Source organism: Channa argus, chromosome 4 (genome assembly GCF_033026475.1).
Source record: "Channa argus isolate prfri chromosome 4, Channa argus male v1.0, whole genome shotgun sequence".
In the NCBI taxonomy this organism is placed as follows: Eukaryota; Metazoa; Chordata; class Actinopteri; order Anabantiformes; family Channidae; genus Channa; species Channa argus.
Genome location: NC_090200.1, coordinates 20550037 through 20834333, shown reverse-complemented (window position 1 = coordinate 20834333; position 284297 = coordinate 20550037). Strand labels below are relative to the sequence as shown.

General features: G+C 39.4%; 21 protein-coding genes and 1 long non-coding RNA gene across 48 annotated transcripts; 12 read left to right on the top strand and 10 right to left on the bottom strand.

Annotated features, from left to right (window-relative positions):
* Positions 1–21435: 21435 nt before the first annotated feature.
* etfbkmt (electron transfer flavoprotein subunit beta lysine methyltransferase) lies at positions 21436–28279 on the top strand. The gene is made up of 3 exons (XM_067502707.1): positions 21436–22000; positions 22147–22277; positions 23144–28279. Exons 1-3 carry the CDS (start codon positions 21717–21719, stop codon positions 23491–23493), a joined length of 765 nt encoding a protein of 254 aa, XP_067358808.1. The 5' UTR covers positions 21436–21716; the 3' UTR covers positions 23494–28279.
* Positions 28280–28704: 425 nt separating this feature from the next.
* On the bottom strand, positions 28705–35863 carry LOC137126196 (uncharacterized). Its single transcript, XR_010914290.1, has 3 exons — positions 35427–35863; positions 34489–34629; positions 28705–34040 (listed from the first exon to the last, which is right to left on the bottom strand). It is a non-coding gene; the product is annotated as an uncharacterized lncRNA (long non-coding RNA).
* A 4710-nt stretch (positions 35864–40573) lies between these two features.
* On the bottom strand, positions 40574–49442 carry si:ch211-106e7.2 (uncharacterized). Its single transcript, XM_067502295.1, has 4 exons — positions 49217–49442; positions 41348–45699; positions 40856–40918; positions 40574–40758 (listed from the first exon to the last, which is right to left on the bottom strand). The coding sequence occupies exons 2-4, from the start codon at positions 45657–45659 to the stop codon at positions 40631–40633; spliced, it is 4503 nt and encodes a 1500-aa protein (XP_067358396.1). The 5' UTR covers positions 45660–45699; positions 49217–49442; the 3' UTR covers positions 40574–40630.
* Positions 49443–63172: 13730 nt separating this feature from the next.
* Positions 63173–77512, bottom strand: slc41a2a (solute carrier family 41 member 2a). Of its 4 annotated transcripts, none has more exons than XM_067500688.1 (11): positions 77227–77512; positions 75858–76227; positions 75487–75594; positions 74628–74699; positions 74345–74489; positions 73780–73926; positions 73433–73580; positions 72468–72547; positions 69189–69323; positions 68945–69093; positions 63173–68852 (listed from the first exon to the last, which is right to left on the bottom strand). In XM_067500688.1, exons 1-11 carry the CDS (start codon positions 77349–77351, stop codon positions 68742–68744), a joined length of 1590 nt encoding a protein of 529 aa, XP_067356789.1. In that variant the 5' UTR covers positions 77352–77512; the 3' UTR covers positions 63173–68741. The 4 variants fall into 4 exon arrangements, with proteins under 4 accessions (XP_067356789.1, XP_067356791.1, XP_067356788.1 ...); XM_067500690.1 differs by having other exon boundaries at positions 63173–68874; positions 75858–76292; positions 77227–77510; XM_067500687.1 differs by having other exon boundaries at positions 63173–68874; positions 77227–77510.
* Positions 77513–77519: 7 nt separating this feature from the next.
* Positions 77520–87896, top strand: washc4 (WASH complex subunit 4). Of its 4 annotated transcripts, none has more exons than XM_067500684.1 (33): positions 77520–77678; positions 78625–78764; positions 78868–78921; positions 79016–79081; positions 79263–79308; positions 79413–79480; positions 79560–79642; positions 79851–79893; positions 79974–80077; positions 80377–80497; positions 80586–80709; positions 80825–80952; positions 81056–81216; positions 81308–81434; positions 81682–81807; positions 81900–82007; positions 82116–82262; positions 82366–82445; positions 82848–82953; positions 83086–83202; positions 83306–83474; positions 83815–83969; positions 84053–84127; positions 84206–84310; positions 84436–84570; positions 84879–84987; positions 85091–85157; positions 85322–85408; positions 85691–85838; positions 86036–86132; positions 86255–86451; positions 86633–86729; positions 86908–87896. In XM_067500684.1, exons 1-33 carry the CDS (start codon positions 77615–77617, stop codon positions 86967–86969), a joined length of 3516 nt encoding a protein of 1171 aa, XP_067356785.1. In that variant the 5' UTR covers positions 77520–77614; the 3' UTR covers positions 86970–87896. The 4 variants fall into 4 exon arrangements, with proteins under 4 accessions (XP_067356785.1, XP_067356784.1, XP_067356786.1 ...); XM_067500683.1 differs by having other exon boundaries at positions 86905–87896; XM_067500685.1 differs by having other exon boundaries at positions 86633–86733.
* Positions 87897–88946: 1050 nt separating this feature from the next.
* On the bottom strand, positions 88947–95110 carry cnot2 (CCR4-NOT transcription complex, subunit 2). 2 transcript variants are annotated; one of them, XM_067500691.1, is made up of 15 exons: positions 94975–95110; positions 93819–93938; positions 93637–93709; positions 93237–93384; positions 92966–93148; positions 92779–92858; positions 92186–92311; positions 91855–91979; positions 91605–91722; positions 91104–91260; positions 90703–90764; positions 90157–90206; positions 89950–90050; positions 89660–89804; positions 88947–89525 (listed from the first exon to the last, which is right to left on the bottom strand). In XM_067500691.1, the coding sequence occupies exons 2-15, from the start codon at positions 93924–93926 to the stop codon at positions 89439–89441; spliced, it is 1563 nt and encodes a 520-aa protein (XP_067356792.1). In that variant the 5' UTR covers positions 93927–93938; positions 94975–95110; the 3' UTR covers positions 88947–89438. The 2 variants fall into 2 exon arrangements, with proteins under 2 accessions (XP_067356792.1, XP_067356793.1); XM_067500692.1 differs by lacking the exon at positions 92186–92311.
* Positions 95111–95646: 536 nt separating this feature from the next.
* Positions 95647–99950, top strand: lrrc10 (leucine rich repeat containing 10). The gene is made up of 2 exons (XM_067502691.1): positions 95647–97297; positions 97534–99950. The coding sequence occupies exon 2, from the start codon at positions 97631–97633 to the stop codon at positions 98492–98494; it is 864 nt and encodes a 287-aa protein (XP_067358792.1). The 5' UTR covers positions 95647–97297; positions 97534–97630; the 3' UTR covers positions 98495–99950.
* Positions 99951–100196: 246 nt separating this feature from the next.
* On the bottom strand, positions 100197–102849 carry LOC137126184 (seipin-like). The gene has a single exon (XM_067502688.1). The coding sequence runs from the start codon at positions 102791–102793 to the stop codon at positions 101528–101530; it is 1266 nt and encodes a 421-aa protein (XP_067358789.1). The 5' UTR covers positions 102794–102849; the 3' UTR covers positions 100197–101527.
* Positions 102850–103068: 219 nt separating this feature from the next.
* On the top strand, positions 103069–111340 carry fnbp4 (formin binding protein 4). Of its 2 annotated transcripts, none has more exons than XM_067502682.1 (17): positions 103069–103276; positions 103835–103912; positions 104006–104133; positions 104866–105040; positions 105292–105439; positions 105613–105709; positions 105818–106153; positions 106743–106935; positions 107064–107191; positions 107273–107377; positions 107659–107792; positions 108769–108932; positions 109129–109427; positions 109538–109655; positions 110043–110236; positions 110476–110633; positions 110809–111340. In XM_067502682.1, exons 1-17 carry the CDS (start codon positions 103153–103155, stop codon positions 110897–110899), a joined length of 2670 nt encoding a protein of 889 aa, XP_067358783.1. In that variant the 5' UTR covers positions 103069–103152; the 3' UTR covers positions 110900–111340. The 2 variants fall into 2 exon arrangements, with proteins under 2 accessions (XP_067358783.1, XP_067358784.1); XM_067502683.1 differs by having other exon boundaries at positions 103141–103276; positions 109132–109427.
* Positions 111341–111467: 127 nt separating this feature from the next.
* Positions 111468–120010, top strand: agbl2 (AGBL carboxypeptidase 2). Of its 2 annotated transcripts, XM_067502680.1 has the most exons (22): positions 111468–112029; positions 112169–112295; positions 112622–112795; positions 112991–113098; positions 113344–113491; positions 113592–113847; positions 114118–114519; positions 114634–114776; positions 115540–115699; positions 115947–116073; positions 116166–116266; positions 116410–116522; positions 116732–116810; positions 116975–117097; positions 117192–117272; positions 117385–117489; positions 117708–117804; positions 118447–118593; positions 118698–118728; positions 118831–119042; positions 119153–119291; positions 119477–120010. In XM_067502680.1, the coding sequence occupies exons 1-22, from the start codon at positions 111994–111996 to the stop codon at positions 119484–119486; spliced, it is 2919 nt and encodes a 972-aa protein (XP_067358781.1). In that variant the 5' UTR covers positions 111468–111993; the 3' UTR covers positions 119487–120010. The 2 variants fall into 2 exon arrangements, with proteins under 2 accessions (XP_067358781.1, XP_067358782.1); XM_067502681.1 differs by lacking the exons at positions 118447–118593; positions 118698–118728; positions 118831–119042.
* A 701-nt stretch (positions 120011–120711) lies between these two features.
* On the bottom strand, positions 120712–122493 carry tmem17 (transmembrane protein 17). The gene is made up of 5 exons (XM_067502697.1): positions 122241–122493; positions 121972–122075; positions 121397–121510; positions 121162–121305; positions 120712–120998 (listed from the first exon to the last, which is right to left on the bottom strand). Exons 1-5 carry the CDS (start codon positions 122353–122355, stop codon positions 120921–120923), a joined length of 555 nt encoding a protein of 184 aa, XP_067358798.1. The 5' UTR covers positions 122356–122493; the 3' UTR covers positions 120712–120920.
* A 67-nt stretch (positions 122494–122560) lies between these two features.
* Positions 122561–126131, top strand: LOC137126182 (E3 ubiquitin/ISG15 ligase TRIM25-like). Of its 2 annotated transcripts, XM_067502684.1 has the most exons (6): positions 122561–123332; positions 123508–123603; positions 124319–124552; positions 124636–124792; positions 124952–124996; positions 125092–126131. In XM_067502684.1, the coding sequence occupies exons 1-6, from the start codon at positions 122754–122756 to the stop codon at positions 125622–125624; spliced, it is 1644 nt and encodes a 547-aa protein (XP_067358785.1). In that variant the 5' UTR covers positions 122561–122753; the 3' UTR covers positions 125625–126131. The 2 variants fall into 2 exon arrangements, with proteins under 2 accessions (XP_067358785.1, XP_067358786.1); XM_067502685.1 differs by lacking the exon at positions 124319–124552.
* Positions 126132–126572: 441 nt separating this feature from the next.
* On the top strand, positions 126573–129261 carry LOC137126190 (E3 ubiquitin/ISG15 ligase TRIM25-like). The gene is made up of 6 exons (XM_067502699.1): positions 126573–127198; positions 127293–127388; positions 127700–127932; positions 128022–128200; positions 128317–128373; positions 128463–129261. Exons 1-6 carry the CDS (start codon positions 126626–126628, stop codon positions 128990–128992), a joined length of 1668 nt encoding a protein of 555 aa, XP_067358800.1. The 5' UTR covers positions 126573–126625; the 3' UTR covers positions 128993–129261.
* A 60-nt stretch (positions 129262–129321) lies between these two features.
* slc15a5 (solute carrier family 15 member 5) lies at positions 129322–135214 on the bottom strand (the record flags this gene model as incomplete). The annotated part of the gene is made up of 9 exons (XM_067502698.1): positions 129322–129830; positions 130073–130181; positions 130315–130446; positions 130629–130817; positions 130963–131149; positions 131232–131452; positions 131544–131713; positions 133092–133314; positions 134722–135214. Coding segments are annotated over 9 exons (1866 nt in total), but the record flags the coding sequence as incomplete, so codon positions are not given.
* A 1578-nt stretch (positions 135215–136792) lies between these two features.
* Positions 136793–139509, top strand: ccdc34 (coiled-coil domain containing 34). Of its 2 annotated transcripts, XM_067502689.1 has the most exons (7): positions 136793–137032; positions 137384–137665; positions 137802–137940; positions 138047–138154; positions 138327–138485; positions 138584–138713; positions 138877–139509. In XM_067502689.1, exons 2-7 carry the CDS (start codon positions 137397–137399, stop codon positions 139077–139079), a joined length of 1008 nt encoding a protein of 335 aa, XP_067358790.1. In that variant the 5' UTR covers positions 136793–137032; positions 137384–137396; the 3' UTR covers positions 139080–139509. The 2 variants fall into 2 exon arrangements, with proteins under 2 accessions (XP_067358790.1, XP_067358791.1); XM_067502690.1 differs by lacking the exon at positions 136793–137032 and having other exon boundaries at positions 137365–137665.
* Positions 139510–139649: 140 nt separating this feature from the next.
* Positions 139650–143491, top strand: LOC137126187 (ras-related protein Rab-19). 3 transcript variants are annotated; one of them, XM_067502693.1, is made up of 5 exons: positions 139650–139844; positions 140355–140432; positions 141027–141215; positions 141632–141815; positions 142849–143491. In XM_067502693.1, the coding sequence occupies exons 2-5, from the start codon at positions 140382–140384 to the stop codon at positions 143121–143123; spliced, it is 699 nt and encodes a 232-aa protein (XP_067358794.1). In that variant the 5' UTR covers positions 139650–139844; positions 140355–140381; the 3' UTR covers positions 143124–143491. The 3 variants fall into 3 exon arrangements, with proteins under 3 accessions (XP_067358794.1, XP_067358795.1, XP_067358793.1); XM_067502694.1 differs by lacking the exon at positions 139650–139844 and adding an exon at positions 139851–140075; XM_067502692.1 differs by lacking the exon at positions 139650–139844 and having other exon boundaries at positions 139851–140432.
* A 373-nt stretch (positions 143492–143864) lies between these two features.
* hdhd5 (haloacid dehalogenase like hydrolase domain containing 5) lies at positions 143865–147912 on the bottom strand. Its single transcript, XM_067502687.1, has 8 exons — positions 147616–147912; positions 146630–146833; positions 146414–146526; positions 145893–145986; positions 145776–145809; positions 145501–145675; positions 145223–145411; positions 143865–145125 (listed from the first exon to the last, which is right to left on the bottom strand). The coding sequence occupies exons 1-8, from the start codon at positions 147712–147714 to the stop codon at positions 144702–144704; spliced, it is 1332 nt and encodes a 443-aa protein (XP_067358788.1). The 5' UTR covers positions 147715–147912; the 3' UTR covers positions 143865–144701.
* A 1036-nt stretch (positions 147913–148948) lies between these two features.
* ccdc77 (coiled-coil domain containing 77) lies at positions 148949–153939 on the bottom strand. Its single transcript, XM_067502779.1, has 12 exons — positions 153840–153939; positions 153017–153066; positions 152419–152605; positions 152189–152331; positions 151640–151736; positions 151102–151192; positions 150853–150941; positions 150614–150762; positions 150149–150410; positions 149775–149900; positions 149517–149669; positions 148949–149253 (listed from the first exon to the last, which is right to left on the bottom strand). The coding sequence occupies exons 2-12, from the start codon at positions 153049–153051 to the stop codon at positions 149107–149109; spliced, it is 1479 nt and encodes a 492-aa protein (XP_067358880.1). The 5' UTR covers positions 153052–153066; positions 153840–153939; the 3' UTR covers positions 148949–149106.
* A 2026-nt stretch (positions 153940–155965) lies between these two features.
* On the top strand, positions 155966–174585 carry ush1c (Usher syndrome 1C). Of its 7 annotated transcripts, XM_067502540.1 has the most exons (20): positions 155967–156121; positions 157789–157856; positions 159421–159564; positions 159677–159815; positions 160647–160755; positions 160864–160888; positions 160976–161033; positions 161128–161316; positions 161405–161464; positions 163045–163101; positions 164269–164411; positions 165687–165752; positions 165873–166000; positions 166188–166240; positions 171225–171266; positions 171925–171978; positions 172074–172173; positions 172438–172547; positions 172766–172821; positions 174484–174585. In XM_067502540.1, the coding sequence occupies exons 1-20, from the start codon at positions 156086–156088 to the stop codon at positions 174494–174496; spliced, it is 1650 nt and encodes a 549-aa protein (XP_067358641.1). In that variant the 5' UTR covers positions 155967–156085; the 3' UTR covers positions 174497–174585. The 7 variants fall into 7 exon arrangements, 5 of the variants coding, with proteins under 5 accessions (XP_067358642.1, XP_067358641.1, XP_067358645.1 ...); XR_010914285.1 differs by lacking the exons at positions 171225–171266; positions 171925–171978; positions 172074–172173; ... (1 more) ...; positions 172766–172821; positions 174484–174585 and adding exons at positions 166624–166673; positions 166895–167059; positions 167203–167917; XR_010914284.1 differs by lacking the exons at positions 171225–171266; positions 171925–171978; positions 172074–172173; ... (1 more) ...; positions 172766–172821; positions 174484–174585 and adding exons at positions 166624–167059; positions 167203–167919 and having other exon boundaries at positions 155966–156121.
* Positions 174586–175668: 1083 nt separating this feature from the next.
* On the top strand, positions 175669–225325 carry abcc8 (ATP-binding cassette, sub-family C (CFTR/MRP), member 8). Of its 3 annotated transcripts, XM_067500157.1 has the most exons (39): positions 175677–175869; positions 179584–179746; positions 182040–182181; positions 183949–184070; positions 185595–185761; positions 187620–187862; positions 190602–190790; positions 192159–192323; positions 192434–192589; positions 197255–197389; positions 199081–199243; positions 199778–199818; positions 200371–200516; positions 202191–202305; positions 202559–202678; positions 203234–203306; positions 203428–203533; positions 207111–207143; positions 208222–208260; positions 208512–208610; positions 210605–210689; positions 210794–210874; positions 211443–211580; positions 211885–212010; positions 212196–212292; positions 213795–214042; positions 216533–216699; positions 217184–217411; positions 217950–218042; positions 218621–218723; positions 219137–219250; positions 219769–219889; positions 220204–220334; positions 220430–220508; positions 220879–220987; positions 221686–221789; positions 223512–223645; positions 224437–224499; positions 225050–225325. In XM_067500157.1, exons 1-39 carry the CDS (start codon positions 175849–175851, stop codon positions 225185–225187), a joined length of 4797 nt encoding a protein of 1598 aa, XP_067356258.1. In that variant the 5' UTR covers positions 175677–175848; the 3' UTR covers positions 225188–225325. The 3 variants fall into 3 exon arrangements, 2 of the variants coding, with proteins under 2 accessions (XP_067356259.1, XP_067356258.1); XR_010914094.1 differs by lacking the exons at positions 220879–220987; positions 224437–224499; positions 225050–225325 and having other exon boundaries at positions 175670–175869; XM_067500158.1 differs by lacking the exons at positions 220879–220987; positions 221686–221789; positions 223512–223645; positions 224437–224499; positions 225050–225325 and adding an exon at positions 220651–220868 and having other exon boundaries at positions 175669–175869.
* Positions 225326–225898: 573 nt separating this feature from the next.
* Positions 225899–228453, top strand: kcnj11 (potassium inwardly rectifying channel subfamily J member 11). Its single transcript, XM_067500159.1, has one exon. It carries the CDS (start codon positions 226379–226381, stop codon positions 227534–227536), a length of 1158 nt encoding a protein of 385 aa, XP_067356260.1. The 5' UTR covers positions 225899–226378; the 3' UTR covers positions 227537–228453.
* On the bottom strand, positions 228134–281517 carry mob2a (MOB kinase activator 2a). 6 transcript variants are annotated; one of them, XM_067500160.1, is made up of 6 exons: positions 266233–266351; positions 265681–265791; positions 235049–235209; positions 233352–233445; positions 230433–230557; positions 228134–229925 (listed from the first exon to the last, which is right to left on the bottom strand). In XM_067500160.1, exons 1-6 carry the CDS (start codon positions 266334–266336, stop codon positions 229606–229608), a joined length of 915 nt encoding a protein of 304 aa, XP_067356261.1. In that variant the 5' UTR covers positions 266337–266351; the 3' UTR covers positions 228134–229605. The 6 variants fall into 6 exon arrangements, with proteins under 6 accessions (XP_067356261.1, XP_067356266.1, XP_067356262.1 ...); XM_067500165.1 differs by lacking the exons at positions 265681–265791; positions 266233–266351 and adding an exon at positions 280991–281517; XM_067500161.1 differs by lacking the exon at positions 265681–265791 and having other exon boundaries at positions 266233–266374.
* Positions 281518–284297: the final 2780 nt, after the last annotated feature.

Genomic DNA, 284297 nt, shown 5'->3' with positions numbered 1-284297 from the left:
GATTATACAGGGTGCTCGGGTTCAACACATGATCATCAAGAGGGGGGATGGTGATGGGTTGGGAATGCGGAAGTAACGGAAGACCGAGCATGCGAGCCAGGCCCTCATCTATGACTTCTGTGTTCGCACCAAAATCGATAAAGCCAGCGAGGGGAACCGATTGGCCAGCAAACTCCAGCGTCACCTTCAAATTGGGTCGTGAGGTCAAGGTGGCTCAGCATGTGCTTCCCTGCTCCTGCTGAGGCCCCCCTTTATGGGACAGAGCTGCACCTGGCCTGAGTGACCACAGTACAGACACACAGGTGGTTACATCTAAACCACCTGTCTCTTTCTTCCCCAGCTGCATGGGATCGGGAAAATCAGTGGACACCAGGGAGCGTGACTGAGAACTAGCAGTTCTAACTCTAGGGCATCTCTCCCTCATTCTGTGATGCACACGAGTGCACACATCTATCAGAGCTTTTAGTGAGACAGGGAATTGCCGGAAGGAGAGTTCATCTTTAAAAGTTTTGTAGAACCCCTGATAAAATCTTTCCACTAGTGCAGGTTAATTCCAGGAACAATCCGCCTCTACAGTTCTGAACTCAATTGCCCTGTGAAAGTCTGGAGAGGGGGCAAGATGTGTCCCCCTCAGAATTTATGTGGCCAAAGACCCTGAGAAGTTCTTCTGCAAATAGTTCAAATGTTGAGGTAGATCTGGACCCTCGTTCCAAGTCGGCCATACCCCACACACCAGCTGGCCCCAAGAGCAATGACACGTCCTAAGCCATGTGTCAGTGTTCCAGATAATACTATCAAGTTTTAATATCTGATTTATCGGACCAAGAAAGGTGCAGGACAAGCAAAATAGAAGGCATGGTATAGTGTAATGTAGGGACAGGTGGACTTACAGGGCGGCGAGAGGTGTGCAGCAGAGCAAACCAGACACCGTAGCAGCAGGTGCTGACATGGATTATAAGGGAACAAGTGGTGGGTGACAGGGAGGGGGGACAGCGGATACAGGTGAGTGGATGGGGAAAAGAGGAGAACTAAGGGCCGCTGAAACCAGCAAATCAGGAAGATTCCAAAAGCAAGCCAAAGCTTCCTCTTCAGGTTCACGTATAAAACTCTTCCCGGCCAGTCATTTATATGGAGCAAATAGGTTTTAAAGACTTCATCAACACAACCATCCAGCGCTTCCTGGAATTTCCTAACATGAGTAGAGCATGCTAGTATTAAACTTAAAAATGCATGGTCTTACAATAATTTTAACAAAAACATTAACTGCTTAAAAAACATTTGATTCATTTATAGGTAGCCAATTTGTCTTCCTGGTGCCCCCTATGAGACAGGTTATTTAAATAATTGTCAAAATTGGAACAAGGGAACACAATTACAACTATTTGATTAGATGGAAACCTAGCTCATTGATACTGTGTGATACTGTTTGCTAGCCACTTAGCCAAAAAACAAGTGGTTGCATTAGCCGGTATGTCTCCTTCAATTTGGTATTTATGCAAAGCTAAGCTAACAACACCCTGGGTTTAGCTTTATGCTTGACTTCAAAGAGAGACTGAGAGTGAACTTTTCATCTTACTCTCAGAGAAAGCAAATATTGAACCACTCCTTCGAATGACTGCAGACTCTTTGCGGTTACAGTATATCAGCCAGCTTGTAAACCTTGATCACTTTGCGTCCTCTTTATCTCCTCCATCTTTCTCTGCCTCTTTACCCTCTTTCTTTTGTTTCCAGTCACACAGCCTCTGTCCCATCAGTTCTTCTGGGATGACATGTCCGCCATTCTAACAAATGACGAACGTCCCCACTGACAGCAAGTCTATCTGTCTGTGTCAGAGTAATTGAATTCCGGAATATAATCAGAAGGGTCTGTTATGAAGGGACCTGAAGTGTAGTCTCCTCTGCATCATGGCTGTGTATTATTCCACATGCAGAAAGATTAACAAGAAGGCGAACAGGCATTATTACTACTACACACACAAAGATGTTAGTGTGATATCCAACGAGTAATGAACAGAGAATCAGCTGGACTGTTTTTTTTTTTAATCTAATAGGAAGAGGAAGTCGCCAGTGGCGTGCTGGTTTGATTGATCGGGTAATGGAGGAACAATTGATGTTCCACTCAGGCATTACAGTGATTTGCTCTGGTTTGAAAAGGAACTATGTTTAAAAACTCCACTAGACAATTTGACATTACTCAAGTGAATGAATATACTGCGGGCAAACTGCCACACACAAACAAAAATAGAAGCGAAAACTCTGAAGCTACTGAAGGCAAACAGACTTGAAACCATAGATCCTGCTCATTATTAGCCAAAGCAGGGCCACAGTATTCCCAATGTCCACCATGTGCAAATTCAGCGTTAACTATAAGTTCTGCTGAAACAGATGCTTCTTGAAAACCATATGCTCAATAGAAAGCATCTAATTAGCTGTTAAATGAGCCGAGCTTTGACCTGAGAAGCTCCCTCAGAGGAGTAGTTAATCCCCGTTGATGCAGTTTGAAGAATTATTGATCCAAAGGCCCATTAAACTTTACTCCATGAGGATGCTATTGACCAAAGCACTCAGAGAGTCCTTCCACTCAAACTACAAACTTACTATGAGGGATTAAAATAATAAAAACTCCACGTGTAGATAATCACAATAAAGTGTAAACTGTCAGGGCCTTCAGGGGATCTCAAAGACGGCGAACTAATTAGTGACAATATAGAGCTCAAAAACTCCTTTGGTGATACTGCTTTCGACAGAGATTATCTCACTCCCCAGCTGAAGCGAGCAGAGAGAGACTTTTTAATGCCAATGTAAGTAGTCTGTGAAACACATTTCATAAAATGACTGCACTTCCAAACCAAATTAAAACTTGTCATGGTCCAGCTCAAGTCATCTTTGATCAATTTGATTGCTCCAAAGCCATGAAGGCTTCAATTAACACTCAAAAGGAAAAACAATTCCTACAAACAGTGCTTTGTTTCAATTTGAAACCATAGTGTAAAACAAAGACCAAAGCCATAAATAACAGGACGGATGACCACATGTTATTGACTTCCTTTGGCAAGCACTTAGAAGGATGACTATGATGTCTGCCAAGCTGCAACACCTGTCTGGAACAGGACAGAAGCAGCGATTGGCTGTCTTTCTAACTCTCTCATGTTCAAGTCCTGATAGATTTCATTTCCAAAACAATTGATAGTTTGTTCCATATGCTGAGCTTTGGGACATGCAGCCAGGGATGTGAGGCAGGTGTCAACATATGGCAGATTGAATTAATGTAAACCATCTACTTGTCTGCCTCCTTGCAGTTTATGCAAGGTGAACCCCACAGACCTCTTGTGTTGTTATGGGATCCACAGGTATTTCCAGACCAATTCACTCTGATTTCTTGTGCTCTCTGCCCACCTTTCACATGCCACCACTCAAATAGCATTAAAGTTGTAAGAAAACTAAATTGCCTGTGTGAAATATATTCTTGACTTGCAAAAAAAAAACAACTTGATTTGATTTGATGTTTATCTTTTTTGAGATTCAGTCTCTGACATTCAGTCGAGATGAAGAGGCTTATTTCTCAGATCCCCCCAGATCAATGAGTGTCTTACAAGGTGCTGTTTGTACTCAGTCATTTCTTCTCTGTTCTCCTAAGGAGAGTGCTCCTTTAATGGATTCGAACACTAAACTGATGAAGGAGCATTTATTGGCTTATCGGGACAAATCATATTTTTTGAGCAGGCTCTTAGAATCCGAGTTCCTGTCTGTAATGGGATAAACAAAATGGCCCTGTCTCAAATGGAAGAGTGTGTGAATCCACCGTTGCCAATAGAAAATATATATTCCAAAAGAGCTACCAAGAAGCGTTGGCTGCTGCATGTGGTTTTGTGAAAATATGATTAAAATGATTGAGCCCTGTGCCTTCTGGCAAGCTAGGTCCCTCGCTATGTATTAACCCTTTAGTTTCACAAAGTGCAAACAAAGTGCAACAAAACATAGTTTAGAAGTGAGAAGTTGTTTGGGTAAATGAAATGAACATTGCCAAATAATGCATGTCCAGACTCATAATCTGAACCAAAGCATTAAGCTTTAACACTATTCTGCCTTTGGTGTGAACTCAGTGAGTCTGAGTGCTGAATATACAAAGTGCCCCAAAATAGAAAAGCAATGAAATATTGAGATTTTATGTCGGGAAAAAAGTTTAATATCATTTTGTTCTTCCCCTGATGTTCCAGTGCTTCACTGTGCACTGAATCGCAATTTCAAAACAGGGATGCACGGAGTGAGCACAAAAACACAAATATTATCGCTCGCTATTTGATACCATCAAGAGTTTTTTTTTTAACAGAGCAGCCTAATATGCAACATCGTTCAGTTATCAAATCAGCTCGCCTAGAGGAAGTGCAAGAAAAAAGAATTGATTGGGGGGCCAACACAGTGCTCAGTCATTATCGACTGACCCTGCTGTCAGGACACAACCTGACAAGCTATTCTCTGTGGAACAAAAAATGGATAAACCAGCCATAAAGAGGGAGGCAGTTTGAGATCATTCACAGATGATTTTATAAAAAGATGACATGAATGTGGCTCAAAGAGGTAATGTTCATCCAGGTTATATTTTCAGATTCTGATTTAGTGTAAACCTGCATGAACAAAAGCTGAAAATGAAGATATGGCAATTAAAAGCAATTTTTTTAATCTTTAAAAAGTGTAAAGTTATTCTCCGATTTTTCAATAGGGAAATAATGAATTCACACACGTTAGAAAAACACAACCCTGGGTGGTCAGGCAGGGTAATATAAAGTTTTTCTTTTTCTTCAGAAAAACAGATTCATAAGAAATAAGAAAGCAGAACCATAAGAAATCTCTTGTTCATTGGCCCTGAAAGATGAATACAGACTGTGTCAGCCATGCAGCACATGAAAGGCTTTCCGTTATTTTGATAAACACCAAAACCCCACCAGAAATTGACTGAACGGGAGGCTCATGCTGCCTGGTGAGAGTGCAGCTTGAAGTTACACTGCCACAGTGTGAAATCTTATATACACTGTAATGTTGTCTGGTTCTAAATAAAAGCAAACACTGTGGAAAATAAAACGGTGCAGAGATAATATGATTCTAATAATGCTTTAGGAAATCCAGAGCTGTGTTTGTGGAGGAGTCAGGCACAGTACAGCACACATACACATTTGTAGCCTCTGTCAAAAACAAGCACATTTACTGCATCACTTGTCCTCACTTGACTTACAGCTGATGTACTGTCCCCATTTACAATGATATAGGTAATGTATGAGCAAACAAGTGTGCATGTAAACATACAGCATACTCTATGTGGAGCAACATTAACATTCAGTTTGCGTTGTAGCTACACAATGATTGTGAGGTAAATATAAGTCCAAGTTGATTCCTCTGGGACATATCTGACACTGTTGCTGCTGTGATACAGGTAATTTTGTCCAACTTTTTGTTGCAGCATAACATTGTAGCACTTTTGACAAAACTGCCACCTGCTGTTGAAATTGCTCAATCAAAAGCAACACAAAGGCTGAAATGAAGCTAAAACAATCTGTAAAGCTGATTGCAACAACTTGAATCTCTTTGAAAATGTTACTGTATTGAATAGTTTGCAGGTGTTATTTTATTGACTCATGATTATTCTTTCTCAGTCAAGGTTAATGTTGTTGATGCTTTTGTTGTCTTGGCCAGGTTTCTCTTAAAAATGGGATATGAAATCTCAGTGAGATTTTATCTTGTTTAATAAGAGAAATGGAACAGCTATCACATACACACTGTCATTTAATAAATTCTTAATACAAATATAGTGACTATGAGAACAATGTACGAATGTATAAATGCTATATTAAAGATTGATTGATTCCCACCAGCCTCTTGTTGCTATTGCACTCTTGAGTTGTTTTGTGCCCTGTTATTTTGTCAGCGGTGGCCAAGCAGCATGCTAAGGGTTTGTCCGGGGGTAATGAATAGCATGTGAGTGCGCAACTCACCAGCGGGGAGGCTATGACTTTGATGGGGAGGGAACCCTGCTGTGGCTCAACCCCAATTAGAGCCACCCAGTGTCTCCAGCTTCCTACTGGTTCACAGAAAAACCTCATGATTGTATGAGAGGAAGACAGGAAGACAGGCAGACTGGACATCCTGAAGCCTATTGTAGCAGACCAGAATGATAATGTTATTTCTCCATCATAACAAGATGTGCCTGGACTAAAGCTTCCAGGAGCATTAAGGCACCGGACAGCCTCAGTGTACAGTACATGTCACGGCCAAGCACTTCCAGTCGGAGAAGCTTTTCTTTACACATTCATGGAATAAATAGGACTGAGTAAGAAACTCCAAAGATGTTTTCCATTTTTATTTTGAGCTGTTGCTATGCTACCGCATTGTGCTGCACCTCTGTTATTGGAGCTCAGACCTCTTCACATTCATGGTTTGCAGAGTGGGATGACATGTCTAATGATATATCTGCAATCGGATCACTCAAGAGCTGGATACCATTCACCGCTAGGAAGCATTAGCAGAGGAGCAGGGGCTTTTTCAGGAAAGAAAAAGAAATCAAGAGGGTTTGTTACAGGGTTTTAATCTGAAGAACATGTTCATGATAGACTCAATGTGTTATTGCTCAAAATACTGATCAATTTGACAAAAAGAAAATAATAAAGGCAGAAGATAAGGGGACTGTATTTGTATCTATATTTAAAGGAAACACAAAAACTTACTTTTCAGTGACATTTTTTGTTTTGTTTCATTAATAATTTGTTTTGTAATTAATTTACTGGATCAAAAAATCCTATGGGATTGTGTGATGAGATGAGGCTGCTGTCTGAATGCTCTGTCTCGAGCTATAGTTGTGGAGAATTGCTGATAAATGAAAAATACTCAATGCAGCAAAAGCCCCAATCAAACATGGTGCTGGCACTATTGAGAGCAGATAAAGTCCGGCAAGACCAGGGCAAAGTCGTGCACAGAAATCCATGCAGCAGCTGCAGCACCAAAATTGGCTACATCAGCTGTCTGCTCATCAGTTTTCATTAATTAAACATGAAAGTGAACTTTACAATATGCCCCCCCCCCCCAAATTTTGCAAATTTGATGATTCTCTTTTCTGTGAATAAAGCAACTTAAGAAACCTGATGATTTAATTTAGCTCAAAAATGCAGTCAAGGAGAGGGAGGGAGAAAAATTTGCAAAAGCACAAGTGTAAGTCCATCAATCTCTGTCTGTTTGAACCTTGGGGAGCTGGCTGTTTCTTAAATCAACGTATACACACAGATGTAGTGCACAAACACTACACATAGTCAAGGGTAAAGAGGTTTATGTTCTGCAACATTTTTTAAGTTTATGGGGCCTATTTGGTTCAGTCATGTCTGACAACTCTCTTCAGGCCTGGGGACCAAATATCCTTGGATCCATTACCTTTTAAATGTCCACCAGTCCTTTCAATGTCAACCTTGTTGTGCATATTTTTAATTCATATAATTATTAAATTTGTGACCTACTTTTTACTTCCAAAAGAGAGAACAAGGACAGTTTCTGTGCCGTTGTTGTTGTAAAGGCAGCCAGTGAATATCTGTGGTATCTAAATAAGGCAAAGGGCTTAAAACATTTAAAACATCTGTTTGGCTTTTACAAAAATGAAATAAAATTAGTCTTTACACCTGTGATGGGCGGTATAAGCATTTATTTGTAGTGTCTGGTATCAGTAAACCGAGAATGAATGACTTCAATGTGAATTAATCAATGCAGCACCAGATGTCAGAAAGTGGCTTTCTCTGAGAGACTGTTTCTAGAGCTGACAAGGAAATGACAAATATGAGAAGTACAATACGGGAGATAAATCTATATTTGAACTGAGATTATGAATGAGCTTTGAAGTACTGCAAAATGATCAAATAATAAATAATCAAACTCACACACACACATTTCATTCATCTGATGAAAGACGACAAGCAAATAATGTACTTGAGAGTAGACATACGGTAATAGCTAATGGCTGTAGACATTATTTTACAATGAGAGTGCTGCAATAAAGCAAATGAAGTATTATGTGAAGCCTTAAGTACTTAAATGGATTAGTGGATGAGTTATGAGTGATGTCCTATGAATAATTATTTCAAAGAACAGTGAAGCAGTGAAGTTGAGTCCCGAAGAAGGAGATGATGCTAGACTCTTTTTTTCAAAGTGATCGACCATTTTGCATCTTTTATTTCATTGCAGCTTGTAAATGATTTTCTGTTTGACACATTTTAAAGTTAAAACTGTTGATGGTGGCTCATGATGGCTGTGAAGATTTCAGACTAACTAGAAAGCCACACTGCTGCTGTGTTTGACATGTAATTCATCAAGGCTTTGAGCAGCACAAATAAACAATAGGTTCAATAGGTTTGGATTTCATTAAAATTTCTTGACGCATTAAACAGAGGCTGCAATGAACAAAGTCCAGTGACAATGACAATAGAAAATTATAAAAATCTGGAAATTGAAGTGAAAAAAATACACTTTCAATTGATCCCTAAAACCCAGGTCAGACAAACATTGTAAAAGCCATTTGAACATAACCACTTGGGAAAAAAGTCGACAAAACCTTAAATTATCTGAAAACGTTTTCCGCACAAGAGGTGCTGGCTAATCATTACTTCTTTTGCCTTTGCGGTCATGTCACTTTGGTTCAATGGGAGTTCAGGTTGTGGTTGGTAGTCAGCTAGAGCTCAGTCAATGCTGGTATCAGACTGGAGCCACACACAAAGGGTTGGTCAAGGTTTTCACTCATTGTTTGATGCATTAGTTGATGTAAAACACTTCAGAACAGATATAACATGCATACTCTGTAATAAAAATTTGGACATTTTGAAGGTAGACCATAAAAATGATACCAAGAATTAGTAAATGTATTGCTGAGGATTTCTGCTTTATGGTCATTCATAATAATGAACAATGTCTCTAACTAAACAAACCAACCATAATATTACTTATATAATCACCAAAGAAAACTCATTAAATTATTAGCGGCGGTTCATTGATTTGTCACACACAAAGTACAATGATTTCATGTAAACTTACTGTATATGTGGCCTTCTAATAACATTAACTGTTTTTTAAACATTTCATTATGTGTTTTATTATATTATATTTTAATAAAGTCAATTCTCTAAAGCTACACCAGAATCAAGAGTCTTAAAACTCACAGTCAAAGAAAGAAAACTATCATGAAGGTCTGAGCTGATATTGTGTAATCAATGTCCACATTTCTGATGCTATATTGATTTCTTAGGTACCATGAATTTTGGAGCAAAGGATTATTCTGGTCATCCTGTGCAGTTACATGCATAATGTGACATTTTTTAGTGTTGTCTGTTAAAGTGCTGTCCCAGTCACTTTTTCAGACCCTCTTAAAATTTGGACTGACTCCTGGTAAACAGAGGTCTGACCCTGGACAAGGTATGCTTGATCATTTGCTGAGTCCTTCCAGTGATCAAAGGACCTGATGATCGGAAACAGGTCTGCAAAACAGACAGCTTTATTATGTGGGCTTCAAGGTCTGTTTTCTTCACGAGGATTTGTAGCTGCTATGAGAGAGCACTGCATCCCTCAGCCTCCTGGATCAACCTTTCCCTGGGCCAACATGGAAGTAGCTAATTCTGTCATAATATAGCTCAGTACATTTTAAACAACCTGGCTTTTGTTTTGCCTTTTTTTCAAAGATTTCATACTTCTCAGGACATGTTACTGCTTTTCTTAATGAATATTACATCAGCGATTGTCACAAGGATATAACACAGCAATAATCTAACTACTCAACCCTGAATAACTAATTAAATAAATGTAATCTGTTTTATGCTGCAGAACCAATGTGGCAAGAATGTTTTGACACAGGCTATAATTAATGTAAAAGAGAGACAAAGCAGGCTGCAGAACTGGAAAATCTGTTAAATGAAGCAATTTGTGTATTTAGGTTACATGTCTACCAGAGAGCTTCTGTATAATGGTTTAATGAGAGGCAGGCACATGTTTACCTGCCACAGTCAATATATGTTATATTAAAAATGGATCAAGGGACTGGAAGTAAGGTGAAAAGGAGGGGCTCATATTAGCAAACCCATAGTGAATTATAATCTGATTATAGTTCTCCTCAGCTAAACTTTGCATTTTAACAACATCTTCCAGTTAATTGTTTTTGTTTTACAGTCTGCAACTTTAATGTTTGGGTTTAATTTAACTTCAGTCTGTCATCAGTCTTTCTAATAAGAGCAGACAGCAGATTTTAAGAACAGTCCTTAAAAAAAGAAGAAGCTTGAACTGCCTAGCATTGGTGAACACAATAGATCATTTAGAGACTAAAAACTAACTATTCCAGAGACGTTGGAGAACAAACCTGAGTCAAAGATATAAGGGTGAATACTGGAGTAAAATTCATCATTCTGACGCAGAATGTGTGCAAATGTTTCTTCGTGTCTGCTAGTAAAGACAAACCTTCACATTTCTGCTACTGCTGCTGTGGCTGAGAATCATTTTATGCACATTTGAGTTTTTACACATGTATGTAAATGGCAGACACACAGATGAACAAACTGCTTGTTAAGTAATATTTTTTCACATAGGGTATAAAGGTAGAAAATATAACGTTGGTGGTAAAATTGTCAAAGCTTGATTTAAGAAAAAAGAAAGTAGAAAGATAGAAAGGATATTATGGGATATTAGTATATATGTGATAAGTGCTGATATATGATACATAGTTTTTAAACTAGCCAATGCACCAAAATATGTTTAAAGAGGCCAAAAGAAGGAGATGTGCAGGATGGAGAGCCCCAGTTATAAATTAACGTTCATATACAGTGGTGCAGCCTGGCTAAATACTATATAGTGGCAGATTTGGTGTAATTAGATAATCATATCACTAAACAATCGCTGTCGTTATGCCTCACCAGTACAGAGAAAGGCACAACTGCATATCCTACAAATTTGTGAGGAAATGCACAAAAAAAAACAGTATGCGGTGTAATGCTGCAGTCTGATCATAACAATGTAATTTCTCAGTTGTAGATGAAAGGTCAAAGGTTAAAGTCATCTTGTGAAGATAATGGAGCTCCGTGTAGCAAACTGTGTGCTGTCTGGTGTGTGCTGCTGCTTTTAACCCCCCCCCCGGCACTTCATGCTCCCACAAGCTTCTCGGTAAAGAATGATCTTTAAGAGAATCCCTGAGTCACAGCATGATGGGGGGTTATAAGCGACGAGTTTTCACAGAAGTAAAGCAAACATTATCCTCTGGCGGCCTCTCCACAGTATAGGAGCTTTAAAACCTGCCACAGAAGATGGACATGAAACGTACTGCCTTGCTGCAGAGGAGAGAAGCGCAGTGGCTTTTTCACTACTTGAACAGGTTGTACTTTACAGTTAGAGGGCAGCAATGGTTCTTTATCATTTCAAATAGCCTGATAACTTATTTTCAGCTTGGATGTCAAAACCAGTGTGTGCTATTGTGTATTAGTGGGATTAATGATGCCTTTAAGGGTATAATAGCAAAGTGATGTGCTGCTTAAGGTAAAAATATTCAAATCACAAATGCCTGGAAGGAATTTCTCTCATGAGTGTCTGATTACAATGTTAGCACTCTTCCAGCTTCTTTAGCGGCTCGTTCTCTGACATTCTCTCCTTGTCACAACACAAGAGGAACCTGCACTCTTTGTAATCACATCTCCACATATCATCTGCACATGAGTCACTGTACTGAGATTTAAGCTTTAACCTTGAACTACCTGTGAATCCCTCTTTCTGTGCTCTGTCTGTTTTTTCTTTCAGTGCAAACAATCCTTCTAAATCAAGCAGTGAAACGAACAGTGACACGCTCTTCTCATGCTCTGCAGGGATGCTTAACATGGTCACCTGCTGGTGATTCAAATTGATCGACAACGGTACCCCTTTTCAACCAACACGAAAGGAGTGCTTAGAGAGCTGCTGCCTGTGTGTGCACTCAATCGTGTGCTTCCACCACCCCATCCCATCCCCTTATCTTCTTTGTATGTGCTATCCACGGGGGAGCCCTAGTGCCTCCTCCTGCTTCAAGTCTTAGAACTGCCTTTGAAACACTTCTTTTCAAGTGAAACAGCCTATTTTGTTCTGTTTTGTAGTGACACTTTTATGAGTGTGCAGCTCTCAGGGGAGTAGTAGCTTCAGCTCTGTGTATTGTGCCAAAAACTTTCTAATAGAGGTGGGTTTTCATATCACAGATAAGAACTAAAGACATACACCCTCTTTCGCTATGTGTGTGTGTGTGTATGTCTCTCTCTCCATAACTCTTAAGCTACCCTCTTTCCTTTATCGCTCTCCACTCTGTTTAGTTTCATTTCTTACCATTTCCCTGCAAGCTGTGTGTCACGGTGGTTACAAAGCTTTCACTACACACACACACACACACACACACACACACACACTCAGCTCCACTGGGACTCTGCCTCCATCTGACAACTTAAACATTGTGCAGTCACCATATATAAATAGTTATAAAAATCATCCCAATGCTCTGAATTAAAAATATGAAAAACTGCACATCTGTAAAAACAATTAATTGATTATTTTGGAGATAATCTACAAAACCTTCGACATGAAGTGCAGTTAATTTCTTTGCCAGTAGAAGGAATGCTAATTAAATAGATACAGGGTGATATCACTCATACATTGTTTTTCCAGCTGTGTGAAAGAAGAATTAACATAGATGAAAGAGAGTACTGTCTTTCTGCTGAATACTCTATTCCTATTTGGAATGCGTTAACTTTTCAGTCAGCAATTGTGACCTGTTCGGTACTCTATGTTGTAATCTGCCTGTTAGATAGTTTGGTAAATGCATACACACTGTGGCTGCACTGACACAAACACAAACTTTAAATTATATGAACCAGAATTTATATATGTTTACTGTTTGAAGAGGATTTTGTGCATTTTTCACCATATTACACTTATAAGCTGCAACAACATGCATGTAAATGTCGATATTTATATATAGTATATAGAGTATATTTTGGACCTGCGTGGATATATGAACACTCATTTACACATGCACTTCACCATAGATGGATATATCTATGTTTTATAAATGTGTTCCCCAACCATCCGCTGCTCACATGCTGACATTTCAGTCCAACAAAGCATGGCACATTTTCACAATTTCAGCAAATTGCTTAAAATCCCCCTGACTTTACTCAGTAAATGGTAAAAGTCATTTCGACCAAAAGAAAGACCAAGGATGGACACAAGAGAAAATCAGTGACAGTCAGAAGTAATTGTTTCTTGTTACTGTGAATCTTTGTCAACCAAATCAGCATTGAGAGAAAATGTGCTGAGAGGAAAGTCCTTCTTATATGAAAACTGAAGTACCACTCCTTCTTCAGAGGATGTTATTGAGCTCAGTCTTGCAAAAAACTTTGTTCCTCAGAAGCATATTAATTGGGGTATTTGCATAGCGAATGAAACGAGATGTTAGGAATACAAGAATAACTAAGAGATACCAGTGTGTAAGTTTATTTTTTATCAGTCTTCTTTGACAGCGAAGCGTGTCAGTCTGGTAACACGATCAGTCCTACGGTAGCGCCTGTGAATGCAAGTTCCAGCTGCAGCATATTATTTGATTATTTCACTGTTCCCCCTGTCACAGGCAGCCGTAATTAAAAGGAGGAAAATCAATTCGGTACAACTCATTGTTTTGATCTGTATTAATCAAAGAGTTAGCTCTCTAAATAAATTGTGCTTTCTGAATTTCCTGCCAAGTATATCTGTTGGCACCCTGCTGTGTGTATTTGTCAACTGAGCCAAACATGTTCAGAGACCAGCTGATGCTGCTTTCCTGAAACCAAGAGGGAAAACTATGTTTTGTGGAAAAAAATATGACTTTAAAAGTGATTTGCAGGATGTCTTATGCATCTGTGAGGCATTTCTTGGTGTGATCATTGTAGGTGTGTGCATGGAAAATGAAAACGGCTGCCTGTTTATGGCAAAATCAGCAGAACAAACACACAGGTGGTCATTAGCCTCTACCATCCACCGTGGTATTTTTTTTATGGGCAACTTTTATGCAGGAATAAGCCTGTCAAAAGGTTTTAACTGTCTGATTCCTGTATTTTCACACTAAATTATTAATTAAAATGTAATTACTTTTTGGTCAAATAAGTAGTGGAGAAAATTTGAATGACCGATTACACCCTAATATCAGCAAATAAAACAGTCATACTTTATTTCACAATTATGTTTTTCTCTAACATGTTTGTAGTAAATAATTTGGAATTAAATATGTTACCAAGTTTAGGTAAATGGCATATAATGGTTCCCTTTTAAATTAGCAGACAAATTCAAGAGCAAGGTCATGTGTTAAATAAATCTTGACAAAATAAAAGCAAACTGCAAATTCACAATAGCATAACCTCAGTATCTTTGAAATCCTGGCTACAGCTGCAATGTAAACACAGAGAGATTAATTTGGGATCAGTGTTTTTATGTAACTCATATATTTTTGGAGGCACTACTTTTGTGGTCCCATGGTTCTGTGGAGGTAATATTTTTATGTTTAACTGTAATATCAAGGGGGGAAATAAGAACTGAGTAATTTCATACTGATGAAGACTGTAATGAAGACTGCAAGCAATTTATATTCTTCATGTAATTCCAATTATTTCTTGGCATAATCGAAACGTTTAAGTCAGTGCACAGGAGGTCGGATTTAATATAATTAATAACTCAGACATTTGCATTTTCCTAGCCATTAGTAAAATACATATTTCTTAAAAGTGAATATTCTAATTAGAAATTTACAGCTGAATAAAATAAAGTGTTTCCTCCCAGTGTAGATTTTATCAAAATTGTGCACTGTTCCTTTAAAAACTGAAACTCATCAAATGTGGGTCTGATGTGAGAAATTACACAAATTACATATAGTAAAGTATATTGTATTACCGCGGTTTCCACTAAAGAATGGTAACTGCTCTTTTTATTCTAACATAAGCATTATATAAAACATCAGTGATCAATCACATCTAAATTTCACTATTCAAGATAAGACTTAGTGTCTGATATCTCAGACCCAGTATATTTCACTGCACTCCACCCTCCTGTCATATGATCAGGGATCATCCTGCCTGAGCTAACATACAGATTCTTCAAGTCCTATGTGTGATAAAGACCCACTGTTTTCATGAGCTTGGGCCTGTGATGCTGCATGTGGTTTTATGACAAAGAATATCTTCTAGCGGTGAGGAGGGGATACGCAGGGATCGCTACTGATTCTTTAAAGGGATCAGAGTTACAAATGCTGGTTCTGAAAGACTTGTGTAGCTTGGCATTCATGTTAGATTTGATTACATCATAAATTTAAAAAGATATACATGTACAACAAGTTCATTCTTGCTTGTCATTATTGATCCATGGGACTGGAAAAACACACGTTTCCACATCAAAGAATATAAATTAAAATAGTCACAAAAACACTGGAGATTGAAAAACATTAATGTATGGTTTAGTCTAAAATAGTTTGAGAAAGCCAGCAAGAGAATATTATTTATTATATATTTATTCAACCCAGATTTAGAGGTGTTGCTTGCGCCTCACAGCACACTTATTTTATTTCAGCATAACAGTGTGAAACCAACTAAAATAATACAATTCTGTTACTGCAGCAGAAACAATGATTAGATTTTCTAATAATGGTGATATAACACTCACTGTGTGTTTCTGCATAATGTGCACACTGTCAAATAGCAGAGCATTTCTTTGTATTTCAGTTGATTTTATGTATATGATTTGAATATTTCCATCCTTGATCTTTTTTACAGTTTCTCTCTGTGAATGCAAATATTGTTTCATTTCAGTGTTTACACTCCACCATCTGACACATTTGAAAGATTTGTGCATCTGGTCTTCGGCCTGCCACCATACTGTTGTTACTGTTTATTGCTGACATTTTGAACAAGAACAAATCCGCAGAATATGAGTTTAGACAGTTTGTGTTATGGAACTTTGGGAGGTGCCAGCATAGTATGAGTGGATTCATTTAGGAAATACCAAGACTGAACAACAGGGAGAGCTATAGCATTTGTTTCTGCACAAAACTGCCTGCCTTATTTTTGAACTGCTATCAATGAATTTGAATTTATGAATTAAAGGTCCCCTTTTATATATTTTAAAACATATGACATTTGGCTGCTTAATCCAGTTGTCGAAGCATTAGAACAAAGCATCAGCCATATTAGATGTGCATTACACTCCTGAACCCTTTTACAAAGGATTCACATTGCTGGCCTCTAGAGCTTATTGTGCAAAATCCGAAAAGGTAAAAAGTAAACAATTTTTTTCTCTTTGCTCAAGGAATCCTTTGAAGGATGACATTGGTTCTGGCAATATTTTGAGACAATTACACTGGGTTCCATAAGGGAAAAGGGGTTGCATCCGTAAAAGGTTAAAAGCATTAAGTGATTTATCTCTGCAGCCTGGGGGGTGGGACCAGAGGACACAGAGAAAATTTAATGGAGAAAGGGGTGGTTGGTGGATTGCTTCACTTAATTTAGTGACCTCTTTAGGGTAAAAAGTTGTTTTTACTGGAAGGGTTTGTCATATAGGAATGTTTACCTCAGAAAAACATAACAATTTAAAATGAAATGGAAACAAAAAAAACATACAAATATGTATTTATTTTTGCCTAATTCTAACCCTACAAAAGTCATAAATTGTTGCATATTTGGCCTTTCACATTGAATACATTCATCATTTTTGAGCCTACTAGTTTTTTCTGAGAGGGAAGACACATGGAAACCATGTGACACAGCACTGCAGTGGAAAAATAAACTTTGGTTCAGAGAAGACCCAACATCCATTAGACAGCAATCATCCTTTATGCAACAACCACGCTGTACAGAAAGAGTTTGTCTGAGCCGCTCTGTCTTTGTCTCCTGGATTCATTTGCACCACTTACTACCAAAACCATCTCCTTGAAGTAAATTTCTGAATAAACAATATTGTAACCAATTTAATACCTGCTGGAAAACAATACATTTAAAAATCTCGTAAGTTGTGAATTTGCACTACTTATATAGGAACGTTCTTTCCTAAATCCTAATTTCTTATGTCTTATATACGAGTGTTGCAGAGAGCAATTATATAGCCTAAATTATAATTTTCATGTCTTCAGAAAAGCCATCTTCCTGTTTCAGCAACAATGAATCTTAAATTGCTTTCGAAGTGTTAAATTTCAGAGCTGTGGTATGAGCAAATCATATGTGGATCTTAGAAAAGATGCCTGAATCACAAGTTGGAGCAGAGAGAGTGTGCAGAGTTCTGTGTATACTGGAGCTCCTTCATCTACAAAGAGTGAACATATTGCACTCCTACCACAGCGAGGGCTCAAGGTTAAAATTCCCATGTAAAATCAAGTTATTACACCTTTTGGCAGTGTGAGGGAGTAGCCATTTATAAAAACAATCCACAAGAAGATATGTTGGGCCAGGCCACAGGGGTCATCTCTGGGTAACTTCAATGACAGGAAGAAAACTATCCATTAGGGCTCCTTCAGCTCCTTCATCAAAAAGCAATATTGTTACTCACATTGACAACATAAAGAATCTTTGATTACATCCTCAGGCTACAGTCCCTAAAGCCTTCGGACAAAAAGTATGTACCACATCACTGTGTCTCTATAAACCACATGTTCACACACACTGGGACACACACAATGGCACACACACACACAGAGAGAGAGAGAGAGAGAGAGAAACTGTAATTTACCTCTTGTAAATCCTACGAGACTACACACTTAATTTGACTTTAACCCTCCTGTTATGTTCAGGGTCAAATTGTCCTGTTTTAAAGTTAACAATCTACAAAAAATACTTTCACTTTGAAACTTCTCCTGCTTGGCTTATTTAGTGTAATCAACATACAAAATAAAAATGGTTCAGTTCACATATTTGTAACCCCCCCTACATGTTTATATTACAAAGGTACTGTTCGGGTCAATTTGACCCAGCAGACAAAATAGAAGCTCAAAAGAGTCAGAAAGATCAAATACAATTTGTTTCTTTGCAACTATGAGACATAATACACCCCTGTCTCAAACACACACTCTCACACAAACACGTTCTCTTAATCCTCGTCTTGAAGACATTCACATCAATGTGGGTTGAGTTTGTCCACGGGAACTGAGAAGGTAATTGAAATGATCATTTATTTTGAATCAATGCAATTATATCAATTAGAATATTATAAGAATAAGAATGTGAAATAATGTATAGTTATGATTTGAACTTGATTTGTTCAAATTCTATTTTCAGTCTAACATCCTGGGCATTATTGCTGGCATAGACAAACAAACCAACAAATAATATTATTTTACTCTCCTGTCATGTTCGTTTCTGAGGAACAGCATTGGTGTCACATTTATTAAAATGCGTGTGTGTGTGTGAGAGTGTGAGTGTGAGTGTGAAACAGGGGCGTGTTATGTCTCATAGTTGCAAAGAAACAAATAGTATTTGATTTTTCTGACTCTTTTTAGCTTCTATTTTGTCTGCCGGGTCAAATTGACCTGAACAGTACCTTTGTAATATAAACATGTAGGGGGAGGTTGCAAATATGTGAACTGAACCATTTTCATTTTATATGTTGATTACACTAAATAAGCCAAGCAGGAGAAGTTTCAGTGTGAAAAAATACTTTTGAGTTTTTAGATTGTTTAGATTGTTAACTTTAAAATGGGTCAATTTGACCCTGAACAGAGGAGGTGTCTCATTTGAATTTATCAGAATCACTCCATAAACAACAAAAAAAATCAAAATATAAAAAAACATTTTCGAAAATCAATTCCATCTAAAACTATTGTAATTTATATGTAGGTCTTTTCAGTTTACATTAAAAAAGTTTTAACCTGATCTTTTTTGTAATAAACGAGTGACTTATCCTCATTGAACCATTATCTGTGAACAGTAAAGAACATCGCTGAACTTATTGATTGAAATGGTTAGAATTGGAGTTAATGATGAGATATAAACAATGTTTTTTGGGACTTTTGGGTTTCTGACACTTTTGTATAATTAAATGAGACATCAATGCTGTTCCTCAGAAATGAACATAACAGGAGGGTTAAATAATATTATTTGTTGGTTTGTTTGTCTATGCCAGCAATAATGCCCAGGATGTTAGACTGAAAAATGGAATTATAACAAACCAAGTTCAAATCATAACTATAGTTTTCACATTCTTATTCTTATAATATTCTTATTGATATTATTGCACTGATTCAAAATAAATGAAAATTTCAAGACGATATTCAGTATCACATAGAGTATCTGTCTTTTTAACAGATCCAGATCTCGTATTTACAAGATTTGGTTCTCGTAATTAGGACTAAGTGGGGCAGGTAGATACTAGAGCTTACATGGGGGTGACGGCAGCAGAGGAACTGCAGCCAATGAAAGAAACAGCAAACTAATTTAGAGAGAAATTTGAAGCAGGTGTGGGCGGCTGGCTGCTGCTCATTCTGCTGTGGCTGTGGCTGTGTTGAGATTTGTCTGCTTGTGGTTTTAGTAAGTTAAATTGTATATTTCTCTGTGTTGTATTTTCATGTATGTAGTAAACGTAGGGCTGTAAAAACCTCGAGTTATTGTTTTTAAAATATTTTAAGTGGCTCTGCCATAACTTTTATAGGCTAATAAGTTGGGCAGTATTACCACCTGTGTGTTTTGATTCTATATTAAAATATAAATGTTTGTTTACTTCCTTATATATGTTGTAACAGTGCTTTGCTTATTTGGAGGCAGAGCACTGACTGCCCTTTTATTTTAGTATTGTACATTGGGTTGTATATTATGTTTTAGGTTGTTTTAGATAGGGTTGAGCTTTTATCTTTTTCTAGTTCCTAGTACTGCAGCAGGTTGGGCCTCCAGCCCTGGGTGTATTCTGTAACCTTTGAGTTCACTCCCCGTTAACTGCATGTCTTGTGTTTGCTGTGCCTTTTATTTAATATGATTTTGGTTTTTTGTTGTGTTAATGCATTTAGGATGTTCCCAGCCCCTACTAGTAGTGCGTAGCTCTCCCAGCTTTAGCATGACTATCTGTCTTCTCCTTTTCATTCAATTTTAGGATTCAATGTTGTTGTTGATTTTCTTAATACATAACCTTTATGGCATCTACCCCACACTGACTGTTCTGGCCTCTTTATTGATCCCCTGTGCTCAGTTTACACATTTAATATTGACTGGGTATCTCAAGTTGCTTAAGGTTACATTGAGATTTCCTAAATATGAGAACGTTTCAGAACCTGTCCTAAATAATCAGGTTTTTAAGACGTCTTTAGTATCACAGTAGAGTTTTCAAAACTTCCAAAACTTTAAACTGAACTGTCGACAGATAATTCGGTGGACTTAAGTTTCCAAAATGTCAACAATGTCAACCCCGCTATAAAGCGGGGTTCAATGTGCAGAGTATAGTATAATTTTATTTTATTTTATGTCCTTTCGGGTTATCACGTGATTGTTAATTCTGAGGCAGGATCTAAAGGCTACACCTGAAAAATTGCTTGAGAATCATCACATTTTCAAGTCTCCTTCATTGACACGATGAAATCGGCGAGTCAAACGAACCGTTAGCCAATTCAGCATATGTAATGTTGCTAAAGCGCACAACGCAACTATATGTATCTATGGCAACACAACACTTCCGGTTTGTCTTCTCACAAGGGGACACTTAACGTGTAATGTTTACAAATTTCTTAAAATACGAATATCAAGATGTGTAGAAAAGTTATTGTCGCTATCTGAGACAACCGCGTCACGGTTTAAGATAACCTAATATCATTTTCTTTAGGCGATTTAAAGACTTACTGAATACGATTTAAATTAGCAATTTGAGTGTTTAATTTCGACACTAAAGAATTCACTCATGTGACCAACTTCTACCCGAAGGATCGTGTTGCCATGGATACGGATAATCACACTGTCGGCTGAAAATTGAACCTCGCTTTATAGCCTGAGGCGAGGCTCAGTTTATAGCCTATTTCTTGACCTCTCGGGAGGAAGTTCACCAAATTATATATCGACACTTCTGTTTCACAATAGAATTTTCATAATATCGGAAACTGTCACTGAACTACTGTTATACGGAAGACATCTTAAAAACCAGATTATTCTAAGGCAGGTTTTGAAATCCCTAAGTCATAATTGCGAGATCCTAATTACTAAAAACATAACTCGTAAATTCTACAACTCGTAATTACGAGACCCGTATTTCGTAATAACGAGCTTTTTTCTTTCAATGCAATCCGCCGCTGTAGCATTGTACTTAATTGTGTAACTTGAAAAATCACATTCCTATTTTTTTCTTTTTCAAAACATAAAACAGTCACTAAGAGAATTAAATGCAGTAGGAACCTTTCTGAGCGGAAAGAATCTCCGTCCCGTTTTCCGAAGGTTAATGCAACTGTTGTCCGACACTATTTCAAAGTCGTGTGGAAAACTACGCTACATATGAATGTAGACAAACGCTTTACAGTCTCAGTATATAGCTGTGTGGATATTTAACAAGTCAGTCTTAGAGTGTATAGGTGTTGGTCTTTTTAGATATTATGCGAGTCCTATCGCAGCGAGAAAGAATACATCCAACTCCAAAAAGCATCTATGAGGCTAACTTTGACTATCAGGAATGCTAATAAGCTAGTTAGATAGGTTATCTCAAAGTTTTCCAGGAACTTTCTGATCATGTTGGGACCTTCAAGATTTACTCGTTGTGTTAAAATATTTTTTGATTTACTTAAGCAGAGAAATAAACACCGATGCCTCTCAAACAGCGATCGGCCAGATGAATACATCATGAAATTTATTTCCGAAAATACAGAGATAACTGGAGAGCAGAGTCTGACTCCGGAGATCAAACTGAGATTGTTCACTCCGAGCTGCCGATTCTGGCGAGAAAGACCAGAGTTGTGGCCTTTTGCTGACCCTTACTGGGCGATATACTGGCCTGGAGGTCAGGCACTCTCAAGGTAAGATTTTAGCCTCACAGTAAACTAAGTTTAAACTATTGTAGTATCCGGCTTTAATATAACAAAATTGAAAAAAGTGAAAGGGTTTTGAAAACTTCCCGAATGCATTGTATACCTGTTAAGCTCTACTTAATGTCCCCCTGCAGGTATCTGTTGGATAATCCTGAAGTGTGTCAGGGTATGACAGTACTGGATCTCGGGAGCGGGTGTGGAGCCTCAGCTATTGCTGCAAAAATGTGTGGGGCTACACACGTTGTAGCAAATGACATTGATACTGGTATTTATCTATATTTAATGTTAGATATTTTGAGCATTCATCTACTGTGCCTATTTTGCACTTTATATGAAAGCTTTAGACAACTTATAGAGATACACTCACTACTCATGACCTGGTTAGTTGTAAGGTGCAAAACGTGCCCCCCATACTAATTTGGGCTCCTAATGAAGCTGATAACAGCTTTGCTGTTTCATAAATATGGATCAAGTGAGCACAAAATAACTAGGCTTGATCACACTGCCTCTCTTCATGCCAGGGTGACAAGTTTTATTCCTTAACATAGAAATTAAGTGTGGTTCAAAATACTGCATATTTTGCCATAGATTATCTCATTTTAACTTGGAGTACTATTAATTTTGTAATTTAAGTGAATAATCTGTTTTAAACTGTACCTATTATGGTAATTATAGCAAAATGTGTACAGTAATGAAAAACTGTCAAAGATCACACTTGGTAAAGGTGGAGCTCATTTTAACCACTTTGAGCTGAAAAGTTGCTAACCCATAATGATACAGTATTTATTAGTTCATATTTTTATACCTTTCTTTAAAAAAAAACACCAGGTGGTGTTAATGTTGTGCCTTAATGGTGTACAGCACATCACAGCTTGTGTATGGGGTTATGCCAGAGCACCCATGCTGAGCCCTATCCAGTTTATTAAAACAATCTTGTGGATGTGACGTGTTATCTCATAGGTATGTTTGATGGATGTACAACGATGACGTTTAACACTAACATTTTGATCTAGAATTATTTTTAAACTAAGTCAAACACAGGTAGTTGTCAATTACGTGTGTGTGTGGCTCTTCAGACAACAATTATCTAATGGGGAATTCAAGTAATAAATATGACTGTTTGTGTTACAGTTGCAGCAGTTGCAACCAGCATGAACTGTGAGCTAAATGGCCTGGAGCCACTCATTTGTGTGGCTGACAACATGATTGGTTCAGAGCTGGAGGGCTTTGACTTGATCCTCTTGGGTGACATGTTCTATGAAGAGACCATTGCGACCAGTCTTCATAGCTGGCTGGACCACTGCATCAGAACCCACGGCACCAAAGTCCTAATTGGGGATCCTGGGAGAGCCCAGTTTCAGGAACATTGCATTCGACGGCTTCTGCATCAGCTGGCTCATTTTGAACTGCCTGAGCCAGTCAAAGAGGAAAACTATGGCCTGACATGCAGCAATGTTTGGTACTACAATCCTCAATTCTAAGGAATAAATTATTATCACAAAACAATTTTTATTTAACTTGGCGATATCATTTATGTCCCACAAAAGTTGCTTTCTTATGTAAATTATGAAACAAACTTTACTTTTTAAAAATTCTTTCTATTTATGGATCTTTAACTCAGTCCTGAGATGCACAAATGGTCTTATGTGGAAGTGGAAGTGAAACTGGGATTGCGGTGATAACATTGTAATACATTGGAAAACCTGCAGTGAGTAAGAGAAACCACAGATGTTATAAATGTTTTAGATTTTTTAAGACTCAAGTCCTGTTTTTATGCCTTTACAAAAACAAAGCTGTTCATCATTCCTGGTCTATTGATACCGTTTTAAGCTAAAAAAAAATCCTGGCACAGAAAACTATGTCATGTAAAGTATGTTAAACACAGTGAGACATTTATCAGAAAAAGGTTAAAAGTCATAAAACACTAAATACATTTTTTCTATGTTGAATAATTTTAATTTCCTTTTAAATTCTGTCCACATTTAAGTATATTGAATAACAGGAGTGTGCTTAGAGCTATATCACATAACAATAGGCAAGTGCGCATTGGCAGAGAAGTCCTTTTGTTTATTATAAAGAACTATTTAAAGCTAATGTGGGAAATCCATTTTAGATTTAGTAACAGCAAATGTCACGTTACGAGCTGGTGCGTAAGCTGACAGGTTAGTGTTTAAACTAAATCTGGGAATGTGTGCAGAAGGTTCTATTAGGAGTGGAATCTTTCAGATTATCCACAGAGAACCTCAAGAACATTGAATGATTTGTGCCACAGATGCCTTGAGATGTCCTAGATTATGGTAAAGGCAGTTCTTACATCAAATCATAACAAAGTGTTTATATACTCGAAATCCTAATATTCTCTTTTTGGCACCATCTGTGGATAGGAGGATGAGGGCTACAGAGAAGCTCTGGTCAGTGCACAGATAATGGAGGTGGATGAGTGGAGAATTTTTCTCCAGTGAGAAATAAATAAACAGACAATTGGAATTATAAAGACTGAGCTGTCAAAACATTATGGTTGGTATTTATAGCAGTAGGGTATATTTCTTTGTGGGATGTCTAAAAGGACATGTGGTTTTATTCATGAGGTTATGCTGGCATTATAATTGGAATGGTCTGTGTCACCTACCCCCTGGGACATGGACACAGATATAAAATCCTCTCTTTGTACATTAGTTGAGCTTGAGATAACTCGATTTGGTGAGTTACTGTGACTCAGCAAATCTGCATTGAGCTAAAGATGCCAAATCTCTGTCCCATCTATATAGATGTTTCCAAAGTTAAACTATGTGAGATATATACTATACTATATCTATAATATACTATAGTTGTAGTGGTGTATATACTATACACTAATATAATAGTGGTGATGTCAAATATCAAGTAGATAAACTAAAATCCCCAATGACATTTAGTCATTTAGCGGACGCTTTTATCCAAAGCGACTTACAAGTGAGATCTTACTATACTCTGTTGAACTACAATAGAAATTAGAGAAATACCTTGTATGTGACTGCAAGCAATGAGAACCTACTAAATATTACATCCAAGGTAAATAAGCCAATTACGTTTAGGCCACCAAGCTCTTCGCAGACTAGGAGAGCCACCTCTAAAAAATGTTTATGAAGAGCAGCAGCCCTCTTGTAGGTTTCACAACTGGATCAGTAAATGTGGAACACTTCATTTTGATGCAGTGAAAAGAGCGAGCGTGATTTATTTATTCAATTTTTCACCTTCGGACAGATAAGCCCAGAGTAATCTCTTATTCATAAATTAGTTGACTGTTAGATGTACTTTACGACAAGTTGCAAAAACTTTAAAGTATATTACCTGGGGTCTAAGGGGGTCATGTCATTGGGTGAGAATAGCAATCCTTCTATTGTAACAGTTATGATTGTTGGAACATATTAAAGCTGTAAATATACTTTTACTGTTTAGGAGATATACATTGCAGGTTTTAGATTAAACCAACTAGAACCTTCATCTAGTGACCCTGGCTTAAGCACAAAATCTAGTTTAGATTGATGCTAGGAAAACTTCAACTGCAGATGTTTACTTCATTTGCTAAATGCAAAAATTTATAGCAAATAGCAAAAGAGTTTAAAATGATACAAACAATTGATTATCACAGTTTTTTTCTCCATCTTAACTATCCCACTAACAACCTCCTTGGCGTTAAAAGAATGAGACTGGTTAAATAATGGAAAAAAAAATAGAATAAAAGCTTTATTGTAATTGTCGAGGCAAAAACTGCAGGGCAAGTTAAGGGGCAAAAGGCAGCTCACAAGTGATGTTTATGGTGAGTTTAATCAGCAAAAGAGAAACACAGCACATCAGTTTTTACTCTGAATGGGCCAATCAGATTGACTAGGCTTTACAGGTTGTGTTTGGCCTTTTAACCACTGTGATGGAAAATCAAGTAGCTATACTTTTAATACTTAAGTTTAGTCTAGTTGTACTGGTGAAATGTGCTCATTGTGCTTGTGCAGGATGTTTTATGGGGATGTTGTGTCACTTGGTTTTGATATATACAGTGGGGCAAAAAAGTATTTAGTCAGCCACCGATTGTGCAAGTTCTCCTGCTTAAAATGAGGAGGTCTGTAATTTTCATCATAGGTACACTTCAACTGTGAGAGACAGACTGTGGAAAAAAATCCAGGAAATCACATTGTAGAATTTATTTATAAATTCCTGCGTAAAATAAGTATTTGGTCACCTACAAATAAGCAAGATTTCTGGCTCTCACAAACCCTTTAACTTCTTCTTTAAGAAGCTCTTCTGTCCTCCACTCGTTACCTGTATTAATGGCACCTGTTTTAAGTCGTTATCTGTATAAAAGACAACTGACCACATCTTAAAGACCCTTAAAGACGTCCTGGATGTGGAAGCTTCTTTAGTGACACTTGAGGTGTCCGTTACCAGTAATTGTCTAATTTTGCCACGACAACCACTCAGCTCTAAGCCAAGTTCCCACAAAAAGACAAAGGAATGAGTTTGTGTATGGTGTATGTGTGAAAACAAATGTCCAAGTGAGACGGTGCAGACATTATCTGGACTTTATTCTTCGAGCCTCCTAGTGCAATGTCCATACTATGTGCCTGCTCCTGTGTGTAGCACGCTGTTCTGTCCCAAATTGTCAGAAGGATTAAAAGTGAGCGAGTGTTGATGTTTCTATCGCTCGACTACAACGATTGATAGAACCTTTTTTTTTTTTTTATTAGATGCACAAATCCGATGTCGTGTAAACAAAACACTGTTTTCCACAGCCACAGTTTTATCTTGTGCCTCCTGTGCGCACTGACAAGCGGCTTGTAATTTCTTAATTGTTGACTCAGTTTTAATTCAGGTACTTCCGTTTTTCTCCTCTAGCCATCTGTGCACTCAGTCTTTCTGGTACTTTCCATTAGTTTCACTTCCTTAATCAGCAGTCCACACAAACACATTTTATCGTCTTGTCCTAAATTAAATTAAATGGGAAAAGGCCAGTCATGTCTTGCCCAGAGACACTTCGACATATAGCTGGGACCGGGGATCGAATCACTGACCCTTTGGCTGTAAATCAGTGGGTAAGGCAGTTGTCCACAAACTACTGATCCTGTGGTTCAATTCCCAGTCCCTTCTGGCTATGTGTTGAAGTGTCCTTGGGCAAGACATGGAACCCCAAGTTGCTCCTGGTGGGTGAGGTGAGAACTTTGCATGGCAGCCACTGCCACTGGAGTATAAATGGGTGAATGAGTAGAAACATTGTAAAGAACTTTGGATAAAAGCACTATACAAAGGTCCATTTACCAACCAGGTTTGTAATCAGCTGCATGCATGCAGCTGAGTGAAACAATGAAAAAAAAAGGTTATTATAAATGGGCAAATGCCACATATTCTTGCGTAAAGTCAAACAAAAAACTTAACACAAAGAGCTTCGTAGAAGTCTAAATAAGTGACTTTTCCCAAGAAATTTTATAATTCAGACTGTTGTGAATCACCTGCATGTGTCTTTTCTTTCTCTTACCCAGCCTCGTCACTCTACTGCAACATGAACACACACACAGAGAAAAGTCAGAAGCAACATTTTATGTAACTATAAAGTTAAAATCTGTGTTCCAGGCATTCAAAAAAAGTCAGAGGTAGAGTTGAAATCAGAGTACTCCTCTTCTAGATGTAGACGTGGATTTCCAGTAACCATATTTTTTAAGTGCACATAAACACATTTCCGATTAGCTGATAACTCCCCGGTTACTTAAGAGAATTTAAACATGGTCAATAAGTCTTTCTGCACTAGATTTACCCAAAACATAAATTCAGATCACATTCATGCAATATCCAGCACCAGCTATCCCATCAGCTAATTGCTCTTAGTGGAATCCACTCTCATGCATCCAAACATGTTATCATAGAATCTGTTGGCCCTTCAGGACAAATTTATCTGTATTGGGTTCTTAGTTTATGTGAGAGTTACTGTGGTCATGGTTTCAGGCGTCATTGTATTTGGTCAGGAGTTGTCCAGTGGGCGCAGTGCTGGTTTTCCAGGAGTGATTGAAGTATTTGTTATGTTTAGCTTTTAGTTTGACTTCTGGGTTTCACTTTTTGAGATCAGGGCTCTGAATTAGGCAGGAAGAGGAGCCAAGAATCTCTACAATTCTTACAAAGCCAAGACAAGTTTAATTATTCTACATTCTGTTGGAGCCAAGAATCTCTACAATTCTTACAAAGCCAAGACAAGTTTAATTATTCTACATTCTGTTGGGCCCCAGCCAATAGTAACCTTTGTAATAGAAAATCCTTCTGAAGTTAGTTAAACATGACTTGTTATGTAGAACTTTCTGTGCACTCTTGTACTCATTAGCCTTTGACATTTCGGTGCTTGCTGTTACTTCTAGTTCCTCTGTCTGGTTTTTAAGGTCACATGTCTTGTTTCGATGCCTCTCACATACTATGTACTGAGGGTCAAACCACAAATGTGACAGAGGCCAACCTTGTGCTCCTCTGGAGGGAGAACCCAAAACTGAAGGGGTGCTTATCTGCTATTTTAAAGAAAGCTACTTCCACTGAAACTTCGCCACACTCTGCAGACTGCTTAGCACTCTGTATGACTTCCTGACCTTCTTTGCAAAGAATAAAACTTACAAAAGAAAACTTATCTGTCTTGTTCTTTATTTCAGTCCTCACCACAGCCTTCCCTTCATACCAGGTCTTCCTAAAGATGTGGCCTTTCATTCTTGTCTGTTCTGCCTATCCTATGAAGGGTGCAGACTGGCTAGCAATATCTTGCTCTAGGCCAGGGGTCACTAACATGGTGCACGTGGGCTCCAGGTAGCCCGCAAGGCCCCCGCGGGCCTGTTCTAAAAATAGCTCACCGTAGTGCCACTTACCAATGAGCTGCATCTAATTTTTTTGTTGCTATTCTTTTTTAAATCACATTTGATAGTTATTTTGAGAAATCATTAACATGATCTGTGTCTTCACATAGATGAATATCATTAATTTAATTAATTATTAATAATAACATAAAATTAACGGTAAATTGAGCAAATTTGTTATTTCAAAGCTGCGTATTAAACCGGTAGCCCTTCACATTAATCAGGCCCAAGAAGTAGCTCTCAGTTTCAAAAAGGTTGGTGATCCCTGCTCTAGGCCAAGCAAAGCCTTAGCACAACCTCTGTTCCATAGGTCAGCCATACACTGCCAATTGTATCTTCCTACCTTCTTTCTCACTGGGCATGTGAATAATGTTCTTTACCAATTTTGCACCTCAAATAAAGGTATCCTATTTGCCATTAACTAGTATAGTATAGCATCAATATGAAACGGCAAAGGATGTACAAATAGGCACAACTTGACGCCTTAGGTAATGTAAATATCTGACACTGTGGGATGAGAATGTGCTGTCAACCCCAGGCAAGCAGGCAATGAGTTGATAAATAGGAGTCAAAAAATTAGCTGAGTGTCTGGGGATAGGAATTCAGATCTGTGACGTGACTGGATGCAGGCAGGTGAGTGATAAAGTGAGTAGAGAAGCAGGATCTGGAAGATGGTGATCGTTGAAAGGAGCTGGTAGGTTAAGGTGGTGGAGTTAAGCAGCAGTGCCAGGGAGGTGACAAGGCTGAACAGATGAGCAACTGCAATGGCAGAGCTGACCAGGCGTTTGTCCGAGGATTAAACAGTTCCCATCAATTATCTGAAAAACAGTATGTGTGACAATACTCTTGGCAAAGAGTTTTCAGTTTTTCCCTTTTTGTTCACTTTTGCTAAGGAGGAGAGAGTTGGGAGAGAGATGGTGAAAGTATGGAGTAGTAGAAGTTGGAGAACTGTAATAATAATAGAATATGCTGTGACATGAAGGATCTTTTTGCATAAGAGTATAAGAGTCTTAGTTAGTGTTGGAAAAGTTGCTCTTTTTCGCTCGTTGACTTTTTGCCTGTCTGACTGAGTGAGCTGCTCCTTTTGACTGAGTTTTTTTTATCCTGTCTGACAAAAATTGGAACCCTTGTGTACAATTGTGCAATAAATCTATTTTGGTTAATATATGGACTTGTTGTGTTCTGAGTTTATCCACGATGCCAACAACCACTAATACTACGGTGAACAAAAGGGTACCAGTGGAAAATATGCCACTGTTGGGCTAACAAGAAGAAAGAGAGGGGGAAGGCCAGGAACATTGTAGGTAGATTCAAACTTTTGTACCATGGCATGGATAAGAAGAGAAACTCTGGTGGGAAAATCTTGAAGGAAGAGAGTGTATTGGAAGTGAAGAGAGTGTCTGATAGAATTATGACAAATTAGAAATCAAAATGTGGTGCACATGCCCTGCAGGAGTGTGAGACAGATGAGAGAAGATTTTTGGAGGAGCAACTTATTTAAAGTGGTGGAGGCCATAGCCAAGGAAAGAAAGAGTAATGATTGGAACAGAGATGATAAGGAGGTGATGTGTAAGTATGGTGTGAATGTAAGGAATGTGGAAGGGCAGATTGAAAAATACATAATATAAAAACATATTGTAAGAAGCGAGAAGAGCACAGGATGACCTAGAAAAGTGGAGGAAGGTGAACACAGGTCGACCGTGTTCAATGCAGGAAATGCAAAATGAAAGAGATCAGAGTCTATAAATCGGTGGCAGGGGACAATGTAACTAGACAGCACCTAATTAAGGTTAGCAGGATGACTTTGGAGGTGAGGAAAGTTAAGAGAGTGAGGACCAAATCAAGAATCAAATGGTGGAAATTGAAAGAGGAAAACTTTGCATAAAATTTATAAAGGAGCTGAATCAGATGATGGGTGGCAGTGAAGATGTGATAGGGGAAGTGGTAAAGGAGAAAGCTACGAAGTTATTTGGTATGAAATCAGGACAGATAAAGGGAGACAAAGAGACTTGGTGGTGAAACAGGGAAGTTCAGGAAAACATAAGAGGAAAGCTGAATTGGGAAAAGAAGAATTGGGATAGCATGAGAGATGATGAATGTAAGCAAGTATACAAGGAGATGCAAAGGGAAGAATGAGGTTGCAAAGGCGAAGGTAAAGCCAGTGATGTAAAGCGATGTATGAGAAGCTGAACACTAAGAAAGGAGAAAAGAACTTATATCGACTGGGAGGGTGCGATGCAGGTTAAGATGGTAAAGAATGCAGATGGAAATCTGCTGACAAGGCGAGACAGTTTGTTAAGAAGGTGGAGGGAGTACTTTGAGGAGCTAATAAATTCAGAAAATAAGACAGAATATCAGAGGAAGCAGACAAATTGAACCAAAAAGTGCAGGCAATAAGTAAGATAAGTATGAAAATCAATGAAGAGGATGAAGACAGGAAAGGCAGTTGGTCCAGATGATAAACCAATGGAAGCATGGAAGTGCTTAGGAGAGACGGCAGTGGAGTGGTTAACCACATTGTTTAAAAAAGTTCTGCAAAGTGAAAGGATGGCTGACGAGTGAAGAAGTGTACAGTTCCGATTTTCAAGAATAATGAAGATTTTCAGAGCTGCAGCAACTACAGAAACATAAAGTTGATTAGCCACACCATGAAGCTACAGGAAAGAGTAGTGGAAGCTAGACTGAGAGACAAAGTGAGAGAGACAAGACTTTGATGGTTCTGGCATGTGCAGAGGAGGGATGCAGAGTATATTGGGACCCCTGTGTTTTCACACCCAGCGGTGTCTGCTTCTCACATGTTTCCTGTTATAGAAAATTTCCCTCTTTATAGTGAAGTGTTACTAGATCTTGGAAGAATTGAAGACAGAACTCAGTGTGATGAACCATCTCCATTTAATAGTTTTCTTTTTTAATGAAGAAGAACACATGGATGTGTCTTCTAACTTGGATCTCACAAAGACCCTTCTTTTTATACTCAAACGCAAGAAAGGAACCGTCCTCACAAAAATGAATGAAGAAACCAGGTGCACACAGTTGACAGTTATCATTCATGACCCTTTTTAGGTTATCTGTTAATGCCAGTTGTGAAGCAATAAAATCCTTTCATTGCACCTTCTTGTAGACCTTGTGGCCCCAGGAACCACTATCTACTAAATTCTTTTGGGCCTTATGACAACAAATGCCTACAGAGATCCTAAGCATTAATCTAAACTTGAGAAACCCAGTGACTTCTTGTCCCCTCTGTGACCTCTTCAATAAAACCACCTTGTTTGCCTGTTTGCAATTATCTAACCATTTGACTAAAGTGACTCTATTCCCCCACACTCCCGCCCATAAAAGCCAGCTCATCATTTTCTCTTTGTGCTCTCTCTCTTTATGCCAGTAAATTTACTGCTGTGTCTCCCCCACCCCTTGTGCTTTTCACAGTTTCAAGCAGATTCTGTTTTGTCTACTAAATACTAGTAAGTATCAACTCCTTTAGTGATTTAAAGATATATTTGTAAGACTTTCTCAATAGTAGCGAGATGCCAAAATGTCTCCTGATGGCAAAAATAATGGAAAAATATTAAGTCCTACTAATTAGGGACATTTTACTAAAACTTAATGTGTTTTTATTTGTCAATTCCCCTCACCCCTAGATTTGTCAAGGATCCAGCTGATTACTGGAAATTTGGAGGAGGATTTTTCTTAAACTGCTACATTGCATTATTACTTCTGAGAAAGATTTGTTGACCTTTTGTGGTACGTTTTGATTTTACTTATTAACACACTTTAAAGTAAGGAATCTAAATTAAGACACTGTAAGGTTTGGCCTCAGGTGTTGGGAATATTCTGGAAAACAATATAAAAGAAAGGCAAGAGTCAAATACAGCAGCATTATGGTTCCACAGAAAGATATAGTTAATTTTGACTTAATTTTAATTTTTTAATTTGTTTTCTTCATTTTTTAAGTTTGATCACAAACTTAAAAAAATTGGAAAATATTACTTAAATGTGCCTTAACATTTTTGTTTTATTTGTAATAATAACATAGTCTCATATGTAACGTGTTATTTTAGCTAAGAGAAGTGCACAGAATATACCATGAGTAGAATTTTGTATAAGTAATAGTAAAACTGAGCATAGTGAGTGTGAGATATGGGGTGAGGAATGTATGTGAGTGGTTTTGCATATGGAAGAGCAGCGGGCTAGCTGAAGAACAGGAACCAGCCTTAATGTATACATCTCCAAATAAGGAAGACAACCCGGAAAGAGAGACTCCCAGCGGGAAGCTGCAGCAGCAGCAAAACAGACTGTCTATATAAGATTGGGTCAACGGAGAGACAGCCAGTCAGACTTCTGCCCTGACACTCTGTGTGGTTGTTAGGGAAGAGAACTCTGACCCAGAGCTCCGTACACTTTGCATTTGTACCTTGTATTAATTAGATTATAGTGTTAAATTGTTATAATAGAATAAAGCATCTTAAATGTCCATTCCCCTCCCCAGCTGTGCAGTGCCGGTCCAAGCCCAGTAGAAATTGGGGAGGGTTGCGTCAGGAAGGGCATCCGGCGTAAAAACTGCAAACAAATCAACATGCGGACAATGATCCGCTGTGGCGACCCTGAACTCACGGGATAAGCCGAAAGGAAAAAAAAAAAAAAAGTCCAATTGTGAATTGGGGAATAGGGTATTTGGTTAAATTACACATTTAGTCAACATTTTATTTATTCTGCTATTCATCTCGTTCTCTGGTTTTGTCAAAGACTGTGCAGACAGCAATTATACTTTACTTTAAGACTATGTTTCTACCTGCTCAATCAACAAAATAGACAGCTACCATATGAAATCTTATTTTTAACTTTTGATACAAGTGATCATGTCTAAAAACAAATTCAGTAAGTGATGTCAATGCTATAAAATCCCACATATGTCATAGCTGTTAGTGCTTTCTTTCATTCATTTTTCATTCCTTTAAATAGACTATACTAATCTAGAATAATATATTCTACTTTCCCCAGGCAAAGCGCTTTAGGATTTTGCCTCAATGTCAGATGCTGGCCCAACTCACCAGGCGAAAATTTGGGTTCAGTGTCTATAAGACATTTTCATAGAAGGAGCTGGAGATCTAACCACTGACCTTGCAATTAGTGGACGATGCCCTCTATCAGTTGAGCCACAGTTGCTCCAATATTACCTGTTATTCAAAATCCACAAGTAAAGTTAGTAATTCTTAACATAATTAGTAATAGCTCATTATTTCTCATTTGTACAGTTACTTTAGCTCTGTTTTTTGTTAAGTCACACATGATGACTTGTTTAGGACTCAAAGACTTGGACTCGACTATAGACTTTTAAGTTTTGACTTGGGAGTTAATTTTCTTGAAATGGGACATGACTTGGGTCTTTGTAGTCAAATTGTAAGACTTAGTTGAGATTTACAAAACAGTTACTTTGTCCCACACTACCCTACTGTCAACACTGGCTTCTGTGCACTTTGCAGCCTCTATCACACACATAGATGGCGGTCAAATGGACAAGATCTCTCTTCCTTTTGACATTAAATCCTTCCTCTCATCGTCTACAACTGATTATTAGATTTGGAAAGATTATCTGGGTATAAATGATGAAAGCATTCGACTAACCTGTAAGTGGAGGATGGACCGTTAATATGATCATCAGTCAAATGGTAAATGGTCTGCTTATACAGTGCTTTTATCCAAAGCACTTTACAATGTTACTTCTCATTCAGCCATTCTCCCAAACTTAAACCGGTGGTGGTGGGGCTAAAAAGACCAAAAACAAAATTAAGATTAAGATATAACAAGAGTTTTCTGAATAAAGACGCAAGTGTATGGTGTATGTATGAGCCAACCAGGGTTTCCTTTGTTTTTGTTTATGTTGTGTATTGTGTAATGTTAAGCATACTGATGATGTCATTAGTGACATCATATAGCTTTGATGTTGACCCTGATGGTTGCCTTTGTAGTTTACCTTTTAAGTAAGTTGTAAGTGGTCAAGGGAACAATGCAGCAGTTCAGCTCAGCTACTGAAGGGAGCAGATGTGACACACTGGAGCAAAGGGACTGACTACAACGTGTTGTGGACCGCAACAAGGTAGAAGTGAAAAGTTCAGTGTGTAGCTTTGGAGGCACACGGTTTCTGTAGGTTCAGCTTTACTAAAAGCCACAAGTCTTGTGAGGATACTGTTCTTAAACTTGTATGTACAATTGATCTGTCATCGGCTAAGTTGAGAAGCATTGAATAAATGTTCAATGTTCTTTATACAATGATCTCCGAAGTGAAGTAATTGTTAGACTATCAGATTCGAGTAAGATCGCCTCTACATTAGTAAGAAACCTCTACCCAGGCTAAAAACTACTCAGCGAATACTGGAAGGAGAAATGATCCAACTAATGTGGAAAAACGACAGGCAAAGCCAAGTCTACATGCAATGAAGAATTCTTTGCAAAAAGAGCAAGATATGCCCTTTAATGGAGGACAATGGCAGCGTGGAGGAAGTGGAAATCAAACTGTTGACAGAGTTCAACCAACTGTTTTGTGAGTTTGGTGATATAAATACCTCAAAGAATTAATCCATAATCTTAAATCCGAAGATGATATGAATAGCGATCAGCAAGGCTGGTTTGAGCCGAAGGCAAGTTCATTCAGATCTTTTAGTGATGAGGTTGTCCGTTGGGTTAAAGAGACACATCACCGCATTGAGGACGCAAGTAGTGGAAGGACAGTGTAAGTCCTGAAGATGGTGTGTCCACAGCATCCTCGAAGAATCTAAGAAGTCCAAAACAAGTTCTGTTCGCAACCTCTAACGCTCAAATTCAGGTCTTAAGGAAACATGTTGGCTCCATGATGTCATGTGGTTCAAACATCAGCAATGATAACTTCAATCTTAGTCAGGCACAGACAACATATGCAAGGGACAGGGAGGGAAGTACCTGTCAATGCAGCTGTAAAGCAAGAGAGGAAGCAAGAGATGAGCCTGTTATGCAATGTTTCTGTCGGAGACTCACCACTATGATTTCCAAGCAAGAGCTGTTAGCCAGTTTCCAGTATCAAAAGGTCAATATGCCTCGTTTAGGGATACTCAGTGTCAATTTTACTGAAATTCCAGATAAATACCACAGGTTTTATGCCCAACCTCCTCAAATGTTTCCTAATTTTAGTGGAGATCCTCTAGACTATATAGACTCTTCATCAAAGCATTCGAACACAGGGTAGAGAGTAAAATGGGGGATGACAGTAATCGGCTCTATCTTTTAGAGCGGTACACAAATGGAAAACCTAGGGAGGTAGTGTGAAGTTGCTTTCATATGGAACCAAGCCAAAGATATCAAAAGGCCAGGGAGCTTTAAAAGGAGCATTTGGCAATGAATATAAGATATCAGTAGCCTACATGGAAAAGACTGTAAGTTATCAAACAATTAAGGCTGAAGATGGTGAAGTGCTCCATTCGTTTGCTCTTTTCCTAACCAGTTGTGTAAATGCAATAGCAGATATCAAATGTATGGAGGAGCTTTGTACTGCATGTAATATGAGGGTGATTGTTTTTAAGCTTCCATATAAGTTGAGAAAGGAGTGGAGAAGGGTGGCTTATGAAATATTTGAGAAAGCGTAGGGCTACGTTTAAAGATCTAGAGGAATTTCTTAACAAAGAAGCCCATGTCGTACTGCACCGTGTCTTAGGGGACGTAACAAACAAACCTAAAGAACACAAACAGTGTCCTTCAAGTACCAAGGTAATGGTAGGATAGGTGGTAGTAAAGGTAATGAAGCTTTACCACTACTGCAAAGCAAGTAACTACTCAAAAGGATGTTAGCGTAGAGCCTGGCATAGTAAAAAAGACCCAGTACCATCAAAGCCTAACCTAAGTCTTGTCTTTTTTGCCATGAGGAGCATACTTTTCATAACTGTAAAAAAACTTCAGATATACTTTCTGAAGAGCAAAGGCTTATGCTTCAAGTGTCTTTAAAGAATTGAAGAAAGGAGTCAGCATGATGAAACATCTCAGATCAATGCGTATCGGCATGGAGAAAAACACTACAGCACGTCAGCGTCTTCTGGCTTGTATCTCTTAAACCCCTTCTACATATACTCAAACTCAACAGAGGAACAACTCTCTTAAAACTTGAATGATGAAAACATGTATGCAGTGGAAAAACAACATTCTCTTTCCCATATCAGGTGGTTCGTTCATGCAATTTGTGAAGCAATAAAAATAGTTTATTGCACGTTTACCGCATGTCTTGTGACCCCAGAACCCGTATTTATTAAATTGTCTGGACCATATAACAACAAAAGTTCCTAAGGGTGGGGATCTTAAGCAATCTCTAACCCTAGCTTGTTATGTTGTCCTTTCTGCGATTTCCTAATGAATTCAATCTTCTTTGTTTACTTTTTAATTATCTAACCTTTATAATCACATTTGCTCAGTTCTCCTGCATTTGACATACAGTCCTCAAAGACTAAAGCCACTTGGTTCAGTGGTTCGAATTGAGTCTCAGCAACCTAATTCAGTCCTTTTTTGTCCATGTCACTCTGAGTGACATGATTAAAAATAAGAGATTTAGTCCACTAAGGATAATTGTGGAATATGTGGGTGTGATACATATGTCCATTGTAACATCCAAAAAACAAGTAAATAAATGGCTCCTTTAACCAATGCTATGATAAAGAATATAAAATAAATTGTGGAACTTTGCAGCTTTTTGTTTTTCATTTTCTGGGCACATAAACACTAAATATTAATTATGTTGAGCCAAGATATAAGACAACCACATTTAAAATCCCATTGAGAGTTCTAACAATGTTAATTTAAAAAAAATCCAGCCTTGAAAACTACTTTTCTCTACAGTATGTCGGATCTTGCCTCATGTGATTAAATAGGTAAAATATTTTGAATGAGCCACAGGGCATACGGAACTGTGGTTGTGTAGGTTTCCTCCCACAGCCCAAAGACATGCATGTTAGGTTAATTAGTGAATTTAAATTGCCCCTAGGTGTGAATGGATGCCTGTCTGTGTTGGCCCTAAGATAGACTGATGACCTGTCCACGGTGTATCCCATCCATCGCCCTATGACAGACAACTATTTACAATCACATCTATTGGCAATTTATAGTAACCAGGTACCCTAACATTTCTTGTGAGTGTGGATGGACTCTAATTGGAAGCAGGGGAACATCATGGAAACTCCATATCGAAAGGCCACAGCTTTCAGGTAGATTCAAACCTGGGACATTCACTCTGTTAGCACTAAAGCCGTCCGGTGTTTGCACACCCATGCTGAGAGATCGACCACTATTTTCTACTTCATGATCTTTGAACTCTGTCAGTTACAACTTTTCACTCCATCCACTCCTGCTGATTTTAGAACCACAGATCTTATTCCTAAATTTAACCTAAATGCTGTGATAACGTATATACTTTTATATTGGGCACAATAAACAACACACTTTTTCCCGCAACCACCCGCTACAGATGATAGAGAGAAAAGACGAAACCCTTGACAAGTTTTTTTTTTTTTTTTTACTATTTTCTGGTTTATCACTGTGTTTAATGGTACTTTATCCTCCTATTAGAGAGGTACTAAATAAACAAAGATCAAAGATAAATTATAATAAAAAAAAAATACAAATCAATTTCAAATTTAGGATTAACAAAAGCCCCTTTGACACATGCCTGGAATTCTGACATTATTCTGACTTTGTCCAGAGGGGGTGCATTAACAATGCAAATATTTGAGTGAGAGACTCCCAACATTATCTGGACTTTATCCTGCAAAGCTTGTTTCACATACTGTAAATTACATATTACGTTTTACACATGTAACATAGCGGGAGATTGCCCGAGTAAGAAGCCTACTCGCGTGTAAAAATCTACTGCGCACAAAAGGCACAATATAATAGAAAGGCTGTGGAAAAGTGTTTTATTTACAGCACATCAGAGCTGTGCATCAAATATAAAAAGGTTCTATCACTGGACTACAATATTAACGTCATCAACTCGGCACAGAGCAGTGTGCTGCGTGTACAATCTTACAGACCTAATACGGACAATGAACTAGGGGGGTTAGAAAGACCCTCCAGATAATGTCAGGAGTGTCTTACTCTGACATTTGCATTCTAACATACACTCCCTTATGGTAAAAATTTCAGAAGCCCAGTGCATACGTGTAAGGGGATCCTGGGATTTTGTTTTTTAAACAGACCCTTGTTGGCTGCCTGTAGAACTCACAAAACACCACCAGTTGTAAGAAAACCAGTGTGGACTATGGGAGCAACACCGAGGTTACATGATTTTCCTGTAACTATTTTTCTAAACCACCTTTAAAACAATGTATGGACTCAAACTGTTTTGACACATCAGTTAAATAGCTGCCACTTATTTATCCTTTTCAAATATGATCAAATACAGTGCATCCAGAAAATATTCCCAGTGCTTAACTTTTTCTACATTTTGTTACAATACCCCAAAATGACAGTGTAGCAAAGCTACACAATGCAGCAATGTACAGACATCCTTAATAAAAACTGGTAAATGGTCTGCACTTATATTAACCTTTTTTGCCTATTGGCACTCAAAGCCTGTTCCAGAGCATCTCTGTGAATTTCTTTGAGTGGCCTAGACTTGCCCATCTCTGGAGAGATATGAAAATAGCTGTGCATACTGTGGTTGAGAGATACTGCAAAGAATGACACATCTCAAAAGGGAGTGTGTCAAGCATGTAGCATCAAAAGGAAAAAAAAAAACAAGGTTGTAATTGGACTAAAGGTACCTTAAGTATTATGCAAAAGGCGGTGAATACTTATGTACATGTAATTTTTTTAATTTTTTTGATTTTTAATAAATTTGCAAAGATTTCAAACAAACTTACTTCCCATTGTCATTATGGGATATTGCTTGTAGAACTTTGACGGAAATAATGAATGTAATCAATTTTGGAATAAAGCTAAACATAAAATGTGGAAAAAGTTAAGTGCTTACTTTCTGGACACACCGTAAAGCATGTTACTAAGCTAGTCCTACAAAAACGTGGGAGAAAATCCATAACAGTAAAGTCAAAATATTCCCCACCCACTTCTCTTTACTCCAGTTAGCACAAATGACCTTATGAAGTGGCAACCATTTCACCTGGTTGTATTATAACTTCATAACCACCATTGGGACATTTATAGAATGTTTATTGTAAAAAAGTACATAAAAATGTCATGTTTCAGGAGAAAAATGCAAATATTGCATATAATATTACTACTGTGGAAAAATACAAAGTTAAAGGTGCATACACCGTTCACATGTTTCAAGACAACTTACAGAAATATTGTTGAGACATTAGGAACTGTCCATGAAGAGAATGATTTGAATACTTTCATAAGCAATGTAAACAACTGACAATGTGCAAAAAGACATATATATCAATATCTTTTAAATGGTAAATGGCTTTTCTACCTATTGGCACTCATTCACCCATTTGCGCACACAATCACACACTGATAAGGGAGCTGCTATGCAGCTGGCCAACACTCAGGGCCAGTGTCTTGCTCAAGGACACTTTGACATGTGACCAGAGGAGCCGAGGATCAAACCAACAACTTTGGGATTGGTGGATGCTCTATCGCTCTACCTTCCTGTGCCACAGTCGCCCCAGTCCAAACTTACAATCCAAACTTGTTTGACAGATAGTAAGGACAAATATTTTCAAAAAAGGTAAGACTTCTAAGACTTTCTCCACTGCCAACAAACCATTTGTATGTCATTATTTTTTCTTCATTATTTTTTCTTCTGTGTCTTCTGCATGTATTTCTTCTGAAACTCCTGGAAGAGCCCTGGCATCTTGGCTACAGTAGGCAAGGGTAGAGGGCAAAACTTCTTCTCAGGATTTGGATACCATGTGGTACCTATGGTACAGTTTAGTCATGATAATTAGGAAAAAACTTTTGCGCCATATTAAAAACAACAAAGGAGAATTTATGTTTTAAAATTAGTACTCGTTACCTCTTTCTCTCATTGTAGTTTTATTGGGGCATTTGTGATTGTTTTCAGCATGATCAGGTATATCTGGGAAAAAAAAGGTCAGACTGAGTTTTTAAAAAAAATGCATGACAGAATACACAAATCACTTGAATGTAGAAAAGCATTATGTTTATTCATGTATGACATAACTTCACAGTATTCATTCCCCCACCACCGTCAATACTGTGGTGAAAGGAAATAAAATTTTTGCTGTGCATATTTGGGGTGGGCTGTATCATATACAATTTATTTTATTAAAATTAGAAAAATAAAGATAATCTGCAAAGTAAAATAAAAAAAAAAAAACAATTTAACAACCATATTAATGGGTAATTGAGGTCTTGCATGCCACGTAGTTTTGAAGGACATTACCTGTAGGACTAAAATATTAGACCTCTCAGTTGCCTTTATTTGTACAATACAAAAAAATTTTAAATGCTTTATTTCATCTCCAATTTCATTATTATGACTTACCCAAGACAGGATCAGTAATTTCCTTTATCTCACTGGATCCAGATTTGAAGTTGAAGGTGTTGGGTAAGATGTTGAACCTCAGGACATTGTTCTCCTTTAGAGGTATACCAGCATGGCCGCCATTGTCAGACTCACTTCTCACTTGTTCAACAGAGTCTTTGAGTGTCAATGTATCCTTCTTCATCTTCTCCTCTCTAATTTTGCCTCCATTAGAGTGGGAGCTCTTCCTCTTCAGACTCAGAGAGCGCTCGCTAATTTTATTCCGCATCTTCATTGGAGGCTCCATGGTGTTGGTGGAAGCAGTTTCCCCTTTCTTGAAACTCGCCTGAGATATAGAAGCAAAAGTACACTTCTGTGTTTTCATTTTGCCCCTATTGCTAATTTGATTTGGTGGGAGACTTCTGCCTTTTTCGCGGATCCATTGTTTGGTTGAATGTGCCCCTGTTGGATCATGTCTCATTCTCCTTAATGGGCTTAGATGCATAGTAAGAACTTCTGGAGGCAACAGTGGCACTCTAGATTTTGGAGAAGAAGCTATAATACACTTGTCTTGAGATGCTAAACCAAACAGCATTAGTTCTACAGTTCTGCCATTTTTGGCTAAATGTTTGGTCTCAGGAGCATCACCAAAATCCTTTTTACATTTGACATCCTGAAAAACAGGCTGGGAATCCAGATCAACAACAGGTTTGCTGTTCTTCATAGTCCTCAAAAAAGGTAAAATCCCATCTTTTTTGCTCAGTGTATTTCGCTTTCTGTCAACAGCTTTGCATTTTTCTTTTTGAGATTCCAGTGATAAGGTTGTCATATCTGTAGATGTCTCTTGAGCTTGTTCATTAAGCTCTTTCGGATCTGAAATCTGATTTACAACTTCAATGCTGAAGTCCTTTTTATTTTCTTTTTTACAGTTTTCTGAATCGATTGATGGCCTATTTTGTGCTGATTGTAGTTGATCTTGTTCACACTCCTCCTCAGGATCTTTTATTTTAATACCAAGAGCAGGCATCTGTTTGGGAAATTCCTTTTCACTGCCGGAGTTTTCTTCAGCTTCGCTTTCACTAATCATTATAATGCTTGACTGGCTATCATTTAGGCTTATATGGGAAATGTCGTTTGTTTCCTTGTCAAAATATAAATGAGGTTGCCTATCCTCATTTAAGTCAACGCTTTGACTGCCTTCATCGCTAAACTCTGGGCAACTAAATGTTACCATGTGAATTTTCTCCCCGCCACTGGCTTGATTATCGCAATCATCCTGATTCTCACCTTTCACAGCAGAGTGATGTTTGAGATCAAACATGCTCAAAGACTTTTCTGCTATTGTCTCTTTCTTTACTAGGGTCTTCTCAGTACTGTCTTTATGACTTTGCTCCTCTTTACACTGGCATTTACTCAAAGGCAGCCCGTTTGGTCCAACAATTATTTCCATCCACTTCGAAAGGCAGCAAACCTGCTCTATTGCAGAGACCGATTTTTTCTTCAGTTTAGACTTCTTAAATGTGACATCTTTAATCTCATGTAACTCATCCTCCGTGGGACTGTTCACAACTTCTTCTGACTGATTATCCATGTCCTTAGTCTGTGTCATGTTGCTTTGCAATTGCATAAAGATCTTCCTTGCTTCTTCTGGAGGCAAAACCTGGATTTCAATGTCATAAAATGGATCGCTCAAATCTGCACAGTCTGTCTTGCAAGGAGAGGAAGCCTGAGTTATGGTAGGCTCAACAGAGGGGGCCTGTTTCTCTTCACCTGAGACAACAGGGCCTATTTGTGACAAGACCTTGTTTGGTACATCACTCTCAATTTGTGCAGGGATGCTGCTCATCTTCTTGTCCTGATTTGGCTCACTGTCACTCTCAAGCACACTCAGACCATGCTTCAAAGACCAAGGGAAGCCAAACTCTTTATCAATGTCATCTAGCCGCTCGTTGACATTCAACCATGATGACTTGTAAGTCAGTTCTGAATACACCTCATTATCTTTGAGGACACTGTAGCTTTTGTGTAGTTTCCCAAAGCTGTGTTTTACTTGTAACAGTATGACAGAATCTGCGGTTACTTGCTTGTCACAGAATTCTATAACATCAGTGATTAAATTCTTGTACCAACCTGTTTTGAGCTTTTCTGCCAACATTCTACAACTGCCGTTCCAAAACATGGTCAATATTTTCCCGGCAGAATCAAGCTTCGTGAAATCTTTCTCCTTCTGGGCTTTTTCCTCATCCTCTATCAAATTAGTTAACATGACTGTTGTCCATGGGGTTGTTTGGAGTGAGGAAAGCCCTGTTGGCGTCTCCCTTTTATCCATTTTGCTCTTTTGGTCTCCTGGCACTTCAGCAGGTTGAAAGAGCTGCTCAGCAATCAGTAACCACTGGTCTGCTAGCATGTTAATACCCGGGTTAGATCTTGTGTCATCTGCACTTAGCTGTTTTGGCCACAAGTCTTGAGGCCCAGCTGAACTAGAAGGTGACACAACAATATCATCATCGGGTGTTGGTGAAAGCTTCATTGAAAATTCATTGGGCCTTATTTGATTTGGATTTTCTGTGTAAAGGTTAACGCCTTCTCTGGAATCCACAGGCTTTTGTTTTTTTGCTACAGGTGAAATACACGCTTTATCTGGGTTACTCAGAGATTTCTCTGGTGTGGAACACTCCCCCAACTCGTTGATGGCATTAAATGAGCTGCACTTGCTGGCGACCTGGTAGCTTTCTTCTGACAATGGTTGCACTATAGCAACAGCTCTTGTCCCAGTGTGTGCAGGAGATGAGTGAATGTAGCAGTCACTTTGTTTGCCTGGTGAAAGCTTTTCGAGTATTTCCAGCATTTCATTGCTCTTTGCTGTAGATAATTGGGTCTTATCTTTTTGTGGCGAGATGTTCTCAAGCACTTCCGTCAGCTGTGATACCTTATTTGAAAATCCAACTAAACTCCTTTTAGACAGTGAACTGTCTGCTTGACTTCTGCTTTCATCACTTGCTCTGGTGACATTAAGGGAATCTACTGCAGAGTTTTGCTGAGGTGGAACATTTGCAAAGTGCTGAGTACTGGATATAACATTCTGGGTTGTTTTAGACAAATATTGTCCAGAGGAGGCCGAGAAAAGCGGAGTGGTATTTGAATTATAGATTTGAGCCTCAGTCGCTATTACAGGTTGCAGTGTTTGATTAGACTCCGTCATTCTAACCCTGTTGACAACTTGCTTTCCTCTATAAGATGAGCTAGTATACAACAGAGGATGAGCATCTGACCCAGCAGTGTCTGAGATGTGCAAAGTATCCACAATTCTTGCAACTTTGGGCATTTTCTGTTGTGTACTAGCAGTGCCATTAAAGAGACTGGGATTTGTTTTTAAGAGGAAATTGCTGATTTCATACTGGCTGCTGCAGGAGTTTGAGTTTACCAAACAACTGGTGTCTTGCCCTATGCTTTGTGTTGTGTTGAGTTTAGGTGCATACTGTTGAGCTTTCTGATTCACGCTGGATGCACGCAAAATCTGTCCACTTGACAATGATTTTGCTGTATAGCTGTTATTTTCGGGAGACTGAGGAACAGCTGTAGAATAACACGGAGAGGGAGAAAGGAGTCCATGTTGAGTGCCATTTTGTCTTTGAATATGGATGTTAACAGCCTGTCTGTTGGGTGCCGTGGTAGACATAATTGTATTGGTGTCCTGTTTACACATGAGCGATGTAGCTTTTGTAGTGTATGCTGAAATGTGTTTCATCAACTCTACATTTACATTCTTATTCAAGGGTTTTTTGACCCTGTAGTGCTGAAGATCAGACACAATGTTACCATCCTTTGTCCATATTGATTGACTCCTATGTACTGGTTGGTCCCAATATTGTGGCATATCTTGGTGAGGGTATGTAGTGTTTGCCACCATCATGCCAGGTGGACTCTGGGGGAATGAATTTGGAGCTGAGTTGTGACTGAAATTGTGCTGAGTGGGACCCTGAAATTCATTAGTGACCAGCATGCTGGGATTTCCAGTTTGAGTATTAGTAGATGAGTCTTGCAGTAAAAATTTTAAAATAGAATTGTTATCCTTCCATCTAGCTGGTTGCTGAAAAGAAACTGACTGAGGAGAAGCTGCTGTTGTCTGGCAATTTGTCATCTGTCTTGTACCCCCGTCCCAAAAGATACCATTAGCACTTTGTGGTGGTCGGGCCCTTGAGTTCGCTGTCATATACTGACTGTAGTTATTTGCAGTTGCAGCTTGTTGAGTCCTCATTTTGTCATATGTGGCAGCTTGTGAGGATTGTCCAACTTGTTGGCTCTGCCCGTTCATCCATGCACAAGAATGCATTTTTCTCCTTCTTTATGCTTTGTCTTGACAGGTAACACTCCTTGAACGAGAAATTGAAAAATATTATTGTTAGCATACAAATTTTAAATAAAATTACCAAATTATGCAGCAGTGAAAAATTTTGTAATGAACTTTCTATTTAAAAAAAAAAAAAAATCAATAATTATAAAAATAATCTGTTGGTCCCATACAAACTGCTGTTTTTTTCTACCCTTTAGGTCCGATAAAGAAGGTAATAATATGTAGTGTTATCCTGTATTTGTTAAAACTTAGATAAGAGGATCTAAGTAGCAAAGAGCAGCTATTTCTCAGGTTGTTACAGCCACAAGTCAAACTGTCCTTTGACTAGACAACAAACTCCTAAATAGTAGTACCTTGTATGTAGCTTCTGTATACAAACAGGAACAGCAGCAAACAGCTTCAGGATCAATATAATGTATATAAATAAATCAAAAAAGTTTACTGATTCATGATGTTGGAATCCTTTTCCAGTCACCCTCTGTAGTGCCTAAAACAAGCGCTACACTAAGTAATGTATACTGTCTTTTACAAGACTGTACAGTACATCTATGTGAAGCCACAACAAGTATGGGGCAATTTGATGATTCGCAGGGCTATTGTTACTTAGTGGTGCATTCAAGTTGTGCTAATAAACAATCCATATAAAAATAAGTTGTTAAACTGCTTGTCTGATATCAGTAGAGCATTACAACTGGCTAATAATGCGCTTCTAATAAAACACCTTCTAATAGCCTCTGACTTAACTTTCTCAAAGTACAGTTAAATAGTTCCCAGGTAGCTGGCAGGCAAACACAAAAAAAAGAAACACATTTATTACTCTGTAGTGAGGAAGTTTCAACAGAGTATCCCCACAAACAGCAGAGTGAGAAAGAGAAACTTACAGTCTCAAGACTGTACAACAGTCATATTCCAGAACCATTAGCACTTTAGCACAAATCAGCTGTTAACAAAAGAAATTGCACTTATTCTGAGGAGGGTCAAAGAAGGTGTTCAGCCATCTTTGGTCATGAACTTGACATGGCACGTTTTTACCCTTTTATTGTACTTTTTCATAACATTACTTCTTATTTTGTCCACTCCTCTGCATCTACACAGCTAATTTTGTACTTCCCTCCTGCTGTCCAACAGACCTTAAAGTTTCCATTACCCCACAGTCCCAATTTATCAAACATTATGCAAATTATACTGTGGCCCAGATGCATTTAATAAAAAAAAAACCTAAACAACTCTCTGATGTTCGTGTTTCACATCCTGTGTCTGTTTTGAATACGTTAAAAGTTAACACAAATGTCTAATGATTGCATCGGCTCTAAAATACATCATACAACATACTTATAACCTGGGATATAAGTCCTGCAGTTTAAAGCAAAAATTAACATATTTATCTTTTATCTAAAACAAAGTGGTGCACTGTGGAAGTCTGTTTTCCCCCTGACTTGCGATGAGCACACAAGCCCGACCACAATACATTTCACGTTGGCCTTGCATGAATCTAAGACCGCCCCTACTGAGCTACAGCCACCCCTAATACCAAATCTAATTAAGCAAACCTAAACACATCAACCACCTTTTTTAACTGCCATCTTGCAATTGTTAAACACAAACACAAGTTAGTTTCTCTAGAAAGTGAGATAAGGGAAACCTGGTTTCTCCAGGTAGATTTATTTTGGGGAACGACAATTTCTTTGCCATGTGTGTAACAAAAGGCTGCAGACAGGAACACAGAGCTGAGTAAAAGGCTGAATGAAAGGAGAGATGTTTAATGAACCAAGTGTCGTGACATGTACCAGGCATAATAAAGTATAAATAAGAAAAATTATTAAATATAGAATACAGTGACAAAGCAGATTAGGGGGCTTTTTACAGCAATGTGATGGGGAATGAGGCTGATATGTTAAAAGAGCGCTCTCTCAGACCCAGGAGGGCGATGTAACCCAGTCAGAATCACGAGGTGAGATGTTTCAGTCACAGCGTCAGTGTCCGATGGAATAGATCTGACGCTTTTTCAGGATCTGACAGGGTTCTACACCCCAATTTTCTGTTATGACTGATTAGCTACCTCCATGACCATTTGTTCATTATATGTCTGATTTTAGGTTTTTTTGAAAATATGTCAATTACAGTGAACAGAAACCTGTACCCATCATTATAAGGGGCCAGGGCCTGCAAGTCACAAAGATTAGCTTGAAACTGAAAGAGGGGTCATGATCTAAAACCCTGTTTCTAGGAAATTGTAACTTTACAAGTTTGTATAAAGTGTAAGCATCCCATGTTGCTAGGAATCTTTGATTCGATCTACACTAACCTATTTACCCAAGTCTTGTTCTACAGTTTTGTACAAAGGCTGGACACCTTCAAAACTAGCCGTAAGTGCAAAGTTGTAATATTTTTCTTCATTAATGTTTCAAGTTTATGAAAAAGTGTGACTTTTCACACTTTTCAGGATGTGTGTCTCCCCCTTCACTTTTCCTTTGTCTGCCTACCGGTGTCCCAACCCCCCCCCGCCCCCCCTATCTAAATATCTCTCTGTTTAACAATCCGCTCTCCTCTGTGCCTGTCTGTGTCTGAACCCCTCTGCGTCTCATCAGTCTGGGTTTAAGGGAGGGGGGTGGCCAATAACACAACTTATCAGACACTTACCATTCACATTACAATAAGCCAAACCAAGAAAAAGAAAAAGAGTATTGCTGATCACTGTCAGCCCCGCTCCCTCATAACAAAATACATCAATGACACATAAAAGGCATGGCAACAATAAGCTTGGGATGCATAATTTAAGAAATCCTCTTATTTGATATGTGGCCACCTTAGCAATTGTTGATGGTTAACAAGCTGCACCAAAGGTACTCAGTGGCAAATTAACCTAAACTTCCCTCTATGAGTTTAGTGGGCGAATCTAAACCAGAGTTAAGGAGTTTGGAGATTACTGGCGAACTAGATCTATTAATGTTTTCACGCACGCCAACGCATACTCAGCCTAGGAGGACCTATGGTATATCCCAGAAAACTGTATAAATAAACCAACAGCAGCCTCGGACCTCCTGTGTCAGTTGTATTGACCTTTGTATGTCCACAGACCTAACACCACTTTTGAACTTTTTGCTATGTCACTATCATTTTAGAGAAGAGTTTTTTGAGGAGAAAAACATGACAACATCAGTTGTGTTTCTCATCACTTACATAACAGCGCTAATGTTTCATGCGATTACGATGAGTGACCGTACAGGCTCCCACGCTCGTGTTAAAAAGAGAACACACTTCATTAGGGTTACAGCGCTTTCCCCACTTGTTTTAGGGTTACTGTACATGCATAAAAAGGAATCATTGCTTTTAGCATAGAGACTTTTCCTTAATCCGACAGCCGAGACGGACAGTCCTGTTGGCTGCACACGTCGAAAGAGTTCATTTCCAGTACCTTAACTAAGTCACAGTACCGTTTTTATTTGTCGATATTACTCAGAGACTAATCACTGCAGCGCATTAAATCAGGTCGTCGCCGCCCTAAACACATTTCACTGGCCACTTCCTCTACTCACTTCTTCCAAACGAGCTTCAGCTTCAGTCGGACAGGGAAACATCCGGATATCCCAGAGAAAACAAATCTCCTTCTCAGATGCTGTTGATCATTCGTCCATAGTGTTTCCTATATGCCAACAATCTTCCCAGGTGCTGATCGAAAAACCGCTAGATTGCAGCATTTGTCTTAGAACGCAACGCACGGTTGCTGTGCTCCTCTTCCACCATCATCAGCGTTTAATATGGGGCGTCGCCTGCAGGAGGAGGAGGAGCTGAGACTGAACTCAGCTTAAACTATAAAGCACCAACCAGGATATTTAACTTTGATTTCACAAGTCAAAACTACATTTAAGTTATCTGGAACTGGAAGAAATTATTCTGTAAGTGACAGTTTTAACATTGCATATACCCGTCATTTAATTATTAGAGCATTTCAGAAATTCACAATGACATCCTTTCTATCAACAATCGTCCTTTCAGGTTTTTACATTTCAGATATCCAGAATAAATATTTTGGGTATCTCCACTGAAATTTTTATTAGGGAAAACTCCCCTTGTCAGACATTACTTAGGAATAAAAAACTTTCCAGATATACATAATATCACTAAGAGCTAGTAGTAAAAATGTCAATGGTAACGATTGTAAATAGTCAAAATGCTTTTTGAGATATTTACAATTAGGATAACAATGCAGCTGTACATATCCACAAATGTGTCCTAATCTCACATCACTGTATATTGAGGCAAAGCATTGGAAATGTCACAGGATCTCTATGAAAGGCTAATAAAATACAGTATGTCGACTGCTGTATGAGCCAACTAAGGGTTTCCTCCGTTTTGTTTTTTGTTTTATGTAGTGTGTTGTGTATTGTGAACTGTACTGTATTGTGTGTGTGTTGTCCAGTTGCCAAGGAAACAATGCAATGCAAAGGGCTTGTTACAAGAGCTGCTGTTCAGCTCAGCTACTGACGGGAACAGATGTGACATAATAGCTGGAGCAGAGGAACTGACCACAAGGTGGTGTGGACCCCAACACGGTAGAAGTTCTTTAAAGGTTCAGCGTGTAGCTGTGGAGGCACACAGTTTCTTACGAAGCTCAGTGAGTTCAGCCATACTTTGAGATACTTGTTTGAGGAAGCTGTTTGTGAACGTGCTTGTGAGATTACTGTACTTAAACTTGTATGTACAATTGATTCGTCATCGGCTAAATTGAGAACCAAGTACAATAAATGTTTAATGTTCATCATACAAGTATCTCCGTCCGGAGTGAAGTATTTGCTGGAGCGTTAGATTCGAGTAAGATCGCCTCTACAAATGCCATCAGCATGCTAAGTGCGAATCACAACATGAAAATTTTCACAATCCCTCTTTTCTTGTCTTGACTTTGGCACCTTTGCCTAGAAGAAAGAGAAAAATGTGAGAAACCTTATCACCTTCTGGTCTAACAATCAAAAGCCCTTTTTCTAGTCAGGTCATTGTCAGAATTCCAGTGCAAGTCTAGACTGAAATTAGGTCAAGTCAGCTTTGGTTTATATTGCCCAATATCACAAATGTCCTCAAAGAGTTTTACAATCTGCAGAACACAGAGACTATCCAGTAAGGGAAGAACTTTTACATTGAGTAAACTTCAGGAAGATGTGGACATTTTTAAGAGATATGTTATTTTAATTCTGCCTTATTTGTGTGAGAAATGTGTTACTGGGATTAATGTGTGGTAGAATTTGTGAAGTGATTATTGACAAATGTTTTTGTATTAATATTATTATTGATATATATATTAATATTACATGTGCTGGGTGATTGGCGTCAAGTATGTTAAATGATTGGGATACATGTATGAACAAATGTGCAAAGAATGACTGGGAAGGAAAAATAGGTATTTTCCAGCAGTTGTTTTTTGTATAGAATGTAGCCATATAAAGAACAAAACTAGTCTAGCTTTGGAAAGGCCAACACTGGCATCACTGTCTCAGTAATATATAGAGTATTGCGGAAGCACCTGTATTTCCCGAGATCAATCTTGCTTGAGTCTCCTTAACCCAACAACTTCTCTGGTAAGAGTTGACCCGTTGTGACTTTTATCCCTTTATGTATACTTTTATCCCTTTATGTCTTTTATTTATAATACCTCTTCGTTATAAACTGCGTAAGAACTCTGTCTTTTAAAATCCTCTATTTCACTTCTGATTAATATCACTCAAGCAAGTACCTCTTTGTGGTACCATTTCATCTAGTTGTTTCCCTTCCTGAATTTTAAAATACTTCTAAAATTCTGTTTTGTTTTCTACCAACCAATGGATAGAGGGAGGAACACATATTCAGTCTTGTGTTGTCGGTATTTCTACCATTTTTTGCCCCTTGTCGGGGTTTATAATTTTTACCTTTTCTTTATTTGAGATTGTAAGTTTTCAGAGATTATTACCCAAGAAGAGATGAGTCCAAGGCACTGGAGTCTTTGTAAAGTTTATTGAAAAATATTAAAAAGTCTCAGTAGTTGCAGTCAATAGTAGTCTCCAGGAGAATTGTTGTCTAATTCTCTGTCTTCAAGACCTACGACCTAAGAAGAACTTACTATACTACCAATTCTCTTCTCTTTTTATATAGTTTTTACCCGAATTTGTATCCTGTTTTGCAACTTCCACCCACTCATATGGTTTGTACATTTAATGCGTCATTGATATGTTTTTACATTTGTGCATTTAGGTTTCAGACAGAACACTGTGGTTAGTGTTAGTGTAAGATCAAAGCGTGCCTTCCGCTTTACATTGCGGTCTTCAATGTTTACTTGAGCTTTTCGCTTCGGATGCGGTTTTCAAGGTTTACTTGAGCGAGCTTTCCGCTTCAAGTGTGTTTTTTAACGGGTTTATTCCTGTTCAAACTAGATCAGGTCATGTTAATGCATTAAATGTTTTATCATTGTACATCAAAGAATGTAAATTTTTTCCCATTCCTTCAACAAATGACAGTAGTGAGAACGCATAAAAGAGGCAGCACAGCTTGAACCCAGTAAGTCTTATTCCATAATCAGATACACCCTAAGTAAATCACCTCGCTTTGGACTGTTTTGCGCTGATTACTGGGAAACACAACAGAGTGTGGAGAAGAAGTTCTGATCCCTCTGGGCCTGGTCTGAACAACTGAATCACAAATACATCCCTCGGTCAGGACCGAGAGATATGTAAATGTATATTGTAATAGGAAACCTTGAGATAAGAATCGGTGAGTGTTTTTGTAACATGCCCTTCCATAAATGTCACTTATACATTATGCTGAACATCTTTTTCCTGTTAATTCGGCAAAATGGTATGTGCCCTGAAACCATAAATCTGTCTGACCTTAAAAGCACACTTGGTGTCTCAGGGTTAACTTTATCAGCTATGTAATAGTATAAAGACTCTACAGACTGCATTAGAACACTGTATGACAGTTGGCTTTACTTTGCAAAGAAATAAACTCACATAAGACCGATCTGATGTTCGGTTTTATTTCAACTCTCACCGCTTACAAAAACTCATTCTTAAAAATATATTTTCTTTTCCATTAAGGTATACAGAAGAGTAATCCTACATTTACAATAAGGACAATCAGGATGACAAAGTGAATGTAATCCAGAAAGACGTCAGACAGACAACTTTCAGGTGTCAACAGAGAGACATTTTATTGTCACACTCACAATTTCTTTGATTTAAAAAAGTTGCATGCTGACAAGATTGATGGAGCAGCAGACAGTTGTTACTGCCAGTTGCTTTTGTAACTTTTTGAATAAACCAACTGAGAGTGTGAAACAGTAAACGTTTGAGCAGTTTGACTAGGTATATAAAATTGCAAAATATTTTTTAAACCTTTTCTTGCAGTAGTAACATTATGATCAAGAATAATGGTATGATCTACCATGGCATTTTAAAGCCACTGGAGTTGATTTTCTATCTGTATACCTTGAGCCCCTTTCAGACATGCACTGCTTTCCATTAATCTGACAGTAACTGATTACTTTTACACCACTTGGTCCTGCAACCAGGTGCATTCCTTCTGGGTAGCGGGGACAGAGGCAATCTTGGCTATCTGCAGAATCCCCACATCTCCATCCGTTTAATTGGAAACATCTCAGTAGCAGTAGTAATCGATTTTGATGATTGTTATTATTATTGTACGAGCCAACTGTTTTGTGTTTTATGTATTATATATTGTGTATTATGAACCGTACTGTATTGTGTGTTGTGTTATGTTTACGTGTACTGATGATGTCATTAGTGACACCATATAGTCCAGTGAAATATCAGTAACCAAACTCACAGTGCATTTGTGTTGGGAAACGCAAGAGTGGCCCATGACTATCCCTCGTTTAGAGCTTACTGCAGCAACCTTAGCAGTTCGTATGGATAAAATGCTACAGAAGGAGTTGGAACTACCACTGGAGGACTCTGTGTATTGACTGACAGTACAGTGGTGCTAAAGTACATCCGCAACGAGACATCAAGGTTTCGCAGGTTTGTAGCTTATAGGTTGTCAACAATTCCGCAAATCTCAATAGTCTCACAGTGGCACTACGTAAACTCTTAGGTTAATCCGGCAGATGGTGCATAAAGGGGACCGAACGTGAAAGCCTTTCTGCGAAATAAGCTGTGGATATCTGGACCTGACTTCCTTACACAGGCAGTCAAGGATTGGCCAAGGAATCCAGACTTGCAAGAGATTGATGTAGCTGATCCTGAGGTGAAAAGGAATGTCACAGTAAATGTTCTTGCAGTTGAAGAAAACACTGATATAATGCAAAGGAGCGTGGCTCCTAAATTTGAAAGATATGCTTCTAAGATCGTACAGAAGGAGAAATGCAGCTGTTAGAAAATATCGTCCAATATATTCAGCTTCACAGAAAAATGAACTACAAAACAATAAAGAAGAACCTAACTCTAGATGAGCTCCAGTAAGCAGAGGTAGACATAATTCGTCACTGCCAGCAGAAGAGTTTTCCGGATTAAATTTTAGCGCTGCTAAAAAAGGAACCAATGAAATGGATTAGTCGAATACATAGACTTATTCCGGTGCTTCAGGATGGAATTCTTTGAGTATGCGGATGGCTCAGCCGAGCTGCCATGCCTACAGAATCCAAGCACCCTGCTAGTCTGGCTAAAGATCATTGAGTATCTCAGCTCATACTGCGGGACTTCCATGAATGGATAGGCCATGGTGGTCGTAACCATGTCTTGTCTACCTTGCGTCAGAGATACTGGATACCAAATTCAATCTCAGCATTCAGAAAGATTCTATCCAGGTGTCAAACCTGTCGAAAATTACATGGAGCAACAGGGCGGCAACAAATGGCAGACCTGCCACATAGTAGAGTCTTACCTGATGAACCACCATTTACTAGAGCAGGTGTCAATTGCTTTGGTCCCTTTAATATTAAACGGGGAAGAACAACTGCAAAACAGTATGGTGTCATATTCACAATTATGGCTACCCGACCTGTCCACATAGAGGTGGCAGCGTCATTGGACACAGATTTGTTTCTTAATGCACTTCGACGCTTTATAGCAAGAAGAGGTAGAAATACGCTCAGATGATGGAAAAAACTTCGTTGGTGCTGAGCGAGAACTCAAGAGGTCTCTAGAAGAATGGAAAATGTCCGAAATAGAAAATCACTGACTCAGCATGCCATCAGGTGGCTGTTTAATCCTCCATCTGCTTCTCATTATGGAGGGGTATGGGGCCGTTAAATTCGATCGTTAAATTCAGATTTGTTTCTTAATGCACTTCGACGCTTTATAGCAAGAAGAGGTAGAAATACGCTCAGATGATGGAACAAACTTCGTTGGTGCTGAGCGAGAACTCAAGAGGTCTCTAGAAGAATGGAAAATGTCCGAAATAGAAAATCACTGACTCAGCATGCCATCAGGTGGCTGTTTAATCCTCCATCTGCTTCTCATTATGGAGGGGTATGGGGCCGTTAAATTCGATCCGTTAGAAAGGTACTCTGCGCTACATTAAAAGATCAACGTTTGGATGAAGAGGGTCTGCAGATATTAGGTGGAAGCTGTTTTAAACAGTCGGCCAATAACTACACCTTCCAACGATCCAAATGACTTGGAGGCTTTGATGCCAAATCACCTTCATCTCTTAAAAACCCATCCTTCATTACCTCCAGAAGTTATCCAGAAAGATGATCTTTATGCCCGCTGTAGATGGAGACAAGTCCAGTATATTGCAGATCTCTTTTGGAAACGTTGAGCTAAGGAGTATCTACCTGAGCTCCAAAGGCGGCAAAAATGGACACATGCAAAGCGCAATTTTGTTCCTGGGGACATTTGGTTGATTGTTGATGAGAAACCCAGGGTTTTCTCTGCTTTTTGCTTTATGTATTATGTATTGTGAACCGTACTGTATTGTGTGTTGTGTTATGTTCATGTGTACTGATGATGTCATTAGTGATGCCATATACGTAGCTTTGATTTTGCCTTTGATTGTTGCCTTTGTTGTTTCCCTTTTAAGTTTATTGTCCAGCGGTCTAGGAAACAATGCAATTCAAAGGGCTTGTTACAAAAGATGCTGTTCAGCTCAGCTACTGAAGGGAGCAGAAGTGATACGGTAGCTGGAGCAGAGGAACTGACTACAAGTTGGTGTGGACCCCTACAAGGTAGAAGAGAAAGGTTCAGTGTGTAGCTGTGGAGGCACACGGTTTCTCACCAAGTTCAGTGAGTTCAGCCATACTCTGAGAAACTTGAAATGTGTGAAGCTGTTTATGAACATGTTTGTGATATTGCTGTACTTAAACTTCTATGTACAATTGATCTGTCATCGGCTAAGTTAAGAAGCAAATACAAGAAATGTTCAATGTTCGTCATACAACGATCTCCATCCTGATTGAAGTATTTGCTTAGTATTTTCAGATTCGAGTAAGATCGCCTCTAGACTTATTAATACTATTATTAGTGGTAGTAGTAGGTTTCTTTTCCCTTTTTTCTTAAACACTATCATTATTTCATCATTATATAATTATCTTAAGCTAATATATCTATGGACGTATACTGTTTTCTCTTCTTTCTCCACCACTGGTTTATGTCAATACTATATTTTTATTATATAAAAGTCAGTATATTTTTTGAGTTCTCCCATTTCTCTTGATCACCCCTTTACTATTTACTTATTTAAAACATTTAATTATAATTATTATGATTATTTATTTATTTATATTTTTGTCCTTACGGCTTGTCCCGTGAGATCAGGGTTGTTACAGTGGATCATTGTCCGCATGTTGGTTTGGCATAGTTTTCTGACGCAACCCTCCCCAATTTTTACCGGGCTTGGACCAGCATTGCATTACAAATAAATAAACAAACAAATGAATAAATAACTTAACACCCCCCCACCCCCCAAAAAAGATAATAATAATAATAATAATAATAATAATAATAATAATAATAATAATAATAATAATAATACCGGGCTTGGACCAGCATTGCAGAGCTGGGGATGGGAATTTTTTATTTACTTATTTATTATTATTATTATTATTATTATTATTATTATTATTATTATTATTATTATTATTATTATTAAGTCATTTGTTTGTTTGTTTATTTATTTGTATTTTATTTTTATAATTATTAGATTTTTCATACCTAATTATTACTTACTCATTCTATAGAATTGCCTGTTTTTGGCTCCTGAAGGAAAGGAATGTTATTATAGTTTTATAATAAACCTATTATAAGTTTATTTATTCGATTGTTTTTTATTATTATTCATTTATCATTTGTTTGTATATATATATATATATATATATATATATATATATATATATATATATATATATATATATATAGTTTTCTCATGTTATCAAAAATAATAATTATACAATATTATAAATGCTTAGAACATGTTTATAACCTTAGTATATATGCTCATACCCTGCACATTCCTACCCACCCCAACTGTCATTTCTCTTATTATTATACCTTTTCTTTTTAATAGACCACAAGTCTGAACAGCATTTTTTTTTAAATATCCCCTTCTGCTGATAAACAATAATTGACCTGAATGAAATTTAACTATAGTGAAAGTAGGACCACAGAGCCCATTTCTTGAAAGTTAAAAGTGTATTTGGCATGGAAATATATGGGAAAGCCCAAACAAATAATAAATGTTATATTTTTTGTCACAATTGGGGTTAAATCATGTTATTGATGAAAACAGATGGAGAGAGAAGGACTCAGCCATTTATTAAGACTAAATGACAACCAGAGTGCAGTCAAGCTTTGAATGAATTTAACGCGGTTTGAAAATTTGAAATTCGATTTGAAATTCAAAACTCTGGTGGCTGTGAACATGAATTAATTTAATGCAGTACAGTTTTAGTTAAATACACAGATTTGATATACTGTAGATACATGACGTGTTACAAAGTAAATGGCTAAATAATTCAAGGACTATTTTGCAATCTACAGTCTGTGTAATAACATGTAAATATAGTTTAATGTTGTAATGTTAGCTCTTCATAATAATTTTTCACACCACACTGGACTTTGGTTAAGTTGTATCCTCAAATAACAGGCCTAAAACTAAAACAGGAACTAAAATAAGCATATATTACATATATTACGAAAATCAGACAGGATGAAAAACTCAATCATTTAAGAGAAGCATCAGCAAAAGCAAAAGCCAAAATGCCAAAGCAGCAGCCCAGGGTCAGAGAAAGTTCTCTGTCTCCCCAACACAGACCCTGTACTCTCCCAACAGTTTTCAGGGGAAAACACCATATCCTGTTTTCCTTCCTACTCTGTGAACTACTGTAGAACCTATTTTTGAACCTTTTTCCAAATAATTGCTGAAAATGATTTAGTTGTGGGACAAACGCCCAGGTCATACTGACCCGTTCTGTTATCTCTGACGCAAATACCTTACTCAAAAATGTACACAGTTTACAAAAGTAACGCCAAGTCTAGACTGTCATAGACTGTAACTCCCGCATTCATCTGTATGACTTTTATATTATATATTATATTATACATTAATTATAATTAACATATTATATTACAAAATAACTCTTATATGTAGCCTCAACCCACTACACTGTTGTCACAGAGACAAGACAGTTGATCTAATCTCCTTTTGAGATTACTTACTTGAGATTACTTGAGGTTACTCCTCCAACAACTGAGATCAAAGCTGGGGTTTAGTTGCTGGGCTGGGGGGGGGGGGGGGGGGGGGGGAGGTTGACCAGCAAGGGCTAAGTCTGACTGGAGCTAAGTTAATCGGGATGGGCGGTTGGGGGTTCAGTGTCTTGCCCAGGGACACTTTGATGTGAAGAGAGAGAGAGGCGCGAACCTCCGACCCCCTATGAGTGATATTCCTTAATGGAGTTTAAAAGAGGCTCAAAAAGGACAGTGTCTTTCTACATGTAGGAGACACATCCAAAAACAAGGAGAAATAGGATGAGGTGTTACACCACTTACAAGGTACTTACCAACATGCTCTCACATTTTTCTTCTAGGGCCTCTATTATCCTCATTTATTGACCCCCACACGTCAGAATTCTCAGCTATTCTGTAAATCAGAGCAGCCTGTAGCCATTTTGGTGCCCTAGGTGAGATTATTATCAACTCCCACCCCTCTGCATTCACTGTCATCCAAAGTGAATACACTGTACTTATAGTTGGTAACAAAGGCCTTTTAAGCAATGGGCCTTGTAGAAGCAGAACGTGCAAACAACATAAAACTAATATATCACCAAAATCTTAACCAAAGTCTCTGATAGCTTTCATTCATTTCAAAATTGTACATGACTGGACTTCCTTGCGTGAAAGGCAAGGTATCATCAAATGATACCTGCCTAGAAACCTCATGCAAGCCGCACCTGAAGGCTGTGATAGCCTTTCCAGGATGAAAATATCAATATGACAAATATGAGATAAAATCAAAGTTTTTTGATCCCACAGCAGCTCACAGGAATGGAATAAATTGAAAAAAACAGTTTGAAAGTACATACAATACCTGAAAAATGTAATATACAATGTATATTGTATAGAAAAGCATTTATAAACAAACACACAGCCAAGAGAATTTACAGTAATACAGTATACATACAATACAGTAATACAGTAAAGCATGAACAGAAATATTCAGCTGAACTGTTGAACTTTATTACAGCAGCGGGAATGCTCCTTCTTACAGTGAGGGTGTATCAGTCTGCCACTGAAGGAGATTCACAGAGCCTACACTGTCTGATGCAGTGGGTGACAGGTATTATCCATAATGGATGTCAGCTTGGCTTGACATCCTCCCCTCACCCACCTCCTCCACAGAGTCCAGCGGGCAGCCCAGGACAGAGCTGGCCCTCCTTACCAGCTTGTTATGTTTCTTCCTGTTCCAGTCATTGCTGCTCACTCCCCAGCAATATGACTTATTGTTGACATCTTTCAATAGAAACTGCTACCTAAAATGCACACCGATAACTTCTCCCATCCCCATCAATCAAATAATGAGAAACAACAGGGGGGAGGGGGTGTTCTTGTTTTTTTCTGTATTTGTTCATTTTTTTATTTTCAAGACAGAGCAAAGAGTACCAGTCAGCGCTGCAAATTATTACTATTATTTCCTTTTTTTTTTTTAATGATTTGATTTTGATATTGCTTCTTTTGGTTCTAGTTTGGGTATTAAGTGTACATAAATATCATCACTTGGAGGGACCATCAGTTCAGATTATGTCATCTTGTTGGTCACACTGTGGAGTTTGTAATCATGGTCAAATTGCTTTTCTAGAGCTCCCCCAGATGACATCATCTGAACTCCTAATTACTGGTGATGTCATCTCAAGGAGTTTTACAGCTAGAAGCAGATAAATATTTTAATATGGGGAAGATTAAAAGCATTAATATATATTTACACCCAAAACTACAGTCATACGGCAAGTGAAGTGAAGTCGTCCTTTAAGGCTTGCAGCGGCACCCCCTTCAGCAGTTGGCACCCTAGGCCATTGGCTATATGGCCTATGCCAAGAGCCGGCTCTGCTGTAAATAATCACTCCATACTGTCAATACCAGGGCAAACAGGGAAAAAAAATTGTTGCCTTTGCCTCCATCATTATCACAATACCAGACCCTAATCACTCCACACTTGTCGTGGCAAAATTCAACAGTTACTGGTAACAGACACCTCGAGTGTAATCAACAAAGAAGCTTCCAAGAGAAAGGTGTACCAAAAGAGTTTCAAGCCTCCATCCAGTGCACTTCTAAGTCAAGTAAGTAAGTAAGTAAGTCAAACATGAATTTATATCCTCCCTTTGCTGGGAAGAACACTCTGATGTATAACCTGATGAACACTATAGGCAGTCTAATCAGAGCATTGGCCGACAGTGTAAGCATCTGTTTGCATATGTTTTCTTGTGTGTCCTACAACATCAACAGTTGTTGACCTTTCAGCTGATTTAGTTGATCCCACTGCTGAGAGAGATGACTGGGATTGGCTGTTCAGCTTAGAAGATCAATGCACAACTTGACACTAAGGGCTGGCAACACTTGTAGCACCATCTGGAATTACTTACCAGACATATTCTTGATTAGCAGTAGCAAGATTCATGAAAGTTATGGTCATTTCATTTATTTGAATGGAGCACCGGACTAAACCGGGGGCATAGGTGGGGGGGCTACTACCTTTTTGATTAACCACAGATGAAAAACATGAGTAACAAGGTGTTGTTAATGCATTAGATTGCATTAGATTCAAATGTTATAAACTCTTCTCACAGGATGGAGCACAAAAGATAAAAGCTTTCATTTCAGGGAAGACTAGCAGAGTAGATACTGTAGATCTACAACCAAAATAACTGAATGTAAAAATAGAAACAATAATTTCCCAGAATGCACAAGGTGGGACGAAATACAACAAAGTCAAATACTGCAGGGCACAAATAAACATCTTCATCACAAACAAACATTTTCATCACACATCCTTGTCATGAATGACAAGACTAAAGATAAAAGATATTTTCATCAAGATCCCAGCAAAGATTAAGGGCTTTTGACTTGTCTCTTCCGGGGTCGCCACAGTGGAAAGTCTTCTGCATGCTGATTTGGCAAGGGTTTGTTACTCATGGGATGCCCATGCTGTAACAACCCTCGCATTTTGTCTGGGCTCAGTACCGGCACCTAGGTCGGCCTTGATGGCTGGGCAGGGCCACACCTGGTGGGGTGCGATTGCAACCCAATGCTCTACTACTGATCTACCAGGCCCATTTTTCATCAAGACCCCAGAATAGACAGCTACTGTCTGTGTAATTTGACATTAAAATAACTTTTGCAGTTCCTAAGAATGTTTTCATATCTTTTGGGTCAGTGGTCCAATCCGCGGCTATATGTCGAAGTGTCTCAGGGCAACACACTGAACAGCTAACAGTCCATTCCCCTCCCTAGCTGTGCAGTGCTGGTCCAAGCCCGGTAGAAATTGGGGAGGGTTGCGTCGGGAAGGGCATCCAGCATAAAAACTATGCCAAACCAACATGCGGACAATGATCCGCTGTGACAACCCTGAACTCACGGGACAAGCCGAAAGGACAAAAAGTAACCAGGTGATAGTCTGCTTTCTCAGGAAGGCAGATTTCTTAACTGTCACGTAAACGGGAAAGCTAGTTTTCAAAATCTAGATAGGGGATAAGAGAAACTGCCATGTGCTGCACTGACACAAACACACATAAACACAAAAAAAGGGAATGTCAAAAGGCAGAGTTTTTTGTCGCTATACAGTTAAAAACCCTGTGCCAGAGTAAGGGTACGGGTCATGTTACTCTGCTGCTGCATGCGTATGTGGATTTTCAGTAACTAGGTTTCTTAAGTGCATGTAAATGTGCTGCTCCCTGATTACACAAGAAAGCTGATTCCTCTGAGTATCCTGTTTACTTAAATGGATGTAAACTCCAGCTTGTTTCACATTTCCACTTCAGACAGTGTTAGGAGAATTTAGCCTCAGGCATTGTGAGGTTGTGTTGCATGTGTTCCAGACATGTGACACTCAGCAGGAGATCACCGAGTAAAATGCATCCTCATATGTGAAAATTCGCTTGACTTCAGTGCGTGATTAGCTTGTGCAGAGAAGGCACAACATGATAGAAAACTTAGGCTGTGGGAAACAGTGCTTTGTTTAAACCACATCAGAGCCGTGCAACTAATAAAAAAAACTGTTCTATTACTCGACTACAATGGCTCTTGTGTAATAGAAAAGTCATAAACACACAGTCATTTGCTTTAAGTTCTCTGGACAATACAGGACGGAGCAGCAATTTGGGCATTGTACTAGGCGGTTGATAGGATAAAGTCTTGATAATGTTGCCAGCGTCTCCTAAAAAAGTCAGGAGAATGTCAGAATCACAGCCTATGTGCGAAAGGCACTTTAGTCTCTGTTGGTTGTTGCTTTGACTTGCATGAGTCTTGGCATTTATCCCCAGGCAGGTTTACCAGATGTTAACACCTTGGATCATGTGACCTTAACAGCACACTTGATGGCCAAGTGCGACAGTAATCCGCACTTGATCTGAATGACCCTCAAGGTGTCAACAACTTCAAAGAGGTTAAGTACCTGGGAGTCCTGACAACTCAGAACTGAAAAACCCCAAGCTAGTAAGGTTGGTAAAAATCTAACTTTTTGGATATGTAATGTGTTTGGGAATTTAGATTCTTGTGTGCTTTGGCACAAGGAATTGTCACATGCTCTTTTAACTATCCAGGATTTTCTATATTGAGCTTGAAGCAGTTTTGTCATCGCTGGTAACACAACAACAATTATCTTTTATGAAAACATTGTCTATCTCTGTCACTCCATGGTTGTCTGTGCTGATGCATGTTTAAACTATAGATGATGACCAAATTGGTTTGTACAAATGTCTTGAATCCCCATCATACCAGATCGTGTGGTGTTGTAGAAATGTTCCCTCTTCCTTAGTCAAGTGTTACTTTTGATTTTTGAAGAATTCAAGACAGGACTCAGCGTGATGAACCATGTCAGTTTAATATATGCCGGCATGGAGAAGAACATGTTAGACCATAATAGACCTTATGACCAAGGGATCATTATCTCTTACATTCTTTTGGGCCATGTAACAATAACCTGTTGTTTTTCCTGGGGCTTCCTTAACCCATCCTATTTAATTCCTTGTTAACTTCCTAACCTTTATTTTTAAATTTTCTCCCACTGTGGACATTATTCAAGATCAAGAGTTCCTGGTTAACATTATTCTTTAAATTAGGTTTTTGTATTTATGATAGTTTAGTCCCCTAGTTTCATGTTTATTTTCTACAGTAATGTACTGTGTTAGTTTTCTGAATCTACAGTCTGTCAGCTTTGTCCTTTCCTAGATTCTAGTTTAGTCCCTTTATCGTAGGCCCGTTCCTAACCTCCTTCAGGAGTGCATTTTTATTTTATTTTTTCCGTTGTGTCTCAGAATAAAGTTCTAATATAATCACATTTCCTCTCACTGTTTTCGCACTTAGGCCCATTCTAATACACAAACCCTGACAGCCTCAGCCGAAATATAAGAACCGTGCATGGAGGAGACCAACTTACACGAAGTTAACTCAAGGACACACAACCAAAACATCAAAAGCTGGCATGGGGAGGGCTTCAGTAATCACACATACACCAAAAAGTTCAATCTTTGTTTCATCAGACCAGAGAATATTGTTTCTCGTGGTCTGAGAGTCCTTCAGGCAAGCTGTGTAAGGTTTGGCCAAGTGGTGGAAGATACACATGAAGGAAGGCAGGAGTGTAATTGACTCAGTGTGAGATTTATTTACAGTGGTTCAGACAAACAGCAACAAAATAAGAAAACTGAACAGAAAAGAAAAACTAAACTAGTGCTACTGGGCAGCTAGCAGCAGTTCTACCTCTGAACTCCAGCAAAACAAAATCTCAGTTTGGCTGGCCAGCCCACTCTAGGAGGACTCCTGGTGGTTCCAACTTCTTTTATTTACAGATGATGGAGGCCACTGTGCTCAATGGGAGCTTCGATGCTGGAGAAATATTTCTATATCCTTTCCCAGATCTGTGCCTTGATACAATCCGGAGGTCAGAACATTCCTGGGACTTTATGGCTTAGTTTGTGGTCTGACATGCAATAACTGATAACTGTGGGACATTTTATAGAGGGGGGTATGCTTTTCCAAATCATGTTCAATCAACTGAATATTCCACAGGTGGACTCAAATCAAGTTGTAGAAACATCTCAAGGATGATCAGTGGTAACAGGATGCACCAGAGCTCAATTTTGAGGGTCATGGAAGCCGGCGACCTCAACCACTGCAACCTGCGGAAGGTCCTCCCCAGGTACCAGCAGCACTTATGTGAACACAATTATCCCCACCAAACTCTATAAACATTTTAAAAAATACCCAAATGAGAAATCCTAGTAATTCAGCTCTGTACAGGCCATTCTACGTGCACACGCTTCTGCTTTTCTTTCGGATAATGCTGAGGAGTATAAAAAGGCCAAATATGACCTGTGTAGACCTATTAGGAATGCCAAGAGACAGTGCAGACAGAAGCTGGAGAGATTTTATGACAGCTCAGATCCCAGGCACATGTGGCAAGATCTACAACACATCGCAGACTACCAGCAAAAGAACAATGGAGCCATAACAACAAAGCCACGCTGCCTTCCATGGACCACAAGGTGAGTCGTTCAATCCCCGGCCCTGGCTATATGTCGAAGTGTCTCTGGGCAAGACACTGAACCCCTAACAGTCCATTCCCCTCCCCAGCTGTGCAGTGCTGGTCCAAGCCCGGTAGAAATTGGGGAGGTTGTGTCAGGCATCCGGCGTAAAAAAACTGTGCCAAATCAACATGCAGACAATGATCTGCTGTGGCGACCCTGAACTCACGGGATAAGCCGAAAGGACAAAAAATAAATAAAAAATTTAGGTCCACAGTACAGACCTCCAAAGGGGACCAGTGAGCAGGGAGAATAAACAGAGCACATCACTCATTCGAATATATAGAATATAAACCCAAGGAGAGCCCCTGGTCCAGATAACATTTCCAGGCAGGCACTCAGTGTCTGCACATCGCAACGGGTGGATGTGTTTGCAGATACTTACAACCTGTCTCTAGCATAGTGCTTGCTTCAAATCCACCATCATCATACCTATTGTTAAGAAAAACATTTTGACCTGTCTCAATGACTACCAACCTGTGGCACTCACTCTAATTGTGATGTAGTGCTTTGAAAAGCTAGTGATGGAGAATATCAACCATTCCATTGCAGTTTGCATACCATCAGAACCGCTCCACTGATAATGCAATCAACACAAATCCATTCACACAGCCCTTACACATCTAGAGGGCAAATGCTGTTCATCAACTACAGCTCAGCATTTACATTTAGTCATTTAGCAAACACTTTTATCCAGTGACTTACAAGCAAGGTACAGGGCAAGCAAAAATCTAATTCATGGAGAAAACATCAAAGCAAAGTCCTATCAGAAGAAGTGTTTACGTGTCATGAGATGCAAGTGCAAGAAAGATCAGAAAGGAAGTTTTTTTTAAATCAGCTAATTTTAAAATAGATTCAAGTGCATAGGAAGGTGTGGAAGAGTTGTTTTTTAGCAGTTTTTGAATATTGGGAGTGAGTTGCAGAGAGTGCAGAGTTTGGTAGCTTGTTCCACTATCCTGGGATCACTGAGCTGAAGAGTTTTACTTGGTGTTAATATGGTTATCCCCTACAAATTACACTCTTCACCCTTGGACTGACATGAAAAATGTGTGACTGGGTACTGAACTTTCTAAATGACGGGCCCGTAGCCCTAGTCGCATGTCAGGTATCAGGACTGCAAGCACAGGGACCCCCCAGGGCTGTATACTGAGCCCACTGCTGTACACACTCTTCACACATGAATGTGTGGCCAAAAACACCAGCATCATTAAATTTGCTAACGACACAACCATCATTGAATTAATCACTGGTGGGGCTGAAGCAGCATACAGAAGAGAGGTGGGAGACTTGGTGCTGTGACAATAATCTCCTTAAATGTAGAGAAGTCCAAGGAAATGATTATTGATCCAAGGAGAAGGACTGAAATGCACGCCACACTTTACAGACACTTTAGAGAGAATAGCAAGAAGCAGGTGGAGAGAGTCAAAACATTTAAATTCCTCGGAGTGCACATCAGCGAGGATCTCACCTGGTTTCACAACACACAGTACATCATTAAAAAGTCACAAGCGGCTGCACTTCCTAAGATTGAGTAAATTTGGGATGTCGCGTAGGATTCTCAATTTCCTCTACAGGAGTCTTGTGGAGAGTGTTTGCTTACTGCACAGCAAATTGCACAGCACATCTCAGGAGCAGCCTTCCAGTCACTGGAGGACATCTACCACACAAGGACCATCAGGAGAGCACACAACATCATCAGAGACTCTACAGACCCACAGCACAGCCTCTTCACACTTCAGCCCAGGAGATACAGAAGTGTGAAATCCAGAAGACCTAGACTGACCAACAGCTTTTATCCACAGGCTGTCAGGTTTGTGACAGGTGTTTTTCGCGGTCTTTCTGAGAGAAGTTTAATTGTTCTCCCCCATGCCTTGTTGGGTTTCCTCCCACTATTTAAAGACATAAATTGGAAGAGGGAGCAGTGAATCAGTGAGTGGCCACCTATTGACTTGTCATTGGTTTGTCCCTTGACTCCAGTGTCCGTGGGCAAGAAACTGAACCACCAAACTGCACAACCCCAGCCGCTCTGGTTGCTCAAGACAATGTATATCTGTGCGCCGGTCCCAAGCCTGGTAAATTTACAAAGAGTTGTGCCAAGAAGTGTGTTAGAAAAATGATATGTTAAACTGTTGCACAAAACTATATTGCTTAAAGGTCATGTCCTCGCATATCAGAGTATGAAAAACAGGAAGCGACACATGTGGAGGCGCCAACCGTTTTCAACAGTTTTTACTGATAAAAAACCACAAGTCTGAAACTTTGCCTTTGCATGACCTATTGCTATCCGTTTCATAAAGCTAAGGGAGTGGCTTTTACTCTTGTGTGTATAAAGGAAGAATGTTGACTCCTCTTAGGCACTCAATACTGTACTCTGAGAGTACAAGTATTGATTCCTTGCTGGAAGTAAAATTTTAGAATGAGACTCCAGTGAGTCATCTTTGAGTAAGATTTTCTTCTAACAAAGGGCATCCAGCATAAATATGTCCTGTGCCAAATCAACTGTAAAGGCAGGCTTAAACGTGTCTGGTGGTCCAAAGATTATCCACTCCAGAGATCGTTGTATGGAAAACACTGAACATTTATTCAATTTCACAAACATGTTCCTGTAGTAATTCCACAGTACATGTTCACAAATCACTTCAAAAGTCAAAACAGGGAAAAACAAAATGCCCATAGGTATGAGGTAGGTGTGGGGATGAATCTGTTGTTGTGTGTTAACTGCCAGTTCCTGCTCAAGATGTCTGCATTACTAAATCATCAGTGAATGGGACAAATCTTTTATGTGACTTTTGTCTTCAGTTCATAATAAAACATCCTAATGCCTAAGTCAGATTAAAAATTTTTTAATTTATTTTATTTTTTTGTCCTTTCAGCTTATCTCATGAGTTCAGGGTAGCTACAGCAGATCATTTGTCCGCATGTTGATTTGGCAGAGTTTTTACACTGGATGCGCTTCCTGACGCAACCCTCCCCAATTTCTGCTGGCTTGGACCGGCACTGCACAGCTGGGTATGGGAAAGGGCTGTTGGGGGTTTCCCATGTGTCTTCCCATGTGAAACTTATATTTTATATATATACTTATATTTTACATATATTTTTACATTTATTAGCATTAAAAAACAGTAGGATACATTGGGATAGATTTTATGTGACAATTGCTTTATATAAGGTTAGGGTTCAGTGTCCAAGGACACTTCAAAACATAGCTGGGACTGGGGATTGAACCACTGACCCTGTGTTCCATGGATAACTGCCCCAAAATGGGACAGAATAAATGGATAATCTTCTTTGATAATTAATATTTAGTTTCTTTGTCCTTGTATTTGTTGTAAAAACTTTTGGTCTAAACTTTTGGTTTTTTTTCTTTGACTGGAGGGTTAGAAATGTATATATCTTTCACATTCCACGGTGCTCTAATTAATTGTCTGTAGAGACAGAGAGTGACACCACTGACCATGGAGGGGCAGATGTGTGAGCGTAGGATGGGCGTCTGTGACCCTCACCATAAAGATAGCAAAGAAAGGCAAAGTAATGCATAGTTCAGCTAGAAATAGAGCGAGACATAATACTGATAAATAGCTCTGTAACAGGGAGTTCCTTGTTCATTTCGTTGAATCCTCTCATATGAGGAGTCTGCTTTATTATCTTCTTCTTTGTGTTGTCTTGTTCTTTGAATCTTTGTTATAAAGCTACTCAAAAGACTATCATTAAAGAAATTCTGTTTATTTTTATGTCTGTATTTAACCCTGCATCACTACATGTGATGTGTTGCCATTTGTTTTCCTCAAGCCTTCTCTTCTAATGAACCTATACACTACCTGAATCACCAATGTACCACAGCATGACAAAGTTCATAGATAGGAGAGCAGTCCCCAGGAGGTCTCCAAGAGCTGTGAGGTAGGGTATTGAGTAACTGTCTGGGTCTTTGTGCCTTCGCCATAGACAGTGGACCACCCAGTCAGCTATACACAGCAGGCAGAAGACCTAAGGAAAAGACACTTGGGATTTATTGAGTAAGTCTTCAGAAGAAAATATCACAGGACTGCTGACTCACTTGAATTAAAGAAGCAGACAAGAAGGTGACAGTCAGGATAGGACTGGGAAGAGTGTGGCCTCCTTTCATTAGGTGGATGGCGTATAAGAAGATAAGTTGACCGGGGATGACCAAAAGAAGCAGAATCTGGGCAGATCGACAGTTTGGGTCTGCCATGAGAAAATAAAACAGCACATGTGTATCTGTATTAGTTGTAGGGGCAACACTCACCAAATTTAAATGGTTGAGCCATTTTTATGGTTACCTGAACCAAAGAAAGTGCGACATGGGCTGTAGCATCTCCTGTTCCTGCCCTCAGGAACCTCTCCAGGTACATGATTCAAATGTAAATTAGTAGAAATGCGACTACACTGTATGGAGACAAGGTTTCCACCAACGCCTGAATAGAAAAGAGAAGAGGTGTGAGGCTAAGAGGGGACCATATTTACATTTAGTCATTTGCAAGTGTGGAGGAGCTGGGGATTGAACCAACCTCAGATATACAAAAGAAAGTAGCATCAAAATTTTAATCTTCTCTTTCCTTTTCTCTCTCTCTCTCTCTCTCACACACACACACACACACACACACACACACACACACACACACTACTTTTCTACTTCCTCACTTGTTATACTTAATTCTATGTTTTTCTCCAGCAATTTTTTAGATACATTTCATTTTAACCAAAAAAAGTGTTTCCTCATACATTTTAATAAGGCAACAGACCAAAAGAATTCCGCATAGCATGAAAAGAAAACTGTGCTGGACTGTGTTTATGTGGGCATGTTCCTTCAGATAATGTTACATGAGTCATGACACATCATTCAAGGCACCCAGGATGAGCATTAAATCCATTATAATAAAAGTTAGTCAGATGGAGATATTTATAAAACCACGAGATAGGACTTTAGACATTTATAATGTATCAGACGAGCAATAATTTCATTCTCTCTCTTGATTTCTCTTTACTGCATCAACACCATTACTGCATAAGAAAGCATTCAGGCTGGACAGTATTCACACCACAAAGGACACAGTTCTGGATAGAGTTAGCGTAAGTGAGTCTGTCCACTCCAGGTTTATTGTGTTCTCCAACGCACCTTCAACCTGAGCCTGAATCTGGAAAAGTGGAAAACTTTGTGCTTGGTCCTTGTACTCAAGGTGGCACACCCCAATGTCTCCTACATCTCCAGGAATCCTCATTTGACCCTCTCCCTGTTTTCTAGTCTCAATTGGGAGTAGATGATGCCATTATCAACTTGTTTCACTAGACCCACACTGACCTGGACGTGCCTACCCTACACCACTGGGCTGATAGCGTGTGATGAGAAAAGGAATGCAATCACATCAAGAAAGCACTCGGCTACCCAAACTGGGCCTTTGTCAAATCCACAAAAAGATCCAGTAGGGGCACGTCCACAAGAGACAGGGCAGACAAGGACAACAAAAGAAAAAACAATGTCTAACACATCTTTGTACATTTCTAACCCATAAACACACTGTAGCATAAACTGGTTCACCATAATGACAAAACACCCAAACTCTCCATCTGCATCTGCATCTGAAAGACAAGTGTCACTTGTTAAAAGACAGCAATTTTAACTTTCTGGACAGGGCTGATTTGAATGAGGTGTTAAGAAAGCAATTTATGTCAGACTAGAACAATAAGTGGTGGCCTACGACACCACTTATGTAACACTAACAATACATTTCTTTCATCACTTCTGAGGTGCCTCCACAGTCATTCACAGCCTAGAGCATGTGTATCAAACAACATAAATGAAAGTAGAGCAGGACCACAACTCCCAGGGGACCATCATATGGACAATGATTTAATGACACTGAAGTGTATAGACCAGCATTTCTAAACCCGTTGGTCAGAGCTAATAAAGCATTTTGGATGAGAGGTGAAGTCCAATTGACACTGAACAGGCCTTCTGTGATAACCATGACCTGGAGCACAGAGAATCTTCACAGATTAGGGTTAGGCATTTAGTTTGGATGGTCAGGATTGGGGTAAATGGCTGGGGGAACCTGTGGACATTTGTGTGTGAAGTAGTTACTTGTGTGTCTCAATAACTTCTGTGAACTGAAGATGCCACCACTCTGCTTATTATTTATATTATAGTATATGTTTCCAGTGTTTTATTGTGAGAGTTTCTACTTGCAAAAGAGATGAGATTGGATTGTGACAAAAATAACTGGTTGTACAATGTATTAATGATGGAGACATCACGAAGTACCGGTCAATACTATTTGCAGCTCAATATCAACAAAAAAAAAAAAGGAACCGGTGGTGGGATTCACAAAATACAGGACATCTGTCATTCCGCACTCCAGACTACAAATACCCAAGAGTGCACTTGGACAATAAACTGGACTATACAATAAACACTACAGCAACTTACAAAGAATCATAGAGCCAGCTGTATTCCCTGCTCAGGCTTCAGTTTTTTAGCTACAGATGTTTTATGGGTCACTGGTGGCCCAGTGTCAAGTTGGCCTACACTGCAATAGTAGACAAATTAATATGGAGACCTGGCTCTGTTCTGGGAGTTGAGATGAAAGCTCTACAAGTTATGGCTGAGAGGACGATGCTGTCCAAACCCCTCTCAGTCCCAGATGATCCCTTCCACCCACTGACCATTGAGCTTGCTGGTCAGAGTAGTATGTGAACAAGAAGGGGAGTCAAAGGTCAGCTTGCTACTTTGGGATAGTCTGGAAGCTTTCTGTGCAGCCTTTTGAAAGCTATGTATGTTTCCCTGTGATTGTCAAAAGGAATAATCCCTCTGGTATTAATAATGTTTGAATCTTGAATCTTAATGTAAGGATTTATTAGGCTGTGTCAAAATTAGAATTTACTAATTACCTCTTAGTATTTTCAACAATCACGGAGCTAGAGAGAGATGCAATACCTATGCAATACTATGCCATAATACCATAGCATAAAAGTACAACATTAGCCATTCATCTTTCACTGTAGTCATAGCATAATCAAGTGACAAATTCAAGTCTCCCTGTAATGACTCTAATGACTAATGACCAAAAACCAATTTTTCCCAGATTTATTTATTTTACTTGGGTAAAATACAAACAACCACTCAGGCATGTGCAGGAAATACTGATTTGAATCTGTATCTGGTAGACAAGGTCTGGCCATCCAGTAAGTCAAACATTGCTTTCCATCTCCATGGCCTTATATGAACATATTCACTTCTGAATCCAAGCATCCAATCATGAGATACATCTAGGTCACAGTGACTCTGAATTACAAATTCTAGTAACAGAAGTTTAAAATGAGTTGCTGAGACAGAAGTGGGGAGAAGTGGGGGAGTTACAAATGTGTGGCTCTACTGGAAAATCCTGAAGAGGTGGGCAGTGCAGTGAGAGCATTAGCGAGTCTGACATAATCATAAATAACTAAAATCCTAGGTGGCATTTCTTTTTTTCTTTTTTTTGCATTTTCTTAACCATTTCTGTGTTCACAAAAACAGCTCATACAATTAATCTATCAATAAAATCTCATTCAAAAAACTAACTCACCATTTATGAGTGGAGCATAAATTATGATTCCTGCCAAATTTGGATTTGACACAGTCTTCTCCAGAATAAGTCCTCCAATACTAAAAGAGAAAAAACTAATCAGATTTTTAAAAGTGGATGTATTTTGCTGACCCTAAAGCATAATAAGAGTCATTATGAAATGTGGGATCTGAGCAGGAGCTTCAGAAAGACCAATAGATAAACTGACTAATTGACTAAGATAAAAGGGCAAAAAAGAGAGAGATTTTCTGTTTTATAATTTCTCTTGTATGTAAAACCTTAAACTATAATAAGTACAAAACTGTATATGTATTCTACTTGACTTCTTTTGACATTGCAAGGTTGGTTGATACTTGCTAAACACAACTGTAGCCCTGTCATATTAAATTTATTTGAACATATTTTAAAATTTCTGCATTTATTTATTTGCAATTTTATTTGCAATTTTATTTGCCTTGCCGATTTCTTGATTAAAAATATCCTCTTTAAATACAATTATTATTTGACGTAAAGATTGAGTTGTAAATTTTAGCATCTCAAATTAATGTCATTAGGACATATTGCTGCTTAGTTGGAAACATTTCAATTCTCACTTAAGTAACTTGTTCAGTCTGAAAAACATTAGCTAGGACACTCAGTCATAGTGTGGTCCTTTGTTTGGCAGAGAGTCATTGGGATGATGGTGTTTGTACTAAGGTCAGGGAGCTGAACGTAGTTGGAAATGTTTTCACTGATGAGTGTAAAAGGTAGAACATCAGTTCCAGATAACTACGCCTGGATTTTTGGGAATCTTCGGAGACATTATTCTTATTGTCAAAACAAAGTTTTTTGAAAATGAAGAAACTCTTCACTGCCTAAGAAATGGTATTGATAAAATTCAAAATTCACTACAGAAATATAGTAATATGAGGAGTGAATGTGCCAGCTGTAGATGTGAAGCCACATTTAAGTAGTGCAGTGAGTACCTGCTTATAACCATTGCAGTAATGATTGGTTCCCAGCCTGTGCGGAGCAGGATTTGACTGGCTGGGTGTTTAGAGGAGATGATCACCCACAGTGGAATAAGGCACAAAAAAAACAGATCCACCAGGTACAACACATAAGGGTACAAATCTGTCAAGAGAGCATTAATAATAGTTATATTTTCATCCAGACTAAAACCATGATGTTGTTTGGTGATGAAGGGTCATCAAGTGACATCTATTGGTCAAAAGTGAACATTGCAAGACTTCAGGCTTAAGGTGAGAACACAAGTTATTATTCATTGTAGAATCAAACTGTCATGGCAGACCATTTTGTTGATGTTTTTTACCTATGAATGAATAAAACCACTGACTAAAGCTGGCCAGCAAGGCAAGCGTAATGAGATCCCCAAAGCTGGCTGCCATTGGTGTCGCCACATTGTCAGGGTTGATTCTCATCCACTTGGACCCAAGGATTACGCCCACCATAATGATACCTTGAGAGGGTTAAAAACAAGTTAAAATTCATAATCCACAAAATTACAATGAATATTCAATAAAAAATAAAAATGGCTTTAATGGGGTTCGAACCTGAACAGAGGAAAAACTTTTCATTAAAGTCTAATTGCCCCTGAAATTTACTTCTAAATGTAAGCAAAATGATGGGTACCACGTAGCTTTTTGTTCACAGGTACACCTCTGTGTATGCTGCACTGAGGTTATATTTAAGTTACCTAAAAGAAAAATGCTGTTTATGTCATTCTGCAGTCTACAAAATAATAAACTCCATGCAGACTTGCTTTAAATGTCCTAGATGAGTCTGGGCACAGTCCTAATCACACTCTTCTTTCTAGAATAATTTCTAACTAAACATTTCACACTGAAGGAAAGGTCAAAAACACTAGTGGCAGTTACCTTGTAGCAATGAAGCCACAAACGCAGTAGAAACACTGGCTGAACACAAAAGCACTACGTGATTAAAGAGCATTTTTCCCTCCACCATCCAGCCCAACACAGTCGCCATGAGGGAGGCTAAGAGGCCCAGCACTGTGGCTTGTAGCTGCAAAATGGGGCAGCAGTGAGAGATATCCATAAGTCTGGGAGAGATGCAACTATGCATATAACCAGATAATGATGCAAACCAGAGAAATCCAAAACTGAAGTTTAAATAAATTGGTCACAAATGAAAATGATTTACCTGTTTGATCGCCAGATTACCAACAATCAACATCCACTTTTCTCTGGGAGGTTCCATTTTTCCTGCATTCACCTGACAACATCAGACATACAGGGCTTCTGTAAATATGGATGATTGGCAACAACACAAACACACTTTACTAGAAAAGATTATATGATGTTGAAGTGTTCTTGGGCAAGACACTAACCCAGGTGAGCACATCACTTGGCAGTTTGTGAGTCTGTGTGTGTGAATGGGTGAACGTGAATCAACGTTGTAAAGCGCTATACAAGTTTACCAATTTACCATTTACCAAAACAGAAACTGACAAAGGCATCATCCAATTTTATTCATAATTTCAAAAGAAGTTAACATGGAAATTAAACTAGTCTACAACAAATTAAATATTAAAAATGAGGACACAAATATATTATATAAAAAAAGAGTGAACATGATTGACAAACTAGAAAAATAGACTGATGCCATGCAACAGTGTTTTTAGGAGTTTCTGCTCAACAAGATCAGCTGCATGCTAATGGTTGTTCATTCTGAGTCATTTGTTTTTCACTCCTGTTAAAATTCATTTGTACTGCAAGTTTAGCTATTACAGGTATTAGATTCACATTAACTCTTTTGCCTATTTCTGTTCATTTCAATCAATCAATTCTACCGCATATTCTGATTTTACTGCTTACAGTAATGTTCTGGCATACGGTATGTTACACCTTTTGGTAGATTAGTGTGAAATGTCATGTTTTTGTCATAAATGTTATTGTTGGTTTGTGTTTGTGTTTGTGTGTGTGTGTGTGTGTGTGTGTGTGTGTGTGTGTGTGTGTGTGTGTGTGTGTGTGTGTGTGTGTGTGTGTGTGTGTACACTCACAGCAGTTGAAAGTCTAGAGGCCAGAGTCATTTCCAGGTTGCCCTTCATGCCTAACACTGCAGGGACCAGGATTAAGAGCTCTGTTATTTCCTGGAACACGTCCCAGATCTGCCATCACAAAACACAAGCAATAGAAAAATAAACTTAATATGGAAAACCACAATCAATACTCCATACTAAACAAACATATAATAAATGCCCGCCCTTTCCTCTGCAGCTTTTTCCTCTCTGTCATTTTACTTCTCCGCCAAATGTGAATGTGTTTGATGTCTAGTGTCCTTAATTTACCTACCAGGCATTTGAAAGACTGTGACAGCTTCAGTGACTGAAAATGACTTCTGTGTCTTCGCCAGCTTATCTTGTTTTCTCACCTGAACCACATCCAGCAGTATCCCAGCAGAGACTGTCCCCAGCCCAGCCAGGAAAAAGGGCACCAGGATCTGCAGCACCATGGAGCAGAGTGACTCCACATGGGCACCTGGGCCATCTGCATTCTTTGTTCTCCTGATCTGTCTGAGCATCGACCCACCGTAGAGTTGACTGGGCAGCAGAAAGTCAGTCTCAGTGCACTCATAATGGGAAGCACTGTTGGCTTGTGAAATATTCCCCATACAGCTAAAGTTTTGTGGACTTCCAGGGTGTTGGGATAAGGATGGGTTGTATCTGTTGTGTTGGCTTGTAACTCTGCCCACAAAGCCATTTGGGGGAAGCTGATTATCCTTTGATTCTGAGACAACCATGCTGTAAAAATGGATTTTGGCTGGATGTTACTCCCGCTGTTCTGGCTCCCGTGAAACCTGTATACACTAATCACAAACTGTCCAAAAGACAATAATTTGCTCAAGGCTGACAACGAGAAATACATGAAATATACAGAATTTTTATAACAGCATCTGTGACCAAAACAATAATCCCAGTAACAGAAGAAAAAGAAGGGGTTAACAATTAAGCAATGCTATACATGGCAATATTACATTACAAACAGCTGTAAAGTAAGCATCTAGGAATTCTACATTTTTTCACCTCCATGAAAAATCAAGTAAATTTAGGATGTAGATGTTTGACTGCTGTATCAGAGTCATCTGATAGCTGAGCTTGCCTGCATTATTATTCTTCATGCCTGATTCCCACCAGCACCACTGAAGCTGCATTGTCTGACAGGGACAACGAACTGCACAAGAAATTCTTAAGACATCATCAGGAATTAAAAAGTAGAGTTGGCCAAGTTACAAGTATTTTGCAAATTCTACTGGTTTTTGAAAACACAGCCTGCAAAAATGCTGTCAACAATTAGTCAAAATGTCAAAAAAACAGTTTCAGTAATAACATTCAGTTTTAAAAAAAACTGTTAGCATTTGTTTACACAAACTATAATTTAAACTACAGTTTGGCAAAGAAAAAGTGGAACGCAAGTGTACATTATTCTATAAATAAATAACCAAGCAACTTCTCTCTGATTCTAACCCTACAGAAATCATAATCTATTACATTATTTAAAACATTTTAGAGTTTAGTGTTTTGTAAAAGAAGAGCTGTACTGCTCACTAGACAGTCTGCTGAAAGGTTTTCTAGACATTTATAAATGGTAAATCATGGTTTATGTTTTAAGGGCAACAATAAGAAATTGAGAGTTTTAATTAATTAATTTGCAGTGTGCATCTCTACAAATGCACATATATAATGACAAAACAGTGTGCCAGTGTTTGTATTTGATAATCTGTAAAATATATAGAGACTTACCGTTGATGTGAAACAGTGAGGGAAAGAAGAGACACTAGACACTCTGCTGCTGACAGTAGCTCTTCGTGGCTTCTGTGATTCCCTAAACTACTCATGAACGCACCCACACACACACAAACACTCATTCACACCACATAACTCCCACTGCCTCTCTTGCCTAGTGCATGCATATTCAATTATTCATGCATATTAATTGGCATAGAGCCAGGACACACACCGATATGATCTATCTATCTATCTATCTATCTATCTATCTATCTATCTAGCTAAGTCGTCTGGACTCCATTTCCCATTAGCCTTAGCATCCATTCACTTAGTCATGAGACCTGTCATGGGAACCGTATAGCTCCATTCTTTAACCTCAGTGGTCTGGGTGTCATAAATTGGCATGATGGCGGTAGAAACCATCGCACCTGACTGGGAGTTTGACCGTTTCGACGACGGTTCGCAAAGTAGGTGCCTCGTCCCATCCTGACATGCAAAGAACAATCGTGACATGTTAAAGTAAACTATAATAGCTTCCGGTATTAGCTTGAGCTGCTAGCAAAATGCGCCGTCTATTTACTGAATACCCCCTTCTGTTCGTTGCAGACAAATGCTCATCACACCCGTTTTTGAACTCTTCTCTTATAATATTTGGTTAAAGTGAACCTCTGGTATATATAGATCCGTTAAGATGTAAAGGAAACATTCATTAAATAAAGTGATAACGGAAAGTTAGCTAACGTTTGTAGCTTCAAGTCTTCATCTGCTAAGTCTGACAGAGTCAACGTACACCTGGTTAGTTTTGACAGTGAAGAAAACAGTTTTTTGTTTTTGTTTTTTTGCTTTTTTTCTGGTGTTTTCTTATTTTAGCTTATAAAAGAGACAAACTGGCATGCTACGTTAACTGAAGTTGTGTTACGTTATTCGTAAATAATAATAACTTTTCACTGCCATTATAGAGGCAAATAATTGGACTGCTAAACTTGCTATCTGCCAACCATTAAATGCTTAGGACTTCTTTTTTAGCACAATAATATGTTATTGTTTTTCCCAAAATCATACTTAAAGTATACCTTGTACTGATACTGATTGCTACTTCTTGCTACCACATTCTGTAATGTTATTAGTATGTATTGGAAACAATCTCCAGTACAAGTTATATTCAGTCCACCACTGACAATTTTACCCAATTTATCAAAAGTATCACCCCTTTTTTAAATAACTTTATTTTTTCAACTCTTTGTTGAGTTTATATACTACTTTGTGATTACACAAGTAGTTGTAACTGTCAGTTTAAATGCAGTAAACATAGGAAGTTGCAGAAAGGTTAAAGTACAACAGTCTTTCAAACGTTTACTAATGTGCCATTACAATAAGCCGTTGATATATTTGATCAAACTTTCTACCCTACAGAAATACATACAGAGGTCCAACTGAAGAACTACAGCAAATTTTTGGAGGAGTACAGCTCTCAACTGAGGGGGATCGAGGAGGCTCTGGATGTCGCCATTGGAGATGTGTGGGACTTCACTCTGGATCCTATTGCCCTGAAAGTAATACACCAAAATTTAGTGGCTGTATGTCATCCTGGAAGACTGGCATTACTTTTACACAATTTACACTTAAAAATGTGTAATTTCCTTTCCTGTTTTTCAGCTTCTCCCGTATGAGCAATCATCTTTATTGGAGTTAATTAAAACAGACAACAAGGTAAGTTTAGATGAACAGAGTCTGTAACTGATAATATTCAAGTATCCACATCTTTTCTTGCTTAATTATTGGAATTATTTTCTGGGCTGTGTAGGTTCTGAATAAAGTCATCACAGTTTACGCTGCACTCTGTAGTGAAGTAAAGAAACTAAAGTACGAGGTAAAAATTGTCCCAACACTCACTGTTGTGATTTTAGAATGGCTTCTGTGCAATGTTTTGTAATCATACCCATACATGCTTACCATTATCTTTTCCAAATATAAAGTTATTGTATGGCTGTAAAATACTAACTCAGATTCCGCTCCCTGAATTTATATTTTATATCTATGTTCTTTTTCAGGCAGAAACTAAGTTTTACAATGGGTTGTTGTATTATGGAGAAGGAGGTAATATGTCACTTTTTTGTGATATCCTGGTTATGCCTTTTATGGTACAGATTACTTCTTGATTGAGTAATAAAGAAATTATGTCTTTATGTTTTGTGTTGTAGTGTCTGATACCAGTGTTGTTGAGGGAGAGTCCCAGATTCAGATGGGCAGATTCATCTCATTTCTACAGGTGAGCAGTAAGTCATTTTTGTCACAACATAATCTATTGAAAACAACACTGATGGCTTCTCTCTTTGTCCCTTTGATAGGAACTGTCCTGCTTTGTGTCACGATGTTATGAAGTTGTGGTCAACATTGTTCATCAGCTGGCTGCACTCTACAACAGCAACAAGTAAGAAACACGCACAGAAGCCAGTGGTGTAACACAGTGAAAGTACTGCTCCGTGTTGGATTGATGTAAATTCAGACATTGTAAGAAGACAAATCATACAGAGCTCAGATCTGATAACAAGCAGTAAGAATAACTAACTGTATGTTTTCTCTCTCCATGACATTGTAAAACAAAATTTACAAAAACCATCTCTCTTCTTATATTTTAGAAGTGCAACGAAAATCATTGAGTCATCAGGTGTTCACTTCCAGGTGGGTTGTATAATTGAATCTTTGTGTTTTAATGTGAGTCTGTTCTCTGTCCCAAAACATTTTTTACATTCATTTTTCAGATAGTTTACGAGCACCTTGGGGAGTTGTTAGTGGTTCTGCTTACACTTGATGAGATAATGGAAAATCATGGGGCACTAAAAGATCACTGGAAGATGTACAAAAGGTTAATACGTATGCGCACACACACACACACACACACACACACACACACACACACACACACACACACACACACTTGCAACCAACATTATAAAAATACAGCACATGGCAAAATGTAATTTCTTAATATAGAATGTATATTCTGGTTGTATAGAGACTTTTTTTTTTTATCAATACTGAAATTGTATTTTATTCTTACATACCTACCTATATTGATCTCTTTAATTTATTTAGTAAATAAACTTTGGAATATTAAAAGTTTATCCTGTGTCTATAATAATCTATAACTACACCCTTTCATAGGTTATTAAAATCGGTGCACCATAACCCTGGGAAATTTTCTCTTCCTGAGGAGAAGCTGAAACCATTCGAGAAGCTTCTGCTTAAGCTTGAAGGACAGCTGCTGGACGGCATGATACTGCAGGTGACTTAATTTGTTCCAGAGCTGTTTAATGTTGAATTAATAATCTGAGGTCGATAATATTGTGTTAATGTCAATGACTGTGTGACAGGCTTGTGTGGAGCAGAGATTTGATGATCCTGGAGAAGGAGTAGCTGTTGCCAAAAACAGTGCCTTTGCTGAGGAGTTTGCCTTCAACATACGTACCATATTCACCAGTATTGAATCTAAGATTGGTCAGTTTCTCCTTGTGAGGAAGCTTTATTCATAGGTGGTAGCTTTACTTATGGGTGGTAGCTTTTTTTGCAACTACAAAGTTTTTGTTTAGTTTTTTGTTTGTGTGGTTTTTAGGTGAACCTTCAGAAATTGACCAGAGAGATAAATATGCCGGTGTTTGTGGTCTCTTTGTGCTTCACTTTCACATCTTCAGGAGTGTTGACAAAAAGCTATACAAGGCTCTGCTTGATGTCTGTAAAAAGGTAAAAAAGTTTTGCACTCTTGGCCCCACATTTTTCTTTTTTTCTGACGCCCTCACCGGAGTCTTGATAGTGGACATGTGTTTGTGTCTGCACTTTTCTCCAGGTCCCAGCTGTCACTCTGGCTGCGAACATCATCTGGTTTCCTGACTCTTTCCTCACTGCTAAGATCCCAGCTGCAGCTAAACTGATGGATAAGAAGAGTCTACAGGCCATCAGAGCACAGAGAGACACCTACCTGCAACAAAGAGCTCAAACATTGACAAAGTCAGTGGAGCCAGATTACAGTCACACATATTCTGGTTAAGTCACATTTTTTATATTTAAGAATATCATTGTTTCTTTTGTGTCTCTTAAGGGATGTTCAGTCCTACTATGTGTTTGTAACATCCTGGATGATGAAGATGGAGTCCATTCTGTCCAAGGATCATAAAAGTGACAAGCTGGCAGAGGACCTGAACAGCAGGTGCAATGTGTTTGTACAGGTAAAGGTCGACAGTGTTATCTCCTCGCAAGGCTCAGCAGGAACTCAGAGCAGAACATGATGCTGCAAAAAATCTATATATTTTTTTAATATTCTTTGAAAAAAATGCTAGTATTGCAGTCAATTTAAAAAAAGTAATCATTAATTTTAAAATTGGCCACAGAGTGAAATGCAATGAGAGTCACACTCTCATTGCACTCTCACTCTCACACGTTTTTACAGCCTCTTGTGTTTTCTGTCCTTTACAGGGCATCTTGTATGCATACAGCATCAGCACCATTATTAAAACCACCATGAACATGTACATGTCAATGCAGCGGCCCATGACCAAGGCATCTGTCAAAGCACTGTGTCGGCTGGTGGAAATGCTCAAGGTGTGTGCATTTCATAATTCCTTCACGTTTATTGTGTATTTATCTGTTTCAACAAAAAAAAATAAGGACAGGTTATGCCTCTCCTCCCTCAGGCTGTGGAGCACATGTTTCACAGGCGGTCCATGGTTGTAGCTGACTCTGTGTCCCACATCACTCAGCAGCTGCAATCACAGGCCCTCGTAGCCATCGGCATCGCCAAGGTAAATACAAACTTTAAAATATCACTCTACTTGAATTTGAAGAAGGACCTGGCACATACCAGTTTAGTTGCTCTATTTATTTTATGCTTTGTATTTATGTCTCTAAAGAAAAGGGTGATTTCTGACAAGAAGTACAGTGAGCAGAGGCTGGATGTGCTGTCATCTTTAGTTCTGGCAGAAAATGCCCTCAGTGGACCCAGCACAAAGGAACGGCGCCTTGTGGTCTCTTTGGCTCTGTGTGTTGGCACTCAGCTGGTATGTTGGTGGTTAATAGGAAACATATTCTTCAGTTGCCTTTTATTAACTTGGATTTTTCAGCATAACACTTCCGTAAATTGATCTTTTGTTTTTTGAATAGAAAACTTTCAAAGATGAGGAGCTGCTTCCACTACAGCTTGTGCTGAAGAAGTTGGATCTTATTAGTGAGCTGAGCGAGAGGTGATATAGTGTGTGTGTGTCTGTGTGTCTGTGTCTGTGTTGAACAATTGGAAGGTTGGTGTTGACCCAGACAGGCGCCTTTCAACATGTTGTGAAATACCAAGCCAATGTGTCTTTAGAATATACGCTGAGAGCTTAAACATTCATTTTTGGGAAAAGACTAAAATCAAACCTGTTAGATAACCTAACATCTGCAATTGCTGATAGCTGACTGCTATTGATTATGTCAGATCTAAACATCTGTATCTGGCATAGGGAATTTGCTAGATGACCATTTAGGACAATGCCAAAATTAATTGTTTTGAATGTTTCCTGCACAAGTGTATGCATTAATATAAGCAATTTCAGAATGGCGTTAAGTATTCAGACATGCTTAAAGTGCTGTTTTCCTTTATCCTTCAGGGTTAAGCTGCAGTGTGACTGTAGTTTCCTTTATTGGCACAGAGCAGTGTTTCCTATTTATCTAGATGATGTGTATGACAATGCCGTGGATGCGGCACGAATACACGTAAGCCAACTGTTAAGATTTTAAACACATTTCTATTTATTTAGCTGGTATTGTTAGTTTTTTTTTCTTCTGCTTTTGTTGATTAGCTGATTTTCTTTCTTTCTGGTTTACACTTGCAATTTGCTTGAGCAGTACATGTTTAGTGCGCTAAGGGACAGTGTGCCATCCATGCTGCATGCTAAACACATGGAGTCCTGTGACCAGCTCTTGGAAAGCTATGACAAGGAGATCATGGATGTTTTTAATGAGGTAAGAAAAGGTGAAGATTTTACTGTTTGTTTTGTACATTTGTGAACCTTGTTTTATGGATTTTGTGTTTCAGTTTTGTCTAATTTTCTCTTTTCTGTCATAGCACCTGCTGGATAAGCTGTGTAAGGAGATTGAGAAGGACCTGCGTCTCTCTGTTCACACACACTTGAAGCTGGATGACAGGAATCCTTTTAAAGTTGGCATGAAGGACATGGCCCACTTCTTCTCTCTTAAACCCATTCGATTCTTCAACCGATTCATTCATATTAAAGGTGCTTAGAAAGTGTCATTACATGAACAGACAAAGAAAATTTTCAATAGAATTTTTTCATCTTTTTGTTATTAATGGGCTACCTAAAAGAAAATGCAGTGGTTATGATTAACATTGTTTTGTATGTTTCCAAAACCTTTTAAAAAATGTATTGTATTGTATTGTAATGCACTTGTTTGGATTAAGAAGAAAATGTCCTATGACTTTATTTTTATGTAAATTAAAATTAAAAATGTGTGTGGGGGTGGGGACTGTACAAAGCTAACACCTGTTGTAAAAGCAAGGCGATGTTTCGAGATTAAGTATTGAAATTGTGGGTCTTATTGTTAATGTTTTTGCAGCCTATGTCACCCACTACTTGGACAAAACTTTCTACAACCTGACCACTGTGGCTCTGCATGACTGGGCAACCTACAGTGAGATGAGAAACCTTGCCACACAGCGCTACGGACTTACGATGACAGAGGCGCACCTGCCAAGCCAGACCCTGGAGCAGGTGTGTGTGGCTGCTCTTTACATAACAGAAAATCTTTTTATATATAATATGCTGATCAATTGTATCCTCTGTGTTCTCATTAGGGTTTGGATGTTCTTGAGATCATGAGGAACATTCACGTTTTTGTGTCCCGTTATCTTTATAACCTCAACAACCAGGTAACACTCGTGTTCACCCTGTATGTATTGAAATGAGCAGTTGTCTGCGCAGTGTATGAAGCCTCTTTTTTCCAACAGATTTTCATAGAGAAGGCAAGTAACAACAAGCACTTGAACACCATCAACATTCGTCATATCGCCAACTCAATACGGACTCATGGCACAGGCATTATGAACACCACGGTGAGTTTACAAGAGCAATGATGCCATTTGTTTCAGTGTGTTTCTCTTTGTACTGGTTCTCTCAGGCATGGATGCATTAATGTTCTTATATCATTTGTTGCACATGTCAATTTTCCTTTTATCAGGTGAATTTCACCTACCAGTTCTTGCGTAAGAAGTTTTACATCTTCAGCCAGTTTATGTATGATGAACACATCAAGTCCAGGCTCATCAAGGACATTCGCTTCTTCAGAGAAACAAAGGACCAGTCAGATCAGAAGGTAAGACTCAATTTGTCTACATTCAATTGATCCTCAACTTACACAAAAAGCTGAATAGACAGATGACAAGCACTGCAGAGATGAAAGGTCTAGTTATAACACCATGTGATTACCATATGTGAGTGGTGGTAACTATAAACTAGTAAACTCAGAGCAGTGAATAATATGAAATAAACATGTTATTGATCACTTAAGTTGCCTTATTAACAAATACAGACCAACAGTAAATCAGTTATCTGGAGCAATGACTTGTCTACTTTTCTTCCTCTTTCCTTCATCCCCCATAATTTTGTGTGTCTTTGTTCTAGTATCCATTTGAGAGAGCAGAAAAGTTTAACCGTGGCATTAGAAAGCTGGGCATCACACCTGACGGACAGAGCTACCTGGACCAGTTCAGACAGCTCATTAGCCAGATTGGTAAGAGACACAAAAATGATATTAATATGTCCTTTAAATTAAATCTGACAAATTAATCTGCAGGCAAATGTAAACCAACAGTGGTTTTACCATTTTCTTTCAGGTAATGCCATGGGCTATGTGCGTATGATCCGTTCTGGAGGGCTCCATTGTTGCAGCAGTGCAATCAGGTAAAATAGCTGTTAATAACAAAGGTTATTTGTTGTAATAAAAAGCAAGTACTGATTTAACCATTAATGTTTTCATATGGGCAAAGAAATCACATTAAAACACACTGTTTTCTGTGATGAGTAAAGCTGCACGTGTGTATTTTTTGTGGGTGTCATATCTCCAGATTTGTCCCAGATCTGGAGGATATTGTCAACTTTGAGGAACTGGTGAAGGAGGAGGGACTGTCTGAGGAAACTCAGCAAGCTGCAGGGTATAGTAGGATTTATACACCCTGCACTTTTTGTTTCCATATTCAAACTTGCACATTAGCCCTTGCCTAGCATGCTTTCAATTCTTTGTTTTTATGTCCAGTGTCCGCTCCGATAGGTGTCTACCTTTTTAGAATTCACTTTTGGTTTAACATTTCTGTTATGTGCACAACAACGGAGCTTCAATTGGGGCTGCAGTCAAAAAACTAAAATATTTAAAACCTCTAGAGGGCACCACAACTCAAACAACGTGAAGGAAACCTCAAACTGTGTGTCATTCCCAGTATTCTAGATTCTGTGTTGGGAGACCTTACCAGCAACTCTGCTGAAGGAACAGAGTACTTCAAGAAGTTGGTGGCAGTGTTTGCACCTGAGTTTCGCAGTGCCAAGAATATGCACCTAAGGAACTTCTACATGATTGTTCCCCCACTGGTCAGTGTGGACATGTTTCATTCTATATCCCTGTCACATTCCTTTCTCTTTGAGTTTAAGAAGAAGAAGAACAATAACAACATCAGCAACAATAACCTTTTATTGTCATTAAGCACATATTACTAACACTGTCTGCTGTGTCTTTAAAAAATGTTTCTACTTTTGGTTAATGACAGACTTACAAATGTCTCCCACAGACTGTGAATTTCGTGGAACACTCCATCAGCTGCAAAGAGAAGCTCAACAAGAAAAACAAAACTGGAGCGGCTTTTACAGATGATGGCTTTGCTATGGGTGAGTGGACAAAACTGATTCTTAACATGTAAGTGACAAAGATTCAACTTACTGTTCTTGTTTTGTTTTACTTGTTTTTTCTTTCCCTTTCCCTCCACCAACATTATATCTAAAATTTTCAGGTGTGGCATACATTCTGAAGCTCCTGGACCAGTATCTGGAGTTTGACTCTCTGCACTGGTTTCAGGCCGTCAGAGAAAAGTACAAGAAGGAGATGAATGCTGTGGTGAAGGAGCAGAGTGTCCAATCAGCCAGCCAGGATGAAAAGTTGCTGCAAACTATGAACCTGACTCAGAAGAGGCTGGATATCTACCTTCAGGTACAGTCATTACAAGTTTTCCATCTGTCCATCTATATAATGTTTATGAGAGTCCTATGAAAAGTAGGCTTTAAAAAAAAAAGATGTTACACATTAGCAAGGATATCCATTGAGAAGCTGTTGCAGTGATTAACACTGTTTCACACTGACCTCTTCAGGGTTTTTCTTCTTTTCATTGCAGGAGTTTGAGCTGCTCCACTTCTCATTAAGCAGTGCCAGGATCTTTTTCAGAGCAGACAAGACTGCGGCTGAGGAGACTCAGGAGAAGAAGGACAAAGGTTGGTAGGTGGTAGAGTGATTAATGATGTCTTTAATTTTGCATAGTTGGCACACCCATCCTGTTACACAGGCTATTTGCAGATGATTTCTTATAGATAGATAGAACCTGGATGTATGAAGCCTGAGCCTTCGTCCTTCAGATCTTAGAAGTAACTTTGCTGTTTTCTCCCCCAGAAGCAGCTGTCAAATCAGAAAGTACTTCAGATGGCTCTGCTGCAAGTGAAATCTCTTCAAAGTAAGCCTCATCAAGGGATAAATAGAGAAGAGTGTGGATTGTAACTTGGAGTGCTGTGAAATATGCAGAGCATAGCACCTGGCATGAAGAGCAAGTGTGAAAAGAAAATCTGAAGGAAGAGTGTGTGTTTGTGTGTGTGTGTGTGTGTGTTTCAGCAACATGCTAAAATGACTGGAAAAAGAAAATAACCAACAGTTGAACTGTTTTTCTTTTTTTTGTAGACTCATGTTCTTAAACACAAAAAACATAATTTTCATAAGTCAAAGAATGTTTTCTTTACGTGCTACAGAAAAAAGTGTCTATATGGTACAGAAACCTCCAAATTAACACCACAGCTTTCAATTTTCTGCCAGTTACGAATACATTAGGTTTAAATGTTTAGCATTTACACAAGTGACTGCAGTTTGATAATGTCTGATGGTGGAGCAAGTGTAAAGGAAAACTGAATAATTTCCTTTTCATAGCCTTTTGATACTTGTAATGTCCATCTCAATGCAATGGATTATTTTTTCTACAGCAGCAGACTTACTGGCAATAAGAGACATGTTCAATCATTGACTAATCTATTTCAGCTTCTTTGCAGTACTTGCTAAATTTGTTTATGGCCTATAATGGCAGCTTTGTAGCATACTGTTGATTTTTCAGTCAACCCAATGTTTGTGCCATATTTATCTACTGTTTCAGTATCTTTATTGTTTAGAAACCGTACATCCAGACATGCATAATTCTTGCTGAGAGTGGTGCATAATACTTAACTCTTTTCAACACTAAGGTGTCATTACATTTTTATTTTGCAAACTTCTCTCTATCAACATATAACTTGTGAAAATGAGGCCACAATTTGGTCACAATTACATTCCATGAATTAACCTGTTAGAGAAAGTTCTGTATAAAACTTAAAAGACTAATAAAACTTAATGTCTCCCAATCACAGGGTTGCACCGGGTCTTGTAACTCATAACTCTGAAAATTATACATCCTCATTGGCAGTGATACATTACTTAACTGCCAGTGAAAAAATGTAAAATAAAGCAGATTTTAAAAGAGTAGTTGAACTTTGTCGTAGATCCCTGACTTTGAAAAGAGCAACAAACGACACAGTGGTTCAGGAAAGCCTTTTCTGCTTTAATACAAAGAAAACGTTTTAACTTCAGAAAATACAAGATTGGTCTGGATTTTTTTTCTCCTTAATTGTCAGTTTTCCTGTTTCCTATGAAATGCTGTTCACTGCTGTTCAAACAGCTTAAATTGGAACAGATCCCTTTCTTTTTTGCTTAGGTGTCAAAACACAGGATGATCTTTTTCTTTACTTGGATGAGAATCAGGCCTTTCCCTAAACTATATTTTAATTTTGTTTTATTTTAATGTAAGTGCCCACAGTGCCATGTGACACCCTGTCCAGCAGATCCAGAAATGTCCCGTCATGTCCACATATTGCATTCATGCTCACCTCATAAAAAAGAGGTGCAAGGCAGGGCAAAATTTCTTCCAAAATAGATGTCATATATATATATACATAAATATATATTATATATATATATATATATAGCAATCATATATACACATTCATACATACATATACTAATTTATGTGATGCAAAGAAACAAAAAATGTACACATTTATTAAAAAATCGTAACAAAGATTGGAAAGTGTTTTGTTTGCTGTGGAGCAACAATCTGTAGCTGTTTAGCCTCTCCGAGGATTTTTCCACATTTGTGGAAACAAAAGTAGTCTCCCAGATTTGTGTCCATGTTCAACTGGCACAAGAATTCACAGAGGGAGAAGGTATGAGTATGAGACATAACAGTTAGATGGTGCAAATACAGAAATTGGAGGGCAGAAGAAAGAAAAAAAGATTCTGGGAAATAGGATGCTTGTAGAAAACGTACAGGAACCTCCTCTACCTCCCCAGCTCGAACCCAAAAGAAATAAATGGTTAAAGAAAAAGTATCAGGGAGTGTTCACATAAAAAAGCACAAACAAATTTTGTGTTCTTTTATTACTAAATATAGTGCAACAATGAACATTGCATTTCTTTCACCCCTTCACTTGCATCTGAGGATGTTAACTTTGCTTTCCCCACTTTTTGTCTGTTCTTAACACTTATTGAAAATACGAGGCATAACCCTTGTTCTGTCACTGTCCAGTGCCACAAGGTCAGTCCTCCTTTCTGGGAGAAAACAGGCCTCAGATTCAGAGACGTAAACATAATACAGACCCTGATCAAAACAAGACAAAAAAAACCAAAAAAAACAGGAGGATCATAAAGTATAAAAACGGAACAAGTGTTGGTGACTTGGGCAGCATGAAAGTTTGGCAAGGCAGGGCAGTTTTGATGGTGGTGGTGGTGATCCCCGCAGTCAAATAGCCAAATCCTCAAGGAATAAAAACCAAGCTGTGTGAACCACAGCAGCCCTCCTAGACAACAGGATTGCGTGAAAGAACAGCTGCGGCCTTTGGACTGGTCGGGCCTTAGAAGGCCTGCTGGGCTGGATTGTAGTTGAATGTTGTTGGCACATGTGGCCTCTCTTCCAGCTTGTCATACTCCAGATGAAATTCCTTAGAGATGCAGACACAAGCTTAGCGTGATGGAAAAAGCTCCTATATCCAGCAACAAAATTCAGTAAACCCTCAAAAATTCTATTTAACTAGATATGAAATTGCAAAGAAGCAGCAGAAAGGAGAACTACTACCTTGGCTACTTTTCTCCAGTTAAGACAATCAAAAAAGTAGTAGGTTCCCCTCTCGTAGGTGTTGGTCTTCAGTGTAGGCTCCATGCCAGGTGCCCTTGTTATCCAAACCCGCTCTTCTTTGTGGTACCTCCAGTCCCGGTTAAAGCTGGACAGGGAAGTCATGAAGAGGTATAGGAAACCAAAGGAATCAATCTATGACTATCAATCTATGACCATGATAAAATATCATGAAATCTGTGCCACATCAGTATTTCTGAAGAAATCACCATTCAAAAAAATTGAGTACTCACAGCTCTACTGCTGCCAGAAGCTGTAGCAGGTCTCCACCATTCATGTAGTACAAGTAGAACAAAAGATCTTCCCCATATCGGGCAAGTTTAATTGCAGCCAACTAATAGCAGGACAGCAACAAGTTAGAATAACTTTGTTTGTTTGCTTGTATTTGTATATACCAAGGTATATTACTACTGTGCCACTTCTCTGGAGCTCATAATTACCTTGTCTCTTATGTGGATATTGGTTAAATACTCAGATGGAACATGGAAGTCTGAAGAGACAAGCACAGGTAAAACTTCACTTTTTAAAGAGTGACATCACATGTACTCCTAATGGACTATTATTTGAAAACTTCTGTCTATATACTGTCAAGCAAATATCTCCATTTTGTGATCTCATACACTGTAAAAATTATTGTGCAGTATCAAAACTTACAAGAGCTGGTAAAAAAAAGAAATAAATAAAAAGTAGGCTAGTTGCCACACAACTAAAGAGAGAAAAAAAATCCAATAAACTGATATATACTGGATACACAGATTTCAGCAGATCACGGTGCCATCCTAAAAAAATGTGTGAAATTTCTGATAATCACAGACTTTTATTAGACGCCCTCAACATTTTCTGTGACTATATGTACCTCCTAAAATCAAAATGTCTTCAGATTGACTCTGAATGCCAAATCTTTAAAGTCAAGGACCACTGAAAAGAAGTGATTATAAAACATTATAAAGAGTTCTTCACTCACATACTTCACATTAATGCCTTACCAATGTCTTGAGGTCGACAAGGTGCTGAAGCCCAAGGAGAGGCGAATTTGGGGTACAAGTTTCTGCCAACAAAGAAAGCTGCATTAAGTTCTTCTGATAATAGAACATTTGCTACATTTTATAGGCTAAAAACTCTAAACAAATCAGGTAAACAAAATCTGTAAAAATAATAACTGTGTTCCTAAGGCGAATGTTTAACTAAGTTTAATTAGGTAAAAAGGAAAACCAGATACTGCCATTGTGACCATAGTAACTGTATGGATCTGCAAATAAGTAATAAAATATTATTTAAATTGGCTACTGGATTATAACGGGACTAATGGTTTATAAATTCCATCTTCATTTGTTTGTCGACCACCTGAGAGGTAAAGTAACTAATCACGGTAGAACAGCCGTCTTACTCTGGTGAGTTTAAGTTGAGTCCCAGTGTTGTGAGGTCACTTCCTAGCGCCAGATGGACCATCCCAGGATCAGTCTCTGCTGCGCGGATAAATGTCAGCAGGCCAATCATGCCAAATTGATCTGTCACCATTCCTGAGGGAATGTTCGTCACCCGACCTACAGCAGCAGAATACGCTCAGCGAGTTCAACAACTGAAACTTGTCAGATAATACTTATCAATACATTACCTCCGTATTTCTAAACCACACTTTGTGCACTCACTGGAGCGCAAACCAAGCCAATTTTCTTTGTAATAAGCTCATGGGTACAGAAAAACTAATGGAAAGATGATGATGGTCTACATCACACTAAAGATATTTTGGTTTTCCCACTGTAGCCTATCCAGTAATCATCCAACCCCAAATGCAGGGTAGAGAGCCCAACTGCCTCACCCAAGTTGTGCGATTAAGAAGGGATGTCTCAGTGGAATTGGAGCGATACGATTGGCTGAGATGTCTCACCATCGGGCAACACCTGGATCCCTTTCTTCTGGTTGTTGTTCTGTGCTGAGGTCGTCTTGTCTCCAGGGAACTTGGGCCCATCTGCATTAGATGTGCTCTTGCTTGTAGAGTTCAAGTTCTGACGGAAAGAAAGAAAAACAGATTTAAACACATTAGAGTCATCATAAATAATTGTCTTTGACATGTAACCTTTATAAAAACAGACATCTTGACTGAGAGTAGCATAAAGCCATCATTGGCTAACACTTACAGTTTTGCTGTCATCGTTGTTCAATGTGGGGTCCTTGTAGTTTGGGCCAGGCAGTGCAGGAAAGTCCTCATTATGGATGGAGAAATCCTGTGTCTGTTCAGTCGATGGCTTTGTCACCATGCCAACTTAATGTTGATGATGTAAGGTAGGAATTTTATAAAGTGTTATAAGCAGTATTTTTAATACAAAATAATGTCTCTTTATATCTTCTTTCTATGGACGCAGATATGCAAAACAAATAAAGCCTTGACTAGTATCATAACCTCAGGAATTAATTCTGTCTTACAAAGGAAAGGGGCAAAATAAGACTTTCTAAAGCCTAGTGGCCTACCATAAGGAGCCCTTCCAGCCAGTGGGTTAAGTACTGGTGTTGGGTTTCCAGTCCCTTCTCTTCGACTTCTGTCCGCTAATGCAGGGAAGTCTGACAGATCCAGTCCTGTTACATTTTCACTCCCATCTGCACCAAGAAGAAGGTTATGACCTCAAGTTACTCCCATCCATGTAATAATATTCCAAGTAATAATTTATTAGTGTAACCTTACAACTGAGAAAATTATTTTGAAAAAGTTCACAAATTAATAACTGGTTACTAAATCCCCAGGGCAAATTTATAGCAGTTACTCATTTTTTGTTTCATTGGTCGGAAATGTTACTGTTAAATTTGTTCCATAAATAAATGTTTCACTAATAATAATCATATTCTTCATAAGCTCCACATGAATCTAATGTGATTTTTACCAGAATTATTCATTACCATGTTTCTAACTCATTACAACTGTTACATTAGAACGGAATATATTTTTAGTAACAGAAAGGAGATTAAAAGATATTTTAAAAAATATAAAAAGAAGTTAAACCGTAAATGATTAGTACCCTATACTCATATAGCACTTTCTTACTTAATCGGTAACCTGTGACACTAACCTGTACCATTGAAGATGTTGCTTGATAATGAATTGTTCATTCCAAAAGCCTGATTGCGATTCATTCCAAACCCTGACATGCTGCATAAAGAGGAAAAAGAACAACAAGATGAACAAGCATCCAACATTCTTTAAAGTAAAGATCTTCTAGCTTAGAATTTTAGAGGACACTAACTACAACAATATACCTGTTTATGGTGAAGGGTTGGCGTGCTGGCTGCTGTTTGGGCATACAGATGATGCTAGGTGAGCTGCGGTTTGGGCTGCCAAGCCCTGAGCTGCCCATACTATTGGTCCTGCCACTCATCCCAATGCTTTGACCAACCTGAGAATGGTTCAGCAAGTTTCTCGTATTCATCGGCAATGTCCCCCTATTGAAACACAATTAGTTCTGATTTTGTTTTTGCTCATGCCAACTGCCACTTCTCTTTCCAGGAAATCTTTACTGTTTTAAGATACCTGCTTGGTGAAGGAGGGGTATGGAGAGACATGGTGGGGACCCCCGTTGTGGGGGTGATATGACTTTGTAGCTGCGTGCCTTGCGTTAGATTTCTGTTTAATTGAGGGGTATTGTTTCCCATGCCCCGTACCGAGAAGCCCAGTGCACCTGCAGGAAAATAAAGTAAAAAAAATGGAAGAAAAACAAATACTGCCAATCTTTCTGTCCAAAAAATATCTGGAAAATTTAATGCATTAACATTTTTTGTAAAACTGTCTCTGTTAGTAAAAAGTTTTGTAAAAATGCTGAGAAAAACTTTAAAGGTAATGTAAGCTTTAATTTTATTCCAACTAGGGTATAAATGAAAAAACAGCTGTAAAAAAAAAAAAAAAAAAAAAAAAAAAAAAAAAAAAAACTTACTTTGTGGACCGTATAAACTTGCACCAAGCTGTGACAGCTGGCCTGACGACGATGGTGAAGGAGAAGACAGCATCTGAAGGAAAATAATTGAGGACAGGATGTAGTAAAACCATTAGAAAACATCTCTCCAGGTGTTACCTCAAGAAATGACAGAGGTGTGGAGATGTTGAGACCCAACTCACATCTTTGTCCGACCGATGTTGGAACATCGACGGCTGGCTGTAGTAAATGCTTTCATCAATAAAGTCGTTGTCGACCTCATCGATAAATTTCTTTCTAGCACCAAACATGCCTTTTGTCACCTGATGAGAAATAAAGCAAAACTGTTAATGACGTTAAAGGGAAGTCAGGCAAGAAGCCAATATTTCACAGTCATAAGAGATACTAATCTAAATATATGATTCCTCCTTTAACTTATGTGGTACCAATATTTTGTTTACAGCGTTTTCACTAAAAGTATTTTCAATGATTACAAATAAGATAAAACAAATTTAACAACACTTGGCAGCCTTACATTGTTATATATAAATATATATATATATATATATATATATATATATTCTAGTTGATTCACACTACATAACCCTAATATTTAACTAACCTTTTATAAACTAGACAGAATCTATGAATGCACCCTAAAATCAAAAGTAATATTCTTGGTGAATTTAGTCTCCTTTCCTTTCAGTCACTGTAACATAGTAGTCATTTTTGGGTGATTAATACAACTTTGTGAGCACTGTGTTTCCAGCTCGATATTATGAAACGTTACAAGTATATGAGACAAACTATGATATTGATCTTCCAATGTATATTAACCACAACATGTGTTAAATATATCACCTAACTGCAACACAAACAGGTGTGTTGTTTCTTAAACATATTGTATAGGTACAGAACTCGGGAAATAGTTTTACACTAGATACAGCAGCAATGCTAACTGCCAAGTTAGCCAACACTGGTGAGGCTAAGGTTAGCTGGCTAGCAATTACTGTGTTAGCTTAGCTACCTCAACGTCAGTTTACAAGAGGGCTACAGTACGATAACATACCGAAACCTTGTAACTTCAAAACACCCTGATTTAGCTACCACCAATCACGATGAGGTTATTACACTGGTCCTCTCTGCCTTCTCAAATCCACAGCCAGCTGTCTTTTTTCAGCTCAGTTTACGTTATGTTTGCAGCCAGAAGGAGCAGCACAACTATCTGCTAGAGCTAAAAGCTAATGACCTGCTCCGTAACGACACGGAGAAAAACAACGACACAAATGACTTATACGGAAGTAACAGATTTACACCGAAGTGTTTCAACATAAGGAAAACTAAATAAAATACCCTCACCGCATCAATTTCCCTTCTCTTCGTTAGATCCAAGATGGCTGTGTGTATTCTCAATCGAAAGAGGAATAGCCTTTACCCTCTGACCTTACGACCTGCTGACCACTTCCGTACACAAAACTTGACTGACGACGACTGAAATGTCTGTTCCACCAGTCATACAGGCGGAACAGTAACTAAGAAACAAAAAGAAAGAAAAATCACAGTAAAGTTGCTCTTACAACATTGTCAAGCATGTCATGTCTCTTGTGAGCAAAGGTATCTTGCATTATAAAAAAAAAAAAGTATAATCCTGTGATTGCTTCAGCTCAGTCACTGGTTGGACTGGATGGAAAACCAAAGCAGGCAACTCCGGGGCCCTATAATCTCAGGGACGTTTATATGCTGTGCAAACTGGCCTGTATTAATTTACCCAATTATTTGTTTGGTAGTGCACCCCAATAAGGCATACCACCAGCTAATATAATAAGGGTCTTTTCTGAAATCTGCTTCATTTGTATTTGAGTTGCTGTTATAATTATAGTAGTCCTCAATCAACCTTGTTTTATGACCTTTATTAGTGTGTTTAAGATGTGTGTTTATAAATAGCATTTTGTTTATTTATTTTTGTCCTTTCAGCTTATCCCATGAGTTCATGGTTGCCACAGCAGATCATTGTCCGCATGTTGATTTGGCTGGAGTTTTTACACTGGATGCCCTTCCTAATGCAAGGAAAGACTTGGACTAGCACTGCACTGGGGACAGGCTGTTGGGAGTTCATTGTCTTGCCCAGAGACATTATGATATTTAGCCAGGACTTGACATTGAACCACTGACCCTGTGGCCCGTGGACAACTCCCTTACCAACTGAGCTATAGCCGCACCGCATATTCCTGCATTTATATATATCAAATCCAACTATTTATCCTTTCCTTAAATAATAATCATATTTCCTCACCTTGCAGCCCTTTGCAGATGGAGATCCCCAGTTATAATGGAGTTGCTGTAGTAATGAAATTTCAAACCGAGCAACGTCACCTTTAAAGTCAATAGATACAGTTGAGAGTTCCAGAAACAAGATTTCGTCCGGAAATAATGAGGCTTTATTTTTATTTGTAAAACCTAAATAACCAAAGGTAATTCTAATTAAATTAATGACAACTCCATTACAGTACGGGTTACAGTTTTCACCTAATGGGACAATTAATTACATATGTGCTTTTTGTTTCATGACTTATTAATGTATCTGCCATGAACAGTGTCTCTTGCAGCAGTCTCATGGTGTCTGCATTGTAATATTGCTGCATTGTTGCCTCCTACAAGCCCCCATGATAGGCCCCCCCAAGTCCTTCTTCTTATCCAAATGGATAAGAAGAAGGACAAGTGCTGAAAACCATCTCTCAGTGGGTTAAACTGATGAAGGGCAACTATTCTGATAAGGCATATTAAATTCCTCCCCAGTTTATCTTGGAAAATAGCCTTAATGAAGGGATGCCAGATAGTAGACGCAGATCACACCTCAGACAGACAGAGATGGTATGCCTCCTCTTACAATTCAGAAGGCTCCCTCAGGAAAATTAATTTGGAAATTATGTTCAATTTGGAAAACTGTATACCTACATGGAAAGCTAAAACATTAGCAGGTGAATTTGAAGAATTTTTAGAATGATAGTGGCACTCAAGTCTTGACGCCACAATGACCACCACAATCCAAGTGGTCATGTACAAAGTGGCACTGACAAAATGCAGATCTAAAGTGTCACACACCCTCCACTACACCCCTTAGTTTTCCAGTTAACCTGTAACCTAATTTCCCTTCCTTACAGAAAACATTTTCAAAACGAACAATGGTTTACCACAGTCTAAGTCAGAGCAAAACACAAATATTCCCAAAATGGTCTCCTTGTAAACACTGACTAATTCTTGAGGTTTTTCCAATGTGAAGGCCCTCTTGTCTGGCCCAGTTGCACCGACCCAGAACTGTGTCTGTCTAGGCCCATTAAAAACAGGATGTAAATGAAATTTGCTGCTCTTTCATCACAAATTACTTCTTATGCTTTTCCATGGCACCCTGCCCCTCCCTCTCTCTCTCCTTCACCTCTGTCATCTCAGAGAAGAAGGGGGGAAAATCATTAGACACAAATGGGGAGGAGAGAGCAGCTAGTGGTTGCTATTACCATTAAAGTCAGGGCAAAGCTCAGAGCCACCGAGAGATTGTGAGAGGACCGCACTGGGGAGTATCTGCCCAGGGAGTACAATACATTTTCAGCTCATTAACTTGGATAAACAAATGACTTACTGTAGGAGATGCTGAGAGTTATGGACATCCGCAGGAAAACAATGAAAAGTAGGTCTTTTCCAATTTCTATTACAACATTTATTGCAGTTATTATGTGTCCTGGTTCTTTTTTGACAGCTCATGATGTTTTTTTCTTTCTAAATAATGCACCAGCTTGGCTTTTATAAAATGAAAATTCAAGACCATACTTATCTACTTCCTGATATGTGATACTTCATAACGATGCATTATTAGAAAAATATATTAGCTTCTCACAAACTTATTTATTTTTGTTTTTTACTAAGATCGGTAACCCCAGAAGTGGTGGAGGAGCATTAGCAGGAAGAATGAAATTTAGTCGAGGACTCCAACAGTCTGCTTGATTTGTGTGGCAGTAAATTCATGTGGTTGACCAGTACTGCAACAGTGACAGTGAGAAAGATGGGCAACGCCATGCGAGGTGTCATTGCCTTCATTCCCTCAGAGCGCTGCCAACGCTTCTTAGTGGGGGACCTGAAGGAGATGCCTCTTGATCGGACCCTGGATTTAAGCAGCCGGCAGTTGCGTCAGCTGCCTGTTGCTGCCTGTGTCTTCAGTGAGCTGGTAAAACTTTACCTGAGTGACAACAACCTCAGCAGCTTACCAATTGAGCTGCAGGGCCTGAGGAAGCTGCAGCTGCTGGCCCTAGACTTTAACTGCTTTGAAGAGCTCCCTGCGGCTGTTTGCAGATTGCCCCAGCTCAGCATCCTATACCTGGGTAACAACAGACTTTACCGTCTTCCCAGGGAACTTAGAGATCTCAAGGAACTTAATACTTTGTGGCTGGAGACTAACTGCTTCACGGTTTTCCCTAAGGTGGTTTGTGAGCTGTCTAATCTCAAGACCCTGCACCTTGGTTATAACCAGATACGAAGTTTACCAAAGGTACTTCGTCGGCTGGAGGAACTAAGAAGTATCTGGCTTGCTGGGAACTACCTGACAGAGTTCCCACCAGTGCTGCTGGAAATGCACTGTCTAGCTGTCATTGATGTGGATCGGAACAGAATACAGCACTTCCCGTGCCTGTCTCACATGCAGGGGTTGAAGCTTGTCATCTATGACCATAATCCCTGTGTTAACGCCCCAGTGGTGGCAGAGGGAGTCAGGAGAGTTGGGCGTTGGGCAGACAGCCCAGATAATGAGCCGGAAGATGACGGGCCAAAAGCAGCGAGTGACACTGCAGCCGATGTGACGGAAGTACATCCTGAGGAGGAGCACAATATTTAGGGTCAAGGAACAAAATGACCTTTAACTGTGGTGAGGACTGTGAGTGCTGGACTTCGCTCAAGTGGAACACTTAAAGCAGAGTGGTGTGTTTTCCATCACTAGTATTAGGGCCGTATATGGTGAAGCCAATCAGATGAGCTTTAATATAACACATTAAAGTAATATGTTATATATAATCTGCATATGTATTCCCATAATGAGCTGCAACAACAGCAACATTGTAAATTAGTATTAACTTCACCAACATCATCTTTCTCTTTATCTAATGCTAGTTTATTTTATTAACCTGGACAGTTAATGTTGCTGACGCTATACTTAATTATTGATATATTAATACATTATTGATAAATTTGTTCAGTTCCAGGTTTTATGGATGTCAACAGATGCACAATACAATCATTAAATCAACGACTGGCATGAGATGGCACCCTATAAAAACAAAGTATTGGTGTAGCTTATCTTATACTGCAGGGGCTAAGAAGACCATTCCTAATACAACTGTACCTGCTGAGGTTAAATACAGTGAGATTTTTAATACAAGAAATGGATGGTTTAAGTCAATTAGTGCACTCCTTATCCAGACCAATGCATAATTCATCTGATAGATTGGGGCTGTGGCTTTGAATAAAGGCTGCTAATGGGCATTAATATCTTCACTAGAAATTTCTGACTTGAAACAGATCATAAATGCAGCTTTCCAGTTTCTCAGTGTACCGGGAAAAGGCCCTGTAAACAAGATTAAATGTCATTTCACAATATACTGTACAGTATTATGTGGGGCATTTCGAATCCTTTCTAATAAAATGTACAAAGAAGGCATTTTAATGGATTGCATGCATTCCAGCGTTTTTCCTGGAAATGTGATTTTGTTCTAATAGCATGACAACACTGCACTACTGTATTTTCAGCTTTCATTCAGTTTTCTATTAAAACTGTTTTGATATATTCAATAAATGTATTAAAACATCTTTCTGTTTTATCATTTAAAACATATTTTGTATATCACACATAAATTTCATGTTATTATAATGTTATAATGAAAATTTCATGTGCCTCCATCTAACTCTATCTTCTGCATTCTCTTCTCTCACACAAACTAACTTCTTGTCCTCCTTGTCTCCTCATTGGTCTTCCTCTAGACCTCCTGCCTGCCAGCTCCAACCTCAGCATCCTTCTGTAAAACATCTAACATGAGCCTTCCCTCTGATGTACTCATTCCATTAAAGTCCTGCACCTTCTTTACCTCTGCTCCCTGTAACCTCACTATCCCACTTGGGTTCCTCTGATTCACACACATGTATTCTGTCTTGTTGCAGCTAACGTTCATTCCTCTGCTTTCCAGAGCAGACCTCCACTTCTCTATTTTTTCCTCCACCTGCTCCTCGCTCTTACTACAGAATTTTGTCTACAAACTATAATAAAGATACATGTCTTCATAGTGAGCAACAATTTTAATGCTTTAATCAAAAATGTAAGTGTGGTGTTGAGAGAAATCATATTTCCAACAATGAACATCAGTTTAGTCATTACTGCTAAATATTAGAAAAACACACAGGTTTTTATAATTCAACATTCAACACAATATTATATATTTGTCTCTAAAGTCTATTTTAAGGTACATCATCATACTTTTCTATAGTCAGAAATGTTCTTGTTCAGAGTTTGAGTTTCTTAATTTAAGAGACATTAAAGAATCAATGTGCACCAGTAAATGCTTTTATTTGTTTAATTCAGTATCATTGCATAATTACCATCTACTCATGTCACTCTAGTGGCATTTACAAGAATATTTTGTCAACCAGAATCCAAGATGGCCAACTGTAAACAATATCTTTGGTACAAGATCCAACACAAAGTGAACACACCTTTACATGTTCTTACATTTTAAGCATCCCTACATCTTGGAAAAGGAGGCTGAATCTCTTTTATTAGCATTACTAATGAGCACCAACTTCAAAACTGTAACTTCACTTACTGTATTGTTCCTATACTGAATGTGTATTGCGAAATAAAGAGTTAAATCAAGAAGCTAACGTCTTACTCAAAGTGCTTATGTAAAACATCTTGGTGCTTTAAATAAATAATAAATATAATTTTTACAACGTTCAACTGCAGACTGCAATGTAACATACAATAAATACAAAGAGCTGATGGAATGAACACCAACTTTATAAAAGCGCTGAAGCTTAATTTTAATGTGCCATGGCAGTTACATGCCCATTAAACCAAGACACAAAATATCCTTATGCTGAATAAAAAAGTAATTTGTGGAACAAATATCTTGACCCACTGCACAATTTTTCTAGTTATTAAAAACAGATATGCTTTTATTTCGAATTCTTCTAAATCAAATTGCTCTGAGAAAGCACCTCTAAGAAAAAGTATCACGAGGTGTGTTTGTCAGTATCCTCTAGAATGGTGTGAAACCATTTCAGAAATTCTAAATTCAACTTTAAGTTTAGTTTCAAGTGCAGGACAGCTATCTTGAAAAATAATCATCGAAGTTATTTGTGGTAGGTGGCTTGGTTATTGAACGCTTGCATAATGTGAGAAAATGTCATATTTCAGACATCAGAACAGTAAAACACAGGTAAAAGCAGGTTAACTGAAGTGTGTGTTCAATTGTCAGAACACACATTATGGTAATGCCTGCTGACAACGCCATCGGGCATTTCAGAGCTGGAATGCAGATTGTCCTGCTTTGGGCACAACCAAATTATCACAAACATAAAGACTGGTTGAGTGCTGTTGTCTTTATGACAATCTGTCCACTAAGAAGACGCTTAACAAAAATCCATAAGCAGAGCTCATGCTTACAATAAGGTACGTTTATCAAGACAAGACAATAATCTGCAGTTTTGTTAGCTAAAACAACAAAGGTAATTAATCTTCATGCTTGCATGTTTGTGCTAACTGAAACAATGGGTTTGCCTGAATCCATCAATATGTGCCAAATTACTTCCCATCAGAAGAAGAGTGATGGGACATAATGTACCATATGAGCATCAACCCGAGGACTTTAACTGTTTGCAGTTACAGCTTCATCCAGGGTGCAGGTCTTTGTCGAAGCATTGTCTCACCCTGTTGGGGAAGCAAGCATCCATCTAACATCTCTAAGCCTTCAATCTCCTCAGGCCCCTTTGAGTCATGAGACCCTTTCTCATTGATTTCTAGCACATCAGCCCCAGAGGCATCTGGGACAATTGAAATATTCTTTGGCTCTGCCTCTGTGTCATTTCCCTGGAACTCAGATGCCTCATTCACAGGTCCAATTATTTTGGGGGAATCAAGTTCCTTCTGTGAGTTTTCCCTCTCCATGCGCTTCCGAGCCTCCTCTCTCCTCTGCTGGATGCGGGTGTTGTCTCCTATCATAACCCTGACTCTTACTTGGTCGGGAGGCCAGAGCCCGCCCCATATGAACTGCAGGTAGCTGAACAGCACGATGACACTGAGGAAAGCAAAGTTGGTAGCCACCCCAATTACTGCAGATATCAGGGGGAAGTTGTAGAGAACATATCGTATACCAGTAAAGTAGGCATGGATACGGAGCTGAGACGAGTAGATCTGCACTCGCTTGGAATGGATCTCAATGACTGTGCCCACAGTGGGTTCATACGCGTTTGTCTTATAGTCTGAGAAAAGTTCAACTTCTATAATCTGCTTTTGCTCAGTCATCCCAGTCAGAAGTAGAGGAGAGAACAATAAAGTGCTCAAGGTCTGCAGCAGGCTGGATCGGTAATGCAGCATTGTAGATCGTCCCACTGACGAGACAGTTTTGCCACCCTTGGTATAGCAAGACATCTTCACCATAAACATACCTAGTTGTTCGTTCACTGGAGACTCTGGCATCTCTAACTCCAAAGATATCCGATAAGGCTGGCCATAAGCCATCACCAAGTCTCTCTCATTCTTCATGAAAGAGATGTTGGCTATGGGGAATGAGCAAAGCGCAGAATCTGAGGCATCACAATCAGACTTGTAGTAGAAGTGCACAGGAGTGGAGAAGCTCACAGTAGGCATGTAGGAGTAATAGAAACTTCCATAGAGAAAGATGGATACCCAAAGCAGCAGAACCAGGACACAAAACAGGATGGCAGCCTGAAATAAAGTTCGCCGTGCTTTGAGGAGTGTCACAGCTGCCACATCCTGCAGCCAGAGTAAAATTGGTCCCATCGTCCCCCCCATTGTGTCTGATCCCGAATTTGGAGTTGATGTTGTAGTTGTTGTTGTTTGGGCAGTTGTTCCTCCTTCGACTCCCGTTGGCTGCAGCTTCGGTGGTGGGTCCTTGTATTTATACATCAGTGGGTGTTTCCCCTTCGAAACGGTGTAGCTAATTGCTTATCTTAACCACCATGTCAAGTCTATGGTGTGCGAGTCTTAGCTAGTTAGCTAATCGCTGCTTATTCTGTCCAAAAGCGTAACGGTAAAATAGCGTTACTTTACATAAACACTACATACGGTTTTAAAAAGCTTAGCATTATTATTTCTACGTATCTGCTTGGAACATGAAAAGTCGCTAGCAACTTAGCTAGCTCACCGCCACAAACTACTACATACAAACATGACCTTGTGATCCGGAAGTTGACACCTTCTTTTGTACCAGTTCAAAGCAGTGGAGCAGACGCCCGTGAAGAATACAGGCCCACGGACAGATAGTGATGGGGAAGAAAAGTCGCCTCACAGGAGGAGCGGTGGGTCGTAGAACAATTTTGCAGCTTTCGCCCCCTGGGCTCCGCGGTGGAAATACTGGAGAGAGGGAAGAAGCTCCTTCTGGATCCGATGGTAAGCTAACTAATTTCCAAACGACTTCGTGGCAGGTTAGCTGATTGCTATATGCTACACAAGGTGTGAAGAATGGGTCCGTGTAATAAAAACTCAATCACTTTATCTTTGTTTAGGTAACATCTGGTGAAAACATAACGTTATACTGTCACCAAAGTAAGCTAACGTTAAGTGGCAGTAGTACCATGCGAAACAAAAAAAGGGGGGGTTTCAAGCGGCGTCAGTTAGCCTTAGCAGATCGGAAGGTTTGGGCCAGCATGCTATAAGAGGTGATTAAGGGAGTAGCTAGTTTTGTGTGCCTGCCAAAATCGGTATTACTGACTAACAAATTGGCAAATTACCATAGACGTATGTAAACTAACATACCTAAAACGGATAAATTGCTGTTACATTTTTGCTTAATCAAGGTGTGTGACAATGGAACCTGTGTTGGCTAACAACGTAAGCTAACGCTTACCCTACTTTATGATTGTGGAAATGCGCGTTAACGCTACAGCTAGCTTGGTGTAGCTAACTGTTGAAGCTCCACGTTAACCTCTTGTCTGGTATGGTTTGCAGATGAACAAGAGGGCGATGGACACAAATTTTTAAGAGAGAGACGTACAAACATGAAGGCTCCCGCGGTAAAGGCTACAGGTAAAGAAACTGTCAATTTTGTGTTTATAATGGTTTAGAAATATGATAATATTGGCATTAGATGTAACTGCGTTGTTTTGCCTCAACCCATAGAGGGCTTGTCCCTGCTTGGAGCCTATGAGGATAGTGATGAAGAAGATGCGGGAGAGACTCAGCGTTCAGCTGCTTCTCAACACAATCAGTCAGCTGACATTGACAGTACTCTGGCCAACTTCATGGCTGTGAGTATAGTTGCTGCATTTCCTCATCCCGTGTTCTTCACAAAGTATATAGCAATGATCCTCACATTGTGCTTAAATTAAATTTAACAAAACAAGTTAGTGCATAATTTAAATTTCCTGGTGGTACGGATGAGGCTATAGGTTGTTGCATGCCATTTATTTATGGCGATCATCAGTTGCCATATGTGTTGTCTATCAAGATAACTTGATAATCCCCATAATATAATAGCTAGTTGGATTCCAAGGAGGAGTTAATTCTGGAAAAAAAGGCTTTATGTTGTTTAAGACTCCTTCAGCAACAAATTCCATGCAAAAAATTATAATTTGTAAATCCTGTCAGAAACCTGAGCCAGCAAAGGTTTGAAATTTGAATAGCCTTTTTTTCCCCAGCTCTAATACCACAAGTTTGTCAGCTTGATTCATATTACCCAGCCCTATTATCGTGTTTAAACTAGAACACAATTTTACATTCTGGTTCAGTTTTGTGGGATTGAACTAAAATGACAAATGTGATCAGATATGTCTAGATACTAAACAAAACAATATTGGGAGAAATGGTGGGAGTTCCTGCAGTACTGTGCCTGTTTCCTTATTTTCCCAAATTCCACATTGCATAGGCACTACCTTTTTCTACCTTTATGTAATGCCTGTTACTTTTTTAAATTGTTATTGAGGGGACAGATTTCCTTTGGGGGGTTGAAAATTAAATTTGTCACCATTTTCCCAAAACAGGAAATTGATGCAATCACCACTCAGCCAAGTTCAGATGATGCAACATCCCATCCCTCAGTTGTAACGACCACCCCACCTAGACCTGAAATTAATACCCAACAGTCAGCTGCTAGTGAAGAAAAGAATCACCAAAGTACAGAGTTTGAGTACAATACTCAATACTCTTTAGCTGGAGGTAACTGTCTGTTCTGTGTCTTCAAATCAAGTATGTATTTCCAAGACTGATCCATAATGCATTCTCTATTCTATTACCTTAACAAAGCAATTGTATATTAATTACAGTTGCCTTCATAACATAAGGAAACAAAATTATTTGGTGTATTTGGCTTGAATTACAATTCTTTTTTGTTTTTGGGAATTTGTGCATATCTCCTTTTAATATGCTATGATTAGTTTTACAACTATCATGTATATGCTTTTTTGCAGTGGGTGTAGAGATGGGAGATTGGCAGGAGGTGTGGGATGAGAATTCTGGCTGTTACTATTACTGGAACACTTTGACCAACGAAGTGTCTTGGGAACTTCCACACTACCTAGCTGATCAGGTGCAAAGCCTAGGGCAATATTCCAACAGGTATGAGTTACTGACAGACACAAAAAGCATGATCAGACATTTGTGAATAAGGGCTTCATTCAATTCATTGATTGTATGTACTGATCTGAATTGCAGTTGTTTTCATAGATTTTCCAGAGTACAGAAAAATCATCCTTCTATGCTGTGTTTTATATTTTTATTTGTGGCTCTAGTGTCAATGGTAATGGTACAGCCCATACTGGCTACTGCACAGAGGAAAACACGGCATCTGGTGGAGCCCCAATATCAGTGAAGGAAACCAAAGTAAAGGTAGGTTTAATTGATAGACATACTAAATGTGATTCAAAGGGATTCTGTGGTTGTTAAAGGATTGTGTTTCTCAGTGTAAATATAGCATCCTTTTGTTTTGCCTAAAAGGAGGTGATGGAAAGTGTTGTAGGCCTCACAAGTGAAGAGGAAGAGCGGAGTGGAGTTGCCGCCTCTCTTCTTGCTCCTCTTATCCCCTCTGAAGTGAAAGAAACAGAAGAAAAATGGAGAAGAAGACTACTTAAAGGATTGGATGAACCTGAAAACAGTTTGGATTCAGATGGAGATGGTGTTCAACTTGTAGGATCCCCCTCTACCCCTCTGCAAGACTCAGAGACAGTCCCCACTCTTCAGAAAGAAAAGATGCAGTCAGGAGAGAACTCAAATGCTGAGGAGGAGATGGAGGAGGACACAGTGGAGCTGGAACTTGCTCTGGAGAGGAAAAAGGTATGATTTTTTTTTTTTTTTTTTAAATTAGGGCTTTCAAGTGATTAAAAACTAATATTTGACTTTATTACATGCTCTGATTAATTAATCAAATTTTATTGCATACTTCAACTTTTGCCGTGATAATATTAAAAATATTTCAAATAATTTTGTCAGATGAAGGGATAAATTAATAATTGACATGGATTGACAAGTTAAACTTGTTTTTATGTTAGAACTTTTTTTTATTGTACGTGTGGACTAATGGCCATTATAATAAAATAATAATTATAAGAAAAATGACTTAATATGTTGATCAAATGTATTCAAAGTTCTCTTCCTGATGCATCTCTCACCAATTTTAAGCGGGCCTGAGATTGGTGCTTAGATCTGTGCTGGTTTTTGAAACCTTAACATCATAGGTTGGGTAGTTCTGTCATATGGATTGTATTTATCTGTAAACATTTAATTGAAATTAATGTTATTTTGACAGCACTATTTTTATTTTTAAGAAGACCATTGGGTTGCTGACAGGAATTGCTCTTTACCCTTTTATACAGCTGCGGTATTATAAAATTGGTGACAAATATTAGTGTCTTCTGATTCTTAGGCTGAGCTCCGTGCACTGGAGGAGGGTGATATGAGTGCAGGGGGCTCCAGTCCTTCCTCTGAGACGAGCCAAGATGCAGCTGGTTCTCGTGGCCTTCTACTGAAGAAGAAACGGTGGAAGACTGCCTTCCCCTGTGCTGCCAGCCCTGACTCTAACAGCAGAGGCTCAGACCCACAGGACAATACTGAAACTAGTGAGTTCAATATTTACATGTGCTGGGGGAGGGTGGAATACTTGACAGTAGTGGGTGAAATTCCATGAATGCCTCTTTGGGTTTTTATCCAAAATAATGCATAGACATTCCTCTCTTGTGTCCTTTAGCACTTTCTAAAGTCATAAACAGCATTGCGGAAGGCAAAGACAAGGAAACAGACAATTCTGAAGAGAAACTGTCAGTTAAAGAGGAGGTGGAAACACCTGAACTTAAAGTGGAAACACCTGAGCTCAAGGTAACAATAGTGTTGCTATTATTATCTATAATAGTTGTGATAATCTATTTTAGGACAAGTTTTTAATGTGAAAAAATACAGTTTCAGATTGGAGAATTGGCTAATACCTTAACCAGCAAGATGGAGTTCTTGGGGATAAACAAAAAGGCAATCTCAAACTTCCAGTTGCTTCTGCTACAAACGGAGGTGAGAAGATTACAGCCTCACACCCAGTTGTTATCCCAGTATGACTTATAAAATATTTAATGGTTAATTCTATTTTGTATCATTTTACACAGCCACGTGGTAGTACTTAATATTTAAAATTCTCATAATAATCCATCACAGCATGTCATTCTGGAAACTTCGAATAATTATTCTTTTGTGGTATTCACTGGTCTTGTGGCTAGTGTGTCCTTAGTTATATCTCCATCATTTCATCCACTGCGTTCAAATCTCTAACTTGTCTGTTTATTTATTCCCCCCAGACACGGATCGCTGACTGGAGGGAAGGCGCTTTGAATGGGGTGTATCTTCGTCGTAGGCTGCAAGAAGCTGCTGAACACATAAAATATTACGAACTTAACGCCACCCCAAAAGGCTGGTCCTGCCACTGGGACAGGTACGAGCTCCTTACCTTTCACATCTCTAAACTCCCTCGCCCCCCAGAAATCTTACCATGTGGCTACATTCCACTCAGTGCCAAGGTTGCAGACTTTGTTACATGACTTGGGGAGAAGCTTAACCAGTTCAAGTGGATCAAAATGCTTACCACAAACAGACTCTTCAGGTTTCTGTGAAGCAATCCTGGCACTCTGCCTTGCACGTACTTTTATGAGAGCATTCACTCTGGGCCAGCCTGCTTGCTGTTAAATATATATGCCACAGAGAGGACTCCTAGTCCCTGTAATAGACTCTTAAGCCCCATTGTTGAGAGGGCAGTTGTGTACTGATTATGGGTCCAGTCAGTTGAACAATTTGGGAGGGGGGTACGGTAGGAAAGGTGGTTGCGTGGGAGAGCTTTGCACTTTACAGGACTACAACCCCAGATTGCAATGCAGACAGAGTGATGCCCTGGAAGCGACGAGTGTCACACATCAAATAAAAGGTGAAGATGGAGCAATGACGGGAATCCAGCAGGTCAGACCAACTCTATTTTATAAGTCTTCCTGTTTTTATTTATTTTTCCTGTTTCTGATTTTAAAACAAGTTGATTGTGTGCTTGTCTGACTTATGACTTTTAATGATGATGCTTCCTCCCTGGCGTCTTCGTGTGTCTGGGAGGGAATGGTTGTCTAAAACGGAACAAATGTGACAACCATGGTGTGAGCAGCTGAATGCTACTTTCAGGACCTAGAGATGATTTGTTTTGCTTTATTTGTTTTTGAGAGCAAGGTGGGTTTCCCTGTCCACATCCATAACCTCACTCTAATTGGGCCTTTCTTGTGGATGGCTAAAGTTGCTGTCCATACCAATGCCACTGCCCCCCTAATGTGCCCATCATGTCCCCTCCCTTGCCCCAGGGTATCTTGCTACTCAGCCAGTTGTTAGGCCAGTCGTTGAGACTCTTGCCCTCTATTTCTGTTCTCACTCTTTAGAGAGCACAGGCGGTATTTCTATGTGAAGGACCGGACTGGTGACTCCCAGTGGGATTTCCCAACAGAGGAGGACAAGGAGGAGGACCCAAAAAACAGCCCATGTAGCCAGGCACAGACCTCTAGTCAGGAAGACAATAAAACATCATCAGCTTCTGGGGAGACTGGTCAGTCTATTACTGCTATACTCATACACTGGTTGTCCCTGTTAATTGTTTTCTTTCATGACTTTAGAGAATAAGTTTTCATATTTTAATGTTCTGTCAGTGTGTCTCATACTGAATATGCACATGGTTCATGTTTAGTAAATATTGCTATGCTAACGGTAAAATAACCATGTTATGTTTTATTTATTTTTCAAAGAAGCAGGAACTTCTACATATGATGCTGCTGCCCCACCAGCACCTTCTCAGCCAAGTGTATTGTGGTCCCCATCTCAGCCTCCTCTTCCTGACAGCCCACCTCCACCTTCCAACTACCCCCCGCCGCCACCTCTACCCCCAGACTCCCCCCCTCCGCCCCCTCCCCCCCCTGACAGTGATGGGGAGATCATGGAAGTTGAGATGGAGATGGATGATGATAATGATGGGGAACCTCCAGCCCCTGGAACTGAGGAAGATGGAAGTGGAAGGCCTTTAGCTCCAGGCACTGGCAACTCAAAAGTATGGGAGTAATAAAGTTTATTCTTTAATCAGATGTTTTCGGTGTATTTCCTGAAAAGATTAGCCGAGCAGTCATTTAAGTTTTATAATATTTCTTGTCACTTAAACAGACTGTGGAGTCATCCGGCCCCTTGATGAAGGGTCAAAAACGGAAAGCTAGCCAACTCAACAAAGCTATTACTATTGGCAGCAGTCCCATTCTCTACACTCAGCCTGCTGCAACTGCAGGTAAATGGATACCACTATCAAAGACACTCACGCTGTTGACACTAATCAACAGAAAAGGAAATGTCAGGGAATGATAGAAACGTTGTTTTGGTTTTCTTTAATTGACATGTTGCTATACCGAAGCAATTCATTAAAGGCCATTTTCATATAAGCTAACTTATAAAAATGTGCTTTTTGGTGACTTTTGTTACAGTCGGCACCACATATAAAAAACCTTGGAGTTGTTATATTACTACTGTAACATTTTACTAAGGAAGCGCTGACGTTAGGGTTGTTGTTGTTGTTGTTTTAACAAGGTCTATATTTTCTAAAAAAATACTTGTACTAAATATATCATAAAATAAATTTATTTTTCCCAATAATGGAAAGCTTTCTCTTTATCTGCAGCTCATCTAATGTCAGCAACTGCCTACTGGGGTGTGCCTGCTGTCCCTGCTCCTTTGGTGCCCTGTGAACCTCCCATCCCACCTGTCCCAGCCCTCCCTCCTCAACCACCACTTCCACCGTCCCAGCCGCCATCGGAACCTCCTGGGGCCAAAGGTCAGCCCACAGACAAGACCAAGAAAGTGAAAAAGGATAAGGTTAGTACTGCAGTTTAAAATCTTGCATGACGGACTGAAGGAGGGTGATGTATTTTAATCATTGCCAATGATTAATCTTCCAGGTTCAATACAATACAATCAATACAAATTTTTCCCCCATTATTTTGAAATTGTAAGTGTAGACAATAATGTGGTCTTTGCAGAACATCACTAAAATATCAAGATAAGATTTTTGTGTCCCTCTTTTTCCCTCTTTGATCCAAACTTTCTTTCTGTAGACAAAGAAGAGTAAGACCAAAATGCCCTCTCTGGTGAAAAAGTGGCAGAGCATCCAGAAGGAGCTAGATGAGGAAGAGAAAAGCAGCTCAAGTGATGAGGACAGAGAACAACTTAACAAGAAGAACATTGAGGAGTGGAAGCAACAGCAGCTTGTGACGTATGTTTCCACAGTTTCCAATCACATTTTTTTAAATGACCTAAACAAATGTATTAGTTAAATTGAATTGTATTTTACCACTGATTATACAACATGAGCTACACTGAGATTCATCTGTTTTTTTAGGTCACTACTTGGTAACCCTACATTAATTGTTGTAATGTTTCTTTTTCAGAGGAAAGGCATCAAAGAATGCTAACTTCGAGGCACTTCCTGAAAACTGGCGGGAGCGACTGAAGAAACGAAAGATGATGAATAGCACGTAACGTCTGGCAGGAGTCATACACTGTCAGATTTTTTTTATTATTATTTTTTTTTTTTAAATCTACTTTAACCACTACCATAAGGTCATTCATCCCCAGCTTAAGTTTTGTAAAATGATTGATGATCTGTGGACCTTTCTACAATTTTCTTGTTTTTGATGGAGACATTTGAGTGCAGCCATTTTCTGGTCCCATTTTTGTTTTACAATTGTGGCTTCAGAAAAATGTGCCAAAATATGTTAACTTTATCAGGAATATTCTCATCTTGTAGTGATCCTTTTTAGATGACCACCAGTATTTTTGGAGGAATTGTCTATCCTATTGCACATTTTTACAGCTGTGTACATGTAATGTATAATGTGAAGGCCAAGCTTCTGGCAGAGGAGGGAACATCACAGACCTTGTATATTTTGTAAAAAAGTTATTAAAACGTTTTTTCCAAAACCTGTTCTTTAATTTTTGTTTTCTTAAAATTGTCAACTCTGAATCTGTTTAGTCATAATGGTTAGGTTTTTAATAAATGTTTTTTTACGTACTAAAAATGATAAATGAATTACACAAACAAACCAGAACTTCAATTGCCTTTATATCACGTTGTGTTGATAGTTTTAACCTTTGTAATTTAGTCATGTGTCCGACACTTTAACGACAACTCGTTAATGATGTTTGTGTGACGTACGCGTGGTTAGATCTCCATGGCAACGAAATAGATACATTTGGCTTCTTGGCAATGACTAGCGCTACTTCATTTAAGTGGATAATTTAAACCCTCCGAGCTTGCTTTTTGTTCTTTTTGTTTATAAAGTAGCAGTGTGTTTCTTTATAAAGTAGTGTATTGTACATGTAAGCGAGGTAAGGTGCTATTGCTGATGCAGTGTAACGTTTATGATAAAACTCACTACAAGAAGCAACGTGGTTGCTAACGTTAGCAGTAAACTGAAGAAGCTAATAAGAATGTTGGCAACAAAAGTGATAATTGTGAATTTAACTTTAATATAAAGATGTGCTAAAGAGAGAACTGTATGAGCAAGAATAATAACGTTATTAAGTACAGCGGCTGGTTTGCGTTTCTATGGCAATAACTTTTAGAACCTAGGATGTCTGTGAGAGATCTCAGCTTCAGCAGCTCGAAGGTGAGTTTTTTTTTCATGACTCGTTTGTTTTTTTTGTTATTTTGTTTAGGCTTCTTATGTCTGTTTACCATGTTCCCAGTGTCTTTGTTCTAACGTACCTAAGTGTTAAAACACTAACAACTTAATTTTTTCCAATCAGGCAGGCACAACATCAACTTTGGCTGTTTCTGCTATCAGGAATTTGTGGAATACTTTCCATTTGGACAAATGTGATACCACGGATTTCAACACTGAAGAAGTTGGAGAGGAATTAGCAGATAGGCAGTGTAAGCTATTTTTAGATGGGTTACATACACTTTGGATGTTTTGTACACAGTATGTAGCTTCACTATTGCTGACATACGAGGGCTTACCTGCTGGGAAAGAGATATGTTAAACACTACACGTATATGTAACATCTCATCCCTAATTCTAGTTAAAAAAAAAAATATATATATATATATATATATATAACAAGTGTTGTTTAAGAGAGGAAATAGTTCAGCATTTAGTGCGGCATGTCTTGTTTGTTCTAGTATCCATTGAGCACCACTGAAAGAACAGGATCACAAAACCACAGTTACTGAAAGTTGGATTCATGTTTTTCCCTCAGTATCCATAAATCTAAGTCAGACACTGCGCACCAGGCAGTTGCTCATAGGCTTTGACGGTGGCAGGCCTATTTTGAGTCTCAGGGCACCACAGGACCTGGTTAATTTCACATCTATCTCCTGTCCGCGTTGGCCTATTGAGTGTGAAGTCACCAGTGACGTTATCCATCACATAGGTAATTTGTTAAACTAATATCTTTTTGATATGCACAAAGACTTTGTGTTTAAATTGTACCAATCAACCTAACAGTACGAAATGAGTCCATTTATAAGCAGATGCCTTTGGCAAAATAATGTGGAGAGTAAATTGAATTAGAAAACATGGCTTCTTGTAATGGAATAACATGTTTTAATAGCAGTTTGTGTTGTAGAATGGGACCCCCCGGAGCCAGAGCCTTTTTATCAACCCACAGGACATGAGAAGATATCAATGCTAGCTGGAGAGGAACAAGGGAAAGTGGTATACTGTATTGATCATGGTAACTAAAGACAGTAAAGACATTATCTTACTGCATATATTCTTGTAATAAGGTGGAAAAAAGTAACCAAACACCCTAATGTTTCCAGATATGGATTTTATGTTAACATTCCAATCTAATACAAGTCTTGCACTCTTTTTTTATATTCTGTACCTTGGTACAACCATCTAAAAAACAATGCAAGGACCTTGTAAATTTTTTAATTATATCTGAAATTCACTTTTTCTTTTTCTCATAATTTCAAGCCACTAAGAATCCATTTTTCACCTGCTCTCGTGTCGGCGGAAGCAGGGGGCCTTTAAAGCCTGCCACTTATGACATCAATCAGTCAGACTTCACCCTTGAATTTGAGTCACGCTTTGAGAGTGGGAATCTTCAGAAGGCAGTGCAAGTGTAAGTGCCCAAAACTGATGAGTTTTAGCTTTTCAACCGTTCTAATTTGATCCCTCTTGGTTACTTTCTTTCTCCCCACGCATATTTCCTTCTTATTTAGGGGTGTTAATGACTATGAGCTCACCCTGCGCACAGACTTGTACACCAGAAAGCACACCCAGTGGTTCTACTTCAGAGTCAGAAACATGAAGGCTGGGGTAACATATCGCTTCACTATTGTCAACTTCATGAAAAGCAGCAGCCTTTATTCTCAGGGTATGAGGCCGCTCCTGTACTCAGAGAGAGCTGCCAAAGAGAAAGCTGTTGGATGGCACCGTGCTGGGTCTGATATAAGATACTACAGAAACTGCAATCAGGTAGGCAGACTTTGTCAGTTTGAAGAGTTTGAAATTCTAAAATAGTGTCTTGGCACCACTGTAAATTTGTAGTCCATGGCCTACAATTAAAGGAGCATTTCACATTTAATTTCAAAAATCTAAATTTTAAACTTTATTTTATAAGAGACTATGGAAATGGTCAGCAGTAAAACTGAGCATGAGATCTGTAGTGAGTACTGTATAACTTGTATGTCATTCATGTTAATGGAGCCATATCTTTCTCAACAAAGATTCTCCATCTCTTTTTAGAATACAAAGGACAAAAACGGTGAGGTCATAACCTTGTACTCACTCACATGGACTCTTGAGTTCCCTTATGAATCAGACACCTGCTACCTGGCCCACTCCTACCCCTACACTTATTCACACCTGCAGAGATACCTCATGCGCATTTCTTCCAACCCAGCAGTTGCATCATACTGTAAACTGCGGGTGCTGTGCCACAGCCTTGCAGGAAATGCTCTGTATATGATGACCATAACATCTCGGGGGGTCAGCAGGGTGGAGGGTAGGGACAAGAAGGCTGTGGTGGTGACAGCTCGAGTGCACCCTGGAGAAACCAATGGCTCCTGGATAATGGAGGGTTTCCTGGACTTCCTGCTTGGGGACTCGGAAGATGCTCAGCTACTCAGGGATAATTTTATTTTTAAGGTGATACCCAAACTCATAGTCTTACATCATGTAGACTGCAATGTCTACAGTGCTGATAATGTTATGATTTATTGGATGATGTAATGGTATTGTTTCTAATTTGTGTTGCTGCAGGTGGTACCAATGCTAAATCCAGATGGTGTGGTGGTGGGCAATTACCGCTGTTCTCTGGCAGGCACAGATCTCAACAGAAATTACAGGACATTGCTCAGGGATTCTTTTCCCTGTGTGTGGCACACCCGAAAAATGGTGGAAAGGTAAGATGGATTACATGCATAGAGAAATATGTGTAAATGTGTCAAACTTTGATAAAACAAAGTGATTTAGAAAATATTTGTAATATTTGTGTGGAGGGGGGGAGGGGGGCAGTATACTAGGAAATGGTTGATTTTTTGGCCACCTTATTTAAAATGAATGAGGAAGCCAAAATATTAGAACCACCATTCAACATAATGCACACAAACCTACACACTGGTATCAGCTAATAATGGTTTGTTTAATCAGTGTATATCACTAGACTATAAATAAAAAATACTTTTTCAAGGCCTCACACCTGGAACAATAGCAGATGAAATGTTTATCACAGTGTCCACCTGGCATATTTAAAAAAAGAAGAACCTAATGTCCGATGAACTTGGAGAGAGGTGATACCCAAGCTCATAGTCTAGACTAGGAGAAGTCTATCTGAACCTGCTCTGGTTTCAGACTCAGCCTTACCGAGGCTCTAAAGTCTGGATAAAATCTCGTCACATTCATGCTCATTCTTACTGACATTTCTGTTCCTTGGTTTTAGTTTGAAGTTAAAGATTGGTTTTAGCTTTGCAATTGTATCACTCAGCATTTTTGCTGGCCACAATTTTTTCTAGATACTTTAAAATTGAAAAAAGATTTTTGGGGCATAAACCCTGTGTCCATATTCTAGAATTTATAATTATAAACTCTTTTATAGTGTTTTACCCAGGACAAAGCGAAATGCATTCTGAACATAATTATCTCTGCTTTTTATTTATTTTTTCCCAGGCTCATGGCTGAGACAGATGTAATTCTTTACTGTGACTTTCATGGCCACAATCGCAAAAACAATGTCTTTATGTACGGCTGTAACAACCGAGGTGATACCTCACTAAAGCTTCACGAAAGAGTCTTTCCATTAATGATGAGCAAGAATGCCAGTAATAAGGTAATGTTTCAAGTTTACATTTCTATACTGAATTCTATATTATTTTGACTATTAATAGACCCATAGTAAAGCTTTTAAAGTTCTAGTGTACTACACCTCTAACTTAGTTAACACTGATCAGTGTGTTACATGCCTTTCTCATTTACATTGACCATATATCAGAGCCAGTGTTCTTGGTAGTTATTTGTGTATACTTAACCCTACTTACCATTTTAACCACAAACATCTAAAGCATTGTCATCTTTAGTTCTCTTTTAGGAGCTGTAAGTTCAGAGTGCAGAAGAGCAAGGAGGGAACAGGACGAATTGCCATGTGGAAACTTGGCATCAGAAACAGCTACACTATGGAGGCAACCTTTGGAGGCTCCACGCTGGGTGAGTTTATAGTTTTCAGATGTATGTGTTTGTGTATGTGTGTATGCTTTCATGTCTCTTGTATGAGCATTTGTTATTGGTTTGACTATTAGGTGACAGGAAAGGAACACATTTTACCACTCAAGACCTGAAGTCTATGGGCTTTTACTTTTGTGACACTCTTTTGGACTACTGTGATCCTGATCAAACAAAGGTGAGAAGTGAAGCGACAATGCCGACCACAGTTTATTTAGAATTCTAGTCTTCTGAACTTTGGAGCTGAATCAGTTCAAAAAGACATATCTGAAAAATGTGTAAAACTGATATCCTCTTTTTGTTTTTTTGTATGTTTTTTAGGTCACTTACTGTTTGGAAGAGCTGGCAGCATCGTTGACAAAAGAAGTCAGAGAGAGACTGGGCAAAGATTTGGGCACTGACTCTAACTTCTCTGTCTCTGACTTGGAAACCAGGTGAGAAATATTTTTTATTTTATTTTTTATGTATTTAAATGTAAGACATTGGCCACTGACAAAATACCAAAAAAGAAACTCAACTTTAATAATCACTTAGGTTTTTCCAAGTGTTAAGGAATCATTTAAATTACTAAACATACTGTAAATGAATATATTGCTGCTTTTTTTAATTCATTAAAATTTCAATTTCTTGTTTACTTTAACAGCACCAGTGGCTCAAATAGTTCAGATTCAGATGGACTCCCAGTTCATTTACTGAACCAACCACAAACTGTCCAGACAAAGGTATACTGATAACTCTACTCTTCCATGGACATGCTTTTTTTTTTTTTCTTAAGGTAAATATCGCATATGACTGTAGTGATTCTTGAGCTTCTTTTGAAGGTACCAGTTTTGAATCATATCATCTCTAGTACCAGTTTACCATGTGATCCTGCTGTCCTCCACAGCAAACACCAGTGAAAAAGAAAAAGAAACACTTGAGGAGCAGTAAAGAAAGAAACAGGTTGCGAACAGACAGAGTGAAAAGTAACATACAGCAAAAGGACCAGCAAATGAACATAAAACATATTGTAAGAGGCTAACAGTCAAATAATTACTTCACACTTTGTCTTGTTAATGTAATACTGACTTTAAATAAGACTGATTAGTGAATGGTCTCTGCAGGAGTCCAGCCTACCTCAGGACAACACTATTAAAGAGAGCCCCCCAGAAAAGCCCTGTGGGAGACACAGGAAAAAATGGCAGGTATGAAGTAAAGAGCACGGGAAGAAATTAGACAGAATTAGACAGAACAAGCCAAATAAAAAGTGAGAAGATTTTCTGAGCTTTTCCTATTAACCTTTCTTTCTTTTTGAAGGTAAATGGTCTGATAAAAAGAGCTGTCCCTCCTTCCCCCACTCACCCTGATGAGGTCAGTCAGGTGACTCTGTGGCAAGGCCCCAGGCTCTGTGAGCCTGTCAAGGTAAAGACAGCTCAAAGGGTCGGGACTAAATTTCTTCATCAAAGCAACTTATTCTTACCAGCATTATTGGCACCTTATTGAGGCAGCCATTACATACATTCACTTGCATTCCCAATTTAATGCAAGTTGCCAAACTGTACTAATGATGCCTAAATAAACTGAATATTATCTGTGATTTTGAGCTGATGTTTGGGTATTTTCCATTTTGGGGATTTTAGGATAACTGTTTGGAAATCACAAGGACCGCACACCTGCATCACAGAGCAAAAGCCTGTCCAAATCGCAGCACATACGCAGCTGTTTCATCTCTTTCAGGTAATGTTAATTTTAGAGGCCTAAATAAATATTAAAACATTCTCTAATCTAATCATGGTCCATTTCACTATAACCATTAATTTAGTAGCGGTAAATTGCGGTTAGTTGTGTTGCTTTTTCTCTTTCAAAAATTGGGGACATTTTCTAGGACATCAAGATGGATAGATAGATGGATACTTTATTTAACCAGGTAAGAAACAGAAAAACAGCAAGAAAACAGTACAAAAATGCACTCATACGTTAAAAAAGACATGAATGAACAGTTAAATCCAATAACATTCTAGTTCCCTAGTATTCAAAATCTATTTAAATTCACCCATAGTTACTTTCCCTTTGAAATTTAAGTTCTTTTGAATTTCAAGTAGTAGTATTAGCAGAAATCTTAAAAGATGTTTTACCAAATTCAGTGCCATGGGACATTAAACAAAAAAAGAGTTTTGAGATCTCAGATTATAACCAGAAACACTAAATACAATTAAATGTTATTTGCGGCTTCCCAAGAGTGTCATCAACAGTAGAAGATAATCAGTACATAACTGTGTCATCAGCATAAAAATGAAAATGTACATTTGTAGTGGTTCTGGTAAGAAGGAGAAAGGCAGAAGTATTTCTGAAGAGCCAGTGTTTATATTTCTTTCACAGGTGACACTGGGGGGGATACAGGGTGGTGGCGATGTTCCTCTCGGTTGCTGCACCTAGGTGCTATCCATCCAGCTAAACTCAATTTCGTATATTACAACCAGCAGGGTCACTGCGGACAATCCCTCTTCACCTGCAAAGGCTACAGAGGTTTGTCTGCATGTAAAGTGGTTCCAGTTGGAAGTGAATTAAACTTTCAAACAATTCAAGCCTACCTCAATCTGTCGCTCTTTTAACCTGTCTCCCTTTTTTAGGGCTGCCTCTTACCCTTACAGTGCCCCAATGGTAAACCTCTCAATAAAACGTGTATTGATATCATTAAATAGGACATAACTACATGCTGAGGTACTTTGAGATTTCCTAATTGTTATGTCCCGTCTGTGGTAGGTCTCCCTCATTTAGTTGCTCCGGCATGGTTCCAGACATTGCTCCAACAAAGCGACTGGTGTCAGGTTTTACCAACAACCAGCATTTTTTTAGAGACAGAAATTCTTTACCTGTCTCAGAAAGTTATATTGTGTCGGAGAATTCCTCCACTTCACATGTAAACAACACCAACACCAAACCACAGAATGGGGAACAAGAAGAGTCCTTTCAAGGTTCCATACACACACAAATTTTGGTCAATTATTTTTTCATTTATCAATTTTCCGTTGTTTCTAATCTTACCTTATCTTTTTTACTATCTTATCTTGTCATCATTCCATAGGGTTGTCATTGCTCAGATGTATACCATCTGGAGAGCAGAACAGGAAAAATCTCACTCTGGACATTCCCCTGAGTGAATCCAAATCACACAGAAATTTATTTGAGCCAGTGCTGAGAAACACAGACTTGAGACACAAAAGGTAAATTCATATTTGATCATCTCTCTGTTGAATGCTTAGGCTGCCACTGCAGCACAAAGACTGCAACATGAGTTATTGGTGTTTAAAAGGTGATGAGACAGTACAATGATGAGAAGACAAGGATTAAGCATCCTAACTCAATGTATGGCCCTTTAATGGTCTTTTGTGAAACTGTCGTCTTTCAGTTTAGACTAAGCAAAGAAGCTTTGGAGGACAAAAATCTCAAGGTGGATTTTCCCCGTGTTGAAGCCTTCAACACTGATGACGATGGAACTTCTCGGGCAACAGAGCTACCCCCTCTGTAGGCTTCGAATTAAAAACACCAGGCACTATCACTCTGGAAAAGAGAGCCAAATAATGGCAATGGCCAGAAGACCATCACAATCTGCCCCACTGTACAGCACAATATTTATATCTGGGAACTACAGGTACACTCCCCAAAAGTATTGGAACTGTGACGCTAATTTCTTTATTTTTGCTGTAGGCTAAGTTGTGTATCACATTCAAATGTAAATACCTGGAAATAAAAGTTGAAATGTTGATCTCTTGTCTCCTATTCTTAACCTAATCTTTATTATTTTTTTTTTTCAGCTTTGCTTGGAAAATCCTTTCAGTGCACTTTCTAGTTATCTTTTGATGTCAAACACAAATGCTTACAGCAAAGTGTACAGCAAAAATAAAGGAATTGGCCTCACTGTTTCAACTCTTTTGGAGGGGACGGAAGTCATAATTATAACAATAATAGTAATAAAAATATAAAAAAAACGGATATCTATCACATTAGATAAAACTAATCTCATTTAAATAAACAGAAATAAATAAAATAGGTCAAACCTGTGTCACATGGATAGGACAAAACTTCTAATTATTAAAATTACTATGAAATGGAAATCTTTGCTTGATGTTTATAATTCTCTATTAAAAGTTTGATAAATTATTATATCCATCTATCAATTATTTTAACCACTTATCCTGCCCTGTAGCCTGTAGCCTATCCCAGCTGTCATCAGCGAGAGGCGGGGTACACACCAACCATGGACAACACAGACACATACACATACAATTCAAACACACTCACAATTACAGGCAATTTATAGTTACCAATTAACATAACATGCATGTCTTTGCAATCTGGGAGGAAACCCACAGAAACAACAGGCCAATGCGTAAACTCTTTACAGCCAGCAATTCAAACCAGGGAACTTCTAGCTGTGAAGCACCAGCACTAAAAATTCCATCATTGCGCTGCCCTGATATATTGTTGTACATTTTAAAAATTGTATTAACAGCTAATCTGTTTTTTCAGAGTGTGGATAATAGCTTTAATGATATACTAAGGACAAATCATAATTACGCAGATGTACGCAGACTCATGGTCTGAGTAGTAATGACAGTACCTGCCTAATAAATGATACACAGATTGTGTGTAATGTAGAAGTCATTTATTGCAGCAGTACAAAGACAAAAGAACCATAAAATACGAAAAAATGTTCAGATCGTTTCTCTCTTCAATAAGTCATTATCCCATATGCGATGCTTAATACAGAAAGTGACATTTTTTTCAGTCAACCTCTGGGAGGTGTGTAAAGATGTGTTCAGGTAAGTCCAAATGTGCCAGAACTTCAGATTTCAGTCAAACTGCTGGATATGAAACTGGCTTTCTGTGTGTCTGACCATGTTTCGAAGTGCTACGAATCCAGAGAGGGCCTGAATGGTTTGGGGATAAAAATACTACAGTCAGTAATGATGATTAAATAAAAAAAACGATAAAATCAGGCATCGCATAAATGTATTTAATAGTATGTACTCAGCTGATATTGGGTATGTTATAACTACAGCAGTTAATGTTTGGTATGGAATTTATTTATACCTGTGTGAGTATGAATATGGCAAGAACTATGTGAACACCCCTCTCCAGGGGCTGTATGAGAATGGCTTCATTAAAGAGCTGAAACAGGATTAATGGAAACTGGAGAAGGATGCTCAGCATCCAAAATCCAGCCAACTCTGGGACCTTACACAAAGACAGGCATTACATGAATTAGGATCTCTGCATCATACACATTGCTTAGAATATATCTAGGTTTGTGTGAGTGATGCACCACCTTTTCTTGCAGATTCCCTGCATAGCCAAGATAAAGTCTAATGCCCTCAATCAAAGTCATCACGATGAGAATGGTGACAAGGATGAACTTGTAGTAGTCTGGCAAGGCAGGATACTGGTAGAAATGACAACCAAAACAATGCAATTAAATTGAAATGGACTTAATGGTGAAAATAAGAGCACATTAAGGATTGTTTGATCACATTGTTATTTCTATTTATAGGGCACTATGAACTTTTACTTTTACTTGGCCGACAACATAACTGCCTGTTAAAGGCCAAATGGCCCCTAAAATGGTAGATGGCCGCTTATAAAATATAAATATTTTTTATTCAAAGCTCTTTACAATGTTGCTTCTCATTCCCCCACTCACACTGACGGCGGTGGCCACCATGCAAGGTGCTCACCTGACCCACTGACCCACATTTCTTCGTTTACTATTTACAGTTTATAATTATAGGGAACCCACTGTTCATGTACATTAACCAGTGATTTATTTAGGGTTAGGGTTAACTACCAAAAAGTTTGCATTATGTTGACTAATATCCACTCAAGCCCTCTCACTTTTGGCCTTACCTTGAGTTGCAGCATTACAATTTCACTGATCCACCACAAGGGGAAGAACCACATGTTAAAGTACAGAGACATCTGGAGGTTGAGACTTGACAAGACCCGCTTGTCTGAAAACAGAAGAAACAAATCGTTCACTGATTGGACAAACAAAAATTCGCAGTAGCTATTGCAAAGCTATGCTTGACATGAACACTGCCGACACATCTGATCCAAAAGCAAATTCACCACGATAACGTCAATGTTCATTCGCCCCTAACATTAGCTTCATTTACCGTGGCGGAAAAACGTGTCATTCTCTTTTGTGTGAGGCCGATTCCGACTCTGGTCAAATAAAACATTACGTGAAAAATCTTCTAGGCGTCTTCGGATCGCATCCGGTAGGTCCATGGTGTAAAATATTCCCAGTTAAGCAGAAATATCGCCAGAGGAAACCTAGCTAACATCTAGGGTGCCCTCACCCTCTTCCTAAATGCAAAAATCCCGAATGCTGCCATGGTTCCCTTGGATACCAACGAAATCTCGCGTTTCTTGTATAGCTCGGTGCCATTCTCACGTCCTTATCTGAACATACAGGCACATATGAGATATGCTTTAACACGGGAAAGTTTTCATGTTTCAAACAGCACAGTGATACTTTGGAATAATCCTATTTATTTTATGGGATAGTTGTTTTCGCCACTTTAAAGATTTGAGAAAGCAGAGACTTTAAGAGCTTTAGCCACACCCATCTAAAAACCACGTTTCATTTCCAGAGAAAGCGAAAGTTAGACAGTGAAGGGACGAAGATGGCAGAGAGCTGTGAGCCTGATGCATTATCATGCTCCATATGCTTGGACATACTGAGGAGCCCGGTGACGCTTAACTGTGGCCACAGCTACTGCATGGGCTGTATAAATGGGTACTGGGACCAGGAAGACCAGAGTGGTGTTTACACTTGTCCCCAGTGTAGACACACTTTTATTCCAAGACCTGTGCTGAACAAGAACACAGTTTTGGTTAATTTAATCGGGAAAATGTCATGGGCATACAAACACACCTCGCCTGTAAAGGATGAGGTCTGTCCAGGGGAAGTTGAGTGCGATTTCTGCACTGTGAAGAAGCTGAAAGCTGTCAAGTCTTGCTTGGTGTGTCTGGCTTCTTATTGTGCCACTCACTTGCAGCCTCACTATGAGTCTGCTGCTTTCAAAAGGCACAAACTAGTGGAAGTGTCTGCCTCCATAGAAGAGAAGATCTGCTCTAAGCATGACAAGCTTCTTGAAGTCTATTGTCGCAGTGATGACCAATGCATTTGCCTGCTTTGTGTGATGGATGAGCACAAAGGTCATGACACTGTCTCGGCCGCAGCAGCGAGGCAAGAGAAACAAGTAAGAACATCTTGCTGTAACAATAGATGACAAGTTAACATTTCATTTTCCAATTAGAAGATTTTCTATTTTTGCAAAAGACAGGCAGATTAAGAAAGAGATGCACTGTATTGCATGTTTCATTACTGTATGGGTTTAAATGTGGGCTATTGATTTGTGTAATATTTGTTTTCAGAAACAAATTGTCAAAAAACACCAAAGATACCTACAAGAAATACAGGAGAAAGAAAAACAGCACCGACAATTGCAAGGGAAAATGAAAGCACTGAAGGTAAATTGAAGTTGAAGGTCTGAAGGTCAGTTGACTTACACCAGTTTCAGAAACTTATCAATTCTTCCTTTTTTGCACATTATATTGTACTGTACATTTCATGTAAATGAATAAAAATGTCATCCTGCCCATCAGTCTACACAGGCCCCAGTGTGTGTCAGTAAGCTGCTATAGATACACTGACCTGGAGCAGATATTCTTCAAGAACCTTTGTGTAATTAGTGCATTCTTTCTTCCTTCAACTCTGACCAGTTTTCCTTGCTGCTAAAACTCACCTACAGCATGCTTTAACAATGGGGTGGCATTAGCCAAGTGATCAGCAGAGTTGGAGATGAGTTCCACGCAGTATTTAATTTATGTTTCAGACCACATATACATGATGTTCTGAGAGTTCTTTAAAAGATGTTTTGCAAACTCCCAGCAGACTGTCTCAATGATAATTAAACCAAACAATGTCTAAATAAATACAGGTTTATCATGGCAAGGGTAACAGGAGTTCAGTTTTTGATTTCTATATAAATATGTAAAAAAATAATTAAAAGAGAGTTTGCTTTGTCATTATTGGTGATAGAATGTTGATTGATGAGAAGTTAGTCAATTTAAAATAGACTGCAAAAAATGAAAGGGTCTTAATGATTTTCTATTAGAAATACCTACATGTAATGTGTAATGGCCTCCTTCCCAGTTATTGCTATTGTTTATTTTTTACTATTAGTGTTGTGTAGATGCAGCAATTGATGAAAATCAGAAAGCCCACAATGAATTTATCCAGATGGCCAATAAAAGACATCGTGCTGTGGAGGAGCTTATCAGAGTTCAGGAGAAAGCTGCAGTGAGCCGAGGTGAGGCACTCGTGGATCGGGTGGAAAAGGAGATCTGTGAACTGAGGAAGGGAAAGGAAGAACTAAAACATCTGTCCCTCACTGAGGATCACATTTATTTCCTGCAGGTACCAGGAAACAAAACACGTGAATTATTTATTGCTAAAACTAGAAGTTTATAGTTGTGTTTCTTTTTTTTGCTTCTCTCTAGAGCATCCAGTCCATTTTTGACCACACAGAACCTACTGTGTCCAATTCTTTCAACCTCCAGCTCCACACATGTTTTGATTTTGTGACCACGGCTATATCTGACTTGAGAGACAAAATGGAAATCATGACAAAAGCAATTGCTGAAATGTCTGAGAAAAGTAAGAAAAAACCTTTAATAATCATTTTCTAAAGATTTTGTCTTCTAACATAAGTTTTATCTTTATTTTCCTTTTTAATGTTCAGCACTTTGTACTTTGTTTGATAAGTGCTTTATAAATAAAGCTATTATTATTATTATTATTATTTTCTGGTTTCAGTTCAAACTGCTCCCGATCCAAACACAAGACAAGAGTTTTCACTCTGTGAGTTTTTACTGTTTTTCAGCATAAAAACATATAATTGAGCCTTTGTGCTCACCTTCCACTTGTCAAACTGAGTAATGACGTCTGCATTTTAGATTCCTGCCACTTGAGGTTGGATCCCAACACAGCATTTGAAAACCTACTGCTTTCTGAAGAAAACAGCAAGGTCACCTGGATTAAGAAAGCACAGCAGTACCCACACCACCCAGACAGATTTACCAAGTTTGATCAGGTGCTATGCAGTGAAGGTTTATGTGGAGTTAGCTACTGGGAGGTTCAATGGAGGGGGCCCAGGGTTGAGGTTGCTGTGTGCTATAAAGGAGCAGAGCTGAAAGAAAGTTCCTTTGGTTACACTGACCGGTCCTGGTGCATTTCCCTCTCAAATTCCAGTTGCGCCTTTTGGCACAATGAATTAAAAACCAGAATATCTGTCCCCTGCTCGGATACAGTAGGAGTGTATCTTAACCATAAGGCAGGGAGCCTGTCCTTCTACAACGTTTCCAATTCTGATCAAATGATGCTTCTTCACAGAGTTCAGACCACATTCTCAGAGCTGCTCTACCCTGGGTTCATGGTCTCCAGAGGATCCTCCGTTAGGTTAATTACAAATAAAAGGTTAAATGACTGAAGTTTGAATGCTGTTGGGAAACCTGTTCATTCCTGCTGCCTTGTAGATATTTCTAAACCTATTTTCTGTAACTATTAGTATTTTTTGTTTGTTGTTAGATGTGGTTTAACCACTGTGTTTGCTTTTGGTGATGTTATGTTGTGTTATGTTTTATGTTATGTGTGTAGTTTTGTTGGATGTTGAGCCATAAAACTCTAGTTGTAGCAGGACGTGTTTCCAATGTTACTAATGTTTTGCCAATATTTGGAACTTTTAAATTCTTTGTATTAACATTATTAATGCTAGATGTTATTGCTTGGTATGTTTGAATTTGACTTTGACTGATTTTCTTTTATTGCTTTGGTCTGTATGTATTATGTATTTTGCTCTTTGTAAGTGAGACCTTATAACATTTGGCAAATAAGTACTTTACAGATAAAAATCAGCCTCTGATTCGGTTGCATTACAGAATTGCTTATTAACATACACAGTCCCTGTGCAAATAAAGATGTATAATGATATAGTTCATTTCATCATGCGCACCAATGTTTAAATTCTTAATATTTGGCAATTGTATGTGATCGTGTCAATATCAATGTATTTTTAGGAAATTCCAATCACATGGACTATTGGCATAGTATGTGTTTCAACAGATCTACCTCAGTGTCTATAGTCTAGCATAGTTATAGGATTTATGAGATTATAAGAATTATGAGATTAAATAATTATTTTGAGCCCAATTTAGGGCCATTCCGTGTAACGGTAAATTTAAATATTAGCTTTTTAGCAGACAAGGACTAGAAATGCTCTGTAGAGCTAAACAGTACTACCTCTGGCTTTTTCAAGGTAGTAACATCCAATGTTTTGACACAAGTAGAATTTGCAGTTAGCATTTGACTGCAATGATTGGGTTGTGTACTCACTCATAGACCAGTGCCCTCCCACTGAATACAAACTGCCAACAAGCCACTCCTTCTGAGGAAGTGGAAGTACAGTAACTCCCTCTGTGAGAGCGCAAAAAAATGGCTTACAATCAGGAGTTGTTCGACTGCTCCATCTGTTTACAGTTAATGGAGGATCCAGTGACAACCGCCTGTGGACATAGTTATTGTATAAAATGCATTAATAGTGTCTGGGATACGATAAATGGTAGAACTTTCAGCTGCCCTCAGTGTAGGCAGACTTTCTACCCAAGGCCTGATCTGAAGAGGAACACGCTTTTGGCTGATCTGTTGGAGCAACATAGGAAAAAAGACAATCAAAATGAGGCCGATGGAGAAAACTACGCTTCATCAGGTGATGTGCAGTGTGATGCTTGCAGAGGGAGAAAACGTAAAGCTAGCATGTCCTGCCTTGTGTGTTTGGCTTCTTACTGCGAAACTCACTTGCAGCCTCATTTGGAGATGGTGCCCCTGCAAAAGCACAGTCTGATACCAGCCTCTGCTAGGATCAAAGAGAGCCTCTGTTGTCACCATGACAGACTTCTGGAGGTATACTGCCACACTGATCAACAGTTCATATGTCTAATGTGTGTGATGGATGAACACAAAGGCCATGAGACTGTGACAGTTGCAGCTGAAAAGTGTGAGATGCAGGTAATTCAGGTCATACCCATGCTCAGGTGATTTGTTGTCTGTCATTTTACTATCACTGAGCTTTTTTAAAGCTTCTGAATTTGTGTTTTAACAGAGACAACTGACAAGGACTAAACAAGAAATTTCAGACAGAATGCTGAATTCAGAGAGGAAAATGGCAAAACTGAGGGATGCGGCAGACTCTATAAGAGTGGGTGTCATCTACAAACATAAAATATTCTTTTCATTTTTCCCCACTGCAATTATTGGTAATCAAAGTGAGGACTTTGGTGCAACTGCTGTGCTCGTAAAGGTTTCCTAGAAAATGCAACTGTGTTGTTTCCTGCCAACTGACCTAGTGGGGGGCCACACACATAGGTTGGGAACCACCTAGGTTGGGAATGATTAGTAAAATATATTTATATAGTGTTTTGAAAACTAAACCTTTAAAAATGTGCCACAAACAAAGGCTGTTGTAAAAGAGGTGTAACAGTTAAGACAAAGATCCATGTTTCCTCCAAGGAAAGTGCGTGGCAGGCGTGTGATGACTTCGAGCGGCTTTGTGCAGAACACATCCGCTTTGTGAAGTGGAAGTGCTCTGAGATGAGAGAAAAAGTTGGAGAAGCAGAGAAGGCTGGAGTAGACTGGACTAACAGTTGCATTACACAGCTGCAACGTGAAGTGCTAGAACTGAGGCGAAGAGAGGATAAACTTGACCAACTTTCACTGACGGAGGATCCCATTAAGTTCGTAAAGTTGATGTTTGGTGGCCTTTGAAAGCATGTTCCATTTTGTATTTTTTCCTCAATAAATGTAGCTATGATTTCATTTGATAATAACACAGTGTATTTGTTTGCCATGTGCAGGGTTACCAGGCCTTGGGAGGTCTCCCTCTACTTACACCCGAGTCCTGTGACAAACTTGACACCCTGAGAGAGTTTGTTATCGCACAGAAAGATAAACTTCAAAATATATGCAACAAAGCAAAAAATGAATTATCCATTCATTCTGAAAACCATCAGTGTAAGTATGGATGAACTGAATATTTTCTGAATGTTTTAAGTAGTCTAGTCTAAGTCTAGTCTAAGTCTGGGATGTGACTGTAATAAGTGTATGATTTGTGTTTTTTTCTGTTACAGTGTTACAATTTCCACTAGAAATAAGACAGAGGAGTAAACTTTTAGCTGCATATGGCAGTGAGTATTATATTCAGTCAGTTTACATACATATCAGCAAAAAAATACATAAAAGATGAGTTAAATGAGTGTTTGATCTTTCCTTGCAGACTCTGAAGTGAAAGTGAATCCTTGTACGGTAGCTGCACATCTTTGGCTGTCCAACAGTAACAGAGAGATATCATGGAGTGATAAGGACCAGGGTCACCCTGATCATCCTGACAGATTCACCTACTATCACCAGGCTCTGTGCACAAAGGGCTTTGTGGATAACCACTACTGGGAGGTGGAGTGGGATGGTGGTATTATCGAGTTGGCAGTTTCGTACATAGGCATTAAAAGAAAGGGCTCAGGAAATGATTCCTGTTTTGGTCACAATAACCTGTCCTGGAAATTAACATGTACTCCTTCTGGCTGTACATTTTGGCACAATAACCTTCACAAAGGCCAAATTCCTCCAACTCAGTCCCGCAGAGTAGGCATACACCTTAATTACAAAGCAGGAATGTTGAGTTTCTACAGTGTTTGTGACTCAGACCGTTTGATACTGCTGCACCAAATCAAGACGACCTTTGCTGAACCTCTCTATCCTGGGTTTTCTGTTGATTTAGGTGCAGCGCTGAACATATGCAACATCTAAGCCAGTTCCACTTTCATAAATACTTGCAGCCCTGAAGTATAAAAAAGAAATGAATAGACATATTGTATATGGGTCAATTTGTACTAAATTAGAATAATAATAGAAAAAGTTATCAAAAAAGTTTCTTTTTTGGCTTTTCACAAATCTCTTAAATGTTTCTACAATTGAATCTTTCAGCCTTATGTATGTGTTATTATGAAAAAGAAACAAGAATCAAGACTTTGCTTTAGCTTAATATGCGCAAATAAAGGACCCTGGTTTGCAAATTATATCTTGTTATTCTTTATTATTTACATTTTTACATGCAACTGTGCTTTGCAAATATATCATTATCATTAAGGGTTCATTGTCAAAATTATTCATATTTGGCAATTTTATGTATATTATATTCCATCCACATTAAATTTGGGCATGGTATGTTTTTCAACGCATCTACCTCAATGTCTACAGTATCTATAATAGTAATAGTATTTATCATTTATTATTTATATTTTTAGGTGCAACTATGCTTTGCAAGTATAACTCAGAATAGCTAACTCCTACCTTACAAAGACTAGGTTTACAAAAGTAAAATAACACTTCAAAGCTTTGGTGGGATACAATAAATTATGTATGATTTATTTATCAAGCTTGAGATTGTGTCAAATTAAAATGCAGCGCCAGCGCCACTAACAGCAGAGATCACAAGGAGGACATTCATAAAATAGATTCAATGGAGGTGGTGGTGTAAGAGCGATCCACAGTGTCATAAAAGCGTAGACAGGCCTTGTAATGCAGCAGTTTCTCAGTGAGAGGGCTAATGATCGGTGCTTTACCCCGCACACTCAGGTCTATATACCTGGACAACATCGGGAAAACAACAAAAAATGCAGCTGTGATACACAATCTTTTAAAGAAAGCAGAAAGTATTTGTCAAAAAAATGTCTTTATAAGCTGATGTAAATCCACCAACAGTAGACATAATGAACCTGAACGTAGGTCACTCTCTATTCTATACATAACGGTGTTCATCTTACAAAATCAATAAACTAAATGAATATTTCATCACACCTTTTTGTGCAAGTAGGGAAAGGACTGTACCTGTAAGATAGACTCCAAAACACAAGAGTATTCATAGCCATCAGAGTGGCCATGAGGAAGAAGAATCTCTCCAGATTCCCGTCATGCAGTATGTTTGGGTAGAAGTTACCTGTAATCAAGTATCACTGTGGTCATACAAGTATTATTGACATGCCCTTGTTAATATTTGTTGATAGCAAACCTAATTACGGCTACAAATTAAGCAACCTAAACCTTATCATGCAGAACAAATGTATTTTTACCTCCAGAGAGAAAGTACACCAGCTGAATGATAAGGGCTCCTAGAAAGCAGCCCCCTCCATAGGACAGAGTGAGGAAGTGCAGGGAGATCCCACTGATGTGATTTGGTGTCAGCTGGAAGGATATAAGGGAACCTGCCACAGATGAAGTGACAGCTGAGATGCTGTGACATGCAAGACAGTATAACTGTATTGTAAGGTACAGTAAGTCACCATCCACCCTGGATTGGATCAGTTGTGTTGTAAAATTGAATCTTGGGTACTGGAATCATAAACAACCAGGGAGATCTTGAGGTTTTTGTTTTTTTTTAACTCACATGCAGGGGTGACGAGGGCCTCAGCAACACCAAGTAGTATGTACTGAGGTGCCAGCTGGAAACACGGCATGGATGATACTTGCAGAACCTTACCAGACAGAGTCTGGTCCACCAGAGGATAAGCCTTCCTCTGCAGCTCAGACAATCCTGCCACCAGGACTGACAGAGTGGCACATGCATGGCCCAGAGCTGAAGGGGGAGGATGGACAGGGTGAGGTGATGAGAGACGGGTCTGCAGCACGGGCTTGTGCTTACAAGAGAAAAGAGGTGTTGGTGAAGATATGAAACATGATGTGTTTATTACTGGGAGTGTACTTGTGTGGTAATAACTCACTTATGACTTTTGCAGGTGCCACAGGAGTTTTTTCCATGGAGAGGTAACACGCTGTGACACACTCCATCAGCGGGGCTAAGATCAGCAGAGGCAGGATGCTGATCACATTCATAATACCAATGGGCAACAGGAGGTTGTTCAGGTGAAGGTTTGAGTTCATTGTCTGTATGTAGTAACCTGAGGGAATCTGTGGCAAAAATAATTATTAACATTCAGACATATGTTCAAACATGGTATTTATTCTGAAAGAAATATTTAATAATATCTGCCTGTGTGATGCAGGCTCTGTACAGCAGCTGAACCCCATATAGAGGAAAGAGCTTGGCGAGGATTTTGACGTTCTCTACATGTGTCTCACTATAACGGCCTCCATTGTTCTCCTTGGCCCGATCCAGCCAAGATGCTACATCACCACTAAGGTGACGATATTGAAGGCAGCACATTTTGAAAGAGTTTAGGAAGACTCCCAGTGTGGTCAGCAAGGATCCACCTACAGATAGAAACATAATTAAGAGGTCATCATTTGGTGTGAATTGTAGCAAGGTTCTGTACAAACAAGTGCAGAGTGAGCTTTTAATTACCTTTCTTTGGTTTGTAGGTGAGTTTGTTGCGCATCATGTGTATGGCGATGAGAGCCAGGAGCACTGAGGTGAAGGGGATTAGAAATCCCAAATTTTCAGCCACAGACTGCTGGATGTAAGCAATACCCAGAAACACAACACTGGAATTCACGTTGACCAACCAGTAAAACCTAAATGTGATAAAAACATATCTCACAATAAGTCCTTCATTTTATTAAACATAATTTTATATTATGAATAAATAGCACAAATGAGCAATTGAGCTAAATAGAAAAATTGTATAAATTGTATATCAAATATACAGGATACAGTGCTGGAAACAAAACTAGCATATTTAAGCATGATGTTAACAACATGGCTCTTACTGTAAATTAAACAGTAAAAAAGAGAAAACCATAGACAGTTCACAGTACAGTACTTTTACCTTTCCCCTAATAAAATAATGAAATAATTATTGCCAGGATCCTCATTTAACATAAATTAGCTATGTTTAATCCACCTAAAGCTACGGGTTAATTCACTAGCTTATGTTGTATGTAGTTTTTGTTTTCAGATTGCAGACCCAACATGTCATAAGCAACAGTTTTGTACAACCATGTCTGATAAAAGCAAGTACTGCAGGAAACACGAGCAGGTTTCAAGACCCCAAATGATATCAGTGCATCTTTGAAACGACAGTGCCCTTTCGTAGCAAATGTAATATTTAGTCAAGTCAAACAAACCGGTTCAACAGCACTAAATTCAATAATGTTGTGACGTAATGGTTTAGAGTTTTTACTAAATAGCTTACTTCAAGAATTTAAAGTGGTACTTCTACTTCTAAGCAACATCTTGCACTGCTGTATTGTGTAAGAAGAGATGAACTACCAAATCCAGACAGGGCACTGGGGGGATGTGTTGATACAAACAGCTCCACCTGCTAACATCTTGATGCCAGATGTCACAGGGCACCGTTAGAGGTCTTGGCTGTTTTGGCAGCAGGTGGAGGAACAACAGGTGGTCATGATGTTTTAACTCATCAGTGTATGTGTCACATGGTGTCATACCCTACTGTTAAAACGGTGTCACCCCATTTTAGCATTGGGGTATGCTGCTTCTACACAAAAGTATGTCATGATCTCACACAATAATAAACTCGATTTTGTTGCAGTACAATGCAGTAGTTAACACTGTTCAATGGTAATAAGGTCCTGCATAAAGTCACAAAGCACAGCCCACAGCTTTTTGTTTAGATTTTGAATGTTCTATGTTTTATCAAAGTTAAAAAACATACAGGTTATAACCAGTAGGTGTGAGTATGAGCAGGAAAGATGGTTGTGTTTCAAATGTCTTAATCCTGTGAGTGACTGGATACCTGCCCAGGGAATAGTACCCTGCCTCTCACCCAGTGTCAGCTAGGAGAGACTCTAGACCCCTGATGCTCAAGGATAAATAAATTAAGCTAATGAATGGAATGAAGTGATTTGAGTAGTATCATATAAGATAATAATACTAAAAACCAATGGCTAACCAACTGAATGTCTGTATTCATATGGCAGCATCACCCACCAGTTGAAGAAGGACAGGAGCTGGTGCTGGTTGTAGCCTTGCAGGCTGTAGGCTCCCATGGGACAAAGGATGGCTCGGATCCCGCCAATGCCCAGCGCAGCAGCCAGGAGGCCGACATAGAACAAGATCTGCTGCTCCCGAGGTTCCAGCTGGTGGGTTATGTGATGAGCATCAATGTAGAAATCTTTAAATGGGAATGCCACCACAGGCAGCATGGCCGTGCCTAGAAAGCACATAGACAGATGAAGGTCATGACACCTGGTTACAGTGACATTTCGAAACCAAGTATGATTTCACAGAAGCAGAGCCAGAAATAATCACCTAAAAAGAACCACACACACACGTAAAGATAAACGTCGGCTGATTATACAACCCCAATTCAAAAAAGTTTGGACGACGCGTAAAATGTAAAAAAAAAAACGGAATGCAATGATTTGCAAATCTCATCAACCCATATTTTATTCATAATAGAATTCGACGGCAGCAACACACCTCAAAAAAGTTGGTACAGGATGATGTTTACAATTATATATCATCCCCTGTTCTTTAACAACTGTCTGTAAACAGCTAGGAAGTGAGGAGACCAGTTGCTGGAGGAATGTTGTACTATTTTTGTCTGATGCAGGATTCAAGCTGCTTAACAGTCCTGGGCCTTTGTTGCCGGATTAATCGTTTCATGATGTGCCAAATGTTTTCTCTTGGTGAAAGGTCTGGATGGCAGACAGGCCAGTACAGCACCCGGCCTCTTCTACTGCGAAGCCATGCTGTTGTGATGGATGCAGTATGTGGTTAAGCATTCTCTTGCTGAAATATGCAAGGGGTTCCCTGAAAGAGATTTTGTCTGGATGGGAGCATATGTTACACTGAAACCTCTATCTACTTTCAGTATTGATGGTGACTTTCCAGATGTGTATGCTGCCAACGTCACAGGCACGAATGTACCCCCATACCATCAGAGATGCTGGTTATCTGCTTATAACCAGCTGGATGGTCCCTCTCCTCTTTAGTCCACAGGACACAACGTCCATGGTTGCCAAAAACAATTTCAAATTTTGATTCATCTGACTACAGTTTGTCATTTTGCCGCAGAACATTTTAAATGAGCTTTGGCCCAGAGAACACGGCGGCGTTTCTGGATCGTATTCACATATGGCTTCATCTTTATGTGATACAGCTTCAACTTACATTTGTGGATTGCACAGTGAACTGTGTTCACAGACAGTGATTTCTGCAAGTGTTCCTGAGCTCATGCAGTGATGTCCAGTAGAGAATCATACCTGTTTTCAATGCAGTGCCGCCTGAGGCCTGTCTTTTTTTGAGTTGGGGTTGTTCACAAATTCGAATAATTAACTTAAGAAATAAACTTTACTAGATTATGAATGAATACAGTTAAAGTAAAAATGCATTAAAAATTTAAATACATTATTTCCTTCGCTTTAAAAAGCAAACAAAAATTTTGAAAGTGGAAAAATAAAAAAGGCAAAATGTATTTCTTTTGCGATATTAACACTAGCAGTCAATTAATCACAGCTGGATTTTACATTATACAAAAAGGATATGTTCCAATATGCTTTAAGTCACATAGTTTCAAAATTTTAAGACAACATGCATCTTTCAATGTGTGTCTTACCAAAGAAATGAAGGAAAGCACACGAATACAGCACCTTGGTCCTTCCTAACCAGGTTTCTGCAAACCACCCAACCAGGACAGGGGTCAGGATACTTGCTCCAATAAAACACAGGTTGACTGTCGCAGCCAGGTAGTTGTCATAGCCCAGCTTCACGGTGCAGAAAAGAATCATATTACAAACAATCCCAAAGAAAGTGAATCTTTCACACAACTCCACAAGCAACACACAGATGATAACTTGAAGCTTTTTGTGGGGCTTCCTTGGGGGTCCCTGGCGTGCACAAGGAGCCTTAGTAAGCCGTCGCAGTTGGCTTCTGCCCTGTGGCAGTCTCTGAAGATCTAATGCCACCATACCCACTGGCCAGAAGGCTGGCTGCTGTGCTGCTTGATACTGGAGCATGCACAGCTCTGATAGGGAACTCCTGCCCTTGTAGAATAGGAGGAGCAGAGGAAAAACCTGGAATCCTTCACTTTGGTATGACTCCAGACTCGTGCAGGATCAGACACACCTACGTGCATTCTGCACGTGTTGGTGACTTATTATCCTGTCATGTCCTGATGTTACTCAGAACTGTAGAAGCATGGCATGGATCTGACAGCTTATCCAAGAAGTGATGCATATGAGCTATTTAGAGAGCACAGCAGACATATTTCTATAGTTACCAAAACATGATAGAGATGCGGTTTAACCAAGCTGTACACTTATACCATTTTGTTTTTAATTTAACTTACACAAACTGTTATCAACTCAGACCCAAGAATGCACAATGCTACCTAAACTATGAACTTTTGAACAATTAATCATAGAAAACACAACAAAAGCTACTTTAGCATTGTAGGCTATTACAAACACTCACAAAATGTCACACCTCATTGTGGAGGCACCCCCTCATTTTGGCTCGAGTGTGGGTAATTAGACTGATGATGTTAAGCAGCAGTGAGAAAGAGTGAATAAGGAGGTTACCTTCAAGTGAATCAGCCTATTTTTACAGTAAGCATTAAACTGTCCGAAGCACAATCACTGAGCTCAGTCCAGGCCATTACTGGGAATTATAAGGCTTCAGGAAGGTTTCGAAACATATATAATTTCTAATGGTATTCACATCTCTTTAAATGGTATAAAGTTCCAGTTGTATTTTGACTCTATACAATTGTAATAATAATCCAATTTAATATAAACTACAATTCCATTTAGTAGAAAATTTTATCTACAGGGACTTACAATACAGATAGCACACACCAGGGTCAATTTATTGTATGGTGTTGTGCCGAAGGACAATTTGACATGAGGCCAAGAGGAAATGGGAACTTTGTTTCTTACATTTCACAACAGTTCATGGTTGACTGTACTGCCAACTGAGCCATAGCCAAAGGTTTTAGATACAAACAATTAAGTGAGGATGCTTTCAAATAGAAATCCATGAATAATTTGAATAGAATCCATTAGGGCTTTGTGTTGGCCATTGTGTACAACTTGTTGCTGGAAATATGCTCTATGAATCACTAAAATCTCTCCATTCCATTTATTAGCTATCCATGTTGTAGGTAGTTCTTTGTGATTCTGTGGCCATTGCCATCCACCAAAATTAGCGCAGAACTTTTCTAAATTTGGTCGTGTTGTGGCTTTTTGCAGCACATTTTTTAATGCCGCGCCTGTGTTGTTTGTATATGTTTTGTCGAATGACAGTGCTTTGAGCTTTCAGTGCCACCGTACTATAGTCTCAGTTTATAGCCTATTTGTTGACATTTCGGGAAGTCCGCCTATTATCTATCGACAGTTCTATTTCACTATAGAGTTTTGGAAATATTGAAAACTGTCACTAAACTACAGTGATACTGAAGTCATCTTAAAACCAGATTATTCTAATGCAGGTTATGAAACGTTCTCATATTTATGACAGGCCTATGTCATTATTACGAGTTGCGGATCTTGTAAATACGAGAACATAACTCGTAATTACGATATCCGTTTCTGCTATTTACTAAATCCATACCTCGTAATTACGAGATAAGGTCTCAAATATCTCTCAAATATGCATGCGCCGCTTTACTGAGGTGTGCCGCGTTAATTATGAACCAACATGCCATGGACAGAAACAGGAATACATCGCTGTGCTGAAGGGACTAAACTCAATGGATGTACTCCAGAAAAACCTAAATTTGAGCTCTGGCGTGCGTTAGCAATCACCATGGTTACAGAAGCGTCCATTTGAGGGAGTGGGCGTGATGCATGATGGGAAAAAACATTGTTTCTAAATCAGTTTCAGAATTGGAAGAAACACGACCAGTACAAGGAGACCTTTGGTTAAAGGTACATACAAAAGTAGTTTGCTAAATTTCGATATGTTTCTTGGATTTGGCTTGCGCACATTTACGGTGCAGTTACCTATCTTTTATATTTAGATTACGTTATACGTAAGGCTAAGTTTAAGGCTAAGTTAGACTTTAGCTTTCACTAATAGAATGCTATCGTTAGCCGCACTTTGCTAACCATGGAATCTGTGTTTACACGAACAATAAACATCAGTTGTGTCTCCGCATTGTGCCATATTGACGTTGCATGGTTTTGCTTGACTTAAGTTAAGCGATAAAGAAACAGCTCATAACTTATTAAAACCTCTAAAAACGTCTCGATTATTTAAGTCTGTGTGTTTTGCAGCAGACATCGGCTAGTAATGCCTGGAAAGAGGATGCCGAACTGTCCTACCTCAGCGTACAAGGGGTTCAGCTCGACCCCTGTCAAGATTAGCAAGGAGAAAGACTTCCATACATCTAGGGTTTGTGCCGACGGGCTCCTATCCGAGGACGAAGACACATTTTCTTTGCTTTCTCCAATCTATCATGACAGTTTTGACAGTGAAGAGGAAGACGAGGAGCCTAACCCTGCTCTGCAGACTTTAGCCAAGCAGAGCGAAACTTCAGGATTCAGCATTTCACCGGTCAGGTACTGGTGAATTTAAAAACTAAGCAAATTGAATGATATGATCAAACACTACATGCTAACTATTTTGTAAGACTCACAAAGACAAAATGTAAATGTACATTAAAATGTTCTAAAAATTAGAATTGTTTTGTTACAGCTGTGAACTACCAAAAACAGACCAAGTGTCCAGTGCAGCTGTGTATCCTCCAGCCTCACCTACTCTGAGTGCATGGGAAATGTGGCTAGTGAACAAAGCCAAAGAGGACCGTCTCAAATTAGAAATAAAAGCCAAGGAGGCAAGTTCCTGTTTTGTTTAATTTCTGCCCTGTCATAGAACATCAGTGTTCATTTTACTGTAAGTGCCTGAGTATCTGAATTGAACTTCTGTATCCTGTGAATTAGGAGCGCTTAATTAAAGAAAAAAAAGAACAAGAAGAAAGTAAGCAAGAACAGAAGAAAATTGTTGTGGAAGAAAGGATTCAAGAGTGGCTAAAGATGAAAAGAGAACAGGTACAGAAATTATTTTTTCTAAACAACCACAAAAAAACAAAACAGAATATTCTGAATATCTCAGAATATTGAACATCGAATGGACGCAGCAAAGCTACACTTATGTACTGTTTCATATGTGAGCAAGCATGTACTGCTATATCTGTAATCTGTTTCCTTCTCACAACCCCAGGAAAAGCACAGGCAACTTGTAAAACAGTGCAAAGAGCAGGAGGCCATACAGAGACAACAGGAGAAACAAAGGGATATCGAAGAGAAAGCTCAGCAAAAATACAAAGATTGGCTCCAGAAGAAGAACTCGGAAAAAATTGAAAAAGAAAAAAAGGCGAAAGTACTGGGAATCTTTAGCAGCATTTTTTTTCTGTAGACAAATTCTGATGGAAAATCAACAATCAAATAGATTTTGAGAGATTTTTTTGTTTTTGCCAGGAGCAAGCGGCTCTGATGGAGGAGCAGAAGAAAGAGCGCCACAAGAGGGCAGAGGAGAAGTTTAGAGAATGGCTGGCAAAAGCCAATGAAAAAAGCAGAGCAAGTCCCAAATCACCTTGCTACCCAAAAGGTAAGGTCATTTTAGTAATCTGGGAATTATCAACTAAACATTTTGAATTAACACTATATGATAAAATATTGTAAATATATGTTTTTCAGATTATTAACAGTAGCAACACAACATATATAGTTTTTGACTGCCTTAAATGTGACTCTAGCTCACTTTCCTCCAGGTCCTTACGACAAATCTTACCCATCACCCAGCTTCTACAATCCAATCCCATGGAAACCGATTCCCGTCCCTTCTCCAGAAACATCACATGAACATGTACCTGGCAAGAAATCTCAGAAACGAAGAACAAGCCAACAAAGCCCTAGTACTGCTTTTAGATTTGGAAGTACTGTCAGTGCAGCACAATTGCTGCAGAGGAGATGACACAGCACACTGATGTCTGTGATACGGAGGCCAGTCATGGCTCAAATATGATTTTATCACGACTCATCCACACCACCACAGTTCCATAACAGATACTGAATCACACAATTATTTGTGTTCTCTAATACTGTATTGCTTGCTAATTAAGGCATGCTCCTATATTTATATCTACATTTCTATTGTATTAGGTTGATATGCTGTAGCAATTTTGTAAAGCATCTGCTTACATTTAATGTCCAAATGTTTACATGGTTTTTACAAAGATTATTTGTTTTGATACTTTAATGAGCTTCCATATCATATTTAAAAAAAAATCCTTTTGGCATTGTTTCAAATATCAACCAAAAGCCTGGATCATTTTTGTGGTGTGTAAATTGAATCAGATTGTTAATATGATTTGGGAAAAAAAATAACAAATTGTATAACCATTTGTTCTTGCCTCCCAGCTTGGCTGTTTTCCTTGTCTTATCTGTTTCATCACTGGCTCGTCAACAAAACCACATTTTACAAGGCACCAACCACACACAACCACACCACAGAAAGGAGGCAGTTGGTGGTCACAGCCAAAGATAGACCCAGCTTGGTCAATTGCCCCTCACAGTCACACATTGTTTTGTGTCCAGATGTGCCTTGTTCTTCTGTGGGCTGAGATGACGACAGACACAAGTGAGGGGGTGGATAGAGAGAGAGAGAGAGAGAGAGACTGATTCAGAGCAGTATGCTCATTCTGTGCTAGCATCACATTGTGAATGTGTGAAGCCTGAGGTAAAACGATTTCAATTACACTTTATGCTAGAGTAAACATCTATAACTACTTCCATTTTATTTTTCTTGTTTTTTATTCTTATTTGACCATTATTTGTTGTTGAGTGCTGTTGAATGGGTTTGTTGACAGGAGTCAGCGTGGGAGCTAATATTGGGGATAAAGAATATGTAGGGAATTTTTAATGGAAAAAAGAATTCTGGTGTCCAAAGGAATGCTGTGAAGACCAAGATGTAAAGTATTCATATTTCTGTTTCAGGTGTGGTTTAAACTGTTTGTTTAGGACTATTTGCACACTGAGTTTTGTTAGCACAACCCGTCTTTGGGACTGTGTTTAGGTTATAAGTCAGCCTCGAGCACTTTGGCTCTCTCTGTTCTTATAATTACAGTATGGTAACTGTTAATCATCAAACTATAACTCTGTCTTATCTACAACTCACAGTGGTTTATAAATAATGGTAAATTAACTGAGTTGTATTTCTGCCTCTACCGGGTATTGTTTCTTGTTACAGAGTTAGAATAAAAATCCATATCCCAAGATGCAGTGGTGCAAGTGGGCTGGCAGTTGGAGATCACACCTACCAAGACAGGTAGGAGGTGTGTCTGAAATTGCCTCAGAATGAAAATGAGTGGGCGAGAAGTGTAGAGGACAGAAAGTGAGGAGTCTAAAGGGCAGAACTACTGACTATACTTGAGTTTAAGGCTTAAGAAATGTGTCTGAAAGAGTGACTTAGACATGGAAACAAGGACAGGATAAAGGAACAGTCTCGGTCACCTTAATTTGTCTTCCAGAAAAATGGGAATTTGAATCACCTACTATGGGATAATTGGTTTGGTTTTTTTTGTTTTGTTTTGTTTTTTTGTGGTTTGCAGACTAGAGTTTGTAAATGAAGTTAAAAAATGACAGAAGAAACAAACTCTTGCAGAGGCAACTAGATTGTACAGTAGATTATTAATGATACTGAGTTTTTGTGGGACAACTTTACCTGTGGGTGACATACTCACCTTGAACCACACGGACTGTTTTACTATGGCTGTTACCAACTGCCCATTATCCTGAGAACTACTGTTTCTGTAAATAGTCTTAGTTATTATGGACACAACTTGGAGGGCACCAAAGTTGTTAGATTCAGCATATCAGCCTCAGTGGTTTATATTTCTATATTCTTCCCTTCACCATGCAGTCTGAACATTCAGATGTGGAGGACGCCTTTGACTTTCTTTTTAAAATCATTCTGGTTGGGGACTCTGATGTGGGGAAGACCTGCGTAGTCCAGAGCTTCAAGTCTGGCATATTCATTGAGAAGCAGCAAAACACCATTGGCGTTGATTTTACTGTTCGTACCCTGGACGTTGATGGCAAAAAGGTTAAGGTAGGTGATAGTAGCTTTTTCTAGCTTAAAGGTTTTTTGTTTGTTTGTCTCAGTTCACTTTGCATCAGATATTCTCAGTAATTTCACATACATGAGGTATTATTGAGCATTTTATAAAATTACATGTGAATAAGCACTCATGTTTTAATGCTGATAAACTCCTGGGTTTGTTTCAACCAATTAGTGTTTTTTTTCCTGTTAGAGAAAGAGGAGCGACTGCTCCTTATAAAAGATGTCACCTTGTTAGCTTTCTGGGTGTGTTATTTGTTAACTGTATAGTGTTATGCTAATTAGTTAGCATAAGCACAGTTCAAAATGCTGATTACATAAGAAATGAGTATTTGGAGATATTTAACCCCCGTTTTAAAACCATCTAAGTCATGTTGGATTGATTTGTGTTTTGTGTGTTATTGCAGATGCAGGTGTGGGACACAGCAGGGCAGGAGCGTTTCCGCACCATAACTCAGAGCTACTACCGCAGTGCCCATGGGGCCATGGTGGCTTATGACATCACACGGCATTCCACATTTGAATCTGTCCCTCACTGGATCAGAGAGGTGGAGCAGTATGGAGCTGCTAGCGTGTTACTGATTCTCATTGGTAAGCAGAATAAAAGTGTTTTATGTTGGTCAGTAAACTCCAAAACATATTACTACACTGTCGTTCAATCTACTGTAAGAGCAAATACAAAATACAGTACAAAAATACATGGTCCCCGATCTTTCTGTACCCTCTCAACCCTGCCACATGAGCTCAAGTACCCCTAGATACAACCTATCATGTTCTATTATTTTTTTATGTATTCAATCTTGGATGCAGTGGGTAGTTATGTTCCAGTGTGTTACCGCTTGCTGAGTTATTAGAAAATTAATATAATAAAGTAGAGCATCACACCACTTTGTACACATATTTATGTAATTATTTAACAATTTAAGTCACAAACAATAATTCCAATCATTTGGGGACTTTGTGAAGACTTGCTTCCTTTTTTAACAATTGTAAACTTAATATCTTTAGGTTTTAGACTTTAGATCAAACAAAACAAGATATTCTTGACAATTCCCTTTAAACAGACCAAACAATCTATTTAGAAAATAAGCATGTAATTAATTAATGTTGAAATTAATTATTATTTGCTGCCATAATATATTTTGGCATCAAATCATGATTTTCTTCTCAATATTAGCTCAGCTGCTCCACTATTTCTACATATGCCTGGGGTACATGTATCCATGTTAGTAAACCACTGTCATAGACCTAAACGAACATGCTGTACTATGTTTCATAATTATTGTGTGTTTTGTTAAGATTTGCTTATGTAACAGTGGTAAAAAAAAATAATTATCTTAATAATTATTTTGATAATTAATCCTAATCAAAAGTATTTTTTTCAAAAAGCCAAACTGACAACCATAAGGATCATTAGAGCTCCTCGAATTTAAGGATATGATGCTTTGTTTTATAAGATAGTAAACAGAATACTTACACACGATTTGTAAATTTCACTTTGGGCTTTTGACACACACTAAATAAATAAATAATAAAAGGAACCAGTACTTGTTATGCTACCTTGTTCCTTTTGAGTCTTATGCCTGCCTTTGTGATCTCATGACTCCTTTATTCATCCCTGCAGGTAATAAGTCAGACCTCCACGCTCAGAGGCAGGTGTTGTTTGAGGATGCCTGCACTCTGGCAGAAAACAATGGTGTGCTGGCTGCTCTTGAAACCTCAGCCAAGGAGGCTCAGAATGTAGAGGCTGCCTTTATCCTCATGGCAAGGGAGCTGCTGGCACGCAATGGCATGACCATTACAGATGAGGTATCACAAGATCTGCCTCATTTCATGTTGAGTAACAGCTCCCACTCAGTCTATGGTACTGTGTCTTCAGATAAAAAGTGTGGGTGCTGAACATGCCGAAGCAGAGATGTATTGTTTAAGACTGGTGGCGGCTCAGTGTGCATCTGTGTTTAGGGATTCTGTGGCATTGTGTTATTGTGTATGAAGTTTTTAAAGTTCAAATGTTTAATATTTAAACTGTGTAATGCAGATTTTTAACAGTAGTTGCTTATCAAATGTATTTTGTAATAATTTTCTGAGGATAATTGCTGCTGAATGTGACTATTCTAATTTTGCAAACCACACCTCTTCTAAGATTGTACTACAGTACAGTGTTTTCACTCATCATACATCATTTTGTGTTCATCCTTTTTTATTGTTCTTTCATGTAGAGTATGGCTTTTACAGTATGTTACTAAAGATCCTGTTTCCTGTTTAAAGATCTGCAATTTTATTTACCTACAAACCGTAAGCTGTTATACAAGCTAGTTACAAATATAACAAACCAGCACTTTATTTAATATTAGCACTGATGCTGCTGCTGTCATTAAATGTTTACCGTCACCAAAACCTTCTAAAAGAGATATTATCAATTTATTTAAAAAATTACAAAATAGGGTTTATTACCAATATTTAGTCTCATAGTTACGCTGACTAAAAAACTAAATAAGTGAAATATGATGTCAGTAAAAACAAACAGCAGAACTGGTCTGGTTAAGACTTGCTGGGGGGTGTAGAAGAAAGATGACCCAGTTACACATACAAAAATCCTCTTCGTCTATTAGGCATGCTGTCACACAACAAAAGGCTCACTTGTTCAAGTTGTTTATGGATCTTTCAAAATCTTATCGACCCTAGGGTTCAATTATGTTTGCAATGTTTGTACAATCCACTGGAAGTATTTCCAGATTCAGTTCCTCAGGCCCTGAGCTTCAGCACAATCAATAAGAAATAAAACAATGGATACAACATTAAAATATCAACACATCCCTAATTTCAAGATATGGCTTAAAATCCACAACAACAAAAAAATGTGTGTGACTTATAGCCCTGCACTAAGTGCCTAAATTGTTCAAAAGTAATTAGATCGTTGATAAATTTTTCTGATGTTCTCTTCAGATAAAATCATTATGCAGCAAACATCTTCAAACTAAACAACCAGCATCTTTTCAGAGGAGGTATAATATCCTTAAACGACTGATCTGCATTTTACTTACGGAAGACCATGACAAAAGGCAGAGAGACCCTTCAACAACCAAGAACTAAAGGCAGCTGCACTCAGGGCTGTATTTGTTTAACGCCATGGTTTTCACATTTGAACCCCTAAATTGGGAACTATGTGTGAATAAGTTATATATCCCACAGTTTTCTACATATACTGATGTAAACATAGTGTAATTGAGTAAATTTGAGACTTGCTATTTTGTACTTATTCATTATTACATTTCAAATTTTATATCTTTACACAAAGAGCCTAAAATTAAAATCAGTTTTAAAGTGTCTTAAGTTTCCTATATTTAGTATTAAAACTGCACATCCATACTCAGGGCCATAATTTGAAAAACACTCAAAAAGCTTCTGCTGCTATGAGTAAAGAAGCATTAGAGCTATTTATTGGATGGGCAGTCTGAGGGGTTCGAGCCACTTGATCTACTCCAGAGCCCAGCCCTCCTGCTGGAACACCAGCTCCACTGCCTCCTTTACATCATGCGCCACAATGGATGGCTGCATAAGGCTGGGGTCAAAGTGAAAGTCCCGGTGGCCATGGAAGATGTGCTTCTCAGTGACAGTTTGCGGTGGGTCTGAGGGCAGCTCCTGCTGGTCTCTGCTGTACACTCCTGTGCACACCAGGATGGAGCTACACTGCTCAGGTAGGTCCTCCGCTGCCATGTATGCACCTGATGTGCTGCCTATCTCTGCTTGTGTTATTAGTGGGGCATCATCAAATATTTCTGCTTGTGAATCTACCCCTAATTTGCCACTCTTGGCCTGCATCTGGGCCCTGGTACGTTGAGAAGCCTGGAGGTAGCGATTGTAGAGGTTGGCACCGTATATGTCAGCCATGGGGTTATCACTATGAATGGAGATAAGAGCGACAACATATTTAACGGTGTTGTTACTTCAAATCAAATTCTACTAGTTGAACGTTAGTTATAAGTAAAGTCTTTCACCCTATAGCATAGAGCCTCTTCACAGGTGTGGTCCAGCCAAGTCTTCCAGCCTGCTGTCTGAGCAGCAGCTCTGCATAGTTATAAGTCACAATACTGGGTTTACCGATCAGAGCCTCATACTTAAGCTCGCAGCCTGTGACCTTCTTATACAGGCTCTCTAAGGCCACCAGGAACATGCCATGACCAAACCTATATAACAGGGACATTTTATTAGAGTTGCACAGCAGTGACAATAAAATAAAAAAAAGTTTTGAGTGTGCCGAACACACATACAGTACCTCGGATTCTTTGCCTCAGCCATCCATAGTATGTCCATGTTACAGGCCAGAACCGGGATGTGAGGGTAGTGCGTTGAACTCCAGATATTGTCTGGGTTCCCTCTGGTTAGGAGTACATCAACAATAAGCTGGAGGTTGGTCTCCCATCTGATTGGCTCACCAAATAAGATGACAGCTGTATGAACAAACAGAGAAAAAAGAACATTAAATCAAATATGCCAGACATTACATTACAGCGACAAAGCTGTTTGTGAACACTGTGTGTAGAAACCTACCATCTATATGCCGTAATCCTTTGGTGGGTGGAATCTGTCAGACAATATAAACAGCTGGTAAAATGTCAGTGTCATCCATGTGCAAACATAAATTAGCTCAATATTAATGCTACTTACCCTGTCTTTGGGCCTTCTGTTGTGATCCACCACATCCAGAAGAGGATATGCCTCTCTGAGCATATCAATAGTTACAACATCGTGAAAGCCCAGGCTGAAGTTTGGCATGTTAAAGTCAAATACAGGTGAGTAGGAGATACGAGCCACACATATTCCTTTCCAGCATTACTCATGGATACCACCTGCTGGCAATCTTGCAACTCATTACCGGCTTTGTTGAGTTCAGCCTAACCTCGAATTTCATGATCACGTTTGACTCAATAAAATATAGACAAATTAAAAATTAGAAACAGAAAAAACTTCCACCAAATTCTCATAAAGAATGAAAACAGAAGGAATCTTTAAATAAGCCACCATTGAGAATGCCATACAGAAACAGGGTTAAAGGGTACAAAGATTAAATGCTGATAACAAAGTGGAACAAGAACAAAACAACACTGAACAAACAGAACACGTGCAGCTATGAGGTCAAAAACCTCAGGGAGAGCAAGAACTAGAATCCCTGATTTAAGACTGGATACTTGTGAGCCACTTCCACCACTGGGCCCTGTCCTGACACAAGCACACACAGTTTGTGGAACTGTTTAAACATTCGCAAAGGACTGTGGGAGAGCACCACCTGATCCGGAGACACCTGAGATCAAGAGAATACATAGAAAATGTTTAATGTCAGACAGAGGGAGAAAAACAAAACAAAACAGGACGAAGCCAAGTGAGGGCACTTCTGACTTGTTTACCTCCACCTCAAGCACATGCGACAGATGTTCAGCTTTGGTCTCCCTCATACAGTTGCCAGCATTGGTGACAAACACCACAGGCACCTTGTATTTCCCTTTGTGATCCACCAAGTTCTTGAAGCACGTCTTGGCTGCAGGAATTGGTGTTGTACCCCGCACCAGGACCCCATCAATGTCAAAGAGGAGGCCGAAGGAGTTTGGGCCCTGAGAATAGGAGACAGGCCACAGAGAGTTAGCAAGTATAGTATAGAAAAGATACCTTTGTTAAATAAATAGTGGTTATGCTTCTGTTCAGTATTTGTCATGCTATTCGCACTTTAGCAGAAAAGAGATTTTTTTTACTCCAAATTATATCAGTTACCACTGACTTTTTTGTAAAGTTAATAACTCACAAATTAACGGACTGAATGACATAACAATAAGTATTAGTACATGTGTAGTCTGTCACACTCCATAATATTCTTTACAATATGCCGTGATTAGCTTTAACGTTGTGTTAAGTGTGTATGTCCTGCAACATTTCTTTTTCTTAATAACTGAAATAGGAATTCCATCCACGCATTATCTGTCACCGTTTATACTATTTGGGTATAAACGTGGGGTTGGGGGCTGAAGCCTATTCCACCTGTCATCGGGCGAGAGGCGGGGTCCACTCTGGACAGGTCGCCAGTCACAGGGTCAGGGTCACAGACAACCGACCATTCGAACTCACATTCACGCCTATGGGCAATTTTGTATTGACCAATGAACCTAACATACATGTCTCTAGACTGTGGGAGGAACCCGGTGTACCCGGAGGAAACCCACACAAGCACGGGGAGAACCTGCAAACTCCACACCGGCCGGGGCTCGAACGCGCAATCCTCTAGCTGTGCGACGGCAGCGATAACCACTCGGGGATATAGACATGTCTGTCATTTTCTCCACTTATTCCACAACTATATTATATTTTAAATAAAGTCTGAGTAAAGCATGACGTTACTCACATGGCTATAATTTCTCGAGGTCGAAGGCGAGATGTTTACTCCCTCACAGCCTGATTTCAGCAGGTGCCCAAAAGTTTTCAAAGACCTAATTCTCTGCATTCTTGAGGCACTTGTGTGTATAAAAGCCGCTGGTTTAAGAAAACACACACAAAAAACGCTGGAGCTACTGTTAGTTGAGCTGCAATCACTGCCTACATGGCAAACTTGACGCCTGAATAAATGATCATGGTTTCTCAAACAGCTCGTGCTCTACAGGCTAACCGCTGTCATTCAGTACACAACTGAACAATGGAGGCGCATGCGTAAAGTTATCACTGCGTACAACTTCCTGGTCATTACGTCACACGTTATACATACGTTATGACAGGCGAAGCAATTGTGAAAATCCATATATTTCGATTATAGAATGCATAAACTGTTTAATGTAGTATTAGTTTTAACTTTTGGAATAGCCTATATAAGACAGCAGGACCGTGAAATGTTATTAGCTGCTTAGTTTCACATTTCATTCCATTTAAAATTCCAAAAGCAGACCAAAGTCCAACCCATCTCACAACCTTAATCGTTAATCTCTAGAAAAAGTTTGCCCTTTTAGGAATAACACTAAACAATTCTCGCCGCAATTTACCACTGTGCACGTATCAACTGAATATATTTCAAAGTTTAGGCTTAATTTTCAGCACTATGCACATTAATATTTCTCGACGCGTTCTACAAAGAGACCTGTTGAAAATACTGCAAATACGGCAAACTGCCATCGTTTAATGAATTATATAAACAACTATACCATATCCTTTGCGTTTCTTTTCTCAATTTAAAGTTTTTGACTTTTTTCTTATATCAAAGATGATAAAATGGTATGTTTCTGACAGAAAAAAAGGCATACAATAATTAAATTAATGACGTATAAAGCCTATTTCAGTTTTAGTTACAAAATCCTGATATTGTGAATGCTGGGTTATACGGCAACGTATTGCTGCCACCATGTGAATTCTTTTTCACTTCGTATCTCGCTATAACGAGAAAAAGTATCTCGTTTTAACTACAAAACTCTCATAACGATATTTTTTCCCGTTAAAACGAGTAAGAGGTGTCGTTATATCGAGATATTTGATTTCTCGTTATACTGAGAAAGTTTTCGTGTAGGATGAAATATTATAACGACATACGGGGTAAGAAAATTTCTCATTGTGGCAGCTATACCTTAGGTTTACTTCTATGATATCCATATGACATCCATATTCATATAAAAAAATCAAGACTTCGGCTGTGAATAAGCATTTTTACATGTAGAACAAGCTGTTTACGCATAATAATAACAGATGACAGAGTGCAATTTGCAATGGGTTTTGTCGATTCATTAATTTGAAATCAGCAAAACATCTTTATTAGGCCAAAATTCATAATAGACATAACGTAACAGTGAAGTATACCTGCCATACATTCTCTACAGACAGACAAAAATAAAAAATAAAAATCACAATCCATTTTTCAGCTAAATCTCAGTTCATTTTCCAGTCCGTAGATCTTAGCCTTTAGTGTCATCAGCTCACCCTGAACCTTTTTTGTTCTGGCGTTGGTCTGGCGGACCTCATGCAGAACTGCTAGATCCTGGTTCGGCCGAACATTCAGAGTAACCTGATGTAGTGAACAAATATACACCAGGTTAAAAAGTTTAAATGCTATTGAGTAATTGAGTAATTTGGATGAATTTTGAAATCATTTTTCTTTGTTGTTTTCTTGAAATAAAGTGATAATTATACAATGTCGGCATCACAAATTTTCCTCTGTTCATTATAAAATAAAATCCAAACAATTATCTTATGATAAAAAATTACAAAAGATAAAAAAAAAGAAAAAAATGAAAACAAAATCATCACCACCAGTAAAATTATGTTTACCTTGAGGAGTTGTTTCTCTACATCTTTGAATTTCTGTCTGAGTTGTTTCAGATCAGTTTTGAAGCCCTCAACCTCCATAACTCTTCTCTTTTCCAATGCCTCATAGCGCTGAGTCATCAGTTGAAGACGCTTGGCCATTTTGTCTGAACGTTCCTGCACATAAAGATTCATTATGTGACCTGAGAATCAGTACAAAAAATAAACAATCAGACATTTTCATGAGCTTTGCAGACACATGCAACGATCACTCCAGCATACTTTGAATATTTCTCTGCCCACATCCCCTTCTTCTCTTATTTGGGATAGTTCTGTCTCCAGAGTAATACACTGCTCCCTGTACATCTCTGCCAGACGATGGGCTTGCTTCAGATCCTCCTGCAATGCCTAATGAAATAGACCAATTTCAGTATGATAAAAACTGACACCCTCAAGCAAAATGGCTTTTGCTGTTCCAGATCAGTCTAAAAGCAGGAAAACTTAAATTGGGCTCACGATTAACAAATCAATTCTTTGAATGAGTGTGTGTGGTATACGGACCTTTTTCTTTGAGTCTAAAATAAAGTGTATATAAAAGAATAGTTTTACTTGTGAAGTTAAAACTAAACAACGACAAAAAAACAAAAACAAAAAACCTTTAGCTCCTCCTTGTGTGTCTGCTGTGACTCTGGATGAGGCCGGGCGAGGAGCATAGTTGTACTGGTGCTAGGCTGCCACATTCCTCCTGTCTCATTGACAGCAGACCCAGCTTTCCTCAGACGGTTTTGGCAAGTGTCCAGTTCTCTTAGCATTCGGTCCTTCTCCACCATCCAGCTCTTCTCATGAGTCCGTGTGTCAAATTTCAATTGTAAAAAATCTTTGGTGCTCTCATACAACAATTTCTGGGTTTGCTGGAGCCTGGGGTTTCAAATGTGATATTCATACATAAAAGTCAATTCTGAGATTTATTATCATTCAAAGTAAAAAAACAAAACAAAAAACAAACTGAATCATAAAAATGACCAACCTTTTAGGTTCATTTTAAAATTGCACCTAGCTGTGTTTTGCACAGTAGTATTAAACTGTTAAAAATGCAGACACCAGCCATTAAACATTACCACCTGTCAGTAAGAGCAGTGATTCGATCCTGATCTGTCTGTCGCTGTGCCCGTGCCTCCTCTGTTTTGATTCGTCTATCCTCCAGTAGAGACTCTATCTGTTCCTTGGCCAGACGGGTCTGTTCCTCCATCTGAGCCTGCAGTGCCTCCACCTAAATATGTAAACAAAATAAATGCAATTAAAAAAAAACAGTCTTTAACAAATTTCAACAGCAAATAGCATTCATACAGTGGACCTGTACCTGAAGTAACAAAGTGTGATTGTCGTTCTTGTATTGTTCCAGGGTTTCTCCATTTACACCATCTACTGATTTTGGTCGTCTGATGCTTTCTAATTAAACAGACATTAATTCAGTGTAACAGTCAGGAGAAAACAGCACTGTCTGTTGTAATTCATCTTTTTTACTTACTTCAGATATCAAATATCTACATGTATTTTCCTAAAATACATACACAAAAAAAAGTCTTAAAAAAAAAAAAAGTTTTCGAACCTTTCCTGATCACAGTGGGTTTTAACTTTGTTGGCCTCAGTCTGAGACTTTCCTCCAATGTAGACTCAGGGTTCCTCTGTGTGATAGTAACCTAAAAACACCAATCATATATTTCATATTTACGCACAGTGTGTATTTATAACATAATGAACGCAAGAGACTTTTCTTGCCTGTTTTCTACAGTGGAATTAACTCAAGCTTTTGCTAATACACAAAAAAATTTACACAAAAAGAACACTTTATTTTACTTTTATACTTACATCTAAATATACAAATGCCAAAAATCAATAGTAACACTCCTCACTAATTCGCCGGCATTTATGTACCAGTCACTAAAAATTATATTTAAAAATGTAGAAAATGACATTTTAATAACTTAATTAATACAACTCTTTGACAGGTAAAGCACAGATTTATTTAATAGCATCAATGGTACTTCCTTTCAACTACGGATCATCAATGCAGCATGTATTCATTAAACCTGTGTTTGACAAATCAAACCCTCTGCCATGAAAAAAGCCTTTGATGAAATGTGTACCTTGTGAGGTGGTTCCCGGTGGAAATATGTGATCTCTCCTGTGTCAGGCCCCACCAGGGCAAGAAGGTGCTGGATTTTTTTCCTGTCCTCCAGCTCTCTATACAGAAATGAATAGACAGATTTAGTGCAGAAGTTCTATGGAAATGTTTTCCCTTACTCTGGCTAATTAGACCTTAACCTTTGTCAGTTGAGAACAGTCAATACATGTGCACATGGAGTTTTTGTCTAAATGAGTCAGGCAAGTGAAAACATTCTGTATGTGCACACTGGGGGTATATAGAGACTTTAATGGATCATAAATGATTTGCAACCCTAATAACCAATACAGTATATCAGATGGCTTGGTAAGCTATTACTGTTCCAAATAAACATTTTGATTTGTTATATTAGAAAAACCACAGGTGTAACTAATAAAATTAATGATTGCTCCATTCCACCTATGGATCCCAGTAAACTCAGTGATCATTATTATTTACACTGTGCTTTTCTTGCTACAATGTTAAAAGTCAACATGGAAACGTCTCTTGCTGTGCTTATAGTTTCACCCACCTGATCTTAAGTCGGTCATTTTCTGCATAAAGCCGCAGAGACTGTTCTCTCTCTTGATATAGATAGACCTGCATGTCGCTCAGAGCATTTTGTAGCTCAGCAATCTCACCCTCACGCTGTCGTACCTCCCACTGTAGCTTATGCTGGAAAGATGAAGGATGGGAGAGAAGATGAGTTAACACAGGCCAATAAAGCAACTTCACATACCATGACTTCTTACTGCTTGTCACCTGGTCCTCTGTGATGCCTTTGTGCTTTTCCAGCATCTGCAGCAGCTCTTCGTGTTCGCTGTCAAACTGGGCGATCTTCTGTCTGTAGAACTCCAGCAGCTCTCTGGACGGACGCAAATATGCAAGACGCTCCTTAATGGGGGGTAGTGGGGAGTCAGGTTCCTGCCCAGGGCTCTGAATGGCGTGACTGTAGAAAACAAAACGATTTATAGTCCTGTCTGCATATCAATCCACTACCTATACACATTATACATGAATACCAAATTCTGACCCTGTCTTTGCACTACCTACTAGACCCCCGATCTTCGCTGTTAGTAACAGTCTACCATGTACATCTACAGTACATGTCTGCAAAGAAACAAAAGCAATAAAAATGATTACCTTGGCTTACTACTTAAGTAGTAAGACTAAATAAATCTATGTAGGATAAGACTTGGGACTGGAGACTGTAACAGTGGGGGATAAGACTGGCAAAATAAGTCCTGTTCAGAGAGATTACAGTTATAGGCATTATGTCCCTCCCTCAATGGACACTGTCAGTGCTATAGCCACATTAAAAAAAGACATGTCCTCCTGCATGCTGACTAAATTACTTTACCTGTGTGGTGCTGCATCTTTTGTTGCAGATTCCATCTTAGCCAAAAAACACTGAAAAGCAAAAGCAAAATATTATGTGCTAGTTTTTACACATTTATACTGGTTTTTGCAGTTTGATCATTGAAATACTTGTGGCAGCCAAATGTATAACAAGGGACCTTACAAAAAAAGCTTTGCAAATCAAGAGGGATCTGCAGCAGCTCTGTTTAGACTGTTACGCATCTTTTAATTTTTTTTTTCATGGTTGGTATGTGAATTTTCTTTGTCTTGCACAGAAACACAAAAACGGACAAAAACCATTTCTTCAGCTTAAAGTAAACTAATAATCTGTTGTCTTACATATTACGAGAGGTATTTAAGTTGAGGAAAAATAAATTTAGAACGCAATCAAGATTTGGTCTGTGTAGGAAAGGTAAACGTTGTTATGCGCTGCATTAGATGGACTGTCCACGGAGTAATTGTCATAGAATGGGCGCCAGGGGGAGCGGGACGTTTAGATGCACGCTTTGCACAGCGCAAAGTCCAAGCAGAAGCAATAAACACTATTCTCATTTTAAATTAACAACTTATTACACCTGGGTAAAGTGAAACTGTACTTCATTGATAAAACGCATGCCAAGCTTTAAGGTTGCGAAGCAGTGAGTGGTTTTACGATAGCGTTACGTGAACTAACGTTAAGTCACCCTAAGTTAGTGTTAGAATAATGTTTGTCTTTCTCAAGAAATACTGTTGGTAATTTTTAGCTTTATAAAATAAAGCAAGCAGAAAAACGTACAATAATACAGCAATAGTTGACGAACATAGAGTAGATTCTTATTGTTTACCAGTCAGTCTTCCAAAATGCACAGTTCCACCACAACGGAGTAAAGATGAACGTTGCTATCCAGCTTTTGAAACCCGGAAGTTTACGCCTCTTCGTCTTCTTCGTGGGATACGGAACGAAAATAATGTTATTTTGCCAGCTAGCGACCGCGACAAACACTGGAGTGTCACCAAACAATAAATAAAGCAGTGAATCTTCAAAAAACAAACTTATTGATATATTATTATTATTATTATTATTATTATTATTATTATTATTATTATTATTATTATTATTATTATTATTATTATTATTATTATTATTATTATTTGTTAATTTAATGGTGGAAACACCCCAAACTTCTATGGTATATTATAGTATCTTATTGTGTTTTTACCAGACAATACTTTTCAAAACCATTTGAATGACCCGTGATCATTTTGCTGGTTTATGGTGCCAAAGTCTGCAAGTAATATAGGCTGCAGGAGTGGCTGACTTTTACTGCTCTGAGCAGGAGAAATTTTATGACACTCATAAATAGCATGCCACACACATGAGTAAGTTTCGCGCTATAACGAGATACTTTTTTCGTTACAACGAGACAAGTTAGTCATGGTGGCAGCTATAAGTAGGTTTATGATACACTTAAATAACACCTCTGCTGAAACTAGTATGACATCCACTTTAAACCATATTATAAATCTGTTAATAAGTATTTTACAGAATAATAACAGATCACAGAGTGCATTTTGTAATGGATTTTCTGCATTCAGTAATTTAAATCAATAAAACATCTTTATTAGGCCAAAAATAATAACGTAACAGTGGAGTATGACATACATACTTTATAAACAAAAAGTCCGATACGCATCACAATCCATTTTTCAGCTAAATCTCTGTTAATTTTCCAGATAGATATTGGCCTTCAGTGCCATCAGCTCACCCTGAATCTTTTTTGTTCTTGCGTATGGCGGACCTCATGCAGAACTGCTAGATCCTAGAATTATACACCAGGTTAAACAGTTTAAATGTTATAGATAATTTGAGTAATTTGGATGACTGGTGGCAGCAAATGTGAAATAATGTTTCTTTGTCATTTTCTTTAAATAAAGCGAAAATAAAAATTCGCTCTGTTCATTATTAAAATTCAAAAATAATTTCTTATGATTAAATAAATCATTAGATTATGTTTACCTTGAGGAGTTGCTTTTCTAATTCTTTAAATTTCGGTCTGAGTTGTTTCAGATAGGTTTTGAAGCCCTCCACCCCATAATTCTCCGAGTCATCAGTTGAAGACGCTTAGCCATATTGTCTGAACGTTCCTGCACAAAACGATTTAATGTTCTAATAAGTGACTTGAGAATCAGTTCAAAATATAAACAATCAGACATTTTCATGAGCTTTACAGACATATGCATCAATTCCTCCAGCATATTTTGAATATTTCTCTAACCACATCTCCTTTGAACTAATACTGTCTCCAGAGTAATCAGCTCCCCTGCACAACTCAGACGATGGGCTTGCTTCAGATCCTCCCTAGTGCCTGATAAAATAGACCAATTTCATTATGGTAAAAACTGTCAAGACACCCCAAACAAAATGGAAATGGCAATTCCAAATGACTATCAGTAAAATAACAGGAAAGCTTAACTTCTCATTAGTGCGTGCGTCAGATTTATTGTCATCAAAATTAAGAAAAGCAAACGTGAGCTGAATCATACAAATGACAAACCTTTTAAGGTTCATTGTAAAATTGGACTTGGTGTGGGTTGAACAGTAGTAATAAACTGATAAAAAGGCAGACATCAGTCAATAATATAAATTTGCTTGAAAATGTGTGTTTCTAGATGTTTTCTAGAGTTTTCAATGAGCGTCAAAGAGCGTTAATTTACTCGTTAACTGATGGATGACAGCACAGGAACAGTCCGCAAAATTAATTTCTTAATAACAAAAGTTAAACCTGCCTTTTCAAAATTATTGCATTTTTTAAACGTAAACGATGAAGTAGGCAAAGAAATGATATACCTAACATTAATATGTATTTTTTATTATATGGACGTGAATTGTCTGTGGCATTTGGTAAACGTCCATCTTGATCATATCACTTACCAAAACTCATTCTCTTCGGTAACTCTTTTACTTTGACGATCTTAAGCGGAAGCTCATATTTTACTACGACCAGATTGACGAAGTGACCCTGGTCCTGTACTGAGAAACGTCACCGACCCTGGGATCTCACGTCGGTCCGTTTGCTACAGTCTCTCAACAATGGAGCGGAAAGTTGCACGGGAATTTAGACACAAGGTAAGATAGAGGCATTTTCCTCTCCGTCACCGATAAATGATCTGTGAAATCGGTCTTTACCTGGTTGTCATTTGTTGGCTCGGGTGTCTGTCCCAGTGGGATGTTACGGAGCAGATACAGGCCTGACCGTAAGCCATATGAAAAACAAACATCACAAAATCATTCAGAAATTTTTTTTTAAATTATGCTTTTCTTAGGTTACCATAGCTATGTTTATATAAAAAAACAAACAAAAAACTAAACAAATATAAGTAAGTATTCGAAGCACCTGTTGGATATCCTCTTTATTATTGTCATCTATCTGGTACCTGTTCAGGCTCAGATAAACATCACACATTTTGGGTTGCCACGGTAAATGACAGTAAGGATTAAATAAGTGTTATTTGGATATGTGGCTTCATGGAATACGTTTTCATTGTAGTAATCCTTCTGCGTTTTGCATTTGGCGTTGGTTCATCACCACGTTATGTAATGTCCTGAAAAGGAGGAAAACATAACAGGTGATGGGAACATGATATGTTTAGGGCGTTTTCAGCCCTAATGCAAGAAGGGATCACCACACTGCCATCTGTGCTTCTCACAGGCAGACAAGGTCCCATATTGTAGGCTCTTCTCAAACGGCATCTAGTATTGGATAATGTGTAAGGCATGATCAACTAAGCGGAAGAAATGGGACATTTTACAAGTTTAATTAGAGGCTCGGGGAAGTACACACCACAATCAGGCTTTGTCTTCTGGGGGGGTGGGGGGCATTATCATGGTTACTCTATGTGGGCACTGGGTTGTTTGATTAAGTGTCTTTGTCACCTGATTAAAACTAAAGAATTGAACAAGACAAAGTTACATGGGATCTTATTGTGTGAAAGCAAAATCATTTGAATGACCCATAATAATTTTCTGGTTTATGGTGCCAAAGTCTGCATGTAGTATAGGCTGCAGGAGGAGCTGACTGTTACTGCTCTTAACAAAAGAAATTTTATAACACTCATAAACAGCATGCCACACACACCCTCATTGGAGCTGTGCAGTACAGTGAGGGTTAGTTGATCAGACCTCAATTTCGTTCCTATGTAAAAGGCACACATTTTCTGAATGTACAAGTGTAGACTAATTATGGGAATAAACAGTCTCTGTGTGTGAGGAGAGCAGAGCGAGAGAGAGAGAGAGAGACTGTTGCTGTGAATGTTTATCTTTGTGTTGAATATGTAAGATGACACTGCTGACCTTCCTATTGCAGCTTCTCGTATGCTGCACTGCCATTATTCCCTCACCGTGGTTTGATTGTTGGGGAAGGGCAGCTCATTACACTTGCTTTAGTCGAAGGAGCCTCATCATCTTAAAGTTTCAACTCAATTTGTCATTCTGATTTTAAAAGAAATATCTATAGGTCAGAGTTAAAGCTTGTAGTTTCTGTGGTTTCATTTTGCAAAATAGTGAAATGTGTTACATCAGTGATTGGCCAAAACGTTTCCTCAAAACGTTTCTGCAGCAGCTGAGCCGCCATCAGGTTTGTACAACTCCTACACACACACAGTCACACACAGATGGGTCATGCCTTGTGCTGTTGACAGGACCACAGGGAAGAGGTACTGCGTGTTTCAGTGGGCTGACATTTTCTGTGAAACATTATTCAGAAGAAGGCACCAGATATTTGCATTTTCTTGCAGGTGGAGTTGCTCATTGAAAATGAAGCAGAGAAGGATTACCTGTTTGATGTCCTCCGCATGTATCACCAGTGAGTACCATCTGTCAGCGCTCTGTGTCTGTATTTCTGTACAGTTTGCATTTTCATATATATTTTGTCAGACTTTTACATTTGCATTCAAATAAAGTACTGATTGACTACATTGTGTTTCTAAATTATTGACACTTTTTAAAATGACAGTCAAATATATAATATAATATAATAATAAAAGGCTGCTGAATAATGCCCACTAATTCCGCTCCTATAAGGTTTTTATGTTTAAATGTCAAAATGTCCTAATGCACAGCAACATTGACCTGTGGTCGCAAACAATGTTCAACATCGGGGGCGGGGGGGTTGTACTGGGCTGTAGAGGCTGTACAGTTCTAGATTTCAGTTAATCTTTGTGCAGAGGTAGAGGCCTGTGGCCCCATGGGTTAAGCCTCTGATCAGTTTCCACAGAGCTCCGACAAGCCTGGCCAGTTGTCCACAAAAGCTCTTTTTATGTTCATCCTCCAAACAGGGCACCTATTAATAATTCAAGAAGGAGGCAATGTGGACCAATTTTATACTTTAGCCTTAACTGTGCTGCTATTGCTGCTTATTTTCCCTTCAACAAGTACAGTCTGTACTAAGTGTATAGAGATTGGTTGTACGCTATATTTTTGAATTAAGAATTAACTCCATTAAGGCCATTATGATAACAGTACAGTTTTAGTATCTCTGAATATGATCATGTAGTATTAGAAAGCCTGGCTATGTCCATGCCAAATACAAGGCAAATCCAAAGTATGAGGTCTAGGAGTACTCTTGGTGGTGGTAGAAAAGCCTCAGAAACAGTATATTTGAGAACATGAAACATTACAATAAAATACAACCATAAGGGGGAAAGCCAAGAGTGTAGGACTGAGAGTAGGGACTTGAATGTTGGGACTAGGACAGGGAAGGCCTAGTCCTAGAGAGTTAGTTGACATGATGCAGAGAAGGAAGGTGGATATATTGTGGGTCCAGGAGATCAAACGGAAAGGTAGCAAGGCTTGAAGCTTAGGAGCAGGGTTCAAGTTGTTTTACCATGGGTTGGATAGGAAGAGAAATGGAGTAGGGGTTATCCTGAAATAGGTGTTTGTGAGGAATGTTCTAGAGGGGAAAAGAGTATCAGAACGGTTCATGAGTCTGAAGCTGGAAATTGAAGGTGTTGTTAGCAGTTATTCCCCACAGGTAGGATGTGAGTTAGAAGAGAAGGAGAAATTCTGGAGTTAGTTGGATGAAGTGGTGAGAGAGTAGTAATTGGTGCACATTTCAGTGGACATGTTGGTGAAGGGAACAGAGGTGATGAGAATGTGATGAGCAGGTTTGGTCTTCAGGACAGGAACACAGATGGACAGATGGTGGTAGACTTTGCAAAAAGGATAGAAATAGCTGCAGTGAATAATCTCTGCCCAGAAGAGGCAGAAAGCTTTTATTTCTTTAAGCTTCATTAAACACAGCTTTAGGACATTGAAGTTGTCATTGTTTTAGTTAATAGTGTTTTTGAACTTTTCACTCTCGCATCAATGATGAAAGTAAAGGACGATGTAGATTGGTGATAAAATTGTTATAATCCTCGATCTCTCAGGTCGATGGATTTGCCAGTGTTGGTGGGGGACTTGAAGCTGGTCATCAACGAACCAAAACGATTACCCCTGTTTGACGCGATCCGACCTCTCATCCCACTCAAACACCAGGTGGAGTATGACCTGCTCACCCCCAAGAGGTCACGGTGAGTACAGCTTGACAATGTATTCAGACTGACACCATCCTAGCTCTCTTTCAAAGTTTTATTTGGCTCAGACATTTTGTTTTGTGTCTTACTCTGTGTTCTAAATGAACAGGAAACTCAAGGAGGTGCGTTTGGATCGGACCCAACGTGATGGACTTGGTCTAAGTGTTCGAGGAGGCCTTGAGTTTGGCTGTGGTCTTTACATATCACAGATTGTCAAAGATGGTCAAGCTGGAAATGTTGGTCTTCAGGTATGTACTTATGAGTTAACTGTGATGTTTTCATCTCTTTAATTTCCTTGAATATTACTCCACATTCTTTATATCTACAAATTGTCTTCTAAGTGTAAAAAAGTGATTGACTTTAGAACATTTAGTAGATGCATAGATTAGATATTATGTAATCATTTTAGTAGAGCTATTAATATTAAGAGTATTATTTTTACTAAGGATAACAATGCTGTTTACAACAAGTCACATGTGTACATGTGCCTATACATATAATATCAAAAATTAATAGTTTTTTGGCTGTAAACTCAGACACATTGAATTTCTGGAGCTATGGATCGGTGTCAGCAATAATATTAGAATCCACTAGGTGGGGTAAAGCACCGTGTTAAATTATCAAAAGCAGATCTATCCAGAGATACATAGTTTGTAGAGAACAGTTTTGCTTTTGGTGAAATTATCATTCTTAAAAAAAAACAAACCTTTTGCTTTTAATTAGATAATATTTTTTACGCCTTCAAAGTAATATTATAACAAACAGAAAATTAAATTGGAATACATACATAAATTAATGAGTTGTAAGTACTTAATGAATTTTAAATATGTAACTGATTTATGCATGTAAATGTGACTGTTCAACTGTAAGTCACTTTAGCATTGCCTATATGACTAAAACCTAAAAATGTAAATAGATCATACCATTAGTAGTATTTGCCTGTATATATCAGTGTTTTGTGTATTCAGCTCACAGAGAGGTTCATTGCTGATTAAACAATAACTCCTCCTGTGCAATGAATTGACGTATTGAAAATGAATATGTCACCCATAATATTTCCTTCCTATATTGATTTATAGGTTGGTGATGAGATTGTGCGCATCAACGGATATTCTATCTCATCCTGTATCCACGAGGAGGTCATCAGTCTCATCAAAACAAAGAAGATTGTGTCACTCAAAGTCAGGCGTACGTTGGACACAAACTCATTTTCAACAGCAGCAGCGTGATTGATGTGTATTAGTGTTAGTGTCAATGTTATTTTTTATCATTGATTTTGTTTTTCTATCTGTGCAGATGTGGGAATGATCCCAGTAAAAAGGTAAGATAATTAATATGGTGATATAGGATTTATTTGGTTATTTATTCTTGAATGAAAATTTGCTCTTCTGATTTCTGATTTCTCCAGCTCAACAGATGAATCTCTGAAGTGGCAGTTTGTGGACCAGTTCGTGTCAGAGTCAGGGGTACATCATTTCTTTCCACTTGCTGTTTGTGTATTTAAACACTTCTATCAGGACACAGCTTGTCTTTCATTGTTTTATTTCTTGTGCCATATAGGAGAAAAAAAACAGCATTGCAGGCCTGGCATCCATTGGTGGAAAGGAAATCAAGGAGAAGAAAGTTTTCCTCAGTCTTGTGGGGACAAAAGGCATGGGCATCAGCATCTCCAGTGGTCCCACCCAGAAGCCAGGTATCTACATCAGCAACGTCAAGTCAGGATCCCTTTCTGCAGAAGTTGGACTTGAGGTGAACACTCAGAAACACCTGTATAAAATATTGACGCTCAGTTCTCTGCCTGTTGTCAACTGTATTTGTTTATTTTAACCAAATGCAGGTTGGAGACCAGATTGTGGAGGTAAACGGTGTGGATTTCACAAATGTGGACCACAAGGAGGTGAATTTTGATTGATTTAATTATTTATCCACTTGCAATATTGGTAGCAGGGTTCAAAGAGTACAATATTACCATATATATTATATCATTTCTTTTACAATCCCAATTCCAAAGAAGTTGGGATGATGTGTAAAATGTTAATAAAAACAGAATGCTATGATTTGCAAGTCTCACAATAGAACATAAACAACATATCAGATGTTGAAACTGAGACATTTTACCATTTCATGGAAATAAGGCTGGAAAAGTAATTGCCACAAATTAAAAACAAACGAAGAAGCATTTGACAACTAATTAGCTTAATTGGCAACAGTTCAGTAACATGACTGGGTATAAAATGAGCATTGCAGAGAGGCAGAGCCTCTCGAATGTAAAGCTGGGCAGAGGGTCACCAATCTGTGACCATTGCATCTACAATTTATGAAACAATTTAAGACGAATTTTGGGCCCTCAGGCAGCAATGCATTAAAAACAGGCAGGATTCTCTACTGGACATCACTGCACGGGTTCAGGAACACTTCCAGAAATCACTGTCTGTGAATACAGTTCACTGTGCAATCCACAAATGTAAGTTAAAGCTGTATCATGCAAAGAAGAAGCCATTTAGAACACAATCCAGACATGCTACAGTGTCCCCTTGGCCAAATCTCATTTTAAATGGTCTGAGACAAAACTGTTCAGATTAATCAAAATTTGAATTAATTTTAAAACATGGATGCCATGTCCTGCGGACTAAAGAGGAAAGGGAGTGTCCAGCTGGTTATCAGTGGACAGTTGAAATGCCTGCATCTCTGATGGTATGGAGGTGTATTGGTGCCTATGGCGTAGGGAGCTCACACATCTCCAAAAGGCACCATCAATACTGAAAAGTACATAGAGTTTTTAGAGCAACATATGCTCCCATCCAGATAACGTCTCTTTCATGGAAGGTCTTGCACATGTCAGCAAGAAAACGCAAAACAACATACTAAGTACATAACAACAGCATGGCTTTACAGGAAAGGAGCTTCGGTGCTGAACTGGCCTGCCTGAAGTCCAGACCTTTAACCAATAGAAAAAATTTGGCAAATCATAAAATGAAACATACGGTAACAAATGCCCAGGACTGCTACACAATTGTAAACATCACCCTGTTCCTGATTTTTTGAGATATGTTGCTCCCATCAAATTTAAAATGAGCTAATCTTTTCCATGACATGGTAAAATGTCTTAGTTTCAACATCTGATATGTTGTTTATGTTCTGTTGTGACTAAATTATGGGTTGATGAGATTTGCAAATCATTGCATTGTGTTTTTATTTACATTTTACACATCATCCCAACTTTTTCTGAATTGGGGTTGTACATTTTGTCCTTTTATCAAAATGATCTACACCACCATGATAATGTTTTCTGTTATTGTAGACATACCCCCTTTTGCCTGGAATTAAAGATAATTTCACACCCTGATACAGTAAATACTTTAAATCCTTCACACAAGCCATGGGGCATTGTTGATCAATTCCTCTTAATTATATTCATTAAATCTAATTTTAAAAATTATTGCATATTATTAGAATGTTTCTGTATTGTACTTGCAGGCTGTGAGAGCCCTGAAGAGCAGTAGGAGTTTGACTATTACTGTTCTGACTGGGGCTGTAAGTACACTCTCAATGCATTACATCTAATAATAATAAATCATAACATATCAATTATTACTGTACTATTCTATTCTATACTAAGTTTTTATTTGTGTGTTTACATACTGTGTAAAGAATGATATACATATTGGTGATGATAAAACAAATCTGCATAGACAAAGGTTAGAATTGTCTAGGATCACAGAAATATATGTGGACATTGAAAAATATGGGTTATGAATCCAAACTGTTTTACTAAGCTTGAAACAACATATGAGAAAAGTAAAATATCTTGAACCATCATCTGTCATGAATGTAGGAGAACCAACTTCTGCCTCCTCGCCTTTGCATTCCAGCACCAATCTGATTTAATATGCCATTTTGTTTTTGGAGGCATCAAATGGTATATGGTCTCCACTTATATAGCACTTTTCTACCTATCTCAAACTCAAACTCAAAACACTTTACACTGCTTCTTATTCACCCACACTCACACAACGGTGGGGGAGCTGCTATGCAGCTGGCCAACGCTTACCAGGAGAAACTAAGTTTGGGTTCAGTGTCTTGCTCAAGGACACTTTGACATGTGACTGGAGGATCAAACCAGCAACTGCGAGGTTGGTGGATGACCGCTCTACCTTCCTGCACCACAGTTGACCCATCACATTACCGAGCCTGTGCCTCGGCCCGGCTGTCTGCAGGACCAGCAGTTATCATCAGTCAAGTTACTGGGCAGGATGTTTGCCTCACGACTCAGTGACGATATCTGTGTCACTGAGACAAGCAGTCCTGTTTTGTTTACTGTTTTCCATGGTGCCTGTCTAATGCATTTTTTTATGTTAGTGTCTTCCTCTTGACATATTCAGTACATCCACCTTTACAGGTTATTGATATTAGAATACATAGAATACACAGATGAACATTATTAATAGTATTGTGTGTATTTTATGTATTTTAAATGTTGTACCTACATATTTAACCATTACACTGATTACAGAAGTTGCTTGCATGCTAGAGCAGTTATTTTTGCATATTACGTGACACAAACAGACTTCTCGTCTCTCTCTGGTCCAGGAGGCTGGTTTGGACTTGTCTGCCTGTCTCCAGAGCCAAAAACTTTGAGGACCACTGCTGTACACAATGCCTTTCCATGATTATCATCTCAGGCTGTTGTCACTCTCTCAGGGCAGTGAGCTGTTTATGACAGATGAGGAGCGTCTGGCAGAGGAGGCCAGCAGGGAGCTGGAGAGGCGGGAGCTGATGCACCAGAAGCATGTGGCACTGGAGACCAACAAAATCATTAAAGAGCAGCAGGAGAAGGAGAAACAGTGAGTGAACCACAGAAATTGTGAAGTGTGCTCATTTTAGAATTACCTTATCTTTGTTGTATTGGAGAATATGTTTTTGTTTTTGTCTGTCCTTAAGATAGATGTTTTAGCGCTTTGTTGTGATGTATGGGGCTATAGCTAGAAGTTGGCTCTACTTTAGCAAATTATTTTCAAAAAGATATTTGTGGCTCAGTTGGTGGAGTCGCGGCCTACCAAGAATAGGGTCAGAGGTTCATGCCCTGTGGCAAGACACTGAACCCCCAACAGCCCATCCCCAGCCGTACAGTGCCGGTTCCAATCCTGATAGAAATTGGGGAGGGTTGCGTCAGGAATAGCATCCGGCGTAAAAACGGTGCCAAATCAGCATGTGGACAAAATGATCCGCTTTGGTGACCCTGAACTCACAGGATAAGCTGAAAGATCAAAAAAAGAATAATTTTCAAAAACATATTTCAATGCAACCTTAATATTTCAAAGACAGAAATGTGGGCAGTCATACTTGGTCATTTAAGTTAGTAATTGTTAATGTTTTTCTTTCATTTTTAACCCAGTCTGAAATTACACTGATTATTTATTTTATATGCTGTTTTTTAAATCTAAACTTTAATTTAAAAGTGACTGCCAGAAAAGCTCTGGCTTCCCAAAGCAGCTCTGCAAGCTTAGTAGCTTCACCACTTGTTGCTCAACTGAATAATGTATGCTCTTTCTGAAATAAAAAAAGGACATTGGCTGACATTTTAATTTAGCTTGATACAAATTGCTTTTTGTCCACTTTCAGCCTGGGGCTAGGTTTTTTTGATTAGGAGAGTGTTGCTGTCTTTGCAAATCTGCTGAACAGCTGAACTGTATTTGACTTGGACAACTTTCACAAAGTATCACTGGGTCCAGTAATCTGCTTAGGGAACACTGTACCAACATGCAGTCAATCTGACTGAAAGTTATCATCCTCCTAACAAAGGTGTTGACTGACATTACTTTGATGTTTTCTAGAAATCCTCCTGAGGCACCTTCATTTGTATCCAGCTTCAGACACTGTTTGTCAGTCAGTGCCGAGTTATTAATCCACAGTAGCTGTTTCCTTTCCTTCCAATTTTATCCTGAATTCAAATACTTAAATTGGCATTCATGGCTTTACATGACCCACTCAAACCCCAGTATAACATGTGTTGTAGGGTTGACATGCTTTAGTGCAACTTGATTGAGATAATAAATTCTGTATTTGTAGCCTCAAGCTCTAGCATGTTATGCTGACAGCAGTGTTTTGGGTGTTAACAGGAGAAAGATGGAGATTTCTCAGAAAACTGCAGAGGAAGAGGAGCGATACAAGAAGGAGATGGAGAAGTACTGACTTATTTTTTTGGCCTATAGTTTACATGAAATAGTTTTTTGTTTAGTATTTTTGTTTCTTTTTTTCATTTTCCAATATTTTATAAACAGTGTATTTCACTTGTTTTGTCATAGGATTGTGGCTGTTGAAAGGAAGCACAACAGAGATTGGGAGGAGGACTGGGGAACAAAAGACAGGCCTAAAAGTCCCAAGAGTCCATCACCTGCCCCAGCCACCCAAACTCCAAAGGCCAAAAGTTCTCGTAAGGACACGTCAATGAATTTTCAGCGTAAAATGCATGAATTCTCTTTTCATTTTTATTTATTTACTCTTATTCTGAAAACATGAAGTGAGAGTCAAACCTGCCTGCACCCCACATGCTTTCCTTATATTCAGTGCATGTTCTCTTGTCTCTCTTTCTGTCACTTCTGTGTGCTGTGCTGTATAAGCTGATGAAACCAGCTCTTTCTCAGAGGAGGCCAAGGAAGAAGAGGACAGACAAGTGAGTCTGGATGAACCTCAGCTGTGCGTCGTCACAGCTGAGGTTCGTGCAAGCTAGTGTAAACACAGACCAATGCTAGATTTCCTTTGACAACCAGAATGTTTATAAAAACCTCTTCAGAATAATTTATATCATTTAGCATTCATTATTTTATTGCTAGATGTGGCCAAAAAAGACACAGACAAACAAAATAAAACTGCTGAAAATAGATTTTTGCAACAAACTCAAATATGTTTCTTTCTGAGTGCTGTGTTCTAGCTCTTTGGTGTGATGTGTTGATTTTTTTATGGATACACTGAATTCCCTGAGAGTGTGTTTAAAATTGGATTTTACTTGAACATACGTGTTTTTACAAATGTGTTCATGTTCATCTCCATCCTTAGCGTTTGGCTGGTTTTATCGTTATGAGGGAAAACTGCCGTCGATCCGCAAGGTACTATCAGCTGTGTGAATTCAGTGTGGCGTGCGCACAAAGGAAAGGGATAACTCCCTTTGTCCTTATGTTTTTAAAACTTTTAGAGTTGTTTAAAATCTTTTGGCCACAATCTGTGGTTTCATTAGCTACAGTATTTTTGCATGTTATGATTTGTGAATTGGGTGCACCACAGTTGTCTGTCCCCTGCTTTTTATATTGTATAACCAATGATACCTTAGAAAGGAGAAAAGAAGAAGAAGAAAAAGAAATCGTCCAATACAGACACATTGCAGGAGCAGAGAAAAAACAAGAAGGAGATGGAGTTTGAGCTGAAACTCGCCAAGGAAAAGGAAGGGATGTATGAGCGAGAGAAGCAACTGAAGATCAGTAGGCTGGTCCAGGAGGTATGAAAATGAGGGAAGGTAAAGATAATATTAAGAATAATTAACTGAAGTGGAGTCAAAGTGGCTTAAACCATCTGACGTTTTAAGGGAGTGCAAGTGTGGGAAGCACTTATTCCTGTTGTCTGATTCTGCTGCTGTACCAGGTTTCAGAGACAGAGAGAGAAGACCTAGAGGAGTCTGAGAAAGTGCAACACTGGGTGGAGCGTCTTTGTCAGACTCGGTTGGAGCAGATCTCCTGTGTGGAGAATGAGTCACCAGAGGTACAGAGTGAGCTAAATACTTTGTTGTTCTTTCATGCAATGGTAAATGGCAGAGCCATGCTAATTATTGAACAGAGGTCAATGGCAGCTTATTCTGATTGATGGTGACTTTTCTAGTTCAACTGTGCCTCAGTTGTGCCTAAAATGTCTGAGATGAATGTAATGTTTGAGAAGGTCTACAGACAAATGCTATTGAGGAGACAGTTCAGTAGTACTTAAACTCCAGTAAGGCTTTACCACCAGTTGGATGTATAAAAGCAGAAACGGAACTGGTTTTAGAACCAAATGTGCTATTTGCCTATTTTGCTTCAGATCTTAAGTTACAGAAATATATGAAGAAATACATTTTGAGAGAGCAGTTGTATATTTTATTTCCATCACTTGAATTCAATGGTAAACTAGTTGAGGGAAAGAGGAAGAACACAGGCATTTGCTACGGGAGCATTACAACAAGGCGAAACATTTTCATCTCACTTTTAGCTGTCCCCGCCACGCTCTCCTGCCTCTGAGCCCAGTGTGAAGCGTTTCCCTGGTGGCCTCCACCTGGCCACCACTGATCTGGATGACATCAACTTGGACGATGTGGATCAGAGCTTGAGGGGCCCTCAAGCTTTGAAGCGACTGGCCCCCACCCAGCCCAACACTAGCCAGCCTCCCCCTCCATTGCCGCTCCCTCCACCCTCACCCATGTTGAACCCCACCATCCCCCACTACTCCCCTCCTTCCCCCCGACCATCACCACAACGCCGTCCTCCTTCTCCACCAAGCACCAGGAAGCCTCCCTTATCTTCTTTCAAAGGGCGCAGGCCTTCCCCTCGTCCTTATCCTCATGCTATTCAACCCCAACCCCCTCGTTCACTTGCCTCTCACTACCCTCCTCCGTCTCAAACATCGTGGCCTCCATCTTCCCCTCAACCTGCTCCTCGGCCTCCTCCTCCGCCACCACCTCCTCCTCCCCCACCTCCACCTCCCCCTCCTCCTCCCCCACCTCCACAACACCCTGAAGATCAGGTAGGATCTCTCAGTGGGTACCGCCAACAACATTATCGTCACCTCCAACATCCTCCTAGTCCTCCAGAACACAGGAGCGAGTGGGAGACAGGCGGCTATCTCCCGAGAGGGGGTATTTACTCATCTAACACCAGTGAAATGTCCTTCAGCTCTAGCCCGAAGGTTAGATTTTACATGGGCGGGTGATGTGTGTAGCAACTTTTCCTCTTTGCACTACTGATTTTTACTGAGTGTTTAATATCAAATATATTTTTTTGTGAGAATGTGAAGACGTAATGGCATGACTAAATTATGCATGGCATTACTTTACAGTGTTCTTATAGCTGAGGGGAATTATTCTGGATGTGCAGTTGGTTGTTATTGAAGTTGGGTGATGCATGGTGTGCAGCGATGATGGAAGCGGCATGGTATAGCTCACTGGTGAAGCAGATTTTTTTTTTAAATGCGTGTGTGCTTGCATGTGTTTGTGCATTTGCAGTTTGTCTAGCAGGAAATGTGTTGATGGCTTTTGAAACCCAAGACCAGTTGTGATATCGGAGAAAATAAGCGTGAGACTGGGTGTGTACTCTTGTAGTGGTCGGTATGTGTAAGGAGCCTGAAAGACTCATTTTATTTTGCTGCTGTTCAGGTAATGAGAAATACCTCGCATGCCAGTCGTATTTCCACTTCAAGTACTCACTTGGTAAGTCTTGTTCTGTAATCATATGTTTCACATCATATGTCAATTTTTGCGAAAACAGCTCTCCATTTTTCAAAGTGATCACCTTTTTAAATGTGTACAATTCTACCAAAACAACATGCTTTTGTTGTAAAATGACCTCGTGAATGAACATACTGTTAAAATACAAAGCTATACTCAGCTGTTGCATGGAAACATGGGTTTTTCCCAATAGCAACTAGCTCCCAGTCCCCCCAATCAGAGGCGTCAGATGGCCCCTGTCATGTCTAAGCCCGTCATGCTGCCCCAGTCCCAGACTCACCGACCAGATCCACATAGACCTGCGCTCCGTTCTGATGGTCTGGTATGAACTACACCACACTGCAATAAACCAGTTTGTGCACAGAACTTAGATTCAGATTAATAGGGTCATAAAACATTCAGACATCTCACACAGTATGCCATCTACTGGCTGATATTTATTTCTGCCTCTTTTTCAAGTCCTGGTGTATCTTCCAGACTCTCCAGCTGTTTCACCCAAACCCAATTTGTGGTTATTGAATTACACCAGGGAACCACTATGCTTCCCATCAAAAGCTCTAATAAAACCGAGCAGCTTGCTCATTTTTCAAACCGCATTTATCTTGGACAAGACAAGCCTGATAGAGTAACTCTCTTTTCTCATACTAATAGCATCACACATTCACACCTGAGAGCACAACACTGCCAGCCAGCAAGATATCCAGCAGCTGCAGTGCTTTCTCCTGATGTTTTACCGATCATTTGTGAGCTGGCAAACAAGGTTACTATAAACCTAACTATACTTTTGAGATGCAGTTTTCTACATTCTAGGTCGGCATTTTGAGCAGCATACACAGAAAGACTGATTATATTTATTGAAACACTTTGATTCTTTAGCCTGGAGAAATAAACCAAAGCACTTACACTGAAAGGCTGCTAGTGCTAGTAGCTATAAATGCAATTTCTGTCTGGACCAAAATGTTGCACTGACTGACCAACAAACTGACAGTCTAACATTTCCATCTGTAGAGCTGTGCCACTGGCATGGCTAAAAACACCTCTAAGTAATGACCAGTAAATGAACATTTACCTTGATTCATTTTTGGGTTGATAGCCAGTAAAACCTGGTATGAAGTTATTCTTTAAAATATGGATGAAAATAACACTTTAAAGGTGGGGATTTTTTTTTTTTTTACTGTTTTGTTTTTACTAATTGCTTTTACATGTCTTTGTATTTCAGCCACCAGAAATGCTGAAAAGGATGGTGCCTTTCAACTCATCTTTTAAATCAAACAACAAGCGACAAGTATTCCATACCTCCTCAATCACTGTTATTACTACTGAGTGCTTTTATCCTGTTGTGTCATTTCCATGTTCACACATCAGGTTTCCCTCTGGTTTACTGGAGACTCAGTGATGGCTTTTCCTTTATTTTCACTCATTATGTGCTCTCTCTGTTGGCTGCATCCTTGCCTTTAGGTCCCACCGTGTACCTTAGGCATGACAGGCCTTTTATCGATTTGAAGTACTGTAAGCATACAGTGTGGAGATGCACGTCACAGTGATTTGGTCTAGCTGTCGTGATTAGTTATGTTCTGTTTTGGCAATAGTACTACCAGGACTGTTCTATAAAGGCTCATAGAAGACGCCAAGTGGTTCCTTGGAAACAGAAACATCCGTCTGATTAGGTTTATCTGATATTCCAAATACCACATCAGTGAGATTGTTTGGTCTGATTTCAGCTGCTGTCTCCAGCCATAATGAAAAAAATCATGTATTACAAATTAGTTCATTTTTATATACAATGCTGAGCTTCTGTTGAACAACAGGAAATGAACAGTTGGATTAGAGTGTGTTTCTACAGAGAGAAAAATGACTCTGAGTCATCATAGCTGGATTAATCTAATTGAGGGTTTTTCCTCTTTCCTTCCCCCTTCCTGTAACATAGCTGTCACCTTTGGTAAGAATGATTAGGAATGATTTTCTGTGTGCTTATGTTCTTGTGAATTGCTGTTGTCATCATTGAATTAAGGTGCAAGGTTTTAAAAGCCACTTTGCTTTTAAAATTACCGAGGGTCTCCATGGCTTCAATTTATTCAAGGTGGTATTGAGGCTTTAACACTGAAGTGGTTGTCAAAGGAAATCTAACTAGGATGGCATGCATGCAAAGTCACAATCACAGAGATTTCTCAGAAATTCCTTGTTTCTCTTTCAGGGATTTCAGAAATACATGGAGGATTTTGATCCCTACTCAATGGTACTGTATGATTTAGCTTATTAGCGCTATAACATTTCACATACACATGCTGTATGCGATTAAAATCAAAAGTTTAAACTCGTATGGGTAGACACCTAACACCTTTTAGCTCTTAACTTGTATGTTACAAAATGTGTTGATTTGTTTTCAGGGCAGCTTTATGTATGTTAACTGTCTTGTAGTTAACTTCAATCACTGCTGCACATTTTCTCTATATTTAATCGCTTGTTATTTTTATGTACTGATTTGGACACTGAGAAACTGCTATTGAAAGATTATCAGATAATAAACTACAATAACTATACACAATAAAAATACAAAGTTAAAGCTTAGGTTAACTTGACTTGGAAAGTTGCTACTTTAAATCTAAATTAGTCTAACATCTTGTAGATAGCCAGAAAAGCTAAAGGGCTGACTGTTGTGGGAATAAGAGGGGTTGCCCGTTTGTTTGAAAGAAAACATATATATCTTTGCTATCTTATAAGATTTGTCATTCATTGTAAATACCCTGCATATGGCACAGTATTTAGTTTTTTTGTTGACCGTGACCATTTGTCTAATCTTTATGTTGGCACATTTATTTACTCTTTTGTCACTGCTGTGTAATTGCCGTGCTTTTTCTTTCACCTTTTCACAATCTTTTTCCCTTTGTTTATAGTTTTCTTCGGACCAGATAGCTGACCGAGATGTAAGACTGCTCAGAATCAAGAAGGTACTGACTGAGTTTATTGATGAGAGGAATCTCACTTATCTCTTTAAGGTAAGATATTTCAAACATGACTAATGGTCTTGTTTATTGTTTTTTAGGCTGGGCAGCTTGACCTTGCTCTGGAGGGGGGAGCAGACTCCCCCTTAGGAAAGTTGGTCATATCTTCTCTGTATGAAGGTGGTGCTGCAGATAAGCATGGTACGTACACATATTACCTGTCAATGACACCTCCAGAAACCTGATGTTGCGCCACTACAACACTGTATCACTTTGGGGGAAAAAACCTGTTTATACTGTCCTTTCAACATCAGTAGATATAGATTCCAAAGTGTTTGAGTGTCTCTACAATGCAGACTTTTTTTTTTTTATCTCTGCTGCTAAAGCTGGTGCCCAATCAGTGTTTGTGACTGTTGAGAAGAAATGTATTTGGAAGTTAAAAGTCTCTCATGTTTATGCTTGTAGGTGGCATTGCACCAGGGGATGAGCTTATGGCTGTGAATGGGAAGATCCTGATTGATGCCACATTGACTGAGGGGCAAAACTCTCTCGCACGGGCCTGGAATAGTGGAGGGGTATGACTCGGGTTTCAGTGAAATGCTATGGTTCATTTTAGAAATTAAATATTTCCTTTAGTAACTACAACTGTGGGGTGTTGTGTTGATTAAAATGAAACCCCTCAACAATCGTAGTTGTCACACTGTGACTCTCAGTTTTAGCCCAGCAGCTTGACTCATTTTCATTTTTATTAATTCATTCAAACACAAAATAACAAGGGTGTATTTACCTTCAGGACTGGATTGATGTTGTGATTGCTGTTTCCCCTCCCAAAGACTATGAAGATGAAGTGTAAGAACTCCTTTTTAATCCTTTTGTTTAATCAGTTGTCCATGTAATCATATTTGCTACTTATTTAAATACAATAATGTGTGTACGTATGTATGCAGCCCTAAGTCAGCATCAGTCAGTCCCACTGTGAACAGAAAAGTGTTTGAAGGCAGTGCAACACTGTACAGACACGGCTACCTACTTCAGCATTAGCCCTCTCTCTTCTCCCACCTCATCCTCATCTTGGTAATTGACTCAGTCTTCAAAGCTCCTTGTTTTCACTGCACGTCTCAGAGAGGATGTTTGGTGTGACATTTGATTTTGTTTGGCCCGTTTTGTTTCTTGAGCACATGTGACAGTCTGTCAATCAGAAGCAAGCAAGAGTTTTTTAGAATTGGTCCCCCCTCAATTTTGTTGAACTGAGATGTATGTGTTACCACTATAGCACTCACAAATTGACAGTAAATGTATCCATCAAATAGAATATGCAGTTGTGGTTGTTTATGCTTTCTCAAGGGGATCTTCCTTGCATGTGCTCTTCATTTATGCAGCCATGCTATTTGAGTGATGACCTTAGATGACACTTCTCTTGCGATTAAGTAACCCAATCCCATCATATATCTGCCAAAGCCATCTATAAACATACACACACACACACACACACACACACACACACACACACACACACACATCCGTGATGTCATCCTGTGTCAACAGGTCATGGATGCTTGTAAAAGTAGCAAAGGAGTCCTGCCAGCCTTCAGCAGTTGTTCTGATTGATGTTGTTCCACGGGACTGTTACATGTTCTGACTTACACAGACACTCAGTGGTACTGTATTGAGAATTTCTCCTCTTCAACAGTAAAAAAAAATGCTTTCATTGATCAGGGTTCATTTTGATCATGTTTAAAATGCATGTGGGTCTTACAGTTTAAGTCCTGATTGTCTTGTGTTTCTAAAACTCAACTGCATGTGTGGTGGTCTGTTGTGTTTAATGTCAGTGTTCGGCTGTAATGCGTTATTAGTATCACATTACAGCCCAACTAGTAATGCATACTGTAAAAATGTTACATTTCCCAAAAAAAGCATTTCCAAAAAGAAAATGCTCTGTGGATGATTCAGCGTTGAATGGATTTTCCAAGCAAAGCTGAAAAAAGCTAAACTGTTTTTGCTGAAATAGCTGAATGTTTAGCTTTTGCTGAAATGGCTGAAACGAAATTTCACTTCCTAATATACTGGTATATTAGTATCGCTGGTATACTACCAGTTCGCCTTAAAAACGTCAAAGCCAATTAGCCTTAAAAACTTCAAAGGCAAAAACTTCAAAGGCAATGACGTGCCGTCTGTGATGATGTTATCGCAACAAAAATTTTTAAAAGTATAAAAATCTTAAACAGTATAAAACATTTTTAAAAAGCTGTATACACACATTAATGTTTTTTATATGCTGAATGTTTTTAAAGTTTGAACGGTGTTTCTAGCTGAAAGTATCCCGAAGTATTTAGGTGCCAAAAACTTACGGAAGAGGGAAGTCTTAATAATAATAATAAAGGTTTGAATAACATACTGTAACCAGTACATCACATATTTTTAGTATCAAACCCAACAGTGTTTGATGTGCAATGATTCTTTCATTAGATTTAACTTTGTAGCATTGATTAATCCTTCTCTTCTCTCCTGCAGGACATTCTTCTAGTCGCACTGATGCCCTGCCAAGAAAAGTGACCAGATTATTGTCACATCATTCACTGTCCCGACCACAAATAAAACATTTAAATAATTTCAGTTTACTCGTCTTCACATGGTCTTTTTCTTTTTACTTAGCATTTTAAAGGTCTCTTTGAGGATAAACCTTGGATCATGTATCAGGATATTGACAACATGCAACCAACAAGCCTTCTCACTGTCTAGATTTATTAGACAATGCTCCTGTCAATGTTTAGTTGTTTTCACTAATCCTCTTGACCTTGTTTTAAGCCTGGACATTATTGACTACGTTAATAAACACATGGCACAGCTCAGGTTTTGCTTCAGACATGTCTCATTTGTCTCTATAACAATAAGGGAGGGGGACATAACACAGAAATACTCTGATCAATAGCACCTCTCTAATGTGCCTGTTCAATACCCAATAAAGGACTGCTGATGTTCACCGAATAAATGTGTGTTGTGCATACTGATGTTCTGTCCCTTGGGTTAGATCAAGTGATACAGAATTTTTTTCAACTGACAGGTGTTCATTATTGAGTTTAACCATTTTCTGCAGTCTTAACTATGGATATGCATTAGTAATTTTAAAATTGTGCAAGATATGCAAAGTTACTCTCCTGCATCCCGTCCTTTGTGTTGCAGTTTTGAATGGATTTAGTACATCCGTGGGGATTAATAGAGACTTGTAATTAAATGTCCACAGGGGGCAATAGTGCTCTTTGTTGAATATTAAGCTAGCTAATGAATGAGAGTCAGGACTCGCTGTGTTCATTATTCTCCCATCAATGAATCTTAGTGTCAATATATAGGTCAAAACCAGTCTTAACTAGAGTAAGCGAAAAATGTTAGGTTTTTAAATGTGCCGAGCAGTCCATCATGTAATGTTTAATGTTGCTTTTCTGACCAACATCCCACTTGGCCGTTATATAACTGCTCTGTTCAGTCATCCACTCATGGCATACGTGACTTCTGTGCGCTCCATGTTTTCAGAGCTGCATCGACCGCCGTGGCGTGTTTGATTGAGCGCCACCCTCCTGCTGTGACCCGCTGAGCAGAGGGGGTCTTGCGTGGAGGATCTGCCCCCTTCCTCTTCCTCCTCCTCCCCTACCTCCTCCTCCTCGGCAGGCTACACGAGTTCAGCACCTAGGACAGCTCCCCCGCCAATCCGCGGTCGCACGGTCAAACACAAGTAGGACAGGAAGAAGTCGGCTCCACTCAGAGCACATGAGAGACTGCAGTTTGGACAGCGTTTCCCGGTTTCTTTTATTTACGCCCAAGCGACGTATGTGACAACATAGAAGATTGTTTTGGGAGTTAGGGAAACGAGGCTGACACAAAATGATCTCACGATACAAACCGGTAAGTAGTGCTGTAGGATGTGTCACCTGGTCACTCACTCTGATCGACACTTTGAACAGTTGGTTTCTCTGCTCTGTAGTATTTCACGGAGCCTACAGCAAGGGATTATAGTGTTTGTAATGAGGCACATTTCAATGAACCATAAATAATGTATAAGTTAGGCTATGTGATATCCACTGGGAGCAGACTTGTATTTATTGCATGCATGCGTTTAACGATTTGGCAGCAGATAAAGGTTTATCATCGCTGGAATTTATTCTCGGCCAATTTCTTAAAGGCGAACTTTGGAAAGTGTGAAACACTGGATGTGGAGTTTTTTGCAACATAAGGGTAACAAATGTTCACAGCCAGTTGGAAAACTTTGATTTCTATATAAAAATATGAGTTAAAACACTAGCATATTCAGTCTCTCTAGAGAAACATTTACATCGATGTTACAAATCCATGTATGATTCATTTTTCACCTCTTACCCTCACTTGACTCCCACAGACAAAATCATCACAGTACTTGAACGACACACAGACACTTTGTCCTACCAGGCCAGTTATATTTAGTTGGCATCTCTCTGTATCCGTGGCTATTCAACAAAGATGTGATGTCACCACACAACAATTGCACAGCCTCTATTGAGAGCTGTTTGATATTTATATTTGATCTTTATGATTTTTAGGAATGCATTGTTTCTCCTTTGTGCTCTGTGGATATACAGTATATTAACCTAAATGTTATAGCTCTTGCAGCCTAAAATGTACTTTTCCTTTCTGGGCCTCTCCCTCTCTCTGAGTGGCTGCTGCTCTTCTTCCTCTCTCTTTTTTCTCTACACTCTCTCATGCTCCGACTCTCCCCAGGCAATCCAGTGATGGACAGTGCTAATCTCTGATGTAGGGCATCACAGAACTGCCCACTCAGTTGCCCCAGCTGCAGAAAAGGATAATACTGCACTCAGTGCATGCTAAAAGTGTATTATTCATTTGCTGACATTGAGTATATACATCCAAAGAAAGTGAACCCTCAACTGATAATTGTTTATGTACCCTAACCCAATATTTTATCAAACTGTTTGCTCTGCATTTGTGTAAGTATTGTCTCATTTAAGAAGATGGCTGACAGGAAGTGAGAGAACACCAGGAGTTTTTTTTTATTAACTTTCAGCTATACCTGCTTGTTTTTTTCTTTTCTATACATCACACTGCCTCCTAATAGCCTTTTCGATTTAAGTAAATATAAGACATCTCGCTAAGACAAACCTTTATGTGCTTGTAGTGCAAAGCTACTGTTCTGTTGTTCTGACTACGAATAGTCTTTTTGCGTTGACCGCTGCTATTTTTACAGTGTACTGGAATTTAAAAGTAAAAAGACGATCTTTATTTAAACTGACATTTAGAGTTTTTAATTATTAAATTGATTGAAGAATCGGTTATAGTTTTGATTACGGCCCACGACTTACAGGGTAAGTACAGCGAAGGTACTGTTTACTTATTAGTAACAACGGTGTCATCCTGTTACCCCGTTATCCCCAAAGTTTGTTTATTGTTATCAGGTAACAACAAATATGTATATATAGGTACTGTGGAGGTAAACTGTTGTTACTAATAAGTACACAGTAAGTTCACTGTACTTACCCTGTAAGTCGCGGGCTAGGTGCCCCCCACCAGATATTCCTTTGATGCTTTAACAAAGGGTCCTATGACAAACATGAGAACAGACTTATTACTCTCTTGTTACAATTTTTCTTTTACCTTATTTTGTTATTACATGGCCGCTATCCATGTGTGTGACACAGCAAAAAACTAGGTGCACTCAGACATGTGCTCATTACCTTAAAGCTTTTTTCTCGCTGCTTTTACGTGAAGGTCAGCCCGGCATAGATTACATTAGCCATGAACCGTAAATAACTGCTAAGAAAAGGCTATGAGTGTGCCCCTGTTGATAGATGGATTATCAAAATCTGCTCCCGTGTGGCTCTTTGCTGATCCCTCTGTACACAGCTGCTGTTGGCTGCAGCAGGATTTCTCCCTAAGGACTAGGTGCACAATTCATTTGTCACAGGAATTCAATAATCATTTATGTCGCTATTTTTCATGTTTGCTGTCTAGATACGGTCATTTTTGCTAAGTGCTCATGTAGATATGATGTGACCTGCCATGATAAACAACTGAGGGATAGATTGAAATTCCTGAAATGTAGTGTTATACACTTATAGGCTTGTCCACTAATGCAGTCACATGCAGCAACTCTGCCATGAACAGTAATTTTACTTTATTACTTTGTGTACTTTGTTTGTAAAATGTAGCCTACAGACAGGGGAAGGCGCCCACCTTTTTTTGGTCATTTTTTATGGTAATGTGTGAATTGTATAAACTGTACTCTGTGTTCTGGGAAGTTTTTTGTGTTTTTTATTTGTCATTTTGAGTGTTTGTTGTCATCGGATGTGTCTTTTTGTCATTTGGTGTTTATTTAGGTCATTTGTTACTTTGTGGTAATTGTGCGCCTATTTTTTGGATTGTTTTGTGTCAGCTTTTGGATCTGTTTCAGTTTTTGGATTTCATTTCTGTCATTTCTCTGTCTTTAATCATTTGTTGTTTTTACATTTTGTGTCCATTTGTGGTCATTTAGTGTCTATTTTTTGATGTGTTGTGTGTCTTTTTTGGTAATATCTTTTTGGATAGGTATTTTTACATCTTTGTGTGGTCATTTTATGTCTTTCAACAAAACAGTTTCAAAGAAGAGAGGCCCCATGACCTCTCGGACCCCAGGGGTGGGGCATTCCTTAATTTATCCACTTGTGCTATATTGCGTATGTTTTTAATATTTTGTAAATGGGGTGGACAAAGTATTAGCAACACTTCTCAATGTACTGCAAGTTAAACAGCCATCAACAAACGCCTCCGTAATAAACATAAGCAGTTATTTTTTTGTAAAATCAATTTATGTCAGAGCTGTTGTAATGGATTGCATTAACGTGTAGGCTAAAGGTTTACCTAATAAACTGGCCACTGAGTGTAGATGAAAGCGCTTGACGTTAGCGTTGCTCATTTAGCAGCCGTGCACCCCTTCTCTCTCCATGCTCTCTTCTTTCTTTCTCTCCATCCTATATCCTTCTACCCCGCCCTCACCCTCCTACCTTCACACAGCCTCTGTATAGCTCAGTCCTTCAGCTTGCCTACACACTCCTCCCCCCTGCCGTTTCCCAAGGTCGATTTTGAGCTCCTGTTTGCAAAGATCCAGAATTAGCAGGTGCACTGCAGAATGCCGCCGCTGCAAGAGCTGTATATGCGTGTTTTTGTGCGTGTGTGAGGAACATGTCTGAATGCATTCCAGCGGAGCCGAGCGGCGCCGTGTGCAAGTGAAGCTTCGGTTTTAGAGGATGTCTGCAGACTGCGGGCAGACGGGATGCAGATGTTTCTCACCAGCATGGCCGGAGAAGCTGCTTAGACTGCCGGAGAGGAGAGGGAACTGCTGCTGCTGCGCCGGACTGTGAACCCTTCTCCGTCCACCCTACCTCACCGCTGTCTCATTTATTTATCTGTATCCGATATTTGGGATTTGATTGACGAGGGCGGAGGAAGGAAACACCGCGATCTAATGAAGACGCTGTCTCCCCCGTGAACAGACGATATGCTCTGAAAACCTCTTTTTAAAATTATCTCTGTCTCTCCTCTTTCTCTCCTCCTTCTCCTCCTCCTCGTCATCCTCACGCCGGTTCCCTGCAGAGTCCCGGTTCCACCATGTCCTTGGCGTTTTGTGGGAACGAGAATAACTCGGTGGCCTACAACGTGGACGGGGGGGTTCTGAACAACGGCTGTTTCCTGGATGCGCTCAATGTGGTGCCACATGTTTTTCTCCTCTTCATTACATTCCCTATTCTCTTCATCGGTGAGTGTTGTTGGGAGGTGAGATCTCCAACCTCTTCACACCCCGCCTACCCTTCACCCCGCACACACAGACCACACATACACACAAAGCTCAGCTCATGTGTTAGTGTAAATAAATTTGAATACACCCAGTGAAACATCTAAACATAAGTTAAGGTGTCCGATGACCTACACGGGCTCCTGAGTATGATGGGGCATGGTGTCTACTTTCTTGACCCGCAGACCTTTTTGCAATCAAACGTGATGAAATGCAGTGCATGGAGGCAAACAGATGCCATCACACTGGCTTTAGATTACACTACCTTTGCTACTCCCCTGGCTGCTGGCTCATCCTGTCTTTGGGTGTAAAAAATCAGCCCTGCATCCCTGCACAGGTTCTGCTGCTGAACAGTCGCATGTGTTGAACATCTGCCCTCTCATGTCAGTGTCTACATGTGCTGTGTGTTATGTCCATCTTTTGTTGCTTTTGTCTTCTCAAACAGCACTTTGTCATTTCACACAATTAGTTTGACCCTGTATTCCTGTTTCCCAGTGTGTCTGAGAATATGGAAAACAAATCCAAACTCTCTATTAAAGAAAAGTAATGTAATCAGTTATGTTCAACACACACAAAGTTAACCTTTTTACATCAATTTGGTTTGTTTTACAGAGCTGAGACAATTAAATGATTAACCAGTTTGCTAATCTAGAGGAAAACATTTATTCTGATCATGAATAAAGCATTTATGTCATTTTGTTATTACCATTCTATGCTTCTCTTTGTCTTATCTGAGTGTTTTGTCTGAATGTTCCAAAGCCAAAGATGATCAATTTACCATAGTGCGCACATTTTAAAATGTGTAATCAGTCAACTCCTAGCTTATATGGAAAAAAAACTGGCTACATAAATAAATCCATGTATTCATACATCCTTTAGCTTATCTTTAAAAGGTCAGGGGAGCACTGGAGTCAATCCCAGCTGACATTAACCTACAAGCCAGGTTCACCCTTGGCAGTTCACGAGTCCATCACACGTCTGAGTCAATCATTCATGCTGACATTCATTCCTTCTGGTAGTTGAACCTAACATACAGACTGTGTGGCCAAACCAGGAGGAAACCCACCCAGGCATTTGGAGAAAATCAGTTTTAAAAATAAAGTGTTAAACTCCATACAGAAAGACCCAGTCAGGTCACACGTTCAAACCTACAAGCTTCCTACTGTGCCAATTAATTGGATATAAACCTTTTCTGTTGATCAACTAATCAATGAACCAGCTCTAACTTCCATGTTGTGTATACGCCTCACTTAGTCCAATATCTCTACCAGCTGCTGAGTGAAGAAATAAAACATTTTAAAACTAACCTAATTAATTTTGTTTTTGTTTTACACATTTGACCTGATGTAATGCAATTACACCAATTTATGAACAATTTCATTATTTTTGTACATTTTCTTCAGTATGATATTGTATACTAATATGGGAAAAAACATTTGTGTTAATTTCCTGAAATTGGTTTTAATTATGTTGCATGGTGCTTGAGCAGATGGTATGAATTTGTATGTGTTATCATGTGTGAAAAAGAGAGAGTGAAAGAGATGGATCAAGGAGGTGCAGGGATGTGTGTGTGTGTGTGTGTGTGTGTGTGTGTGTGCGTGTGTGCGTAATTGCCGGCCTGAATCAACACTTCTCCATGAGGTAAACTTTGCAGCAGTTAAGGTGCCAACAGCGAGTCATTAACATAATTTGATCAGCAGAGATGTGTTTTATGGCAAACATGACTCACGTTGATATAAATTACAATTTGATGTCCATGTAAATGTACTGAACAGTGCAGACTGACTGGAAATCAAAATCTGTCTATGGGAGGGGACAAAAGATCAATAAAAAAGAAGTTGTAGCCACTGTGTTTGCTAAAATAATTTACCTGAGTGCCAGCAGTCATCTAGCTCCTGCCATTGTCTTTGCCTTCCAAGCATTCCACGATCTAATAAAAGCGATAATAACACACTCATGAAGAGCAAAAAGTTAACAGACTGTCTGGCTGCCGTTACCCATAGTAGGTCCTTTCATTTATCCTGGCTGTGAGTACGAGAGTGGTTAGTCATAAAGTTCAAGGTTGTGCTGGGACTAGACAGCTAGGTAGTAAGTCAAGACTGTACAAGGCTGTTTTCAAGTACCAACTTACACCTGCTCACAGTGGTAAATCAAGAAAAAAATTTACATTATCTGCCTGTGTGAATATTAATTCCCAATTTTGTTTTATTATGTCTGACAAGTTGTATGAAACTGTATTTCCTGTTTCCTGTTGGAGGTTGGGGTAGCCAGAGCTCAAAAGTCCACATCCACCACAGCACCTGGCTTCACTTTCCTGGTCACAACCTGCGCTGGCTTCTCACCTTTGTCTTGCTCTTCGTCCTCGTCTGTGAGATTGCAGAAGGCATCGTGTCTGATGGGTATGTTTGACATACTAATCTACTGTTTCAGTCCCATCATGATTTTAGACACACAGACCATTTACCACAAACATGGTAAATGGTCTGTACTTATCTAGCGCTTTTCTACCTATTGGCACTCAAAGCGCTTTACACTGCTTCTTATTCACCCATTTGCTCAAACACTGATGGGGGAGCTGCTGTGCAGCTGGCCAACATTCACCAGGAGCAACTAAGTTAAGGGTCAGTGTTTTGCTCAAGGACACCTCGACCGGAGGAGCCGGGGATCGAACTAAAATCTGCGAGATGGGTGAACAACTGCTCTAACATTCCTACATTACATTCCTACATTATATATCACATCACAACATGATGTGATATATAATTATTTAAAAAGTTTACTCACTTCAAAACTTATATAATTAACATTTCACAATAGAGACAGTAGTGTAATTATGATAAAGAGACACTTGATTGGAATTTTGTTTCATTGTTGGGTGACACATATCCCTTTGAGTGCTGTTTTATCTGTGGGATGGCAGGTGAATGCAAATGACACTTCACTAACCAGGGAAAAAACCTACCATGCTCACAATTACAGCTACTGAGGATTCAGATAGAGGCCTGGATGCAAAAAAAGTGTATTTTAAATTAAGTCCACTGCAGAGGAAATAAAGGGGAGAGACAGTGGCTCTGGCTGACTCTGACGGAGATGAACTCTCTGCCCAACAGCTTTACCACTACTGGCCAGGTCCGTGTGCAAAATACAGCAAAATGTTTTAGTATTTGTGTTCAGTCTCTGGCCACTGCTAGCTGAGAACCAGATGACCAGAGATGACTATGGGACAACATCTACTCTTTAATGTTAAACCATATAACTTCTTAACAGAAACAAGAATGCATCTCACTTCTGACTGTGCATTAATGACATTGTTTTTACACGTGCAGAGACATAAAGGAGTACATTGCTGCTTCTGGTGTTACTGAAAACAGTGTTTGGCATACATGCAAATTTTAGCAAATTGACTGAGCCTCTACAGCCACACCAATTATAGCCATTAGATATGTGGTCCAGTTAAACTCCAACACAGAAACAATTGTGTTTGATCCATTTCTATCTTCAAACCCAGCGTTTGTTTTTAAACCTGCCTGCTCATAAGATTAGTGTTGATGTGCCAGTCTCAGGGTTTATGCATGAGGAAATATGGAGCCACAGCTGGATAGAGAATCAGTATTCTCTCTTCAAATCCCACAACTCCTTGTTATCTGTGTCTCTCTCTCTCTCTCTCCATCTTCCTGTTCGGGCCCTCTGTGTCATACTGTTTGTGTGTATATGCTCAGTGAAGCACCTTGTAATTATGTGTGGGCATTCTAAAAAAAAAGGATTATTGTATATTAGCCAATTCTGCAGATTGGAGGCAGATAACAGCATTTGAGTGATTGTTGGTAAAGTGAAGAACTCCATCTGCTCAGCACTTCACTGGGATTGCTACACTGACTGTAGTGCTGCGCTAAAGAGGCCGGACATGTACATGTCTCGCTGTGTGTATATTTTGTGAGCCATTCAGATGTGTGTGGCTAATTAATCCTTTCCCAGTGCAGAGTCTTTGACTAATTCATTACAGTACATACAGAAATAGTGAGTTGTGATCTGACATGGATAATTTAAGGAAAAGTTAATGAAGGCAGAATAAGCATGTTGATTAGTGAATCAAATTCATACAATTCAGACCTTGATTCTCCAGCCTTTTGAAGTTTAAGTTTTGTCTATCTGAAATTTATTTGCAGGTTCAGCCAATCCCTCCATCTCCACCTGTACATGCCCGCAGGTCTGGCCTTCATGGCTGGCATCACCTCTATCATCTACTATCATAACATCGAGACCTCCAACTTCCCCAAACTACTAATAGGTACAGTATTCATAAATGTAGCTGTCATTTGTAAACTAGTGGTTTACTTTTACTAATAAATTGGTATTGAACACACATAAAACTTTTAACTTTTAAAGACAGAGTTAATCAAAGTATGTAATACAAAACTAAACTGAACTCTTTGAACTTGAAGTGTCAGAAAAACAACACAGTCAAATTGTATGAGCTAATCAGGATGAAATAAATCCAAAGCAAGTCAATGGTCAGTGCAACAACTTACAGATGAATGACTCATTACCTTCAGACAAGATAGCAGAAGGATCGAGGATTTATATGATTCAGTGTAACTGTACTGCTCTAGGTAGATGACTTGTGCTCTAGGTAGTGACTTGTTGCTCATGGTTAGGAGTAGTTCTTGCTTGTAATAACACTCATTACATTTCCTTTTGACCTGTGAGAATGAATACATTACATAATGAGGGATATTCTTCCTTGTGTAAAAAGAATCACATCACAGCATGTTCTGAAAGTTGTGTAATCTTAAAATCAACAATATCTCCTCCTAACTTAATATCTCACCCATTTACTGAAATGCTTCTCTTGACCTCGATACCACCTTTTGTCATTGGCCATCGGTTCTTCTCGTTTGCTCCTGTATTGGTCTTCCTGTTGCAGCTTTTCGTGTATCGTTGATTCATCTGTGTTCAGCTTTTGATGCTTTTCTCACTACTCCATCACTGACGCCATTGCTAAGTTGTCTTTGACTTTTAGATCTCCATATCCCTGTCAGTCTCTTTTCATGGAATTGGCAGGGCGCTGGGCTCATCGTTGCATGACTAGAAAGTAATCTTCTAATTCAAGACTCCTACCTGCATGATGCCACTATTGCCACTATACAGTATAGTACATGTTCTTCAGTACAAAGACATAAACACTGTTTGTGGCTCTACTACACAGCCTGTGTATATAATGTTGTTTTCCTGTTAACCTGCAGTGTAACCTTTCCGGGACAACACTTACCAGTTTTCACAATCAGTCTCTCCAGTAAGCTCCAATAAAGCTACTGGAGTCACATGATGAGAATCTATCAAAAGATCTTTATGGAGAAAAAAATCACTAGCTGTTTACTAGATGAAAGGTGTTGACCTCAACAGCTGCTGAGGCAATGTTGTTGACATCTAAAGGGGAAAAGGAAAGCAGAGGAGGAGGGTAAAAATAGAGAATAGGACAAAAGTAGAAGAGAAGGACACTGTCTTTAAATACAGCACACATCACAGTTATTATGACAGTTGACAGTGGCTGCAGGACTAAAACTATTTAGATAATCACAAAAAATGTCTATAAATATTATACTATAATAATATGGGAAATGTGACTTAGGCCATGACAAAGTGCAGCTGGATATTGCACAAATCTAGTTTCAGACGAGCTGATTTAATAGTGGTGACAAACATTACATTTCAGCTCCAGCTCTAATATAATCTGTCTGCAGTCAAGTTGTTTATCTTTTTGGCTTGTCTGGCTGTTTTCTGTCTTTCTCTGATCCTTGTTAAATCTCCTCAGCCCTGCTGATCTACTGGGTGCTGGCCTTCATCATGAAGACCATCAAGTTTGCCAAATACACCGAGCATGGCATCGGCCCCAGGCAGCTACGCTACTGCATCACTGGACTGCTGGCGCTCCTATATGGACTCCTACTAGCTGTGGAGATAAATGTCATACTGGGCAGGGTAAGTGTGTGTGTGTGTGTTTGTGTGTGTGTGTGTCTGTTTCGTTCGACACATTCGACACGTGTAGTCATTTGGTTGTTACCAGTGTAAAATGCTGATTAGTGGTCATTGATGAGCAAAGCTGAAGTTAAAAATAGATTGGATACAATCATTGTACATGTTTTTCCCTCTTCAACTATGTTGAGCTTATAAAACATATGTTTATGCATCTATAGTAGTGAGCGGTCTCAAGTTCTTGCTGTTATTTGAAGACCAGCATACAGTAAGATGAGGAAAATACACACGAATCTGTCTGTTTCATGAAGAAAACATAAAATCTAAAGAGAAACATGGTAACAGCAGTCTATATCCTTGGTTTTGCTATAGTGCTAACTTGCAGATGTTTAGAGAAAACATTACATGCTGACACATTTTTCAACCTTTGCAAACAAAACAGCCTCTGACATCACAGACATCTTTTGGTTCTAGTTTGGGTAGTATATGTAAATGAATGCCATTAAACTTCCCTTTGACCTCACTATCCTTCCCTGACCTTTCCTAACTCTATCTTAAAAATTCCTCCAGATGGCATCACTTCAAGTTCAGTTCAGATTATGTCATCTTGTTGCTCATACTATGAAGCCTGTTATCATGGTCAACCTGCTTTTCCAGAGCTCCCCACGGATGATATAATGGGAAATCCTAATGGTGAAAAACTCATTCAGGTGATGTCATCTGCAGGAGCTTTTCAGCTAGAAGCAGGGAATATTTTAATATAGGGACGTTTGAGGGAAGTTTAAAAGCATGATTCTACATTTACACCCTAAACTAAAGGCATAGAAACCAAGTTGAAAAGAAGTCCCCCTTTAATGTACCATCATCATCATCTCATTGTGTTTTCATTCCAATGTGTGCTGTTTGGAACGCAAAGGACCAGTGCGGCTGATGGGAATCTCTATTTGGCCTAAAGCTATTTTGTAATAAACCAAAGTTCTGGACAAAGTGAAAATTTGATCTGATGATTAAACAGATTTTGACTGCCACTAGATAAAAATTCAGAAATCCAATAAGTAGTTCTACTATAACTATACTAAAGACGTTATTTTATTTCACCATGAATGTGGTTGACAAAATAAGAGACAAGAAACGAAACATAAAGTTGTTTGGGACAAATGCAAAAATACTGTATGAAAAGGTCAAAAGCAGAAAATGATTACAAAACTTTATGAATGAAACCAAAGGAGCGCTGATCAAAGGACGATGTGGCTCAGAAGTGGTTCAGGGTTGTGCAGGTTTGTGCCACACAAAACTGTGACTGAAACATGATCAACAGTGTCTTTAAAATCAAAATGAACTTTAGCCCTTCTGAACAGAAATGTGAAAATGTCAGACTAGCATACAATTTTTAACCTTTGTCTCCCTGACAATTTAGCAATCAGTTAACCTGTGCTAAAGGGACACATCTCTTACTGAGTCTGACACCTCTGAGTGAAAAGTTAAGAGAGTGGTTCTCCCATCATGCCCTTCACTCAAGAAAATATTAAACACTATTGTGGATTAAATGTTGCACCGCCTTTTCAATAAACCACATTTATACTTAAGTTTGAATTTGTCATACCAATTAATATAGTAAGAACCAAGGAGTTTTAACAACACATTGTTCGTTTCTAAATTTTGCTTCTTTGTAATGATCTTATACATTATGGAACCAGGTTTCACTGCACTGTGTCTGTTTTTTTCGTTCATTCTATTCTGCTGCTCTGTTACTTTTATAGATGTTTGATTTCTGATGTCTGATCAATGGTTGTGTGTTTTTATATTGAAGACAAGAGAGATACAAATGGTCAAAGTTATGTTTTTGTCCTTGTTTCTCTTACAGCGCTACATGTGTTTCGCCAACCCAGAGGAGGTGAAGCCTCCTGAGGACCTTCAGGACCTGGGCGTTCGTTTTCTGCAGCCCTTCGTCAACCTCCTGTCTAAAGGCACCTACTGGTGGATGAATACTTTCATTACCGCCGCCCACAGACGACCCATCGACCTCAAGGTCATTGGCAAATTGCCAATCGCAATGAGAGCAGTCACAAATTATATGAAGCTACACAAGGCCTTCGAATATCATAAGGTTAGTTGTCCCACTGGTTTACAGTTGGTAATCTCAGTGAGCTATTGTCAACAGTATGGGTTGTTGTCTAGTGCTTAAATGAATTTGGCTGTTGCGTAAGTGTGAAAAGACAGGAAACGACAACAAAAGACCCATAGTTTACTTGAAACATTAATTCTGCTAATACAGTATTCTGAAAAAACATTACATGCTGTCACATTTTTGCAAACAAAACAGTGAGTTCCCATTCAGGCTGTAATAACAGCCAACATAGACTCTTCAATATGTATGCAGCAAGGCCCAAGTTTAATATCTAATTTTAGCGCTTGAGATCCTGGATCATGTAACTGATGTGGTCAAAATCAAAGCATCTTTGTCTGTCTTGTGTAAGTGGTGTGGAACATATGATTATGAATATATTGAACACTGTTGCAGATGACAACAGACTGTAAGAGAAAATTGTCTGTGCTGGGCTGTGTTCTCAAAAGCTAAATGTTACTTTACATACTTGAGAAAATCAGTTTAAAAACGAGCATGAAGCTGCCTACTCATTATACAGTAATTATCATCATGGGATCAACTTGGATCCTCCAACCAGAGACAAAAATAAGGCTATAAGTATTTATGTAAAGGCTTAGAGTGCAGCTTGTTCTTGGTTTTGTAAATACAGATGTCGTGTGATGACAGTTCTTGATGGATCGGGACTATTAAACTGTATTCAGACTTTACAGAGATGATTAATTAATAGGATCATGGAAATGTCACACTGCCTGTACATATGCACACATGTACACATGGTTATGCTTATTGTTTCACTCGGTCTCTCTCTCTTTCAAAGTCCTGTATTTTTTCCTCATTTTGTAGTCAGAAAAACAAACAAAATGTCACATCACAATATTTAATATGGTTCCTCCAGTGTGTGAAGGATGGCTCAGGGGCTCAGTAACTATCAGTGTTGCAATGTGGGGTTTAAGTCAGTGCTCAAAGTAGATGAATGGACTGTTGCCAGTCAGAATACAATAACTACAATGTGTGGCTGTTGGTCAGTTTGACTATTACTCGTGGATTTCTTTATTTATTACACAGAGGGTCCTCTTTATGCAATATTGCCTTTGAGCAGGAGAGTGAACTAAATTCCTGCTTGTGTGTGTCTTGGGGGGAAATGTAATTTCTTGTTGTCGAACAACGCTTTCTCCTTTAAAATGACACTTTTTTGGATCTCCCTCTTCTTTTGGTGAGTTGATACATGGGTCAGTTTTCAGTGGATCTCTTGCAAAGTACAGCCCAGAGAAAGTGTGACTTTAAGTAATTTTTTTAATTTTCAGATTATCTATAATCTTTGAATTGAAAACTGGTGTTCATTGTCAGTCTGTTGTTTCAGTTTTTTTAAATGCAGATCACATACAGATCCTTCTTTTTGCGTGTCTCCCTGTCTGATATTTGGAGCACGTGTCAGGGGTCAGAGGTGAAGGGCCTCCTCTACAGGGTCATCATTTTCCAGTGTTTGTGAAGGTCACAGAGATTCGTCACTACTGCATGTGCATCTGGTGTGAATGCATCCCCACTTCCTTCCGGACAGGAGCACGGGATGAGAGAGACTGAGAGATCCCAGTGGAGGGGTTGAGGGGGGGGTTGGTGAGGCACTTAGATGAGAGTCCGGAGGCGCCAGGTCATTCAAATTCTACTGTGAACGAGGCGACATCGCGACCCCTGTGGGGGTGAAAGCACTGCTCTTCATGGGAAGCTAGTCTCAGTCATCGTTTGTGAGAATGAAACATCCTAATTATTTGTAGTTTGACCTGAAGGTAAAAAGAAAGGATGTGCGTGTTTGTGTGTGACGCAGACATTGACACATTTTTTTATATGAAGGCTGTGGTTCAACATGAGCTCAAATGGAAAGCTAGAGATGCATGATAACAGTCACGTCTGTTCTCACAGTTCAGTCGGGTGCAAGCACACACACACACACACACACACACACACGCACACGCACACACACACATACACACACATAAATGCACAAACTACACATAAAACACAACAAACAGTTTGGGGAGTGTTTACTGCACCATTGTATTTTAAATATTCTTCTCTGATCACTGCAAATTTGTTTTATTAAAATGTTTTGATCCTATTAATGAATACTAAGAAACAACAGTCTCTCTTGCAGTCTTTCTTGGAAGTGATTTTTAGCACCTCACAATTTTTGGTCATTTTATGTAATCTAAACCAGTTTTAGCTGGTTGTTTAATCTCCACCCTCTGCATCACTGTTGCAGTTTTATAGCATCATTGATGCAGAAAAAACAGTTATACACCACTGACTGAGTTTTACTGTACAAGTCACCATTAAGCACCACAACCCATGTTGCAGCTGCAGTGGGGAAGATGGAAACCCAGCTTAGTGTTCTCTTGAAGCAGTGGGTTGACTCAGGTTATTGGTGTTGAGACAGCTGCATATACTTTTTGGTGTTAGTATTTATCTCTGCAAAGATGTGACCATCAAATTTACTCTCATCTGAAGCAGTCCTCATTACACTGATCAGCAGAACATTATGGACGTTTCCCTGAATGCTGCTGATTTGTATTAGTGATCTAGACTAATATTCACATCCTATAAAGCCGACAAAAATATCATCCAGATAATGCAGATTAGCTGCATTGGCAAATGACATTCATGACCTAATGAGTCTAATTTTGCACAAGGTATTCATGCTGGTTTGAGCCCACATCTGTCCCTCTTCTATTTATGTTCAATCAGAGGCCTCTGGGAACAACACCCCAAGGTGCGAAGTGGATCTGGCAGGCCTTGAGGAAAGCATTTGGCAGACCTCTTATCCTCAGCATCACTTTCCGCTTCCTGGCTGACCTGCTGGGCTTTGCCGGTCCTCTCTGCATCTCTGGCATCGTCCATCACATCAGCAAGGACAACCGAACCATTCAGCAACCGGTGAGGACTCAACTGTACTGCCACACTCACACAAATATTTTCAGAAAATATTTTCAACATAAAAATGGAATATACCCAATATGTTGAAGAAGGCCAAGTGTATTTATTACACAAGTTTTTCTTGAGTGAATGAGCTGTTTGTCATTGCTCATTAAATATTCAGATTCAGATTTTACTTAGTGATACTGATCAGTGTCAGTCATTGCTGTGTCTTTTAATTTCACATTTTTGGGCTCTGTGCTCACAGTCATGAAAACTCGGTTTCAAATCTTGGGTATTTTTTAAAAATAAGCCATGTGTCTGCTAAAGCCACACATAGTTATCATATAATCTGCCTCCTCCAGACTTGATTTTGGGTCTTGATCAAATTTGACTGACTTGACTTCATCCCATGTCCAATGGATGAAAAGAACACAGACATAAGTTGATCGTGTGAAAAAACTAAAAATTGTTTTCTACTTCATGTAAAAGCCCCTCACTCAACATTAAAGAAAATAATTTTTTACGGGCTTTGATTAATTTTCAAATAATTGTTATAAGTTTTTATGTACTGTTTGGTACAGGATTCTCGTGGAGCCTGTCACATAAGTGTTCTCTATGTTTCAGCAGTCACTGAAACACAGAGACATTACGTGGCTTCCTTCTACCTCTCAAAGGTCACAGTGACAGTATGAATTGACAGTTATGATGGCCTCAATCCCCAGCACACCTACCGCGATGGGGCACTAATTTAAACCTCATCAAATAATTATGAGACTTATTGCTGCTGGAGCTGTCTCACTTTCCCAGACACATGGCAGATAGCCACCTCAGACATCCTTCTGCAAGATGGGCTATGTTCTGTGTAAAAAGTGACAATTTGAGCCACAGAGTCTGTAGCAGGATTGTGTTTGTGCATTTGCAGATAGTGGAAATATGTATTTGTGGGGGTAGAGTGAGGAAAAAACACAGGAAATTTCAAGGGTGAGATGAGGCACATTTCTAATAAATAATTTGTGATCCCCTCTGAGGGGATGATTGCTACCTGATGCAGAATTAATTAAATTTTGAGTGAGATACTGCCTTCATCTTCCATAGCCAAACCACATTCTTTGGTTTCCAGCCTGAAGGCTCCACATCAGTCCACTTTGATCAAGTTTCACACTTAATATTGTTGCCTGCTGTGGGATGAAAGTGACACATTTTGAAAGAATCTTTGAAGTTATGAACAGAAACACATTTACTTGAAAATGAATAACAGAAGAAATAGTCATGTATAGTCCTGCAGAGCTCAGTTTCATTGACCTTGCTGAGGTTCCTGCCTGACTACTAATGTTGAGTCGATCAATATGTCTCTCTTCCACTGTCCCTGCCTGCCTGTGCTTACAGATGAAGTTGCTTGGTATCTACTTCATTTCATCCAAGGAGTTTCTGGCGAATGCATATGTGCTGGCCGTGTTGCTCTTCTTCGCCCTTCTCCTGCAGAGGACATTTCTCCAGGCGTCCTATTATGTGGCCATTGAAACGGGCATCAACCTGCGTGGGGCCATACAGGTACTGTGTTTCAGAAATTCAGAAATTCACGATGTGATTATTTAAAGTAGCTTGAGATAACCGAGACTTTACTTTTTTGTTCTCATGAAGTACTCCTGTCCTCTCCCCAGACAAAGATCTACAACAAAATCATGCGTCTGTGCACCTCAAACATGTCCATGGGCGAGCTTACTGTCGCTCAAATCTGCAACCTGGTTGCCATAGATACCAACCAACTCATGTGGTTCTTTTTCCTTTGTCCAAACCTGTGGGCCATGCCAGTACAGGTAAGATACATGCTTAACTACTGTTACTGCAAGAGGTAAAATATTGATAAACAAGATTTATAGTCAATACAGGGCTTGGAGTGAAAACCAACTCCTTAGGTTTGGACACAGAATTCAGGACTTCCTATCTACATGAATGTATCATACTTGACCAGACTTAAATAATAGATAGGAATTTACTTTCTTTGTATAATTCAGGAATTCAGAGCAGCAGTGGAGCCCATATTGCTGTGGATATGAACTGATTATTTTCAGTGACTTTTCAAAAAGACATATCAGCTACAATTACTAAATTTGTAAGCTCTGTAGCTATGCCATAATCCCTTCATGCAGTGGTTCTCAACCCTGGTCCTCGGGGACCCCTTGCCCATCTTGTTTTCCAACTCTAGCTAACTAGGGCCCTACCCACTGCATATTACCTGAGTCAGGTGTGTTCTGAGTCAATCAGAAGCTGAAAGATACCATCTTAGATTAGGGCAGGGTGGGGGGAAACAAAGCTAATTGGTATCTTCTAGTTTCTGATTGACTGAACACACCTGATCCACGTAATATGCAGGTGGGGAGGGCTCCAGTTGGGTAGGGATAGTTGGAAAACAAGCAGTGCAGGGGTCCCTGAGGAGTAGGGTTGAGAACCACTACCTTAATATACAATAATAATAATAATATATAAATCAAGATTTATAACACATTGTAGAATTTTTGTGTTATGAACAGGTTGCATTCTTTTTCCACTTTGCCCCCTTCCTCCTCCTATTGTTTTATTATGTATTGTTGTGCTGTTTTCTCTTTTGTGAAACTTTAATAAGCTGTGCTTCAAAGGTGTTTTGCTGCGTGTGTTTGCACATGTGTGATTTCAAATCAGATTCATTGTATGAGGCAAACTTTACTTTGCCATCATTCGGGTAGTAAAGAAGTTTCTCTCGTTTTTCATGGCATAATAACCTGCTGTATCTTTCTTTCTCAAGGATCACATCATTTGTATTATATCAAATGTAAAGCTACTGTAGTCTGTCTGAGATGGAAATGCAGAGCAGACATTAGATTATAGAGATAAGCCTTGGGAATCCAGAAGAAAACAAAGAAAAAAATTTGTGCTGAGAGAGACAGGTGGGTGAGAGTGGAAAGATTTTGAATCTTTTTCACTAGTGACCGACAACAAGTTTCCAATGAACACATGTATTTGGAAAAGGAAATAGGGGTGACTTTCCCAGTCACATGATAATTTAAAGTAATAAAACCTTAGGTTGGTAAGAAACTACAAGAATTATAAAACTTGTAGGCATTTCAGTCTAAAACCAATGCTGTACACATTGTATTTTTTATTTTCCATCCAAAGAATTTTTTTTTTTTCAGCCAGCCTAGTGCATCTGCTCATGCTCAGAGCTACCGTAACACTACGTCCCTTCTGTTTCACCTGACCCATGTAGGCCTCTGGTGGCACTTCATATTCAAGTGTTCTCTAATCTCTATGGCAGGAAGTGCCAAAATGTGTTTCTGTCTTCTGTGAAAAAGCTTAAAGCAGATTATCATTTAGATTGTAAAAAGATGACAGAGACCAAATTGATAAAATAATAAATACTGATTCCAAAAGTTGCAAGTTGCAAAGTTGCATGTACCTGACATGTGGATCCATGATACACATGGATCCACATGTCAGGTACATGCAATTCAGCATTTTTGTATTTTTGGTCAATGGTGCTCATTGTAATATCAGTGGTGTGATTCCTGGATTAAAAAAATGATTTAAATATTATATTTATGGATGGAAAAGCATCCCACATCAGGCAATCTAAACCTGCTGGTTCCTCTGGGATCTGAGCTACATTAGTATTCTCTGTATGTAGCTACCTGTCTGCCCCAACCAGAATAACTCCATTGTGCTGCGTTTCTTTCTGTGATGGAACATGCCACCTTGCTTTTAAAAATTGCCACTAATCCCAGATGAGTCAGTCATTTCCTGTGGCTTGTAATCTTTGCTGCAGCTTCTACCTTCCAGTGATTTTTTTTTTTTTATGATTGCACTTTTTTTTTGTCTTTTGTTTTTTTTTTACATTTTTGTATATGAGCTGATTTTGTCACCCAACTTCAGTACATGAAAATCCTCTGCTCTATTTACTATACTGCAACCTTTTTCCCATTAGAAATTTTCCCTTGTCATATTAGGAAAAAGTGGCTGTTCCACTGTTGTTCTTTTGGATATTGGGTAAAGTGACCATGGGGATGACCTCCCCAAAAAGAGTGTGAGCAATATGCAGTGGGAAATAGATGTGGCGAATTAGAAGTAGCTAGTGGTAATGCTATGGAGTGTAAAGCTTTTAAACCAGGTGGAATTTATGAAGGAAGCTGACCAACTTCTATGCCAAATGTTCATGGATACGTGAAAAAACCTTAGTGGCAGCAACTGTGAGAAGGTGTTACGTTTTCTAGTTATTACAAAAGGAAGGAAAGTGTATCGTGCTGTTCTTTTACGTATCACCCACCTAGTTGGCAGTGACACCTAATATCCTGTGACAGATGAACGAGAGGGTGTGTGTGTGTTAAATGTCACATCAATGTTCATCTGTTTCTGTGTGTCCTGAAGATGTTGAAAGCGGCAGGTGTGATGCCAAAGATGGAGGGTTGCTGAAGGGGGGGGGGGTCAAGGACAGGGCGAAACTGACTTCTCTGCTGTTGCCGAGTAGCATCCTTACTGTGATGATACTGAACAACCTGAGCCGTACTGAATAAAGGAAGCCTCACTTTCATAAATATTTAAGTCTCAACCAACAGACTATAAACCATAACATGAAAATGTATTTTTAAAAATGCAAATTAAATAGAAATCTTACCTGAATCTTTCATTTACAAGGGTATGTTGACCCTTTGCGGTAGCATTCCAAAGTCTGGACAGGTTTATCTTATTTCTGTCTATGCTTTCTGGTGATAAGTTACTGAAGTCCGCCTGTAGTAAATTTAACTGATTGGACTTAGTTTAGAAAAGCACAGGGCTGCGTGTGTGTGATTCACACTGCATGTAGGAACATAAATCAAGCGATGAAGTCCACAGCCTCCACAGTAATAATTTGTGTTGAGAAAGATTTCAGGAGAATGTTATAAAACCATTTCTAATGCTTTGAATATTCTCAGAAGCACATTCTAGTCATTGTAAAATTGAACTGGAAACACTGTTTAGAGTTGCTAGGCCAAGCTGAATAACAAAAATGACCGTGGTCAGGGAGGTGACCAGGAACCCAACAGTGTCTTTAACAGATCTTTGGACGTCCTCTCCAAAGATCAGAGAGAACCTGACAGAAAGACCAACTCAGTAAAATTCTATCTATCAGATCGATTTGGTGGAGAGGTTAAATGGAAGCCATATTTTTTTAAAGTTTACCAGCATTTAAAGGACTCAGAATATGGGGACAAAGAACACTATGTCAAAGCTCGACCCTGCACATTACCTACTACAGTGGTGAAACACAGTGGTGGCAGCATTGTGCTATTGGGGTACCTCTTAGTAGCAGGGAAAAGGAGACCGGTCACAGTTGAGAGAAAGATGAATGCAGCCAAATAGAGAAGTCCTCGAGGGAAAACCTGCTCCAGAGTGCATGAGGCCTGAGACTCGCACAATGGACAACTTTCAATGTGACCAAAGCCAAGACAAGGCAGCAGGGGATTCAGGACACATCTGTCTTTCCCTTGTCTTCAGGTCATCTGTGGAAAGACCTGAAGATGGAGCTTGAGTGAATCTGTCAGGGGATGTGTAGTGAATTCCCTTTATCCAGGTGTGAAAAGCTTGTAGAGATTTAACTAAAGAGATTTGAAGCTGTAATTATAGCCAAAGGGACTCTACAAAGTATTGAATTAAAGGTCTTAATAGTTGTGTAAGTGAAATTTAATTTTTCTATTTAATTTACAAATAAATACAAAAATCACTGTCACTGTGATTTACAGTGTCAATTTAAATTTAAAACAATTTTGTAACAAATACAAAAGTGTAAACATAAACTAGTAAGGGCTACACAAACTAACAAAGAATTATGGGTGTAGCACTGGCAAAACTACAATGAACTATAATAATAATGAGAAAAAAGGAAACAACTGAACATGCAAACACAATAAAAGTCCTCAGTCAACCAACTTACAAATAAACAGAAAAACAAAGTGTAATGGTGTGAAGGACCTTCATTGTATGAATGGGCTGCAGCTGTTTGTTTGTGTGTGGTGGCAAAGGAGGAAAGGTGAACAAAGGAAGAGCGGGGGAAGGGCGACCAAGGTGTGAATGTGTGGCAGGTGGCAGAAAGAGAGAGAGCAGGAGGGGAGGGGCCATGACTGCGAGCTTGATCATGTAACTGAGGAAGAGGGAGAAACATGGCTAAAAAAAACGGAAACGTGATTCTCAGTAAGACGTAGAGCTGAACTGTGACACTGAATACTTTCCGACATTATTGTTTGTGAATGTTATGAATACATCCAATTGTTTAATGTCATGTTTCTTCTCAGGATGTCTTCAGTCTCTCTATGGTTTCATTTCCTTACATGTGTGTTGTTTACCAGGCTTGAGGTCACTGCTCTTCACAAAGACCTGCACTGTTATCATACTGTCATTAATGTTTTTATAAGGTCACTGGTCAGCATTGTCACTAAAATTCCCTCTTTCTTCCTTTTCTTTGCCTCCACTTTTAGATAATTGTGGGAGTGATCCTGCTCTACTACCTCTTGGGAATCAGTGCCTTGATCGGAGCGACCGTCATCGCTGTGTTAGCTCCTGTACAATACTTTGTGGCCACTAAGCTGTCCCAAACACAAAAGAGCACTCTGGTGAGTGTAGTCCTGTTTGTGACTAATTGTATCCATTATCAAACACACCAGGGGCTGTGGATGTCTTTCCAACACTTTAGCCCAGACCACCTTATCCGGACAGCCATCGATTGCATTGCAATTAATTAAATTTAGTCCCCACACTACGAAGCCTAATGACTTTGGTCTCCCTCCCACCTCCCTCCGTCATTCACCACCTGGAGCTTGATATATGTGTTATGAAATTTGGTACTATGGAAGACCACACATATTTCTCTGAACTTTCATAATGAGTTTGGTGAGCTTGTGACTTTTGATTTAGCACAATCATCCCTTCAAAGTTCAACTTGCTCCATTTGCTCCTGTTTTTTTTTTTTTTTTTTTTCAAAAACCATTTAAGTCACAAAGAGCTGCTGCAGGGCTGTAGACTCTTACATTAGGTATGTTTATGTAGTTTAACTAGACTAACTGGTCACCATAAATCTTCACATGGTAACTAGAAAAAGTAAACAGTGTTTTGAGGAGAACATGCAGGACTTTGCAAACAGTGTCGGTCAATATTGGTTTGTCCACATTGTACCAAGTAATGAAGTGGACGTAATGAAGGTGTTGAATCATATTGTCACATGCTGCTTTCTATCTCAGATACACACTAACAGACCCAGGATATTAATACAAAGTTTGGACAATGTGTAAATGTTAAAACTGTAAAATGTAAAAAAATATATATAAGCTCATTTTATATTTGATACCAGCAACACTATAAAAAAGTTAGAAAAGGGAGTTGTTTACCTCTGTGTTTAAGCTTTTTTTTATTTAATAACACTCTGTAAACATCTGGGAACTGAGGAGACCACTTCCTTTAGTTTTTTAGGCTAAATGCTTAAACCCCAACCCTTATACTAACTTATCTAATTCTCATTTAAACCTAAACACAAAGTTTTAACCATTTGAAGTTGTTAAAACCGCCCAGAAATGTCTCAGGATGGGTTTGAATTACCATTTATTGACAAAATCTCTCTCTCTCTCTCTCTCTCTCTCTCTCTCTCTCACTCTCTCTCTCTCTCTCTCTCTCACACACACACACACTCTTCATAATAACAATTATTTTAACAATCATGATTGTTTATTGTCTCTTTGAGGGCTTTGATTCATCTCTCAATCAATCCAGTTTCATCCAGTTCTTTTCAAGCACATAAGAGGAGCTAATCTAGCTTCAAGTCTTTCTGTTTCTCCCAGCGGCTACAAAACTGTTACTCAGCAGTCAAATATAATGACACTTGTCCTGGAGCAGAATTTATACTAACCGTCCATCCATCCATTACCTTTAATCACTTATCCTGGACAGGTCTCCAGTCCATCTCAGGGCCAACACAGACAGACTCACATTTACACCCACAGGCAATTTGGAGTCACCAATGAATCTAACATGCATGTCTTTGGACTGTGGTAGGAGTACCCAGAGGAAACCTACACAAGCCCAGAAAGAACATGCAAATCCCCAGATTCAAACCAGCGACCATCTAGCAGCACTAATCACTCCAATAGTGTGCTGCCTATTATTTATACTAAAGAAAAACATTTTGTGTTGTTTGCTTGTATGTTTGAACTGGCAACCGGACCGCTCGTGCTGCCCACTGGCTGCATCATTTATAAGAAATCTGTCCTTGTTATGTCAAATGTATAATCAAAGTCTCGCTCTCTGCCTACAGGAATACTCTAGTGAGCGTCTAAAAAAGACCAATGAGCTGCTGCGTGGAATCAAGTTGCTGAAGCTCTATGCCTGGGAACACATTTTCTGTGACAGTGTGGAGGAGACCAGGGGCAAAGAGCTGACCAGCCTGCAGGCATTTGCTCTTTACACATCTATATCCAGTAAGTCGCTTTCTGTTTCCTCCGCTCACAATGAACTTTTAAATTAACATTGGAACTCAATGAAACATTGGGGAAAATAATCCTCAGAAAATATATTCACATGAAGGAACAAGTCTTTTTCCATGTGTTTCTATTGTACTTCTACTGTAATTTTAGTAAAGCCTACCATTGTCAGTCAACATTTATAATTCAACACATAAGTACAGTATAAAAATAAACTGGATATAAAGATAACTCATGTTTTATGCATGGTTAACATTTATTATTCTACTTCCATTCTCTACATTTATGACATTGGTGCATGTTCACTCAGCACTAATATTTTCTGCAGCTTGTCCCTATCTCCTTCCACACTCTCGGATGAGCTGTGACTTTTTTCATCCCATACACAACCTTGTAATTGTTCAGCTAAAGTGAAACAAAAGGCTGTGACTTCTGTTCAAAATGACTCTGCTTTACATTGTTTATTTTTCACTGTATACAGCCCTGGATAAAGCCTCCATATCCTCATGTGTGCTTATCTTGTGCTTTCAGTCTTCATGAATGCAGCTATTCCCATCGCAGCTGTTTTGACGGTGAGTGTCAGCTCCAGTATTGCCAGTAAATTTCACATTAAACAGTCGGGCTATTGTGTTGTCTAGTTACAGCAGACAGCTATTTAGCTCAGTGCATCCTGCTGACTGTCCCCCAGTTTGAAGGACAGAGTGGAGACAGTGCCAGGCACTCTGACTGCAAGAAGTCCAGTGTCATTTCTCAGTGACACAGGAGAGGGGTTTCTGACAGCATCACACAACATCCTGTCTGTACTTATAGAGGTCCTTCATGGTCTTAGATTTCATAGTCGTAGACTTCATGGTCGTAAACTTGAGCTGTGACAAACTAGAAAGGTCAGATGGAGGGATACCAAGGAGCAGGATGACTAGAAAGGACAGCTGTAGACAAGCACTTTGATTCGATTTTATGGTGTTTCTCACACTCATGATAGCTCATAACTTTGAGTTCAACTACAGTTCCGTTTATTTACTTCTTGTTTACCATAAACTGGTCATAAGTGACCATCAGACAGTGAAATGCTAACAGCTTTTGAGACTAACCTCAGCCATTTTGTCCTCCCTCTCATCCTGCAGACGTTTGTGGTTCATGTTCACATCTCAGAGGACGCTGATCTGTCTCCAGCTGTGGCCTTTGCCTCTCTGTCCCTCTTTCATATCCTGGTCACCCCGCTCTTCCTGCTCTCCAGCGTAGTGCGCTCCACCGTCAAGGCTCTGGTTAGGTGAGAAAGTTAAAATTATTTGGACAGTAGAGCCATGCATTTTTTTTTTCGGGTTTGTTTTCGGATGTTTATTGGTTAGGAAATGTCTGAAAATAGTCATGTGGAAGGAGGCAGAAACACTACTGAGAATGACCAGAGTAGTTATAAGCAATGTAATTAAATGGAGAACTTAACCTTTTACTGCAATAGATGGATCAGCTGCATTATTGGATTAGCCCTCATTGATGTAACAAGTGCTTAATTTCTCAGTCCCTTTAGCCAACTAATCTGTGACATTGAAATGCTGCACCTATTCACTTCGGAAATTAGTTTTATTATTGGTTTGACAGACAAGATATCTGTTGTGATTAGGCCGCTGCAGAGCTACACATCCTACAAGCTCTTCTATGTGTATACTGCATCGCTAATTACTGCATACTCAGTGTGAAGCAGTTGTAGGGGCTCTTTTTAGTTTTTACTAAATATGGCAAAGCATAGACTTATTTTTCAAAGGTGAAATTCCCTCCCTCGTCACAAAGTAGTACAACATACCATGACTTAATTCTGAATTCCATTTTAAACCACACATTTTAACAGGCTTCACCTAAACTATGACAATGTATAAAAGTAGAAAAGAGATATTCTTTCTTTTTATTAGACACTAGGAGAATAAAATCACTGCTTTACCTGATGTTTAATTATTTACACCTTCTGATAATATTTTTGCTCTGGTCTTTGGGACAATCATCAAAAATAAGTTTCAACTTTGTATAATTTGACATAATAACACCTTCTCCTCGGATTGTCTCATGAAGTCAATGAAGCAGGGCCCTTTTTAATAAGAATGTGTAGACAATAAGGGCATGTCAGTTTTGTCCCCATGATCTTTGCCTAAATCTCTTTGAAAAAGCTTTAATGGATGGGGGATAATGAAACGAGCTACTGCAGGACTGCCTTGAATTGCTTAAAATAATATCTTATACATTTCCATTATAATATGGGCTTTTAAGGAGGCCAACCATTGTGCCACTGTAAGCACCATGTTTCAAATATTGAGGTTTTTCTGTGTGAGCCTTTGAGATGCCTATTTTGGGATTGTGTGATGTGACACAGTTTGTCATACAGCAGGAAAAAAAGGCTACAATGTGGATTCAGCTGTTAACCAGTCTTCAACATGAGAAAAAGCTTGTTTTGTAGAGAAAAAAAAAATGGTGGTAACAAGGTTACCACCAGACAAGGTCTGGTGGGCAAGAAAATCTGTAAACTCTGTTATTTAATGAAAGATTAAACATACTGTAATGTGCACAAGCATTTGTCTTTTCTTTAAACTTTTCCATAATCCTCATTTTCTAGTTCCTTTCTGATAATGGTTTCATATTGATGCCACTGTTGCAGTCTAGTTTCTTCTTAAGTTCACCACAGCATGTGATCTTTTTTTTATATTGTGTACTTGATAAGACATATAGATATATAAATTTGTTAAATAAAATAAATTAGCTTCAGCTTCCAGAGAGAAGCATTTTTACTCATTAAGGAAGTGAAATGCAATGTAAATAATTTAATTTACACATGCTGAGATGTGCAAGTGAATGTAAAGGAAAGTTTGGTGATAACTTGATTTAATATACAGCCATTTTTCATCTACAGTTTTTTTAACGTTTTAATTTTTCTTTTTTTATCTCCCGTGTTGTGCAGCGTTCAGAAGCTCAGTGAGTTTTTCTTAAGTGACGAGATTGGAGAAGAACAGGAACCCAGAGTGATGTTAACCCCTGGCTCCAGCAATCACAACCAAAACAAATACCAGGCTGTGGTAAGTACATGCACACACTCATAGTAATTAGATTTGTTCACTTCTGACAACACAGTGGACGGGATTTTTTTTATCTGCAATTCTCATACTGGTGCATCGATGATGCTCCGGTCTCACTTTGCTCTACTTTCCATCCTCCTGTAAATATCACCACCCCTTTGTCCTTTGTGATGGATTTTGTACAACCCTCCTCTAGTCACCCTCTAAACCTCTCCCCTCATCCTCCTGCTCCTTTTTTTCCCGACACCTCCAGCCCTTGAAGGTGGTGAACCGGAAGCGCCCCCCGAGGGACGACTGGAAAAACTACAGCTTGCAGGAGGACCGTGACAGTGATGGACCTTCCCTGGATATAGACCAAGATACTTGCATCAAGGTGAGAGAGATAAGCGGACCAGAGGAAAAGGAGAATACAGTAAATGAGTCAGTTTGGCCCTCAAAGCAGAGATATACCAAACTTCAGAATGACCATCAAAATGTTGCACATTTTACCTTTTGATAAAGGTCAGTCAGTAAATATTCCACTCACTGACCTAATGGTGGGAACATAAAGTTTTTCCACGGTTTTGGCACAGCCAGACCTTTTTGAAGCAGTTATGACCTTTAAAGATATTATTTCATGAGGGTAAAAAATCTGTCTTATTTTTTCATCTTGTGTTACAATAGTAGTTTTTCTTTTACACAATGTTGTGTCTGCTTGGATAGTGATCGTGCTTCAGCAACATATTTAGGGCTGTAGGTCACGTCTAATCGTTTGGACTCCACTTAGTATGCTGAAAAATGATGCTTTATTTCATCTATCTAGCATTAAGTCTCAAAAGTATAAAGTTTTTTTAAAAAGGACATTTTTAAGTCACAGTGAATCACTAGCTTACTTTATTCTCTGTGTGTCACTGTACTGTATCCAGCTCAATCTGTTCCACGTTTTCAGATAACCAGTGGTTATTTCACATGGACCGATGGACCTCCAACACTTTCTAACGTGGACATCAAGATTCCTTTTGGTGAGCATCCGGCAGCGTGATGTACAATATACATTCTTATTCATTTAATTTCTTTCTCTGTCCAGTTATTTGCCTGTTCACTTACTGTGTTCATTCCTCTCTTCCTCATCAAATCTCACAGGAAAGCTGACTATGATTGTAGGCCAAGTGGGTTGTGGGAAGTCGTCTCTGCTGCTGGCAGCGCTGGGAGAGATGCAGAGAGTGTCAGGAACTGTCACCTGGAACTGGTCAGTGGTCACTTCACTGAAGGATAAAATGTTTTAATCTATGTGTTGCCTCATAAGATTGTTACAGTTGGAAGATAGAGTGTGAAGGAACTTAAGGATCATGCATCACTGACCCAAAATGAGTCAATTACAAAAACATGCCAACAGACTTACTGTGGCTGCAGGTTGGAAACCTCCTTCAAAACAATTCATGCTTCAGTGAATGAATCTACTTATTGCATGTAGCTTTGGACAGAAATCCTAAATGAGCCGCTACAAGCTGTTTTACCGCAAATGTCCAAAGAAAACCAGGAGGATCTAATCCTGTTATAATATTCTCAACTTAAGGTTTACTTTTAACTCTGTCCAACGTTTGAGCTCAGTTGTTTGTGAGACCTGACAGAGCTATGGTGTCATGATAAGAAGTAGTAATGTACTGTTTGTGGTCACTTAAGAAAGCGGTGGACCATCTAATAAGTGAACCTGAGGTCAGAATATCTTATTACACATTAGCGTGAAGAAAAAGCAGTGGATCTAGAAAAGCAGAGCACATTTAAGATGGTGTAGCTGAAACAGAATTGTTGTATCCTACCAAATGCATTCTGTGCTTCATTAGCCCACATCTGAAAATGTCAACACTTTCCCAGGATAGCACCACTATCACTATCCAGTTCCCCCTACTTGATTGTCATGGTGTTTCTGGCAGTGCCACACTCACGCATTTACTCCTTCTGCCCTGATGCTAGGGTCACACTGGCGCTGCTTCTGATATTAGGTCGGATCATACACATCATGTGCAGAACCCTCTCAGTTATCATCTGTCAACAAGAGACAGACTAAAGAGCTGCCCTCTAAGCTTTGCCCTGCTGAAGTATTGAAACTCAAGGTCAGAGCAATTGTGCCCATGTTTCCACCGTGTTGGCAGTCAGGGAAGACCACAGTTCACATGGGCGAATCTGTAATAGGAACAGCTACACTCTGGGTTCCATGTGACCAATTCACCAGAGAACAGAAAGCAGCAGACTCATTCAGTATCACTGAGGTAATAACCCAAAGAAAAAGGCATTAGAGGAGAGAAGAATGCTGCATGTACCTGGAAGGTGTAAACAGCGTGACTAATCAGGGGAGTTATCGTGCCAGCTTCTCAGATTTATGAAAACAGCCTTATGGAAATGTTGGCTTATGATTGGTGAGTCAGCTGTTACTGATCAGCTGCTGCTGCTTACGTCCTCTTCACCACTCTGCCTGACCTCAACATGCTCCACGTGTTTATATGATTAAGTAATAACTGTTTTGGTCGCTTGACAACACATGTGTCATCAAGCAATCGATCGTGCAAGATCACTAGAAACGTTCTTAAGTAGCTCTTCTGGGACGATCTTCTTCCCTTGACCTCTGCAAAGAGCAGTTGTACGGTCTAACCAGCGTGTCCATTATTATGTCACCTTTTTGCTGGATCAAGATTTAATTTTGATTCAAGTTTTTGTGGGGGGTTTTTGAGCACATTTTCACTTGCACTTCATTTTATAATTATTGCTTTTTGTTTTCTGAGCTGTAGAGCAATCTGCGGTATAACACGAAAGATGACAAATCAATACAGTGTTAAATTAAAAGTGAGACTACACCATAAGCAACATGTCATGCTTTCTGCTGTTAGTGTCGCTATTTATTATGTTAGTGGCGTGCCTATAATAAACTCAGATTAGGTCCAGATAAAAAACTGTTAGTGGGTCAAGTTACAGGTCATGCAGGGCATCACCTTTCCAGGGGAGATGGCCATATTTTACCGCCTCACTCTGTCTCCATGAGTAAGCCCTCTCTGGGTCTCTTGTTGCACTAAATCCAGGAGAGAGCTGGGAGCCTGTGGGATCTCTTTTTTGGTAAAGTGGACGACTATTTGTATCTTGACCTCAGTATCTGATCAATGCAGTACAGGCTGCATTTCGTGTGTGGTGCAAACAAGGCAGCACAGTCAGTTGGGTAGGGAGGTATTTTATTAGTGCTTGGTTGCATTTAGAAAAACATAATGGTGACTCCCCGTCACCATTAGGGTGCCATTAACATTTAATGATAGGTGTTTATGTTTATTATAGTTTCACTGTTAGAAAGTGAGGGAGGTTCCTCAGCCAGGCTTTGACGCTTACAGTTGAATTTCTTGCAACTGTTAAAAAATAGTCATGAACATATCCCCTATTGATTCTTCTCAGACGCATCTTTGGGCCTTCGTAGGTGTTGACAGAAATGGGAACTAGCCCTCAGAGGTTCAGTTGGAAATGAAAGCTGTAAGTCATCAGCTGCTCCACCATGATTACCCTGTTTTTATGATGGCTCCAGGATAAAGAAATTCAGCTGTCCATTTCTGGTTGGCTTCAGTTTCTTTCAAGTGGCACATGGTGATTAGGGCTTGATGGTTTTCTAAAGGGCTGCTTTGGCTGTAGGGTGTAAAAAATAAGCTCCTTTTAGTTGACAGAACAGAAAATAAAAACATAGTATTTTATACCTGCAATCTATTCTACATTGATTTTGTTGTTGTAATCTCAACATAATGTGACAGTTTTCATTTCCAAATGTCAACTCTTCCGGGCAAAAATATAATTTTACATATTTGCCATGTTTTTGCCATGTTATAATTTGATACAAATAGTTGTAAACAGTTCTTCAACAAACATTCCCTATATTACTTATACTGTATTATTAGGGTAGCACAGTGGCTGAGTAGTTAGCACTCACACAGCAAGAAGGTCCTGCGTTCAATCCCCGGACCGGACAGGGCCTTTCTGTGTGGAGTTTGCATGTTCTTCCCATGTTTGCTCCGGTTTCCTTCAGGTGCTCCATTTTGCCCTACTGCTAAAAACATGGTTATTAGGGTCCAGGGCAGGTTGGCCCATTGTGGCAGCTTAGTCGCCTTCATCTGACCATCTGACACAATTTTGTTGTACACCTTGTATGTATAATGACAAATAAAGCACTTTACCTTTACTATAATTTTAAAATTGTATTTTCTTGTTTAATTTGTATTTTTATTTAATGACTTTTACTAATCCACTTTTGTTTTTTTTTAATGTTTGTCTTCTGGTTTCACTTTTCTTTCATTTTTTTGTATTGTACAAGTAAAATTACCAGCAACATATAAAATTATGTAAAATCTGTCTAAATCTAAAGACTGTTTTATTATTGTAATAGCCCAAATTTTAGAGTAACAATTACATTCTTAAAATAAGACAATATTAATATAATAACTCGTTAGAGGTTATCCTGTTTTGTTGTCATGATCTCTGGGTTTGACTGTGTTTTTTTATATGACCCATTCAGTAACAGCAGTGTTTATATTTCTATATTTAAAAGATACTTAAATGTCAGTCACCAGTTTGTTTCCTAAAAGCTGTGGTCTCTGCTGTAACAGCTTCCTTTTTAATGCTGCTGCAATGAACTGCTGTAAGTCAGCTTTCCCTCTCTGGTTGTAGTCAGACAAGATGAGAGTCACCTTCTCAGGAGAGTGGTGTCAATTTGTCAAAACTAAAAATACACCACAGCTTCTACTGAGAATGATCACAACAGCCACTTCCACTAATAGTTTTTTCCACTCTATTTTCTGCAGCTTCCAACATCTGGACACTGAGGGAGATGAAAGGTATGTTTCTGTGAGTAAAGAACAAAACTGGAAACCAAACATTCACACAAACCAGAACAAACCAGAACAATCCTGTATTTTAGTGAGGAATTACAGGGAAATTTCAAAACATTTTACAACAATTACAAGACCATTTGCAGACAGGAAACATATTTTTGATGATATTTGATTGAGCAGTCTCACAAAAACACTGGTGGAAACCATAAATAAAGCTTTGTTAACAGTGGTTAAGTTAATGCAAATAATGCTTTTATTTCAGTGCAGCATTTGTTTCTTTTTGTGTTTTAACTCAGAAATTACACATATGCAGACATGCAATTAATGTTCCACGTCACCCTGCAAAATTACCAGGAGCACCTTGAAGGATGTCCAACCAGACATCTGTGTCTAACAATAGCAGACCGTCCACAAAAATAATGTCTGGTGGTGAATAACAGCACAGGGCAACACATATGTTAGGTTTAAATTCTAGAAAGATTTACTTAAGATTGAGTGTATATGGAGTGTTTTACATAGCAGCTCTTTGACCAAAAATCTTTTGCTTTTTCAAAATCATTTTAATTTGGACATTTTAAACAACTATAAAGAAATATTAAAAAGGACAATCTAAAGGAAGCACATTTTTAAAAGAGGGCTTACAGTGAGAAACATGCACTAGATGAACAAAATACCAGAAAATAGCTACAAACATCCCAGTAGCAATGAACTTCGTGTTGACATGCTAGTTTCAGTTGGAGGAACTGGATCCTCTGAGAACTAAAGGCCCGAACGGTTGATGTCGATTTCCAGATCAGCAAATTACAGGACATAAATCTGGGAGTGGGGCGTTATTTTTAGAAGGATGGGATCACAGCTAATAATGTGCTCATGTAGGGCAGCTGTTGGCCTGTTTGTGTTTGGGCTGCTGACCAGTGACGTTATCGCCATAGTGAGGGAAGGGTACATGGGTATAGTGTGTGTGTTGTGTTTGTTAATCATTACAAGAATAAGGTGGAGTTAGTGAAGGTCTGATCAATAATCTGTTTATCTGAACTGAACAGTATTACTCCTCTAATGTTTTTATGTTTTCGTTCACCAGTCCAACAGACAGAGATGCAGCAGGTGACAGCAACATCAGGTGAGCTCAGACAAGAGCACAATAGACGCCAGGTGGTCTCCATGGAGACACATCACCATTATCAGCAGAGCAGAGCAGCAGTTCTCATGATTATCTAGAAATCCTCTGAAAAGAATAGAGAATGAGTAGTTCCCTCTGCTACTCTGTTTGTTCCTAAATGTTAGTCTTTTGTTTTGTTTTTGTTTGAGGCATGAAACAAAAAACAAAAAACTAAAATTGTACCATTTGATGTTTTGGTAAATCTTTGTTAGGAAGAGAGGCGCTGTGGCTTACGCTTCCCAGAAGCCCTGGCTTTTGAACACCTCTGTGGTCGAGAACATCACTTTTGAGATGCCCATGATAAAACCAAGGTAATATTGCATGCCTCCACCAAGTGGAGTACAAAAATTATGAAATTATGGTTTTGGGTTGATGACACTGCGCTGCACATTGCAAGCTGAAACACAGTACTTTGAACTCTATTTAGATTTTAAATGCCTTTTTATCAGATGGCTGATGCTAGAAAGATGACAAGAAAATAGAAGAGCAAGATGGAAAAACACATGTAATGAAGGTCCCTGGCTGAGGTTTCCAGTAAACTCCAAATAAAAACATTGTTAATGTTTGACATCAAAGGAGGTCAGGTCCATAGGGTTCGATAGACTCTCTTTGGTATTATTTTACTGTGGTAAACTAAATATCTCCTACTCCTATGATGCAACAGCACCACTTCTCCAGCATGACCATATCAACGAACATCCAAAACAGTTTCAACAAAAGCTGAACAGAACTTTCACAAAGGTTTGGATTTATTACAGGACACTGGCTTCCTGTTCCCAATAAACGGGAGAGTTGTAGGTAGCTGATGGGTCAAATGTGCATAATAGCGCTGTTCTTAAATGTTTTAGTTTTCTTTTCATTGCTGTGTTTGTTCTTCTCATTGGACTTTTCAGACTTGTATTAGTAACGGCTGTGGTTCCCTGCATTAATTACTGAACATCATTTTGGGGATTCAGTGCTGCCACAGTGACCATCTGAGGACATTTTCTCCATTAAAATAACAAGCACAGTTGTTAATAATAACAGAGTAATCAATGTGTTGTCAGGCCAAGCTGTTAAACCAAAATAGAGCCAATAACCTTTGTGCTTGCTGAGGCCACTGTGGTAAATTACATATGCTGATAACTGATTAAGTGAACAGTTTGGGTCCAGTGAGAAAAAAAATCCAGTTGGCCACTTTTTAAATAAACTGCACTGACCCCTCGTGCCAGGATTGGTCTTAGCTAAAGGTGTGCAGATCTGTTTCTATTTTTATTACAGTATGCTGTATTCCCCTGCATGGGCACAGTCAAAACACACACAGGTTTTCTCTTTCACTCACTCACACACAAACACAGACTTTTTATCCTCACAAGAAATGGCCTTGTCAGAAGGTCAGATGCTTGCACTTGTGGTAACAGCCAAGGTCTAATGGACCCTTTTGATTAAATACATCTAATGGATGGCTGTGCTCTGTTACCATGGAGATGTTCTATAAAATAGAGATGTTTGCCCACGCACCTTCAACCTCACGGGCTCTTCCATTCTTCTCTTTACTTGTCTCCCTCTCTTTTCCTACACTCTCCATGTGCTTCTGTCTGATCATTGAGCAAAATACAGATGTTCTATCTTACTTTGAGGCTGAAACATCAGTTATTTGCAAAAAAAGTTAAAAAGCTGTTTGGTCGAGAGTGATATAAAGAGCCGTGGCGGTCACCATCCAACTTATAAGCTTTTGTTTGAATTATATGTGATCTGATATGAACTTTCTACATTTCTAGGGTTTTGTGTTTATTTTAAATAATGTATTGTATTGGTGAATATTTAAGTATGTAAAATAATTAGATTTATGATATATCTGCAAAAATAATGACACACTGACATTTATCAGCCGTAGATTTACTTTGTTTAGCACAGATGGGTACTTTGAGATAAGTAATAGTGCTGCATATAAACAGCCTAAACTGAGATGGTGAACAAGATAAAGATAGGTTTAACATGAGATGCTTGTGTGTGTGTGGCTGTTTTGCGCATGTTAACAATTCAGTGTTTTCTCTTTTATGCATTAACACCAATTCATAAATACTATATATATATATATATATATATATATATATATATATATATATATATATATATATATATATATATATAGAGAGAGAGAGAGAGAGAGAGAGAGAGAGAGAGAGAGAGAGAGAGAGAGAGAGAGAGAGAGAGAGAGATTTACTAAGGATGTCAATAATGAGCAGGCCTATAGTGTCCTTCTGGCTGGTATAGCACATGCTTTTTCTCCTCATTTGTATTCTATCTCTGTTTCTCTCTCCAGATACAAAACCGTCATTGAGGCCTGCTCTCTTCAGCCAGACATAGACATTTTACCACAGGGGGACCAGACAGAGATCGGGGAGCGGGTAAATCTCTCACTGTACAATGGTTTTCTTTGAATATTTCAGTTGTTAAACCATGATCTTTGTTCAGAAACCTTTCAGTATTGTTTTTCTTTGCTCCGATGCAGGGTATTATCCTATCAGGTGGACAGAAGCAGCGAATCAGCGTTGCCAGAGCCTTGTACCAGCAGACCAATGTGGTCTTTCTGGTGAGTTTGCACACAAACGCTGTCAATTAAAATAAACAAGTGGTTACTTTACCCCTTTGATTATCCTTTTTAGCAGTCAGTCTGTGAGTATTCACTCAGACTCAGATGTGATTCTATTTCCGCACTTTAATTCAAGACAAAAATAGCAACATGCTTTCTTTAGCTCAGCTGCAGCACTGAGAAGAAATTCAGCTTTCAACTGACAGTTTTAAAACGTCTGCTGATTTCACTGCTCGCTGGTTTACTGTATTAACTTTGTATTATACTATAGTAGGACTGCAACTAAAGATTATCATGAATGAATATGTAGACTCTTGATTAATTATCAAAAAACAATGGATGTTTTTTCTATCATGTATGTGAAAGAAAAACAGCAAAGCTGCACACTGGAGAAAAAAGGTGCAGAACAGTTGGCATTGCTGCAACATAACTGACAAAATTGTATTTTAAAATAAAGCTGCATAAGATTTGAAGCCAAGATTTTAGGGCTTTACATCCACCGTTTTGTTTTTGCGCTCTGTCTCCTGTTGTTGCAGTTTTCATTAATGTCTGTTTATGTGTTATTTAGGACGACCCTTTCTCTGCTTTAGACATCCACCTGAGTGACCATCTGATGCAGGCCGGCATCCTGAAGCTCCTGAGAGAGGAGAAGAGGACTGTGGTGTTGGTCACACACAAACTTCAGTATTTACCACACGCAGACTGGGTAAGACCAGTGTGTGTGTGTGTGTGTGTGTGTGTGTGTGTGTGTGTGTGTCTGTGTGTGTGAGAGTGTGTAACACATTTACAGTAATTAACTTAACCCATTCTCTGGTGTGTGTGCACACAAACAGGCATTTTTATTAACTGAGTTAAAGATTAAGATGTCAGCTAATTATACTGTTATTATTCATGAACTTAATCGTTTATTAGCTGTCTATTTCAAAAAGATGCCAGAGCATATAAAGACTGTTTTTCCTGCACTTATTCTCTCCACTTGTGTGCATGCATGTGTGTGTGTTTATGATCAGATTATTGCCATGAAAGATGGCACTATTCAGACTGAAGGGACCCTGAAGGATATCCAGAACGCTGAGCCTGAACTATTTGACCAATGGAAAACCCTGATGCACAGACAAGACCAGGAGTTTGAAAAGGTGATTAATGAATGCACAACTAAACTGCTAATGAATACTTAATGACTTTGAATGAGCCTTTAATAATCATTGCTTTTGTTAATTTTAGTTTGAAGTTTTCCCAGGGGGCTTGTTTAATGTCTCAACAGATCGTAGTCTTTAATATTCTGTGCAGACTCCAACATTTTCCTTTTCTTCTCTGCCAGGAGACAGTGGCAGCAAGTATGACTGACATGGAGAGGAACAACCTGCGGAGGGCTATGTACTCCAGAGAGGCCATCCGGACTGAGGAAGATGAGGAAGGTGAGAGGTCAAGGGATGTGACCGCTGCCACGAGTGGTCTTCAGGAAGGGCGATTAAAGATAACTGCAGTCGGTGCTTTACTGATTTCAGTCTGGGTGTCTGTATGTTGGTAATGATATAAGCAGACAATGATTTCCATTTTGCTGTGTCAGAGCAGCAGCAACCATTGCATTAAAGCTCATCAGCTTATTTTAATGTTTACACTTTCAGCAATGTTTGCTGCACTTTCAGTCACCCCAAATACCCTATTTAATTTTTGTCCCTCGTTTTTTTCTTCGTTTTGTCATGTCAATGCAATACAAACATTGCGCTGGTTTTAAATACTCCAGACTTTGCTGTTTTCTCTGGGTCTGGTGTCTCATGTCATGGCTTCTCTAGACATCTTCAACAACCAGATATTGCATGGCCTACTCTCCAACAGCCTGTTGCTGTGGCCAAACACTGAATCTGATCCTTTATGTGTATGTGTAACTCTGATGTTGAATGTGCAACTTTAGGGGAAGGTGCTAAAGTGCAGTGGCTGCACTCTTTATTTGTGTTTTATGTTGTCTCCTGTGTGCTGTTGGCACCCCGGGGTGGACCGCTCCAGCATCCGGTGCTGCCCTCATGTTCAATCAAGCAGGTGTGGCCAGAAAGCATGGTTTGGAAAAGTGGCATTGTGATGGTGCAAGCACATCATAGTTGTGTCAGTTTCTCCCAACATCTTGCAGTCTCATCATAATTCAGCCTTTACCTTCACACACCTTTGCACAAACATTTGTCACTTATTAGCTTTTGTCACCATGTCTGTAGATGGTGGTGGCTGTAGTTTGTTTAGTCCTGCCAATCATTCTTTCCGTTTCTTTTCCTCCTCTGCTCTACTGCTTCCTTTCTGCCTCCAGCTTGTCTGAACCTGCCAGACACCCACATGTAGCCTCACGCTCTAAAGCTTGTTGCATGATGTGATGTGGTATCTTTAAATTGGTGTGGGATGGGGGATGGTGAAAGCTCATTAACATTGACAGCTCTTCACCCCCAGTCACTACGTCATGGCTGCTCTGTTGCCTCTTAAAACATGTGGGAATGAGTGTCTGCTTGGTGTTGTAGAGTATAGAATCTGTAGTGAGAAGCTGTGGGATCTCTCCTCCTGTAGCCTGCTCTCTCAGATCTTTCTCCTCTCTCATGTGTTGTTATAGTAGTGGTTTTTCAGACACAGAGAAATATGGAAAACTTGTCAGAAAGTGGAAAAGGTAAGGAAAAGAAGGTAATAAAGCATCTAGCAAGGAGAATAGAAGGAGGAACATGAGAAATGTGAGAAAGGAGTAAGTCACATGTGAGAATAAACACCAGAAGTAGGAAGTAAAGAATATATGAAAGAAAGAGAATATGAAAGAAATATGATCTGAATGGACACAGTTGTATTGCTTTTCAAAAATGCAGGAATTTCCTCTCTGAATTAATAAATACATCAGCCTGACCAAATGTCACCAACTCTCGTTAACAAACACTCACATCTGCCTCAGAGGAATCTGTGGAGAGCGACGAGGATGACAACCTGTCGCAGGTAATGCGTCAGCGAGCCACCATCCCCTGGCGCTCCTGTGGAACTTACCTGTCCTCCGCTGGGCTGCTCCTGCTCAGCCTGCTCCTCCTGTCACAGCTCCTCAAACACTCCCTCATGGTTGCCATTGACTACTGGCTGGCATACTGGACGTCGCACGTCATCAAGGCTAAGATAGAAGCCACAGCTCGCAACTGTACCATCGTTAAGGTGAGGCGCTAAGCAGCTTAGTTTGGTTTGTTTCATATGGCCAAAAACCATGACTCTCACTGTTCCACTGAGTTGTTTCTGCCTTTAAGTGGATATGATGGATACATATCAATCAGTTTATCAGTTTGCCAAAATCTTCTTGTCGCAGCTTCTCAGTTGTGATGATTTGGGCCTTTTTTTCATAAGTGATGTCAATCTGGGGGTCAAGATCCTCCATTTGTTCCCAAGACTAGGAAAGAATCAAAAGACAGGAGAAAAAAACATTTATTTATTTAAAAAATAGTTTAAAAAAAATACTTATTTCTTTTGGCATGAAAATAATATAAATTTAGAGTGCATCCATTTTAATACATTTGCAAAGATTTCAAACAACCTTCTTTCACATTGTCATTATTTGGGTGTTGATTATAGAGTGTTGAAGAAAATAATATATTTAATCCATTGTGAATACTTTTGGATGCACTGCATATAGGATGATTTCAGATCTGCAGAGGTGACTTAAATTTTGAAGGGGTCAAAATGATTTAAAAAAAATGAAATGGAAAATTATAAAAATAATGTGCAACTTAAAATATAATAAAAGTCATGTCAGTTGCAATCACAGTTGTGTAAACTCAGGTACAGAAAAGTAAATCTGTTTTTTGTAGAGAATCACACCAAAGTTAAATTGCACAACAGTTTTCTCACCAATTCTCCTGTGAATCCCTGTCAAGCAGACCTGACCTTAAACACAAACACAGACGCTGCCAACCCCAGATGGAACATTCACTAACACACCCAAAAGCCACTGCAGCTCGGACTCATATTAGAGCAACAGAAATGCATCAATGGAGTCAAAATAGAAAAAGCAGTTTTTAAAAGGATAAATCCATGTTTGACCATTGACATGTCAACAGTGTTTCAGAGGCATAGCTGAAAGATAGAGCAATTGAATTCTTACAGACCGATCCACTTTTACTGTAAGACCACTGACATGAACTGAAAAAAACCTTCAACCAAAGTGTGTGAGAGTGAAAAACGATGCCAGCTATATAAACTTCCTTAACCTTTATTCAATTCTACACCCTCTTCCTCATTACAGTCTCTAATTAGCAAACACATAAGAGACACATATTTAAAAGAGAATTATACAAAGACACACATATACACACAAGCATACACACACGCTCAAAATATCAATATAACTACTCGATATACTGGGAAAGGTTAAGCTCCGTCATAACAACAATGAGGTCACACCACCTGTTGGCAGGTTATCATGTACTGTGTGTGTGCGTGTGTGTGTGTAAGATAAAGGGGGAGAGAGAGAAAGCATGTGTGTGTGTCCTATGAACCAGAACTCCAGCTCACATTTCACGCAGTCATGCGAAGGCTAAAGACAGATTTAACAGGAGATGATAGCAGCAGTTTAAACTTTATAGTGCACTGTGTCCTCCTGTCAGATACAAATGCTCCAGGCACTTCTTCTTCACTTTGTTTCTCCCTAACACAAACACACACACACAAACACACAAACAAGCATACAGTGTACACAAAGTTAAGTGCAGATAAAATGTCACTTAAATGCTGAGGACATTGTGTTTGGCTCAGCATCTCAGTGACAGTCTTATCTAATCTACCCTGTTCTGTGGACTAATCCACATGGGGGACGTCCAGGTCTAATGTCACAAACACTGGCACATTATTGTCACATTGTTGTCTGAGAGCACAGACAGGAGTTTAAACTAAATGTTCTCTTCAATGTCAAGATACTTAGAGCTGATCAATAACCTCTTGTTTCTGACCTCCTGGTCATAAAGGAAAAATAAGAAAATTAATAATATAATAAAAAACGATGATGATAGATTTACGTATTATTGAAGCAGTTGAGCAGATAATTGTGTGTTTCTTAACATCATAATAATAATAATAATAATAATAATAATAATAATAATAATAATAATAATAATAATAATAATAATAATAAATTAATTCTAAAATATTAGTTTGAAATATTATTTGTATTGTAAAACTTTTTTCCATCCAGATTAATGATTATAGCTGTTTGAGATGACATATTAAAGATTTATTAATTCTAATATAATGGAAATTGTAACTTCATAATATTTTTTTAACTGGTTATAATGTAAATCTGTGGTATCTGAACATTACTTGCAGATATTATAAAGGTAATGGTTGTAGATTAATAAATAATACAATCTTAAAAACATGTTTAGATACTTTTAGTCACGTTTTTAGACTTTGAAAACTGTGACACAGCATTAATGAAAGGACAAAATGAGGCAGTGAGTTAAATTAAAGAAGCGAGAGCAGCATCTCTGTGAAAGCTTCACTGACTGTTGTCACACTCATTGTTACCCAGCCTCAGAGTTTAATTATGCTTGTAATTCCAGTGCAAGCAGTGACAGGAACGCCTCTGTTATCTCTAACTTTGTCTGATGCACAGATTGGATGCCGTATTTTAACAACACTCTCTCTTTTGCTCTCTAGGACTGTGGCTTCAGTCACTCTTGGTATCTGTCGGTGTTCTCCGTTCTCTGCTGCATGGGCATCGTCCTGTGTCTGGCCACCTCCGTGGCTGTGGAGTGGACCGGTGTCAGAGTGGCCAAAGAGCTTCACCACAGCCTGCTCAACAAGATCATACTGGCCCCCATGAGGTACGAGGCAGTGTGTGTGTGTGCGTGTGCGTGCAGATCATTTAAGAGAGGAAACAGCTAAAAGCACCTTTTTCACTCCATTACTCAGAGCACCATCTGCTTTCTTTGCACAGAACCAAGGACACATTACGTCCATAAAGACACTCACATGCAGAGCTGAATAAACACATGATTCACATGAAAGCATTGAAACTTGGTGACTGCACAGCATGTCTGAGCAGATTCACGCTCCATATCTTAATATCTTGTTATAAATACCTAAGGACTTTCCATGTTCTATGAAGAATGTGTAAATTAATTTCTGTGTAAATGAATGCATTTGTCAGTAAAATGTTGTTTTGTCATGATCTCCTAATAAAAGACAGTTTTTAACCAAACATATAATAAAAAACGTCATTACTGCAACGTTTACACAGGAAGATACATTTTATTCTTATTGCTTGTGGGCTAATGAGATCGTTTTTTTCCTCCTTCTTTTCTCCAGGCTGTTTGAGACGACTCCCCTTGGCAGCATCCTCAACCGGTTCTCCACAGACACCAATACGATCGATCAGCACATCCCCACCACCTTGGAGTGTCTCACGCGCTCCACCCTGCTGTGCGTGTCTGCACTCGGCGTCATCTCCTACGTGACCCCAGTCTTCCTCATCGCCCTCCTACCTCTGGCCGTCACCTGCTACTTCATCCAGAAATACTTCCGGGTGGCCTCCAGGTGAGTCTGACAGCACAGAGGGACGGATATGACAGATGTTGTTGTCTCCACTGAGAACATGAAAGTCATGTCCTTGGTAAAAAAAGGGTTGTATAGTCACACACATCGCACTTGATGTTGTTTTAAAGGCTGATTCTAGTATTTTGTTAATGACTCAACACATGCCAAATACTGAGTAAAGGGAAGTACCTATTTGTCCACCATAATTCTGTTCTAAGGTTTGTGGAAATAGCACATACTAAGTATACTATGTATATTCCCATAAAGCAGAACTATGGACCTTTTGGTGAAACAAATTAATTTTTTTTAACTTTAAAGTTCTGACAGGATGTGACATTTGTCCCCTTTTTTCTATTTTATAAATTTATTTTTATAGAACCAAAAGTGTTTTTTGTTTTGTTTTTTAATTTACATCTTTCTTTTATTTTGGTTAATTATAGCAAAACTGTCAGACTTCTCTGTCCTCATCTGCCCGACCTAAAATGAAATTAACTTTGCTTGTTGATATTTCCCTCTGCATTGTCTGTCTTCTGGTCAGGGACCTGCAGCAGTTGGAGGACAGCACCCAACTCCCTTTACTCTCACACTTCTCTGAGACAGTGGAAGGTCTCATCACTATAAGGGCACTTGGGTAAGTTTCATCCTGATCCAAGCATCTTATGTGAATGAGCAATGAGGATTGACATAATTGCACAATATTGTTTAAAAGTTTGACAGTGAAACCGTTTATGTATTAATTTCTGTTATTTCTAAGGAGCATTGCCAAGCCTTAAATATTTAACAAAAAGCCTATGTTACAAGTTTTGGGCACAGAATTTAAGGTTCAAAAGGCATCTGCATGTAGAGTATAATGATAGAAGGCTTGTGGAAAATATATGTCTAGGAACTTTTAATGTGTGTTGAATCTAGAGATGTGACTACAGATTTTCTAGCACACTTTTTTGTCACATTCTTGTTTAAACTCAGAAATTTCAGTGCAAATTAGACTTTTTTGGTTTCTACACAAGAAAATAGTTGTGAATTAATGTACATTTTAAAATATTTAGCTGAGAACTCCTCAATTATTCAAAGAATATTATGTTGCTTTGTTCCCCTAACTGGTTTTCTTTTTAAGGCTCCATGTTGAACCTGAGCCAGTCAGGAAGCTGGATGGTCTATGTGCATGTTACACAGTCTGTGATATAATGAAATGATCTTTTCCATTGGCAGGTACGAGCCCAGGTTCAGACAGAGGTTGCTGCAGTTCACTGATGCCAACAACATCGCCTCTCTCTTTCTCACAGCGGCCAATCGCTGGCTGGAAGTTCGCATGGTAATGATACGCCTGCTGCTCACTCCTTTTAAAATTCTGATGAGTCGTGTTTAGTGTTTGCCACACAGTGGCTGGTTCACATTTATGTGGATGTTGCTGGGTAACTGCTCCCTCTGTTGGAACGCTTCATCCTCGTATTAACATGAAATGCAGTCTTCATGTGATGTTTTATGTATCAGCTGCATGCCGTTCAGAGCTCATCGTGTTTCACAGCAGACGAGATAACTTTGAGATGTTTATGGATTTATGTGCACAGATGCTGCGGAAAACACTCAGGGATTTTCATTTTCATGTTGTGTGTTGACAATAAACTTGTATAATATTATCTCGCTTTATATTTTATTTATCTTCTTGAATTATTCAGTGTATAGTATTCTTGCTGTGATGCTGATATCCTCACTATCTTTCTGCAGGAGTATATTGGAGCCTGTGTGGTGTTGGTAGCAGCTGTAGCCTCCATAACTAACTCTCTCTACAACCAGCTGTCCACTGGTCTGGTGGGGCTGGGACTGACATACGCACTCATGGTGAGACAGTGTGTTTGAGTTGTAGCTATAAATTGGTAATATTCTACAGTATTTCCATACTTTTGTTTTCTTATTTTAGAACAATGTACAATGTAAAAATCACATTTTTAAAACATAATGTTGCAACACAAACACTAGTTTAATTTGTTAAGAAAGAAATTAAGAAGAATATAAGAAAAACAAGTAGCTCATTTGCATTTTTACCTTTGTTTTCTTGTAGCAGTAAACACATCACAGTATCTTGCAAATGTGCAGAAATCTAAAATCTAGCTTAAACTCAGTTTAAGCCAATCTTCTTTTTAAAAGATAAGAACGTAAATGTCTATAACTTAACAGACTTTGCACCTATGGATTGACAGTTACAGGAGTTACAGAGACACAAGGTTTTGAAGTGTAAATATAAAGGGCTAAAACATGAAAAACAGTTGACTGTCTTATACGCTGAGCCTGAGAGCATCGTGACATTTACGCATATCGTGGCCTCTCCCCCTCTTCCCCCACCTCCCTCTGTGTATCAGGTATCAAACTACATGAACTGGATGGTGCGTAATCTGGCAGACATGGAAGTACAGCTTGGCTCAGTCAAGAGGATCAACGGCCTCCTCAAAACCGAACCAGAGAATTACGAGGGACTGCTCAGTGAGTGCAGCGACTCAGTCACAGTTTTAAATAGAAAACAAAGTTCACTAGTTTAGCAGCTGCTGAAAGAAATCCCATTTGCTTTCTTCTCGGAGGGAAGGTTCTGTGATTTCATTTCACTCAGGATGAATTGTTCACATTTACTCCACATTGTCAGCTCACAAAAAATCTTTATCCTACTTCAGCACGTTTAACATTACTTACATGCTTATTTCCACTGCAGAAGCGTTTCTGCAGAGGCTGATTTCCTCTGTCTGTGCTGAGCTTCTCCCAGAGGTACAAAAGTGAGACCTAAACTATGTGTCTGTGTTCAGCTGTGTCTCAGGTCCCTGAGGGCTGGCCCCAGCAGGGAGAGATCAAGATCCAAAATCTGAGCGTCCGTTACGACGCCACACTAAAGCCCGTGCTCAAAAATGTCAATGCACACATCAGCCCTGGAGAGAAGGTAACCAAACCTGTGTGTTATGACAAGTACAAAGACCAAAAAAATACTGCGTGAATTTATCATATTTATTGGCTGATTGTCTCGTTGGTTTTTAGGTTGGGATCTGTGGCAGGACCGGCAGTGGAAAATCGTCTTTCTCCTTGGCTTTCTTCCGCATGGTTGACATGTTCGAGGGTAAAGCATCACCTGTTAACGCAATTATAATAATATGCATTCAGTTAAGGGAAATATTTGTAAATGCAGCACTAACAAGAAAAACCTTTAACCGTGGCATAAATACCTTCAATACTAACATAACCCCAATTTCCTCCCACAGACCAAACACATGTATGTCAGGTTAATTGGAGACTCTAAAATTGCCCGTAGGTGTGAATGTGAGTGTTAATGGTTGCCTGTCTGTGTATGTCTCTCTGTGTTGGCCCTGAGACAGACTGAGGACCTGTCCAGGGTGGACCCTGTGACTCTGAACAGCGGTTAAGATAATGGATGAATGAATGAACTTTGTAACATCTGTGATTCATTGATAATATTCTTCTTTTTACAGGGAGGATTGTGATTGATAACATTGACATCGCTAAGCTGCCTCTGCAGACCCTCAGGTCTCGCCTTTCCATAATCCTCCAAGACCCCATCCTGTTCAGCGGCACAATTCGGTACCATGCACTTCACTTTAGCAGTTTAGATCTGGTGTTACCGATAATCTTTAGTGGAAGGAGTGGGAAACAGAACATTTCCAGTAACAGGGCCAGTGGGCAAACTGTGGCACACTTCAAAGACACTTATCTGAAGCATGAGTAAAGCTGAGGGTTTGTAGATAAGAGGACATTCCTCTGAAAAGTTCAGAGGAGACGGTTATTTATAGATGTCAGCTGTGCCCATGGAAGATTTGTCCTATAAGAGAAAAATAAAAGAAGCTATGTGATCGCGTAAGACTATACTTTTAGATTTTGAGTCAGTGAAGTCCTAAAGCAAAACCATTTTAGAGTAAAGTTTATCTGCTGCACTTGCTTGGTGTCTCGGGGCAAATTGACTGAATTATTGACTGATATGTGATATTTAATAAGTGATCATCTGAAATGCTGGTGATCATCTTAAAAATCCAAATACTGAATGTTTCCAGCTTTTCAAACTCAGGAATTTTCTCTTGGTGTTACATTAGTATCTCTGGGGTTTAGACTTGGTGGAATAAGACTTTTGACAACATCTTTTACTCTGCAGATTTACTGAATTAAATAAATATAGCCAAAGGCATAAACACAGTAATATGTTTTGTGTATGTATGTATGTGTGTGTGTGTGTGTGTGTGTGTGTGTGTGTGTGTGTGTGTGTGTGTGTGTGTGTGTGTGTGTAGTTTTAACCTGGACCCAGAAATGAAGGCTACAGATGAGATGCTGTGGGAAGCTCTGGAGATTGCTCAGCTGAAGCCTGTTGTTAAATCCCTGCCAGGAGGCCTGGGTAAGAATATCTGTGTGTGTTTGTGCGTTTGTATTTATTTGTCTGTCTGTGGTTGTGGTCAGCTTGAGGTCATTATTGTGAGGACATTTTAGTTGGTTCTCACACAGCTGTCTGAAGGTGAACATTTGGTTTAAGTAGGGTAGAATTAGGTTTATGGTTGGGGGAAATGAATTCATCTCAATGACTCTCCCCACTTTGTTGGACGACTGGGTGGTGTGGAGTAGGGAGTCAAAGGCAGCAGGGGGCTATGGAGTGGAATATACTTTCATTGACATATTTAATTTTATATTTACTTTTATATTTAATTTTATTTCAAGTCAAATCATACAACAAATGAGCTACATGTCTGTACAAGCAACACAGTAACTCTCTTCGTGATCTTATGTTCATTTACTCATCACGTCCGTCAGCTGCTCCAGTGTCTCGACACAAAGATCAGGCTGCTGTATCAGAATTCACGAGCATTAATATTTCAACTCACTGTCGGTGTTTCATTATATGTATAACTGCTCCACCCTGCACAGTTTTACAGACATCATCTTCAAAGCTCACTTCACTGCAGCAGACTCATGATCAGATGTTAGCCGGGAGCCTCTTCATCAGTCTTAACCTACATACACAATGGGTGCTTGGTACGCTCGGGCCTCCCTTCTGCATTGAGGTCTACTTTAGCTTAACCTTCATTATGAAATTTACCACTCAGTTATTTATGTCTCCTTACATATTCTCAGGAGAAATCAATCACTGCTCTGGGGGAAAACCAGGTGCTCATCTCAGCTGGTGTATTTCTACTGCATTCAGTAGACACAGATACGACCTGCTTTGACACGGACAAATGTGTGCTTTGATGCAATTACAGTTTTACTTTATGTTCACTGGAGCCAAATGTTCAATACGATATTGATCTGTAACCCATGGGTAACGCCTAATTATTAACTTCAATGCCATTGACTTCATGTTAAATTTCAGTAGTGTTTTGTGTCACCGTGCCACCCTTTACTGCCAGGAAGACCTTGTTATCGTAGTCATTAAAAAAAAAAAAGAACATTACAGCTGAATTACTTCATCTATAACTAATCCAAAAATGTGTTTGTATTTTTTATGTTTATTTATGTAAATAGAATTTTTGTGAAAAACAAGCAAACACAGGCATGTGTGTGATTTATTCATTGTGTCACAGGGGGAAAACAAATATATATTTCTATGATACTTTTCCACTCTTGCTTTGTTTCGATTCTCTATACTCTTCAAAAATCCAATTAAGATAGAAATACAAACCTAAATATATTTTCCTTGTGGTGAACTTCGATCCTTGGAAATATCAGTTTACCCCGAAGTAGTATTTTTATTTATATGAATCCTGACAAACTTTTTTTTTGTTTTTTTTTTGTTTTTTTTTTTAAATGGAAAATAATTCACTAGGTCAGTTTTTAAAGCTGAAATACACTGAAATTCCTATAAAAACCATGTGTGCGGTAACTGTGAAATCACTGGAAAAAATCCATATATTGATCTGAGCCAAGACTTAAGGGCCAATTAACTTTCCCCTCTCTTTCCATAAAGTAATGAGGCAAAGTCAGCGTAGTGTTGTAAGTTACATCTAAAATTGAAAATCTGGTCATCTTTGTAGTTAGTGTACAGTGTACATTCCCTCAAACATTGGCTGTGTAGTGCAATGTATTTATAAAATGAAGTGTATTAAAGTTAACGTTTTCCCTTCAGATGCTATGGTGACGGAGGGAGGAGAAAACTTCAGTCAGGGTCAGAGGCAGCTGTTCTGTTTGGCCAGAGCCTTTGTCAGAAAAAGCAGCATCCTCATCATGGACGAAGCCACTGCGTCTATAGACATGGCAACGGTCAGTGTGCGTTTCACCAAGGGCGCCATTAGGTTGAAAAGTGGTAAGGAAAGGAAAGAAATCAGACATACAGGATGTGAAAGTGAGAGGTGAAGGACGAGATGAAGGACACACAAGGTAATGTGAAGGGTGGAGCACAGCTTAGTGAGCAATTTCTATCTGTAAGTATGGCAAGAAATAACCAGTGAGGAAGGGGTTTATAGTGAGAGAGACACTTTAAATACTATGATCACCAAAATTGAGGCCAGAATTAATGGATGGAAAACTTCTATTTTGTGTCTGATTATAGCAGAAAATACAGTAAATTTCACCAGAAAAGAGAAACCAAGTATCAGGTTCACATATGTGTTGGGCTTTTGTTTGTTTTTTACATAAGAGGTGGATAAAAATAAAACAGCAGTGAAGGAGAAGGCGTGCACGCAGCAGAAAGAGAGACTGAAATGGAAGAAAAATCCTCAGTGCAGTTAAAGCCTGAGGGGAGTCTGTCAACAAATGGATACTTCTTAAGTTGGACCCTCTCCTGAATGATTAGTCACAAAGCTCCATTTCTAGCTTATGATAATGCAGCAGCACTGGCTTCGAGGAGACCCAGCTGAGAATTTAGTAAGGGACAGCAAGATTAAAAGGTGACAGTCTGGAAAAAATAAACTTCAAGGAGGTTAACCGCGATTATGACGAGCATGTTAATTGGTATTTTGCTTCATCTCTCGTGTGTGTTTTTGGGCTTGTCCTTGATTCTCAGTGAACATGAACGAGAAATTTGTCACAGCCAACTTCCTCTGTCCCCACAGGAGAGCATCCTGCAGAAAGTGGTGATGACTGCTTTTGCTGACCGAACAGTAGTTACTATTGCAGTGAGTATTTTCCCTACTCTCTGCCAATGCTCTAGGCATTTACAGTAGTGCAGCCAGCTCTTTCATTTCCCCCAGAGCGTGCTGACCTTTGTCTCGCACTGCTGAGATTGTTCTTGTGAACTGGTGCAAAGCTACAGCGTAAAACAGCATGGTAAAAGATCAGTTCCTGCAGGAGTGTGGCGAAAATGAAAAAAGGTAAAAGAATAGCAGGAACGGGGAAGTCAGGCACGTGACAGACCTCCAGGAGAACATTAGCCTCTGGATTCTTAAGGTTATTTCATAAAATAATCAAAATGACTGCCCACGAATGTTAACGTGTCTTAACTCGTCACTTCAGATATTTCACACTAACAAATCGAGAACAAAGGGGGCACCCTTTAACCTAAAACCTCAGGTAGTTCCTGAAGCAGTACCTCTTATTTCATCTCCTGCCTTAACATAACCTTCTAATGACAGGCTATGACACAATCTGTGTAATAACTGGAATGAGTGTAGCTGCTCTCTCTGCTGCTCCGTATAGTAATTGGTTTCCCTCCCCTGCTCCACACAGCATCGCGTCCACACCATCCTGAATGCAGACCTGGTGATTGTGATGAAGCGGGGGATCATTCTGGAGTACGACAGGCCCCGGGCCCTGCTGGACAAGGAGGACAGCGTCTTCGCCTCCTTTGTGCAAGCAGACAAGTAGCACAAGAAGAAAAAGAGGGAGCATCAAACGAAGACATTCAAAGTGCAATTGACCCATGGAATATATTCCTTTTATTTTTTAATCGTGTATATTTGTACATACAAATGTTAATTCTTTGTTAATAAAATATAAATCATCTAGGTTTGTGCCTTTTGTTGAGTAAAGAAAGGATGTAAGTGATAAAGTGCTTTTTGAGATATGTGAAGGCATATTTCCATTTCTATGTACAAACCAGGTTTAAAATAACCTGAAGCTGAGGTGAGGGATACATGATGCTGATGACCCCCAAGATCAGCCCAGAAACACAACACACAGACTGTTATTGTACTGTGAGGTCAGAGTGTGTGCCTGCAGCTGACAGGACTGACATTAGGAAGGTTTATGGATGCCAGAGAAGCACAGGTCCTGTAAAATACATGACTATTAATAAAAAGAAAGACTCTGGTTCCTGTTGGGACCAGCCCACTTTCTAATTATGTTTAAAGCTTTAAAGTGTAAACCAAACCGCCTGGGGATGATTTACTGACGACTGCACTATATTTAACCCGTTGTCTGTGTATGAGCTGCCTTTGCCTGCACCGCTTAACCCGTCCTCTCCTGCGTTCCCACTGAATATCACAGGAAGGGCACCACAAAGGTGTTGGAGGGAGGGACTGCTTCTCCTTGTCACAGCGTTTCCATCTCACGTTACAGAGCTACAGTGAAGTGACGGAGTCAGCATACAGCCAACTGCGCCACATGGGCCTGGCTTCTCATTCAAATGTGATTAAAGTCCGCTCAGATTCCCATTATGCTCCTGCATCAACATTTTACATTTCGCTGAATTTCTCTACGCACCACCACCACCGGCGGGCTGGTTCGTAGTGGGACGGGTCAGCCTGGCACAACTATGCCCCTTCAGTCGGTGTTGTGAGTGACGGCGGCAGCTGTGGAGCTGGAAGAAGAATCTTCTCATGGGAATTCTCGGTTGTGAGGCGCCTGACCCGGAGGAAACGTGAGGCGTGCACATAGCTCCAGAAAACGGGCAACAACGAGACTCTTGCGCCCGACAGCTGCCGCTTAGCTGGCGCCGGTAGGTACCGACTGGTAAGAAAGGGAGCGGGGGAAGAGAGAACAACATTTCATCATTTACCCGGGTTCAGACTTAACACTAAAAGCCAAGAGGCTGTGGATGCGTAGTATGGGAGCGCTATGTTGTCCAGGAAAGGACTCATTCCTGAGGATTACTTGCTGACACGTTTGGCTGAGGATGTCCTGCAGCCCAAGTTCAAGGCGAAACCGGGGAAAGCTCGGTTCATCGGCAAGAGCGGCACCTGCAATGTGGCGCACACAAACATCCGAGAACAGGGTCGATTCCTGCAGGACGTCTTCACCACTCTCGTGGACTTAAAATGGCTCTACACGCTCATCATTTTCACCATGTCTTTCCTGTGCAGTTGGCTTCTTTTCGGGATGGTTTGGTGGCTCGTTGCCTTTGCGCACGGCGACTTGGACCAGAAAGATGACGACTTTGTCCCGTGCGTAACGGACATTCACTCCTTCTCCTCAGCTTTCCTCTTTTCTATAGAGGTCCAGGTGACCATTGGCTTCGGGGGCCGGATGATCACGGAGGAATGCGTCTCCGCCATCATCATCCTGATCGTGCAGAACATCGTCGGACTGGTCATCAACGCCATCATGCTTGGCTGCATCTTTATGAAAACTGCGCAGGCCAACCGGCGCGCAGAGACGCTCATATTTAGCAAGCACGCCGTCATCTCCGTCCGAAAGAACAAGCTGTGTTTTATGATGCGCATCGGGGACCTGAGGAAAAGCATGATCATCAGCGCCACTGTGCGGATGCAGGTGGTTAAAAGAACCGCCACCGAAGAGGGCGAGGTGGTGCCTCTGGACCAGATCGACATCCACATGGATAACCCCGTGGGCACCAACGGTATCTTTCTGGTGTCCCCCCTCATAATCTGCCACGTGATCGACAAGGATAGCCCTTTGTATGAGCTGTCGGCCTCTGACCTGCTGCACGAGCACATCGAAGTCATCGTTGTGCTGGAGGGGGTGGTGGAGACCACTGGCATCACCACGCAGGCCAGGACCTCGTACGTGTCGGAGGAAATCCTGTGGGGGCAACGCTTCGTGCCCACAGTCTCCGAGGAGGACGGGATGTACGCAGTGGACTACTCCAAGTTCGGTAACACCGTGAAGGTCCCGACACCGAACTGCAGCGCCAAGAAGCTGGATGAAGCAGGCGGCATCGCTCGGTTTAAACTGTATGACGGCGCCACCTTGGAGGCGGCTGTGAGAAGGCGGCGGGTGTCAACGCTGATCCGCAAGTCCCGGATCGAAAGCTAGTCAACTGAAGATCTATGGGGGGGCATTTTATATGAGGATTATTAAATGGCAGGGTCGTGTTTATTTTATAACAAATGAAATGTTATGGATTAACTATCAATAACCGCATCTCTATGCAGTCAGCACATAACACAAAAAAAAAAAACAAAAACGTGGAAGCGTGAAAATGCACGAAAACCTCAGTCCATGAAAACTGAGGTTAATTAGAGAGGACTGTTACCCAACCTGAGGAGCATCAAAGCAAGGAGCAATAAACGGAAATTATACTTTGGACGTTTTTAAAGAGTGAATGCATGTATTCAAAAAAATCAATAAATAAAAATGATTCGTGTAAAAGTGTGTTGATGGGACAAACAAAATTATTTAAAGGGGCGCTCCAATAGTATGTAACATTACAGTTGTAATGACCACAATGTCATATCACAAGTCTTATGAGCCTCGTTAGCTGGACAAATTCCACATATTTCACTGTACCAGTTTTTACTATAGGATTTCTGGTAACAAAAAGGCTGTTGTCTTTGATGTCGTTTTCTTATACTTTTGTCAGAAAACTAAAATATACATATACATATTTATAGAGAAGACACTGAGACAGAGTGGCATTTCTCTGTTTTATTAGATTATAATCCGCAGAGCTTAAAATATTAAATTGCTTTAACTTAGTTAATAATTAAAATACATAAAAACAAGAGCCAGAACTGAAGAACCCTGCAAAAAAAAAAAAAAAAATAATAATAATAATAAAAATAAAAATAAATAAAAAAGGAGAATTATAAACCCAATCCTCCTCCATAGAGAGGCTATGTCTGACAGAACCCACTTGTGATTCTTTGTAAAGTCCAAGCAGACTGTGCATTTTCTATACATGGGTAATGATAACATTGTTATTTCTCAACTAATTTTACTCTGATAATCTTTTAAGAAAAATTTAAAGGGAGGGGTGAAAACAAAAACCAGCACTTTAGTTTTGCACTGGGAGTACTGGTAGCTGTCAAACAGATCAACAGCTCCACCCCATCACTCTCACCCCTCTCTGTCTCCATTGCTCCCTCTGCTCCCTCCCTCTGCCTGCAGACATTGTCCCTTGTCTTTGTCCTTCTGTGCTGCTGGAGTGGGTGGTGGTGATGGTGAGGGGCTGCTTCTGTGCTAAACACCAGCAACAGCTCTGACATGTGGCCCCCGGTCTGTCTCAAATTGTCTGATCAGATTAAATATCATTACATTCAATCTTTTTTATTCTCCAGCTCCCTGTTTCTGTGGCATTCTCTACATGTTTAAAGACTATACTGTAGTTAATCACAATCAGCATTCCAGAGAACAAGGGACAGAGAATGAAAAGGAAACTAAAAGAGAGTACCCTCTCTATGGCAGCAGTGACATATTCTCTCAGGTCCTGAGTAGGAAGCGCTTTAATCATCCTGCACATAAACAACCCAGTGATTGGCTAGTATAGCCCCGTCAGGTAGTAATGTGGCTCCCTACTGGCCATCATAATGGCCGTGCACCTGCAGGCTGCTTCCCCTTGCTGCAGGAAGGAAGGACGAGCCTGCAGGTAAGCAGAGGCGCCTGTTCTCCACACATCAACAACACTGTACAATAGTAAGTTGAAGCAAAGCAGAGCCCCCTTTTCTTTACTGTATGTTAGGCATAGGATAGGGGAGAGGCGAAGGGCCAACGGACACAGTGCTATCCTCTGTTCAACAAAAAAAATAAAACTGAATAAATCTTCAAAAAAGGTGAAATAAAACCAAAAATAAAAACATACACATACTTTTTGTTCCTAGTTTAAATTGCAGAGAAGATGGGAGGGATTTGCCCCTCGGAGGAATGCTCACGCCAATTCCTGCTGGCGTGACAAACCCCTCCCCGCCACCCCAAACCCCTTGAAACCCCCCCCCCCCCCCCCACTTCCTTCTGGCTGGTTGCTTGGTGTCATAGCGAAATATAAGGGTAGTGGAAGGTCACATAAGTCCTGCTGGCACCAAGGAGGGGGACCAGGCTCTCTTTCCTTCTCTCCTCTATCTTATCATCTATCACCCCCGGGGCTACTGTTTCACTGCAGCCCCCGCTCATCTCTCTGTTACATGGTTTTGTGAAGAGGGGGAGGGCGATGAGGTTGGGGCGGAGGAGGCCGGGAGAGGTGCGGGCAGTGGGGCGGGTGTGCAGAGGATTTCGGACAGGTCGTCCATGATACAGGTTTCCTTGGGGTCGACCAAGTTGAATTCCCTTACAAAAACGATGAAATGTGCATACAGAGTGTTCAAGTGACCCTGCAGGTCCAGAGCCACCGTCTCTTTAAAGTGCGCCCAGTAGAGGTGAGCCAGCACGTGGAACAGGTACCGGCAGATCTTCTTTACCAAGGACTCAAAAGAATTGGGGAACTCTTTGCCTGGAGGAAGACAAGAAAATAAAACCAGACAAGAGAGTTGGGATTAGGAACAGGAATCACTGAGGGGAAAATGTAAAGACAAGATAAGTGTTCTGTAGCTTTCTTATCTATGTGGTGTATTTGTTACTAGTGTATGTGTTTGAAAAACAGACCTCTATGGCACAAAACAATACTTAAAAGCAGGTAATTGTTAGTTTTGGTTTTTAACATAAAATTAACAAGAAGAATACAACCATTGTTGTGGACTTTTTCAATAATAAATGGAGCTGACATTGTTGATTAGTCAACTGAAAATGAATCTGCAAGAATTATAATTAATAATTTCAGAACCTGTCCCTGCAAAAATGTCAAAAACTATCACTAGTTTTCATCTTGATTGTTGGACTTTTAGCCATTTGCCCTTTATTTTAACAGCTGAAGCAGCAGGGGGCAGCAGTACATCGGTAGTGATGGAGGAGCCTGTAACAGTCAGAGGCCCAGCAGGCTCTGAGCCACAGGGGTACTCACCATATTTTGTAGGAAAAATTTCCTCATCTGTGACCAGTTTCTGACAAAGACTCATTACAAAGTCGACATATTGTGGAGCAGTGCACTTTGTCTTCTTCCCCTTCTCGTCATACCAGTAGTATATTCTAGAAAGAAAAAACAAAGAACATACACATTTAAAAATAACATTTGAAATGTCATTGAGAAACAAAAAAGAAACTTTGTGTTTAAATGTTTATAGTGTTTATATACTATAGGCAGTTTGTGGTTAAAGTAAAAAGAGCTGAGAGAAAACAGGACATTTTCCTGGAATATAAAACAGTCAAGTTATTCAGTCGATCAGGAAGAGACACAACATACAGGTGACCTGTGATACTTAATCAGACATTACCTGCTCTGTTTCCTCATTCAGGGAAAACCCATTCTCTTAGTGACAGCTCACTTTTTGACTTTCTAACTCGTTTGGTTTCTAGCAAATCATAATTTCGTTCCCAGGCCCCAAATTGTTTCTGGAGGGGCTGACCCGCACTGTTTAAGCATGGGGGCCGTCATAGTTAACAAAGACAACCAGCAGGTCAACAGCACCAATCTAGTCAAGCTAGCAGGACAGGGCTATCACCCTAGAGACAGATGAACAAGCATTAGCCAACTAACAAGTAAGGAGACTGAAGCACAGAGACTGAGATGGAAAGGTCAGCAAATACATAGATTAGATGGTGAAAAGAAATGTGCGTGTGAGTGTAGTAGTATGGGTCTGCGAGACAGTGAACCAGATGTTGCAAATCCTGAGGAATGTACAGCGTCCACTGACTTGACCCCACAGGACCAGACTCTTACAATACACTTACTCATGCAGGATTAGACGGTGTGTTATTGTGTGGGAGGGACAGTAGCTGAACTACAAACATGCTTGAGCACTCCTACATACCCACTTAGACATGTACACATGGTAAAACTTTGGCCATATATAGTAAAACAGAGTATACAGTACTATTTATTACTCAGGGTGGTTTATTTAATGAACGTGTGAGTTGAGGCTCAGAATACAAATCCTTACATCCGTATCTAGTGCATTTGTTAAAGTTTTCTCATGGTTTTGCAGTGAAAACTTTTTTTTACAGCTGTGTTATGTTACAATTTTACTTAAATCACAATTTCTTCTGTTTTCATTTAATATATTGTTTTATTTAATTTCATCTTTCTCCCAATCTAGACATTTCATTTTAGAGTTGCAAGGTGGTGTGGGTGAGGTAATCTGGTTCTGAATGTTACCGAAGTGAGAATGGAGCCATACGATATTCATCGATATGAGGCTTTAGGTTGTGGCTGCTGCCCAGAGTAAATCTTTAAAAGATGAAGTACACGAAATAAAAATAGAAACAAACACACAAACACACACACACACACACCAGTTCTAACCCTAATACAAAGTCTTAACCCTCAAAATGCTCTTTGAAGGGGTCCCACACCCACCCACAGACACACCCACCCAAACCACCCACCCACACACACACACACACACACACACCTACCCACCCAGAAAAAAAAGGGTCTAAATAGCTACCAAATGGTGCAGTTTCCTCATAGCTCATGGAAACTTTTTCTTCCAAAAATAGTGCTGAGCTTTGCCTTCGGGCAGGGGCTCTGATGCTGCTGTGACTGTGGCTCTGTCAACTTTCACCACAGAGAGGGGAATAAATGCCAGATCCTGCACAGGCAGGAAAGGGCTGGGGCTGAACAGCAGGCAGCATAGGAAGGTACAACCATAAACGGTGGCCTTGGTCTTGACATTTTACTCAATTATGTATTTTTCCCTCTTCATTAACACATAATTTCCCACAGCTCTGTAAACATGTTAATCTGCACTGGTGCAGCCCTGTTTACAAACCGCAGGAAAAGCAAGTTTGTTCTTTGTCAGGGTGCGGGTTAGTAGCCCTAAGCTAGTAGCACTAGCTTAAGGTGACAATACAGGACAAAATCCAATGTTGACAAAAGGTGAACTGGTGATAAGTTTCTCTCTCATAGCAAATATGTTACATGTGGTGTCATTTCTCAATGGCTGTCATTTGTCATTGAGGTCACCACCATATTTCTTGACTATGCATAATTGCCTCAATGTGTTAAAAGCTGTGTAGTGAGTTTGGTAGATTCTCAGAAGTGTGGGTAATCAGGTTTTTCCAGTCATCAGTATATACAGTGGAAATGAAGGCCTTTCTCCAAAGTCAACTAACTAACACATAAAGATGGCACCCGCCCTGACAGGGAAAACGTGTTAAGATGTTTTTTTTTTTTTTGGTGCGAATTCAAAACTCTGCAGTGCTGCCTTTTTTAGTGCTGCCTACTCAGAATATGTGCAACATCTATAGTGATCACATTACCATGTAAAGACAAAGACAGATGGTTCCCACGGTGGCCCTTAGGTCCAAGATTCAAATTGTTTTTATCCATTATAAAAACAAATGCAGACACTGATTTAAAAAGGGTCACATGAGTAACCTTACGTCTATTAAAAAGACTACATAAAGAAATAAACAACACACCTCAAAAAAGCTGGTATGAAAAAGGACAAACACGCCATGAATAAAAATTGTTTGTTTTTAAAAAGGGTAAAACAAAAAAAAGAAGAAGAAAAAAAATTTAGAACACGCCTCTACTTAATTACCATGCAAGAAGATGTGCTAATGCTAAGACAAGACTTCAAATAGAGCCTGAAAATATAAAATAATAAACTAGTTAAAAATAACTGTTTTGCCTCCATCTGTCTGTGTAGTTACAAATAGTAGCACAGATAGAGTTGAATTTTTTCAACAAAAGGACTGTGAACACTCTCTGGTTTGTGTGTCATCTCTTGTTAACGGGGAAAGCATCACTTGATGAATTAACCAATGGTGCCTTTGCAGGTGAGCAATGAATAAACCAAAAGCAGTTGAGGTAACTTACGTGTTGCAAGCTGTCATGGCTTGACAGGTGTCCCCAGTGCAGAACTCTGAAATAGTGCTGTACTGCAGGTTGATAAGGTTGAAAAATGTTGTCGCTGTAGAAGAGATAACAGCATGTTATTCAGAGTCTGTCAAATAAACCATAATGAAAATACTTAATCAAAAAATTAAGATATGTCACTAATCAACAGGATAGGAAATGCAAACATGAAAAATAATGGGGGGTAGTTGCAGCTTTGACAAGTTTAAGTTTTTTCTCCAGCCACTTCAGACAGAAACAGGTATTTCTACTGAGAGGGGAAACTCCCTAACAGCCTGTCAGGCTGAAAAACAAAGCATTAGGCAAATATTATTCAGGGACGAGACATGTACCTCTGTCAGTAAAAAATATTTCTTCGGTACATTACACGCACACAGACATGAGATCTTCCGATATGCTGACATTCCTTAAACCATGCGTGATTGACTGCATATTATTCACTTAAAGTCTGCAACAACATATTGTGGGATAAAAACTGGAGAGTTTATAGATTACTCCCTAAAACAGGCCACCTACAAGACACCAAAGCTTTAAGGATAGATTGATTTTCAGATTTTTAATATTATAATTTCCTGGACTGCAACCGTGAACTTCAAACAGAGCATACACGGAAAACAATGGCAGACTTTCTATTTTTGTCAAAGTAGTGTTGCTACCGAGTTTTTCAAGTTGAGGAGCTACTACACAGCTCCGACCTAAAGAATGTTAAGACGTGTAGAAACGATAAACAACCCACGTTTTATGTTACAATGTTTATGCTTCTGCACTCAACCTCTCTTATGCTGTTGTCTTCTGTTTTTCTGTGAGATGGACCCAATCGCATACCAGTTGCACTTCCTCACAGGAACCACCCCATCTTTTTCTGCTCAACCATAGTTGCCACAAAATGGGAAACATTTACTCAAAATACTGGTGGTTTGTACATGTGCAAAAAATTAAATGAAATCCAATTTATGTAAATGTGGTAAAAATCTTTTGCATTGTTCAGCTCTACTGTTTGTATTCTGGCCAGGTGAAATTAGTGGTTAACGCAAGTTGGCACAAGCCAACACATATCACTTTCAATTTCATATTGAGAGAACTATTAACATGTGAAAACACAGCCCATCTATTATATCAAACCAAAATAAAAAGGAAAGAAAAATGTTTGTTTTTTTCATTTTCCCCCGTGAGCACATAAATGGTTTGGACATGTAACCAAAACAAAGTGAGGGAGACCGACAAAATAAGAACACCTCTGAGATCGAGCAGCCAGGAAACGGTGAGTTTTCTAAACTCCAGAAACGAGGCTTTCTATGACAACTTCAAATTTGAAGAAGAATTAAACACTGCATAAGTGTAATGCTTGCAATGATGGTGCTTAAATAAGCCCTGTGTTTATTGGAATCGAGCCTAATGTAGTGCCAGGCCTGGATCACGTTAAAGGCTTGGCTCTCAGCACCACTGGAACATCGAGTCGTGTCCAGATGACAAATGCATACAGACTTGGAAAAACAATTCCTAACCAGAAGATATTGTTTTACATAAGTCAGAGCTTAAAGGAATTTTATGTCTCACATAAGATAACGGGCCTTTTTATTATTTTAAAACAACAATAATGGTAAAATGCTTTGTTTGAGCTCCAATTACGCCGTCAGTATTGTATATAAGTCACTCACTGTTGCTGGCTAGCCATTCGTTGAGGTCTATCTCTCTGGGGAGCACCACCAGCTCCTTAAGGTCAAAGTCTACCACACGGATTTTAGTGAACTCTGGCTCCAGGTATTGCTTCTTCTCTTCTGCTGGAGGCTTCTTTCCATTTGGCTTTGTCTTTGACTTCCTGCAATGCAGAAGACAGAAGGACAGGGTGAAGAGCTGTATAGGAGTTTTTAAATAGCAATACAAAGATCAGAGAAATTAGAAAAGGTTTCAAAATTGCAGATGTCTGACCTCATACTGGCAGATTAACAAGTGTCTGCACACATTAAAATTATGTAATAATATGTACTATTATTTGACTGCATCAGCGTCAGTAACTCAATCGGATGCATTTTTCCAGCACAACGAGTGAGTCACATTAGCAGATTAGCTGCAGCATCTCCACTCTGTGACCGGGGGCAGACCTGAGTTACAGAGAGTGAAGCTGAGGGAGACTTTACTAGTTTAGAACTGTACATTGCTACAATTGGCAGGTTACTATAAGTGCACATGTTAAACAAGTTAAACATGTTATGTTAATCACAGGGAACTTGTTGGCTCATCACAATTTACTATGAACATGCTTAAGTGAAATATGATTGTAGGCTACTGTTAACTGTCTACACAGCTGAGCACGTTGTGGTGGACTGACCGACACGTGCCAACACACACTAACCCACTCCACTCTACCAAAAGTGGACTATATTCTCAGTAGTGAATCACACAAAAGAGAGAGAGGGAAAAGATCAATAGGTTAAAGTGACTTTCTACATTCAGTTAAAACCAAGACTAATCCAACAGTTTTCTTCTTATTCTTTTCCTTTCGGCTGTTCCCTTTCAGGGGTCGCCACAGCGAATCACGTGCCTCCATCTAACCCTGTCCTCTGTATCCACTAATCCAACAGTTTTACAATAAATTATCACTTCATGAAGATGATCATGTTCAGTTTAGTTTGAAATTGATTTAGAGGAGTTGATTCAGTTTAATGCACATTGGAAGAAGTTGCTGTTAAAGTGTACTATTTTATACATTGAGGTGTTTCGGTACTTTCTTTCTTCATTGATATAAATAACAGAAACTACTGTTAGTACAAAGCAACACAACTCAACAACATCAAACACCACGGCCTACTAAATGATCATACAGTTGAATCTGAACATATGAAGTGAGCATTTATTGGACTAGAACAGTTTCAGCTATGTGTACCCAACTAGGTGTGCGTATTTGATGATTCAAAAAACAGTAAAGCAGTTTTATCAGACATTGTTGTCACTACAAATAACTTTTCAAAATATACATCAATTGTACTCTGGTTCTGAATTTATTTTGTTTGCTCAGTGCTCATTTTGTATTATTATTTTATATTTATTATTTATTTTAAACTACTTGAAATAATTCCGGTAGTTTTAATGTTGATAAAATGTTAAATTACGTTAAGCATGTTCAAGTTAAACCAATAAAAATAACCATGTTGTTCAATCACGATTGATAATGAAACTCTAACCTGATTAAGACACATCCCACGAAGCACAGAAAAGAGGTTAGAGAAACACTCTGTGGGCCATTTAAACAATAGATTCAAATCAACTTAAACAGACCCAACAAAGATTTCCCTGTTGCTGTACCCAACTCCTACTAGTGACCTCCGAGTGAATGTCGGGCTATTGCTAGCGCACAAACAGCACTCCCAGGTGTCCTGTACTTCCACTGCTAGTTTTAGCACAGGGATGTCATATCACACTCTTCCTGTACTTCCAGGGCTGTAACCTCTCCTCCCCCATGCTCCCACGGTATATCAGTGAAGACGGTGCAATCTATGGTCAAAGGTTGAATGGCTTTATACGCGAGTGGAACAAACAGAGACAGTGTGGTCTGGGAAAAAAGAACAAAATTCAGACCAATGACACTGACAGTGCAGCCATCTTCCTACAACAAGACTTTGAAAAAACAGCACTAACTAGTCCGATCAGTATTCTAATCTGCATGGGTTTGCTTATGGACAATGGAGTTTCAGTTTCCATTTCTTGTTCTCATTCCTTCGCTCTCACTTTTCCCAATTTTCTTCATAGCTGCCATTTCAGATCCTCCACCATTCCCCAAAGACAGCAGCTCTGGTTCCTGGACTGAGTAGAGCTTCTCTAGCAGCAGTAATGATGATCATAAACACTGTTTATAAGCAGCAGCCAAGACTGTTCTCGCTTTCACTCAGCGTCTAACAACAGACTTGCACTGGAGTTTACAGAAAAGAGGGAAATGACGGGCTTGGTTTTCTACAGGCTTACGTTCACAGCTGACGTGCAGCCAGACCCAGCAGAAATACATTTGGAGAGAAAAGCCTGAGAACAGAAGGAGGAGACTGAGCAGAGGGGGAGAAAGGAATGAGGAGAAGAGGTAGATCGACATTGGCCCAGCAGATATCCATGGGAACTAATAAACACTTACAAAACATGACGGGACTGTGGAGCATGAGGCCCCTTGGCCAAAGCACCGTGCTCAAAAGACCTGCACAGTGTAATTCCCCTGTCCACAAAATGTCATCCTGCTTTCCACCTCAGCAAACAAGGGGAAGACATGTCAACATGAGGATGCATACAGAGCCCCCAGCCTTTCCCTTTGTAAATGTTGAACATCCCACCACTTTACATGTCTGCTGTTGTCTAATTCAACAGTTAGGAAAAGTGCCTAGCTGTAAATTTCCTTTGGGCCTCCTGTGAAAACACTACAAATACCGACTCACGTTTGCCACATGAAATTCTGTTGTACTGTACAAAATGCAATAAAGTGCCTTGACACATTCACAAAACACACACACACAGGCAATACTGCTCAGGTTCTCACTTGTTGGGTAATGATTCATCAAAGTATTCAGCTCTTCCTTCCAGGCAGTACCTGAGCTTGTTTTGGCGTCATTTAAAAACCAAGGACACTGCAGATTACACTCCTGGCTAATAATTAATGGGTGGCCACTTTCTGTTTCACCTCCTATCTTCTGTTACTCTGATCTATTTCCACCCGCATTTTTATTTCTTTCTGCCTTATAAAGGCAGTCTCACCTGTCGAAACAGTCTATTGTTCAGGGTGAAAAGCCTAAGGCCTAGCTGTCTTTTCATGTCTTTCTGCCCCATCCCTTCATCTTCCCGTTCCTAACTACCATCAACTTTCTGTACTCTCTGTACTTTACGCTAAGACACATTTTAATTACAGTTCTTTCTTCCATGCTTATTTTATCATTTATTTAATTGCTCTTATCTTTGCCAGCTTCCAGGCCCCCCACCACCCCCTTCTTCCTGCTCAGATACATTCATGTGGTCCATGTGGTTTTGCGCTGTGAACTGCATGTTCCGTCATGTGAAAGAGCTTTACCCAAAGAAAGAGCTTCATCCCCAGATAGCATCAACACTCACATCATTTCAAAGGCTTTGCGATGCCCCCAGAAAACCTGTCGGTTCATATGAACGGTTCAAGTCCCCCCCCCACCCCACACTTTGGAAACATTGTTTTACTGAGCCATTTCCTGCCTCTCTGCCTCTGTAATTTCATAATTTCCATAGAAATGCCTCCTCCACCTTTTCTGAACATTTGTGTGTTAAGGGAGGTGAATTTCTGGAGCCATTAGTTTATTTTAGGATAAAGAAAACTTCCTCAATGCCAGCACTCCTCCCCTCATACATACATAGTCTGTCTTTAGTACAACACACACAGCTTTGCCTGTTCTTGGTAAAGTTCCCCCAGACAAGCCTCTGCCATAAAAGGTAGCAGATGCCGCTTTCTCCTTACCAGATCAGGGTAGAAAGGAGGCAGGAGCGGAGGGGAAATGAGGTCGGGGCCAGGCACATGTCTCTGGGCTGGGGGGCAGTGACAGCCCGCCTGGCACCAACAAGACTTAGCCTATGACATGAGCATGCAGTCCAGAAAACCTGGTCAGGCTCAGTGGAATAACACAAGCCAAAAGAAAGACACATGCAAAAACACTGATGTCTGTTTAACTTCTCAACAGACGAGGAGGGTGAGAAACAGGACAACACACTTAGCAGCGATTACCTGCAATAAGGAAATAGGGCTGTATAGCTGGGTGATGAGGAGGTCAGTGCTGCAGAGCTGTAAAGTGACAGATGCAACAGCTGTTCAACTTGGTCTGTTAGCCTCTTTCATACCCCTTTCACTTTTCCCAGTAACACCACTTCCCCCACCCTCTGCCCATCTCCCCTCACTATCTGTCCTTTTGTACGACACAACCACTATGTCAAACACACACAAATAGGCACCTGTGTTTTCAAACACAGACACACTTGACTCTGGCTGTAGCCCCTCTCCCTTTTCATGGCTGACACAGCTGGTCACAACAGCTGTGTCATGAGCCCGATCCCACTAGAGACCTTGAGAAAATTCAGAAGAAGAGAGTTCTGTCTTTTCTAAAAGAAGACTGTTCAGCTTTGGTTTAAGTGTGTTGAACATGCAGCTCTTTGGCTTCACACTGCTCAATGCTAAATTGCTAAATGCTTGTCCTTACATAAACTTTGTGTAAAAAGAAAGCCCTCTGGCAGGTACACCACAAGCCTGTTTCTTTACCAGAACCTGGTTCCAATTTATCTGGGAGTCACCTGGGCCACATTACTAAGCTATGCTGGAGAATTATTTTAAGTGCCTTCTCTATAACACAATAATAAACCAATGCTTTAGCGGAGTAAATGTTTAAACATTACTTGCGGATTTTTTAAAAATTATTATCACATCTAACACCAAATCATGAATGACTTCCAATAAATATAATAATGCTTAGACTCGCAACAAATGGATTTTGTGTCTATAATGGCTCCTTGTGATGGTAACGCAACTCAACTTGAACTCTTTAACAAAACCCATGTAATGACTGACTTCTTAAGCTTGTGGCTCCTGTAACAGTTCTGGATTGAAGAAGTTAATTATTATGGATGTACCTGATGATGGTGAACAACACATACCACTATCTAACACATACGAATACAAGCCTTCTCTTATTGTAAAAAAGAAACAAACAACAATTTAAGTTGTGCTAAAATCAAATGTACTGGCAAAACACATCGATGCCAGAGGTGGAAAAGAACTTGATTTACAGCCCAGAATGAGAATACTAAAAACTGCTCTACAAGAACTTAATACAGTACTGTTTTATCAAAAACAGTCTCTAAGATAAGGACATTTAATATAAAAGGCACCAAAGACAACTATCAGAGGTTTTCTAACCATGAAAACCAGAGAAATCAAACACTTCTATCCAAGTTAGAGAAAAAATGTTGCTCCCTCCTTTGTGAATTGATTGCAGGGTTCATAGTATTCAAGGATAAAGTAACTAGTATAACATCAATAGCAACTAGATATCATTTTAATTTTTACTATTTATACAAGAAGTGAGTGCATGAAATCTACCATTTTGTAAAAAGAGCAGCTTCAGTCAGGAGGGCCAGTTTTATCCAAGCCTGGCCTCCTGATCCATTTTAGGACTCAAATTAAATAGACTCAATGGCATTTTTCCCTGAAAAACCACAGACAGAGGGGAGCAGGCAGTCTATGCACACCAAAGCTAAACCACAGCAGCCATTACAGGGCTAAAAAGAGACAGGACGGGATGAACTAGACGTTCAGCCTTGCAGTACTTGAGTCGTTAAGAGTTGCTACTGAAATTTCTGAGTGAGGGTACTGACACACAATTACTCATTTGTTTCAGTTCTGAAAAGAAGAAGATAAAGAAAAACAAAGAGGACCCAGCTGCTACCACTTAATCAGTAGCATCACCAGGGGTGTCAAATGTACTGTAAATCCGTAAGAGAACTGTAGCCATGGTGCCCACCTATGTGTATCCATGCACGGACACACACACCCCCCAACTAAAAAAAACTACCAACTCTAGCACAGTTCTGGCTACCTACTCTTTCTCTTGCTAAATCCTATTCAGTGGTTCGCAGGCCTGCAAGACCCCCTGCCACTTCTATAATGGAACTTAATCAACATGACAACAACTCACATGTGTGACAGGAAAGGGAGTTTGTGTGGAGATGAGACCAAGCCTCTGTTACACTGTAATCTAACCTTCTTGGAGGTTATAGTGGACATTGATTTCAGATGATACGAAGCAACTGATGAGCTGAAGATTTCTCTTCTACACTCTACTCAATCCAATCTGAGTGATTACTGAATGTAAACAAAGACGGAAGGTCTGGATTTCCTCCACAGTATTCAATCAGCCTATTCTGAAAAGAGATTCCAAATGATAAAATAATATTCACTCTCGGGGATGTAGATTGCTAAATGCTTTCTTTTATTATCTAGGCCTCATAGCCACTTCCAAACCAGGGGATTAAACTGTTCACTAGAGGAGGAAACGGGTTGAAAGCGGAGCTATAAACAATGGGAACTCCTTCCTCCTCATAAAACCCCCAAATATACATCCTTGTTAATGCTGTGTTGCTTATCTTCTTCATCAGAAAATTCCCTTTTGTTCCTCCTGGGCAAATCAAATCAAGGTGTTTTTCTTGGAAACCATCTGATTTCTTAAGCAAGGCAGTCGAGTTCATAAGAAAAAAGCAGCAGGACTTGTCTCTACCTGTTACAAGTGTGTTGCAACAGAAAAAAAAACACTGTAAAATAACACACTCTACTGTCTCCATTACATCCTGATTCCAAACTGTTAAAATGATCCTAAGATGGTGGAAATTCTCCACACTGTGGCTCCACATCAAAGATGACTGAGGCCTGAGCCCTTTGGGCTGGTGCTTGGAAGCACATCTACCCTCGGAAGCACATCTGCCCTCGGACACAAAAGAGAAGACAAGACTCCAAAGCATCAACAGAAAGAGCGCTGGAGGAACACACTCATAATGACACACATCTTCACATGACACAAGGTAAATACACATAAACTAGTTTATTTTGGCCTTACTGACAACTGATGTGACGTAGGTATTTCGGCATGTAACACTGATTCTCCACAGGGATCCATCATGGCTGGGTCTGTTTGTTTCACTTTGTATGACACACCTAAGCAATGTTTTAATGCCAATTGTGTAATACATTCTTTAACTACGAGGTCTGCTCACTGATATTGTGGCTCTTAAAACATTATGTACACATTTATGGATTTTATGCATAAAATATAAAAAAAAATAACAATTCTACTTAAAAGTAAAAAACATTACTTTAGGAAATTTAAAAATGACGAGCAAATTTACAATCAGAAACATATTCTATATTTTCAGTTCAGCACCACTGCTGTGAGAAAGGGTTCAGAGGCTTTCTATACTCAAAGCATGACCACAAATCACTTCATGTTCTGAGTAAAAAAGCTTAATTTTGTTTGTGTTAAAATGGGCATCTTACATGATTTATTAGACTAACTGAAGAGGCTGTGTCACATTTCTCTTGCTCTTGTTGAGTCTTGTTGGTGTGAGCTGCAGGAAGAGGAATGAGGCCATCACCTCCGGCTGGTAAAGCACTGTGGCCCCAGAACCAGAGGGTCCTAATACTTGTGTAATTACTGCTAAGAAGGGACGGCTAACTACTCATCATTCAGTTACACAAAGAATGTAATGTTAAAACGGATGTAAACACAAGCTTAATCCGAAGTCAGTTTAGTTTGAGATAAACGGGATATGACGCCAATGTAGTTCACGTTTACAATTTCTAATTTCTGTTACAGTCAGTGGACAACGCTAACATTATAATACAAAGGCGGTGAAGATTAAAGACGACGCCACCACAAATATTTAAAATATTTTCAACAAGTTACAAACATATGTACACCTGTATTTGACATATTAACAGAACCAGTCCAAGATTATTTACTCGCACTATGGGTCTCTCTCGATCCTCGGAGTTTTAAAAAACATTTTAAAAAGTCACATTGACAGTAGGCTACAGGCTCGACGCCGAGGTTATAAACAAATATTACTATGTCCAGTCAAAATAAACACGACCTTACCTTAGTACTTTTCCGACTGCCTGAAGCACCATTTTGCAACTTAGTCCGTTTTTGGAGTTTCTCTGTGAGTGCATGTCCGCCTTATCTCCAGAAAAGGAGCAATGATGCCCGGCCACAGTTTAAAACATGGAGCTACGATGTTAGAATACCTTCTCCTTCAGATTATTCAGACTGCAGTCTAAATCATACCAGAGTTTGATCTGTGATACTGACTTATTGCTCAGCAAAAGAAAAAACTTGGTAAATGAAAAAAAAAAGAAACTTCACACAAAGCCCGCCCTCGCTGCTCAAAGTCGACCAATCAGAGAAATGGAGCGGGCCCAATGGGCGGCCCATAGTGACGTGCAAGTCTGCCCATGTATACGTGGTTTGTGCATTTCCCCCCAAGTGTACTTACAATGTATCAACAGGTGGTCATTCAGTAACTGACTACAATGAAATAAAAAGGTATTGCTACATTTTATATCCCTATGCAGTAGAAAATGTTTACACAAGCATGACCTTTTTAGTGACAAAGTCAATATTCTTTGCAGCCTAGAGGGAAATTAGTAACACATTACTCTTAATGTAGTACTTCATCAGCCCATTTAAGCAAAGCCCCTGCAATATAGTTTTGACCTCAAATGGTCAAATATTTTGTCCCTATGACTGCATAATTATAAAAAGAAAAACAAAACCAAACATGTAAACTCAGAAACCACCAAAAACTGTTAAACAGAGGATACAAATCAGAACAGACTGAGCAAAATGCAGTTTACACACACTTGCAGTTGAAAGTGATTTGACTTTTATTCTGTTTGAGAATGGGTGCAAGGTTGTGTGCAGGCTGCATACATGCTGGGGCAAGGGGGTGACATTCTTCCTCTTAATTCTGTACTTCACCTGGAGTCCAAAACAGGACAGGCTGGCAGCAGTGGGACGTGTTCAAACATGACTTTTTTTCGAGCTAAGGAACCAGTAAGGGAATCAAACAAAGCCTGTTTGAGTGTCAAATACACGTGCTTAAGAGTATTTAGAGAGTTTCTGTGTGTGTTTGTAGTACAAGACTATGCCAGAGGGTATTGTTTAGAACTAGGACTTTAGATGTTTTATAATATGGACATGATTTTAGGCAAGGCTACGATGTAATTTTTTAATTGCAACGTCAAAAGAAAGCTGAGCCAACAACACGCAAGTACAAAATGACAAAAGGGAATCAACACTAAATACTGGGAATCTTGTGACTTTCTTCCCTGTAATTATTGCTTTTCAGCAAGTGTCGTCTCTTTTTCCTCTTTACATATTTCCCCTCCCTTTTGTGGTTAGTTTTTACTCTCCTCTCCCTCTTATTGTGTCCGTTTCTCTTTAACTAGTCCGGTTTTCCACCATGTCTCAGTGGAGCTGCAGGTATGATACTGAAGTGGCTGCCTGCTGCAGCATGGACACACTAATCTTTGGGGATCTGCAGAGCTATGTGCATTTATGTATATGGGTGGAGGCAAATAGCCACGAGACAAAAATAAAAGAGATTGTGTGGGTGTGTGCTTACATGTGTGCATGTAAAGGAGTATGTAATTTGTGTGGGTGTGCGAGTGTGTTGTCTGCAAACATGCCAGAGGATGAGCATGTTTACTGTGAACTGTTGGTTCTTTAGAAGTGCCACTTATTTATTTTTAAAATCCCCTATATGACCCAAAGAAACAATCTGGAAAAATCAAAGGAACATAGTAGTTCGGGTGTGACAGGCGCCAATCTGCACCCTCACCCTACATCACCGCCTTCATTATTGCTTACCACAGTAGGTGTGCAAGTTCGACTTGAGTTTGGTTAATGCAGAAGCCCTGTGGATTGGTTTCTGCTGTGGTTGCAGCATGAGGAACAGGGGAGGGGGGAGACAGTTCAGACAAGTGACTGAGTTTTCCCCCAGAGCTAAATATAGGATCAGCATGAGAATAGGGAGGGAGGGGGAATGTATGTGTGAGAGTATGGGGGTATGAACAAACGAGTTTTCCACTTTTTAAAACTATGTAAGCAGGCAGGAGACAGGAGCCTGTACCTTCAAACAGTGGTCTGTGATGGGACCCAGTCCTCCTTTGGTTTAAAGCTTGAACTGAGTAATAAACAGTCATTATGGGAGAGCCTGAAATATGTCTGCAGCATTGAGTAAACTTTTTAATCAATCAATCTATCTATCTATCTATCTATCTATCTATCTATCTATCTATAGTGTGTGTGTGTGTGTGTGTGTGTGTGTGTGTGTGTGTGTGTGTGTGTGTATGTATGTATGTATGTATGTATGTATGTATAATGAATGACCAACAGATAATGAGAGGAAAAAAAACCAAACAGTGAGACTTTATTTCAGTAATTAAAATTATTACAGCACTGACCTAATGGCACACCACCGTAATGGCACAGCAGTTAGGAGGTAGCCATGTGTTAAAAGAAATGTGTTCTATTGGTTTTTGTATAAAGTCAAGGACGAAACTTAGGCGGCTTTCCACCAACTAGTGATATAAGACATTTAAACTGGTGCAAAAAAGTGTTCTAATAATGGAAACCCTCAAACTCATGGAAAATGTAAAAGTTATTCAAATTACAGGCAAAATTTGAACAAAAGGAGTCAGTCTCCAGTGCTATCGTCACTACTCAGAGAGGTGGCTGGCTAGAGCAACAGGTCCGGTCTGTACTGTAAGTCAACAGACATTCCACCTTTTTGAGACAAAGAAAGCACTGATTCCAGCAATGGATGAGTCACAGTCACAGCCGACGCGCCTTGGGGCCTAGTAACAGATCAGTCCCCAGCCCTGCCAGTCAGTCTCCTCTCAATCATCATGCCAGACATCAAACCATTTAATGACCGGAACAACTAAGATTAATAAAAATCATAACAAGATCCAAGTTGCTCTCTCAAACCATCAGCTGGTGTTGCAGTGTGGGTGTATGGAAGTGTGTAGTGTGTTTATGTAAAGTCTTAGCAAGTGAAAACAGTGTAGACTGAGGGTCTTTAGTGCATGGGGGTCATCTGTAGGCGTGGATAAAGGTCATCAAGTCCAGGAACTGAGTGACCTGTTCCATAACACCAACCTCCTCAATTACTAACTGCTCTGGTGCAGTTAGAAACATAAATAAAAATACAAATACATCATCTACCGCGCTCTTCTTCTACAGACAGAAACATCCTGGAACTCACATATCAAAACCAGCTGATGTGGTGCCACCATTGACTGACATATAGGAAACATTAAGTACCACTGCGTTAATTAACGTAAAATCTGACATGCCATGTATTTTCTGTTAAGATGTGACTGCGGACATCTTTAACAGAGAATATATGGCACGTCAGATTTTACGTTAATGTATGAACTCTTTAACCCTGGATTAAAATCATCTCTCCCGCCCATTTGTTTTTCTGTGACCTGTTCCCTCATTGAAGTCCTCCCTCTCCCTCTCTCTGCTTGCTTTTTATTCCGTGGCCCTCTCCTTTGCTCTGCATTCCAACAGGGGAAGGGCTGCATGCAAAGACATGTCATCGCTCTTTGCACACACATAGCCTAGCTAAACAAAAAAAAGAGAAGCAGAAGAGAAAGAGCAAAAGAAGAGTGAACTGAAGGAGGTCAGGTGTTGGAGAGAAGCTAAGAAGAAGATTCATAGCTCTTAGTTTTGTTTGCCTTAACTTTTCTTGTTTCACAGGTAGATGCAGGTACTTCAGCAAACACATTTGAGTTCAACTACATGTTCCATTTAACATCAGCAATTCCAAAGGAAAAAAAAGGGTACCTGCCTAATTGCTATAAAATTCTTAATCCCATTTAAAGTCAAGTTAGTTTGGATTCTGAAATGTTTACCTGCACAGTTTCTGTCATAGTGAGGAAGTTCACAGAGAAGAAAGAGGAGTTAGATATGTTTGAAAGACATGAGGCCGTGTTCCAACTGGTTTATGATTGGGGAAAGAAAGGGCCTTAGAAAGATGGAAGACAGGAGATATCAGAGAAATACCAGACTCATGTCCCCACCATTAATAAATCACCATTTCCATGGACACTGTTTAGATTAGCCACTATTATCAGCAGGAACTGGCCAGAAAGAAATATGAAGAGCAGCGATTTACGAAATAAGAGAAGGCAACTGACAAGGTGGCAGGAAGTGAGAAAGAGCAAGTAGTTTGGATCAGTTATGGCAGAAAGGTCAAAAGGGGACAGAGGAAATGAAAGGGAGAAATGGGAGAAGAAGAATTAGAGCGTAGGATGGTAATACCATAACTGTTGATGACAAAAGAAAATAAAATAAAATACATTTTTACTCAATGTGGGAGGTTGTCGCACTGCATCACTCCTCCCCCCATTTTTCTTAATGGTGAAGCACCCCTGTGCATCCCATAATTTGCCAGCACTTAACTTAACTGCTCACATATCCTTTTCTGAAGAACCTAAGGGCAGGAGAAGTGATAGATCCCATGCTATAGCTTAGTTATTATAATTGCAATGATGTAAAAAAAATAAAAAAAATTAAAAAAAAAACAACAGGAGAATGTGGCTCTTCCTGGGAAATAATATGTTAACCTTGGCACTGAGGTTAAGAAACAAAAACACACATCAGATCTTCCAACTGCAGATTAAACTCTGAACATTGCTGATGCAAACCAAAACATGACCTACATATTACAGCAACACAATAGTGTGCAGGGATGGTTCAGCTGCGGCTCTGAACATGTGAAAAAAGAAGGGACATTCATGATTTCATGTTTTCCACAAACAGAGGTAAGACTTAGGGGTGAGAGCAACAGTGCCACTTGCTGGCAAGATGTAGGTGTAAGGCGCTTTCATAATCAAGTTAAGTAAAGTTACACAGAAAAGCTTCATTATAGCCGAAGCAACTTTTTTTTTTTGGATCAGCAATGTGATACTAACAGAAGTTTAGAAAGAAATCAAGATTTTCTTGCATTTGACTATGAACAAAACTTAAAGGCACAGATTATATCACCACATATACCCTTAAAGGTCTCTCAGTGCAGATATTGTGTGAAACTTACACAACCTCAGCTAAACCAAGTTTTCCATTCCAGGTTTTATAATATGGGTGTGGATGCTTAGGGGTACGAGTGTGTGGGCTTCTTGTGACAGCATCCATTCAAGAATTAAATAGTTATTTTCCATTACTGAGTAATATGAGCAATACCAAAGTAATGATAAGTGTGAAAAATAAAGTCACAGGGAAATGCATTGTGCATTTTTCAGTGCAAAGCAATTAAGGAGAAGTGAAGTTAGGAAGTAAAAAAAAAAAAAAAGCTGTGGAGCACAAGAGGCCAAGTGTGTGAAAGAGAATAAGGTAGAATAAGGTAAAGGGGACTAGAGGTAGGAGTAAGGGTGTCATGGAAAACCGGGAAAAATGAGGAGAGGAAAGAAAAGGTGGCAATAGTGGGAAGAGGATTGAGTTAGTCTCATGAGACTTCATGGGGAACAGAGGTCTTTTTTCACACTCCTAAGCAGAAAAAAACAGCAATGGTAGCCTATAGCTCCAGGTGTGTCTGAGGGAAACAACATCAAGTATAAAATACAGTGGCTCAGACTACTGACCCCCCCCCCCCACCACCACACACACACCATCTGAAAAACAGAGTGTAAAGTGCAATAATAGACTAAAATAATAATCCTGTAGGTGACAACACAGTCAAACACCTAGAAAGCTCTTGGGTAGATGAAACAAAAAAAGACAGCACTGTAGGAACTGCTGTAGGCAAAAGATGCAGCGATAAAGAGGGTGTGGGGCTCAAGCACAAATTTTTCTGTGGCTCTTTGTCATCTGGTTCTAGGCTGTGCATGTCAGCTCATTAACTCCTAAGTGAGGGCATTTAGTCACAAATTTCCTATGAAGAGGAATGTGGATGCATGTAATCTGTAATGTTGCCCAGAACAGAACAAGCAACACGTGGATTAGGTGTACAGATTTATCCTTTAAAATGGAATTGTAAGTTATTCTTCATGAGGAGCCAAGTAAGATGATGTCAAACAGCCTGCTTTTCTCCCTTCAAGTGACTGTTCTGAGATCTTCTACATAGAGTGACTCAAACACAGCATGTAAAACAACATGAGGTAACTGAGTGATTACTCTGTGCCAGGCATCCCCCTGAAGCTAAAGAAGGTACCACTTGAAGCCCATCTGAATTTAAGAATTTAAAAAGTGATTGCAGAAATGGCAACAATTTAAAAACCAGCTGATAATTATATAGACGCTGTCTAAAGACCACTGGCCAAACAGATTAGTCAGTTTCAGTCTGTTTCTAGGTATATTACATAACCCCTGCTGCAAGTCTGCATTCCCTTGGCTGGTGAGATTTACAAGAACAAACAGATGTGAGACATGAAAGTTTGGGGGACCTCTTTCCCAGAGGAGAGGCCTTGATTTCTGACATCAGCAGACATGGAGACAGCTACAGTAGACTGTCTGGCATGTGAATGAACAGCATCGTTGGAGAATGATTTGTTATTTGACCACGGTCAATGCACTGTGTGCTCTTTGACCTCTGACTAAACTTGGTGAACTGGAAGACTAGTAGTCTTGTGGTGTTTTTAATCAACACAAACCTATATTTTGTGGACTAAAGTTTTTTGGACGGTTAACATGGCTTTTGTACATTTGTCACTATGAGTAGCTATTTTAAAATAAGTGTCCATTAAATGAGTGTTGTATTTAAGTGAAGTAATAAATTAGTATTTTACCAGTTTTTATTTAAGTTAAGTGATTGCTTTTATTTAAAAAGGGAAAAACTGTCACCAATGAGAAATACTGTTTTTAATTGAAAGGACAGCAGGTAATATCTTTGTGACATATGGAGAATATTATTGTACAGATGTAAAATTATAAATCGGAAGTTGAAAGAAAGTGACAAGTTATTGTAGTAAAATTATTGCACAAATAAAAGAATACAGTTCAGTTGTTCCTCAAGTACTGTAAAAAAAAAAAAACTGTGTTTTTTGGTAAATTGTTTTAACTGTTCAGCTTAGTACATGTGGGATTCTAAGAAATCACTGTTGTCACGTTTCTTACACTGTTCTCCATGAACGCACTTGATCTATCCATCAGCTCAAGTGTGCTCTGTACAGTAGCTGTCATCTCCGGAGACCTTTGCTGGAATTATCACAGCAGCAGCAGGTCTCTGGGAGTCTAGTTGGCTTTGAAAAACAGCCAACTCACATCTGCGGCTCTGCTTATCACAACAACTGCATGGCCAAACGGAGCAAACAAGGACATTTTCAGAGAAGAGTACAGCCAGTGCTTCCCACCCACACACACACACCCCCCCCCCCCGAGCTGTGCATTTGAAAAAAAGGAAAAAAAAACCCATGTATGTGCCCGAAAGTTCACAGGGTTCTTTATTAAAAAGTAATGTAACAAAGTGACCTGTATTATTTTTAACCACTTGACAGACTACTACATATTCCATTCTCATCTGTTCAAATAATGATGAGTCAGGGATGTGAGTGCAACAAGCAAAAACTGAGAAAAAAAAAGTTACATGCATAAAATATTTCAGTATTCACAAGCATTAATTCATCCAAACATCCCAAGAGAGGAAGCATGAAAACAAAGAAAACAAATCCCACGCCTACTATGACTAAACAAGACCTCACCACCATCTGAAAGCAGAGGAAACCTCTGTTCCATTGTGTAAGTTTAACACTGGGAGTGGATGTAGAAGTAGGAAGTGGTCACACCCAGGATTGGGAAAAGAGGTGAAGAAAGGCATGCGAATGAAGAAGGCAAACGGATTAACAAACCATAAACCAAGCCGGTGGAAAATATGAAAGTCAGTTCTCTTTGTAAGAAGTTCTGGTAAGAATGCCTGTGTGTGCATTTTAAACTCTAATCTGCTTAAAAGGTGCACCTAAGTTAATATGCATTTGTGTGTGGCAAAAACACCTCTACTGCTCACAAAGAAAATCTAATCTCTACAAGGAAGATACTTGGAAAGAAGGCAGGCATCATTTAACCAATGGCGGCAGTTCCCATGGACACAACTACTACAACACTGCCACCAAACAGCAACAGCAGCACAGAAACAATGGGCAGAAATGGTTAGGCCACAGCAAGTCCCATAACACAGAGCTGTGTGTGACAACACACACAAGCTGTGGGTTGAGATTTTTTAGACTGGAGACATGTTCCACCCATAGGCTTCTTTTCTGGCAATTAGTTATGACAGCAGATCATGTAGGGATGTCAGTAAATATCAGTCTCTGGGGGCTAATCAGGAGGAAAAACACAGGGTGTGTATGTGTTTGGCATAGTGCAAAGCTATACAAGTGTTGTTAGGTGAGACGCTTGGAATCGTAAGTTTCTGTATTGCAGCCACAACAGAGAACAGGAAGGGGCAAGCTGAGGAGGAAGGGGGGGGTTGGGGGTGCATGAAGACAAAGACAAAAGGCAGCAGATGATATGGCAATTCCTGCATGAAGCTACAGATGTTTTCTTGCTTGGGGGGTCATTGCTAAGATGACACTGAAATCCCAGTAGTACCACAAGCTCTACCCTTTGTTAAAAGTTTAGTGGGGAGGAAATATTAGGGCGTGTCCTGAGCATGAGAGAAAAGATCAACCTGAAGTCTGTGGAGCCACGTGGACACTACCGCAGCAAAACAGTACTTTTATATGTGGACAAAGACACATATCAAACACCTATGACACCAAAAAACAAGAGCGTGACTTCTGTCTACAGATGGTGTATCAATGAGCTAGGGAAAGGAGTAGGAGGAGGCAGCTGCCACCTGTGTCACAATGGGATGAGATGGATAGAAGGGGACAAGTGAGGTCAAATCAATAGATGTCCATGGAGCAGCAAGAGCAGGGATGTGTGTGGCCCCCTTCCCCTTACATTGTCCACAGATGAACCACGTCCGGCATTAAAGGATGAGCTGTGGTAAGAACAGTACAATCGGATGCTTTTATGAGCAGTCGAGATCAGTGGCTCTTAACACTATGAAATCGAGAGTATGTCTAAGTGACTGGCTCCCACCTGTAGAGATCACTCATATTCAAGTGACATAATTTCTCTTCGAAGGGGGTTAAAGTGGTTCCTTGTGCAGTGTTCATATCCGTCTGCAACACAATATATTGCAACCAAAGCCGGGTTGGCGGAAAGCAGATAAACCACAGGGACACAAAAAGGTTACAAGTTAGTCATTGTTCAGCCCAAGGCAATTTCTGTCAGTAAACCTTATAATTGCTTAAAATATTAACTTAAAAAAGCTAGAATCAGCACTCTGCAGCATCCATGCTCACTCCAGAGAGGCTTATTCTCAGCAGCTACTCTGAAATATAGTCTCCCATGGAGGGAGTATATGGGTGTGCGACTCAAATCTGAAAATGACGTAGGTGAGATGTTGTGCTTTAAAAGGTGTGAGATATGACAATCGGTACATAATAAACTTGCATTTGGAGTTTAAATGTAAAACTCCAAATCCAAATTTTTTTCTGCCCCCCTATCCTTGGAATAAACTGAATGTCAGATGGTAGATAATTAAAACAAATTAGGTGGAAGAAGTGCCATAGGCACTGCAGGACAGAGGCAATTAAATAGTTATGCAAGCATGTGTGGACACATGTCTTCCTGTTTGAGACAGAGAATAAAGAAGAAGACTAATTACTCAGCACCACCTTCACTTTTCAAGTAGACTGGACTAGACCACCCTTCCCTCTCACACTCATTTGGGACAAACTCGATAAACAGGAAGTGAGGCGCCAGGCACTTCCTGTCTCCCCTCAAATGGGCCTCTTGTTCCCAAGGGCAGTGTAGAAAAGTTGTGGGCTGCCACAACATCCGCTGAAACTGTTTTCTCTGCCACCTCTGCAGCCTATACAGTGCCTCCAGGCCCACTGTTTTGATACAGAATTCTGTCTAACATTTTTCCTGCCACCTGACTAACCTTTAAATCTGAGCCCAACACAATGACGCCATTATCCACTTGCCAATTGGGCCACCAAGCAGCTGTAACAAGTCCAGAAGACACCTGCTGCCACACAGAAAACTTTTACTCAAATACAAATCATTTGATTTGTCTGATGAGCACAGATTAAGTTGTTTTCAAAATACAGTGGTACAGGATGTGTTCTCAGTCTTTTTTTTTACTTTAAGATCTTAGCTGTTAGAAATCTATTTGAAGTTGTTTCAGTATCATAAGTGCAACAAAAAGGATCTGTGCATTTTATTTCAGAGTGTGCATGACTGTGTGCGAGTGCTGACTGTGTAGATCTAAATGCGGAGGTGAGGTTAGTGCAAGGCTATGTCTTTCTCCTCCTGAGCCAGCAGGACTAGGCTGCTCCTGAAAACACAAACACACACACACAGTTATGCAACTCGCTCCAAGTGTGTGAGGTCTGCTGTCCGCATAGACTGCAGGGCAGGTGAAAGTAATGGAGGACAGTCAGTCAAGTAATGACTTATAGAGCCCTTACATCTGCACTGACCAACCTGTATGGCTCCAATCTGAGACTGATGTAATGCATGTCCTGACAGGAACAAGTTTAATGCTCTACATTACAATTGCTTCAGTCAGAAGAGTAAAAAGCTACCCTTAGTCAAAAGAAACAAGAAGTGATTATAGATGTCAATATTAAGCAATTTCTTTTTTCCCCTAGAGTTCTTTCCATGAAATGGATATTCAACGGACCATCAAGCCATAAAAATGAAAGAGATCTTGATGTTTAGTTAAATAATACCACCTTGTTCCATCAGGAAAAGCTTTTAATGGATGTTTCCATTAGGTTTCAATGCACTAATCCTAATCCAAACCCAATTTCTTTTACTAAACTTCCCTCAAACACTCCAATATTACAGCTTGACTGAATTCAACCCATGTAAATGACAAGAAGCCACACAAGGACTGAACCTGTGGGCCGAGTGAAAAAGCGTAGGTTTTGTTAGTGAAGAAAAGCGTCCTTGTTGAGCTGCGTGTCTTTGCTCTGTGGAAGCAGTCAGGCCTGCCAAAGATAACCTAATGAGGGACACATGGCAAACAGTATGCCCAGCTCTGTTGTTACAATACACACAGTAGGATGATATACTCAGAGCTATTATTCCACACCACACAACAGAATTTACCAACTGATCCACTGAGAGCAAACACGCACACAAACAAGCTTTTGTCATGTGATGGTGCCTTCAGGCGTTCATGTGCCTGCTTACAAGCAACACATCAACAACAGTACACCATATAAGGGTACGTAAAAATTAAACTTCAATACCAAGAAGAAAACTGGACTCTGTTGAATGTTGCAAAGAGAAATGATGACAACAACTTAAACTTTTTGACATTTTCATTGCTGGAAAGGAAGAAATGCAGAACTTGATCCAGGATTCAACTTTACCAGTGGTAGATTCCATAGGACTGAAAGAGGTTCCAGGAAATCAGTCCTTTTAGTTTGTGTGTATGCGTGTAACAATGTCTTAACGTGTGACAAAATGTAAGTATGTAGAGATTACGGCGAGCCAATCCTAAATCCACTTTCAGTGGTGTTACAGCAAAATAAGTCAAACTATAAAGTTAGTGCAGAACTAGCCGTAATCATAAACATTAAGAATGTTTTCTCATCTCTTGAAAGAGAACTTAAGGGCAGTATTTTTATATAAAGAAATAGTTACTTCTGAATATTTTGTCTCTATATGCAACCACTGACACTGAAATCCCAACCAAACTGGTTAATCTGCCAACAGGCAGTAAATACACAGAGGGCATAAGATCACAACAATGTGTCAAATGGTAACAAATACCTTAGCTTTACAAAAATACCTGTGCTTCTAGTTAAAAAACATCTACAAATGAAAAACAGTTTCAGTAGAGATGATATATGTGTTCAGGGGATAATGGCCTCTTTCACACATGCACTGGAATGCTACTGTTGAAAGCTAAAAACACTGAAGCACAGGGGATGGAAGGCTGGCCAGAGCCAAGGAGGACATGTTTGGATGGGTGTGCCTCCAAAAAACACACATCAATCAAGCCATATAACATCACTGCCAAGCCATCTGATTGGCTGTTATAGACAGAGAGGAAATGCTAAAAATAGGCGTAAAGGCCCATTTGAACTTAATTAGCCCATGATGCATCGGTTTGTTCTTCAGGAGCCACCCCTGCCTTGATCATGACTTGGGTAAAAAAAAAAAAAAAGAACCTAACTACATTTGGCACAAGACCTGCCTTCTCAAACGTCTGTGTGTGTTTCACCAACAGTGTAGCACACATGTGGAGTTCCATAGATACGGTGCGCTCGCACACACACACACACACACACACACACACACACACAGAGCAGGCCGTTATTCATACTAAGAGTAGCAGCGAAGTGTAAACAATATTCTGAATCAGAGCAAGGCCTAATCCAATCCAGCTGTGTGTGTGTGTGCGCGTGTGTTAAAGCTGCAGTTTTAGCCTCACCATCAAAATGCTCCTTAAAGAAGTAGAAAGTTATATTTAGACTTTATACAGCAGTTAAGAAAAGTTCAGGCTAGCTAAACCCATAACCACAAAAGAGGGGAACCAAATTCTTTCTGCTTTAACTGCTATAATGCCTAATCTAAATCATCTCAACTGTCCTCTCATGGATAATAACCAGCCATAGGAGTTCCAGTAAAGAAAGAAAGAAAGAGAGAAAAAGAGCGAGAAAGAGAGAAAGCGCGTGCAAGACAGAGCGAAAGCAAGAGAGCGAGGAGAGAAAGAGAGAGAGAAAGAGAGAAAAAAAAAACAACAACACATCCCTGCTACCTCAAAACAGAACACTGTGTCCAGCTAAAAGGGCACAGAGGACGATGAGAGCAAAGGCTGGGCAGGCCACACTGACTAGCTGCCTTTTGGCTGCATGCCATTTCATTCCAACTAGCATTAGCTTGCCCTTCTACCAAACCCCGTAACCAGCAACACTGTCATCTGGTCAGCTATAGGAGCCTGGCTGTGTACCATAATTGTCTCTCCGTCCCTAACTCCTTTCCTCTGTCCCTCCCTTATTGTTCTTCCTCTTGCTCCTCCCCTCCCACAAGTCAAGACACCCTGTGTGTCTGACTACAGCAGAATCTCTGCCCGCTACAGCAGCACTGTCCTCAAATGTCTCCTCCAAACTGCAGCAGTATAACAGACTGTGAATGGGCAAGAGAGGAAGGGTGAGAGGATGAGACGAGAAACAGTTTGTGCAAGTTTGAAAATACACTTTAAGGAAGCAAGGTACAATCAAAACAAATCAAACAGCCAAGATGAGGATAAGGTCAGGAGAGGGAAAAAGTAATGGTAACTTGATGAATTACCTATAGAAGAAGCAGTCACAGCACACCAGAACCCCCATCCAGTTGGTTATGAAGCAGAGCCTGGGTGATAAGACTACAACCAGCAGCACCCTTTACAGACCCTTCGCCTCCCGGTCCCTACTCCTCTCTTGCAAACTTGCCTACAGGTGCACCAGGACAGCGGCTCCCAGGTTCAACGTAGCATCTTGTGTGATCATACAAGAATTGCTGAAATGGACTTTGCCTGTAACGAAGGTCGCGCAGGACATATACACGCACTGATGCACCACGACGCGATTGGTGTGTCAGGCAAACAAAACGGAGAAATTCACATTGCAAACAAAAATAAATCATTCACAAACCCAGGCACACTTCTCTGAGCATGTTTCTCTTTCTCTCTCCCTTCCAACTACCGCAACTGCCTGCCTCAATGTAGCACTCTGGCTCTGTCTCTCTCCCTCTCCCTCTACTTCCCTCTCTCGCTCCCTCTCTTTTGCTTGCTGGCTCCTACTTGAAAGGCGGGAGATTAGCTTGGCAAACAGAGTCCTATAAACAAACTGCTGACTGCTGGACAGCACAGGGTGGACTGCAGAGGAGGGTAAGACATGGACAAAGAGAGAGGGGGAAGGAGGAAACAGTCCCTGGGAGGCTGCAATCTTAGCCATCTGTATACATCCTAAACAAGGGCTAAACATCTCATCCCCACCCATCCCTCGCAAAGACCAAACACAGTCTGTTTGCTAAATTTGAGTCGAAGTCAAACCTTTCTCGAAGGCTAATCAGTGCGGCAAGATGACAGCTTCATTGTGCTTATACATGTAAAAGGGAGACGTAACAGAGTTAAAACAGCAGGTCGTTACTCGTCAAAGTCCAAATGTGAACACACATGCAGCACAAGCTGCACAATCTGTGCAGGTAAACATTAACCGGGACTCTTCTTTCGCACAGATGACGCAGAGGGATGGGATGGGAGGGGTCAGCACAAAGACGAGCCCCCAGAAAATGAACCAATCACTCAGAACTCTCTGGTCATGGTGTAGACAAATAAGGTGAAGGACACAGAGTAAATTATGGGGCCTTGTTGCATCACTGTCTTTCTTCCCTGCAAAATTTAATTAGAGAAATCACTCTCGTTTCTCTGCTAGTCTCTTGCTTCTTTACTGATAAACACAAACACACTTGGATGTGCATTTGTGGCACTGTAATCAAAGACTGCTAGACTTGACACCAACACTGGATTAACAGACTGTGACGAAGGCTGCTGTCAAACAGGTCAAGTCTACTTCACCGGTCCCAGAAAATAAATCACTGCAGTGGGCTAAGGAAAAGACTGAACAACAAGGGACAGTCACCTTGAGAAGGCGTGTGTTATGTAACAACAAGAGGGGGGATTTCTTTGTTACTCTGAATAAGCAGTGGGACAGATTTAACAGTAACCAGGGTAGATACTATCACCTAAATACTTCTGCATTAAACTTCAGATGGCACAAAATGACACCACCAAACTCTCTCCCTTCTACTTCTTTCTGTGGCTGTTTGTTTTGAGATAAAGACAAAGAAAATCTGCAGCAGTCCGACGAAGCACTTTTGCATCCAGTGACGTCATCCCTTCTCCACCTCCTCCTCCTGCTGCTGCTGCTCCCTGGAGATCTGTCACCAGAAGCTGCAGCTAACAGGCCTCCTCATTCACCGTTTAATTACCTCATCCCTCTCACCTGCACGCACACACACGTGAATACACACTTGTATCATTGTAGAGGCTTATAGCAGCGCACACATTTCCTAAATGAAACCAGAGAGAAAAGGAGGGGGATACAGTAATAACATCATTCCCACATTTTCAGCTGTGTGATAAAGTAGGTGTTTGGCACTCATTAGCTCTCTTTGTGTTTCGGTACGAAAAACTCAGGATGTTGGTTTTTGTGTGTCAACTACAGCGGAAGGCCTGGTGCCCTACAAGAATACAAAGAAGAAAAAGAGTACCTCTGGAAAAGAGGAAGAAATTAAAACAGCTAATAAATCACTGTCCCTTTTAACAATATGAGCAAGAACTTGTGGGTCTCTGAGTGTTTGTATATATTTGTTACCCCAAACTGTGGGGCCTTATCATAAATCCAGACAAACAAAAGCAAGACATCCGGTGCAAATGTTACATGGACTGAATTTAAGAAGCTGTGTGCCTTGGTTGGTGGATGGTGAAAAGACAAAGGAAGTATTTTTCCTGTAAAGTGGTGAGACATAACAGAAAGACACTGAACAACTGGGAAGGGGAAAGATGCAGATCTTAGTGTGGTTTAGAAACATTAGAGTATGAGTAGAGGCTGTTGCAGAATTGTCAAGGGGGAATTGGTGGAAAGACGGGCAGAGCAGCAAACACACTGCTACACAAAGGCACACAAAGTCGCTAGGTGACTGGACCTCAAGAGAGGAGTATTTTTGTTGAGGGAAGAAAGGAGGAGATCATTTTTTCTTATTGGAAGAAAGAAAACAAAAGATGAAGCCCACACCCGCACCCACCCCAAAAAGACAGGTTTTACCCGATCCTGTCTGAACTACATCTGAGTGCAAAATGTAGTTCAGAGCAACCATGAGAGGAAACAATATACATTATTTGAAGGACATTTTAATCGGGGGGGGGGGGGAGAATAAAAGGATTTCATATACATACTCTGTCTGCAATTATGAAAAAAAACAAATAACTATGAAGTTATGCTTTCAGTTATTTTATAGCAGATGTATCCCCGAAACATCCATTGCAATAAGTAATTAAATCCCAGTAGTCCCATTGCAGCTTCTGCAAGCATAATATTAACAATGTTGCAATAAAGTACTAATAAAAGTACTACTCTGGCAATATTGAAGTCTTATAGTGGGATATTAAAGAAATACCATGACGCGCAATAAAGAGCCCATAAAGATGCGATGAGAACCACTGTAAGCCTCCATGGAAATGTCACAGGGAAAATGAACCGATTTATGAGCTAAGGATATTACAAATCGGGTTGTCCGCCTTGCTTCCCTCCTCATGAATAACACATTAATAAGTATCTTACCTATTTAACGTGTACGACCCGTTCCGTTTAAACCTCATCCTGGACGACAGGAAGCGGATAAAGAAATCCAGAATTGACCGCGTTTCAGCTTTCCACCGCACCTCGAACGAAACAGCCCACCCCGTGTCGCTCTGTCTCTGGACAGCTGCAGAACATACAGACGCTGAACAATACGGAGTTGATCTTTGCAGTCCTCTCCCACTCTTCCAACACCTTTCTTTCCGTCTATCGTATCCTCCCAGACCTCCCCCTCCTCCTACTCGCTTTAGTTTCCGTGGGGCAGGGTTAACTTGTCCTCAGACTGCAGGCGTTTCGATTAAAAAAAAAAAAAAGGAGAGAGCTCGCATCGGTGACATGAGCACAGTCGGGAGCAATGCAAGTTGGAAAAAAAAATCTAGTGAAATTAACGCGCAGCCTGGTGGAGGCTGTATGGGCTTTGTGTCTATGATCTCACTGACGCAAACCGCTGCGTTGTTTGATTCCCACTTTCCAAAAAACAACACATATGAAACTTAAACATTCTCTTTTTCCATGTCCACATCTACGTCCCCTCCACCTCCTCCACTAACACAACGTCTAAAACACAAAACACATTAAAAAGACATTTACAAGCCGACGGCCCCTTTAGGAAAAAGGGTTATTTATGAGAGCCAGCTTCCTTCTCCACATTCACAGCCCCGCTCACCCTCTCGTGTTTCAATACCGTTTCCTATCTGAGGAGCTAAATATATTCACACACACACGTATTCTGAACACAAAGCAGACTCCTTCACTCCACCACAGTCAAAGCCTGAAGGGTGAGACAGATCTGTGCTAAGAATAGGGCTTAGGATCCATTAATGCCATTTAAATCCGAAGTAGCTTTTCCAAGTATACTGTACGTGCGCGCCTTTCACATGCTCACTTCACATCTCATGATAAAAAAAGTTATAAGCAACGCTTAATTCCAGAATGAGAGCTTTTATTTTGATAGATCACTTGCATATCTCGGGATTAAATCAGATCTTTTAAGCATGTCACTATTTTTCTTTTTTTTAAATTGTATTTTTGGCTGCATTATTATGATGATAAACCTAAGGGATCTACTTCCTTAATCTGCCACTACTGCACAGATGAACTCTTGACCTCACACCAGGTGCTGCTGGGAGCACAATGACCAAGTGACGAGTAACAATGAGCCATAATCTCTGGCTTGCTGAGTAATATCCGAGCTGCGCAGAGTTTTCAGCATTCTCCTGGACACGCACAATGAAATGAGTTGCAGGAATGTTAAAATGTGTGGAAATGACAGGGAGGAAAATTCAAAGTGACTTTGAGCAGATGCAGAGTTGACACAGGATTGGCTTCACAATGATAAAGTGTGATCTTTATCGCTGCACCCAGACAGCTTCCTCCAAACTACCCTAGTGTGTATGCATGCCATGAGGGAAAGATAGGCTCACTGGCTCCTGCTGGAGATTGTTACATTGCTGTCTTTGTGTGTGAGCACACACCAACTTAAGGCGTCATTTTGTCAAGTTTGGATTTGTATGAAAATATATTTAAAGAAGAAAAAGTTGGATCAGATGAGTTGGAGAAAAGATGGATAGACTGTGAGAAGAGGACAGTGGGAATACAATGAGCACAGGGCCAGACCACAAAGACTGAAAAATGAAGAGACCAGATGTGCCTTTCTTGCAGCCAGCTTTGGAAGCTTTATGACAGGGGAGATGACATGCAAAAACAATCCCACAATGGAATTAAATCCAGGATAATGTCAAAAATGTAACAAAGGAACTATTTTTCCACTGAAAGCCACAAAACTGTAAATGATCTTCATGCTAATTAAGACAGAGATTAATTAAATAGACAATCCCAGTTCACCCAAGAGCAAATGTTCAGTTTAAAAGAATCCCGAGCTTTGTGCTCAATAAATAATTCTCCATTAATAAATGTCTCTTCAACTTTTGTGTGTAGAGGTCTTTAGGGATCACAGCAGAAACGTGTATAAAATGACGACTCAAGGCATGCCTTGAATTATACAGGATTATTCAGCATTTCATCATGGGAGTGTGGTGCAGTGTGTGTTTGTGATTCCTCGACTTGCAAAAGCCCCCGTGTTGGTATCAGTAGCTTTGAGCTCATTTATTACAATAAGAGCAGCCTGGCACCAGAAATGCTGATCAATCGCACCACCACCACTGCTGCCGCTGCTCAGTCACTCTCTGCAGAGTTACACAACAGCTTTCTTAGAAAAAAGAGGTAGAGGAAGAGTGCTATAGGAGGAAGAGAGAGAGAGAGAGAGAGAGAGAGAGAGAGAGAGAGAGAGAGAGAGAGAGAGAGAGAGAGAGAGAGAGAGAGAGAGAGAGAGAGAGAGAGAGAGAGAGAGAGAGAGAGAGAGAGAGAGAGAGAGAGAGAGAGAGAGGTTTTTTTTTTTAAAAAAAAAGGTAGAATTGTGGAAGGAAAAGTGGGTGAACACTGCACACTACAAAAAAGGTACAATTAGCCCGAGCTTTATTGATGCTGTTAAACACCCCCTCCCCCTTCCCTCATTCTATTCAGTCTCAATCCATTCCTCCGTCCTGCACTTATTCATCACATGCACCTTAACTGCCTTTGATTTTATTGCTCCTATTGCAGCCCCTTCAAATTTTGACTTTTTTTTTTGGCAATGCCCATTTGTATTCAAGCCTCTTCACCCTTCACTCCCCTCATGAGCCCCTCTTTCCATCCATCTAACTAAACCCCTCTTTACATTCCTCTTCCCAGTGCATGTTGTGTAAGACTGATGTGAACTTTTAAGTGTGTAGCCATGCATAATAATGTTGTTAAAGATACCAACCCATTCAGAATGCTTTCACTTTCTTGACTAAAGAAAAAGCTGCAGATTTTCTAAAAGGTTTTAAAGTCAAGTATTAAACAAAACACTCATAAACACATCTTTATCCTCCGTCTTGTTCCTTGTGACAGGAAAGCTTTTATAAAACCCTTATTGCTGTCTAAAATGAAGCTGTGGACTAGCCCTGTTCCACCACTTGTACACAGGCTTTCCAGGAATACATTACACAAATGCTGGACAGCAGTGCACAAACTAATGGACAGACACACACATACACACTCACACTAGAGTGGCTCCAGCAATTTCAGTGCATGTATGAGAGCAGACGCCAGCCATAGATAGACCATCTTACTGTATGTGCCAAGTTCCCTAGCACAGAGGCGATACTGACAGAAAACATACACACACAAACACACACACACTTAATACAAAGGAGATGAATGTTATGAAACGACTAGCATGTGTCTATTATGCAATTTTATGTGCACAGGGTCTTCCTGACAAGAACCAAGAACGTACGGTTTCTCTTACAGACGAGAGGGTACACATACATATGTTAGCATATACAAACACATGCAAACACTAAGCACATTTAGATGTATATGACTTGAGACCATGCCAAGGGGGTGCAGTATCAAAGGGCCTATATATACAGCCAGGCTGGGAGACGCCAGTAGACGACATCTATGTGTCTGTGTGTTCATCTTTCATAAACGCCCTAGCCTAAAGTAAGAAGACACTAATATAATTCACCTTTTTCACTCCGTTTACTTCTGCTACCTCTGAATGTCTGATAATCTAGCAATGCAAAGTTGAAACATCTTCCAATAAAATGCTTTGACACTGATACCTCATTATGAAGCTATGTTCACATGAGAATTGAGCATGGAACAATATGTAAAAAGTTAAAAACATGTTGACATTTTTGCAAATAATGCTTTAATGCTGCCAAAGGCAAATGTTATGTCTGGGTATTTCTGAGCTCTGCACCAAATCAGTGATATCTTCTATCTATATCTAGACAGGTGTGGTTTCAATTTGAATTCCAGCTGATTGAGCAAATGAAATGCAATGTAAGCCATTCCACTAGTCACTGAGCAGGTATTTTGAGAATGAGATGAAGAGACAGCTTTTGAAAAAAAAATACCAATAAAAGAAAATATACAAATAATTATTTTGCTACAAGACCAGTACAGGCAACTACAATTTCTTTTAATCTAAATAAATGAGACAGTCCCCATAAGGAACCAAACAAAAACCCAAACAAACAGAAAGAAAAACCATTCACATCAATCTTGTGGCATCATAAATGAATACTGATCCATTGTTTAGGTCCATGAAAGTGGAGGTAAGCTGATGTGGTTAACTGCTGACAATAGGAAGACTATGGTGCCACCTACTGTCTATGAAAAATACTGAACTGTTTCTTTGAAAAGAACTGACTAGAGAGAAAAGCAGGGAGCACAGGTGTAGGCAGCCAGCGATGTCCTGTTGACTGGTATTCAGTCTGCTATTGCTGGCATGTGACTAAAGACTTTGAGGAGGCATGTATAGAAGATGAAAACAGATGAAAAAGACAAAGGTAGGAAGGAGAGGGAAGGCAACACTTGACGCCTCAATGACGTCTGGTATTGCTGGTATATAAAAAACTAAAAATAAATGAAGCAAGGTAGGAAAATCACTGACCAACCATCTGATCCTTTGCAGTAAAAATATAATTTCATAAAAGAATACCTCAGTGAACAAAAAACTAAATGCAGATATGTATATGTGTGTTCATATTTGGGGAAAACCTTAAAAACTGCAGACAAGATGATGGAATGAATGGAATGATGGAGACTGTGACAAACACCAATAAATCATGATTTGAATATCCCTCTATCTGACAATAAAAACTCTTAAATTAAGGAACATGCATCAGCATATAGAAAAAGAACTATTGATCTCTGTGTGACTGCCTCTGGCTGGTAGTGGACTGGTAATGCTGGTTTAATACTGCAGCCACTTCATACAGTCATGTGATGCTGGACAGAGCCTGGTGCACAGTGGGAAGACCCGCAAGCCATGATTATGCAACTACAAGATCTGATTTCATGCTCACTGGTTCATTCGCTATTTTGTTTCCACTTCACTTCTATTTTTCCTCTTTCTAATTTCACTACTTTTATATGCATTTCTCCTTATGTAACAACAATGGCTTTAACACCTCTATCGCCTACTCTGTCTTTACTCATGCCAAACACACAAGCACACAGAAAACATACCATCCTCTGGCAAAGTAATGCACATATAATTTCCTAATCAATATGACTGACCAAACAAAGAAGGGAAACTGCAGTCAGCTAGGCACGTTTCTGCACCCTGGACAGTCATGTGAACTGGACATATGCTGCCCTCTTGTGGTATGAAGTGTCATGACAGTTAAATTCTGTACTACAAACCCATCAATTCTTCCATAGGTCAATCAAGAATTGTTGCCTTTTTGAAAGACTCAGAGGTTCTGAGCTGTAGGTGCTCCTCATTTACCATGGAGCCAAGGATAGATGAACGAGCCTGACATTATGCAGGGTCTACAATATGCAAAAAGTGGAGAAAAAAGCTGATGAAAAAGCTTCTTTTACCATCAGAAGATCTCAATCCTGGATGTTTGTCCTTGTGGATGGATTGAAGACGTTCTTAAAATTTCCAGTACGCATACATAAGAAAAACCCTAAAATTTTACTGATTATTAAAAACAGTCCATTCAATAACTTTTAGAAGTTTTACATTTTCTAGTTGACAAATACAAAAGTTTGTCAACTTCTAACACTAAGAATTGTCCCTGTTATGTTTATGCTGATAATAAAAAACTGATAATAAACTAATAATAATATTTTTACGACATTTTTAATGCTGCCAAAACCAAAGAAAAACCATAGCAATGAAACAGAAACTGTAACCTCAAAAACAACAATATGCAGCTCTTTTACAATCAAATATTCAAGTGTTTCACAATCATTAACATCCTAAAAAACATCTGCAGTCATACAGCAAAAACTCAGAAGACAAAACAAACATTAAGATAAATTACACCTTAAATATTTGTGCAGCTGTGCTAACGTGACCTATTCTGAGCAATATTGCCAAATGCTGAGCTGCAACCTGACAGCAACAGGCTGTCAATTACTTGGATGTAAATCCAAAAAGATACAGAAATGTTTAGTATCACATTATAATGTGTTCAAATCTCCAGACTCATGGTTGTTTTAAATTGCAACAGACCACAAGAAGCATGTCCCAGCAGCTCAGAAATAATGCTAAATATGTAGCCAATCCCCCCCTCTGGAAGCAGTTTCTAACACAAATGTCCTCATGCATGTAAAAACATTAACAATGAATAGTGGACTCCACAGCTACCAGTAGTTATCCAAGTGTTGGTATATACAGGGGAGTGTGTGTGTGTGTGTGTGTGTCTCTGTGTCTCACATATATGTTTAAACACACATGCTCTTTGCATTGAGACCAATGACCTCTACCCACCTCTGAACACAGCTGCTCACCTTTTGGCTGCTAGTGATGCTATCCAGACAGACAACTCTAATATACCACCTTCAGTGAAGGCCTCACTGTAATATTGGGCAAGAGGAAGTAATATGGCAAGGCTTTCAGCCCTGAGCAAGACAAAGAAGAGGCAGAATGAAGAATTGATATGTGTTATTAAAGTTTTTAAAACAGAAAAGATAGAAAATCATTTTTAAAAAAATTAAAAAAGACTGTTTCTAAAGTCTTAAAAGGAGCATTACACCTGTAATCAGAGCAACATCAACTTTGACATGTTCTGTGCATTCCTCTGGTCCTTATTTCTTTGAGTACTTTTATTATTCATATTGCCACTTTGGTGCACTGTCTAATATACATACAAATGTCAAATACAGCAGAGGACATGCAGTTAGGACTAATTACAGTGGCAGGGACATGTCAACTAGCAGAGGTGGAGAAGACCAAAAGACATGCGGTTAGAGACAGAGCTCATGTTTGCTGTTGTCTGATAAACTGAGCAGTGACAGGCGCCTGCATGAGGAAACGGGACTTCCTGTGTTTGTGCATCTCACTGTTTGCTTTTCCTTCCGCACAGCAAGTGACGAAGACTTCCTCCAAGCTCCTGCTCCAGATTCTCCTGGCCTGGTGTAGAGGCAGAACAATGAGGATAGCACATTACAGTATGGGTGGGAGAGATGGTGGTTTGGCGTGGGGGGTGGGCATGGGGCCACACACAGGCAACCTGAAGCAAGAATACAGGCTAAATGAGGACATAAGTGTAGGGTGAATATGAGCACACATGGAGGTAGATGACAGAAAAATAGTAAGAGCAGGAAGTGTAATATGAAAGAGCAAGAAATAGAGAACGAAAAAAATTTAAAAAAAGACAGACAGGAAATCAAAATGTGATACGTTTCATAGAGGCTCCCAGCTTATAGAACCAAGACTCATGTCCTGCTGAATGTTAGATTCCATCACTCAGGCAGCTCCCCGACTACACAACACCTCACTTAAAAACCATGTAAAGCAAACAGCCAAACATTTACTTAAACACACTTATTCAGCAAGTACTGGACATGACCAACTATGTGCCCCGTCTTTTTACCCTCCATCTACTTCTCTCTTTAGCCCTGAGCACTACATGAACTTAGCAGAACAACCAAACCTCTGACCTAGTGTTCTATGAGAGGAAACGGATGGGGAATAAGTCTGTCACTCCCTCTTTCTCCCTCACTCAAATATGAAACAAATGTGTAAACTGACACATCATGCAAAAGTTGAAAATAGAAACAGTTTACTGAATGGATTCTCAGCCAACAAGCATGCATAAACATATAGCCCTATCTTAAGCCATAGATAGGCCGTTACTGTTTCTATTTGCTCATCTTCTCAAATCCTGGCTTTTCAAGTAAAAATCAGGAAATTTGGTTATTAAAAAGGAGTATTCCTGGGCAACAAATTTAGTACATTTAAGGAAATGTTCTATTACTAACTGCGGCATATTTATTTCCACTCAGTTGAATCTATCTTCAAAAGATGCAACTGAATTGCATTTTGGGAATTTTTTTTAGAGCTTGATGCTCACTGGGGAACTAAATTAAAATAACTCAACCACTGCTGGTTCAATCTTCATCTTTTTAAAGTGCCACTCACAAACCACCCTACAGTAAGTGCAATACTAAATTTCTGAAGTCTTCCTTCAAAAGTTGTCAGAAAACCCTCATTGTAAAATGGCAGAAAATGGACATCATTGGGAAAAGACTCCTTTTTACCTCCTTTTTTTAATTTCTAATACCTAATGAATGAATAATTCTACAGAAACAGTCAGAAGTAAGTCTGTGCAAGGCATATTACCGCTGATTATCTTCTGAATTAATAACTGTCAGAGAATTAATTCCCCAAACACAGTGACATAATCAAATGTTTTTGAAATCTGTCAAAAGATATTCAGTTCGCTATCAGACCCTTTAATCTCCAACACTCATCAAACTGCAGAAGACAATCCCAACACAACTGTCCAATATTAATACTGTACACGTGAAGTTGTCAGTGACAATGACTTTTTTTTTTTTAATTAGACAAAACAACACAGTAGTGTTCGTCACTTCTCAAACCCAACATAACCACCACTGCTTAAGAGGATTTGTGCAGGAAGACAAGGACAGAGGAGCAGACTAGAGGACAAGAGAGATTATAAAAGAACAAGTGTGCAAAAGACAAGAGTTCAGGAGTCCCTCTTTTCAAAGATCTTCTTCCAACGCTCTGTATGTAGGCTAATCTCTTCCATCTCACCTCCCTTAGCTGGCAAGCTAACTTAGCCTCATTTAACCAGCTAACATCCAGTAATAAATCAACAGCACACTCCTCTCACCTCTAATCTTTTGTAGTCTGTTATGCTCTGCACACTCCCCCTGATATATGATTCAGTCCTCTCAGGCTTCCAGTGTAAGGCAGCTACTGTGGGACCGAAAAAAAAACTCTATAGGGACTTGCAGCCAGACAGCTAGCAGAAAACAAACAAAAAAAAAGAAAAGGGAAAAAAAAAAGGTTTTAAAACTGGAATATAAAATAAGACTAGAGGTAAAAGGTGAAAGGGCAGAATGGCTCCAGAAACAGTTTTCTGGTGGACATCTCGACAGCTCTGTCCATTTTGTCATGTCCTTGACTCATATGTCTTGACTCTATCAGTATCCAAACTTAACTTTTTAGACTACTTTTTGAAAAAATAAATTTTGTGATTAATAAAAATGGGCAGATGTTTTCTGTTTTCAACACTATGTCATGTAGAGATTGATATGATATTATAAACAAAGACAGTATTTATTCTACATTACAACTTGAATGAAAAACCTCTGTCATGACAGATTGCATTGGATGTGGGGGAGAGAAGACTTTCCTTTCTTCTCCTGGCCTTATGGATTAAACTGTGCCAAAGTGAGCTGCTGGCCCAGCTCCCACACCTGGACTACTTATAATACCATGTGTTCAGAGCTAGAGTTTAGCACACCTCCCCTTTAACCTAGCACTCAGTGCTACCAGGCTGTTGGCTCAGTGTTAACATTTATCACGAGCCACCCAGCTCAGAATTCAGCTGGGATTAAAAAGGCTTTTTAAAAAGGTCACGTTTAGCAGGTCTGCGGCTGGCAGGGCACAATGGAGGAGAAAAGGGCAGCGTTGTGACATCATGCCAGACAGCTGTGTATGCAAGACCCTTACTGTGTTATATTGCAGAACAGAGCGTGTATGTATACGCATATATATATTTGTGAGGAGGACAGTGCACTCCTTTGCAAGCCTCTCATTTAGACGTATCCATGTTTCCACAGAGATACTTCCTCAGGAGGATATCAGAAGCCTTATCAGGGTCAAATACTCGTGTGTTTTATGTCCAGCCTTCAGCTCTTCTACCTCACTCCTGGGAGGCCTATTCAGCAGCTCCCGCACAGTGACCTTAACCCAGCAGCGGAAGTCAGTCAGCCCTGACCACCAGCACCCTCACTGTTCTCCCCCTTTACTTTCATTCCAAGTCAAACTTTTTCCCCTCAAACATTTCCATCCTCCTCCACATCCTTTTTTAGATGTTAGGTTCCTCACAGATCTGGCTTGCAACACACTTGCAAATTTGCATGTTGATGTTTAGCAGGCTGGCAATCATCTCCTAGGGAGCCTGTGTTGGATCTGCAGATGTTGATGTTTGATCTTACATGGATTAAAAAACGCTATTGCAATTTTAACACTTGCAGACAATGTATATTATACTATATTATGCATTTCTGTGTGGAATAGAGTTTCCATCAATTATACTGTGTGCTCTTGTTTTAAAAACATCCAACATCAGAGCAACACCCTGTTCCTCCTCCTCTCCTTGCCTCTATCTCTGTCCACAAGCTGTCTGCTCCCTCCCTCACTTGGCTGTCATGGTGGCAGGAAATAGAGGCGATGTACAGGCCATATGGGCAGATCAGAGCCATACGGCAGGGTTGTCAGCAGAGACATGAAACATATGGCTGCCGGTGGTGCCCTGTCAGCTATTAAGTCTGATCTATCACTGTCTCTCTCTAAGCTTTCTGACTGCATATACCGTTTAATTTCTCACGCAAATAGCAAGTATGTGCACTGTCTGTTTGTTAATGCACATACAGAGATCTGTACATGAAGATAAAAGGCAGAACAAATGAGGGGAAATCCTTTTCTTGAATCTCTTTCTATGTTTTGCTGAACTTTGTTCTCTTCAGCAATGTCAGCCTCTTGTTTAAACATGTCTAACACACCTCACCACACCTTGCCTATGTGTTACACTTGATACGTTTCAGTGCACTGTTTCTTCCCTGGCAGGCCAGGGTGGAAGATTAGGGCCATCTTTCATGTTGGCAGTCGTTTTATTTTATTTCCTAGCTGTTATTCTATCGACCTGCACTTTCATTACTGTAACAATTACTATTAATGCTGATGATTCAAACTTTACCTATCCCCCCCAAGCTCTCAAGCATAAGAGCATTACAAAAAATATTACAATCTTTCTTGAGACATAGGACACCTCTATGACACATAAATTACATAAGAGGAACCACAACAAGAGACCTTCAAACGAACAGATGGAGACACGCTGTAGCCAGTCAACATCTGAGCACGTTTACAGAAACTTGTACAACTTCTATTCAGTTCTTTTCCAGTTCATGTTGAAGTGAACAAAACACACCACCCATGACATCACCTTGCACTTCCTGTCCAAAGCTCCTAAACAGGAAGTTCATGAATAAAAAACGGTTGGGAGCAGTTGAAGCCTTCCTCCAAATGCAGATGTTTCATGTTGAAAATGAAAGGTTTACAACATCTGCCCTCAAATTTTCTTTCCTGTCCTTAATTCTCCTGTGTGTTCTCAGCAGTTGCAGCAGCAACTTTTGTAATTCCATTTGGAGAGGTATCTCTGACATAGGGCAAATATACATACGTGTACATGAACTTGAACATGCTTATAGATACAAATAAAAGGAAACATTGCACAGAGAGAGAGAGAGAGAGAGAGAGAGAGAGAGAGAGAGAGAGAGAGAGAGAGAGAGAGAGAGAGAGAGAGAGAGAGAGAGAGAGAGAGAGAGAGAGAGAAAAGCTGGGTGGCAGATTAAAGGTGGGCTAAAGAAAATAGCAAGGTGCAGGGGAAAGAAGAGAGTTTAAGTGGAAAAATGAGTCAGGAGGAGGAATACAGCCTCGAGTACTGATATGAACTCAGGTCCCCTGAGCTACGTGTGCTTTTACTGTGTGCGCACACACACACTTCTCTGTACACCACTTGATTTGCCCGATTCAATGCAGAGATCTCTAATCCAATTACAATACAGACCAGCCTAGCAGCCCAGCCTCAGCCACCAAGGACAAACCTAGCTAGCTTACACCAACGCCAAAAGCCCACAAGCTCTGCTCACATTTAGCAGCTCACCGCTCAATTGAAGCCTTGCCCAAGGGTGCAGACCACATTTAAGTGTAAAAATAAATAAAATCAGGCAAATTTAAAGGCTTCCTCCTCTAAGACAAATTAGGTGTTTTATCTTAGAGGCCAAATAAGGATACACTCAAATCTTGGTTTCCAGGTTCAGGGACTATAAACCAATGTAGTCAGGAGAGAAAGAACCCAACGCATCTTTATTTCGCCATCAGTCCGTTGGCTCTCTCTTTACTTCTGACCTACACTCCATTTCTCTCCCTGTCACCAATGGCCCAGGCCCCTGCTGGTAAATCTTCCTCTGTGTCCTCTATGGCAGACCTCTGCTATTTCTAATCTAGCTCTTTGACCCATGTAGCTACTTCACATTTATCTCCATATCTCACGTATCACCCCTATGCTTTTATCATTCATATCAGATCATATATCACTCCTTCCCTCGCTCATTCCTGCACTCTTTATTCTTTGACTGCTCCTGCTCCTTATCAACTGCCCTCTCTCTTCTGTTTTCAATTTTCAGTGCTCAATCTCCACATTTCTTCGACATTCCACATAACTATTTATCCTCACAAAGACAAAAAAGGTTTTACGGTTAGTCAATTTCAGTTAGTTCCAGGTAATTTAAAAATATCTGTACAGATTTTAATTGAATTCAGTAAGTTTCAGTGCAGACAACACTACTAGGGCTGCAACTAAGAATTAATTGCCAGACTGATGTTTTTTATTTGACCTAGTGCATCAGCTTGACCAAAATAAGCAGAAAAAAAACATATTCAAATATTCTGCTTTTGAAAAAGTGGGAAGCAGCCATCATTTCTTGTAAGGGACCTCTGCAAACACTGTGTTGGTTTTACAAATGCATCAAATGACTGATTGTCAAAATAGCTCTAGATTATTTTTCAGTGAAACTGTATCTGCATTTGAAAGATAACTGAAGAAAGTGGATTCACTTAGGTGCTAAGACAATGTCAAAAGAGACAATAATCATTATCCATACCATTAGGATGATAACTATTGCAGTGTTTTCTTCTCGGCACAGCACATCCACGTTGAATAGAAAGGAAAACCTTTAAGTTCAAGTTTTTACAAGCTGGAAAGGTTGAGGTAAACCACTCAATACCTCTAAAGTAGTAATTTTAATACAAAAAAAAAAAAAACAGTGGACTGTCAGTCAGACACTAGGTTAGTTAGTTTTTATCTTCTTAATAAAATAGAATAAATGGGTTATTAAATGTAAATTATAGTGAGAATTGAATAAAAAAAAAAATAAATAAATAAAAAACACTGCAACCAGGCCTAAAAAAAATACAGCCAACTGTTCTGCAGGGGTGTCCCATGTGGGTGGATGACAACAACATCCTTAAATCCTGCTGGAGGGGGTTCAACTTACTTTAGCTGATCTTAACACAGCTGTAGCCAACAGCAGTCCATGACAATGATATACTTTGACAGAACAGTAGCTGCTACCAGTTGTGTATCAGCCAATGCAATAAATGGATTAAGCCAGGATCTGTATAGCTAAATTGGGCTGAAAATAAATAGCATGCTTTGAGAGAAGATGTCCTGTTTTAAACAATAATATAAGATAGAAAGAGCATCTGAACTGTCTCCCTGTCTTCAGAGAGCATGACTGTCCTTGCCCTCTGTCAGTATTTTCTTTTCACCCTCTCCACCCGATGGCAGTGCCAATTGTGTGTATTGGGCAGGGCTGTCCAGAGCGTTACGAAAGAGTAAACACAGTCGCAGCATGGTGCCACTATCCTGCCAAGTGAAACAGAGGCAGCACACACAGTGACACCCTAGGCCACACGTCAGGAGCAACCCAACAATGTGGCCCAAATGAGAACATCAAACTGAACATAGTAACAAAATTAAAGTGAATACCAATACATCCTAAAATGGCCACATTTGGTAAAACATGAGGAAGACTGTGCACTCCCCCATTATCCAAGGCTGTTAAATGTCAGCAGTCTGTGTAGTTCACATGCTGAAATGCAGCAGTTTAAGCTTCTGAACAGGTCAGGACCCATTTGAGTGGGCGGATAAGATTCACAAGCACAGCCAGTTCCAGGTATTGAGTAGGGTTGCATTTGCAGACCCTTGATCCATCACAGTATTAAGTTACACCAAACACACACAGCATGCACTGTCCTCCGGGTTTGAAACCTCATCTTTGCTAAAACATGCTGGTTTAAAGAAAAAGGGAGAAACGCCACACCTAGCAGAGTCTTCATCTCAAGCATTTAGCAAAGTGCTTAATACAGCCATGCATGCATTTGGATTCTCCAATTATCTGCTTATGCATATTCAGTGAAAGGCAAACTGCAGTGTCACTCTGGTATCACATTCATTTCTAGGCCTCACCCTGCATGAGAGCATGGGAAGGAAAGACAGGGAAGTGAAGAGGCATCTCAAGAGAAAAACCACAGAGTACAGCAGTATTTACTTAGGAGTGTGCCTGTGTATGTTCTTTTACCCAAGCTATTTGCCTCCTAAGAAGGCATTAAATAGAGCCTTTCTATCTCCTTCAATGATGCACACTGATGGCCAAAAGACACTCCATTGCACAGTATTGTGCATTGAAGCCTGGGGATAGGAAGATCACTTAGACCTTTTCTTTAGACACAAGTTCCTTTAAATGTGTATTGTGACACGTTGGCATATTTTAACCACCATGTTAGATTTGTTGCTTTATGTTATAAATGACATGAGACTTCTTTCTGTGCTAACTGCAAACACTTCTTGCTTGTGTGATGAAGCTTCTGCTTGCTCTAGGTGTCACCTTCTTGTGAAACCTGAAGTCATCGACTCCTCTAAATTATGACAGCTGGGGTTTTAAAGTGTGTTGATGGCCCTGCTGTTCATTTTTCACTCTCCTGTGTTACCAGGGAAGGGGATGATTCTGCTACTGTTAAAATAAATTGCAACCTTGATGAACACTGCTAAAAGTTACAGGAGGAGACAGCAAGGTTTTGGTTGTTCTTTACATAAAAAAGCACAAAAAGCAAACCTATGTGCTGATTTCCGAATGTCATTTACACCCTGCTTGCTTTTGTTGTTAAGCATCTCTCTGAGAGGACTGAGTCTGCCCCGGGTCTGTTCAACACTGCATTGCTTTCTACACAGAAACTGTTCAGCTCAGTCTGCAGCTAAGCACGCAAACGTCTTTGCACATCAGCTTCCCGAGAGAGAAAGAAAGTGGGGAGTAAGGCAAACTGAAACAGAGTGTGAAAGGCAGGGCGAGTTGGAGGGTTGAATGCGACCAAAAATACCCTTTCTGGAGAGCAAACCAACTCACCAGTCTTGTTGTCATTCAGCTAATCCAGCAGCATGCTAGCACATCATGGCAGAAAGCTGGCTGCCGAGTCCCATGTCTGGGCCCCCCTCTAATAAATCAGGAAAGTGAAGATCTTATCTTAAAATAATAAAAAATAAAATTATCCTCCCACAATTAATTGCAATTCAATAGAAATGTCATACACTATATAGTTTTTATTTTTCCTATTGATTCTGCATCCAAAAAAAAAAAAGTGTTTGACTTGGAGGGTGGATATCTACACTGATCTTGGCTGGACCTGTCAGTTGATTGTGAAAGGGGAAGGTCATGATGCATGAAGCATGCTGTGGAAATTAGATATTATGTAGAATGGCTGGGTAAAATGCACGTAATTGTTGGTGCATTCAGTCAGTAATTCAAGTTCCAGATAATATTAAGATAAACTCGGGATTCAAGTGCACGTCTGAAAGGGGATAGATTAACAAACAAATTGGGCTCTTGAGACAAATCTTTGTCAGGCTCAACACCTCAACTCCTGTACTGACACACTTTACTGACTTAATGCTTGGGAAACCTAAAACTGTTCATGAATAAATTATGCGCCTAACAATGCGCAAAGGATGTCACTTTTGCAAAACAGCTGATGTAAACCGTGGGGGTTACTTTTTTTATTTGTTTTTTTAAGCGTTGGGGGCTTTGAAGAACCACTGTGTGCTAAGATACTGGGATACTTACATTCACAACAACACGGTAAATCTGTAAGATGACTCCACATTACTGTCAAAGGATTTGCCTGGTTTGCATTGTTCTAAAAACAAAATATTGGCCTGTGCTGCCTTTTTTAGTATGCAGTCATTAAACAACTATAGTGCCAAAAGTATTCGCTCACCCATCCAAATAAATGAATTCAGGTGCACAAAGCAAGGTCCATAAAGACATGGATGAGTGAGTTTGGTGTGGAAGAACTTGACTGGCCTGCACAGTCCTGACCTCAACCCGATAGAACACCTTTGGGATGAATTAGAGCGAAGACTGCGAGAACTGTGTATTATGTATTTCATAAACACACTCCTAAACCTCGTGGAAAGCCTTCCCAGAAGAGTTGAAGCTGTTATAGCTGCAAAGGGTGGGCCGACGTCATATTAAACCCTATGGATTAAGAATGGGATGTCACTAAAGTTCATATGGGTCTAAAGGCAGGTGAGCGTACAAGTGTAGTGTACAATAAATTGACTTTTAATAGATAAAAATTCTTACAGCTTATACACACAATGCAAAGAGAAGGTCTCTGTGCTGTAACAAACTAGTTAACAACTTTTTCACAAGAGGACGCTGAGACTTTCTGGAAAACTGGGTACACAGCCCTCAGGCCAGTACTAAGATTCAGACAGTGCAGCATAGATCAGTATGGATAACTATAAAGCTAGAAATAACAGCAGAAAAGTCAGAATTATTCTTGACTAGACCAAGCAATGCAGAAACAGTGTTTGTTAGTTTCAGCTCCTGAGCAGGTGACTGCTCTGAGATGGTGTCTGCTCATCTGTCGCTATTATCAGGACTGCATCTATGGTAAAAGCAAAGTAAAACAACCTAGGCTGAGACAGTGTGCAATACTGTGTGTGTGTGTGTGTGTGTGTGTGTGTGTGTGTGTGTGTGTGTATTGGAGCCTGGGATCACATGAGGACAGGGTAGCACTCAGCAACATCCCCATTGAGAAAAATCTACATATACGGACTCAAACAAACAGAATCCAATTGAAACTAACTGCAGCCACTATAACCCGAAATGCTACCTCTGAGTTTGTCGTGCTTGGCACTAGGTCCAATGTCATGATAATTTGATATTCAAATAAGGTAACAGGTATTTACTAAGACTGATATACTGGCAATGTTTGAATACATGCATAAGGCTTTTTTTTTTTTTTAGCCAGTATGTGGGCCTCTTGACTGGGTTATAGTTGCCAGAGAGCAATCTGCTTGGACAGAGCCACTGCTTCCAGTCAGATCTGGAGCAGTATAGTGTCCCCCCCCCTGAATCAATCTCAATTTGGACCAAAATATAAAATCTTTTACTTAGTTGATGACTGAACTAGAAAGGTTTATGTCTGACAAGGAAAACTAAATCTGTGCCAGTGTTATCACAGGAACCCTAGCTGCTGGTTATACACCCACCCACTTCACTTTCACTCTATTATTATCAACCACTCTTACAGAAATTGTGTCAGACCATATAGATTGTAAGATATGAAACTGAGATACACTCCCAAAAACATGTGGCACTACAGAATACATAACTGTGCTATAGTCACATTACATGACAGTTGTCTTAACTTCTGGGGTCATGAGAAACTGAAATACCATCAGGGTCATGGACCACAAGACACTTGAGAAACTGTAAAACTCAGCACACAATGTAAGAACAGTCACACCAATACATAGCTGTGGTGAGACACAAACGCACTTCTTTTCTCAATACACACCACAGACATGAGACAAAAACTGCAAACAGGCAGATGCTTTCCACTGTAGAGGAAGCCCAGCCTATATGTGGCTCTTGATAATTCCCCTTCTGCCATAAGACTAATCATCTAATACCATCCTCCCTCTCATGTATTTAATACTTTTGACGATTTTAGCTGACAGCTGAAAAAAAAAAGTTGTTTGCAAAAAACCTTTCCCTAAAACGTTTTATTTTTCTCTTGAGCATATCACCCAAACTTCTCACGTATTTAATGTTAGCTAACAATTTAATTATCTCTTTATTAGAAACGTTAAGTACCAAACTTCCTTTGCAAATGTAACGGTATGGTTATTTTCTGCCTTATAGTAAAGGAAATTACACATTTTAGGCTTTTAATTGTTGGTCACACAAAGAAAGACTTTGAATAGCATGGGCACGTTGGGAAACTGTGATGGGATTTTTTTTTTATTTTTTCATAATTTTTAGACTTTAGATACAAGAGTACGCGACAAAACTAAAAAATATCACTAGTTGCAACACTAAAGTAAGAATCTAAACAAGGGTCCTTTTTTGGACACTTTTAATTTTGAGGTTTAACACCAATTAATAAAAAGATCAACTGCTTTCGGCTTGTCCCTTCAGGGGTCGCCACAGCGGAACGTATTCCGCACGTTGATTTGGTACGAGTTTTTATTTTTTTATTTTTTAAATGGCAGATGCCCTTCTTGCCACAACCCTCCCATTTTCGTCTGGATTCGGGACCAGTGCCAAGGTTTAACACCAATCATAGTCATAACTTTTCGTACCCAAAAAAAAAAAAAAAAAAGCCAAACCTAAAAATCTTATTCTTAAAATTCAGTCATTAAAATTAATTACTGGAATTTTTCATGCTATTGCCAACATCACTCAAATGGGGGCCTGGTGGATCAGTGATAGTACATTGGGTTGGGATGTAGAAGGCTGAGGGTCCGAATCCTACCCCACCAGGTGCAGCCCCGCCCAGCCACCAAGGACCAATAATGCAGGATAATGATATTGTGCCTACACACCCATTAGTCACAGGTTATGCAGTACAAGCTTCTGTAGGTGTACATTTAAGATGACTCTTGCTCACGACTAAAAGCCAAAAGCAGCATTTCACTTAGATGCTGTAATTTCCACTTTCTTGCTTTTCAATCAGCATTACCAAACCACCAATCAAAAAAATGAGGGGATTAAACATCTGTCACAGCCAGCCCATTTCACCCTGCAGGAAAAGACACATTTAGGCGTCGTGCATCTCCCCAGTGATTTAACATCCTGTCTCAGTTCAGACAGATGAGGACATTGAGCTCTAAAATAATGTTCTTTGTTTAAAATACATACAAAGCGCATTGACAGACTGTATGTAATGGGCAAAAATAAGCACAGAATATAGGTTTATTCTTCTGCACTTGATGCAAAGGTAGGCTTGCATATCACTCTCTTAATATCACTTTCTCTCAGTCTATCTACCATTAGGAGGCCGTCATGGGTTATGTCACCTGCCAGTTTCATGTTTCCCATAACCTACTCTATCCCTTCTCCCCACCTGCTAATTTCTCCTATTTCTATCCCTAACCAACAATTCATTCAAAGGCAGTCATGTCCCCTCCATCCTTCCTCCCTTGCTTCTCTACCCGTTGGTCAAACACCTAATCTCTAATGCCTTTATTATGTTTTTCCCTCATCAGTCTCTCTTCTTTCATTTATCATGCTCAATCCTATTTCTCCATCGCTACATATCTGCACACTTCTTTCACCACCATAGCTCTTTCTTCCCCACCCGCTTTGAGGTCTCTCGCTCTCTTCTCACTTCCTCTCATCATTGGTCCCGGCAGTGGCATCCTTCACCCTGGGTCTTTATTCATTGTGATTACACGCTTAGTTAACTCATTCATGCAGTCCACTCCGTCAGTGACGCACGCCGGACACATGCCTGCTCATTTCCAATGCATTGACTGTACCTACATATATACATAATAAAATTATCATTTTTCATCCACTATGTGTTATTTTTGAGTAATTCTGGATTACATTATATTTGAAGGTGGTTCTAAGGTTTTAGCCCCCTTATTTTAAATAGGGTAGCTAAAATTTGAACTACCTTTTAATATAATGCACTCCAGTACAACTCCACTACCCACTATGACCTCAATAATTAACAGTAAAATTTTTACTTTTCTGACAGTTTCAAAATGAGACATTAAACCTTGCACGAGTAGAATTCATGGCCGAGCTGCTGTATTGGAATACATTAGGTTGCACAGGTTGACCTAAAAAAGTGGCCAGTGAGATGATGATATGAATAAATAGTTTAGTAATATCTATGATAATTTTGGCTGTAACATCAACATGTATTGTAACTAGTTGTTGCTCTTGAATTCCGTACGGCTCACTGAGCAAACCAGTTTAGGTCAGCCGCAATCAAATTTAGACAAGTCAATGCAAGAAAAACCAAACTACCGCAACCAGGAAAACAAAAGTGTCAGGAAGCGAAAAAAAAAGTTGGTTTGTGAAACTGCTGGAAAATCTGAACAAGACCAAAGATAAGTTGAATAAAACAATGTAGGATTTTTCATGTCTCTCAATTCAGTAGCTATGAGTAAGAACATTTTCATAAGACACTAAGGTGGTACTTTCTGGAACGAAAACGAATAAACTTAATTAAAGTCTGTAAAGCACTATCTCAGAAATGCTGCAAATTAACAGACAAATGTGAACAAAAACACAAAACCTTAGCAGAAATGATAATTAGCAAACAGTGGTCTCAGCTGGATAATGTTCTGGTTGGAGGATATTAAACACTGCTTTGTTATCTCTCAGCCAAAATGTCATGTTTGGAAGAAACACCCCTGACAAGGCCTCCACCCTTCCTCAACCCTGATCTGCTTACAAAGTACTGTGGCTAGCTAGCAAACCTAATAATCTCTCAGCAAAAAGAATAACCTGACAGAGGCACACCTTACTGTGCCAGTTCAACACTTATGGGATATGAGACGTAACACTCCATTTGGAAAGATTATCTGATACCACTATGTTTCAACATTAAACAATGCAGGCTGAAATTAAAGTTTACCCATGTGCATGATCATGTGAACGGAGAAAAGACAATTCGAAACACACCTTGGACTGTGACTTGCAAATATGACTTCCAACCAGACAATCTACTGCCTTTAAGTTTGCATATCAAATCCATGAGTACATGCAACACAAGACAATTAAGGTCAACCATAAGAGACTGGGCTAGCAGGCTTGGGGAACTTACATCGATGCCATAGATTAATCCTGAAGACAATAATGCTGGATTTGAACTTTAACAGGTGTCATACTGAAACAAGCTGACCACCATCTCTTACATAAACTCATGGCTGGGAAGGTCTCAAGCCAATTGACAGTTTTACCAACTAGAACAAGACAACAATTAAACCAAGATTATAAGACATTCGACACTACTGTGCACCTCACCTCGCCTTTGTGACAAGCTGTTTCAGCTGCAATGAACCAATGATTGCCTAATGATTGTTAACCCACGGGTATGATAGCTATAGTCTACATAAATGAGCTCATTGTCACCCAAGCCTCTGTGGTGTCCCAAAGGTGGCTCATTAGGTGAGTTAGCATGAATGCTAACTGTGGTTCCCGTAAAGACGACACCGCACCTTGCACATGAAATAAACTAAGCCCAGACATAGCTGCGTTAGCCGTACTGGTAGGCTGCTAACGTTAGCCCGTCTGCTGTGTTCATCATCCCCTTAAATAAGCTTCCTGTACAGTAAACTGGCCTCTACAGAGATATTCTCATGACCTAATCGGAGCGCTGCCATCGTTATTTAGTTATCTGCAGGCCACAGAGATGGCCGAAAATACCGCCTGGCCCCGGGTAACATTAGGTTGGTTTACCGTTGCCAGCTTTGCTGCCAAGCTAGCATCGCTAAGCTAAGCATCGACCTACCTGCCAATGAACGCGTTAAAGTGGATCCTAAAGAGTGACCAACACGGCAGTGCACCTGTCTAATGCTGACTGTTGAGGTGTCAGCCACTGAAAGCTGAATTTGTAGCCAGCATCACAAAGAGTGCGCAGTTGACCTGCCACAGGATAGTAAGCTAGCTAGAGAACTTAGCTGTCTGTACTCACCCCATTAACCAATCCATGGTGCTGTCTGCGGCTAGCTCAGCTAACGTTAGCGGGCAGGGGATAAATCCACCAGGAGCTGGAGGCGACCCCCTAGTTTATCCAGCCACCACCCTCGCTGCCCTGGCTGCCTGGCCCCCAAGTCCCGTCGCTATCCCGTTGGCCCGTGTCTGTCCCCGCTGCTGGACTCTGGGCGGTCAGATGCAAACGCTGAAACTTTGAGTGATTGTCCTTGTTTTGATCCTCAGCTAGCTCGGATCATTAAGTAGCAGGACCACAGTCAGATTAGTTTATTAACTGGCAGCTGTAAAGCACCATTGAGTGACTTTGATCACGAAGGCGAGAAGAAAAGAACAGGACTGTAATATGGGTCTGCACAGCGTGCAATTGTCCAGTGTGCAGAGGCGCCGAGTGAGACTTGATTGTTGGGATGCCGCTGGTCGACCCGGTATCCTCTGTCATGAAGCCTTGTATGGCTTCCGTGCTAGCTGACAGCCTGAAACTCCACTGTAGCTGCTGTTTTCAGAGCGAAGTCTAAATCAGAGTCCGGAAGTAAACACAGACCCGTCCCACTACCGCGTCTCTTGTGCGTAAAATGCGTGTCACGCAGGGCTGTATGAGCATGGATGCAATGAGATGTGTAGTTAACAAATGAGGAAAAAGGATAAAATCCTTTCGTCTAGAGTGATGTAAATAGACACGCAAATTGAAACGTGTTAATCTGCTCGAGTTTTAATTATAACACTAGTAAAAAATTAACACTTGTCACTAATTTAAGGGAAGTGGTTCACAGATCAGACTGGTTATTTAAGTTTGTATGGAAATAGAAGTTTGTACCACCTCTTACTACAAATTACCTGACATTGAGACCCATTTTTGACCAGTTAACATCATTCCAACATGAGAGAGCAGGTTGTTTAACTGTAAGTACATTAGTACTACATACATAGTGCACTTAACACAGATGACAGAGTGCATACACAATGCACAGAGAAGGGAATGGGTGTAACCTTAAACGGGTCTCTACAGCAAATGTTTTATTGGGGCTCACTGGTTAATCTGTCTATATTTTGTTTGAAGTGAGCCTCCTGTGCCTGTAGTTCTCTTTATGAAGAAGAATAGAAATGTACGGCAGAAGTAGCCCTTGCAATAAAACACAGAAAAATGCTTTAGGACGCTGTAAGTCTAACTGAAAGGCACGACTGTGCAGTGACCCTTTAATGTGAACCTTTGCAGGCATGGCAGTTCCAGTAATGGATAAATTATTATACAGTGTATTATACACCCATTGTCATCAGACAGAGAAAACATCAGCCTTGGGTGAACTACTGATCTGCTTGTCACACTATTCAGTCAAGATAACATTAGATCAGTTAGTGTAGATAACTAAAATAAAATTTAGACAGTCCAAAATGCAGTGTAAGCCATTTTTTCTGTTACTATGTGCACAGTAGTGATGCTGAATGCTTAATTTATAAAGATAATGAAAAATGAATCATATCACATTGTTTTAAAAGATTAGCTGTTTTTTTTAATACGTTCAGACATTTAATAAGTTTATGTCTAAAAGCTAAGTCACTGATTAGTCGATGGTGAAAGTATGTATCTGTTACTTATAATAAAATTCACGATTAAGTACTGGAGCTACAAGTAGAGGTTTTAATTATTGGCCTTTTTATTTTATTTTGGGATTCTATTTTGGGGAAGGAATGCATTTAATCATAATCCTCCATAATCCATCCTTTGCTTTTTTTTCACCCATTTTCCTCTGTAAGAAAACCATTAGTCAGATGGAGTCTCAGAAATGGGATCGGTATATATTTTTCCCCGCAACATGATTATTGTCTCTTTCAGTCTGTTTCTTTGCAAGACATGTGAACATCATCAAGTCCTAACACTCTTCCCTACCTTCTTCTTTTCCTGTCTCACCTTCTTCTCTTTACCTCAACCTCTACCTCTACCATCACATCCTCCTCCTTCCTTTCCTCTACATTCTCGGGCTTCTATAAATAACAGTAGCACACAGACACAGGCAGGACATTCAGCCCTGTTAACAGGAGGCAGATACACACTATTGGCTCTCTGACACTCCAGTGCCCTGCTGGTCTCCAATCACTTTAACTGGAGGTGGAGTTACAGTGATGATTGACAGGATGCTGGTGAGCTATTGGAAGTAAATGTAATGCACCTAGCAGTCACACTGGGGCAGTGTAGGATGTGTGTTGACACTCTTGTATTCACTAAAGTTTAACTTTTACAGTCTTTATTTATGGACAAAAGTAAAACTCTGAAAAGGTCTGCTAGCGATAAGGCAAGCCCCCATTTTCTTTCCTGATACTGGCTGAAACACCTAAACTCTGATATGACGCTTTTTTTCTGTTTCAATTTTATATCTTTGTACTTGTTCACTTGTGTTGGACTTAAGTTTGTTGCAAGGTGTCTGTCTAACACCCACCCAGTAGCCTTTGTTGAGGCCTTCAGGTATATTGGGTTGACTGAAGCAGAACAGCGGCAAACAAACAACAACATGCAGACAGTCTATGTTGTACAATATCAATTTGTTATATCTAGCTTTAATTATTTAGAACACTGAAGTGGAACAATTAGATAATCACATGATAGTAGGAGACAGGTGGGACGGCTGTAGCTCAGTTGGTAAAAGCAGTCATCGATCCCCGGTCGCGGCTATATGTGGAAGTGTCTCTGGGCACAGACCATATTCCTGCACACAGGAAGCTACAACTAATAGGCATAATGGCTACAGCCAGATACACACACACCTGCCTGTTATCAATCCACCCAGCATGAAATCCCTCCACCCACATGTGCATACATATCACCTCTGCAGTAGTGTGAAGGCAGAAAGGAGCCCTTGAGGTTCCCCTGCAGTAGAGTGAACAGCCACTCTGATTGGCTGCCTTTGCTTAGCCAATCAGTGCAAAAGAACATTGTCAGTTCAACTTGTACTGTTACTATAACTTATTAACAGACATATTCTCAGTTTGAAGTAGTTATAAACCACCTATTTGAGCCAAAATGTGGTGGCATTGATTATAAGTCCTCCACTGACAACATTAAAGATTACCATTAAAGATACCACCCCTACAATAAGCATGCACAGGGGACTTTGCATACAATTATAAACCAATGTATACGTTTCAGCACAACTGATTAGATTTGAGGCTGAAATAAATAATTATCATTATAAATAATAAATAATAAAATAATAACATATATCCCACTAGAATTTTGTAGCAGTTTGTTTTATAGCAGCTGTTTATTAAAAAGTACAGCTATTATTTCAGAATAC

What these genes read in the sequence shown, in the direction of transcription:
- kcnj11 (XM_067500159.1), top strand. Translation starts at nt 226,379, where the DNA reads ATGTTGTCCAGGAAAGGACTCATTCCTGAGGATTACTTGCTGACACGT.
- ush1c (XM_067502540.1), top strand. Translation starts at nt 156,086, where the DNA reads ATGGAGCGGAAAGTTGCACGGGAATTTAGACACAAG. An exon ending in GTCCTCCGCATGTATCACCA is followed by an intron (nt 157,857 to 159,420) that starts GTGAGTACCATC and finishes TCGATCTCTCAG; the next exon opens with GTCGATGGATTTGCCAGTGT. An exon ending in GGGCCTGGAATAGTGGAGGG is followed by an intron (nt 172,548 to 172,765) that starts GTATGACTCGGG and finishes ATTTACCTTCAG; the next exon opens with GACTGGATTGATGTTGTGAT.
- LOC137126184 (XM_067502688.1), bottom strand. Translation starts at nt 102,793, where the DNA reads ATGTATAAATACAAGGACCCACCACCGAAGCTGCAGCCAACGGGAGTC.
- LOC137126190 (XM_067502699.1), top strand. Translation starts at nt 126,626, where the DNA reads ATGGCTTACAATCAGGAGTTGTTCGACTGCTCCATCTGTTTACAGTTA. An exon ending in CTGAAAAGTGTGAGATGCAG is followed by an intron (nt 127,199 to 127,292) that starts GTAATTCAGGTC and finishes GTGTTTTAACAG; the next exon opens with AGACAACTGACAAGGACTAA. An exon ending in ATGCGGCAGACTCTATAAGA is followed by an intron (nt 127,389 to 127,699) that starts GTGGGTGTCATC and finishes GTTTCCTCCAAG; the next exon opens with GAAAGTGCGTGGCAGGCGTG.
- etfbkmt (XM_067502707.1), top strand. Translation starts at nt 21,717, where the DNA reads ATGTTGGGACCTTCAAGATTTACTCGTTGTGTTAAAATATTTTTTGAT. An exon ending in GGAGGTCAGGCACTCTCAAG is followed by an intron (nt 22,001 to 22,146) that starts GTAAGATTTTAG and finishes GTCCCCCTGCAG; the next exon opens with GTATCTGTTGGATAATCCTG. An exon ending in AGCAAATGACATTGATACTG is followed by an intron (nt 22,278 to 23,143) that starts GTATTTATCTAT and finishes TTTGTGTTACAG; the next exon opens with TTGCAGCAGTTGCAACCAGC.
- LOC137126187 (XM_067502693.1), top strand. Translation starts at nt 140,382, where the DNA reads ATGCAGTGGTGCAAGTGGGCTGGCAGTTGGAGATCACACCTACCAAGA. An exon ending in GATCACACCTACCAAGACAG is followed by an intron (nt 140,433 to 141,026) that starts GTAGGAGGTGTG and finishes TTCACCATGCAG; the next exon opens with TCTGAACATTCAGATGTGGA. An exon ending in CGTGTTACTGATTCTCATTG is followed by an intron (nt 141,816 to 142,848) that starts GTAAGCAGAATA and finishes TCATCCCTGCAG; the next exon opens with GTAATAAGTCAGACCTCCAC.
- fnbp4 (XM_067502682.1), top strand. Translation starts at nt 103,153, where the DNA reads ATGGGGAAGAAAAGTCGCCTCACAGGAGGAGCGGTGGGTCGTAGAACA. An exon ending in TCAATACTCTTTAGCTGGAG is followed by an intron (nt 105,041 to 105,291) that starts GTAACTGTCTGT and finishes GCTTTTTTGCAG; the next exon opens with TGGGTGTAGAGATGGGAGAT. An exon ending in TGGAAACACCTGAGCTCAAG is followed by an intron (nt 107,192 to 107,272) that starts GTAACAATAGTG and finishes GAAAAAATACAG; the next exon opens with TTTCAGATTGGAGAATTGGC.
- mob2a (XM_067500160.1), bottom strand. Translation starts at nt 266,336, where the DNA reads ATGTGCTATCCTCATTGTTCTGCCTCTACACCAGGCCAGGAGAATCTG. An exon ending in GCATCACTAGCAGCCAAAAG is followed by an intron (nt 235,210 to 265,680) that starts GTGAGCAGCTGT and finishes TCTGCATTGCAG; the next exon opens with GAAGTCAAAGACAAAGCCAA. An exon ending in AATTTTTCCTACAAAATATG is followed by an intron (nt 229,926 to 230,432) that starts GTGAGTACCCCT and finishes GTCTTCCTCCAG; the next exon opens with GCAAAGAGTTCCCCAATTCT.
- ccdc77 (XM_067502779.1), bottom strand. Translation starts at nt 153,051, where the DNA reads ATGGAATCTGCAACAAAAGATGCAGCACCACACAG. An exon ending in ACCGGGAACCACCTCACAAG is followed by an intron (nt 151,193 to 151,639) that starts GTACACATTTCA and finishes TGGTGTTTTTAG; the next exon opens with GTTACTATCACACAGAGGAA. An exon ending in ACCCACTGTGATCAGGAAAG is followed by an intron (nt 150,942 to 151,101) that starts GTTCGAAAACTT and finishes CTGTTTAATTAG; the next exon opens with AAAGCATCAGACGACCAAAA.
- agbl2 (XM_067502680.1), top strand. Translation starts at nt 111,994, where the DNA reads ATGTCTGTGAGAGATCTCAGCTTCAGCAGCTCGAAG. An exon ending in GTGATCCTGATCAAACAAAG is followed by an intron (nt 116,267 to 116,409) that starts GTGAGAAGTGAA and finishes TATGTTTTTTAG; the next exon opens with GTCACTTACTGTTTGGAAGA. An exon ending in AGCTGTTTCATCTCTTTCAG is followed by an intron (nt 117,805 to 118,446) that starts GTAATGTTAATT and finishes TTTCTTTCACAG; the next exon opens with GTGACACTGGGGGGGATACA.
- LOC137126182 (XM_067502684.1), top strand. Translation starts at nt 122,754, where the DNA reads ATGGCAGAGAGCTGTGAGCCTGATGCATTATCATGCTCCATATGCTTG. An exon ending in GGAAAATGAAAGCACTGAAG is followed by an intron (nt 123,604 to 124,318) that starts GTAAATTGAAGT and finishes TTTTACTATTAG; the next exon opens with TGTTGTGTAGATGCAGCAAT. An exon ending in AAGACAAGAGTTTTCACTCT is followed by an intron (nt 124,997 to 125,091) that starts GTGAGTTTTTAC and finishes TCTGCATTTTAG; the next exon opens with ATTCCTGCCACTTGAGGTTG.
- cnot2 (XM_067500691.1), bottom strand. Translation starts at nt 93,926, where the DNA reads ATGTTTGGTGCTAGAAAGAAATTTATCGATGAGGTCGACAACGACTTT. An exon ending in AAGTTTATACGGTCCACAAA is followed by an intron (nt 93,385 to 93,636) that starts GTAAGTTTTTTT and finishes ATTTTCCTGCAG; the next exon opens with GTGCACTGGGCTTCTCGGTA. An exon ending in CAACATCTTCAATGGTACAG is followed by an intron (nt 92,312 to 92,778) that starts GTTAGTGTCACA and finishes TTCTTGGTGCAG; the next exon opens with ATGGGAGTGAAAATGTAACA.
- ccdc34 (XM_067502689.1), top strand. Translation starts at nt 137,397, where the DNA reads ATGCCTGGAAAGAGGATGCCGAACTGTCCTACCTCAGCGTACAAGGGG. An exon ending in TAAAGATGAAAAGAGAACAG is followed by an intron (nt 138,155 to 138,326) that starts GTACAGAAATTA and finishes TCACAACCCCAG; the next exon opens with GAAAAGCACAGGCAACTTGT. An exon ending in AAAAAGAAAAAAAGGCGAAA is followed by an intron (nt 138,486 to 138,583) that starts GTACTGGGAATC and finishes TGTTTTTGCCAG; the next exon opens with GAGCAAGCGGCTCTGATGGA.
- abcc8 (XM_067500157.1), top strand. Translation starts at nt 175,849, where the DNA reads ATGATCTCACGATACAAACCG. An exon ending in CTTCCCCAAACTACTAATAG is followed by an intron (nt 184,071 to 185,594) that starts GTACAGTATTCA and finishes AAATCTCCTCAG; the next exon opens with CCCTGCTGATCTACTGGGTG. An exon ending in AGGCCTTCGAATATCATAAG is followed by an intron (nt 187,863 to 190,601) that starts GTTAGTTGTCCC and finishes ATGTTCAATCAG; the next exon opens with AGGCCTCTGGGAACAACACC.
- slc41a2a (XM_067500687.1), bottom strand. Translation starts at nt 77,351, where the DNA reads ATGAGTGTTTGTGTGTGTGTGGGTGCGTTCATGAGTAGTTTAGGGAAT. An exon ending in CTCACTGTTTCACATCAACG is followed by an intron (nt 76,228 to 77,226) that starts GTAAGTCTCTAT and finishes CCATTTTTACAG; the next exon opens with CATGGTTGTCTCAGAATCAA. An exon ending in TACTGCTGGATGTGGTTCAG is followed by an intron (nt 75,595 to 75,857) that starts GTGAGAAAACAA and finishes TTGTGATGGCAG; the next exon opens with ATCTGGGACGTGTTCCAGGA.
- si:ch211-106e7.2 (XM_067502295.1), bottom strand. Translation starts at nt 45,659, where the DNA reads ATGCATTCTTGTGCATGGATGAACGGGCAGAGCCAACAAGTTGGACAA. An exon ending in AATTACTGATCCTGTCTTGG is followed by an intron (nt 40,919 to 41,347) that starts GTAAGTCATAAT and finishes TTTTTTTCCCAG; the next exon opens with ATATACCTGATCATGCTGAA. An exon ending in AACTACAATGAGAGAAAGAG is followed by an intron (nt 40,759 to 40,855) that starts GTAACGAGTACT and finishes ACTGTACCATAG; the next exon opens with GTACCACATGGTATCCAAAT.
- hdhd5 (XM_067502687.1), bottom strand. Translation starts at nt 147,714, where the DNA reads ATGCAGAGAATTAGGTCTTTGAAAACTTTTGGGCACCTGCTGAAATCA. An exon ending in CGCATGTGCTTGAGGTGGAG is followed by an intron (nt 146,527 to 146,629) that starts GTAAACAAGTCA and finishes TCTTGATCTCAG; the next exon opens with GTGTCTCCGGATCAGGTGGT. An exon ending in AAGAGGCTCTATGCTATAGG is followed by an intron (nt 145,126 to 145,222) that starts GTGAAAGACTTT and finishes CTCCATTCATAG; the next exon opens with TGATAACCCCATGGCTGACA.
- washc4 (XM_067500683.1), top strand. Translation starts at nt 77,615, where the DNA reads ATGATGGCGGTAGAAACCATCGCACCTGACTGGGAGTTTGACCGTTTC. An exon ending in TGGATCCTATTGCCCTGAAA is followed by an intron (nt 78,765 to 78,867) that starts GTAATACACCAA and finishes CCTGTTTTTCAG; the next exon opens with CTTCTCCCGTATGAGCAATC. An exon ending in TGCTTGATGTCTGTAAAAAG is followed by an intron (nt 80,953 to 81,055) that starts GTAAAAAAGTTT and finishes ACTTTTCTCCAG; the next exon opens with GTCCCAGCTGTCACTCTGGC.
- tmem17 (XM_067502697.1), bottom strand. Translation starts at nt 122,355, where the DNA reads ATGGACCTACCGGATGCGATCCGAAGACGCCTAGAAGATTTTTCACGT. An exon ending in TTGTAATGCTGCAACTCAAG is followed by an intron (nt 121,511 to 121,971) that starts GTAAGGCCAAAA and finishes CATTTCTACCAG; the next exon opens with TATCCTGCCTTGCCAGACTA. An exon ending in CAGGGAATCTGCAAGAAAAG is followed by an intron (nt 121,306 to 121,396) that starts GTGGTGCATCAC and finishes TCTTTGTGTAAG; the next exon opens with GTCCCAGAGTTGGCTGGATT.
- lrrc10 (XM_067502691.1), top strand. Translation starts at nt 97,631, where the DNA reads ATGTGGTTGACCAGTACTGCAACAGTGACAGTGAGAAAGATGGGCAAC.